General features: G+C 49.1%; 3 protein-coding genes across 5 annotated transcripts in view; all 3 read left to right on the forward strand.

Annotated features, from left to right (window-relative positions):
- Positions 1-16,498: 16,498 nt before the first annotated feature.
- Positions 16,499-19,172, forward strand: Hnrnpa0 (heterogeneous nuclear ribonucleoprotein A0). Its single transcript, XM_032884772.1, is given in 2 exon segments — positions 16,499-17,385; positions 17,388-19,172. Coding segments are annotated over 2 exon segments (915 nt in total). The 5' UTR covers positions 16,499-16,751; the 3' UTR covers positions 17,669-19,172.
- A 12,365-nt stretch (positions 19,173-31,537) lies between these two features.
- Klhl3 (kelch like family member 3) lies at positions 31,538-147,646 on the forward strand. Of its 2 annotated transcripts, none has more exons than XM_032884769.1 (15): positions 31,538-31,660; positions 51,161-51,280; positions 62,871-62,977; positions 76,593-76,714; positions 85,520-85,682; positions 98,409-98,518; positions 118,936-119,052; positions 121,769-121,918; positions 133,072-133,189; positions 133,589-133,786; positions 134,441-134,542; positions 137,119-137,247; positions 140,296-140,436; positions 142,676-142,819; positions 146,669-147,646. In XM_032884769.1, exons 1-15 carry the CDS (start codon positions 31,605-31,607, stop codon positions 146,695-146,697), a joined length of 1,806 nt encoding a protein of 601 aa, XP_032740660.1. In that variant the 5' UTR covers positions 31,538-31,604; the 3' UTR covers positions 146,698-147,646. The 2 variants fall into 2 exon arrangements, with proteins under 2 accessions (XP_032740660.1, XP_032740661.1); XM_032884770.1 differs by having other exon boundaries at positions 133,607-133,786.
- Positions 147,647-240,091: 92,445 nt separating this feature from the next.
- The window catches only part of Spock1 (SPARC (osteonectin), cwcv and kazal like domains proteoglycan 1), a 473,240-nt gene continuing 458,544 nt past the window's right edge, over positions 240,092-254,787 (forward strand). Inside the window, exons 1-2 of one of the 2 annotated variants that reach the window (XM_032884270.1) lie at positions 240,092-240,220; positions 240,828-241,013. In XM_032884270.1, coding sequence (XP_032740161.1) covers positions 240,828-241,013 — 186 coding nt within the window. In that variant the 5' untranslated portion in view covers positions 240,092-240,220. The remainder of the gene's footprint in view (positions 240,221-240,827; positions 241,014-254,787) is intronic. The other variant, XM_032884269.1, reaches the window with a different exon arrangement.

A 254,787-nucleotide genomic window follows, 5' to 3' on the forward strand; every position in this document is an offset into this window, starting at 1 on the left:
CTGGGGTGGACTTTGGCTACACAGGGACCGTGAGGGACTGAGGCCCAGCATGTAGCTCATAGTTGAGCATTTACCTAGTACACACAAGGGTCAGGACTCAGAAAACAGAAAAAAGAAGAGCGCAGGTGGCCTTTTTCTAAGTGGGTCATTGAACAATGCACTTGGTGACACCTTTAATCCCAGCACTCAGGGAGGCAGAGCTCTTCAGATCTAGGCCAGCCTGGGCTACATACTAAGACCCTGGGCTTTTTGTTGGTTTTGTTTTTAAAATAATGTTTAAAGTGGGTTTTTTTAAAAATGTGCATCGGTGCTTCTGTTCATGAATACGTGAAGCTGTTGGATCCCCTGGAGTTGGAGTTACAGAACAGTTGTGAGATGCCACGTGGGTGCTGGGACTTGAACCTGGGTCCTTTAGAAGAACAAGCAGTCAGCCATCTCTTCAACCCATTGTTGATCTTTAAAGAGGATGCAATGGAGAACCGATTGGTCTGTGTGTGTGTGTGTGTGTGTGTGTGTGTGTGTGTGTGTGTGTGAGGGGGGGTGTTGTTTCAAGTCAGAGTTTCTCTCTGTAGCCCTGGCTGTCCTGGAACTCATTCTGTAGACCACACTGGCCTGGAACTCAGAGGTCCACCTACTCCTACCTCCTGAGTGCTAGGATTAAAGATGTGCCACCATGCCCAGGTCTGGGTGTTCTTTTTAATTTCATGAACCATCAATGTGGTAGAAATTAGATGTCACTGGTCAGTGAACACATCTGTCCATTGACCACTTAGAAAATGTAATTAAAAATAATTAATTTGTGGTGGAGAGGGTTTTCATAACCTAAGAATTTCCCCATTCTTCTGTTTAAAACTATATCATACCAGGGTTAGAGAGGTGTTTCCCCAGTTAAGAGAACTTGCTGCTCTTGTATGGGATCTGGGTTTGGGTCCCTGCAACCCCACTGGGACTCACAGTAGTAACTCCATTTCCAGGGCTTCCGACAACCTCTGCAGTCAAGGGGCATGCACACAGCGCATCGACACACATTCAGGCAAAACACTCATACATATAAAATAACATTTTTATAAAAAGTACAGTATTGAGAGAAAATAGATTTATACCTTAAAATTTTATTTATTTATTTATTATATATAAGTACACTGCAGCTGTCCTCAGACACACCAGAAGAGGGCATCGGATCCCATTACAGATGGTTGTGAGCCACCATGTGGTTGCTGGGAATTGAACTCAGGACCTCTGGAAGAGCAGTCAGTGCTCTTAACCACTGAGCCATCATCTCACTGGTCTTTTTAAATCAGAAAAAAAAAAATCTTTGATTAAGTACCAAAGGCAAGCAGTCATTGAATAAACAACAAATGATGGAAATTAGCAAACTATTGGGCATGACAGTGAATTTGACATAACTTTAGTCATTGAAAGAGGAAATGCAGGGAACACAGAGCAACAGCCCAATGGGTTTGCCCACGTGTGAGAAGCCGGCCGACTGGATTGCTTCATGTGCCCTGCTCAGCCGAGGTTTCCAGCGCAGCATTTCCGTTCTGATTTGAACTTGGAGGACAGTAGGATCAGAATCCTCACGCTCTATTCCTGTCACTGAGAATAAGGTGACATGTAGCCTTTGTCACAGAGAATAACTAGATGCGGGGCTATTGTTAATAGAAAATCCAAATGTTGTGGGAGAAGAGAGAAGAGAGAAGAGAGAAGAGAGAAGAGAGAAGAGAGAAGAGAGAAGAGAGAAGAGAGGAGAGAGACCCTGACAACCCACAAAGTCCTCTGGGCTCCTCCTGCAAATGCACTGTGTGAGAACACTGGTCTTCTAGAAGTTCTGAGTTTAATTCCCAGACCCTCTAAAGGGATCTGATGCCCTCTTCTGGCATGCAGGTGTACATGCAGACAGAGCACTCCCATTAACATAATTGAACAAGATGCATAAATACATTTTAAAATAAGTAATGAAACGCGAAAGAAGAGCGAGGAGGGGAAAGTAAGCAAATCAGAGTCAAAACTCAGCACCAGGTTTTATTTCAGGGAATCAAATGCCCTTTCACCCCATGGCTTGAACTTCTTTCGAGTACCTTGGTTGAATTACACTTGTCCCCTTGACTTTCCTGTCAGTCCGAGTCCCAGCATCATCTCCGTCTGTTCTGTAACCCACCGGATTCTGTCAGCTTCTCCATCCCCCAGTGAAGCTGGCAGCAGCGTCCGGCCTCGCTATCCCCGGCCCACTTCCCACTCGCGCCAGGAGGCAGCGGGAGGTGCCAGAGCCTGGAGACGGGCTCTGCTCTGGATCGTGTTGACCACAGCCCCGAAGCAATGGGGCATCGTCATCTCCGTACCTCAGGTTCCTTCTTGATTCTGGGCTGGACAACACCTGCTTGCAGAGGCATTTGGGGGACTCTGTAAAATCACATTCTGTGTGTGTCCCCAGAAACTGTTGTGTCAAATGCTGGGTCATAGTAACCAGAGCGTTGTGTGGCTGGGGTGTGGAGAGCCCCGACGCGGGACCCTAACAAGGCCCTCTATCTCTCCGGTGTGGGCTCGGCCGTGTTTTCTTCCCCTCCGCTCCATCCCAGGGGCTTCTCTTTGCTGGTGTTTTATCTCTGTTTGGTTTCAAACAGTTCTTTTATTATCTCCTCCTCCTCCTTTTAAATCTCCTATCTATGCCCTCCTCTGACTTTTTGTTTTTTAAAGATTTATTTATTATGTATCAAGTACACTGTAGCTGTCCTCAGACACACCAGTAGAGGGCATTAGATCCCATTACAGATGGTTGTGGTCCACCATGTGGTTGCTGGGATTTGAACTCAGGACCTCTGGAAGAGCAGTCAGTGCTCTTAACCACTGAGCCATGCTCCCCTGCCCCCCGACTTTCTTTCGTTTGTCTTTTTTTAATTTTTGTCTTTTCTTCCTCTTTTCCTCCCCTCCCCCTCTATTTCTTTCTGTTTTGTTTTCAGGTTTGTTTGTTTTTAACATTTATTGGGGGATGAGAGTTATGGGAGTTTGCACAAGTCACGATTTGTGGAGGCAAATGGCCTCCTTCCGTCTTGTGAGTTGTAAGGTTTGGAGGCAAGGCCCTGTAGTGGGAATGTTGGTGTCTTTAAAAATGTAAGTATGGCTGCTGTATGAATATGGTCTTGTTTTAGTCCCAGGTGGGGCTGTGAGGCTGCTTCCGATGGTCCACAGCAGCCGACTGGGCCTTGTCCCGTGCTCTGTCCGGGTGGGATGGTGCCAGCTGCAGACAGTTTACACTTGGAATCGGGGGACTCTCGAGAGGGTGTGGATATGCCAGAGCCCCCAGAGGTGGGAGCTGCTGCTCTCCCTGCTACGCTGGATTGCTGGTTGGAGATTGGACTCCTCCCTAGGAACTCATACCCCTAATCAGCAGTCAGACGAGATCAGCACCCCCCTTCCCCTACCGTCTTTCCCTCCACCTAGTGTGGGGGCTTTGAAGGGGTTTCGGTGGAGAAGGGTGCTTGGAAAGGGAACCTGATAAAGAACCAAAAGTCAGGTCACAGGACCTTTAACCGCTGGTCCATCTTGCTGGCCTCTGTTTTCAGTTTTCAGGTAGCGTTTCCCTAGGTTCTTGAGACCTCAACAGTGCACAAAGAACCACAGGCAACCGAAGAATGCCGAGAGCGGGAGAAATAGTCTTCGCAGGGAAGAGCGCACCAACCGTTAGCCATTATCAAGTGTCGGCCCTGAGTGACATACAGTCTGAATATGTATGTATGAATGTATGTATGTGTGTATGTACATATGTGTGTATGTGAGTATGTATGTATGTGTGTGTTTGTATATATGTATGTGTGTATGTATATATGCATGTGTATATGTATGTATGCGTGTGTGTATGTATGTGTGTATGCATGTATGTGTGTGTATGTATGCATGTGTGTGTGTGTATGTATGTGTGTGTGTATATACGTATGTGTGTGTATGTGTGTATGTGTGTATGTATGTATGTGTGTATGTGTGTGTGTGTATGTGTGTATGTATGTATGTGTGTATGTGTGTATGTATGTGTGTGTGTTTGTATATATGTATGTGTATATGTATGTACATATGTGTGTATGTATATATGCATGTGTGTATGTATGTGGGTATATGTATGTGTGTATGTGTGTATGTATGTGTGTGTATGCATGTGTGTATATATATGCATGTGTGTATGTATGTGTATATGTGTGTGTATGTATGTGTATGTATGTGTGTATGTGTGTGTGTATGTGTGTATGTGTGTGTATGTATGTGTGTATGTATGTATGTGTATGTATGTGTGTATGTATGTGTGTGTATGTGTGTATGTGTGTGTATGTATGTACATATATACATATGTATATATTTATATAATATGCATATATCCATGCAATGGCAATCAGTGAGAAAAGAGATCATGACTTTGAATTTGAAGGAGTGAGGGGTGCTCGCAACTGTTTTGGGGTGAGGGGATGATGTAATTATATTATCTAAAAAAAAAAAAAAGAAAATAATCGAAAGGTTTCCCTGCGGCTGCGTTTATTTCCCATGTCACCCTGCACTTCTTGCGCAACTTCAGTCTCATGCTTGGCGATTTCTTCCAATGTCTGGTAATCCCCTGCCGCGTGTTCACCTTAGAGCGGCACACGAAGACGCAGACAGACAACCAGCAGCTCTGCAGGAGAAAGGGGACTGCCTCACTCCACCCCACATCGACCTCCCAAGGTCTCCCTATCTCGGCTTCCCGACTGACTGTGGGCATTAGATCTCTTTTCCCTTGGCCCTGGCGGTTTTCTTCAGAAGATCTTCCAAGTCCTGGGAGGTCTGAAATCCATCCTGGTGTCAGTAATCTGGTACCCAGACAGGTCGGGTGTTCTAGTGAGTTCAGCAGCCAATACTCGAAAATTCTGCTTCCCCCTCCCATGCCCTCCCCCCATCCCCCGTTTACCGCTATGACAACCCATATGTCTAGAGCATGGGAGTTTTAACAACACGTAATCGGCCGAACCTCTGGGTCAGGATACGAATTCTCCTTTTTTTTTTCCTTTTTTTTTTTTTTTTTTTTTCTTTGTGTAAGTTGCCCTTGGTTTTCTGCTCTGTGTAAGTTGCCCTTGGTTGTGAAGTCTTTTCACAGCAATCGAAAAGTAACAGAGACCGGAGCCAGACACAGTGGTGCCCGCCTTTAATCCCAGCTCTCCGGAGACAGAGGTGGGAGGATCTCTGAGTTCAAGGCCAGCCAGTTCTACAGAGTGAGTTCACAAAGAAACCCTGTCTTGAAAAACAAAGAGAACTTTCTCTTGTCTGCCCCAGTGAGTGTCAGCAATTTTTTTTTTTTTTTTTTTTTTGGTTCTTTTTTTTCCGGAGCTGGGGACTGAACTGAACCCAGGGCCTTGCGCTTCCTAGGCAAGCGCTCTACCACTGAGCTAAATCCCCAACCCGAGTGTTAGCAATTCAAAGGAAGCTTTTCACAGTGGTGCAGGGATGATGAGACCTGGCTGCTCTAACTTTGTAGAACTCAGAAATTCTCGCCCCTCTGCTTAAGTGAGTTAAAGGCCTGACACCCCACACCTCACTTATTTATTATTTATTATTTATTTATTGGGGACAGGGTTTCCCTGTATAGCCACGGCTGACCTAGAACTTGCTATGACTGACTAGGCTGGCCTTGAATTTACAGCTGTCTCCCTGCTTCTCCCTTGTGAGTGTTGGAACTGCAGGCCTGAGCCACCACACCCAAGGACCCGAGGATAAGATTTTAATCTGTCTGCTGGGTGTTTGTGAGCGGGGAATTTGGAAACTCTATGTGCTGAAACTCTTTAAGTTTTTCGTAGCCTTCCTGCTTTGAATGTCATCTGCACCCCTGCCTTCAGAGCTGTTTGATGCCCACTGGTTTCTAAAGTTGCCTGAGGTTTTGCAGAGCAAGCAACCTGCTTTCAGGACCTGGGATTTCTCTGGTTTCTTTTCAGCTACTGCCTGTTTATCACGTTCTAAAAGCGTGTGTTCCCATTTTATTGTCCTGTCCTCTGCTCAAGCTGCTGTGACGGCTGCTCTTGGTTGTCAACTTGACGACGTCTGCAATGAACTAAAACCCAAGAGAGAGGTTTTTTTTTTTTTTTGATTTATGTATTTTATTTATATGAATACACTGTAGCTGTCTTCAGACACACCAGAAGAGGGCACCAGATCCCATTACAGATGGTTGTGAGCCACCATGTGGTTGCTGGGAATTGAACTCAGGACCTCTGGAAGGGCAGTCAGTGCTCTTAACCGCTGAGCCATCTCCCCAGCCGGAGAGAGTTTTTCTTAATTAAATATTTGAAATGGGAGGATCCACTTTCAGTCCCCATCTTTGCCAACAAGACACAAAGCCCTGTGCTCCTCAAAAAGCACTGCCGAGAAAATACAGAAGCAACGTCACCAAGTAGAGAAGCCGCTTGTGACACACTGATGAAAGTCTTGGGGTGAGAGTGTGGAGAGAACACTCACATGTTAATAGTGAGAAGACAGAAGAAGTACAACCTTTAAAATGGGCAGAGACTTTGGGTTTTTTTTGTTTTTTGTTTTCGGAACCGAACCCAGGGCCTTGCGCTTCCTAGGCAAGCGCTCTACCACTGAGCTAAATCCCCAACCCTGGGGCAGAGACTTTGATAGACTACTTTACACCGGATGATAGAGGATTGGCCCATAGGCACATGGAAAAATGCTTGAGATAGTTAGATTTCTTAGAAACAAGAATGGCAGTTCCCTTAGTGCGGGTCACCGGCATGACCCTTACAATGGCCAGGCCTACTAGCTTTCTAAAATCTGGGCCACACACTCTGCCGGTGGCCTATATAGAGGACACGGAAGAAGGAAGCTTGCTCTCTCTTACTTGCTCTCGCTGGCAAGGCCCTTCCTTCACTGGCATTGGAGCCTACTTCTGGGTTCTGTTGTGTACTGAAGACCACCTGAGACATCCAACCTCATGGACTGAACAACTGGTTTCTTGGACCTTTTATTGGGACTCAGCCACTGTTGGACTAGCTGGACCGCAGCCTGTAAGCCATTCTAATAAATCCCCTTTATATATGGGGTGGTTTGAATATGCTTGACCCAATGTTAGTGGCACTGTTAGGAGGTGTGTCCTTGTTGGAGTGGGTGTGTCCTTGTTGGAGTGGGTGTGGTTTTGTTGGAGTGGGTGTGTCCTTGTTGGAGTGGGTGTGTCCTTGTTGGAGAAAGTGCAGTACTGTGGGGGTTGGGCTTTGAGGTTCTATGCTTAAGATCCTCCCAGGGTGGAAAAGTCAGTCTCATCCAGGCCACCTTTGGATTAAGATGTAGAACTCTTGGCTCCTCCAGCATCAAGTCTGCCTGCATGCTATCATGCTTCCACCATGATGATAGTGGACCGAACCTCTGAAACTGTAAACCAACCCCAATTAAATGTTGTCCTTTATAAAAAGTAACCTTGGTCACGGTGTCTTTTCCCAGCAGTGAAACCCTAACTATGACTGGGTTCGGCTACCCTTTGGCACTTTTAAAACATTTCCTACATTTTCAGGCACCGTGCTTAGAGTTTTGCCTCTTGAAGCAGACATGAGAATGAAGAGCAAAAGTTAAATCCCCAGCCACATCAGTGTGGTCCACCAAATTAAGACACTCTCCGTGTGTGTGTGTGTGTGTGTGTGTGTGTGTGTGTGTGTGTGTGTGTATGACTTTATAATGTATCTCACGGGTATGTCTGTGGGACTCTCTCTTCTATTACTGTTCTGTCTTGACAATCTTTGAATTAATAACACTCGTGGGTATGTACACGAGGCCCTTCTTATGACATTGGGCCACGCACCAAGCTTTACTGCCCAATGCCTGTGATGGTTGGATTTTTGTCAGCTTGACACAGTGGGACGAGGGATGCTCGGTGGAGAAGCATCTCCTCGGATTGGCCTGTGGGCATGTATGTCTGTGGGGCGTTTTCTTGATGAATGATTGATGTAGGAGGGCCCCAGCCACTGTCTGTAGTGCTTTCCTGGAGCACGTGGTCCTGGGTGGTATACAAAAGCAACTGGGCAACCCGCTGGGAGCAAGCCAGTAAGCAGCAGTCCTCCATGGCCTCTACCTCAGTTCCTGCTTCCGGGTTCTAACCTGAGTGGCTGCCCTGACTTCCCTTCATGACAAACTGTATAAGCTGTGTGATGAAATGAACCCTTTCTGACCTGTGTAGGATGATGTCATCAGGCAGCAAGGCAGGGCCAGGATAAAGCGAAGCCTATCATTGGATAAGAAGGAAGGGTAGGCGGAGAAAGTCTAGGAAGGAGGAGGAGGAGCCAAGAGGCAAAGATGGAGACAGGAGGAGGCGGATTCCGATCCAGGTGGTCTAGGTCAGTTTCATCTTGTCTGGATGGGCGGTTTTTATCTATATTAATTGGCAGTGAATTTATTCTGTGGATGTATTGTGGATTGAGTATTTAACATATAAATCCGGTTGTTGGGTTACAGTTTGTTGAGTCTTGATGTTACCGGGTAGCTGGGACCAGAGTTCCTGGCTGGCCAGGGCTGGCCAGGGCGACTAGCAATGGGAATGGAGAGACCGCTGGGGCTAGAAGATAGCTGGGCTTAGGTGCCACACTGGGACCAGCCGCTGCTGAGATAGACTAATGTTAGTTCTAGAGGGCCCTATGGTGCCAGAACTAACGCCAGGGAGCGATGTCCCGGGCCCAAGAAAGCGTGGAAGATTGGGGGTGGAGAAGACAGTGTGGAAGGGTGACACATGGGAACCACTGGTTGCGGCCATTTTTTATTTGTACTGCAACATACCTTAGTTACTTTCATTATTTTTTTATTGCATTGAGGGGACACCGTGGCCAAAGTAACTTACAAAAGAAAATGTCTATTGGGACGTATGGTACTAGATGGTCGGAGTTCAGAACCATCATGCAGCAGGCTGGCATGGTGCTGGAGCAGAGATGCAAAGCTTGCAACCTGATCCAAAGTCGAGAGAAAAGGGAGAGAGAGAGAGAGGGAGGAGGGGAAGAGGGGGAGAGAGAGAGGAGAAAGAGAACTGGAGGTGGTATGGGCTCTTGAAGCCTCACAGCCAGACCCTGGTGACACATCTCCTCCAACAAGGCCACACCTCCTAATCCTTCCCAAACAGTTCCATCAAGTAGGGACCAAGTGTTGAAATATATGAGCCTTTGGGGGCCATTACCATTCAAAACCACCACCAAGCCGCTTTTGGTCACGGTGTTTTTCACAGAGAGCAACAGGGAACGGTATCCTTGTGAGTGAGCCGGGTTGGGGGCACCAGAACAAAAGCAATAGTTCGGTTTTCATGACCGTGGTGCTTGTTGTAAAGAGCTTCTGAGACCGGAAGATCTCCTGCAGTGGGCATGCTCCTTACTTATTGCTGTGATGGGATACAGAAGCCATGTGATTTTAGCCTGTGGTCCGAGGGGATGTAGTCCATCACGGTGGAAGGAGAGAGAGGCTTGTTGCTGTCAGATGGGATACAACCAAGATCCATGTGGGTGCTGCCCTCATTTGTTTGCCCCACTGTAGGCTTAGAAAAAAGTTTAATAAGGATTCTCAAGTGCTTCCACCCCTTCCCCCCCTTTGAACCTACCATCCAAAAGTAGGGGAGAAGAGATGGTAGGACAAGGGGATGTACACCTGTTTAGAAGCATTTCTTTGGGGTGAATCCGATCTGTGTCGTCGGAGAGCATAAGCAGTTCAGTTCACACAGATCAGCAGTGGTAACTCCATCCCCTCACAGACACCAGTCTCGAATCAGCAACGGCAGCTCGATCTAGAAGAATCCGTGAGGCTCTGCCAATTGGCCCGAGCCCAGGGAAGTTGCTAGAGCACCACCGGAAGTTCTTTGGTGCGTCTCTCTCTCTCTATGACGTCATGACAGACAGTGATCAGCGGAGGAGGTGAGGTGACCCAGTGCTACACAGCATCGCCCACTGTCTGTCGGGTGGTAGTTAGACCCCTTTCAAACGTCGTGAGTTCTCTCGAGCACCTGCTCTAGCAGAACATCTCATGTGTTTCCAGGAAACTTCCAGAAGAACACCACCTGCCTGTTTTCAGCAAAACATCCTCCCACGTGTCTGTCCCACGTGTCTGCTTCAGGAAAAACATCCTGACATAAGACATTTTTCCAAAAACATCGCACGACACAACTGAGTCTCCAAAACACCCAAACATTCCCACTTCACACCTCAGTCAACTTTTTTTTCTAGAAACATCCTCACAGACATGCCCAGATAATCTTACCTAGGTGATTCTAATTCCAGCCAAGTGCACAATAAATTAGCCATGATAGCGGGTCATGGAGGCACACACCTTACATCTTACCACTGGGGAGGCAGAGGACAAAGGTCTCTGTGAGTTCAAGACCAGCCTGGCCTATGTGGAGAATTCTAGGATAGGTAGGGCAGGGTCGAGAGACCCAGGCTGAGAGATAAATAAGATTATATAAAAATAAAATAAGATTATATAAAAATGAATAAGACTGACCATCACAGCAGGTGACCTCATGACATCCTTGGGCAAAGTTGAATATTTTGGGGGCATCATCTGATTCCGGGGACACCATGCAGGAACAGAGATCGGAGAGGCAGACTCTGAGGCGTGTGACATGAGCTTGGGGACTGGCTTTGACTCTCTGGAAAGGTAGGGATAAATGTGGGATGATCATACAGGTGAGGCAGTTACAGGATAGAACAAGGCCTGTCATTGGAGGAGAAGGAAGGATGGGCAGGAGGCTGGGACAGAAAGGACCAGAAAGGGAAGACTGCAAAGAAGCCGCCGGGAGACAACATGGAGGCTGACGTTAAGATTCCACGCTGTACCTTTACAGGTTGTTATGGATGTTCTTAAGGGATGGATGTGTACAGGGCTTTGTATGCTTAAGCGGGCAATTATATCTTATCAATTGATCAGAGGTTATTGTGTTGTGTGTTCTCTCATGTGGTGATTTAAATTTAAGAAAGTATGTGGCGGGGCTGGAGAGATGGCTCAGTGGTTAAGAGCACTGACTGCTCTTCCAGAGGTCCTGAGTTCAATTCCCAGCAACCACATGGTGGCTCACAACCATCTGTAATGGGATCCAATGCCCTCTTCTGGTGTGTCTGAAGACAGCTACAGTGTGCTTATAATAAATGAATAAATAAATCTTAAAAAAAATGAAAAAGAAAGTATATGGTGGCTGGGACACTGGGCTGCCACAGAATTGGGATGTATATTTCTGCCATGGTGGGAGCCTGCCTTGGGAACTGGATGGGTAGAGAGATTGCTGATGGCTCAGAGAGAGGCCTTCGGCAGTGTGATATGGGATGGAGCAGAGCGGGTGAGACGCTTTGCTGACTGAGATGAAGATATCAGATATCTCGGGGCACTATGGTGCCAGACCTACTTGGGGGCTAAAAGACAGCATTTCATTTTTTATATTTTTACAACAGAAGGACACGGCTGGGTGGACACTTTGGCTTCTGCCACTCACAAACAAGGCACTGAGGCTGCTAATCCGTGTTTTGATTTTTTTTTCCCCTTATAGAATATGCAGATTCAATCTGGGGTCAGTGTTTCCTCTGTTCGGGTGACATTTTTGCAACTGCAGTCATGCATTGCTAAGCCACAGGGATATGTGACTTCCTAAGAAGTGCTCTATTAGGTGACTTCAGTGTGCAAACATGACAGACAGAATTACCTATACTAATTAATGCTCAGCAGCTCTGCTGTCACCAGAGGGTAAGATCTTAAGGGACTGCTGTTGTTTATGCTAATTAGTGGCAGAAACACTACAATTACCCTCAGGTGCAGTTGGATAGGCACATTAATGACATCAAAGTGACAGTATCTACCTTGGGTCCTTAACTATTTTAAAGTCTTGAGTTAAGAAGCAAAGGGATTCAGAAAGATGGGACCTCGATCTGTTCTGCTTCCAGTCTATTGTATTTCTTTGACTTGACTCTTTTCTGTACAAAGCTTGGGCAGCTGACTGTGGTCATGGCCTTGGTTTCTTCGGTGAAAGGCTGGCATAGGACTTACCTGTTGTGTGGTGCCGTCCCTGAGAAAATGTCTACTCATTCCGCACAAGGAACCAACAACAGACCATGGTAAGAATACTACCAAGGTCCAACCAACTTGGGGAACCAGTGGATTTTATTGGGGTTACTTATCAAAGCGGAGTTGCCTCCAAGACGGCTGTATCACCCAAATGACCACCCCAGAGTGGGTGACGGCTCAAGGAAACTGGGAACCTGGACCTCACCACACAACTTGCAGGCAGCTGTGGAAACCATGTCTTCCAGGCAGTTCCACTAGCCTGAGTCTCTTTCTCAGCAGCACTTTTTCCTCAGAGGTCCTCAGGGGAGGGCGGAGCCTGGTGAATCTGGTGAATTTCAGGGACTTCCTGAAGTTATTGTCTTCCGAGTTTAAGGGGCTTCTCTGCAGGACTGAATGCTTCACTGATGTCTTTTTTTTTTTTTTAAAGATTTATTTATTTTATTTATACGTGTACACTGTAGCTGTCTTCAGCCACACCAGAAGAGGGCATCAGATCCCATTACAGATGGTTGTGGGCCACTATGTGGTTGCTGGGAATTGAACTCAGGACCTCTGGAAGAGCAGTCAGTGCTCTTAACCGCTGAGCCATCTCTCCAGCCCTTCACTGATGTCTTAAGGAGTTTCCCTCAAAGTTGGAAGGTTTTATCTCAGAGGAAATTGCTGCCCGACAAAACCTTTTTGATCCTTGTAAAGATTCAGCAAGGTTAAGTGTTATACTTAGTCTAAGGCAATGGTTCTTAACCTTCCTAATGCCATGACACTTAAATGCAGTTCCTCAGGTTGTGGTGACCGCACTAACCCACAAAATTATTTTTGTTGCTACTTCTTAACTGTATTTTCGGTACTGTTAGGAATCGTGATGTTTCCCGATGGTCTTGGATGACCCCCAAGTGGGTCATGACCTACATGTTGAGAACCCCTGGTCTAAGGTAAGATTCCAGTGGACATCTGCAAGACACAGTGGAGACCAGGACATCATCTTGTATCCATTAGGATAGCTCCTTGATCTTCTGGGCTTGTCTCCTTGCATTTACCGCTAGTTTTGATTACTAGAGTATGAAGCCCGGCTCCGACTGTTGCTGGAGGATCAGCTATAGCACTGTTGACGAGCTGGCTGGAGGGTCCTTCTGCACTGAGCAGTATAGGAACTGTAATTGGTGGAGGAGAAAGAAGCCTGGGCAGCATGAGGTGGGAGCCACAGTGGGTGGCACCTCCCAAGGCCTCAGATATGGGGACCCCTTTAGGTCACTTAAGCGCTACAGCTCTATGTGGGCTGAGGGCGTGATATCCCTCGGCCTGTGACAGCACCCAGTGTTACAGCTGTGGGCCTGGGTGTCCTTGAAGACTCGATAGTGCTGTGGGACTCTTCTGGTGACCAGAGCCTGCACTTCCTACTCTGTGGCTACTGATAGATAGCCTGTTCTTCCTCATTCTCAGCCTTCCCTCCCGCTGCCCCCACCCCGCTGGCCACCCCTAAGTGGCAGGTGCTGTAGCTGCAGCTGTTGAGTGGCTGGTAGGTTGGCTTTCAAAGGCCCGAGTGCTGCTTCCTGGGGTGTCCCTGCTGCTTGCTGCTCCTTTTCAGCCGGTTACCGTGTCAGGCTGTACAACTAGACCTGGGTAAGCAACGATCACTAGAAGGAAACTTCAGTGGGTCAACTGTTGCCATAGCAGGGAAGGCGGCATGGGAGTGTCTCTCGGCTGACAACACCACGTGAGTCTGAGCATCTTCCTTACATCACCCTCTCTAGACCACAATGGGAAGGAAGGCCCTTCTGGGGTAGGAGAAAATAAGAGTTTACTCAAGCACCATAATAATCTGGTAGAATGCCTTCTAAGGGGTGTGTGTGTGTGTGTGTGTGTGCGTGTGTGTGTGTGTGTGTGGACTGTAAAATACCATCTTCTAGTCCACACACAGCTGTTGTAATCGCAACTGACAGCAGCTGTGGATGCCCGCCTGAGGTCTGCCCAAGAGTTGGCTCAAACAGTGAGGCAGGGGTGGCGTAGGGACTCGAGGGTTCCTACCCTCACTTTGGACCTATTTGTCCCTGACATATTCAAGAAGAGGGGGCTGTTGTCTTTGTGTACCCACAGGTGGCCCCACCAGGCTCCAGTGCGTAGGTCCAACTCAATAGTCAAAAGAAAGTCCTGGTTAAACTAAATGGTCAGGAAAATAAAAATCGGCATGAATCTGAGAAAGGGACCATAAGGAAGAGCTGGGTTGACACGGGTGGGAGAGAATAATCATAAACCGTCAAAAGGGGGTTGGGGATTTAGCTCAGTGGTAGAGCGCTTGCCTAGCAAGTGCAAGGCCCTGGGTTCTGTCCCCAGCTCCAAAAAAAAGAAAAAGAAAAAAAACTGTCAAAAGGCAAAATCAATTAAAAAAAAAAAAAGACCTGAGGCCAGAGAAATGACTCAGAAGTTAACAGCACTGGCTGCTCGGAGTTGGATTCCCGGCGCCCACATGGTGGCTTTAATCATCTGTAACTCCAGACGAACACCAACCAGCTCCTTGCCTCCTGCTGTGCTATTTTAGCCCTCCCGTGTTCAAACACCGTGATGCACACCCCACCCGACCCTGCCGCTTGAATCAAATCCTGGCGTACAATTTTGGGACAATAAAGCTACGGTCTTAAAAACCATTACTTAAAATGTTTTAATGTGTACGTCATATGCACATGTGCAGGTGCGTGCAGAGGCCAGAGCTTCCATTAGGACGGAAGCTCTCACCAGGGTGCTGGGAACTGACCAGAACTCAGGTCCTCTGGAAACAGCAAGTGCTGCTAACCAGTGAGCCATCTCTTCAGCCCTCAAGTTTATTTTAAAATGGGGGGAAAGCCTCACGTTTTCCTTGTTGTATGTACTGGCTGATTTTGTGTGTCAACTTGACAGAATGTAAGAGTCATCGGAGAGAAAGGAGCTTCAGTTGAGGAAATGCCGTGAGATTCGGCTAGAGGGCATTTTCTCAACTAGTTGATCAATGGGGAAGGCCTAACTCACTTTGGGTGGTGGGTGCCATCCTTGGTGGTCCTGTGTTCTATAAGAAAGCAGGCCTAGCAAGCCATGTGAATCGAGCCAGTAAGCATCATCCCCCCTCCTGGTTCTAGTCTTGCTTGAGTTCCTGACTTCCTCCAATGATGGACTATGAAGGGGAGATGCAAACCAAATAAACCCTTTCCTTCCCAGCTTGCTTTTTGGTCATGGTGTTTTCGTTGCAGCAAGAGAAACCCTGAGACAGAAATCGAGATCTCGTCTGTGAACACTAAGCACTGTACCCGACAGTTTTCAATCTAGCTATATTGAATAAAGTTGGTAAAATGGCTGTATGTGTTCACGAAGCTGGCAGCAGGGCACAGAGGTGCACCCGAATGAGGAAGATGGAAAGTAACGGGAAAGGGGTTGCTGGGGACACAACTCTGATTCGTGAAGCCCTGACTTTTATCCCAAACCACAGGAGGGATGGCGGTGAGAACGTAATAAAAATGTGAAAACTTCATAGAACATGCTTGGGGGGCCTAATATCCCATGAGTTCGAGGTCAGCCTGGGCTGAATAAAGCCCGTCTCAAAGGTAGCAGCGTTCAGAAGGGGCAGATTAAACACTGGCTGGCTCGCACGGAACATGTCTGCAGGAGTTTGCTGCAGAGGAACAGGGCGGAGCATCGCTAGCCGCTACCACGGGCCGGGCTCGGGCCTAGTCTGGGTCACCCGGCCTGAAGGGCTTTGGCGTTGTTAATTTCTCACGGGCTCGCTTGGGCGAGCAGAGTGGCACGGGGCAAGAGTCACATTAGCTTAACCGAGCCACCAGCCCACCGTAAACGGCCAATAACCGCCTTGGGGGGTCAGGCCTCGGCCCTCCATCTTTGTGCCGCCCGAGGGGAGCTGACGCCAGGTGCGGGCCGGCCCCAACAGTCAAGTTTTCAAAAAGCCCGCGCGGGGCCCCGGGCAGATCCGTTGGGAACGGCCAGAATTCCCGCGAGGGCGCGCGAGGACGAGGCGTGCGGGCGACAGCCAGCTCCGCACAGGAGGCGCCGGGCCAGCGCTCAAGAGGTGCGCGCCCGTCCCGCAGCGGCGGAAAACGGAAGTGTGATCCAGGGTCTGTCGCTGATTGGCTATCCGGACACGTCCCTCAAGGGGCTGGCGCGAACGCCACTGCGGAGTTGGGCCTGGGGATCCGGCGAGGGGAGGGAGGGAAGGCTGCGGGAACAGCCGCGCGGCTGACAGGAAACGCTCCGCGGACGCGCGCGGAGGGCTTTGGCGGGCCGTCTCCGGGGTGCTGCAGCACCGCGTTGAGGGCGAGCGCGGAGGCGGAAGAAGCGGCAGACGCCAAGGAGCCCGAGGCCCGGACGGAAACCGCGGAGGGTGGGGAGGCCGCGGCCTAGAGCGGCGCTGCGGCGCGGTAGGCGGGACTAAGGCGAGCGCGGAGGCGATTGGCTGGCGGCCCGGCGTCGCTGGTGACGCACCGCGCGGGGAGGGTGCGCGCGCCTTCAGCGGCCTCTTTGTGTGGTGTCCTGATAGGGGAGCGGAGGTGGCGGCCGCGGCGGCCCTGGTAGGGTTCCAGCGTCCTCGGCTCGCCCTCGGGCCGGCAGCGCGCCCCTTCCCTCCCCCTCCCGCCCCTTCCCCGCCGGCGGCGGCGGCGGCCGGGCCCGGGCTCTGACGAGGCCTCGGCGACCGCTTAACGGCGACGGCGACGCCGCGGAGCGCGCAGGGCGGGGGCAGGGCCCGGGCGTCCGACATGGAGAACTCGCAGCTGTGCAAGCTGTTCATCGGCGGCCTGAACGTGCAGACGAGTGAGTCGGGGCTGCGCGGCCACTTCGAGGCCTTCGGGACGCTGACGGACTGCGTGGTGGTGGTGAACCCCCAGACGAAGCGCTCCCGCTGCTTCGGCTTCGTGACCTACTCGAACGTGGAGGAGGCGGACGCCGCCATGGCCGCGTCGCCGCACGCGGTGGACGGCAACACGGTGGAGCTGAAGCGCGCCGTGTCGCGCGAGGATTCGGCGCGGCCCGGGGCCCACGCCAAGGTGAAGAAGCTGTTCGTGGGCGGCCTCAAGGGCGACGTGGCGGAGGGCGACCTGATCGAGCACTTCTCGCAGTTCGGCGCCGTGGAGAAGGCGGAGATCATCGCAGACAAGCAGTCGGGCAAGAAGCGCGGCTTTGGCTTCGTCTACTTCCAGAGCCACGACGCGGCCGACAAGGCGGCGGTGGTCAAGTTCCACCCGATCCAGGGCCACCGCGTGGAGGTGAAGAAGGCGGTGCCCAAGGAGGATATCCACGCGGGCGGCGGGGCGCGCGCAGGCGGCCCGGGCGGCGCGGCGGCGGCCGGGCCGCGGCGGCGGCGGGGAGGCGGCGGCGGCCGAGACCAGAACGGCTGGCCAAGGGCGGCGGCGGCGGCGGCTACAACAGCTACGGCGGCTACGGGGGCTACGGCGCCTACGGGGGCGGCGGCGGCGGCGGCTCGTACGGCGGCAGCGACTACGGCAACGGCTTCGGCGGCTTCGGCAGCTACAGCCAGCACCAGTCCTCGTACGGGCCAATGAAGAGCGGCGGCGGCGGAGGCGGAGGCGGCGGCAGCTGGGGCGGCCGCAGCAACAGTGGACCGTACAGAGGCGGCTACGGCGGCGGCGGCGGCTACGGCGGAGGCTCGTTCTAGAAGCCGGGTTCCGGATGCCGGCGGTAGCGGCGGCGGCGGCGGCAGGCGCGGCCTCCCTCGCCCTCCGCGCCCACCCCAGGTGCCCCCGGGAGAGCCGCTCACCCCGGGGGGCGCGACCCCCGCTTGCCTGCCCGTCCCTGTCCCCCCCGAAGGTGGACTCGGCCCCACACACACATTTTTGTGTTACAGTCATTGATGGACTCTATTTTTTTATTATTACTTGGACCTTGGTCGTTTTTATACTAGCAAGATGTCTCGTTTTAATTTGTGTTTTTTGGGGGGGCGGCGGGCGGGGGGCTGAACTTGCTGATTCTGTAGCAAAACCGGGGTGGGGGTTGGGTGGGAGGGTAGTTTACTTTGTTGTAAGGACTTGATACCTGGCTACAGCGTTTTCTATGAAACCTACTTGGATCCCATGCCTGAAATTTGGAAGCATATGTACAAAAATCATTTTTACGTTTTATTTTTAATAAATCATTGTGTTTGACCGTACATGTCTAACATTTTTTTTCTAGGATCCACTCCTTACTGTTTTAAAGGATATTTTTGTTAGGTTTTGATGTGTACTTTGAGAAGCTTCAAGGAGGTCTTGTGGGTTCTTTTTTTTTCTCCTTCCTGTTTGCCCAGTTAGTGATGTGTTGAATTTAACCTTTTACAGACAAAACTTTTTGAAGTGGTGGATGTGGCTGTTTAGTTTCTGTGCATCCATCTCTCTGTAATAAGCGGTTTGCTTATCATCTTGACATGGTTGGTTCTTTCTATGAGAATTTACTCAAAATATGTACTGTGTAGTTTTAAAAGAAACAGTTTGTGTTTAAAGCATGTGTTCTCATTCATATAAACTGTTTAAAACTTTTTTAGATGACCTAGTTTCACCCTTATTGGTTTGTCTGTAATGAATGGTTACAAATAAGGGTTCTATTTTACCCTAACACTAAATGAGTTTTTTTAAAATGTATTTTCAGAGCAGGTTTAAAAAAAAACCGTTTCTTCCCTAAGTCTGAACTTTGTCCTTTTAAGCCCAACCGATGTAGCACCATCTGCTGGTAGAGTGGCAGTATAGCTGCAAGAAAGTTGGTTTAAAAAAACCAATTTCATCAGATTTAGCAGTTTGCCACCAGAAGTCTGCAGACTTGAAAGGTCCGCATTTACTTGTAGCTGAGACGGGCTTCCCAGGAGTGTAGTTAACAGCCCGTGATCAGTCGCTTTTTTACGTGAGATTTGAATATGTAAACTGCTATGCATAGCTTGGGCAGTAGCCCCAAACTGCTCTGATAGCTACTGAAGCAGCTGTGTGTACTGGGGTTTTAGGTGCAAGTTGTAAAACAAAATATCTGTATTCTGCTTGGTTAACGTGTATTTGTAGCCCTTCATGCAATAGAATTCAAGTTGTTGTTTATAAAAAAAAAACAAACACTGATAATAGGAGAAAATTGCCTTCCTGGATAGAAACATAGAATAGCAACGTTTATGGATATCACAAATAAAGACTTCAATTCTTACATGATTGAGTGAGAGTATGTATAACCTGGCGGGTGGGTTCAGAGTACCAGTTAACTTGCTGGGTTTAATGGTATGGTAAGAATCCGGCTCAGTTTGAAAGCCTTATAGTAGCAAGCTTTTGGGAAGATTTTTTCTTTTCACATTTTAAAATATTTTATGTTGGAACCTCCACATTTTAAGTTCTATAATTTCTAAGATCAGACTCTAGCCAAAATACTGTAATTACTAAGGCTCTTACAAAGGTAGGAGAGGGCCAACGTTAGGCTGGTTTGCCCAGTGCAGTGAACCATAGCTGATGCTCGGTCCAAGAATTTAACAGTGTAGGGGTGTGTTTGCACATGAGAGTAAGAATTGCATGAAATTCTTTTTCACCATTCTTCCCTTAAATTCCTGCTTGAAACTACACTTGAAGATCTAATGCAGGCTCTTTGGGATCCCTCTAGGATACAGGAAAAGATCTAAAACTCATGTTAACCTCTGATTTAAGGTTATATTTGATGAAAAAAACAGCTGTTCGGTATTGTGGAAGATTGTCACATGTGAGGTGGTCAGTTTTTCAGTAAGTGACTTGTAAAAAGGTAGTGGATGACTTAAAATTCCATTAGATCCCACAGTTCCAGGTCTATTAACAGATCAGTGTTGGCGGTGAAAGGAAGATGGTAATTTTTTGTAGGCACTTCCTGTGTTCCCCTAGCCAGCCTTTGGCACGTAGAGTGTTTTAAATGGGTGGACAACTGATGTCTTGCTTCACCAGTGAGAACTTGGAGGACAGGAGGTGTTGATAAGAGTCCTTTGAGTATAGTTTGTCATGCCTGAATGTTTGCTGATTTTTCCAGAGTGTAAGTTGTAAGGTAATTATTAGTTAATAGTGTGGAAGACCCTTACATTGGTTCCTGTGTGAGTGTGTGAGCATGTGAGCGTGTGCCTTTCACCCAGCACCTGTGGAGGCAGGAGGACGCTTTGGAGTCCACTCTCCTGTTGGCTGGGTCTGGGGATCTGAGTTCCTTTACCAGCTGAGCCATATTTGATGGACATCTTTAAAGATGGTAATAGGATCTTTTTAAGTGTACTTTTGAAAAAGGGAATGTGTGTGTAAGTGCGGGTTCCTGCAGAGCCCAGAGTCTGGAGCTGGACTATAGGTTGCCAGATGTGGGGGGTCCTCTTCAAAAGTTGAGCCATCTCCAGACCCCAGAATTCCAAATCTTTATAGTTTAAAAGTGATTTAGATCATAAAGTGCTATCAGGTATGACTTGAATGTGCACATGCTTAAATCCTAATGTGGATTCTTGTTTTTAGGAAAGAGACAGAGGTTGGCTGAGAATTTGGAATTTAGGATTCCTTCCCTCAAGACCACAGGTCTGTGGATTTGTAGACCTTGTTGCTTACAGTTTTGGTTTGGATCACTTGTATTTCAGGTTGCTGTCTACGTGTCTGCTAATTGGAAGTGTACTTGGGAGTGTGGGTGGGTTCGAGCACTGCCTGCCTGTAGCTAGTGTATGGGTGTGACCTGTGTAACATCCACACTTGAAAGTTTCTTCCAATTCCAGTGTCAGTGTGATAGGGAAAATCTCTCAGCCTTATTTTGGCCTGGTTTGTCCCCCACCTGATACTTTGATTTCTTGTTGTATATCCTTAGCTGGCTTGAAACTTGCCATGTAGACCACACCGCCCTGAATTCTTTGGCATACCTAGTGCTAGGATTACAGATAGTTGCTCTTTGGGTTCTTTGGAAGGACCAGCCACTACCCGGCTAAGTGGGGCTGTTTTCTCCTTGCAGTCCCATTGCAGATGAGCTTGATGTCCTCTCTTCTGCTCTCTTAAAAGTGGAAGATGGCATTCCCCCCCCCTATAAAAAGTTCCTTGAAAGCCTAAGAAGTAATTAAGAGTTCGCGTGTGTTATTTCTGATTTCAGTCCGCAGACATCCCGTGAAGAGGTCCTGTTATTTATCTCTGTTGTACCGGGCTGCAGATTCCTAACATAAGCAGTCTGCCTTCAGATGCTAGATTGCTCAGCTGCTCTTGGGTGTTACACGGTGAGTTCTGAGGTCATAGCAGTAAACACTGCTGTGTCCTACTTAAAAGGGCACACTATTCCAGTGTGTTAATAGATGTTAGCATTCGCCTTTGCTCGGATTGTAAATGATTTACCAAATATTTATATTATGGAGCTTTGTCGAGAGGATAGAGAAGAACAAATTGGGACGTGCTGGCTGACGTTCGCCCAGGGTCAGAGGGGTGAGTTTCTAGATTGAGAGAACTTCGGTTTGCTGTTTAACCTGTTAAGTCAACTTACTTCCTAGACTTTGTAATTGTTTAGATCTCTTAGGACTTGATAGGATTTTAAAATCACTCTCGGTAAATATTTGCTAAGTCTTTGAGGGAAACCCTTAGATTCACTCTTACTACACACTCAACAAATGTTACTACTAAGCCAGCCTTTTTCTCTTAAGACACCCATAGTTTTGTTTGGATGGTGAGGATTTAAACAATTATGAGCGTCCCGGTGTTTGTGTTGGGCCTGTAGACAGCAGTGACTGTGTCCCAGGGAAATGTGACAGGTGCTTGAACTGCTTTTACTATCTGGGTTAGGTAGACAAAGCCACAGAGGACATTCCCACTGCTTAGTTGAATGCAAAGCATGGTAGATTGGGTTCCTTATGTCATCATCCCTTTTGAATACGAGGCCACAAAGACCTTTAAAAAGCCAGCCATTTAAATTGTATTGTTTTTTGCCAAGACTAAATGGCAAGGCAGCAGTAGGATGCAGACTAATTTATTTGGTTTTGGAAACAGCAGTCACCTGAGACTTTCAGTGAGCAATGACAGCAGGGGCTGGAGAGTCCATTCAGCAGCGGAGAATGCCAATGTGGAGATTTCCAGCATTCACAGGGCAGCCCAGCAGCTGTCAATAATTCCGGTCCTAGCAGATCCAGCGCCCTCTTCTGACCTTTGGAGGATACAGGCCACACACACACACACACACACACACACACACACACACACACACACACACACACACACACACACAAAAAAAAAAAATGACGATTGTCACAGATGAGACCGTGCCACAGTAACTGATAGTTTGAGGTTCCCTGCGAAGGAACATTGACAGGCTCTCCTAGTTCTTCGCATTTTGACTCTCTTCAACAGTTTTCTGATGAAAATGCAGGTCAGTTTTCCGGAATTGAAAGAACCTGTATGTTGGGAATTTCCTTTGTAAAACAATCATGTGGGTTTTGGAGCAGGGAGATGGTTCAGAAAGTCGTAAGTGAGCCCGGGCTTACTAGCTTCAGGTTGGAGCCCAGTGCACCACAGTTGTTCTTAACTGACGGATTCACCTCCTTACTAAATGAGTAGGGAAGATTCTAATTTGGAAGTTTACTACGGTGGCTATAGTTGAGGGAAGAGGAGCACAGGATTATGGTTTGGAAAGGAGGTCCATTGTAAAGATTTTGCCCCTGATGACTGATTTGGTTGTCAACCTGGCACACGTGGGAAGAGGACCCTGTACTGGGAGAATTGCCTCTGTCAGATCAGCCTGTGTTCGAACCTGGTGGGACTGTCTTAGTCGATGTTGACAGGGACCCGGGGTGGTACCCTGGACAGGTGAGCCTGAACGGAAAGCCAGGAAGCAGTTGAGTGTGTGCCTGGAGCCCCTGCTGTGGCTTCCTTTGATGACTGACTTAACCTGTAGGCCACACACGCCCTTTCTTTCCCTAGTTGCTTTTGGGCCACAGTAATTATCACAGCAACAGAGAAGCAAACTCTTAACACCTCTGAATAAATGAGTAGAGAGCCATTTGAGGGTTTCTTGTTTTTGTTCTTGGGTTTAGTTTTTGAGACAAGGTTTCAATTTGCCTGGCCGGTTGGTTGGGTGCTGTCCGTGCAGCCTGGGTGGTTTTGAACTCATGACAGGTCTTCCTCAGCCTCCTGAATGCTGAGATTACAGGGTGCTGCCTAGCAATTCGAGGCTTTTGAGTAGAGGAATGGCATGATCTGAATTTTAAAAGCCAGTTTGGCTTTGTCAAGGTTTTATCCTTTTGTTGTAACTGCTTTTAATGATAGCTTAGGAGGAAAGCATTTGGAACTAGTTGGAGTGAAGTTTAGAACAGACCATCTCTTCTGTAGCTGGATGGGTTTGGCCAAAAAGAACCTTCATTTGGTTGCAGTAGGTAAAATGTTAAGAGTATCTGGCTTGGTGCCGCTGTCCTTTTAGACGGCCTATCTGTGAGCTTGGCCTTTATCCAGGCACTCGGACTAATGGGGTGTCCCCACCACTTTCTTGTGCTTACTGTGCCCAGGCTCTGTAGCAATGTGATTATTGCTAAGCCCGGCTCTCCTGGGAGGGAGCACATACTTAACAGTGTTACTCCTGTGAGCTTCGGCTCTGGGGTCAGCGAGGCTTCTAGTAAACACTGGGGCATGAGGAGTAGACTTGGGGATCTCTGGTACATAGATGTGTGTGGTGTCTGTGTGTGTGTGTCTCTGTGTGTGTGGTATGGGTGTATGTGTGAGAGTGAGTGTGAGTGTATGTGTGTGTGAGAGAGTGTGGGCGGTGTGCATGTGTGTGTGTGTGTGAGGTGTGTATGTGTGCGTGGTATGTGAGTGGTGTTTATGTTTTGTATGGTATGTGTGTGGTGTATATGTATGTCTCTGTGTGTGTGTGTGTGTGTGTGTGTGTATATGTGTGTGTGTGTGTGTGTGTGTGTGTGTGTGTGTGTGTGTGTGTGTGTGTGTGTGTGTGTGTGTGTGTGTGTATGTGTGTGTTTGTGTGGTGTGTGTGTGTGTGTTTGTGTATATGTGTGTATGTGTGTGTATGTGTGTGTGTATGTGTGTGTATGTGTGTGTGTATGTGTGTGTATGTATGTGTATATGTGTGTGTGTGTGTGTGTGTGTGTGTGTGTGTGTGTGCTGGGAAAAACAGATTGTGGTTGAGAGCTTGGGGCGGGTTCAGGGGAGATCTCCTCCCCTCCAGACGCCCTCTCTGGTCTGGATCCAATGCTTGTGCTCTCACGGCTGAAACTGCCAATGCTGGCTTCACCAAGCAGCAGGAAGCATCAAGCAGGGACAGGGAACTACAGCGCGGGTTTGTGTAATAGGAAAGTGAAGAAAGAAAGAGAGAACAGAGAAATACTGAGGCGTTCAGATTCTGTTTCTGTGATGTCATTTGTAACACCTTAACCCAAGGAGAAAGCTCAAAGGAGAGCAAACTTTGCCTAAAGGTGATCATCATATCCAAAACCTGGAAACCAGAGCTCCATGCCAACCTGAGGGAAACACTCGCTAGGTTTTGCTCTACCCTGAGGGGAAATACCAACCCAGTGTCCAACAACAAGCAAATGTAGGAATGAAATCGGCATTGCCAACGGTAAGGGAGAAATTCTGCTCGTGTGTGTCCCAACATGAAAGTAAGGTTAGCTGAGGGACAGAGGCAGGTGAAGACAGCACAGGCTTTACTGATTGATCTTGAGCTTTGCGTGGGATACCCTAGAGGAGAACGCGGCTGAGTCTGAGGTAGCGCTTCACGGGAAGGGTGGGCCATACAGCCCTCTGCTTAATCCCCAGAACAGTTAAATATGTAGGAAAAAAATGCCAGCTAGCTGGCTCTACGGGGGAAGGGCAAGCGGAGGGAATGAGGAAAGCGTTCTGCAGGTGCAAAACAGCGGCGGGTGTGTCCAGTGCCTCGGAATTGCACATTTTTTTAAATTAACTAATTTATTCTATATAAGCACACTGTAGCTGTCTTCAGACACACCAGAAGAGGGCATCAGATCCCTTTACAGATGGTTGTGAGCCACCATGTGGTTGCTGGGAATTGAACTCAGGACCTCTGGAAGAGCAGACAGTGCTCTTAACCACTGAGCCATCTCTCCAGCCCAGAATTGTACATTTTTAAATAGTTAAAATTAAGAATTTTATTTTTTTAAATATAAAACGAATGCCATACATGCATAAATGCATTAAGATTATATCTTAAAGTCACACATGTAAGTTATGGGATGCTGAGATGACCCAGTCGCAGGTACAATGATAAATGTCCTGATTGTTTTTGAGATAGCACCTCACTGCATAGATCTGGCTGACCTGGGAAACTCTATCTAGACCAGGCTAGCCTAAAGCTCACAGAGAGCCTAGTACCCCTGCTTCCCGAGTTAGTGGGATTAGAAGCATGTGCCACAAGGCCTGAACGAAGCGTGTTTGGTTTTGTTTTTTTCTTTTCCCCCTTGATAAATGCCCCTTTTGAAAATGTCACAGACCCAGTGTTCTGGAGGTGGGAGCAGGAACATCACGAGTTAGAGAGTAGCCTGGGCTACATGTGGAGATCTGCTGTAAAGAAACAAGACTGGGGTCTGGAGAGATGGCTCAGCAGTAGAGAACACATACTGCTCTTTGTAAGAGGACCAGAGTTTCCCAGCACCACACGGTGGCTCACAGCCACCTATAACTCCAGCTCCAGAGGACCTGATGCCCTGTCCTACCTCTGTGGCCAGAACATATCTGCATTCACATCCCCACGTATACATACACGTGAGTCAATGAAAGCTAAGAAAAGACTAGTAAGCTTTTTGCTGCTGCCGTTCGTTTTTGTTTTTGTTTTCTTCCTCGACAGGATTTCTTTGTGTAACAGAGCCCTGGGCGTCTTGGACTCACCCTGTAGACCAGGCTGGCCTTGAACTCATAGAGACCCGTCTGCCTCTGCCTCCTGAGTGCTGGAATTAAAGGCCTGTGCTACCACGGCTGACCTTTCTCTTTTTTAAAGATTTAATTTTTATGTATATAGGGATTTGCCTGTGTGTGGGTCTGTGCATCTGTGTGTGCAGTAGGGGCCAGAAGAGGGCACTGGATCCTCTGGAACTGCAGTTAAAGACATTGAACGGGGAACTGGAACGCTGGTCCTCTGCGAGAGCAGCCAGCACCCTTAGCCACCAAGGCATCAGACTAACAACAAGATCTAAACCTTTTGCTTCCACCTTCCCCAAACTGAACATTGTCTTCTGCCGATTTCTGAGAGGCTCTCAGTTATTCTTGAGCCTCTCAGTGATCACCATTCTGTGTGGAACCCTTTGAGCCAGCCTGTAAACTCTTGGGCTTTCTAGGTGTGCCAAGTTTACAGGAGTTTACCCCATAGCCACCTGCTGTAGCTTACCACAGAGCCCCAGCCTTGGCTGAGTTAAAAGCACGCTATCACCCGCTCACAGCAGGGCTTGAATCCTGGCCCCCACCACACATGCTATACAAGCAGTCACCCGCTGAACTCCAATAGCCCCAGGCTTACCTTTACTTGTTTTTTTTGAGACTAAGTTCTTACTAAGTAATCCAGGTTGGTCTAGAACTCGGTGGTTCAGGCAGGACTCAAATGTGTATTTAATCTTTCTATGCAAAATAACTAGTTTTTTCTTTGGGTCAAGAGAAGAACTGAAAGGCGAGGTGAGAGAGAAGATTGATATTGAATTAATGCTCGTTCTGGAATCTGAATGAAGCCGGTTTTCTTCTTTTTGGGAGAAGTGGTTTCACTTTTGTTATGAGAGATACGCAGGCTTACCAGCAGGGGGCACCAGCTGTGGGCTGCAACTTTGGGAAAAGAGCTTTTGGAAAAACCCCCGAGAGGCTAAAAAGCGTCCTGCGCTGTCCTCGGTCTGGCTTTGCTTTGACCCTTGGGGTCCGATGGTTTCCTCACTGGCGAGGCCTGGCTGGTGACCAGAGGTCCTTCCAAACCCCGAGGAGGTGTTCGGAAGCTTTGGATGCCAGCTCTATATGACGTTAGGGGGTTCCTAAACCAGAAGCGAGGTGGAAAGTGTATGGGGTCAGGCAGCCGAGGGTGTGGTTTCCACGCTCAGCTTGCTTGGCTCTCGAGAAAGTTCCTTTCTATCAGCGCCTTGATTAGCTCACCCCAGAAGTAGAGGCGTGGTAGGAAATCATGAGCTCCGAGGTTGTGTGAGCCTAAGTTAAAACGTAGCTTTGATGCTTGCCCTCTGTCAGGGTCTTGGTCAAATTATTTGACCCTCAGAACCTCGTTCTCTCTGACGTCTGCGTCCTCAGAGCTGAGGTTATCAACCTTCCTAACGCCGCCACCCTCTCATACAGCTTCCTCATGTTATGGCGACCCTCCCCCCATGAAATGATCATGTTATGCATCATAATGTAAATATTTGACGCATAGGGTGTCTGATATGGGACCCTTAAAGGGGTCACGACCCCCCAGGTTGAGAACCACAGCCGCAGAGGCTGTAAAGAAACAAATCAAGGGAGTGAAGCGGTGACCACATCTGGCTCTGACCGGAGAAGGAACTGGAGCCGTCGTGATCACTCAGATGCTAACTGGAGTCAAAGGAGATGTGGGCACCGCACAGGTGTAACACAGACTTCAGGAATAATGGTGCTTGGGAAGGCAGGACATGGGACCTCTGTCCTCAGAACAGAAGCGGGAATCGAGGCACGGGCCCCTCTGGATTAGGTACAGATCGGTCTGCCTTTTGACCATTTGGGGTCCTAGGTTCTTTCTCAGTTTCTGCCCACTTCCCTGGGGGAATTTAAAGCAGCTAGAGTCCACTCTGCAAGGGGTCCAGAGTCCGGTGGGAAATTTTGGTATAGAGATGAGGGTGGGGAGTACTTTAGCTCCGGTCTTGTCTGGTACTTGCTGACCTGTTGGCAGTGCTTCACCCCCATCTTTAAACCTAGGACTCTCGGAGGTAGATGTTAACCTCTTTATATAGAAGGGAGAGATGATGTCCTGTTTCCGATAAGCACCCCTGCACCCCTGTGAGGATCTTGAAGTCTATGCGGTCTTCTCGTCTAGCCGTGTGTTCCAGTCACCCCTGGGGCTCATTAAAATTCCTCCTCCGAGGTAGAGCCCTACCACCCGGGATTCTTTCTTGTAATATATACATCATGTAGAATTTCCACTTCTAGCTGTATAGTTTTTAAAACAATAGTTTCCTTTTCAAAGGCTTTATTTTTAATTATGTGTGTGTGCATGGGTAGGTATTTGCGTATGTGCATGGTGGAGTGTAGGTCCCTGGAGCTGGAGTTGCAGGTGGTTGTGGCCACATGACATGGGCACTAGAAACCAAATTCAGGTCCTTAGCAAGAGCAATGCATGCTTTTAACCACAGAGCCATCTCTCTGGCACCCCAAACCATCAAGATAAGGAACATTCTCTCTCTCTCTTGGTTCTCCCCTCTCCCTCGAGACAGGGTTTCTCCATATAGCCCCAGCCATTCTGGAACATGCTCTGTAGACCAGGCTGGCCTCAAACTCACAGAGACCCACCTGCCTGTGCCTCCCGAGTGCTTTTGATGTTCTGATGTTTAAACAGCTAGGTGAATGGCTCAGATATAAAGTGTGACGGGACAAGGTGCTGGGTTATGGTGCCTGCAGATATGAGAAAGCAACACATCGGAGACTCGGAGGGAAAATCCTGAAAGGAAGAAAAAGAGCAGTTATGGGAAGGTACCATGGTTCTTCTCAAGCCAATTGAGAGCTGGAGGATTCTGAATAAAGTTGTCGTAGATGACTGGATGATTTACTCTGGGATGGAGATCTGGGTTCACCAGGCGGGCTTGACTAACTGTGCAAAGCACAGTCGCCCAAAGCATCGGGAGGAACCTGGGTAGTGGGTAGTGGGTGGTGGGTAGTGGGTAGTGGGTGGTGGGTAGTGGGCTTGACATAAATTCAGGACAGGTTAAGGATGGGGGCTTTTCCTCCAGGCTGGTACCACTTTGATCCTTTTGATTCCCTCTGCTAGAACTCCAAGCAGCCCTTCTAAATCTGAAGTACAGTCAGGAGCACTGGCCTGTAGGGAACAGGTCAGACTGTGGCCCACAGAACGCTTGGGTAACAGGAGATGTAAAATGTAGCAGAGACCAGAAAAATATCTCACAGGCATAGAGAAGGGCCCTTGGCTCTGCTACCCTTAGTTCTGGTGGGCGGTTTGCTCCAATGACCGTCTCCATTCTGCCTCATGGATAATGGGTGATGGGAAGAGCGTCTGTGATCTGACACACCGGGGTGACGCCAGTTCGCACGGCCAAGGTAGGTTACAAGGAAACCACCTGGAGCTTCATGTTGGCTCTCACCATTTGTTTTGAAGCATGAGCATACTCAGTCCCTAAGGACCTCTTTCTCAGATTTTTCTTCTCCCCTTTCCCGTACGGCGAACACTCGAATGAGGGCAGGCACAAAGGGAAGTCGGTCTGACATCCCTCCTGTGACTCACCCAGCCGCCTGCCTATCCTAGTGACCCGCCTGCACTCTGGCACGGATTCTGGGATTCCACTTCCTTATTTGTGATGCCCTCCTGTGGTCCCTGTGACTGCTGTCCAGAGGAAATATCTGGAACAGAACCACGAAACTGATTAGAGGAGGAAGGGAAGTGGTGGGAGAAAAAGACAGGTGGGGTTTGGTTTGCGAACAAGCGGAGACCCAGGGCTGCTGGGTGTGAGCAGTGACTTTTTTTTTTTTTTTCTTTTCTTTTTTTTCGGGGCTGGGTATCGAACCCAGGACCTTGTGCTTCCTAGGCAAGCGCTCTACCACTGAGCCAAATCCTCAACCCCGTGAGCAGTGACTCTTGTGTTCTTCGCAGCCCGAGGGAGAATGACTCTGGGTCGTGGTCCAGCTGAGAGGACACTGGTGTGTCTGGGGAGACTCACACCTCAGCTGGTTTGAGCCCAGAACGTTTCGTCAAGTCCAAGTTATTAGCGCCCGTAGCTTCGATACCTGCGTTCCTTTGCGTGACGACTTGAGCTCTGCCCAGCGCTGAAGAAACTTAGCAGGCCCACGCCGAATGAGTAGCACGGAGCGAGCGTCTTTTCCTACTCACACAGGCGTCATCTGCACCCTCCTAAAGTTCCCACTTACATGAGCACCCAGGAAAGCGGCACCGCTAAGCAGATGATCGGGGAGCACCGAGAAGAAAAGGGGGACCCTTTCAGCTTGTGTAGAGCTCACAATTATTGGAGTTGAGACTCTAGGGAGCGTCTTGCGAATGAAGGACTGAGCATGAGGTCATAGGACACCCAGCGGAAGGCCACTCAGCCAGTGCTGCTCCGGGCCTCCAAAGATGCCCGTCCAAAGATGCGGGGTGTGCTGACGGGTGAGGAGTCCTAGAGCAGGCATGGGCGCTCATGTCTGGCCTTTTCTGTACTGTCAGGGAGGCTTCTGAGTCAGTTTTCACCACTAACTGACCCAATTATCTCCATGCCCTGGTTCTAGAGGATACACACTTAGCTTCCTGCTTTCCACGAGATTGTTTTTTCAGCCTAAGAAACAAGGCATGCACAAAGCACACTCCTCAGGACATTCAGTTAGGGGGAGATGAACAGTAAGGGTAAGACCCTTTGAAGTTTATGTTGGGGGGGGCGCCTGTTGTCACGGGTCTGATTTGGGGAGGGCTTTAGAAGACCCGTGACCTACTGCCCTTCCATAAAGTCTCAAGGATCGGGGTTAGAGGAGCCATTCCAGGTAAGGCCAACATCTAGAGGTTACAGGTTGGCTGGAGAGGGGGGCTCAGTAGTAGCCATGTGGGTTGGAGCCACAGCCCTGCCTAAGGTTCAGCATGGCAGGCTTTAGAAAGCGGTTCTGTTGCGGTGGTCTTTCAGTGTGGCCCAGGGCGACAGCCAGGCAGTGTTCTTGCGGTGATCACTGCTGTGGTCTTTGGCATTTTGTAATACTGGGGGTTTGTTTCCGTCGCACCTCCCCGCCCCCTCTGCACAGAACGCATCTGGCTCCGGCCCCCATGTCTAATTCTCCTTACTCATTTCAGTTCTGTGACACCCACCCACCCCAGCCCACTTGTCTTAATGTCACATCTTAGAACCACCGTGGGCTCGGGGAGGGGGAAATCAGGCAGCGCTGGTGTTACTCACGAGTGAATTTCCCCAGGTGGGTAAACTCCATGGCAGGCCACAGAGGGGCCTCCTCATTCCAGCAATCTGGCCAGGCCCACAGACTCGCAGCCTAGGAGGAGGAGAGAAGGAGGGGTCAGCTTTTCTCCGGTAGTGAGGATCCCGCTGATCCGTTGTAGTGCAGCGAGGAGGCCGGAGACTGTGGGGTGGGCTAGTCGCTGAGGCTGGGGATGCCTGAGCAGATGTGGAAGCAGCTGGAAAGGTGGCACAGCCCTTGGGTCGCCGCCGCCGCCGCCGCCGCCGCGGCTTTGGCTGTTCCTAGGAGACAGAGGAGAAGCCAGCCTGCGGGGGAGGGGAAGCGAGTGGGTTGCTGCTTTTAGCAGCTGAAAGGGTTGCAGGGAGCTCTGGGTAAGACATTTTCTAGCACCGTCGCTTCTGCGGTAGAAGCCTGCCGCGAGTAAGTCAGAGAGGAAGGAGGATTGGGAGGGAAGGAGGTCTCAGTTGCAGCCATGCCGAATCACGGTCGCTGATCAGGGTCCCTCACGGGTCTGCTGGGAGAACCCAGAGAGCAGCGCCAGTTCCCGGGTGCATGCACAGTTTGGTGGCTACTAACCCTGCCGGGCCTCCCACAATGGAGGGCGAAAGGTACGTATGTGTAAGTGTGTTGAGTGCAGTATGCATGTGTAAGCAAACACGAGCTTAAGGTGTAACCACCGACATTTGTTTGCATCAGCTAAGCAGGCTTGCGGATCCTGGCAACTGCAGAATCCCAAAGCAGAGTGGGGACAGACAAGTCTCTTTGGTAAACCTCTTCCAGCTCAACGCTCCAGATACCGGGCTCCTACCAAGGAAAGTCTGGGTTTGCTGGGCAGTGGAGCACACGGAAAGAAGGAACTTCCTGGCTTGTGTTGGGAATAGTCCCGTCTTGTTCCCCAAAGTGTCTGTCTGTGGTGGTGGGGATTTAATGATATTTCAGGGCTGGCCTCTGAGAGGGAACTTGCCTGGTTCACACCTAAGTGGTTGACTCTTCAAGAACCACGCCGGGTCTGTTATGTGTATGCTCCTGGACACTGGCTTCTGTGCCGGTGTGGGTAAAGGAAGAACGCGGTCAGATGGCATTTGCTCACAACCGGTTTCGTCTGTGTCAAAAAGTTTGAGAGATGCTGCAAGGTCTGTGTCTTACAGGCACCCTTGTTTCTCCCATCACGAAATAGGAACCAACTGAAGGCATTTCAGTCGAGCAGGAGTAGCCGGCCAGGGTTTGTCTCCTGGCAAGCAGGAGCACAGACAGTTTTCATTTATCTGAGGAGCTGATCTTCCCATTGTGAAGGCGCTCAGCGCAGGGCCAAGTTTGGCAGACGACAGAGCAGAAGTCTCTCTGTGCTACCACCTCCTCATCCTCGGGTTGGCGCCGGGCCGGGCTTTACCACGGCCTTACCGTTTTACTGGAGGAGAGAGGATCACAGGGCCAGTTCGGCTGTTCCTCTGAGTTGCGAGTTGCTGGTTACATGGGAACAGGCTCCACTAAACCCGTGCCATTGCAGTTGGAGAGTACTTTGACAAACGTGCACAGCTTGTCCCCAGTCGGGGCCCCTGTGAGAACAGGTGTGGCTCGTTTCACTCTCGGGTCTGAAAAAGCCTTAGAGACCAGTGCTTCGTGATAGTCCCAGTCACAGGAAGAGTCTAGGACAGTGGTTCTTAACCTTCCTAACGCTGAGACCGTTTAATACAGTTCCTCATGTTGTGGTGACACCCCCACCCCTCAACCATCGATTATCTTCATTACGTCATAGCTACAATTTTGCTACTATTAGGCATCTGTGTTTTCTGATGGTCTTAGGTGACCCCTGTGAGAGGGTCGTTTGACCGCCGCAAAGGGTCGTGACCCACTGTGCTAGGACTTTTTAGACTATAATCCTTGCAGTCTCTTTCTAGGCTCTCTTCCAAACAGGAGCCCCCTGAACAACGGGGCATCCTGAGGCCTTGGGGCAGAGGTGGACAGTGTCCTTGCCCTCTCCCAGTGGCCTGATAGCTGGCAGTGGGAAGGAGTGAGGAGAGGAGTGTAAGGTTCTGGACCGTGTCCGCTCGCGTGACCCTCAGCACATCTGGGCTGAGCGGCTGGCACGAGGCTGTGCCATCTCAGCTTTCGGGCGCAGCGGTCACATCCACAGTCCAGCGTTCCTCTTCTGAAGAGCTCCTCACCGGTCTGTGAGGGGAGCTCATGTCTGTGGCTTCTGAGTACACATTTGCTTCCAGTAGAGGTGAGAATTTCCAACATTCACCAGGCCTCCCGGGTCCTTACTTTTTGGTCCCTGTTCTAGGGACAGCTTACAAACCAACCAAACAAGACGCCCCCGATTTGTCCCTGTCTCTCGTCCCAACGCGCGCCGCTCCACCCACCAAGAGTTACTCTGCCGTCACACTCGCACGCCTTCTCTCCCACCGCAGATCCTCCGATCTTGGAGTTCTTTCCGCTCATTTCTTCCCGTTTTGGATTTGGGGGAAAAAACGCAGTTCTTTAAAAACTCCGCATTGATGTTCTTACATTAAAAACTTCTTTTTTGGAGGACTGGGTGGAGACGCTGAGGTAGGGTCTCTTCATGTAGCCCTGGCTGCCCTGGGACTCATTCTGTAGATCAGGTTGGCCTGGAACTCACGGATCTGCCTACCTCTGCCTCCAGAGTGCAGGGATCAAAGGCCCGTGCCACCTCACCCGGCTAAACCTCTTGTCTGTGTTTTAGACCTGAATGCTAGGCCCAGCAGGTCTTTTAGTGTTTCCATTTTGTGTGACTTACAGGTCCTCAAACTTAGAGATGTGCCTTCAGAGAAGGATGGTGGCGTATACTCTTCGGTATTCCTCACTGACTATGGCTCTGCCAACAGCAGGTGCTGGGTAGTAATTGTTCAGTTAACTAGTAACGTAAGCCAGTGTTACTTCTTTGAGAGTTCCTTACGGTGTATTTTGGTCATATTCATTTTCCCTTCCTCAGCTACTCCCAGATCCATTCCTACTTTCTTAACCTGTCCAGCGCGCGCTCTCTCTCTCTCTCTCTCTCTCTCTCTCTCTCTCTCTCCTCTCTTTCTCTCCTCTCTTTCCTCCTCCTCTCTCTCTTTTTCTCTCTTCTCTTTCCTCCTCCTCCTCTCTCTCTTTTCTCTCTCCTCTCTCTCTCTCTCCTCCTCTCTCTCTCTCTCTCTTTTTCTCTCCTCTCTTTCCTCCTCCTCCTCTCTCTCTCTTTTCTCTCCTCTCTTTCCTCCTCCTCTCTCTCTCTCTTTTTCTCTCCTCTCTTTCCTCCTCCTCTCTCTCTTTCTCTCCTCTATTTCCTCCTCCTTCTCCTTTCTCCTCTCTCTCTCTCTCTCTCTCTCTCTCTCTCTCTCTCTCTCTTCCCCCAGTTTGTGTTACCCAGTTACTATTGGTGTAAGGCCTGCCCTGGAGTGTGGACAGTATACCAGTTATCAAACCATTAAAGCCAACCCCCTGTCTCCTGCCACCTATCAGATGCTAGTATCTCTCCAGCTGGGGGTGGACTTTGTGGTTCCTCTGGCTCCCCCGTTGGGATTTTTGTCTGTCTTGGGCTCGCATCGATCTCGTGCATGCCGTCACGACTGCCATGAGCTCATGTGTGCAGCTGCCTTCTCATCTGGGAAAACGGTTTCCTCGAAGCCTTCCACCAGCTCTGCTCTTCCACCCCTCACACTCTCCACGGAGATGCCTGAGCTCTGGGAGGAGAGGCTGTGACACACACACCCCGTTCTCTCTTGTTCTCTGGATCTCAGCCTTAGCTGGTGACTTTCGTGAGCAGCTCTAACTAAAGAGGTGAAAGATGTAGACCTTAGGCAGCCTTGGCTCTCTGGACAGCCTTGGCTACCAAGCTGGCTAGCGCAGCCTCATTTGAAACCTTTGGGATGAAGGAAGAGACAGACGTAGCTTTGGTTTGTAAGTTTCCTGGAAACCAAGGCTGAGAGCCCAGTGATTGGCTCGGGTCACGAGTCCGACCTCCAGGGCCTAGAGGAGTTCCTGCATCTCGTCTCGTGCTTGCTCCACACCGAACCGGCTGGAACATAATTGGGGCTATTTTTAAGCATTAAGGCATTTCAGCCAAGAGGTTTCTATGAATTATTTTTCCTCGCTACGAGGGTACCAGAGTACTTTTTACCTTGAAAGCGTGGGCTTCGGAGGAACAGACTTAGTAAAGCGGAGTGCTTCCCAAGCCAAATGACCTTGTGTGTACCGTATCTTCACTGAACTATTTTTTTTTTTTATGTGCAAAGGGAACAGCAACACTATTCTTTGTGGGGTCAGTGCAAAGGTGAAACGAGGCAGTGTGTATGTGGTACCGAGTATTTCTTTTTCTGGCTTGGATGGTGGCTGATGTTATTCCTGGACACCCTGCTTCTGTGCTGTGCCCTGAGGGGCTAACGAAGTCTTCAGGATCTTCCTGTGTCAGTTATCCAAAGCAGACAGTGTGGGTCTGCTCACATGCGGACAGTGAAGGAAAAATGTACCCAAGTTATCTCTGCGCAGTGAGGTGCCTCACGAGACTTCACGCCTCTCGTATTTATTATTATTATCATTATCGTCATTATTACTGCTGTTGTTGATGACTCACAGGACTTCATATCTCTTATATTTATTTTTTTAAAAAAGACTTTATTTATTTTATGTATATGACTACACCATCACTGTCTTCAGACACACCAGAAGAGGGCATCTGATCCCATTACAGATGGTTGTGAGCTACCATGTGGTTGCTGGGATTTGAACTCAGGACCTCTGGAAGAGCAGTCAGTGCTCTTAACCTCTGAGCCATCTCTCTAGCTCCTCTTATATTTATTATTGTTGTTGTCGTTGCTTTGTTTTTCCAGACAGGGCTTTCCTTTCTCTGTGTAACAGCCCTGGCTGTCCTGGAACTCACTCTGTACACCAGGCTGGCCTCAAACTCAGAGCTCCACCTGCTCCTGAGTGTCGGGATTAAAGGTGTGCACTACCATATCTGGCGATTATTATTATTATTATTATTATTATTATTATTATTATCATAGATTTATTTGTTATATATACAGTGTTCTGCCTGCATGTATGCCTGCAGGCCAGAAGAGGGCACTAGATCCCATTACAGATGGTTGTGAGCCACCATGCAGTTGCTGGGAATTGAACTCAGGACCTCTGGAAGAACAGACAGTGCTCTTAACCGCTGAGCCATCAGTGGTTTTATGGTTTCCCACAGATCTACTCTTACCTCCCTTCATAGAGTCCCTGTGGCACGTAGACGGGCATGAGCTGGGTGCTCCTTGCCAAGACCCCGACAAGAGCTGCAGAGTTGTGCCTCCTCCAATGCCTTCCCAAGCTCTCCAGCTCTCTGCTGGTCTTCTAGATTTAGATCAGAAGATCTCCAGTCTTCTGATGCTAAATTTTCCTCCATGGGGACGTCCCCAAGGCTTCAGGAGTGAAGAAAAGTGATTTCGGGCTCCAGCTCTTCTCGATTCATTCTCTCCCCTCCTCCCTGTCACCTCTTTGGTCCCCCTCTCTCAAACACTGAAGATGACAGTTGCCTTGCAATTGGCATTTTATTTCAGATTTGGAAATCAACCTTGTGGAGGGATTAAAATAAATTTTCCACTTGCAAGGTAAATCCAGTTCCTAGCGACAGAGAGCGAAATGGTTGCCAGTGGGGTACAAAACAAGGGAGTAGGGACTGCCTCACAGGTGTGGGATTTCAAATCGGGAAGATACATTGTAGCTATGGAGAGTGGTGCCCGATAGGCAGCAAGGAAATGGACCTCATGATAAAAATTCTAAATTCTGTGGAGTATGCCACACACACAGACAATCCAGGCAAAGATACACAGTGACACACACACACACACACACACACACACACACACACACACACACACACACACACACACACACACACACAGACAGGCAGGCAGTCTTGCAGAGAAAAGCATCTTTTTGGAAGAGTTGTCATCAAAAGGAGACACTGGCTGTTCCCTTTACCTTAGACTGCATGCCTTTCATCCCAGAAAGGGTAGGAGGGCTCCCATTTAAGAAGGCTTTCAGGACAACTCTGCTGTGACCACCTAAGAGCTGTCCTCAAAGGACAGGTATTCTCAGCTGGCTCTCATGGCTGGGAGCCTGCACCGAGCTCCAAGGAGCTGCTGTGGTGAAGGTGCTTGTTGTGTGTTTGCCCTTGATCTGAGCACAGCAGCGAGGCAAACACTGAGGAGGAAGCTGGAGTTGCTTCCCTAAATGCTGACTTCTGCACCAACAGGTAAAATGTCGGTGAGACCCAGGCCAGGGCATGTGTCCAGCAACATAACATTGTTTTTTATTTCGATTCCTACTGGTAGTCACTTAGCCCTCTCCCAGGCCCTGAAAGTCACTAGTAGACTCTTGTGAAGAAAGTTTTGGGCTCCCATACCTCCTGAAAGAGCTCATCATTACAGTGGTGACAGCGGAAACCAAATTTCCCATTCTGGATTTTTTTTTAAAAGAGGACTAGCCTCTTCTCCTTTTTTATTTAAAGATTTATTTATTTATTTATTTATTTATTTATTTCATGTATGTGGGTACACTGTAGCTGTCTTCAGACACACCAGAAGAGGGCATCTGATCCCCATTACAGATGGTTGTGAGCCACCATGTGGTTGCTGAGAATTGAACTCAGGACCTCTGGAACAGCAGTCAGTGCTGAGCCCTCTCTCCAGCCCTTGGATTTTTTTTTTTTTTTTTTAAAGAATAAGGTCTTGAACTTTTTTTTTTTCTTTAATTGTGTAAAGGGAACACAGTCAGCAAAAGGGGCCTTTTCACTTCACACCCAGATTTGGCTTCTTAAGGTTTGTTATGTTTTAGATTGTTCAGGCCAGTTCAGGCAAGAACACTTTTCTGTGTGTGTTCCAAATCACCTGCTTTATTTGATGACATCCCTGCTATGGGAATGACCTATTTTTTTTTTTTTTTAAAGTTTCTAGATGATCCCTAAAAGTAGGTTAAATTGAACGGACTGGTGACAAACCATGTAAAAAGTAGTTTGAGGATACTTTGTTCTAAGAGTTGTTTTTTTTTTTTTTCTTCTTTGTTGTTATGTAAGTCCAGTGACTCTTAGGATGGAATAGATAACTTTCTATGATTTGTGAAGATCCTAGTGGAGTGGCAACTTTTGGCTTTTTTGGAAAGTCAGTTTGGCCAAGTGATGGTTTTGCCGAAGCAGACACAGGTGACAGGATGTTTTTGCTGAAGGAGACATATGAAAGGACGCTTGATGCTCAGAGGAATAGAAATTTGACCCCATGGACAGTGGATGACACTGGATGGTACTGGTAGACCTTGCCATTCCTTACTGGCCGTCGTTTGTCGTGATTCATAGAAAGAAACGCATCAAAAACTTAAGTCCGTGTTGTGGAGGTTTCTTGCTGCTTCCGCCGACGTAGGCGGATTCGCCGAGTGGTGTCAGCTGATACAGATTCACGTGGAGTTCTGCTATGACAGACTCACGTGGGGTTTTGCTGGGGCAAGACCCGTGGGAGGACACGTGATATTTGGAGGGATCATAAATAGGACTCAATGGACAGTGACATCGCTTACATGGCAAGCATTGTTGGTCTCGCGTCTTCGCTGATCTTCACTTTGTTGAGAGAGGGATGGCATAGAACTAACTTCTGGTGTCTCTTCTGGTCCTGGTCGCTCCTGCTGACTCAGCGGAGGCCTGGCTGTTTCTGCTGGGTCATGTTTACTCTCCTGACAATTGAAGATTAAAATGGCCCCGAGAAACTACTTCTAAGCAGCATAGAGCAGAACCGCGAGGCTTCTTCACCGACCCACTGACCTACTGTTGCTGATCCGTAAATGGTGTTTATGCGTACATGGAGCCATCTCTGCTGAGTCGTGTAAACCGAACTGCTGGCATCCTAACCACACGGATGAGATTTATTCCAGAGAACCGTTTCTAAACAGGCCCACCTCCCCCATATCCTAATAACCTTTCTTCTCCACTACCTCTGGTGGGTGGCGGGCTAGACAGGAGGTTAAAACATTAGAAACCGGGCTGGGATTTAGCTCAGTGGTAGAGCGCTTGCCTAGGAAGCGCAAGGCCCTGGGTTCGGGTCCCCAGCTCCGAAAAAAGAACCAAAAAAAAAAAAAAAAAGAAACCCTTATCAAAAACAAGTTTTAAGGAATCTAAGCCCATGCCTAGGCTGACTTTCCCTTTTGAAAAGAAAGACTTGTTGGATTTTATTGTGTGTGTATGAATATTCGCTTGCATGTAGCTTGTGTATCAAGTGGATCCCTGTTGCCCTTGGAGGAAAGGAGAGAGAGCATCACATCCCCCCCAGGAACTGGTGTTATAGAAGTTGGAAGCCCCCATGTAGGTGCTGGGAACTGAACCTGGGTCCTCTGTAAGAGCAACCAGTGCTCTTAACCATTGAGCCATCTCTCCAGCTCCCTGCTTTCCCTTTAACTCATGAATGCACACCGTGTCCTCTGTCATAGTGGCACACACAGTGAGTTCAATTCTCTCATCCAAGCCTAATGGAACCCTTTGGAAGCTTGGCCTCCCAGAAGTCCCAGCGCAGGAGTGTGTCTCTCTCCTCATCCAGTTCTGTTTGTGTGAACTCAAGGGCTTTATACCTTTCTGTAACTTGTTTGTTCCATCCCAGTTTTAAGGGAAGTCGTGAATTAAGCCTTCAGGAAGGTGATTTAGTAACATCCTCTCTTGAAGTTGGTCATGGAGGAGGGCGTAGTAGACATGGCGGCAACTAGTAACCGCTTACCTGAGCCGTAACTGGCTCACGTGAAGGGCTTCCGAGCTCAGAGAAATTAGCAGGGCTTTCTGGACAATTTCACCTCAGAGCGTCAGGAGGTAGTAGTTCCGGCTCCATGCCATGGTTCTGAGGATGGAAACTAGATAATGGGTGTAAGATGCTTTAGGGTAGGGGCTGGAGAGACGGCTCAGCGGTTGAAAGCATCAACTGCTCTTCCAGAGGTCCTGAGTTCAAATCCCACAACCACATGGTGGCTCGAAACCATCTGTAATGGGATCCGATGCCCTCTTCTTATGATGCGGGGATCTGGGTGATCCTGCTGAAACTGTGTAGCTCGTGTGTAAAGGGTGTGACTCAACGGCAGAGTTTCCGAAAGCCTTGACTCTGGTGACTAGACATATTCAAGTGCCAACTTCTTCATCAGCCAAGAGGGAGACATCTAAGGTTGGTGGTTTCTGTCTTGAACGGTTAGGCTTGGGATACTTCCTGGATTTGTAGTTTGTCAAACGTCTCAACGGGTTCAGAAATCAGACCTTTTTACTTTATTTTATTAAGCCTGTGTGTGTTTTGCCTGTCTGTATGTCTGTACACAAAGGTGTTTGGTACCCTCAAAGACCAGATGAGGGTGTTAGATCTCTTGGTTGTGAGCTGTCAGGTGTATCTGGGAATTGAACCTGGGTCCTTGCCAGAGCTCTTTTTCTTTTTTTTTTCTTTTTTTTTTTTTTTTTTTTTCGAGCTGGGGACCAACCCAGGGCCTTCACTTGGGCAAGCCAGAGCTAAATCCCAACCCCTTTGCCAAGCTCTTAAGGGCACTCTCTATTTTGAACCATCTTTCTAGTTTGAAAAATTTGACCTTTTAGTGTCCCAGACTTAGAGAAGCAGAATCTCGCTGATGACCTCATGAGAACCTGACGTACAATGGGCAGCATGCCCGCCATGAACCTGTCGTGAAACAGGCAGGGCATTACTGACAGCCGCCACTGTTTTCATTCTCTCTGAAGGGGACCCTGTGGGAGATACCGGAGGCCAACTTGGTCCAAGGACTGTAATGAGTTGCAGGTCCTGACCAAGGCTTAACCAAAGGACATCGTCTGATGATTAAATCACGTTCTTTTTCTCCGAGATGTGAAACCAGAGGGACCTACGGGTGACTTCTAGTTTCTGGGCTTTTCTTCCCAAAGGACGTTTACTTTTTTGAGAGAATTCAATGAGTGTGGTGTGGTCTTGCTGGGTACATCCTGCCTTCCCATCTTTAGGTCTCATGCCTACCTTGAATATAATGTTTGGCAGCACGGGATGAGGTCTGGTGTTGAACTGATTGCCTCTGAGTTGTGTCCTGAGAGACTAGTGGAGGAGAATCATTAGTGTCTGAGCTGTGGCTGTCTTGCTTGGGCTCCTTATCCCTGGTGGGTTCCTCCACACCGGCCATGTTCTGCAGGTCCTTGTCTCTAGGACCCTAAACTCCTTGGAGACCCCCCTCTCTCTCCATGAGCCCCCTGCCTTTCCTTTTGCCTCGTTGTCTGGAGTTTTCCCACATGGGAACCTGAGGACTCTCAGGTAAGCAGTGATCTGTCTTTCTTTCCTCTTTCCTGGGTGCCAGCCTTTTCTCTCCCACAATCCTCCTGATTTCCCATCACCTCTGTAGGGGTCTGTGCTGTGCCTCCTCCCTCCCAGGGAGGGGAAAGAAGTAAATGGAAGGAGAGAGACCCATGCTTAGTTTTAGAGAGGGGAAGTGAGGAAGCACACAGCTGTCGATAGTTTTAGCCCACACACCTTCTTTATTCAAGGCTCACTGCTGAGCGCCTATGCCATGCTAGACGTTAGGACGATGGAGCTAAGCGGCCATCTTGGGTCTCAAGGAGGAGTCTTACTTCACAAAGCTGCTCATTCAGGAAGTTTGCGACTCAGTCATTCAACTTGGCTATTGTTGCGGTAAAAATCAAAAAATGGATCAGCGGCTGGCTGTACCTGCACGCTCCCACTCCCGCGCAGATCCGCTGGAGCTGCGCGCCCCGGCTCTCTCTGCCAGCCGCTTTCATACACTGTCCCCTTGGCGGGTTGTTACCACACCTGACACACACGCTGTGTTCCGAGGGCCGTTCTAGCGTGGCACCATGCCATGCTGGTTCCAGGCGTTCTATAGGCTAGCACGGCTTCCAGAACCGAGACAAGCTGTCTCTCTGCCCGCTGGGAACTTTGCTCGCATCCCCTGTAGCCCGGTAGAATCAAAGCTTTAGAAACTCGTAGTTTAGCAATTAGATTTACACGTTAAATTCTCAATCTACAATACATCCGCAGAATAAGTTCACTGCCAATTAATAAAGATAGAAACCGCCCACCTCGACAAGATGAAACTGACCTAGACCACCTGGATCGGAATCCTCCTCTGTCTCCGCCTTCCTTTCCTTGCTCCTCCTCCTCCTCGCTCCTTCCTAGACTTTTCCCCGCCTACCCTTCCTTCTCATCCAATGATAGGCTTCGTCTTCTCCTGGACCCGCCTTGCTGCATAATGACATCATCCTACAGGCTACTATGAAAATTTAATAACGTAAATAAATTATATTAAAGCGTTCAGCGCTTCCGGCTCTCCCGTTTACTCTCATCTAGGCCCTTGAATTGGTCTGTCGTCTCTCACGGGAAGTGGCTGTTCACCCGTGCAATAGCGGGAAATCTCCTGGACGGATGATTTATACTACGGGAAATAACAACCGTGATAAATCAGAGTTCCTTCCCCTCGTCCGGCTGAGACACCGACCAGCACACATTGTGTGGGGAAGACAGACAGGAAGAGCTGTTCAGAGGACAGCTGGTCAGGCTGCCTGGTAGGGAAGGCCCCTAGCTGGTCACAGGACGATCGGCGACTGAGCTGGACTGAGGGGAGCAGAGGTGGCAATCGATGCGTGCTTTAGGCCGACACACTTCACCAAGACAAAGACGACCAGGCATTTAGGCTGAGGCAAATATGATAGTTATACGGTAATGAAGAGTCTCCAGGGCAGTGGCAGGATGGTGAAAGGTCATGATTGTTCTCCGAGATTCATTCTGAACCCCGAGAGGAATGAGAGGAGGCCTCAGTCAAAATGGCTGGACCATTGCTGCCACAGTGAAGGAGCTGGTGGTGAGAACCCAGGCAACAGATGAGATGGAAGGAAGGTTGTGGCAGCAGCAGCCGGGGGAAGGAGGTTGTAAATAGGAGAGATAACAGAGGACAGGGTTTCAGAATTGTGGATGCGTGGGACACGTGTGTGCATTAAACAAGCCTTGAAGGACGACAGCTCAGGTTCTGACCGGGATAGATGTACTCCTATTGGTTGTGTCACGGGAGGCAGAGAATCCAGAAAGAAATCCCAGCCTGCGAGAGGGCCGTTCGGGATATGTGTGGATTCGCTTACATAACAGTAGGGGAGAAGACAAGACGGGCTGTGGCCTGTGGGATTTAGAGAGCAGGGGAGGTGATCGATCTAGAGAGGCACAGTCATAACGTTTATCCTCTTTGTTTTCTTTTCCCCCCCAAGACAGGGTTTCTTTGCATAGTCCCGGTAGTCCTGGAACTCGATCTGTATGTAGACCAGGCTGGCCTTGAGCTCAGAGATCCACCCGTCCCTGCCTCCCAAGTGCTAGGGGTCAAGGTGTGCAGCACCAGCGGCCAGCAAGAGCACACGTCTCTTATGTACACTTTTATACTAGTTTCCGTGTGTTCATGTGTAGTTGAGGCCTCCTCCCGTGTCAGTGTCTGCAGTCGTTTGTCCACGGTGGTTGAGTCAGTGACGTCGTCCACTCTGCTTTGCTATGTAACACCTGTAAGGACAGATGAGAGGTTTTTAGCTCCAAACCCACCCCTGACATTCACCGATGGCCCACTGTACCATGAGCCCATGCCAGGTAGGCAGGGTTGCAAGTCACACAGTGTTGTGGGGAACTCACCGGAGAAGTCAGCTCAGACGTGGGTTTAAGTCTTTTCTACCCAGCCTATGACTTCGCTCTGTGTTCAGGATCCCAGGGCGGCCCCGAGCCTTTCTCAGGATGAGCTTTAAACATAGCAGCCACATCCCGTGTTGATGCACTTCCATTAAAAAGAACAGTTAGACAGAAGTGTAGCTGCAGAAGCCAAAAAGGCAAGGTTAGTGCATTCAGAGGCGTTTCCCGAACTGTGGACTTCTGATGGGTTGGGCCTTTGTTTTAGGCTTGGCACGAGGCTGGTCCTGTTTCATTCTGAGTTTTACAGCCTCAATGATGCCTCCACCATGGAGTCATTCATGCGCAGGTCTGGGGCCCTTACAACAGACAGTCCTGGGACACATGGTCCTTACCCGTCAATACGTTGCTGTCAGGTTGACGAGATAAGTAATAAAAAAAAAAATCACACACAGCCATGTTCTATGCACCAGCTGGATCACGCTAGAAATATGATAGGAATTTAGGAAATTTAGGAAGAGAACAGTTGGGGCTGATACTGCAAGGACTGGCCAGAGGAGGCAAAGCTGAGGTGGTCCTCACAGAGCAGGCACTCAGGGCTGAGCTACTGGAAAGGGAGGGGAATTCTGTCTGCAGTGGGCAGTTCCTACGTGACGTTACCCAGTCAGGGTCTGAGTAGGTCAGTTCGGGATGGAGATCAGGGTTCAGTTCAGGTTGGTGTGTGTGGTGGTGGTGAATTGTGACTTTAGGTGGAGAATTTGTGAGATTATCTTGCTGCTGTAGCAGTTTTTGAAAGACTTTTTTTTTTTTTTTTTTTTTTTTTGGCACAAGGTTTCTCTGTAACCTCCCTGGCTGTCTGGCCTATGCTTTGTAGACCAAAGTCATCCCGCCTCTGCCTGCCGAGAGCTGGGATTAAAGGCATGTGCCACCACACCCAGCTCTTTTTTTTTTTTTTTTTTTTTGGTTCTTTTTTTTTTCCGGAGCTGGGGACCGAACCCAGGGCCTTGCGCTTCCTAGGCAAGCGCTCTACCACTGAGCTGGGGACCAAACCCAGGGCCTTGCGCTTCCTAGGCAAGCGCTCTACCACTGAGCTAAATCCCCAACCCCCCACACCCAGCTCTTAAAAGACACTCTTCCGTGGCCAGTGAATACATAGGGCAATTGGTCACTGCAAAGATGTGACCGACATGACCCCACTCGCCCTTCAGAAGAGCGGAGAACATCACAGCAGGGATGTTCGGTGGAGGCCGGTGCACTGCTCCAAAACACTGGAGAAGACACACCGAGAGCTCAAGGTGGGGTTCGGGTCGTGGGGAGCGGACAGCCAGGTCTGTCCCCTTTCTGAGGCTCAACTGTCTTATCCTGACTTCTTGAATGGAGTCAGTGGACACCTGAGAGAAATACATACAGGGAGCCGATTGTCGCCCCTTCCTATCTCTGAGCCCGGGATAGGTGCTTAACCTTTAAAAAAGATTCATTTTTTTAAATTTACATGTATGTGTGTATGTGTTCGCGCACGCATATATGTGCATGTGTGTGTACATGTGTGTATGTGTGTGTGTGTATGCATGTGTGCATGTGTGCGTGTATGTGTATGTGTGCGTGTGTGTATGTGTGTGTATATGTGCATGTGTATATATGTGCATGTGTGTATGTGTGCATGTGTGTGTGCATGTGTGTGTAAGTGTGTATGTGTGTGTATATGTGTGCATGTGTGTGTATGTGTGCATGTGTATGTGTGCATATATGTGTATGTGTGCATGTGTGTGTGTGTGTATGTGTGTGTATGCATTCTGCTCTTTATGGAGACCAGAAGAGGGCATGCAATTCCATGGAGCTGGAGTGTCGGGAGGTTGTGAGCTGCCCGACATGGGTGCTGGGAACTGAACTTGCAAAAGCAGTAAGAACTCTTCACCGCCGAGTCCTCTCTCCAGCTCCAGTCCTTGGCCTTTTTACCACTTGGGCTAAAGGAGTCATTCACTGCATCCATGTTGGCTCACACAAGTGAGTTGACCAGCAACAGGATAGTGTGGGAAACAGACTGTTGGGTCATATCCTTAGTCATTTGATCACACGCATTAATTTGATTGAAGCTTATGCAGTAAATGGCTTAGATAACTATTTCTTCTGAGTTCCCTCATGATTGGTGTTTTAATTAGGGTTTGATTGCTGTGAACAGACCCCATGACCGATGCAAATTTTATAAAGGACAGCATTTAACTGGGGCTGGCTCACAGGTTCAGAGGTTCAGTCCAGTATCATCAAGGCAGGAGCAGGGCAGCATCCAGGCAGGCCTGGTGCAGGAAGAGCTGAGTTCTACATCTTCATCTGAAGGAAGCCAGGAACAGACTGAGCATCCTCAGGCAGCTGGAGGAGGGTCTCCAAGCCCACCCTTTCACAGTGACACACTTCCTCCAACAAGACCACACCTTCTAATAGTGCCACTCCCTGGGCCAAGCACATGCAAACCATCACAACTGGTTGCCCAATTTACTCTTCAGTATGGTCTGATTCAGTGAAACTTGGACATTGGGGTATAGAGCCAGAGCTTCAAGTCTGCTGGGAAGGGGACATATAAACTGATTTTTTGGGGAATTTGATAGCGGTATACCCTTGCCAGTTCATGAAACCTAGAAGGCTGAGTCTCTTTAGACTGGCTCTGAGCAGGTTGGAAAGTGTGGCCATAGACTCTGGACTTGGATGAGAGAGTCGCAGCATGACTCAACATGGCCTCAAGTTTCATAGGTGAGAAGAGGGGGTCCACCAGCCTTGTTGGGGGTCACGAGCCAGATGGTACAGTGCTGTTGGGCGATGAACTATATCTGGAAAGAAAGATCTAGGGAAGGAAACAGCAGGCTCTAGTAACTGTCCCTGGCCAAGTATCCTAGGCTGAGGTACTCATGTGTGTGTATATGCATATGTACAACCATGGCCACATGTATATGTGCACTTATGGCCACATGTATGTGTGCACGTAAGTATATACATATATACAGATATATGTGTGTACTTATGGCCACATGTATGTGTGTACTTATGGCCACATATATGGGTGTACTTGTGCACATATGTATGTGTGCACTTGTGTACACGCATGCGCGCACATATGTACATGTATGTGTACATGCATGTACAATGTTCATTAACTTATGTACACATGTGTTTGCACTTATGGACATATGTATGTGTACACTTAAGTACATGTGTACAGAAGTATGTGTGCACCTGAGTACATGTATGCATGCACATATGTACACATATTGTGCAGTTATGGACATATGTATGTATTCACTTAAGTACATGTGTACAGATGCATGCGTGCACTTGTGTACATGTATATGTGCATGTGTTTACATGTATGTGTGCACACATGTACACATGTGTTGTGCACACATGTACACATGCATGTGTACACTTATGTACATGAATGCACAGTGTTGCTGAGAGGGTAAGTTGCTGTGCAGCAAGTCTGAGGACATTGGGAACCCACTTTGCTCTTGACTGTGGAACCTCAGATGAGATTGTAAACACCTTGGAACCTCGGGGCACCCTTTCTATAGTGTTCTACGCCCCGCACAATGGTGAGGTCATGAAGGGCTGGAGAGATAGCTCAGGGGTTACCAACACTGGTTGCTCTCCCAGAGGGCCTGGCCGGGTTTGGATTCTCAGAACCTGTAGGCAGTTCACAGCCATTCGTAACTCAAGCTCTTGAGGATGAGATGCACTCTTTTGGCCTCCACAGGCACCAGGCACACACTAGGTACACGGACATACACGCAAACAAAATACCCTAAGAATAAAATTATTAAAAAAAATAGAAGCTAGGCTTGGTGTACAGGGCTATCATCCAGCCACTCAGGGAGTTGAAGCAGGAGAATCATACATACAAAGCCTACCTGGGAGACACATGCATGCATGCATACATACATACATACATACATACATACATACATACAGAGAGAGAGAGAATGTATGCGTGTCTGAGAGAGAGAGAATAAAGAGAGAATGTGTGTGTGTGTGTGTGTGTGTGTGTGAGAGAGAGAGAGAGAGAGAGAGAGAGAGAGAGAGAGAGAGAGAGAGATGCCCACAGAGGTCAGAGGAGGATTTCAGGTCCCCAGAAGCAGTGTTACAGGTAGCTGTAAGCTGCTGTGCACTGGGAACTGAACTCTGGGGTCTGCAAGGGCGGTGAATCATCTCAACTGCTGAGCCATCTCTCCAGCCCTGACGTTATACACTGATGCTAGAAAGTTTATCTACAAAGAACATTTAATTGAACCAATGGTCAGGTAATGTGACACAATGAGATAGATATGGAGGCTGGCTAGAAGATCAATTTGTAAATGTAGTTGCATTGCGTAAATTGCAACAACCATTAAATAAACCTTTAAAAAGGACAATTTCTATTACAAAATAACAAGAAAAGCCTTAGTAATAGCTTAGGACAAAATGTAACAATTGTGTCTAAGATCTTCAGAGAGTCATCCACCGAAGCAGGAGCGACATTAGGAAGGACCTGAGGAGCTGGAGGCATGGCTCCACCCTTACCACTCTTGCAGACACCCAGAGTTCAGTTCCCAGCAGCTTACAACTGCCTGCAACACTAGTTCTGGGGACCTGGAATCCTCTTTGAGCCTTTGTGGGCTCTCACATGCACGAGGTGCATGTATGTACACTCAGGCACACACACACACACACACACACACAGACATACACACACATACACACACAGATACACACAGACAGACAGACACACACACATACACACACACACAGATACACGCACATACACACAGAGACACACACACACACAGACACACACACACACACACACATACACGGACAGACAGACAGATACACACACAATATTTTAAAGGACCTAAGTAAGTAGAGGGTGTCCCATATTCATGGATAGGAAGGAATAATTTAGAAGAAATACTGGTTCAATATAAATGGATATCTGTACGTTCAGTGCAGTTTCTATCAAAGGCCTATCAGGGTTTTTCACGGAATCTGACAAACTGATAACGAAAACCCGTGGAAAGTATAAAGGTAGAGCACACGAGGTGTCTCTCAGGAACCGTCAAAGGCTGGAGGACTCAACCTGTCAGAAGTTAGACATTGCGAGGCTACAGAAACAATGCGGCACTTGTATAAACTGACCCATGCCGTTGGCTACAGAGTAGGAAAAAACAGATCCCTAGGTGTTTGTGGACTAGGGAATGGGAAAAATGAGAATCGATGAACGGAACCTGTGGGAAACTGTGAACTTTTGTTTGGCACTGTGAAATAAAATTCAGCGTGTGATGAAGGGCTTGCATATCAAAAGGTAAAGGGTTGAGCGTTGATAGGACGCAGGACATCTGGCATTGGGATGCAAAGTTCTCATCTTTGCTGGGCGCGTCCTTGGACAACATTTTCTCTATATTTTAATTATATTTTTGTGTGTAAGAGTGTTTTGAATGCATGCGTGTGCCTGATATGGGCAGAGGCCAGAAAATGGCGTCCGAGCTCCTGGGACTGAGATGTATGGCTGCCATGTGGGTACAGGGAACCAAACTCGGGTCCCCTGAAAGAACAGCCTCGAATCCATAATCCTAATCGTCTCTGCACATCTCCATGTTTATCCTTCCCTGTTCGGTTGATTTCCTTGTGCGAGGGCTCCAAACAGCCCCGGGGCTCATTGGCATGCGGAAGGGAAGGCCGGGGAGGGAGCCGAAGCAGCAGACAAACTGTGGGTCTGGCTTTTCAAGTAGTAATGAATCCCAGTGGGAAACGTCTAAAGATTCCTGGTCCCTTGGAACGCCCCCTTAATAAGGCATCGTTGTCGCCAGCCGTTTGCAAGATGAGGTGTCGTGGTAAATATTAAATAAAAAAAATCTCTACCGTCCCGTGCTGGTGCCGGCACCCGTGGGCCACATGGCGTCTCTGCGGTATTTTCATCTCAGTCAGCAAAGCATCTCATCGGCTAAGCTCCCGACTCCCTCCCACATTGCCCTTCTGAGCCCAGCGCAGCCGCCCTCTTGCAACTCTCTTACCGAGGACTCCGCTCTCATTCCCAGCATCCGCCCTCTGGGGTTATCCTCACAAGTCCCAGTAACCTGTTAAAATCCAAACTCAATAAGCTTGTGGTTTAGCAACCAGACTTATATCTTAAATTCTCACTCCACGAAGCATCCATATAATAAACTCGCAACCAGTGGATGATGATATAAACTGCCCACCTAGATAAGACGAATTGTCCTATAGAAATCCATCCCTTATGAAATATTCATAACTACCTGTGGCCATTTAAGGCCACGAGGATCTGGGTCATCCTTCTCTGCCTCCACCTTTGTTCTTCTCTTTTTTTTCTCCTCTCTCCTACCTTACCAAAACTCTGTCCCCGCCTTACTTTGTCACTACCCAATCTCAGGCCTTGCCTTGTCTTGCGCTTGCCTTCCCCTGCATAAAGACAACATTCTCCAGTGAGGTGGGAACAGAGGCAGGACCCTTGGTGAGGGTCAGTCAGGGAGACCGCCTTCCAGGGCTGAGAGCTGGGACAAACTGTAGGTCCTCAATTCTGCACAAATGGGGGATGTCCGCCCTCTCGTCCTTCTGTGGAATTATGGGTTCCTGAACGCTCTCACACGTGAGCCCTGTTCTCCATGCTCTGGCCACTGTGGGTTTTCCAGGTTATGGGTGCTCTCTGTCTAACACCCATTCCTGCCCTCTCACTGGTCCAGAGGACAATTCCCCCAACTAATATCTTTTCCCCATGGTCTCCTCCTCTACTTTCTCTGAGCCATGGGCACCAACCTTTAGGTCATTGTGTCCGTTGTTCCCGTTGTCCCAACGCTGTCTGCTTTTTTTTTTTTTTTTTTTTAAACCTGTATACATTGAGTCTCTCGGCCATGTCTCTGCGTTTGGGAGGTTTTGTTTTTCTCTACTAAATCAACCCCTTGTGCTTCTGTAGCTCCTATAAAATCCATGCCCAAGATTCGATGTTTGACCATTACTTGGTTCCTCTCCTTCACTGAACTCTGAGTTTGAGGTGAGAGGGACCGGGCACTGGCCTGGAGCATGGTGTATGCCATCATGTCTCCCAGTACTGTAACACAGTACCTGTCACATGTTGGCTCCCACTCGGTGCCAAGTGAACCAGCGTCTCTGTGTAGAGTGTAGTGCTCACACTGCTTCTCTTTTGGGGAGGGAGGGAAGGCTAGGTGGAGGTTAAAAACCTGTTAAAAAGTCACAGTGCTCGGTGGAAGGACCAGAGCCGGAGCCTGGCCCCCTCAAGAGAAATGCGCTGTGCACTGGAAGGTCGTGCAGAAAGGCTGCAGCCCTTCCTCCACTGAGCCCGGGGTGAGAAGAACAGGCCAGGCTGACAGAGATGCCCCCGTGTGGGTGCGGAACCCCATCTGCTCTGGGGAAGGTGCACAACTGGGCTTACCAATATGTGATCTCTCTTTCCCTCCCTCTTCCTGTTGACAGCGTCAAGCCGAGCCCTCAGCCCACAGAGCAGGCCGGGGATGGTGAGAAGAACCGGAGGATGACCACTGTCAACCCTGCCCACATGGGGAAGGCCTTCAAGGTCATGAATGAGCTGCGAAGGTACCTCCCTCCCCTTCCCCTGCCCTCACGGATGGAACCCAAAGGGTGAGCTTCATCAGGGCCCGAGGACAGACACCAGGACACACCACCGCCCACTGAACTCTGACTCTTCTCTGCCCACCCTCCGTCTTCCTCCCTTGCAGACTCTGAGACTGAATTCTCCCCCTCAGTATCTATTTAATTCCTACGTTTCAGTGGTTCATCCCGAGGGGTCATTCACGGTCAAGCAGGCTGCGGGCAGACCTGAGAAGTGATATTGGGGTAACTGAGCAGTGACACACAGCTGCAGACCAGAGACTGTAGCTGGCGTGTATTTGGCTTCCCTCATTGTTCCTGGACATGATTGGGAGAATCCGCCTCTCCTGAAATGTACGTTAATACTATAAAGAAATTCCTGAGGTGAAAGGGAGCCGGTCCCCAAGCTGAGCAAGGAGAGTGAGCTCTCTGGAAGGCCGGTGTGCACGCTTGCCAAATGTGCTGCCTGCGGGTTCGGGCCCTGGCAGTGTTTTCCTGCACAAAGCCAAGGAGCATCATTTCTTCCTATCTCAGCCACTGGCCAGGCCCTGCACGAGTCGGTGGTGGCCATGAGGTCAGGAAGGGGAAAGGTTATTGAAAACAGCCTTACGGCAAGTGTGTTAGAGGTAGGGACCGACCTGGCAGGTTGTAGGTGTGTGGGGTCTTAAAGGATGAAGCAGAAACAAGGATGAAAGTGAACTTTAGGGTGACAGTCGAGTCAAGTAAGAGTTAAAGGTGCCAAGGGCAGTGGGGGCAGGGAGGGGCCTTCAAGCAGAGAAAATGGCCTATGGCAGAGGGAAGTTTTGCTGAGATGGGGGGGCTGAACATATTTAAACAGACATCCTCTGAGCTTGTTGACTGCTGTTCGTATGCATCTGTGTGGGCACACATGCCGAGTGTGTCACCGCATGTGTCTGTATGTATATGTGCCGGTGCGCAGTGTTTGTGCCACGGCACGCATCTATGCGTGCATGTGTGTATGTGTTGGTGTATGTATGTGTCACAGTGTGCTCCCAGAGTCAGAGGACAGCTCTCAGTCAGTCTCTCCTCTCACCCTATGTGGGCTCTGGGGACTGAGCTCAGGTTGTCAGGCTTAAAGTTCCTTTACCATCAAGTTAGCTCACCCGTCTGGAAGTTCTCGTTCTCTGTTATTTTCTCCTTTCTCCTTTCTGCATTGTCCAGAATTTATAACACACACACTCATGCACATTCTCACACAACACACACTGACATTCACGCACACCCACAGGCACATACACACTTATACACATTCATGCACTCACACACACATACATACACACATACATACACATATATAATATATATACTCACACACATACACACTCACACACACACACTCATATATACACATACAAGATATATACTCACACACATACACTCACACACATATACACACTCACAAACTCACACAGATACAACATGTACACTCATACACACATACACACTCACATGCATACATACACACATTCATGCACATTCACACACACATATGTACACACATACAATATATATACTCACACACATACACACTCACATACACACACTCATACATACACACATACATACACATATAACATATATACTCACAATACACTCACCTACACATACACACTCACATACATACAGATACAACATATATACACCCATACACACATACATACTCACATACACATATATACACATACATACTTACACACATTCATGCACACATACTCATATCTCACATACACATACAATCACACATACACATATAACATACACTCATACATACATACACTCACACACATGCACACTTATACATATTCACTCACATTCATGCATATATACATACACACACAACACATACAACACATACACTCACATACACACACATTCACACACACTCACACACATACACATACACATACACATACACTCACATACACAATCACACACACACACTGAATTAAATTAAGCAGCACACGGCATTGTTGGATTTGTGCTAGGCTACCTGCTGATTTCCTGGAACTTGGCACTGGGAAGGGATGGAGGCCATGGATGTGGACTCAGGTCTTCCATCACCAATAATGTCTGTGAGATGAGGTGTCCGAGACTCTGTGGGAGCCCCACATTTACTGACTTAGGGTGCAGGTTAAGTCAGTCATCCAATTGCAAAGTGGCCAGAGTTTGCCTGTCCATCCAATTGCCAACCTCAGGACAAACACACAGGATTCCTTGCTGACCTTGGGCTACCACCACCCCTTCATTTTAAAGTTAGAAGTCACCCGAGCCCCCGTTGGTTACTGACTCTCGTTTCTTTCTCCAAGAGCGTCTGCTTGACTTGGGTCTAGCTACCAATAGTCGTACTGACCCTTCTCCTTTAGGGCTCGGCACTGCCAACGACTGAGGAATGCTAGCTCCTTCTAGACACCTGGAAAATGGACACTCAAACTCAAATGGGCACGAGAATGCACGCAGACATAGTGAATACTCCACTAAGCCTGACCAGAGACTTCCCACACGTGCTTGACTCACGCTCTCTCGTGGATAGTGTTTGGGGAGCACTGGTCTAGGGACCACAGGCCTTTGCTGGGATTCAGATGAATGCTATTGTCCTCTGTCTTTCTGTTTTGTTCAGATGAATCGCACTGCTTATACTGGACTGGGGAAAGCTTATTTCAGGTTTTGGTATGAGTTGCCCCTGCCCCTCTGTCTTTGTCTTCCCCTCCAGACTGTATTTACCACAGCAGAACTTGGAGAAAATGAGGATGACCAAAAAGTCCCATACGGACTTGGCTCAGAGGTTTAGAGCGCTGGCTGCTCCCGCAGGGGACGTGGGTTCAATTCCCAGCACCCATCTGGCAGCTCCCAACCATTTGAGATTCTAGTTCCAGGGGATCCGATGCCCTCTTCTGGCCTCTACAGGCACTGCATGTACACGGTGCCCAGGCATACACCCAATTCAAAACCTATCTATATACATAAAATGGAAATAAGGGTTAATTTCTTTAATGCCCCATATGGTTTTGTTAGTGGTACCTACGGATCGATCTTTGGGGGAATCGCTTTCTCTTCAGCGTATCTCAGATCTGACTTTTTCTATTGCTGAAAACCCCCCCCCCCCGTTACTATTTTCTAATGTCGATCAGATGGGTAGATGGCATTCCATGTTTGGCTTATCTAAATAAAAGCCGGCTCCCTGCTGGCCGATCTTCCCTAACGCCCCTTGGGAAAACCCACTTGTAGGAGTCAGCGTCCCATCGGGGTTGTCCATCTCATAAGCAAAGACTCCACCTTGAGTAGGGGCTCTGGCGCATACTAACCACGTGGCCCTGGGTAACTTTATCTCCCGACTTCGCTCTTGTCAAGCACCGACCGAGGCTGGTCGTAGTACCACTCTTGCTGGGTTGTTAAGGGGTGTTAATCTGCGTGCACCATAGCCACTATTTCTACAGAATCAAGTCCCAGAAACAGAGTAGGTTTCAACAGCCGGGAGGAGAATGGTGAGGAGGCCTTTGCTACTGTTGCAGCCCGAGCCTCCTGTCACTGTTAGTTTGAAGATACAGTAGCCACCGAGCTCCGTTGCAGACCTAGGGCAGAGCAAGTAAGAGAATCAAAGCCTTGCCCCTCAGGGAAGCTTGTATTCTTGTGGTACTGAGAGACAATATCAAGTCCCAAGGCAGTTGAAGGCTGTCTTTTAAAAAGCCGATGAGCATAGGTTAGGCAGGGAGAAGGGAGGCCCGCACTACTGCGTTATCGATCTGGGTGACTTTAATGGGATTTACTGGAGAGCAGGTAGGCAGGCTTTGCTCAGCTGAGACTCAGAACTCCTCCACAGTACCCAGGGGTCTTGGCTGGCTCCTCACGGTGTCTCCATGCTCCCCGCCCTCACGTCGGAGCTATTTTAGTCCCAGCACACAGGCTCTTTGCGATTTATGAATCACACATCCTGAGTTCCCTATTCTTTTTACTTCTGTGGTAGAGAATGAGCTGTTGGCATGGCAACCACCCAGCCCTGCCCCTCCTTCGCATTTCGGTGCTCGGTTCTGGCTGTGCCACTTTGGGGTGGCAGACTTCTAGTGGCCCTAGTTCCTGACCTAGAGACCAGTGGGCGGTGGAGACAAGTCCTTTCCAGAGCCGGAAAGAGGGGAGCAGGAAGGACAGAGCAACCAGCCCTTGTTTACAATTCCCTCCGCTCCTCCCTACTCCTCCCTTCTCCCTCTCTCCCCATCTCTCTGTCTCCCTCTCTCCTGAAGCTTGTTTGTGCTTGATAAACATGCATTATTTCTACCGATCGGCCCCCTGGCCCCCTGTTGGTTTTCACTGCCAAACACTGCTATAAGCAGTTTTATGCCCTCTTAAAAAAATTAGTATTATTTGTGCATGCATGTGGTGTGTGTGTGAGAGAGAGAGAGAGAGAGAGAGAGAGAGAGAGAGGGAGAGAGAGAGAAAGAAGAGAGAGAGAGAGAGAGAGAGAGAGAGAGAGAGAGAGAGAGAGAGAGAGAGAGAGAGGAGAGAGGAGAGGGGGGGGTATGTGTATGTGTCCTGGGCGCCCATGCCGCAGTGGGTTTGTGGAGACCAGAGGACAACTTTGTGGAGTTGAACTCAGGTTGCCAGTACTGTCTACTGATCCCTATTGACCCAGCGTTGTTTCAGTCGTTGGGTGCTATGAACTCATGACTGATGAAGAACCATCTGAGAGGTCCTTTCTGCTTTACGAGGAGATGACTAACGTTCTCTACAGTTCACCTGATTAAATTGTGACGTTTAAAGCACCGACAGTCACTGGTCCGCTGTCTGCTTTAATAGTTTCATCTTTCCCAAAAGAAGTTCTGCGTACTTGGGACTTGCCTGCTTCCTCTGCAAACCCTGCCTTTTATCCCCATTCCTCGTTATCCCCTGAAGCATTGGCCTGCCTCTCGTCTCCATACATTTGGCGACTTTAGAATCATACATTGGGTGCTCTTTTGTGTCTGCTTCCTTTCTTTCTTTTCTTTTTTTTTTAAAGATTTATTCATTTATTATATATAAGTACCCTGTAGCTGTCTTCAGACACACCAGAAGAGGGCATCAGATCTCTTTACAGGTGGTCATGAGCCACCATGTGGTTGCTGGGATTTAAACTCAGGACCTCTGGAAGAGCAGTCAGTGCTCTTAACCGCTGAGCCATCTCTCCAGCCCCCATCTGCTTCCTTTCAACGAATGTTTCTTTTCCCTTTCCTTTCTTTTTGGCTTTTGGCTTTTGGAGTGTGTGTGTATATTTGAGTGTGCATGCACATGTGTAAGGCACACGCACGTATGCATGCGTATGCATTTAGAGCCAAAAGAGGGTATCAGTGTCATTCCTCGGGTGTTGTTCCATTGTTTTGAGACAGAGTCTCTCAGTGACTTGAAGTCACCTAGTAGGCTAGCTCAGATCACCTGCAGGCCCCCAAGGTTTGCCTGGTATTACAAGTGTGTCCTCACACCTAACTTTTTCCTTTTTAAATATTTATTTATTTTATGTATGTGAGTACACTCTAGCTGTCTTCAGACCAGAAGAGGGCACCAGATCCCATTACAGATGGTTGTGAGCCACCATGTGGTTGCTAGGAATTGAACTCAGGACCTCTGGAAGAGCAGTCAGTGCTCTTAACCGCTGAGCCATCTCTCCAGCCCCAAACCTTTTTGTTAAATGTGGGTTCAGGATATCAAGGGCCTGCTTCTAAGGCAAACTCCCAATGAGTTAAGACTTTCTCCAGTACTTCTTTTGTTTGAGTTTTTGACTCTTGTAGTCCAGGCTAGACTTGAATTTCTGATCCCCCTGCTTCCATCTCCTTAAGTGGTGGATTACAGGTGTGTGTGTGTGTGTGTGTGTGTGTGTGTGTGTGTGTGTGTGTATGTGTGTGTGAGTGTGTGTGTGTGTATGTGATTGTGTGTATGTGTGTGTGTGTGTGTATGTGTGTGTATGTGAGTGTGTGTGTGTGTGTGTGTGTATGTGTGTGTGTGAGTGTGTGTGTGTGAGAGTGTGTGTGTGAGTGTGTGTGTGTGTGTGTGTGTATATGAGTGTGTGTGTGTGTGAGTGTGTGTATGTGTGTGTGTGTGTGTGTGTATGTGTGTGTGTATGTGTGAGTGTGTGTGTATGTATGTGGGAGTGTGTGTGTGTATGTGTGTGTGTGTATGTATGTGTGTATATGTATTTGTATGTATGTATGTGTGTGAGAGTGTGTGTGTGTGAGAGTGTGTATAGTGTGTGAGTGTGTGTGAGTGTGTGTGTATGTGAGTGTGTGTGAGTCTGAGTGTGTGTTTGAGTATATGTGAGTGTGTGTGTATGTGAGTGTGTGTGTGTAGTGTGTGAGTGTGTCCGTGTGAGTGTGTATGTGTGTATGTGTGTATGAATGTGTATATGTGTGTGAATGTGAGTGTGTGTGTGTGTGATGTGTGTGTATGTGAGTGTGTGTGTATGTGAGTGTGTGTGTGTGTGAGTGTGTGTGTGACCACACTGCCTTAAGTCGTGTTTGTAGGTCATCCATGCTGTAGCACATGGCAGCATTTCATCTGTTTAATTGGAGAGGTGCATTTCATCTGGACAGGTAACAGGTTAGGCTTTGTCTATAGCGAGCACTGCCTGCTCTTAATCCTCAGGTATATGTCTCTTCATTTCTTGGATGTGGATATAGGGGTGGGAGGACATGGGAGGGATGTGGGTGTGGGGGGCTGTGGGGGCCAGGGCTGTAGGGGCAGGGGACATAGGGATGGGGGGACATAGGGGTTGGGGATGTAGGGGTGGGGGATGTGGGGTGGGAGGATGTAGGGGTGGGGAGATATAGGGAGGACACAAGGGTAGGGGGACATAGCAGTGGGGAGACATAGGGGGGACGTAGGGGTGGGGAGGACACAGGGGTGGGGGAACACAGGGGTGGGGGGACATGGGGGGAGACATAGGGGTGGGAGGACATAGTGGTAGAATTGCCCTTTTCCAATTTCTCTAGTTCCTCTCTGACGTTTGTTATTAAATGTGATTTTATTCATAGGTTTCATAGTGGGCGTGAGGTGATATCTGACGATTTGAGACTCTGACAGTTGTGAGCATTTTCTCCTGTGATCGTTGTTTGTTCCACCATCTTATGTAGAAAGACATGTTTTGAAAGATGTGTTTTGAAATCCCTTGTTTCCATTTTAAAATTAGGTTATTTTTCTGTTGATTATTCGCGTGTAAGTTAGAGTCGGATTTATATTCTAGATAGATGCCCATCTTGGTATCAATGTTTTGCCAAAATAAAAATAAAAAAAAATCGTCCTAAGGATTGGAATCCCATATTTCCCAATGATGTCCTTTAAACTGCAAGTGTTTTAAGCATGGGCATCTAATTTGGCAGCTTTTCCTTTTGCGATTTTATACTTTTGATTTCTTCTACCATTTCTTCTTCTACTAAGGCTGGTACTTCTGAGTCTTATACTGAGGCGTTTGCTTTACTCTGGAGTGATTTTGTGCACAGTAGGAGGCCAGGCTCACAGCCAGGTACCTTGTCACTGTTGAAAAGACTGTTGCTTCACAGGGGCTGGTCAGGGAACACCTGTAAAATGTTAAGGGGTGGGGGAGATGGCTCACAGGGCAAAGTGCTTGCCAGGCATAAGGAACTAAGTTCAGGTCCCCAGCCCTCAGGAAGAAGGCAGGTACAGCAGCTGAGGGTGATGAGGGTGGAGGTAGAATGGGAGAGACTGGCAGACAGACCCCTGGAGCAAGGCAGCCTAGTGGTGAGTTACAGCTCCAGTAAGTGGCCCTGTCTCACAAGTGGGCAGGTTGGCTCAGTTGGTTGCCAGACTTGATGACCTGGGTTTGGTCTCTAGGACTCTTACGGTGTAAGGAGGGAATCGGTTTCAGCCAGCTCTTCTTTGACCTTCACACAAACACATGCATGCCATGGAATGTCCCCCTGGCCCCCAGCAAAAAGGATACATGTACTACAATCCAAATGAAACAGCTGTCATTAACCTCAGGACTCCACATACATGTGCACACATGTGTATGTCCACCTCTACACGCATGTACATGCACCCTCTCATAAGTGAATTGACTGTAAGTATCATAAAATACCTTAAAAAAGAACAAAGCTCATTTTTTTTTTATGGGCTTCTAATTCTTTTCTACGTAGTCCTCTTCCTAGTATTCTTGCTGGTATGATTAAAATACTCTTGACAAAAGCAGTGTAAAGACTAAAAAGTCTATTTGGGTTCACACTTTGAGGTTACAGTGTATCAGTGTTGGGGAGGTCACAGCTGCAGGAGCTGGAGGCAGATGGTCACATTGTATTCACAGTCAAGTATCAGGGAGCAATGGATGCTTGTGTTTAGCTCTCTTTTCCCTCTTTATATAGTTCAGAAGCCCAACCTAGGGAATGGTGCCGCCCATGGTGGGCAGGTTTTTCCATCTCAATTAACCTAATCAAGATAATCCCCCTTAGGCATGCCTACAGCCATCTCCCAGGTAATGTTAGGTCTCATCAGTTGGCAATCGTGATACCATCACCATACCTGTTTTGATGTTAGTTCTTTCTTTCTTTCTTTCTTTCTTTCTTTCTTTCTTTCTTTCTTTCTTTCTTTCTTTCTTTCTTTCTTTTTTCTGGTCAGAGAGGCTTGGTTCTTGCTCATTTTGATATTTAAAAAATTGTCTGTTTTAGACAAGAGTCTCACTGTGACCTCACTGTTGGGCCCCACAATGTTTGTCCCAGCTAAGGCAGTCAAAAAAAATTGGGAGGGGGTGGCTTATCTGCTCAGATCAGACAACTCAGCAAAGACTTTACATCAATGTCTTGGAAGGGTGATGGAAAAGTTCTTGGATTGGCAGGGACGTGGGGCACCTTTTAGGTTCTCATATATCCATTTTTTTCTTTTTGAGATTCTGGAGACCAAATCCAGAATCTTAAATATGCCAGGCAGGCACCCCTCCACAGACCTATACCCTAGGTGGTTCTCAACCTTCCAAATGCTGCAACCTGTTAAAACAATTCTTCATGTTGTGGTGACCCTCCCCCAGCCACAGAATCATTTTTGATACTACTTCATAACTAATTCTTCTGTTGTTATGAATTGTAATATAAATATTTTTGGAGACAGGTGTTTGCTAAAGGGGTCACGACCTACAGGTTGAGAACCCCTGACCTAAAGCCTATTTTACTTTTTGTTTTGAGACATGGTCTCACCAGGCTAGCCTTGAACTTGAGATCCTCCTGCCTCACCCTTCTGAATAGCTGGGACTATAGCTTTGGGCCACTGAGCCCAGCTCTCCATCACCCGTTTTGTCAGGGAACATGGATTGAGTCATTTCATTTGCTTGTTTGTAAAGATGCAGGGCCTGCTATGTGTCAGCCGTGTAGCCTAGGGTCCAGGGTACAAGATTACATATGCTACTTCCTTCTCTAAGTCCCCAGTGAAGTAGGGGTGACTGCAGTGTAAAAGGATAGAAGATTCTGGTGGTGGTGGTGGTGCTGTGTGTGTGTATATGCGTGTGTGTGTGTGTGTGTGTGAGTGTGTATGTGTGTGTGTGTGTGTGTGTGTGTGTGTGTGTGTGTGTTTTATTTAGAGGGTCATGTACCAGCACATGTGTTTACATACATGTGGAGGCCAAGAGCTCAATGTTGGGCATTTCCATTAATCACCCTCCATCTCACTTTTTAAAATAGAATATCTTTAACTTCTTGTTAATTTCGTACACGCAATGTTTCTTGATCATGTATACAACCAAACTCCCCTCCCAACCCCCAGGCACCCCAACATGCCCCCATCTCCCCTTCCTGTCTTCTTTCTTGGTGGATAACTGCTTCTTGTCTCGTGTTGACTTACCTTGCCGATTCGGTCTTGTGTGGCTAATCGTAGCTGCAGAGTTCACGAGAGCAAGGGCTACGCCCGCGTCCTGAAGACAGGATTTCATGATACGCTTCCCATCCTCCAGCTCTTGGATCCTTTCTGTTTTCTATGATGTTCCCTGAGCCTTGGGCAAGGACTGATACACACGTCCCTTTTAGGGGTCACACTCAGTAGACACTTATTCTTAGCATGACCAATTATGAGTCTGTGTATTAAGTCCTTCCACTGTAGTGAAAAGGTTCTCTGGTCAAGGTTGCTGGTAGCACTGAACAGTGTTATAACTATACATATTCAGAAGGCTGTGGGGCTGCGTGCTGTTTAGCAAGCCAATAATAGTTGGTTCCCTCATTGAGTTTATGGCCTTCTGAGCCATGGTCTTTTTTTTTTTTTTTTTTTTTTTTTTTTTTCAGAGCTGGGGACCAACCCAGACCTTGCGCTTGCTAGGCAAGTGCTCTACCACTGAGCCAAATCCCCAACCCCTGAGCCATAGTCTTTTGACCAGGTTTACAGCACCAGGCCTGAATTCACTCTCGTGGTTGGTTACCCCCATACATACTGTACCACTCCTGCATCCACGGACACGCCGTGCCTTGCATGATGGTATTGCAGTGTACATCTATGTTTTATTTTCAGTGGCAAGGTCTATCACTGAACTTGGAGCTTGCATATTTGACTAGACTGGCCAGCCAGCGAGCCAAGGGATATTTTCGTCTCTCCCTTCCTAGTGCTGGGATTAGAGGCATACCTCACGGTGCCTGGCTTTTAAAAGTGGCTTCTTGGGGATTGAACTCAGGTCCCCTCATGCTTTGATAGCAAACACTTTACAAACTGAGTCATATCCTCAGCCCATAAAATTGTGCGCGTGTATGCACGCACATGCACCCATGTGTGTATGTATGTGCATGCATTTGTATATGTGTGTGCACGTGTACGCGTGTGTGTGCGCGTGTGCATGCGCATGTGTTTGTGTGTACGAGTATATGAGGCTTTATTTGGAGGTCAGAGGAGGATATCAGATGTTTTATTTTATCCATGATACCACCAGTCTCTGATGCAGCATTCTCTTGGGACAGGGCGTCTTACTGAATTGGGAGCTAGACTGGTAGCCGGCAAGCCCTAGTGATTTTGCTCTCTTCACCCCTCACAAGCTCTGGAGCTCACAGTAGCACCTGACTTACTAAATGTAGGATCGGGGACTCAACTGAAATCCTCACGCCTGCCCATCAAGCACTTTTACCCGCTGAGCTGTGTACTTGGCCCCAGACAGTGGTTTCCTTTTCTTTTTAGCAGTGCATGAGACTGAACTTACATGCTAGGCAAGTGTATTACCACAGAGCTACAGCCCCGGCGAGATTCTCAGCGATCGCAACGGTTGGAGTTTGCACAAGATTGTCGGGGGCACTGTGTGAAAGGCTGTCTTTAAGTGAAGGTGTTAAACCTGGGAGTCTAACTAGTCTTGCATATGCAGTGGAGCCCCCTAGGGTCTTGCTGGTGGAACGCTCATATTCCCTGGCATTTAGTCAGTCCCTGAGCCACTCTTGTCCATATTCGCCACTGCAGAACTTGGGGATCAGGGTCCTAAAGAGAAATGAAGCAACTTTGGGCCCAATAGACGCAGAGTAGTCGGGTCCCCGCGCCAGGCCTCTGTAGTGATAGCGTGTGATCCGGGTGGGACGGGCGTGGGTGTCCATGCTGTGACTCTTTCTGTCACCTCACTGGTGTCTTACAGTAAGCGGCTGCTGTGTGACGTGATGATCGTGGCAGAGGACGTGGAGGTAGAAGCCCACCGCGTGGTCCTGGCAGCCTGCAGCCCTTACTTCTGTGCGATGTTCACAGGTAAGGGGAGGGCGCACAGCGGCGCGAGGCGCTGGGCGAATACCAAGGGCGGCGGAATGGGGTGAGGGAAAGAGGGTGGGGGGAGGAGAGGCAAAGCTGTGCAAACCGTTCTGACGATCATCTGTGGAGAACTGGAGGGAACAGAAGCCTCAGCTGGGTCAGCTAGACCCCACAGGGATCAGAGAGACAGCGTCAAAGGGTTCATTAGCCTCACAGTCGCGTGGGACGCTTGTTAACGGTGTGGACCTCTGGACCATCTATTGAGGGCTGAGGCAGAGACAAGAGAAGAGATCGGATTACCGGGACATTATCCACTGAGTAGGACTCGGATTTTTCACACCTGGCCTAGTGCTTTCCCATGAGGACTACACCTTGTCTCTGGCCACTTCTCCCAGGCAGGGACCAGGGGTCCCCTGTAGCACCTGTAAAGGTCTAGACACGTGGAGGATGGTAGAAGAATGTCTGCGTCACTGTTGCCAGGTTTTCAGGGAAGAAGTTGTCTTGCCTAAGGATCTCACACGTGTGATACCTGGGCTGAATTCCTGAAACCCATCAGCTGAGTTTTCTGTTGTCAGCACCTCTCTGTACCACGTGTGTGGATGGCTCTCTGCTAATGCCTGCCGCTGGAGGATGCTATCTGGGCTTCTGAGTCACCAAACCTGGTCAAGTGTCCCTGCCACATGCTTTCTAAGTGGCCTGTGCATGCTCTGAGTGTGGTATCCATCCCCTCGAGTCTACACCACTAGTGGGCCGGCTCTGGTGCTGCGCATGCGCTCCCCTCAGAAAAGCCCCCTCCCTATCACCATCATAGCGCCACACAAAGGCGCTTTCTATCCTATGTCAGAACTATTTTAAAAAAAAATACTATAGCTGTCTGCTTTTTAACCTGTCTCCTCATTTCTTGGGAAGATGGGACTCTTGTTTGACCTGGTTGTTACCCTGTGTCATGGTTTGAATATGTTTGGCTCAGGGAGTGGCGCTGTTAGGAGATGTGGCCTTGTTGGAGTAGGTGTGGCCCTGTTGGAGTAGGTGTGGCCCTGTTGGAGTGGGTGTGGCCTTGTTGGAGTGGGTGTGCCATTGTGAGAGTGGGCTATAAAACCCTCATCCTAGCTGCCTGAAAGCCAGTCTTCTCCTAGCAGCTTTCAGATGAAGATGTAGAACTCTCAGCTCCTTCCGTACCATGACTGCCACGCTTCCCACCTAATAACGGACTGAACCTCTGAACCTGTAAGCCAGCTCCAATTAAATGTTGTCCTTAGAAGAGTTGCCTTGGTCATGGTGTCTATAACTAAGACACCATGTCTTAAATGCTCATGAGATGCGTGTATTTTGTTAACGTGGGGATGGAATGTCCCCTGCACGGTTGTGAGCTTCGGGAGCCTGGGTGGGGCACGTCTTGTGGTACGTGCATTCTGCTCACAATGGAGAATGAGTATGGTTGGAGGAGGAGCTTGCAAAGAGCTGGGAACGCAAACGCTTTGACTCGGTAGAATCTTATTTTTTTCCCCACTGTAGCACACCGCTAGGCTGGAGTGACCTTGTTGGAAGGGCCTTGATGCTGGGCTGTAACGATCCCCTGACTCATCAGTGGTCTTAGCTTGGAGCTGTGCGCCTGCTGAAGTACACGAGGCATCCTCGTCTCCCTTGTGCCAGGACAGACTTTCTACCACATAGCCTGGGAAACCTGCCAAACCTGGGGATCTTGAGCCGTCCTCTCTTCAGAGTGGTGTCAATCTCAAGCTGCAAGGGCTTTAATTCTTCCCCCTCTCTTTCCTCTGCCCAAACCCCGTTGTTTTAGAATACTTTAATCTCGTCTCCAATAGTTATTCAGCCACAGTTTCGGCGGCATGCGGCTCAGCCGGTCATACTCTTCGTATGCGTGGTTTCGCAAGTTCAGTGTCGACAGAGGAGTCTGCTTAGGTAATGAATTGAAGGGTTGGCCAGAAGGACCCCATGGCCAACAGGGACAGCTGGGGGAGTGCACGCTTCTGGACTGATCTGAAGCGGGGGAGAGAATCAAGAGAGGAAGGAGTTCTAACATTCCGCACAGCACAAGCCCTCCATGGACCCGGTCACCCTCCATCCCTCATCTTTATCCATCCTTCCTCCCATCCGTCTGAATACCGTTCACATGTCTCCGCTCTATCCTTCCTCCTATCCGTCCTCCCATCCGAGCACCTTTCATGCATCTTGACTACGGAAAGAAAAATCAGAAAACATGAACAAGCAACAGGCGAAAGGAAATCGAAACAGAATAAATGCATGCACCATAGCGCTTAGGGGACTGCTCTCTCACAGGTCCTATTTATAGCTATGTACACACACACAATGTCTTTGAGCACAAACGGACTCACATATATTTGAATAGCTGTGCTTTCATAAATACATAGTTTTTTAAAAGACTTATTTATTTATGTATATGAATACACTGTCACTGTCTTCAGATACACCAAAGAGGGCATCAGATCTCATTACAGATGGTTGTGAGCCACCATGTGGTTGCTGCGAATTGAACTCAGGACCTCTGGAAGAGCAGTCAGTGCTCTTAACCGCTGAGCCATCGCTCCAGCCCATAAATATGTATTTAAAAACCACTATTAATCTGGAATGGTTTTCCTTCCCATTTCTGTTCCGCCTAACTCCACTTCATCCTTCGTTACAATTTAAGTGTCAGTGCCTTAGCGAAGTCTTGCATGATGTTCCCTCCAAACTTCCTTGAATCCAGTTGTCACCTGCTCCCAGCATGCCTTACACGGCTCCTTAGTGTTATTGCTTATCCGAACACTCCCTTAACTCCCTTAATCTCTGATTTTCCTCGTCAGTCATTGCTGTATCTGCTTACCCAAAACCTGCCCTGAGCAGGTTTGCTTTCTAAACCTCAGTGGCACTCAGCGGTCCATCCTGAACACGGTTCCACATCCACGAAACCATGTCAGTAACTTTATAAGATTCCCTCCGTAACTGGACGTCCGTCCCCTTACTTGCCGGAACACAAGTAACATTTTCCGTTAGCACTAGTGTCTTCCTGGGAATCTTTGCATCTTAACCATTATTTGCATTTCTAATCATTTCCTTAGAATAGGTTCCTAGGACAGGAAGTACTAGGCGAAAGGCCATCCACACTAAAATAAGTCTATTTCTAGATCTTTCTGTTTTAGGCATGTGAGTGTTTTGCCTGCCTGCACCTTGTACATGCCCGATGCCCACGAAAGTCCCAAGAGGGCTTTGCATCCTGTGGAACCAGAGTTATAGATGCTTGTGAGCCATCATGTTGGGGCTGGGAACTGAACCTGGATCCCCTGCAAGAGCAGCCAGTGCCTTAACTGCTGAGCCGTCTCTTCAGCCCCAGCCATAGACATTTTGAAGACATAAGTATTTTGTATAGGTACATACCTATGAGTAGGCAGTTGGAAAGGGTGCACCCCTGAATTGCTGAGGTGCATATCAACTTTCCTTTTTGTTTGCTCACATTTTCTGATCTTCTTTTGTTTTCTTTGAGATGTCATTTAGATCCCCCAGTTGGCCCATCTTGTTGTCCACTTACCAGCACCGCATGAGACTGTGTTAGAGACCTCTTGGCTCTGCTTAAAACCCAAGCGACATTGCAAAAACGTTCCTACATATCAGATTTGGCTTCTAATGGCATAAACTCAACCCAAACGGCCCAGGTGGCCCCTATCTGTTTCTCTCAGCGTGCTCAAGGCCAGAGGGAAGGAACGCACGCGTGGTTTTCTTCTGACGGAGGAGGCGTGTGGCACAGTCTTTCAGTCAGGCTTAACTATGGCTGTCTTTTTCATTCCATGGTTGTTCTGAATGTGAATCCACACCCCAGACCATGTCTGCCCCACGATAGCATGGGAGCCATCCATCCTTCCCGCAAACAGAGTAGGGAGGCCTGCAGGCTGTGCACTGCCCAGCCTTTAGTTGTGAATATGGGAGGTGCAAGACTTTCTCATTCTGCCATTTGCACCTCCATGTCAGCAGACACAATGACAGCCTGGCCAACTCCCCCCACCTCTCTCTAAAAAGAGATTATTATTATTATTGTTGTTGTTGTTGTTATTATTATTATCATCATATCATCATCACCACCACCACCACCACCACCACCACCACCACCATCATCATCATCATCATCATCATCATCATCATTAAATCATGTTCTATGTGCAATGGGATGCACATGAGTTCAACTGCCCACAGAACCAGAGAATGGATCCCCTTTTTTTTTTTTTACAGTTTTTCGGGCTGGGGACCAACGGGAGCCCTAGGTAATTGAACTGAAAATCCCTGCCCGAGCAATGTGATTTTTAACTGCTGAACCACCTTTCTACTCACCTTGTTCTCCTTTTATTTTGCCCTTTACCATGGGATTTGCTTCCTGCTGTGCTTTTATTCAGAGGTCTTAACATACATGTCTTCTAGATACGTTAAAAAACAAGCCTCATTTTATGGTATTAAAGAAGTCGAGGTCTAAGGGGGTACGTGAGCTCAGGGCCTTAGTCCTATCATAATGGCTAAAATAAAACACATTTGGGCTCTCAACTCAAACAAAACCTTGATAATATCCTGGTTCCATTTTCTTGATCCTAGTGTGTTATAGTCACTGATGGTGGTAGTGGTGATGGTGATGATGGTGGTGGTCGTCATGATGATGGTGATGATGATGTTAGTGGTGATGCTAATGCTGGTGGTGTTGGTGGTGAGGGTGATGGTGGTAGTGGCAATCACAATAGTAGGAAGTACCATTCTGAGAGTGGAGGGAAAATGTTAAGTATCTTTATGGCTACACAGGAATTTCCTTCTATTACTACACAAGCAAGAGGAGGGATGAGGTTCCAGGGGGTCTGGATGCTTGGGTGATCTTCCTCACTGTGGCCTAGCTTTCACACTCTCATTGGCTCCTTTGCTTCTTAACCCAGCCTAGGGATAAAGGCAGGACTAGAAATATTTTTATTTCCCAGGAGAGGGAAGTTAGGTTTTGGCAGTAAAATTGCTCAGGCCACTGACTGTGGAGGACTGGTAGGATTCAGGGAAAAGATAGAATATTTCTTTTTATTGTGTGTGATGTTAACAACTGCAGTGGGGCCTTACGAGCTCAGCTCTAGCCGACTGACTTGGCAAGGCACATCTTAGAACTTGGGTGAGGGTTAAAAACACCATCTTAACACATGTGAGGGATCACGGAGTAAGGGGTAATTGTTTTTCTGTTTTCTTTCTGCTTAGTGCACAGGATACAATTACAGTAGAGATCATTCAACACCAGGAGGAAGGGAGAATTCTCCAACACAAGGACTCTTGAACATAGCCTTTTCTTCTCTGCAAGGACATGCTCTTCAGAGATCTACTGCCAATATACAGTTTCTCATTATCATGTACATGCATGTGTGTGTGTGTCTGTCTGTGTGTGTATACACGCACATGTATTCATGCCACAGAATGTGTGGGGAGGTCAGAGGACAGTTTTGAGGGTTGGTTCTCTCCTTGTGTCATGGGTTCCAGGTGGGGCCACGTCAAGCTTTTGTGGTTAGTGTTCTCTGTGCTGATCTACCTCACTAATTCTAGACTGAACCTTTTATGCTTCTATAAAGGTCACATTCTCCCTCACTTCTAGTCCCTCTTCTGGGACACTTTCCCTTATTCTCATGTGTTCTGACAAGCCTGAAGACAGGAGTTTAATTCCCCAGAACCCACTGGTAAAAAAGAAGGAAGCTAATGTTGTCCTCAAACCTTTACATGTCTGAATAGTTACGACTTGTCCAGATCAGTGCCTTTTTGCTTTTGCTTTTAGTTTGTTTGTTTTGTTTGAGACAGGGTTTCCCTGTGTATTGTTGGATGCCCTGGGACTCACTCTGCAGAGTAGGCTTTTAAATATAAACCAGTCCAATGGGATTGGTGGACTCCATGACCAGGAAAGCAAATGTGTGCTCTTGTGTGTTCATCGTCGGGGTGCAGGGCATCCGGGGTGCAGGGCATCCTGGCCGTTAGTCTTTCTGTGCAGAGTTCCCTTTGCTAGCGTTTAGTACCCTTTGCAGTTGTGGGTTTGATGGTGTCTACCTCCATCCCCCATAAATCCAACCACCGGACTCAGCTCAGAGAGGGCAGGTCAATGGCTTGTCCACTTAGGCCCTAGATCTAGCATGAAAGACATATTTGGTGAGTGCTAGCAGAATGGACGAATGTCTGCCCCTCATTGGACATGCATGTTAATGTATGCCAAGCATCTCTACGGATGAAGATATGTAAAGTGAGTTTCTCCAGGGTGTCTGGCAGAGGTTCCTGGGAAAAGGCTAGCAGAGGTGGCCCCTGGGGTGAGCTCAGAGAGGGAAAAGAAACAGGGTCTGACTTTCTATTTCCTAGAACTATTTTGCCAAACTATTAGAGGTTCGTGAAGACTCAAGAAGGACCACCGAGGTCCTAGCTTGATGCGGTGGCACCTGGGAGGCTGAGGCAGGAGGATTATGAATTTGAGGACAGCCTGGGCTACACAATGAGACCCTGTCTTACGAAACGAAACAAGACAAAGAATGACCAAGTCCCTGGATGGCTTCTCTCCATAAGGAATGACTGTAGGTTGGGGATTTAGCTCAGTGGTTGGGGATTTAGATCAGTGGTAGAGCACTCTGCCTTCAAGTCAAGACCCCAGCTCCAAAAAAAAAAAAAAAAAAAAAAAAAAAAAAGGAATGACTGCAGCTCAACGCGGCATGAGCTACCAAGAGAAAACTTCTTCCTTTGGCTTTGAAAAATATTTCCTTGGCACTCGTTTCAGACCGGCCCTTCTGTTACGTGCCGAGGCTGCTGGGAATAAGCTTGACAAGACCTCGTTCTCTCGGTTCTCACTAGCTAGGTATCTAATGGTGACTTGCCCTTACACTGTTGACCCATGTTGGCCAGTGTTGGGGTCAAAATATGGAGGGATTTATTAGCTATGAATCTAGAGTCTATTATAGGTCTGAGTCTAGAGTAGGTTTAGAGTTAAGCCAACTTCAAGTCTTTCATCTGTGTATAAACAACTCTCGAAATGCCAGTTCAATAATTTGTCAGATGGCAGAAGTGTCACTCAGCTCTGGGAACTGTGACAAGGGTCAAACGCATTCTGTGGATATCACTTAACAGAGGGCCTAGTCCAGTGTGGGGGCTTTTATTACTGCCATGTTCAGGGCCAATTTAAACTAAAACCTTAATTTGGTATAGTATAGTCATTTCTGCTGTTTCATGGGGGTTAATAAATTTAAGGCTGACAGGAGTTTGATCCCTGGGATGCACTGGTAAAAAAAGGGAAGCTAATGTTGTCCTCAAACCTTTATATGTCTGCTATGACCAACACATGTCAAAGCACATCCATGTAAGCATCACAGACACACACACACACACACACACACACACACAAACACAGAAAATTTTAGAAAATTGAAGACTGTTTTCTATAGTTGTATGACTACAATTACATCTCTTAGTTCACCACAAGGGAACTCTCTTTTTAAACACTTACTTTGTATGTTTGCACGTGTTTTGTGTGTGCATGCCCACATCATAGCATTTGTATGGATACCTATGGGCTTTAGACGTTTGAGCTCCAGTCTTGGGGTCAGGAACCTTTGCTCACTGACCCTCCTTGAAGACGCTCCACAGAGTGCGTAGACGCTGACTGCTGCCGCAAGCCCCAGCATCATCTTTCTTGTGTTATTTTTCTTGTTTACTGAAATTTCACAGCTATCCAAAGAAGCAAAGAGAAGCCCTTAGAGCTGGGTTTCTTAAACACGCTCTGCTCATGACCGTGGGCCGTACGCGAATATGAAAACAGATATCAGTTGATAACGCCATGGAGGAATTGACTTTGAGTCGATTCTTTTACTTGCGTTTTTTTTATTTTTGGGGAGAGGAAGGCCTGACCTAGACACTCACTGTCTAGCCAAGGGTGATCCTCCTGCCCCCACCTCCCTGAAGGTGCTGGAATTAAGGGAGCATATTATCCCGTCTGGTTTGAGCATGCTGGGGTTGTGTGCTTCCGGATGATCTGCGTGCTCAGAGGCTTGTAAGGAAATCACTTGGTATACATAGGCTTTTACCACTTCTTAGACATCTCACGGTATTCTCACGCTAATGAGATGAGTGGACACAGAGAGTTCCGTTTTGACCGAGTATCTCATACCGCAGGGCACAGAACCCTTCAGCGGTCTTCAGAGTTGGTTATTCTAATTTGATTGTCAGTGTCATGAGTGCCGCTGCACACGCATACGTAGTTCAAAGTGGCAAAAGTGTGTTTGGAACCTTCTGAAAGTCGCTGTCCTAATCGCGAGTCAGAATTTTACAGAGTGTTCTAAGAACTGAAATCCAGGTCAGAAACTCAAACAGCAGTTTTTAAAAGACCTGCGTTTTGTTTTTTAGCCAGCACACAGAGTATTTCCGCACTTCAAACACAACAGCTATTGATTCCTGTCCCCGTCCATCCCCCTGCCTCCTTTTGTGTGTCTACAGCCCCAGCGGCCTTTCCCTTCAGGTCACCTGTGTTCTTCTGTCTTCCCTCTCCTCAGTCTCCGACGTCTCTGTTCCCATCCCCACTCTCATGGTGGCTGTTTTACGTTGTATGGCCCCTGGCCCCAACACACACACACACACACACACACACACACACACACACACACAAAAAAAAAAAAAAACTAGGAAGCTACGCTCCATACACAATATTCATCTTTCTGAACCTAGGTTATCTTCCTTGATGTAGTGTTTCCTTGTAGACCTCATTTCGCTTTATGTTAGAGTAAAAGTCCATTGTGTATGTGGGGCGCCCCTTCCCCGCTTGGCTATTGTTCAATGTCCAGCTTACAGTTGATGTCCAGTTATGAATGGGGCATCAACAAACAGAGATGTTCAGTGTGTGTTCGGGACTGGCGTGGCTGGCTTACCAAGTCAGTCTCTCTCTCTCTCTCTCTCTCTCTCTCTCTCTCTCTCTCAAATTTATTATTTATTAAACATAAGTATACTATCGCTGTCTTCAGACACACCAGAAAAAGTTATCAGATCCCATTACAGATGGTTGTGAGCCAATTCCCATGTGGTTGCTGGGAATTGAACTCAGGACCTCTGGAAGAGCAGTCAGTGCTCTTAACCACTGAGCCATCTCTCCAGACCCCTAGGAGTTCTCTTTTTAAGATTTTAGGAAACAGATGACCAAAATGGCCTCTCCAGTTTACATTCCCGCCAGCTGTGAATACACTTCTGTCTCCACACGTCCTTGGAAGCATTTATTGTCACTGGTTTTCTTGGCGATAACCATTCTGACTGGGCTGTGATGGACAGTTAATGATATTGGACAGTTCAAAAACAAACAAACAAACAAACAAAACAAACAAACAAAACAACGGCCACTTTTGCTTCTACTTTTGAGAAATAGTTAGTTTACTTAATGACTCAGTGTGTATATGTTTAATTTTGTAGGTTTTTGTGTGTATGTGTATGTATGTGTGTGTGTTTGTGTGTATGTGTGTAGGTATGTGTGTGTTTGTGTGTGTAAGCACACTCGTGTGTGTGTATATGTGTGTATATGAGTGTGTTTATGTATTTGTGTGTGTAGGTGTGTGTTTGTGTGTGTATATGTGTGTATATGTTTGTGTGTGTAGGTATGTGTGTGTGTGTTTGTGTGCGTATGTGTGTGTATGTGTTTGTGTGTTTATGTGTGTTTATGTGTTTGTGTGTGTATGTGTGTATATATGTGTGTGTATGTATGTATGGGTGTATTTATGTGTTTGTATTTATGTGTTTGTGTGTGTGTATGTGTGTTTGTGTGTGTGTGTGTTTGTGTGTGTTTGTGTGTGTGTTTGTATGTGTATGTGTGTGTGTTGTGTGTGTGTGTGTGTGTGTGTATGTGTGTGTGTTTGTGTGTGTGTGTTGTGTGTGTAGGTATGTGTGTATGTTTGTGTATGTGTGTTTGTGTGTAGGTTTGTGTGTGTTTGTGTGTGTGTTTATGTGTTTGTGTGTATAGGTATGTGTGTGTGTTTGTGTGTTTATGTGTTTGTGTGTGTAGGTATGTGTGTGTGTGTGTTTGTGTGTTTGTATGTATAGGTATGTGTGTGTGTGTTTGTGTGTGTATGTGTGTTTATGTGTGTATGTGTGTGTGTGTTTATGTGTTTGTGTGTGTAGGTATGTGTATGTGTTTGTGTGTGTGTATAAGCACACCATGTGTGTGGAAGTCAGAGGACAGCCTTTGGGTGTTGGTTCTTCTCCTTCTTACACATACGTAGATACCCCTTCTTACCACGTTGATACACAATCCCTTCGCCACTTAGTAGCCCAGGCTGGCCCTCTGTCTTCTTGAGATTCTTCTGTGTCCCCCTCACTGCCTCTCCCTCCCATCTCCTGTAGGAACGCACGGGTTCTGCGGATCCAGACTCCGGCCATCTGCCTTGTATGGCAAATGCTTCTACTCCCTGACGCTCAGTTGTTTGTCTCATGTATTCTAAATGGTGACCCCGTGTCTTTGGCGTAGCTAGCGAATGTTCTCTCCCCTTCTGTGTTTCCCTCTGTGGCAGTTTCCTTCATTTCAGACAGCAATTTCTAAAACCAAACACTCCAACACAGCACGCACAGAGATAGGCTGCTTCGGTGTGTGCCGAAGAACGGCAGTAGGGGAATTCCTAAAACTCCTTATTTTCCCCTTATTTTTAAATGATTCTGTTTCTGTAGGTGCAGAACAACTTATATGTGCTGTACCACTGCAGTCCGTGAAACACCCCACGTGACCGAGCCAACGTGCTTCAGGTAGTGCACAGTGCACATGATGTTCAGAGCGGCGTAAAGCTGAACAGCCGTACATTGGCGAGCACTGGCCGAGAGATGTGGACTCACTGTGAGCACTGCACAGGATGCTGACTCACAGGCCACGGAAACCTGAATTTGATAAATCTGTTATTGTCCCAGAAAATAGAGCCCCTCTGGCCTCTGCACCCATGCATGTGTGAACACACACACACACACACACACACACACACACACACACACACGCAAGCACGCACACACGCACAGATTATTCATACGGTCTTAACTGTTTCTTTTTGTTTAAAGTTCTAAAACCTTGACTTGACTCCCACACACAGATTCCACAGAGGGAAAGGCTGTCAACCCGGGCCTGACCATCTTGCCTCTGGGTTCTTACAGCAGACTGTTCTTTCAAAACCCCATTTCCAAGGCCTATGTTCTTTAATTGACTTTTGTGATACAATTAGCAATTGGACCCTCGTCAGTGAACTTCTAAATAGCCATCTGGAGGGACAAACCATAAACTTCTGAGTTCTTTGCCTGCACTTGTTTTCCTGTTCGTATGACCCAGCATAAGCTTTGGAGGATTGGGACCCCATCTTAGGGGCCAGGGGGAGTCCACCGCCTTTTCCCTCCTGCCTTCTTACCATGGCCTCCAGCCTCAGGACGAAGTGAGCTCTAGTCATCCACCTTCACAGTACCCAGAGAAGGGAAAGACTTGGGAGCTCCTGGCCTCCTTTGTCTGACAAGGAGACGAGCAGGCAGGATCTGAGGAATCCAACACCACCCACTTTCCCTGTGATTCCAGTCATGTGACCTGGAGCTGTGGCAGGGCGGGGACCGTGGACTGATCGTGCGATTGCGTAGCTTGGGGTGGGCGTCAGGAGCCCACGTAATGCACCACACTGCTTTCTTGGGTGCAGGGAACCCAGCGTTGTACTGTGCTGAATCCTCTAGGTGCTGGCACGAGTCTGAGGGAGAACAACCGTTGGGCTGTTGGCAGGCTCGCACCAGGGCATCTGACTGCGTAGTCTCTTGGAGCCACACTGCCCTCTGATTTGTGCCCCCTGCTGTCTGCTACCTCAAGTCCCGGAACTTGCTGAAGGGGCTCAGTTCTAGGTTGGCACCAGCAGCAGCCGGGGTCTCGTGACTGGGAGTGCGGTGCTGTTATTGGTCTCACTTCTGGCTGCGAACTCTTTCTTGGGTTATTATCAGGAGCTCCCGGCGGTTCTTCCTGCCTCTGGTTCAGCTCTCTCCCGCCTCTGCATCCAGGATTTCACTCAGAAATCTCCTGCTGTAGACCATCAGAGAAACCCATATCTGGTCAAAACCATCCCTTATCAACACATCCAGAGCGTAACTCCTGTACCAAAGGCTTGGGGAGCACCGGAGAACAGGAAGCAGAGAGATTATAAGAGTCAGAGGCCCGGGACACATGTGCTGGGAGACAAGGTCTTCTATCTGGGACAAGGAGCTGCTCCCGGGAAATCCTAACAACATACGGGACCTCCGAAGGACACCACCAGTTGACATGTCACTGTGGACCGTGGATGGGGGAAAATCTCGCAGGACCCCATCCCTAGATGGAGAGCTACAGGCAGTTAACGATCACACACACACACACACACACACACACACAGAGAGAGAGAGAGAGAGAGAGAGAGAGAGAGAGAGAGAGAGAGAGTCAGTCTTTTCCAGAGAGGAGCCTCCTATAGTTTATCCCATCCTGAATGGTCAGCCCTAAACACATAGACGGTTGAGAACCACTACCTGGACCCAGCAGGTTGTATTTATCTTGACATATATGTGTGGAGGAGAAGGTCTTGACTTCTAGAGGGAGTTGTGGGGCACGAGAGGGGCTGCAGCGGGAGAGGGAAGAGTGGTGTAGATCACGGATGAAGTCCTCAAGAAGGGCATTCCATCTGTTCTCGTGCTTCTGGTCAGGACCTCAGCGCTGTCACCGTTTCCACGAAGCTCCCTTGTGTGACGAGTACCGCTCTACCCGCTATGGCCGCGGATCCCTCTCTAGCTTCCTTCCGTGCTGCGCCCAGTCATGTCAGGCTCTCACTGTCTCTCAGATACAGTATCCTCTTGGAGCCTCTCTCCTTTACATTGGACCCACGCCTGGCCCCTCCTTCCCTGCTTTGCTGTCTCTCTAACCTCTTCCTGTCACCCCCAGAGAGGTATGTGCTCTCCTGGGAGGTCTTCTGTAGCACCCATGGGTGCTGTGGGTCCCTTCTCTGTGCTTCTCCCTGGGGCTGTTTCAAGGTGTTTAAAGCTGTGGATTCTGAAGTCAGGATCCCCTTTCAGCCCACCTCGGCTGTTAGATCTTTGACCACAAGATGAACGAGCTCCCTTCCTGGGCCTTGTCTTTTCTTTTTTTCCTCTGTGTAAAATGATGCTAATTTTTTACAACCATCACACATTTCCACGAAGTTTGGAAGAGGCAAGAAATTAAAGTGGTTCGCCCAGTGTTTTGGCCATAGTTAGCAATGAGCAAATACTAATTTTTCATGTTGTCATGATAATTTGTGCGTATTTAGATTCCTCTTACAAGGCCTGCCCTCCTTCAGGGCTGGCAAAGGGCTCGCTCACCAGGCCTGGCCCCAGATACAGTTGTCGGTAAGTTCGTTTCAAAGCCCCATCTACAGAAATAGGCAGCCGAACGCAGAATGCCTACAGTTGGTATCTGAGTGATCCGAGAAGCAAGGACGTTATGACCTTGACGTCCCTGTGCCCGACTCTCTCCAGTGGTTTCCAGGGGCACAGGCGAGCGCTCCACGTTTCCAAGACAACAACAGTGCAGGAGGCCACAGGTGCCAAATTCCTGTCCTTTTCTGTTTTTGTTGTGGAACTGCAGGTGACATGTCTGAGAGCAAAGCCAAGAAGATTGAAATCAAGGACGTGGATGGACAGACCCTCAGCAAGCTCATCGACTACATCTATACCGCGGAGATAGAGGTGACGGAGGAGAACGTGCAGGTAATCCCACCAGTGGCCCACATGCCGCCCACTCAGGACCCGCCACGTCAGCGTCCTACCCCTTAACCCTCACTCATGGTCACTAAACGGGGAAACGAAGCTGCATGGGATGACGTCACTTTACCTGGGCACGTGCTGGGCACAGCGTAAGGGCGGAAGAATTGTACCCTTGTCTGTTCAATGCATGCCCGGTATAAGCTGTTCCTTCCACCCTCAGGTTACGTAGTACCGTAGCATGAGCCCAACCCCGGAGTGAGGAGTTTTATAAAAAGATAGGAGAGACCAGAAATAGGTTTGGTGGAGGCGCGGTATGGTGTGGGGGAAGGGGGTGCCTCTGCGGGCCCATGCTGAGGCATCCCCGCGTGGTATTGTGTAGAATAGAGTTTATTCAGGACATGGGGAGGGGGAGGGGAATGAGGAGAGAAGGGACAAGGAAAAGAGGGTAAGAGCAAGAGAGAGAGGTAGGGGGCAAGCAGAGCCTTTTTTAGTGAGTGTCAGGCATACCTGGCTGTTGCCAGGTAACTGGGGGGCGGAGCCTAGACAAAAACAACAACAACCAAAAAAAAAGAAAAAACAAATCGCCAATCGGGAGTGAGGAGTTTTAAGCTCACGTTGTACTTAGCTTAAGAAGGAGGAACCAGAAGCTCCATGACTCCTCTCTGCCCCAGGCTGCCCTTTTGTCTCAGAGAGACCCTTCATGCTGTTTACCTGACAGCATTGGTCATGCATGCAAAGGCCCCTAGCACGTGGAGGGCGAGCACGAGGACCCAGTCTCACCAGAGTGTGTGGCGATGACATACTGCGCGCATCTCTCCCCTCTTTCTCAACCCCGCCTGACCCTCAGCCACCTAGAGCCTGGAAAGGAGGACCCAAGAGAGGACACATACTGTGCTTCAGCTGGGGAGATGATTGGGGAGGGTCAGCCTTGACCCGCACAGATCACAGGGCCGAACAGATAAGGGTACGTTCTTCTGCCCTTCCAAGAGTGACAGAATTGATGTGTTTTGAAGGGTTTGTTGTTGTTGTTTTGTTTTTGCACAAAGCCACCTAATTTCCTGAGGCTAACTAATGCCCCTTAGGTGACCCATTTCCTACCGAGACACCTCACTTCCAGGTTGGAGCTGTCTGAGAGGCTGGCTTGATGCCCCAGCGTTCCTATTACCCACCATACCCTTCGTGGGCACTGTAGATGTAACAGCACTGGTCCCCTGTTGTCTCAGTGTGGGAATGAGGCTAGAGATCCGTTAAAGAAACACAGGCGTCCCATCTGTGCAGTCCTGCAGTGAGAGAGGATAGATACCAAGGGACACTGGATGAAGGAAGGATTTTGGGAAGGATCGTTTTTTTTTTTTTAAGAGTTAAGCTTCAAGCTGAGGTTAAGGAATGAGTGGTGGGCGGAGGGGTGCTAACGTGTGGTCAGGGGCAGGCAGGCAGATAACGAGGCGCATTGCATCACCCCTGCAGAACAAGCGGTGCCAGGGAGGTTTCCTGGCTTTATATAGTTACTATAGCAACATTTGTAGAAATATAGGTCTCAGTGTCCTGGCTGGCCCAGAACTCCCGGTGTAGACCAGGCTGGCCTCAAACCCACGGGGATCCACTAGGCTCTGCCTGAGTGCTGAGACTAAAGGCGTGTGCCACCATGCCTGGCTCAAACTATATGCACGCTAAAACGTGTAATTTGGCTAATTAGAAAGGACTCTGTTCTGGTCCTTACTTCCTGACAGGGATGAGATGATAACAGCAACAAAACAGTAATGAATAATTATGCATTATTAAGGTGTTAATTAAGAAATTAAGGCATTGATTAATAATAAATAAAGGTAATAGGTATCCATCAGTAAAAAGGTAATTATTACAACTCTGGTCTCACCCCGTGCTGATCTCTCTGGCTTACAAAACGCATTGTTTCAAAGTGGTGACAGCAGATACCAGAGCTCTGTAGAGAGTGACTTTGTCATTACTGTTTAAAGCAACTTCAGTGCTGGAGAGATGGCTCAGCGGTTAAGGGCACTGACTGCTCCTCCAGAGGTCCTGAGTTCAAATCCCAGCAACCACATGGTGGCTCACAACCATCTGTAATGGGATCCGATGCCCTCTTCTGCTGTGTCTGAAGACAGCTATAGTGTACTCATATACATATAATAAATAAATAAGCAAAACGAAAAACTCCCCAAACTTTGTCTGAGAGGGAGGGGGAAGAACAGGGGAGGGAGGAGTTAGTGCAGTTTAGAGAGCCGGTGGAGGAATTAGTGGGGAGACAGCATGGCTGTGGGTTCACAGCACCCTGGGACTCAGTGACTGCCAGAGAAACCATTCAGTCTGCATGCTTGCCCTCCACCTGCTGGAGCCTTTCCACTTCCTGGACACCCCATCGCCAAGTCTTCTCCACAAAGCAGAGGCCGTAAGAGCACCCATTTTCATAGGTCTTTGAAAACTGCCTGTGCTCAAACCCTGGCTTCTGTTCTTATCTGCTGTGATGCAGAAGCAAGTTAGGTGATCTCTCTTTGCCTCAGGGTTTTCATTTCTTGAAACAGCGTTTACTCTGATAGGGCTGGTGTGAGTCATTTAATCGATGCGGTCTTGAGAACAGCATTTGATGTGATAGGGCAGGCGTGAGGAGAGAACCTGCTGACACATCCGTAGACCAGGGCCTGGCACACGGCGCATACATAGTATTACCTAAACAGGGTGATGCCCTCACACATCTGTAGAAGGCAGGCGTCGATGCCGATGGCATCCGAGGACACGTGGCCAGGTGGCGAGTAGGAGTCATGGTCAAGGGAGTGGGGCTAACCCCATCTGATCTAGAAGTGGCTGTGGATTCTCCTAGGCCGGAACATACTGTACGATATCTCCCGGGCTATACCCAGAATACTTGGCGTGGACTGAGGCCTGACCAGGCACCAGCCATTCTTGTGAGGAGAGGGACCTTTGGGCTATCTGCTGAGGATCGAGGGGAAGAGCGCAGGGCCCTGGGCTGTCCCGTGTGCTGAGCTGTACAGAAACACATCTCGTCTCTTCTTTGGACGATCGTTCAGCATTTTTCTCCAGCTGCTAAGCCGCATCAGCCGACAAGGCCACAGAGGAGTAGCTCAGACAGGCTGCTTCCCAAGGAACAGCTGATCTGTAGGCGGAGACAGATGGTGGGCCTGGGCAGAGGTGTCCAGGAGGAAGTAGTCAGTACTGCCTGACAGGAGGAGAGGAGCAGACCACACTCAGGAAACATTGGGGGCAGACTTTGGAGGAAGAGGGGGTGGTCTGTCTCACTTCTTCTGTCATTGTGCCCATCCCCCTAGCCCAGGCTGTGAGTCCCCCGAGGGAGCTACTGTCAGAGGTTGGGGCTTGGTGGAATGACCCTGAGAGTTAAATCTCACCCCTTCTCAGGTGCACACATGTCCCTGGTCCCTGGAGAACTGGCTTTTGCATGGCAGAGGTGGCCACAGTCTGTCGGGAGACTTACTAATGCAATTAGAACCTGGGCCATGCAGTCTCTCCACCGTCACCATTACCACCTAGGTAATGAGACTAACACAGTCCCTGCGAGTAACGCCGGGTCACACAATGGGGTGGGGACCGAGTGACTGTGCAGAACTCATTCTTCTTCTTCTTCTTCTTCTTCTTCTTCTTCTTCTTCTTCTTCTTCTTCTTCTTCTTCTTCTTCTTCTTCTTCTTCTTCTTCTAGATTTGTTTGTTTGTTTGTTTGTTTTATGTAAGTACATGGTACACTGTCATTGTCTTCAGACACACCAGGAGAGGGCATCAGATCCCATTACAGATGGTTGTGAGCCACCATGTGGTTGCTGGGAATTGAACTCAGGGCCTCTGGAAGAGCAGTCAGCGCTCTTAACCCCTGAGAGCCATCTCTCCAGCCCAAGAACTCATTTCTTAAGTGAATGGTCTGAGCCTCAGTTTCTGCCCCTAGTGGTCAATTATAACCAAACAGACAGTGCTGGTGGCCGGGCACTGTCCTATAAATGCATCAGCCGCTTGGTTCTCAGCGGCCCTATGGCACCACCGTGACCATGCCCACTGTACTGTTGAGGTGCAGACACACAGAGCTGAGGTCATTGTCCTTGGCCACATGACCAGCAAGTGGGAACACCATCGCTGAAAGTGACACTTTGATCACCCCGCTGTCCGTGTCCTCCCTCCCCCTCCCTCCCCCTCAGATGGCTCTAACAAGCACCACCGCTCAGCACGCCTGCGCTGGGTGCCCAAGTGCGGCCAGGAGGGGCTCTGGACGCCCTTCACCTGGCACCTCCTTGCCCTCCTTTGCGCCTGCCCCCCCCTCCTCCTCCCCCCCCCTGCCCCTCCTCCAGCCCCCTCCTCCCCCCCCCCCTTCTCCCGCCCCCTGGATGGAGTTCCAGGATTAGGTGTTTTCTGAGGCAGGGCATTTCCTCTTGTTTTTGCAAAAGGAAGCAAAGCCAGTAACGGGATATCCTCCTCAAACAAGACAGGCCCAGCACAGGAGGAGTGGAAGGCTGCCTGTTGCAAGCGGAGGGGACCAGGGACTGTAAACTCCTTGCTGTGGGCTATTCCAGGCTTTCTTAGGAATGAGGTGCTGAATGGCAAACTAGGTGCTTTCGACCTGGGGTTATTTTCCACGCTGATGGGTAGTTCCTGCTAACTCCTCCTTCCCTCAGTGGCAGGCAGTCCAGCCTATGACTCTACCCTCACAACAGCCTACTTCAAAGCCGAAAGTGGTGCTGGGCTCAGGAAGTAGAGAAGAGGAAATGCCCTCCAGTCCTGTTGATGTGGAAGATGGGGCCCACCTGTTACCATCCCCTGGGGGCTTGGGTTTGTGTGTGTGGCCCTATCTGATAGGGCCTCTGTCTATCTCTGAGCAACAGTGCAGGAAAGGCGGCTTAGCTCAGGGTCTCCCCATCCTTCCCTTTAGTATTATGGCTTCCTCTAATCTTCCTGTCCTGGGTGAACCCAGGGAGGGCAGAAAAGCGCCTTTAAGCAAGAGATCAAGAAGTGTAGGAGCCATGAGACCACAGCAGGGTTCACTGTGGGAAGCCAGGCCAGGGGGGTGCTCTCAGGTAGGAGGGGCCAAGCCAGAAGAGGGTGGGGGTGGAAACTGTCATTAGTTTCTGTCTGCTAAGTGGGTTTTGTGAGCCGTGGGGCTAAGGCACGCGCTCAGGAAACAATTTGTTATTGTACTTCTAGAGCTGGCTGTCATGAACTTCAAAACTGAAGCACTAAACTGTGCCATCCTTACAGAGAGAAGGAGAGGAGGGCGTGTCTCCGGCATGGTCTTGCTGGGGCTTGGCAGGGAATGCAGTCCGGGGATAGGCAGGAGTCTTGACTATTCAGAGAGTTACTGGCTAGAGCTAACCCGGACCCCATGCTAGCATACACAAGTGTTTCAAGTCGCCTAGAACCAAGGGGGTCCCCCCAAAAATTTGTCCTAGAACTAGTGGGGTCAGACAATGCCAGATGATTGGTCCTGTGGGGTCACGTGGTGTGGAGCCTTCCATTCCTAGCATGTACCCAGCAAGAGTGGCTAATGGGTCTCCACCTCACAGGCAGGCAGGGACTAATCTGGTTTTGGGATCTGTATGGCCAGGCCAAGCGGCCCACAGGTTAATTGAGTTTCCAAGTTTATGGCTGACCTGGTAGAGCTCGGGTGGCCAGCGTTGGGCTCTAGTTGGGTTTGCCTACGTTTTTTACAACTCTGAGTCGAAGGCGATTTTTATCTCTTTCTTCTTCAGAAATGAATCAGTGGGCCAGAAAACACCAAGGACATTGTGTTAACTTAAACCAGCCTTGCTGGGGACACGGCAAGAGGGAGGCGGGCTGGAGGGCTAGAGGAGTGGCCTTTCCAGGGAGAAGTAGAAGCTGGTGGACAGACAGAGCTCTCCTTGTAGAGGGTAGACCCGGGCTCAGTCTGACACACAGTGGAGTTCTTGGGGCAGAAGTGGGTGCATTTGGCAAGGATGATGAATAGGGGACACTGTCCTTCTGCAGCACCGGGAGCTCTGGGATGTCCAACAGTGCTGTCAGACCAGGACGGTTGGTTACCCGTTGTGGAAGGATCAGTAAGGGCATGGTTTGGGGCCTAAGTACATAGAGGCAATTGAAGTATACACAGAGGGCTAGGAGATGTTTTGGGAGGAGATCAGCACCCAGCAATTAAAATATTAAAAAAAAAAGACACACGTTATGCCACAAAAGCAGCCATGCCCGCAGCAGGTGTCTTCCTGGACAAGCCATTGTAGATGGGAACAGCTGGAGTTGGTCTGGCTCTGCCTCTCTCCCTGGGAACCAGAGGGACATCTGGGAGGAAGGACATAGGAACAGGGCATTGCTATGAGGAACTGGTGCTGGGTGGGTAGTTTTCATCCAAATTTCCCTTTTGGTAAGTTATCCTGGCAGCCCTCCTCTTCCAGAGAGAGAGAGAGAGAGAGAGAGAGAGAGAGAGAGAGAGAGAGAGAGAGAGGAAGGTGGAGAGAGAGAGGAAGATGGAGAGAGAGGAAGATGGAGAGAGGGGAGAGAGAGAGAGAGAGAGAGAGAGAGAGAGAGAGAGAGAGAGAGAGAGAGAGAGAGAGAGAGAGAGAGAGAGAGAGAGAGAGGAGAGTGGGAAGAGAGAGAGGGTAGGAGGAGGGAGAGAGAGAGAGAGAGGAGGGAGAGAGAGAGGAGAGAGGAGAGAGAGAGAGAGAGAGAGAGAGAGGGGAGTGGGAGAGAGAGAGAGAGAGGAGAGAGAGAGAGGGGGGGGGGAGAGAGGGAGGGGGGAGAGGGCGGGGAGAGAGAGACAGAGCGGGGGCGAGAGAGAGAGAGGGAGAGGGAGAAGGGAGAGAGGGAGAGAGAGAGAGAGAGAGAGAGAGAGAGAGAAGAGACAGGGAGAAGGGAGAGAGAGAGAGAAGGAGAGAGGGGGAGAGAGAGAGAAAGAGAAGAGAAGGAGAGAGAGGGAGAGAGAGAGGGAGAGAGAGAGGGAGAGAGAGAGGAGAGAGAGAGAGGGGAGAGAGAGAGACATGACAGAGAGGGAGAGAGAGAGGGAGAGATTGAGAGAGGAGGGGGGAGGAAGGGAGGGAGAGAGGGAGAGAGAGACAGAGAGAGAGAGGAGAGGGAGGGAGAGAGAGAGAGAGAGAGAGAGAGAGAGAGAGAGAGAGAGAGGAGAGAGAGGGGAGAGAGAGGGGGGAGGGAGAGAGAGCTAGAGGGGAGAGGGGAGAGGGGGAGAGGGAGAGAGAGGAGAGAGAGAGAGAGAGAGAGAGGAGAAGGAGAGGGGAGAAGGGAGAGAGAGAGAGAGAGAGAGAGAGAGAGAGAGAGAGAGAGAGAGAGAGAGAGAGAGAGAGAGATTGCAGAGTCCAGTGGGGCAGGGCGTCTGTCTTGTTTTTGGGCCTCTGTGGGAAGCTTGATGAGGGTTGGTAGTGAGCGCCCAGCAGGCTTGCTCAAGCCAGTTTCCCCTGGTTCTTAGGAAAAACATGTGAGCACACACCCAAGCAAGAACTATTCTGTTTTCCATGATGCAGAATAAGTGTCCTGTGACTTTTCAAAAGAAAACCCAGCTCTTCCTTCTGAGGTCGCACTCTGAAGCGTCTTTGCTTTTTAACCTGTTGGGAAGGAGGGTCACCCAAGCGTGCAGTGGCTGGGGCGACTCTCTTCTTTCCATCAGCTGACAAGTGCCGTAAAAACCGAGGCTTTATCCTGCTTACGACTGAATCTCAGAGCCAGTGCCTGCACGCTGCAGTCTTCAGGGCAGTGGGTGTCAGAGTCAGCTGGCCAGAGAAGTGTCTGAGGGGACCTTAAATACCTCTCCACACCCAGGTCACACCTGCTGCGTGACACTATTTCTGGGAAGATGCAAACAAACATTTATTTGCCCCAGAGAAGGAACCGATGACAGACCAAAGAACAGATGTTCCCAAAGTTTAGCTTGGTAAAACCAATACGTTTTACTGGGGTCGCTCACAGGAGCAGAAATGACTCAAAAGACAACTGTTATCACCCTTCATGGGTGACAGCTCAAGAAAGCTGGAAACCTTGAGCTCACCACACAATCTACAGGCAGCTCAATAGGTCTCGGAGGGAGTACTAGTTGTTCTGAGCATCTTCCAGGAAGCTCAGCTGGTCTCTGCTTCCTCCAGGCAGCTCAGCTTGCTCTCTCTCAGAGTGTCTCTCCCCAGTCCTTACTGCTTATACAAACGTAGGTAGGGACGGCCTAGTGGGTCCCATCAGTTTCAGGGACTTCCTGTTGTTTTTTTATTTCCTTAGCTTAAGAGCTTCTGCCAGGCTGGAATGTTTCACCTTTCCTGAGACCACTTTTCTGTTCTCCCTCCCTGCAGACACCCCTTGTCTTCACAGGCTTTCCTCTAAGACAGAAGGGTTTAATCTCAGAAGAAACAGCACACAATAGCCGTACCCATGAGGATGTGTAATTCTCTGGGCGATGCCAGTGTGTGGCCAAGTATTTAGAGCTTCTGTGTGTGCTGTACATTGCTGTACTTGTGCTGCAGGTGTGCACACACTGTGTCTCACTGGGCGTTGCTCCTGGCCCAGCAGATAGAAAGTCACTTGGGTTCTTAGACACGACTGGGCTTTCAGGCCTGCTTAGAACCTACCTGCATTTTACTAAGGTCCTGGGACAGAGCTGACCCTGGAAAGGTTGACAGGCTGGAATGATACTGAGACTCCACTTGCGGGCGGGGCTCCCAGGGCAAAGCAGGCTGGGAAGTTTGGACTCAGCGAGAAAGCAATAGAAAATCTTGAGTGTGAGGTCACAGAATCATGAAGGGACGGTGATTTTGGGGATGAGCTCCTGCCACGGGACCAGGTGTCTCAGAGGGTCCCTCTCTCTTGCAGGTCCTGCTTCCAGCAGCCAGCTTGCTGCAGCTCATGGACGTGCGTCAGAACTGCTGTGACTTTCTGCAGTCTCAGTTGCATCCCACCAACTGCCTGGGGATCCGCGCCTTTGCAGACGTGCACACCTGCACCGATCTCCTGCAGCAGGCTAACGCCTACGCAGGTAAGGCAGGGCGCCCTTGTTTCCCGTGAGCTCGTGGATTTAGTCGCCTGGCCCATTGGGGACTCTCAGAGATTCTGAGAAATTGTTTCTGCTACAGAGCAGCCTGGTTAGGGAGACAAAACACGGATAATTAAGAGCGGACAAGTGTAGCCCATTGCAGAGTGGAATATGGCTCATTCGTACTCATTCTGTGGTAGAGTCAGCACAGAAGGAGCTGTTGGGGAGGTGTGTCAGTGTGCTTGTGAGAGAGTTTGTGAGAGTGTGAGCATGGACGTGTATGTGAGTGTGCGAGTACGGATGTGTGAACTTGTGTATATGCAGGCGTGTGTGAATTTGTGTATGTGCATGCATTAATGTGTGTGCGTGCATATGTGTGCACACGTGTGTAGCATAAACTAAGCTTAGTGTTGAAGTGGATCTTTTTTTGTTTGTTTAAGACACCTTTTCTTTGGTCTAATTGCTCTATGTAGATGATATTAGAAATTGAACATGGTCCAGGCTCCCAGTGATTAACAAGTGTTCCTACACACTGTCTTGCTCTCTGGACTCACTGATATCTTAAATCTGAAGGGAATTAATTAGTTCGAGATGGGCGTTAAGTGGCACACACCTGCAACTTAGCACTACAGAGGCAGGAGGATCACCTTAAGTTCAAGGCCGGTCTGGGTTACATGATAAAACCTTGCATCAAAACCAAAGCAAACAAATCAACCAATCAAGTCCCACCGAGGGTGAGAGCGGGGTCAGGCTCACGTCGGAGTGATGGAGCGGCCACTCATCAGTTGGGAGCACTCAATGCTCTGAGCAGACCAGAGCTGCCTTCTCAGCAGCCATGTTGGTATCTCATAATCGTTCTGTCCGAGGGATCCGGCCTCCATGCCCACCTGCAGAGACCACACAGAGACACACAATTAGAAAGTTATAGAAAACCTAAACAAAAGGCAACTTCACAAATTGGCTTCCTCCATTTACCTCAGGAAACTGCGAACATGGTTAATTTTAAATGTATCTGTTTTAGATACTAATGTTGACTTCCCCAGGAGGATAAGATTGGGCCTCCCCAGAATTCCCTCACGCACACTGGCTCACCCTCTCTTCGTCCTCACGGCGGAGCCAATCGGTGTGTCACCATTAGGTGTTTCAGTCAGCAAAGATGTTCACAAGCATCGGAAAGGCAACGGACAGCTGTCTGTTTCTTTAATGTGTGTGTAGCCACACTAGATGCAGCTGGGAGAGCTCAGTATGGCAGCTTGTTTTCTGGGCTACACTGTACCTTGGAGAACTTGTTATCCTGGTATTTGATCGGGGTCTTGGGAGGGAGAAGAAATGGAGGTGACTATGCCATCCAGGACTCTCTCCCTCAGCATTCCCTGCACGTGGAAGGATCCCAAGTTATCTAGAAACCGGGCTGGTCATCTTGATTGCTAGGTTGGTGCACAGCTGCCTTACTGTCTACCAGGGGAAGCTTTAGCTCATCTCAGGCCCAGGCAAACAGCTCGTGCTTACCCCTCTCTTCTGCTTCCTGTGGAGCCAGGACCTAGGAAACCTGCCGAGGAGCTGCTGTCTGCCCTGTGCTGCATTGCCCTGTGTGCATGGGATGACGAGCTGTGCCCGGTTGCTTTTGGTCTCTAGTCAGCTCCCTGGTACAGGCTGAGGTACTCCATGGGAAGGCACACATGACCAAGGGTCACATATAATCCTCCATGGGAAGGCACACATGACCAAGGGTCACATATAATCCTCCATGGGAAGGCACACATGACCAAGGGTCATAGACTAACCCTCCATGGGAAGGCACACATGACCAAGGGTCATAGACTAACCCTCCATGGGAAGGCACACATGACCAAGGGTCACAGACTAACCCTCCATGGGAAGGCACACATGACCAAGAGTCACATATAATCCTCCATGGGAAGGCACACATGACCAAGGGTCACATATAATCCTCCATGGGAAGGCACACATGACCAAGGGTCACAGACTGTAACCCTCCATGGGAAGGCACACATGACCAAGGGTCACAGACTGTAACCCTCCATGGGAAGGCACACACATGATCAACAGTGAAGATGTGCTTGAAGCTGACCATTGTGAAGGGCTTCTCTGGTAGCCCTGTTCTCCATCCTGTTGGCCTGTGAGCCTGAACTCTGCTGCTCGTCTCTCCTAATGAGGGCCCCGCTTGGAAAAACCCCTTTCCTGAAGGATGCTGCTCCGGTTTGACGTAGCAGTAGCCGAGCCAGGGTGAGTGCCTTTCACGTGTGGCCCCACTGTGAGCATCTGCCAGTGTGGTAAGGATTCGATGCCGACATGCTTGCACTTCTGTCCCCTTCTTTCTTACCTCCTCTGCCATCCCTCTCTGCTAACCCAGCTAGCGTGTGCACGCTCACAAGCACTGTGTTTTCTTCCACCCCCTCCCCCAATGCCCCATCTCATGGTAATCCAGATCTGTGAGAGGTTGGAGATGGTACATTGTGCTGCTGCTTCCTGATCCTGTCGCTGTCAAAGCGATGGGCTTCTGGCTGCAGCTTCTGCGTATGTGTCTGTTGGCGGCCTAGTGCATTTCCATGACTGGTATTTATTGGAGCTTTTCCTGTTATGCTAAGCACCTCACATACACCCTCCTCAAACGTGTGCAACAGCTGAGGAAACCAGGATCCCGAGAAGTAAGATAGTCTGAGGAGAGGCAACTAGTAAGGGCAGGGACAGAATTCAAGCCCAGTGTCAGCGCCCGCGGCCATTGCCTTCCACAGCTTCCAGTTTGTACATGGGGTAGTGAGGAGCACGAGTAGCTAGAGTGAGCCCATTCCACTGAAATGGTATATGCTTGGTCACCCGTGTCACGGCGGCTCCAAATCCCAGCATCAGGCAGTGTAGACAGATGGACGGACAGCCGATGCTGATACAGACTTACCGTCATCTTGGGGTTTGGGGGGGAGCACAACGTGGATGTCTCCTTCTCTTCCTGATTGCACCGTACCTAGCCACACAGAGATTGTCCCCTCTCTGCACGGGTGGCCATGTCTACATTCCCTGGCTCAGTTAGCATGCTTGACAGACATGGGACCTCCTCTCTGTGGTGCTGGCCTGTGACCGTCTTACAGCCTGCCTTCTGCACAGGCTCGGCCCTGTAGAGCGGGGGGTTTAAGGTGCGGGGATGATGCAGGAGCTCAAAGGACAATGACCAGAGCGTAGAAGGGAGACGAAGGAACACTGCTGTGTTTGGAGAGGGAGGTTGGAGCGGTTGCCTTGTGTCTGTCCTCTTCGACTGACGTGGGCCTGCTTCATTTTGTGATTGTTATCCCTGGTGCTCCAGTGTACCCCTGCTTCTGGAGACAGATCTTTTTACTCCTTTTTACTTGGTTCCGCTGTCATATGCTGTGGAGAAACGGTGCTGGGTTGCCATGCTTTGCAAAGTATTTTGAGCCAACACTGCAAGGAAATCCTTTGTATCGGATCCAGAAGTCAGGTCTGCCAACACGTGGGGCTGATCGACCCTGCACTGTTTTTAAAGAGCCTTACTGGCTTTAGGATGTCGGGGATGATGAGGGGCGGGAGGAGGTGTCCTGTAGAGTAGCAGAAGACCCTGAGACTGGGCTCTGGATCCCCCTTGACAGACCCAGCTGCTGCACTGAGGGGCCTCAGAGCCGGGTCCAGGCTGCAGTTGCCAGAACTCATGGCTTCTGGCTGCTGGTGTTCAAACCACGTGTGCCCTGGTGAAGGGGACCAGTTCAAGGGCCCTGGTTTTGGGTTTCCTTTATCTGGAAACACAGGCAGGTGGATCTGTAGTCCCTCTTCTCCTCTCCCCTGCCTCATTTGCCTGCCGCCCCTAGCTTGTCCCCGAACATTTACTTGTCCAACGACAGCTCTCTTTCTGACATATTGTCACTATTTGGACCTCAATACAAAATCCATCACTAATCATCGCAGGGAAAGCAGACCAGCAGAGTGACCATGAGAGGCAGAACCAGGAGTGAAATACCACGGCAACTTTGTCCTCCGCAGGATCCCTCAGTATCTCTTTCATTGGAAACATATTTATGGGCTGGATAGATGGCTCAATGGTTAAGCACTGACTGCCCTTCCAGGGGACCCAGATTCTATTCCCAGCACCCACATGGTGGCTTGCAGCCACCTGTCATTCCAGTTCCCTTTCTTTCTGACTTCCGAGGGTGCTAGAACTCATGTGGTACACAGCTATACATGTGGCAAGCAGTCATGCACATAAAATAAAACACAGGAGAAAATGCCCCCGGGCTTGAAAAGGCCTTTTATTAGGTCCTGGGCAGTCTCCCATATCTGCAGTTACATCCCCATACCATCGTACTAAACTTTATAAAGTATATACTATTGTACGAGGGAAGTTATCTTCTTGTCTGTCAGCAGCGAAGGTATAAATGCCCATCAGTCTCCTGCTAGTCCCTCTGAAGGGATCAGGATGACAATATTGGGTATCCCTATAGAGCATATGTATCATGTGTTTTAGCGGACACAGAAGCTCTCTGTATCCATTATCCTTTCAACAATGTATCATCTTATTTTATGTGTTTGGATGTATGTCTGTAAGTTATGTGTGTGTGTGTGTGAGAGAGAGAGAGAGACAGACAGACAGACAGACAGTCTGTCAGGATATTAATGCTTCCAGTTGTATAAATATTTCAGCCCTTTTTATTTATTTCAGTCTCCTGGTTTTCTAGTGCCAGAGGTTGGAGAACAACTTACAGGAGACAGTTTTCTCCTTCTTTTTTTTTTTTTTCTTTTTCTTTTTTTCGGAGCTGGGGACCGAACCCAGGGCCTTGCTAGGGCCTTGCTCTTGCTAGGCAAGCGCTCTACCACTGAGCTAAATCCCCAACCCCCAGTTTTCTCCTTCTAGCATGTGGGTTCTGGGATCGAACTCATACTGCAGGCCTATGAGCACCTGTGTTTTTCTTGTGCAGACCATTTTGGACAGTTGACAGGGTAAGCTCTCTGTAACTCCAAAGAGAACGTATTTAAATGGAGGTGGCCCCAGTGTGTTCATAAGTGCTTGCCTAGTGTGTAAAGGCTCTGAATTTGATTCCCAGTTCTATGTCAACAAAATGTTTCTCATCTTATTTTGGCACCTGCAGTCTGTTTGTCTGATGTAGCTGCAGCAGTACTCCTGTCTGTCCAGTTTTACAGGGGATGTGTGTGTGTGTGTGTGTGTGTGTGTGTGTGTGTGTGTGTGGGGACAGTGGGCCCTTCAGAAGCTCCCTGCTCAGACCTCCGCCCTCAGTAGAGACTATCCCAACCCTTCTGGGTAGTGAGAGGCCGGAAAGGGGACTCTCAAGTTCGCACAACCCATTCCCTCTCCCTTGTAATTGTTGCTCCGTTTAATCTTTAACCTCAGAGACTTTGCTGTTTGGTAGTTAGAGGGCCATGTGCCTGGGCCATCAGTGGGGCTGCTTAGAGGATATTAATGGAGCCTCATTAAAGCCACGGCAGTTAAAATTCTTTGGGTATGTTGTTTACATCAACCCGCTAAGCTGAGCTGAAACCCTCCCGCCACAAGATGGAAAAGCCATTTAATTTCATGTGCTCATAAAGAGAAATGTCCCCCTCCCACCTTTTGATTGATTAGGTCATTTGGGGGAACGAAGTAATTAAGCCAGGAGCAGAAAAGTTTTGCAAAGCATTTAAACCATGGATCTCTAACCCAGTGGGGCCCTTCTCATGACTGGGCTGCATCCAAGTCGGCCCAAAGAGAGGACAAAGCTGATGGTGGGAGTTTTTACTATTTTGAACACTTGCCATGACCCAGGCATAGTACCTGATAGCACTGATAAGTGGACAGTTTTAAGGAGCACATGGCTCTGTGTGTGTGTGTGTGTATTGTGTATGTGTGTGCATGGGTGTGTGCACATGAGTGTGCATGCGCATGCATGTGTGTGCATGTGCATGTGTGTATATGTGTGTGCATATGTATGTGTGTGTATGTATATGTGTGCATATGTATGCGTGTGTCTATGTGTATGTGTGTGCATGTGTGTACATGTGTGCATATGTATGTGCCTGTGTATATATGTGTGTACGTATGTACATGTGTATGCATATGTATGCGTGTGTGTATGTGTGTGCATGTGTGTACATGTGTGCATATGTGTGCCTGTGTGTACGTGTGTACATGTGTGTGCACATGTATGCGTGTGTATGTGTGTATGCATGTGTGTGCATATGTATGCATGTGTGTATGTGAGTGTGCATGTGTACTTGAGAGAATAGGAGGAGCATACATATATATCTTGAGACAAGAAACACAGGCCATGTGGAGAACATTTCCTACCTTCTGCAGGGCATGTGGAAGAAATATTTGGAGTCTGAGGGCCAGTGGCCCTGACCCTGCTGGGAAGGCATCAAGGTGGGCTCTGTTACTCCCATGTGGAAGTCTAGCTTTCTCCTTGGAGCAGAGAAACATATGGGACTGAAAATTCCTGGTCCAGGAAGGCTAACCTCTATCGTTAAAAATTGAAAATAAGGAATGGGGGATGGGGAGCACCTATGGGGAGCACTTAGGGGGAGCACTTGGGCAGTTCTAAGACTTTCCTTCCCCGTCAAGTGCTTTGATTCTGCGTGTGCCTCCGTGGGTTTCCCAGCCCCCATATCTTGGAAGGACCTCACATGATAAGGATTGGGCTATGGAAATTACTTTCTTTGTTTTGGAAGAACGGACTTTGGGGACATGGGTGAATATACTTTGTTTAGCATGGTAGACAGGGAGAGATCTTCGTTTAGAAGCGATCTTAGTGTCTTTTCTGTCGCCGTGACGAAGCTCAATGGCCTGGGCACCTTGTAGAAGTGTGACTTACGGTTCCAGAACTTTAATAGTCCATGATGGCGAGGCAGAGGCAACAGGTGGCTGCAGGGTCACCTTGAGAGCTCACCTCTTGAGTCACAGACAAAAAGCAGCAGCGAGAGCACTGTGGAAACAACAGTGCAAGGCTTTGACACCTCAGAGTCCACTCCCAGGTGACTGATTTCCTCCAGCAGGGCTCTACCTCCTAAACCCACCCGAGTAATGCCACCAACGGGGGACCAAATTCAGATGCTCAAGAGTATGGGGGGACAACATCTCACTCAAGCACTACACATGTCTACGTTCTGAAGCCAGGACCAAGTCCACAGTGCTTAGAACACCACTATTCTAAGATTACTGTTTTCCTTTTAAAAGGGAAGTTCTGCATATTATAGCCGTTGTCTCTCTGTTTCTCTGTGTGCATCCCTCCCCAACTCACCTCTCTCACATCTAAGAGGGAAAGTTTAGTGTTTTGGGGTATTTATATTTAGTTTTACCTGAATGGCCTTCTCAGGACAGCTTTCGAAATTTATCTTTTTAAATCTGTGTTAATGTTTTGCCTGCATTTATGATTGGGTACCATGTACATGCAGTACCCACGGCAGCCAGAAGGGGGGCGATAGTTCCCAAGAACTGGAGTTACAGACTGTTGTGAGCTGCTCTGTGGGTGCTGGGAACTGAACCCAGGCCCTCTGGAAGAGCAACCAGTGTTCTCAGCCTCTAAGTCATCTCTCAATCCCTAGGACTTGGGTTTCAGACCCCGGCTTCGTGTTTACCGTTGTGTGAACTTGAGCTGGAGATGGAGGCTTTTTGATCTCGTGCTACTGACTCTGAAGTGGAGAGATTGATATTCACATGGTCAAATAAATACACATATATATTTATTACGGCATTTAACATAGACTTTATATTGAAACACACACACACATACATACACACACATACACACACACTCCCACTTCAGTGTTAACCAGAATTAGAAAATGCCTCCCTCAACCTTCTCCAGGCCTCTGTCATTGAGAAGACCCGACCACGCTCTCAGAGGAACCCTTTTAAAAAATACTTATTTATTATATATAAGTACACAGTCGCTGTCTTCAGACACAGCAGAAGAGGGCATCAGATCCCATTACAGATGGTCGTGAGCCACCATGTGGTTGCTGGGACTTGAACTCAGGACCTCTGGAAGAGCAGTCAGTGCTCTTAACCGCTGAGCCATCTCTCCAGCCCCGAGGAGCCTCTTCTAGAGGAGACATTTAGCCCGGGTTCCTCTGTGGTCTATACTCAGTGGGAGAAGGGGGTGGAGAGATGGCTCCGCTCATGTCTCTCTGAATTCTCACCCAAAGGGACAGAAATACGCAAACGGTTGCATTGACTAGAACTCAGGGGTCAAAGGGTGTTTGTTATTGATACTAAAGGCTGGCTAATTAGAATTGTAGCCAGGGCCTTTGATCCTATTGGTACCCTTTTACCCATTATTATTACTTTTAGAAACACAGGACACAGAAGGTTGTAACTCATTATTAGAGGGTTACGTCCACTGGGCTGGACCATGGCTGCAGGGTCCCGTATCTCTGTCTCTGTATGAATCTCTCCTTCGGAACCAGGCTCTCCTGGGTATCTCCCATGGATAACATGAGGCCACACATGTAGTGTGTGGCACATAACACTGGATGAATGAAACAGAGGCCGGGGACTTGCCAGGCTGCTCCATGCCCTCTGAGCATTCTCTATTCTTTCCCAGGACTCCGATAGTTTTATACTTGAGCGCCTCTTGTAGAGGAGACATTTAGGCCCAGTCTTTAGCCCTCTGTTAGCAACACTTCAGAGACAACAGGAGGAAGGGGCCAGAGAGATGACACAAGAAAATCAACAGTCCTGGCCACGGGCTTGCGGCTGGGATCGTTGGTGCCAGCAAGCCTGTTTGTAGGCATCAGCTTGGTTCTCTTGACTTCTGAAGAAACACCACATTCGGGACATCACTTGCTAACCATTCTGCAGTGCTTGGATGCCCTCAAAAAAACCCAGGTTTTAGATATTTGTTTATTTTAATGCTCACAGGACTTTGTGAAACATTCTGTTGAGAGGTGAGAAAACATTAGTCCCGGGAGACTGGATAATTGGATGGCTAGAAAGTTTGTTGAATTCAACGGAATTAAATTTGATGTCAGAGACTTGGCAGGAACTACAGTCCCAGAGGTGCCTCAGAGCTGTGGACAGGCATCTCCATGGGAGCATGGAAGAAGGAAGAGGCTTCATAGTAAACTAGCGCACAGCACCGTTTTTAAAAAGCGTTTAAGGGGCTGGAGAGATGGCTCAGCGGTTAAGAGCACTGACTGCTCTTCCAGAGGTCCTGAGTTCAATTCCCAGCAACCACATGGTGACTCACAACCATCTGTAAAGAGATCCGATGCCCTCTTCTGGTGTGTCTGAAGACAGCTACAGTGTACTTATATACAATAAATAAATAAATCTTTAAAAAAAATAAAATAAAAAGCGTTTAAACAGTTTAGCATTTAGTTTATCGCTTTATTGCAATTGTCATTTGGGGGTAGAAAACACTCAAAAACAAATCATTTGTTTTTGAAAACTTCGTTTTAGAACGTCAAGAACGTTTAAAATCTGCTGAGTTTGTCTTCGCCGCCTGTTGTCCAGGACTTGGTGGTGGGACCTGCTTGGACAAGACAAACAAAACCCAGCAACTATAGGAGAGGATTCTTAGGGAAATAGCCCCTGCAAGCAGAGTGGGTGCTTTTCAGAGAGCATCTAAGAAAACAGTGTATGTGGGCCCGCCCAGTCTTCAGGGGCGCGCACGCAAGCAAGACCATGTATGTCTGTGCACCATATGCATGCAGTGCCCACAGAGGCCAGAAGAGGGCGGCAGATCCTTTGGAACTGGAGTTACAGAGGGCTGTGAGCTGCTATGTGGATGTGCTGGGAGCCGGACCGGAGTCCTTTGCAAGGGCAATGCTCTTAACCACCGAGGCATTGCTGCACACCCAGTAATCCTGCTGCTTCTTCCGTGTTGCCAACAGAAAGGGATCCTGGGACGGAAGCTGGGGCTAATGTCTCCTCAGACCGAACGGAGAAACGCTGTGCTCCCCACGTGTAACCTCTCCCGCTCCCCACCCCTTTCTGCTGTCTCTCCCCTCCCTTCCTTCTTCTTCCCTTCCCATTCCTTCCCTCTCCGTTCCAAACTCACTTTTATTCCTCTCCTCTTTGTTATTTAAGCCCTCAAGGGGCACGGCATCACGTAGGCTCCACGGCTCTTAGAAGAAGGTCGCTTCCGATTTTGGCACAAGACGCGGCGCTGTTCCCGGACCCCTTTCCCCTGGATTCCTCTAGCTTCCTTCGTTTGCTACCAGGAGTCAGCGTTTCGTTCTTTGCTTTGTCTGCGCAGGTTCATCCCTTGCTCGTCGGGACAACGCATCCTCATCTTCAGTTCTAAGAGGGGATGCGTGCTTAGCAGCCTCCTGGCCTCCGAGGAGAGGGTTTCAGTGGGCGGCTCCTTCAGGGTTAAGGAGCAGTCAGTCCACTGCAGCAGGGAGGAACCTAGACTGAAATCACACACCGCTGCACAGGTCAAGAGTGGGCAGGAAGCAGGAGGCTATCTTCTGCCCTTGTTATCTCTGGGGTTTCGGGTTTGTCTGCCAATCCGTGAAGAACACAGCGCGAAGTTTCCCAGGTCTTTGCCCCATCTGCCATGAGGAGTTGTGTTTTTTCCCACGGCACAGGTGTCTGCGTCTTTACCTCCCGTTTTCTCCGCACTTTTCTGCTTCCAGAGCTAGACATGGGAAGGCCAGAGGCTGGCTGTGCTGGGCTGTAAGACTCTTTGGGGACCTAAAAGCCAAAGGCTCAGGGAGGCGAAGGCTAAAAGGCTGACTTCTCGTTTTCCTCAACAGTTGAGAGTCTCTGGCTTGCAGTTTGTCCCATGGGGGTTGGGGGTAGGGGATGGGAGGTGGGGGTGGGGTTTGGGGGTTGGGGGTGGGGAAGGGGGGAATGATCTAGACTATATCACTCATCAGGCTGACTAGGATTACCTTTCATCCAGGGGTGGGTGTGGGGAGGGGAGAAAAAAATGTTTATAACTCCATTATCTAAGAATGAAATATTATCATGTGGGTAATCCAGAGGAAGGTAGGAATTGGTACAGGAACTCACTACATCAGAAAACATTTCAATCTAAAATCAAAAATAAGTTCTGTAAGAAACGGTTTGAGACGAGCTGGCGAGAAGATAGCACAGGGTTAGTGTTAGCTCTTAAGAGTGCTACAGGCTGGAGAGATGGCTCAGCGGTTAAGAGCACGGACTGCTCTTCCACAGGTCCTGAGTTCAATCCCCAGCAACCACATGGTGGCTCACAACCATCTGTCATGGGATCAGATGCCCTCTTCTGATGTGTCTGAGGACAGTGACAGTGTACTCACAGACATGAAATAAGTAAATCTTTAAGAAAGAACGTTGAGAGAGTGCATTGTTCCTGCAGGGGACCTGGGGAGAGCTGTCAGCACCCACACTGCAGCTTCCAACTGCCTGTAAGGCCAGTCCCAGGGGTCTCTTCTGACCTTTACAGCCTCCTGCATGGTCACATACACACACCCAGTCAGGCCGGCCTGCATGCGGGCGTGCACACACACACACACACACACACACACACACACACACACAGACACACACACAGACAGACAGACACACACACACACACAGAGACAGACAGACAGACACACACACACAGACACACACACACACACACACACACACACTTTCTAAAAGTAATGATTCGAGTAAGTTCTTTTCAAGTTTTTGAGAAGGTGATGGATGTGGGGATGGTTTCAGTAACTCTGTCCTTTGAGAGCTCAGCCAGGCGGGGCAGGGCAACTCCAGTGGGAACCGAGGACTGCATTCCATTAGAGTTATGAAAGAGGCTACCAGGCAAGGGGGCGGCGGGACCAGGGGCTGGTGAGAGAGCTGAGTGGGGCAGCAGGAGGGTCTTGTGAGAGCAACCGGGGCTGCCTATGCTGAGAAATGCCGTCTGGGTGAATTTACATAGGAAAAGCCGGCAAAACACTCTCAGGTCCTCCCTCATCATGAAACCCACAGAAACGATGGTGCTGGCCTGAGGACACGAGTCACACGAATGGTGAAGCCAGGCTACACCTAGGCCCTTCTTTCACTGTGGGTGGCAGCTCAGAGAACACTACGCTCTGGAGGATGGCCCAGGAAGATATCGGGGCTGGAACTGTCTCTCAGGCTTCCCTCCTTTGGACCCTAAGACCTATGGCTTCTGGCTTGGTGTAGCTGTCCCCAGGGTTTCCTCCTCACAACACCTCCCCAGGCAGGTAGCTGGGGTCAGTTCCCTGGGTTCACACAGCCAACCTGTTGACACCTGGACGGACACTAAACTGGACTCCCCTGTCAAGCAGGGACTCCTTAACAGGCTTGGTTTGGGGCAGGAAGAGCGACGCCACCTTCTGACTTCCCAATGTTGAGGTCCAGTAGGAACTCCAGAGACTTCCTCTCACACGGCTATTCTGAACCTCTTCTGTGTGACTGGGCTGCAGGGGACACTTTTCCCGTGCCTGGGCAGCACAATTACGTAAGCAGGTCTCAGCGAGGCTTTACTGCAATGCCTGTATGGGTCTTACAGAGCACGGACCAAATATAAACCCAGATCTCTCTGCCCCACTTTTGTCTCCGTCATTGTTCAGGACAAGATAACACAGGGCGACACATGCCTGCCCTTGGGGACTAAAAGTCTATCGCCCCACAGCCAGGATGCCTGTCTCCCTCTCCTTTGCCCTCCAGCTCCTCCTCGGACCTCCGCCTTTCTCCTCAGCCTCTGCCCCTGAAGGTTGCCCATGGTGGTCACTCATGGAGGCCTAACCTTGTTGTCTTAACTTCTTGTCTTGGAGCAGAGCAGCACTTCCCAGAGGTGATGCTGGGGGAAGAGTTTCTGAGCTTAAGTCTGGACCAGGTGTGCAGCTTGATATCCAGTGACAAGCTGACTGTCTCCTCAGAAGAGAAGGTACTGTGTAGCCCCTGGGAAAACATGAACCTTTCTTAAACAAGCAAACGAACAAAAAACCCCTTTAACTGGAAAAAAAAAAGAAAGAAAGAAAGAAAAGAAAAAAAAGGGAGGCCCGCTATACTTTAAGAATACTCTGAATCCTTTAAAGAGATGGCAGGTGGAAGAGGTGCTTCTGGTGGCTGATCGCTCAGACTACCACGCCCTACACTGAGTCCTTGGGTAGCCTTCAGCCCCAGATGCAGGCCTTACTGCTTCCCCCCGTGTTACAGAAGAGAAGCTGGTGCCAGATTCTTCTTCCCGTGACAAGGAGTATTTCTTTGCTCCAGGACCTGGAGTCCAGGGCTGTTAAACTGACCAGGTATTATCCAGCAGGGCCCACACTTCACCTCCAGTTTACGCAAATTAGTTGTGTGATCTTGGGTAAGGCACTTTGGACACTCTCATGAGGATGGTGGCTTCTTCCACCTAGCCCACCGGGAGGCTGAGGGGTGGACGGAACCGGAACCGTGTGCTGTGTGAAATGTCTGGTAGAGTTCCTGGTGGGGAGTCAGCATTAGTCAAGGTTATCACCACCCTTCCTGTATGTGGGTTAGCTGCTCCTCCCTGAATCCCGGACACTCACCACATCCTCCCGTCGGTCACGCCCTGAGATGGCCCTGCTTCCCACAATGCAGTGCTGCGTTGCTCAGTGCTGGGAAACACACCTCGGGCATTTCCTTCATCCCTAGAGAGTCTCTCCAAAACCTCTCTATCCACTCAGTATCGAAATGTCAGTTCTTTTCCTGAGGAAACATTCAAGGAAAAAATCCAAGTGAAGGACTTTATAGGCAGACAGCTCATGTGTCCCAAGGGTGGAGTGAAATAAGTCGCTGCTTTCCCGGGGAAAGTTAGCTTGAGGAAAAAAGCATTTGTGTTTAGAACTGTGGGTCCTGGGCCCCCAGGTGACTGCGCAGAAATGCAGACTCTGCCCTGGGCTCAGGGAGGCCTCTGCAGCCATTAGCAACATAGAAACACACCCTTCAGAGAGAGCAGTGTGTGTAGTTAGGCCACGGCTCCTTCCTGGTGTATCCCCAGAAGCAGGGTGGACCCCTGAGCTTCTGGAGAAGCCTGTTTACTATCCTGTCTGGGTTTTTTGCAGCCAGACTGACACAACTGGAGGACGCAAACTGCGCCTCATGGTTTTATATCAATGTGGCACAAGCTAGAGTCATCCGAGAGGAGGGGACCTCAGCGAAGAAAAGGTCTCCATAAGATCTGGCCGTAGGGCGTTTCTCATTTTTAAAACTTTTGATCGATTCTTAGTGAATTTGCACACTGCATCCCAATCCCACTCATCTCCCGTTCCTGTCACATGTGCCCCTATAACCTCCCCCACAAAAGAAAACCAACCCAAAACAAACCCGGCTCGCCGTGGAAGCCGCGGTGCGTCACGGTGTCCCACAGCACACCCTTTTGCCCGCACGTCTTTGCTTGCAAATGTTCGGTGCAATGAGTCATTGGTCTGGTTTGAGGGCTCTGGCTTCTGCTGCACTATTAATATTGGGTCCTCAGCGGGACTCCTCTTAGATCCCCTGTTGTCATGGAGATCCTCCAGTTTGGAGGTGTAGGACCGGCCCCTTCGTGTACTCTGGCAGTTCATAGATGAGGCAGACGTTGGGGTGGGCCAGCTCAAAGTGTAGTTCATTTTCTTAATTAGTGGTTGATGGAGGAGAATGTGGGCGGGGCCGCGTCTGGGCTGGCGGTCCTGGAGCAGGCTGAGCGAGCCACGAGGAGCAGGCCAGTGAGCAGCACCCCTTCAAGGCCTCTGTGCCAGCTCCTGCCTCCAGGTTCCTGCCTTTGTGAGTTCATGTCCTGGCTTCCCTCAGCGGACCCAGGATACGTTAGCCTTTATTCACTTAAACACTTTCCTTCCCAGCTTTCTTCTGGGGTCCATCTTTCTGGAACCCATGCCAGAGTACCCTGCACAGAAAGCACCGTGAGTCTCTATTCTCTGGAAGGGTGCAGAGGTGGCCCGCAGGCGTGTGGGGGTGGGGCATGGCTTCCTGAACACCACAGGGGATTGGGATTCAGGCAAACCTGGCCCCAGTCTCTGCTTGCTCTCTCCGTGACCCCCCCCCCCGAGAACTCACCCTAAATATAAAATAAGAACCCCAAGAGCATCTCCCTCTGAGAGTTGGCACGAGGAATAGAAGGGACAAAGAGAAACCTAGCGTTCCATAAATGCCAATCGTTAGCACAGCTCTCATCTCAAAGGGAAGAAGGCCTGTTCTTCCTGGAACCAGACGCGAGCCAGACGAGAGCGGCCATGGTCCAGGGACACAAATCCAGGTCGCCCAGTGCTAGCCTGTTCTAGCTGGGACACACACGGGGGGGGGGTGGGGGGATAGGAGAGAGAGAGAGAGAGAGAGAGAGAGAGAGAGAGAGAGAGAGAGAGAGCGCAAAAGAAAGTCATAAATCAGCACACTTTTCAAATGTACTGTGGGGATGTCAGGTAAGCTACAGCAAAGTGGGGCAATGTTTGCTGTAGGCCTGAGATCCTGACTGGCACTGTTAGCCTTTGGGCTGGTAGATACTAGAGCTCTGTTTCTATATTCCAGAAGAATTTACCCAAGAGTTGTAAGTTGGATTACACACAGAGGTGGGCGGAAAATGGCTGGCGTTTTAAAGATCTGTCTGTTTAGCGTGTATGGGTGTTTTGCCTGCCTGTGTGTCTACACACCATGCATGGGCAATGCTCATGGAGGCCAGAAGAGGGCAGCAGAGCCAAGGGAACCGCAGTTATAGATGGGTGTCAAGTCACCCCGTGAGCGCTACAAAATGAACCAGGGTCCTCTGGAAGAGCAGCCAGTGCTCTTAACTGCTGAGTCATCTCTCCAGCTTCTGTGAATGGCGTTTGAGAGGTCAAGAGAGCCCAGGATAAGTTGGCTCTGCACCTGCGACATTCACAGACATTTCCTTTCCCTCCAGTCCTAGTCAGTGAGCTGGGCTATGTTCAGTGGTTCAGTTCAGGGTGGTGGCCTTTCAGGCAGTTTAGCTAACACCTGCCTAAGTAGCCACAAGCCTGCATTCTGAGGTACCATTGCTAATAGCAATGCAGCCACTCTCCACAAGGTGGCGCTATTGTTAGCAGAGAGAAATTCTCGTGGGCCAAGGTATGTGGTTAAGATGGTGGGGCTGCTAGAGTGAGCTCTTAAGTAAACCACGTGTCTCTCAAGGCAGAGAAACGTGGGGTGACTCTCATGACTTCATGCACTTAGGGAATGCATGCTCTTTTAAAGTAGGGTTCAGTGTGCCTGTATGACAGAACCCTGCACGCTTCATACCTTGGAAGCGTGAGAACCTTCAGAATTAGGGGACGCCTTCCTAAAGTGACTCACAATGGTTGATGTCGGCTGCCTACTTGAGGAGATTAAGAATTGCCTAGAGCATTAGTGAGCTACACTCTAGGGCGTGCCTGTGAGGGCTTTTCCTGGGAGGATTAACTGAGAGGGGAAGACCCACCCTGACTATGGATGGTATCATCCATGTGGGTCCTACATGGTCCCAGGCTGAATAAAAAGAGGGGTGGAAGAGTCTCCCCAAGTGCCTGCATTCATCACTCTGTTTCCTGGTCCATGGAGCTGTGAGCCAGCAGCCTTCTCCAGCACAGGGAGCTATATCCTCAAACTGTGGCCAGAAAGAATCTTTCTCCCTTAACTAGCTTCTTGTCAGATATTTTGTTGCACAACTGAAGAAAGTAATTAATATAGAAAACTGTGCTGCTGTAAAGCTGTGTGCTGAGCAGGGGGTGCTCAGGTCTTGCAACTGTCAGCGTGGGACGTGCAAGAGTTTACAGCTTCAGGGAACATGCCTTGGAGTGCTGTGTGCAGAGTGTAGTCTGCCCTCCTCTCCGGGGTTTGGAAAACCAGAGCAATAATGAAAATGTAGACAATAAAAACCGTGTGTGTGAAATGTCAGGGAGCTGAAGGGCCGCATCAGAAGCCAGGCTGTAAGATACTCTCGGTTCATTCTGGCAAAGAAGCTGGCTGCTTTTCGCTTGTGTCCTGAGCCCGAGTGAGATAAAGTTCACAAGGAATGGACGAAGCTGTGGAGAGGAGGCAATTCCAGCACAGCAAAACATTCAGGCTGTGGCATGGCTACTGCTCACTGCTTTTAGTCAGGTTTACAATTGTGTGTGTGTGTGTGTGTGTGTGTGTGTGTACAGAAATATGTGAAAAAATGTGTATCTTGGCCAAGAAAGGAATGTGGACACAGTTACACATGTAGACGGCACAGACAAAGCAGCTGTGGATGTAGTGCTCTAAGTGTTGAAAAGACTGGTGTAATTTAGGACAAGCCCCCTACACCTTGCAAACTGCCTTAAGAGAAACACTGTATCCACCAGAAGCTCTAGAGTATAATAATGAAAGTGTGTTTGAAAAAGAATTGTCAGAAAGAGAATGCCTGAACCAAAACAACCCATAGGGCTACCTGCAGAGGCATTTCCTGGGTCCAGCCACAAAGTCACGTGGATGATAGCTGTTGTCTGAGAGACTGTTGTCCGGGGCCAGGTGACATCATGAGTACGTAGCAGACTTCACCATCGTTCTCATGTTACTGATCTTGGAGGCTGATCCAACATGTCAGAGAAAGGAATGTTCCAAAAAGCTACTAAGTCCAGCCTACCTGTGGCAGGATCAGATCCCTAGCATGGAGTTCCTGAGCCCAAGGTATACGAAGCTGAGAAGGTCAAGCCCAAGTTTCAATGGGCCTCCCAGGATTGGAGATGCCAGAAGAGTAGGGCATTCACTGAGGGAAGCTGAAGATACCCAGTGGAGTTGACTCTGCAAAGAGGCCAGGATTGTAGCAGGCAACAGTGTTGCAAGGTAGTGGCTACTCATGTCTGAGCCCCTATGTTAGAGGGAACTGAAACGTTTGTTTTCACCCTCCTGGGCCTTGCTTTGCTTTGGTTTCAATCATCATCATCATCATCTCCTCCTCCTCCTCCTCCTCCTCCTCCTCCTCCTCCTCCTCCTCCTCCTCCTCCTCCTCCTCCTCCTCCTCCTCCTCCTCCTCCTCCCCCGCCCCTCCCTCTTCCCCCCTCCTTCCTCTCTTCCTCCCCTCCCCCCCTCCTCCCCTTCCCCCCCCCCCTTCCCCTCCCTCCCTCCCCCTCCCTCCCTCCCTCCAGGGTTACTCTGTGTAGCCCTGGCTATCCTGGACCTCACTTTGTAGACCAGGCTGTCCTCAGACTCACGGAAATCCCTAGTTTCTTTACTAGCCCATTCCTTTCTCTCGGATGGGATTGTTTACTCTGTCACTTCATACATCCGATGCCATGAGACTTTAGGGACCATGATGGAAAGCCGTGGTTTAAGGTAATATGCTTGTGTTTTGGGTTGACGGGGTAGACTGGTGGTGATGGATTTGGGTTGTTGACATAAGAAGCACATGGTCCTGGGGCATTAGTAAGGCAAGCTTTTGGGAGTGTCTGGGAGGGTTTTTTTCCAGAGAGGCACGTGGCATCATCCTAGAGGGCTAGGGTCTTGGGCTGAATAAAAAGGGAAACCACCAAGCCCCAGCATTCATTTCTCTCTGCTTCCTGGTCCACAGAGATGAGCGGGGAGCTTCATGCTCTTGCCATAGCCACTCCAAGCTGCCCCTACTGCTCTGCCTTCTCTGACATGAGGTAGACCCTCAAACCATGAGCAGGCAAACCATTCCCCCACTAAGCCATTTCTTATCAGGGGGCTGGTCACGGTGACCTGGAACGTCACTAACACGAACGTCATCTATGCCTTCCATTGCTTTGGTACATGGAAGAGTGAGGCTGAGCAAAAAGTAGGGTTTGGGTCCCGGAGGGACGGCTTAGTAGTTAGGAGCACAGACTGTTTTCTCTGACGACCAGGGTTCGGTTCCCAGTATCCACATGGTGGTGCCTCACAGCCATCTGTAACTTCGGTTCCAAGGAGTCTGAGGTCCTCTTCTGGCCTCAGCAGGCACCAGGCACACACATGGTGCACACATATGCACACAGGTAAACATCCATGCAACATGGTTTTTTAAAAAATAGTAGGGTTTAGCTATATTTTCTCATCCACTAAACCCATAGCTCCCCATTCCCTCCCTTCCCCTCTCCTTCCCTCCCTCCCCCCCCCCTCCTCTCCTTCCCCCTCCTCTCCCTCCCTTTTTTCTTCCCTATCATGAGATATAATCTCAAACCATGAGCCTTTCTTCTCTCTCCTCTTTCCTTCTCTCCCCTCCCCTTCCCTTCTTTCCCCTGCCCTCCCCTGCCCTCCCCTGCCCTCTCCTGCCCTCCCTTCCCCTGCTCTCCCTCCCCTCCCCCCCCTCCCCTCCCCTTCGACTGTGGCCCTTGTTGGCCTGGAGCAAACCAATCTTGCCTCAAACTCAGAGATCTACGCCTGTGTCTGCATGCAGTGCCCATGGAAGCCAGAAGAAGGCACTGGATCCTCCCTCCCGAAACTGGAGTTACGGATGGTGGTGAGCTGCCCCGTGGGTTTTTAGAAACCAGCTCAGGTCTTACGCAAGAGAGGCAAGTGCCCTTCACCACTGCACCATCTCTCCAGCCCCCAGAGCCGCAGCTTCATTTCTCTTCGTGCATCAAATATTGCTAAAACGCAGCTGAAAAGCTCAAAAGCTTCTGACAAGTGCTCGCCATCTAAATGTCAGTCCCTTGTGCTTTGAAAAGATTCCTGCTCCCTGCAGTTACACAGGATGTGATATAAGCGACTGCTGGCGTGCACAATGGCTTTTCCTTTTTGTTTCATAGTTGGTTTATTTTATTTTATTATTTTAAATGTATTTGAAGTTTCACTTTACTTTAAATGTATTTGAAGTGATCTTAGGGATCTGAAGTAGAAATCCACCTGTATTTAGTGCTAACAGCTGTCAACGTTTCAGTTTGGTTCACAATCACACAACCTGGGTTTACCTACATCCACACTTGACAGTTATATTAACTATACTTCGGGTTTGGGTTTTGTTTTTTGTTTTTTGTTTTTTTTGCCTGTAGCTCATCGCTTTCTTGCAAGCGTATTCCAAGGCACAGCCAGGTTTCAGACATCAGAGCTGACAAGAATTAACCCACCTTTCGTGAAGTCGAGGAAACCCGGTGCTTTACTGTGAATGGTCAGGGTGCTTAGCAGTGGCTTCTTCTGAGCTAGAAAGTTGCTAAAATAAGCAAATTATCTCCTGCCAGAACGTGTCCACCACGGGGTCAGAGGTGCGGCCTGTTTTCTAGACTGATGTGAGGCTCAGGGAAGTCCGTGGGAAATATTCGCTGAGTAGAGCCCTTCCCAGGCTTAGCATTTTCGTCCATACAAGCGGGCCGAGCGACGTAGGATCTTCCCTGTTGGGCTGTTCTAGGAGGGAATGAAATGTGCATGAATTTGCCTAGAACACAGGAAATAGTCGACGGGAAGGCTCTGTCAGGACTGTGGTTAGGCATCCCTTTGGCCACTGGAAGGGTTAGGGACCGACTTAGGCTGCCACAGGAGATCCTCTCCCAGCATCCACATTTCTGAGAATCATTGTTGTGACCGAGAGTTCCAAGGGCACCCCAGCGACCTCTGTGCTGTGCACAGTTCTTGACGCCATGAGGATGCTCAGCTGGACACTCCCCAGGAGTGAGGGACACAGGCTGAGGGTGGCCCTGGCCTCAGCTGACTGGATTGATTTTAATCCAGAGAAAAGAACAGGCATGTGGAGGTCTCTCTCTCTCTCTCTCTCTCTCTCTCTCTCTCTCTCTCTCTCTCTCTCTCTCTCTGTGTGTGTGCTCGTAGAGGGCAGGCAGAGTGTAGACTGCTGTTTGGTTTCCCTCCCTTTTCTTCATTTGGTTTTTGTTTTACTTGGGGCTAGAGAGATGGCTTAGTAGATAAAGTGTTTTCTCTGGTCAAGACGTACCTTCAGATCTCAGACAAAACCCCTGTGTCAGAACTGGCACAGCAATGTGTGTCTATAACAGGAAGTGCTGGGCAGAGGAGAGGCTGGAGCGTCTTGGGGGAACCTCCTGGCTGAGTGTTCTAACCTAACCTGGGAGTTCCTGCTTCAGCGAGAGATCTATCCTGTCTCCAATAAAGATGGAGAGTCCCAGGAGGAGATATTTAATATCACCCTTTCTCCTGTCTAGGTGCACGCACAGGTGAACACACTCCTACACACATACACACACACACACACACACACACACACACACACACACACCACGACTGAGCCAACACAAGGACCCTCCTGGGTTCCTTCCACGGTGCAGTGGGTCAAATGGAAGCCTGCAAGCAACTGCTTTGTTGAACTCCTCTCTGGCTACAGGTGCCCTTGCAAGCACCAAGGCAGGATAGCAAACTCCCGGGCTGCACGCAGGGAAGAAGAGAGACTTAGCAACGTCTCCCGAGCTCTAATGCAGTTTGCCTGGGCGTCGCCACCTTGGTTCAGCAACCGTTGGCTGAACCAACAGTTCAAGTCCCAGCCTTGGCTTCGTACAGCTCAATTATCCCACGCCATCTTACGAAACATGGATATGTTGGCTGGATTTACGTCAGCCTGACACAAGCTAGAGTCATTCGGGAAGAGGGACGCTCAATGAGAAAACGCACCCATCAGAGCGGCCTGTGGGCGAGTCTGTGGGATATCATCTCGATTGATGATTGATTTGGGAGGGGCCAGCTCACTGTGGGTGGTGCCACCCCTCACCAGCTTGTCCTGGGTGCGATAAGAAATCGGGCTACACAAGCTGTGGGGGGCAAGCCAGGACCCCACAGGGTCCGAGAGAGAGAGAGAGAGAGAGAGAGAGAGAGAGAGAGAGAGAGAGAGAGAGAGAGGTGGCTCTTGCTTATGGTACTTTACTCAACAGTTCAAACCGTCCATAAGACAAGGGGGCTCTTCATGACAGCCCTGAAGTGACACTGGCTGGGCGACCGCTTGCAGTAGATGTGGGTCAGAGAGAAATGGCTAAGTCTCTTAAAGCTTGCGCTGCCATGAGGACTCAGGTTGGATTCTCTCTGTATCACAGCACGTGCTGTGCTACATTTCAAGGGTCTCATTGTGATCTTTTATTTCCTGGGGAAAACTGGAATGATGTCTCCCAGGGATGTTTTATTGGTGCTACATGATCTATCTGAATTTCTGGACTGCCGCTGAGGGATGCAGGGCACTGAAGGATGCAGGCTCTGCTGAGGGATGCAGGCTGTTGGTGAGGGATGCAGGCTGTTGGTGAGGGATGCAGGCTGCTGCTGAGGGATGCAGGCTCTGCTGAGGGATGCAGGCTCTGCTGAGGGATGCAGGCTGTTAGTGAGGGATGCAGGCTCTGCTGAGGGATGCAGGCTGCTGCTGAGGGATGCAGGCTGCTGCTGAGGGATGCAGGCTCCGCTGAGGGATGCAGGCTGTTGGTGAGGGATGCAGGCTGCTGATGGATGCAGGCTGCTGAGGGATGCAGGCTGCTGCTGAGGGATGCAGGCTGTTGGTGAGGGATGCAGGCTCCGCTGAGGGATGCAGGCTCCGCTGAGGGATGCAGGCTGCTGAGGATTGCAGGCTGTTGGTGAGGGATGCAGGCTGTAATATCTTGGCTGGCAGGCTGAGCCTGATTTCCATGACGTCATTAGTTTCTGGTGACTGAGCAGGTGAACCTTATTGTTCAGGGTGAACTGTTGGGAGCACCACTGTGAGTGAGGGCTTCGCCCAGCTTGTTAGCCCGAGTCAGCAAACTCATCTCCCTTAGCATTATTCTTTTTGCCTGCATCACGTGTTATATTTAATGATGGCTTCCATTATGACATTTTCATACACGTCGATAGCATATTTCAGTAACATTCACTTCTCTGTCACCCTCTCCTGTCCCCCTCACGTTACCACTGATTCCCTTCCTCTTCCCAACTGGCAATCCTACTGTGTGTATGTGTGTGTGGGGGGGAGAAGAGAGGGGGGAAGGGAGAGAGAGAGGGAGGGGAGGGGGGAGAGGAGGAGGGGGAGAGGGAGAGGGAGAGAGGGGGAGGGGAGGGGAAAAGAGAAGGGAAGGAAGAGGGGGGAAGGGGAGCAGGAGAGGGAGAGGGAGAGGGAGAAAGAGAGAGACCTAGTGAGTTTCATTAGTGTTGTTTACAAGTGAATGGGAGAGGATTTCTTATTTGTTTATAGGAAGAGTACAGCTCCTTACCAATGGCTGACCCACTGAAGAAAATGCCCCATCAACCATTCACTGTGCGTGTAAACCCTCAAGGAGGGATGTGTTCTCACGAGCCCCTCCCCCAAGGCAGGCTGCGGATGGGCTGAGCCGAATACAGACCCCTCGTGTGTAATCACAGTGGCTATGAGTCTAAGAGCAGGGCAGCCAGGTCATACCTGGAAGTCAGTGTTCCCCACTACTCCCCCGCACCGTGCTCTTAAGTCCATTTTCAATGTTCATTAAGCCTGGGAGGGCGTGACTCAAACACCCAATTTATGGCCAAATATTCAGCAGTCATTTGTGGTCATCACCTTCACAGTTCAATGTCTCTGCCTTGCTGCTGACCGTCGAGGCAGGAAGGAACCTCGATCACCAACGCTAATCTATGGGGACGAGCGCAGTCACGTGGAAGGGGGCACAACAGGCACATGTCCATTTAGCCTATCCTGTGACTTTCAAAACCATGGGCTATGGCTGGCTTGGTGGTGCCAGATGTGGCTTCCTCCCCGGAGAGCGGGCCTTGATTCCAAGCAGTAAGTGGCTGGTGATTTCTCTGACAAAAGTCACCACTATTACCTCAGTGGGTGTATCTTGCCGCAAATGGGGTCCGCAAACAAACAACACTTGGTGACAGACATTGTGACACTATCAGGGCTAGCCAACAGGGAAGAACCTTCCAGCCAGTTCCAACTAGATTTGCCTACCTCCTGCAACAGGGATGTGCAGTTGTCTTACTGGGCAACTGGCAGCAGCAGCAAATGCCTGCAGTTGTTTTAGGGACCTCAAGAGGCCTTCCTGACTGACAGACGACTCGTAGGGAGGCAGACCACACCTGACCTTCGGGTTTTGGTTTACTTACTAAAGAAGCGTCACTCTGAGCAGTTCAGCAGAGTGCCACAGTGCTGTAAGCAGGGTCTGACATGGCCACCCAAACTCTGCAGGCAGAGTGTGCAAATTTGCTTTCAATGAGAAGTGTGTGTCGCAGTGGGTCGAGAAACGCAGAGGCAGATAACACGTGTGTAAGTCAACATTTTACAACGCAAACAGATCCGTCCCAACTAGCACAAGGATGAAAGGGACAGACTCTAGAGTCCTCTTTCAGTCAACACCCCTCCCCCCACCCCCACCCCCAGCTCAAAGGGCAGCTGACATTTGACTTCTACAGCATAGACAGGTACTTATGAGTATTTTAACTTGAAGGCGTGATGTAAAGATTTGCGTATAATTTTTGTGTCCGATGTTCCTTGGCCAGAACACAGCTCACTTCAAGATTTGTTTTCTTGATGTCGAGATAAGAGCTTATGTATTTTAAGTTGGCTTCAGCCTTGCTGTGTAGCAGAGGAGAGCCTTGAACTCTGGATCCCATCTCCACCTCCCAGGTGCTAGGATTACAGATACACGAAGCCTCTGCCTCGCTGGGGATGGGATCTGGCGCTACCACTCAAGCCACAGCCTCCCCTGCTGCCGGTTTACCGTCTCAGTGCTCATAGCTGCTAGCATGACAGGGAGGCAGGCGAATTCACTCCCCGAGCCCTGGGAGTGGACACAGAAGTGCTTGTGTCTGTTTCCCCTTGTTGTAGCACTCTATGTAGCACTCAGTCAGGATACAGAGCTGAGCCACCCTAGCTGTTACTGTCCAGGGATCCCTGCGGCGAGCGGAGAGACTGAAAGCCCGTGTCCAGAACATCTGGATCTAAGACAGGGCTCCTTACAGTCCACGCTCACGGAAGACACCCGCGAGTATTTTATCCTGGATTGTTGAGTAGGCAAGGCATTGCGGAGCCTCCAGGCTATGGGCAGCAGGGTTGGCAGACACTTCTTGTCCAGCTTGGGGCATCTTGTTGTAAACTTGTGGAGGAGAGGAGGAGAGTAACCAGTGTGATGAGAATCAAGGATCTGTGGTGGGGTGAGGGTTGGAATGAAGGAACGATTTGTAAAAATGGCTAAAGAGGGAGCATTTTTTTTTTTAGAGCTCTTCTTCTTCTTCTTCTTCTTCTTCTTCTTCTTCTTCTTCTTCTTCTTCTTCTTCTTCCCCCTCCCCCTCCTCCTCATTTCATATATGTGAGTACACTGTAGCTGTCTTCAGACACACCAGAAAAGGGCATTGTATCTCCTTACAGATGGTTGTGAGCCACCATGTGGTTGCTGGGATTTGAACTCAGGACCTCTGGAAGAGCAGTCAGTGCTCTTAACCACTGAGCCATCTCTCCAGCCCTAGGGCGGTGGTTCTTCACCTCTCTAATGCTGCAAACCTTTAATGCAGGTCCTCATGTTGTGGTGATTTGCAGCCATGACTGTAATTTTGCTGTTATGATTCGTAATGTAAATATGTGATATGCAGGATATCCAATTTGTGACCCCTGAGGGGGTCACAACCCAGGCGTTGAGAACCCCTGCATTTGGGAGCCTGGCTGAGAAGGGCTCTGAGCTTTGTCCTGCAGACTCCTGGGAGCCTGGACACGGAACTGCGAGCATCTCTGATGGAGATTTGGCAGTGGCATGGTGCGGTTCTCACGCTCATTTGACCCTGAGCCCCTTGATTGTGGAATGTGCCCTGCATCTGGTGTTCTTCCTCAAGGACGAGGCTGTAGTCTGCCTCAAGGTATCTGGATGAGAAATGGGCCACACAAAAGTCAATTATAGAATTATTCTTAATGCAATTCTTAATGTGATCTAAATTCTCTGTGCTTCAATGAAGATGACACACCTAGAAAGGCTACAAGTGAAATACAGCAGGATTTAAACCATCTCAGTAGTCAAAACAAAAATCACACACAGGAAAAACCAGAGGAAGAGCCTTGACCAGGTCTATCTGAAACCCAGGTGGCCCATGATTTTTAAAGCATTTTAAATTTATTGTAAACAAAACAAAATCAAAAACCTGAATGCTAGGGCAAACTCAATGACAAAAGGGAACTTTTGATTAAAACTACAAAATAAACAGGCTTCCAGAAAACACTAGGAACAGATTTCAAATCCTTTTACAGTGTCTAAATGACATGGTAACGTTAGGACAAACTTACCCAGTCTATATGAAAATTAATCTTGGAAAATGCCAGTGGTGCAAAATGACTTTTTAAAGGGTTACGTGATGACTTCATATCAGAATAGTGCGAAGGAAAGAAAGGAAAGCATTCGAGGGAGCAGCATAGCCTGGATGACCTCCCACACCAATCGAGCAGCGTGTGTGTGTGTGTGTGTGTGTGTGTGTGTGTGAGAGAGAGAGAGAGAGAGTGTGTGAGTGTGTGTGAGAGTGTGTGTGTGAGTGTGTGTGTGAGTGTGTGAGTGAATTACTCTGTGAATTCAAGGGAATCTGGGTGGGGGCTGGTAGTGTGGCCGGTTCCCGGAACTTAGGTGGGATAACAAGAGCTACAGGCAACACATGCCCACACTGACTACCACTGAGCTCTGAGCTGGGGAGGAGACTAGACTTCACTATCTGGTAGACATGAACTTTTCAAAGGCAGGAAAAAGCAAATCTCTACACTGTCCACTTGCACTCTCTACCTCGTGGCGGATGGACAGGTAGCTCAATAGGAGGCACAGGGGTCCCCTACTCTCTGTGATGCTTGATGTCAACTTCCTTAAGAAAAAAAATTTAATCTAATGCCTAAAAAAAGTCTTTAAAAACAGCTTATTGAGAGTGAGAGAATTAGTTTCCACCAGGGATGAGCTTCTTAATAGGTTAGTCAAAATCAAGTGGTCAGTCCTGAAATCATAGACATACTAGCAATGGTAAATAGAGGCACTGGATTGTATATGTGCATATATATATATGTGTGTGTGTGTGTATATGTATACACATATATGTATATATGTATATGTATATACACATGTATATATGTAAATATGTATATATACATATATGTATAATGTATATGTATATGTATACACACATATATGTGTGTATATGTATTATATACATATACGTATATATGTATATGTACACAAATATGTGCATATATATTAACAAAAAGAGGCTAAGAATTTGAGAAGGAGGAGGGGGATACAGAAAGGGTTGGAGGGAGGAACGGGAAGGGGAAAAATGATGTAAATATATTTTAATTAAAAATTAAGAAAAGACAGAAAACATGACCATTCTTGCACTCAGAAACTCTCAATTTAAAAGCACTGCAGCAAACCCAGCAAATGCCCTTGTCCCTCCCCTTCCCTGGGACGATGTCCCGGGACCGCGTGGAGAGCTATAATTAGTACTCCAGGCTTAAGGACTTGGCTCCCGGCTCTGCAGCTGGTTCAGGGGTTCAGCACTCAGGACGGAGAAGCGCCTTTGCACAGCACTCAAACTTGGGGTTGGGGGTTGAAGTGAGTTTGCATCTGCAGTTCCTCCACCCTGGTAACGTGGTGGCCTCTGCTAACTTGTTCCTCTCTGAGGCTACCTGATCATCTCTAAAACATGAGTCTTGACACCTCCTTTGGAAGTTTGGTGTGGCTTAAATGAGGTCACGCATGCAAAATGTTATTGATCAAAATCTTCCAATCCCCATTAGCAAATCAGGTCCATGGGCAGGAACCTCATTTTTTTTTTTTTTTTTTTTTAGATTTACTTGTTTATTATATATAAGTACAATGTAGCTGTCCTCAGACACACCAGAAGAGGACATCAGGTCCCATTACGGATGGTTGTGAGCCACCATGTGGTTGCTGGGATTGAACTCAGGACTCTGGAAGAGCAGTCAGGGCTCTTAACAGCTGAGCATCTCTCCAGCTCAGGAGCCTCATTTTTCCCTCTGATATTATTTAATTAGCTTCCCTTCTAGTTCCTGTTGTGAGAATCATCTCACCAAGTTACAATCTTGCCAATGGGTCTAGAATCCTCCTTCTTGATTTTCAAAATACATTTTGAAAGCTGGCTTCGGTGCCCACTCCCCCGAGCTCCCTTTACTTGAGGTATTCAGGTCCTGCCTGGCTTGGCTGCCTGTGTAACCAGGGTGGGGTGGGGAGTTACCCTGTGTTTTCTGGCCCGGACTTTTGCTTCCACTTAAGGATTGAGAGTTTACAACAATACAGACTTTGCCTCAACCCATCTGCACATGGAGCATCCAAGAAACTGGTTCAGCCGCGTAGGTCAGTGAGGGAAGGACCCTGTTTCTTTGAGAGCAAAGGAGCAGTAAGCAGCCAAGCGTTTGCATTTAATCAGGGAACCCACGGAAACATTGTAGCATTGTATTACCAGGTCTCTGGACTGAAGCCCTGGGATCTCTGCTTAGGTTTACAGAGTACGAGTTTGTAGTTTTTCCTGTAACCCACAGATATTGAGCATTTGTGGCACTGTGCTGTGGTATCCTCATCCCTGCTCCTGGGCATGGAGCACCCTGGAGACTCTGAGTGTGGGTGCTACGCCAGCGAGTTTTTATTTACAAAGCAGGTGCAGGCTGGATTTGGCCGGTGTGCTCTACTTTGCCAAGCCAGGCTAGTAGACACCTGAGGGGCAGTTGAGACTAATGGGGAACAGGAGCACCACCGCTGGGTTTGCCGGGACCACACATCTGCCTCTTTTGGTTCTGGGTTGGAACAGTCAATGAAGGATCAGAGCACTGACTCACTGGCTTATGTGAGAATTCAGGACTACAGTCTGTGAGGCCTTCCTGGGAAGAGCTGTTGGGGATTGTAGTGTTTCCGCTCAGATGGAAAGGTATCTTGGGACTTGGAAGTCCAGGAACCACAGAGCTCGGAGAGCAGAAGGTGTGGCAGTGGAAGGGCATCCCGAGACACTGGAGCTCAGGAGGGGATCCCCAGCCGGGCTGAGGAGCTCAGTCAGGGGCCTCAGCCCTGCTCCTTTTCTTCTTTTCATTACTTCTTGGCTTCTTCCCGTGAGAGGTTCATACCAGGCAGCAAATCTCATGAAGGAATTTTATTGGAGGGTCCAGGGCGCCGGAGGGATGAATCCAGGAGTGGCTGCTCCCGGCAAAGGGCAGGGCTTATATAGGATTTTCTAGGGGGCGGAGCTTCTGAGGAGCTCAGGGATTGGTGGGCTTCCTGCTCAGGATTTGGTGGGTTTCACGTTCAAAGATTGGCGGATTTCCTGCTCAAGGACTTGTGTGTGTGTGTGTGTGTGTGTGTGTGTGTGTGTGTGTGTGTGTGTGTGTGTGTGTGAAGCTCAGAGATTGGTAGCTTTTTTTTTTTTAACACCCCCCTCCCTGCATTGTGACAATGGGTTAGAGTGGGAAGACCTTCCCAGTCACAGCCTGCTTTTGCTGAGGCGCCATCTCTGTGGGGCTGCTCAGGGAGGCTGGAGAGGAGGTGCTGCTCCTGTGGGACACCTGTGGGACAGCTCCTGCGGGACAGCTCCTGCGGTGGTGTTTGGACAAAGCTTCCTGTTTTCCTCTTTAAAGCAAAGGCTTGCTGCTCCGTGGGGAGAATGTGATCCACGACTAAACCCCACCTACCCAAGGCCTTAATTCCTTGGCGTTTGTCACCCACCATTTGTATCATACTCTGTGGGCTGTGGGCAGGAGACAGATGGTGAACTTCTTATTGCTGTAGAAGTTCACAGGCAGGTAGAAGGGAGTAAGAGGAGGTGTGGATGGTACGCAGAGCCCATCACCTCCCCCAGACAAGCCCTGCTTCCCCAGCAGCCTCTGACTCTCTGCTCCCCACCGGGGTTCCAGCCCTCCTCCTCCCACACCCCCTCTCCACTCCAGCCTGGCCTGGTGCCAGTGCTTCCTCTGAGCCCACTCACCCACCCATTCACTGACAAGAGCATTTAGTCAACAGTACTCACGGAGAACCCCTGCTGTGCTGTGGGGAAGAACTCTATGAATTTATGGTCTTTAAGACATGCAGAAGGATTTCAGTATCTGTGTACTTATGGTTAATTAATAGACAGCTCATTACGTTCAGAAAGGAGAAAAACCGCGCACGTATGCTGCCCATTTTCTTTAATTCTGTTCTACTCTGACTTTTTAAAAAATTAAATTCTTGGCTGGAGAGATGTGTTAGTGGTTAGGAGCACTGGCTGCTCTTGTAGAGGACATGGGTTCAAGTCCCATCCACCTAGTGGCTCACAACCATCTGTACCTCCAGTTCCAAGGAAGACACTGCCTTCTTCCGGCCTCTGGGTTACCTGCACATCTGTGAATGACGCATACACACAAAGTACAAGTTTAGTGGCTTGGTAGTGCAGGCCTTGAATCCCAGCACTCTGGAGGCAGAGGTGGGAGCTGTAGTCCAGGCCGAGCTTGGTCTATGCAGGACAGCCAGGTCTACCCAGAGAGACCCTTTCTCAAAAGCAAAACCCAAACAAAAACAAACAGCAAATAAATAGATAAATTTGACCTGTTACAGGTACCAAATTTATTAACCTCGATCCCTTGTCTAAGGTCGTATCTGTCAGAGAGCATGACACCTGCCCCATAAGAAATGTCACCTGTGGCATGACTCTGAGAATAGAATTCTTATTCCTAGACGACCTTTGACGTCATCGTCCGCTGATGACTCTTGCTGAGTCAGTTACCACCTCGGGTGCTTGCAAAAACAGCTTTCTCAATGCTGGCATTCTCTTAACTTACTAGCCGGCGACTTCCTTTGCAGAAGGAGCCCTTCCTGTACGTCTCTGAGTGTCCCTGGGCTCCGGGATCAGATTTTATTCGCTGTGCTAGGATCTATTGCTGTATTTTGAAAAGCAAGACTGTTTGACTTAGAGGTAGATAGTTTGCAAAAACAGTGAGATATTACACATTAAGGGTACGATTTGATTAAAGAAGGCATTGGATCTCCTGGAACTAGAGTTAGGATTGGCTGTAAGTGTCACTGTGGGTCCTCTGTAAGAACAAGTGCTCTTTTTATTTCGTTTTTAATTTTTTTATGTTTTTTCTCTTATTGGATATTTTTTATTTACATTTTAAGTGTTATCCCCCTTCCTGGCTTTCCCTCCAGAAACCTGCTATCCCATCCCCCTTGCCCCTGCTTCTATGAGGGTGCTCCTTCACCCACCCACTCCCTCCCACCTACCCTTACTGACATTCCCCTACACTGGGGCATCGAGCCCTGGCAGGACCAAGGGCCTTTCCTCCCACTAATGCCAGACAATGCCATCCTCTGTTACATATGCAGCTGGAGCCATGAGTTCCTCCATGTATATATACTCTTTGGTTGGTGGTTTAGTCCCTGAGAGCTCTGGGTGGTCTGGTTGGTTGATATTGTTGTTCTTCTTATGGGGTTGCAAACCCCTTCAGCTCCTTCAGTCTTTTCTCTAACTCCTCCATTGGGGTCCCAGTGCTCAGTCCAATGGTTAGCTGCAACCATCCTCATCTGTATCAGTAGGGCTCTGGCAGAGCCTCTCAGGGGACATCCCTATAAGGCTCCTGTCAGCACGCACTTCTTGGCATCAGCAATAGTGACTGGGTTAGGTGGCTGCATGTGGGCCAGATCCCCAAGTAGGGCAGTCTCTGGATGGCCTTTCCTTCAGTTTCTGCTCCACACTTTGTCTCCATATTTCCTCCTGTGAGTATTTTGTCCCCACTTCTAAGAAGGACTGAAGCATCCACACTTTGGTCTTCCTTCGCCTTGAGCTTCATGTGGTCTGTGGATTGTATCTTGGGTAATCCAAGCTTTTGGGCTAATATCCACTTCTCAGTGAGTGCATACCATGTGTGTTTTGTGACTGGGTTACCTCACTCAGGAAGATATTTTCCAGTTCCAACCATTTGTCTATGAGTTTCATGAAGTCATTGTTTTTGATAGCTGAGTAGTATTCCATTGTGTAGATGTACCACATTTTCTGTATCCATTCCTCTGTTGAGGGACATCTGGGTTCTTTCCAGCTCCTGGCTATTATAAATAAGGTTGCTGTGAACACAGTGGAACATGTGTCCTTGTTATATGTTGGAGCATCTTTTGAGTATATGCCCAGGAGTGGTATAGCCGGGTCATCAGGAGGTACTGTGTCCAATTTTCTGAGGAACCTGCAGACTGATTTCCAGAGTGGTTGTCCCAGCTTGCAGTCCCAGAACAAGTGCTCTCACCTGCGGAGCCATCTTGCAGCCCCTGCTTTATCCTCCTTAACAGCAGAGACCGATTCTTCATCCTTGCTCTTTTTTTTTTTTTTTTTTTTTTTTTTTTTTTCGAGCTGGGGACCAACCTTAGGGCCTTGCGCTTGCTAGGCAAGCGCTCTACCACTGAGCTAAATCCCCAACCCCATCCTTGCTCTTTTTAAGAATCTTACCACAATGGCGCTACAGACACATTGGCCATACACCCCTGCCCACTTACCTCCACTCTCCCCGCCCCCAAAAGGGGTATTTTTTTTAACCAAAGACTTTTCATATTTCCACTTCTCCCCCGAAGGTATAGTTACACATTTCCAGAAAGATTTCTGGTTGGTTCTGCCTTGTCAGGGCTGGACTTTGCCAGTCTGTGCGCACAGTCAGGTGGAATTTGAGTTTGGACTTCACCCTCTGGAAAGCAAACCACGGTCTCTCCCTTGGGTCCAGGTTCCCCAGCTTTCGGTTGGCGTAGGAGTGAAATCTTTCCCTGCCCTCTGGCACTTGGTGTCACTTTCCGTCACCAGAGCCAGCCTTGGGCAGAGGGTAGCCCTGCCACCATCCTACATTACTTGGGACATAAATGAGGGAGGGAACCACGCCCCAGGGCTCCTGGTCCTTTTGAGCACTCTTTTCAGACCCAGTTTACAGCGACCACTCCTGTCTCTTTCTTTCTTTCTTTTTCTTGGACTTTTATTTATTTATATTTATTTATTTATTTATTTATTTACATTTTAAATGTTATTCCCTTTCCCGGTTTCTATGAGGGTATTTACTCACCCATCTACCCACCCCTTCCCGCCTCTGAGCCCTGACATTCCCCTACACTGAGGGGTCGAGCCTTGGCAGGACCAACGGCTTCTCCTCTCATTGGTGCCCAACAAGACCATCCTCTGCTACATTTGCAGCTGGAGCCATGGGTCTGTCCATGTGTACTCTTTAGATGGTGGTTTAGTCCCTGGGAGCTCTGGTTGGTTGGTATTGTTGTTCCTATGGGGTTACAAACCCCTTCAGCTCCCACTCTGCGTTTCTATCCTTAAATGCCAGTCAGAACTTTCTTAGTTTGAACCACGACGCCTGCACATCCGGGACAGCAGGCTTATTATCCTACGTGTGTGTTCTCTAACAGGCCAGCCAGTGTCCAAGGCCTTCCTATCTTTGTTTCATCCTGAACATCAAGCCTGCATGTCTGGCCAGCAACTTCTCTTCCTGGTTTACGAGCCGAGGTCGTTGTTTGCAAGTGTCCTCTCTTTTCCTCCCAGGTGTTTGAAGCCGTGATTTCGTGGATCAATTATGAGAAGGAGACCCGCTTAGACCACATGGCAAAGCTGATGGAGCACGTGCGGCTCCCTCTCCTACCAAGGGATTACCTGGTCCAGGTCAGTGTTTGAGAGGTCACCCAGCTGGAGGGGTACTGAGGGAGCTCTGGCTCTGTGGTGTGGCTGAGCTGTTTCCTGAGCCTCTGTGGGGATGGGGGGTGTGGACTCCCTGGATCGAGAGTGAAGTACAGACGGGTAATGTGAAAGCAGAGATCGGAGCAGGAGACGAGAGCTTTCAGTTCGCCCAACAGCTTTGGGGTACCTCACTGGGGTACCTCCTCCTGCCGTCTCTGGAGCTGCAGCAGATCTGCCACGAACTGTTTCGAGAATTCAGGAATTCCGAGTATCCGGGCAGGCGGTCGGCACAGAGCCCCATAGCATGGATGCCCAGTACGAGTTGGTTTTCCCTGGGAAGAATGGAAAAATTAGAGTCATTTCCATAATATCCCCATGTTCCCTCTCTGCTGTGATCCTGGGCACCCTGGAGTCCAGGTCAGGAGTGTGAAAAACGGCTCTCCGCACATACATCCAGTGTGAATTCCATATCCTCCAAGAGAAGAAAGAAAAATCAAGAATTCCGGGTGCCCTTGTGTTCCCTCATTTAGCCCTTATAACACCCCTTTGAGGCGATGGTAATGGGTCATTCATCCTTTTCTTTTCGATTTTGGGCCTCGAAGCATGGAGATTGGGGTTGGTCTGTAGCTCCCAATCCGTGTGAGGGGGTCTGGGTTTCGGTCCACACTCACATGGCCCTGAAGCACGCACTCCCGTGAGCTGATAATGTCTGTCCGGTTTACACACGGGACGGTTCATTTCCTGCAGTAAATGGGGTCGGATGTCCTTGCAAACCATCAGATGTGTGACTTTAACGCAATGCAGAGGCAGGCTGGCCAGCCCTGAGAGAGGAGACTGAGCGGTGCCACCAGGCCCTGGTCCCTCCCTGCCACACCTGGCCCTAGAACCTCAGTCTCTCTCTGGTCAGCCCTGACAGGGCTGCATGGGAAGCAGAAGAAATAATCCGGGAAGAAAGGCCTGTTAGAGCGTCCAGGGAGTGCTAGCTACCGTAAAACTCTCTGGGGCTACAGGTGACGTTTATTCCACTTATTATTTATTCCATTTATTACTTGAGAAGTCCTGTGTGCACGCCCCCCCCCCCATCCCCTTTGTTCGCAGGACCCGGGGAGAGGTCAGTGAGGTGTTCAGGTGCTTAGGCCTGTGCGGGACGCTTCCTCAGTGCTGCCACCTGGTGGCCACATGTCACCTCCCCTGACCTGGCTGAGTTACCAACAACGTCATGGTCAACCCCACTGCATCCCAGGGAAATGGCCTCCAGCACGGACTGTCACACAGTGAGGGTGGGTGCCCAAGGGACTGGGCTCCACAGAAAGCTAAGGCAACTTCCGAGACCCCCCCCCACGACTGAAGCTTACCAAAGACACGGGCTTATTCTGGTTATCATAGGAAATCAGGTTTGCTTATGGGAAGAAGGTGAGAGACCATGGCCAGAGAAAGGTTATGCGGACCCTCCTTTAAAACGGACTTTTATCAGGCCTCATGACATAAACTCCTCTAGGAAAGGATGCTTCGCTAACATTTATTTGAAACTTAACCTGAAGGTGGTGCAGGAGCGGGTGGGGAAACCCTGGTTAGCTCCTCCCTCCACACTAGCGGCTTCAAAGAGTTGCTAAGGTACCCAGCTCTTGACAGGCATTGAGAGACAGCGCCCCAATGTATACTGCATGGTCTGTGATACAACGCACAACACAAACTTCATAACTTTGATCCTTCTTGTTAAAATTTTGCCTCATGCGTATGGGTGTTTTTCTCTGCATGTGTGGTCTGTGTGCTGTGTGTGTTTTGGGGGTGTTTCTGGAGGTCAGAAGAGGGCACTGAATTTCCCGGAGTTACAAACAGTTGTGAGCCTCCTTGTGAGTGCTGGGATTAGAACCCAGGTCCCCTGGGAGGACAGCCGGTGCGCTAACCACTGAACTGCCTCTCCAGCCCCCATCTAGATCATTCTGTGGACAGTTCAGTGGCACTGGTTCCCCTCTGAGAACCAGCACAGTCTGTATTTCCAAAGCTTCTTATCACCCCGCACTGTAGCTGGACCTGTGAATACGAACTCCCTGGGGGCTTCTCCCTCACGCCCAAGGGACTCTTTGGGACCAGCTGCCTGAGCCTGGGTACCCTCCCTGCACTTTTTCTTTAACCCTAGGCATTTATGATTTGTCCTAACCTAGTTCTATCACCAACTGGGAGGGCAAGAGAAGCCCAGATTATGTCTGGGAAAAAGAGAGCTCCAGAGGCGAAGGCCTCGATTCATCAATCCGTCTTTCCTGCCAGCTCTAAGCTGCCAGAGGACGATGGCCCCAGCTATATGTTCATTCTTCACAACCGTTGGGCCCAGGAGACACTTAGCTTGAGGGCTTAGTGAGTCCAGTTTCTTTTTCTGCAGCTAGACTTGAGCAGCTCAGATTAGGGGCCTTGTAGTGTCCATCAGTGTCGTCCTCAGGGCTAGCACCTCACAAACTACTGAGTTTGTCTGTGTGATGTGCCCATTTTATAGATGAGGAGACTGAGGATCAGGGGGTCAATGTGGTGGAACAGGGGTGAGAGGCGGGACTTCTGTGCAGTAGTTTGTAACTCTGTGGGCCTTTCTGAGATGATGTGGGGTAGAAAGGGATGAGTGAGAGTTGGGAAGGCCCCAGCCTGGGGAGAGCCTAGGGGATCGGGGTTCCACTCTACTGGAGGCTCACCTGTGTGCTGTTATCCCCAGACAGTCGAGGAGGAAGCTTTGATCAAGAACAACAACACCTGTAAGGACTTCCTCATCGAAGCCATGAAGTACCACCTCCTGCCTCTTGACCAGAGACTCTTGATCAAGAACCCCAGGACCAAGCCCCGGACCCCAGTCAGCCTGCCCAAGGTAAGGCCCAGCCCAGCCTGTGCCACAGCTCAGGACTGTCCAGGGAAAGTGGCTTCCACTCCACTCCAGCCTCAGTTCATTCTGGCTTCCAGTTGCATTTATGACCCAAGAGATGGTGTCTGCTGGTTCCTCTTGAATCTGCCAGTGCCGCTGGTGGCCAGGAACTTGCTTTGCTTAGAGTCACAGCGGTGCCAGGGAGCTTCAAGCATAGGTGGGGTCCGCCCCCTCCTCTTCCGGTTCTGTCCCACGCTGCCCTGGTGTGCTGTTCCAAGAGAGGCAGAGGTATGGGCACGCTGGATTGTAGGAGTCAGGACATCCCCAGGCTGGCGACTTTCCTCACCTGGGAAGGGAGGTGAAGGACAGCTGGGGCTGACAGAGCAGATGTCAGGCCTCAGTAGTCTGACAGACAGGTGGGTGGAGCAGGTGGAAAGTCAGACCGAAAAGAAGAGCCACAGTGGTGCCAGCTGTTTCTCTCTCTTTGTCTCTCTCTGTCTCTGTCTCTGTCTCTCTATCTCTGTCTCTGTCTCTCCTCCCTTCTTCCCTCCCTCCCTCCCTCTCTCTCTGGTCTCTGTCTCTGTCTCTGTCTCTGTCTCTTTCTCTCTGTCTCTCTCTCTCTCCTCCCTCCTCCCTCCTTCCCTCCCTCTCTCTCTCTCTGGTCTCTGTGTGTCTCTGTCTCTGTCTCTCTCTCTCTGTCTCTCTCTCTCTCTCTCTCTCTCTCTCTTTCTCCTCCCTCCCTCTCTCTCTGGTCTCTGTCTCTGTCTCTGTCTCTGTCTCTGTCTCTGTCTCTCTCTCTCTCTCTCTCTCTCTCTCGTCTCTGTGTCTCTCTCACTGGTGGTCCCTAGAGTCCTCAGACAGTAATTTTCCCACTATCTTAACGTCGATGTGGGCCGGGTGAGTGAGTGAGGGTGGGGCTGGGGGAGGGACTCAGTCAACACAGTGGGGAAGGGAGGCAGGAATGAGCCCATTGACTACACAGCAGGGTGTCACCAGAAAAATTTAGATTCCTGTTGTGTCACGGTCTTCCTCCTCCTCTTCCTTCTCCCTCCCTCCTCCTCTCCTCAGCTAACTACTGCCCCCTCCTTGCCTGCGGCATCTGAGAAGGTTTCCTAGAGCTGGAGAAACAGGTCACTGCCCACTTGGCTTCTCCGAGAAGCCCCTGCCATCCCACCCCATCCCTCATCCCCCTGGATCATGCGGGATCTGGTGGATGCAGTCAGCGCCCAGGCCACAGATGTTTCAGAGAGAGTAAAGCAGCTTGGTCTCCATGAGGTTCTTCTCAGGGGTCAGACACCTCGCTGAGGGTGCGATGCTGTCTTAGTTAAGGTTATTACTGATAGGATGAAACGCCACGGCCAGCTACGACATGGGGAGGGGAGGGTGTATTGGGCTTACGTTTCCACATCGCTGTTCATCACTGAAGAAGTCAGGACAGGGCAGGGCAGGAGCCTGGAGCAGGAGCTGATGCAGAGCCCAGGGAGGAGCGCTGCTTACTGGCTCATGGAGAGCTCAGCCTGCCTTCTTATAGAACCAAGGACCACCAGCCCAGGGACGCGGCCACCCAGACTGAACTGAGTCTTCCCCGACCAATCACTCATTAAGGAAATGCCCCACATGCTTCCCCCAGCCCGATCTCACAGAGGCGTCTTCCCGGTTGGGATTTCCTCCTCTCTGATGACTCCAGATGTGTCAGGTTGGCATAAACTAGCGGGCACAGCTGTGTTCTACTTAAAACCCAGAACCCCAAACACTGGTACCCACAAGCCTGAGTTCTACAAAGGAAAGAGGCTCACAGTTCAGTGACTTGCCCAAGTGGGCTGTACAGCCAGTGCCGGCAACAGTGGGAACCTGCTTTCTGAATTGTCCCTAATCCTGTGCAAACCAGAGCATGCGCTTGACAGCTGTTCTTGCCACCACGTCCACTTAGGGGAAGGTGCAAGAGCTGGCAGAGGGACTGGCTCTCTCTGCCATCTACCTTACTGTTTTTCAATGTCTTTTGTTTTGTAGAAACATTAAGAGGGCTTTTTAAAATTTTAATTACATTTCTCTCTGTGTCTGTGTCTATCTATCTCTGTCTCTCTGTCTCTGTCTCTGTCTCTGTCTCTGTCTCTCTCTCTCTCTCTCTGTGTGTGTGTGTGTGTGTGTGTGTGTGTGTGTGTGTGTGTGTGTGTGTGCAAACCACTGTGAGAGTCTGTCCTTTTCTTCCATGACGTGGGACCCTGGGATTGAACTCCAGTTGTTAAAACTTGGTGGTCAAGTACCTTTATCCACTGAGCCATCCTGCTGGCCCATTCTTGCCCTTCATTTTAAAGTGAAGAAGTTTATATTTCTTTAATTGTAGAAATATAGACGTATTGCATATTAAAAAAACACACACACACTGCAATTTAGGAATAAAGTAACAGTTACTCAGAGCCCTCGGTGCAGCCATGCTGCCTGGGTGAGTTTTCCTTTCAGCAGCTATGCCTGCACATTTATGCTGGGATAACTGAAGATGTACCTTTTCCTGTCTGTGGGATCCTCTGTGAAGTCTGAACCATTGTTCTCTGCCCCCACTAAACTAATGCTACAAATGGCACATACTGACCAAGTCTGCATCGCCGCTGTGATGGGTCCGTGGTGCTTTGCTGTATGTCTGTACCATGTACATTACACGATCCTCAGTTGACGGTCTCTGGAATAATTCCATTTTTGTAGTGTGAGTATTTCTGGTCAAGTACTCTTTATAAAATGACACATCTTCATTTGTGTCTCTTTAATCTCGAATGATATTGATCTTGGTTTCGTGTCGTTATTTGTATTTCTTTTGGGGGCGATGCTCTGTTTATGCCCCTTGTCCCTGCCTCTGGCGGAATGCGTGTTCTTACAGGCAGTTTTTAAGGGCCTTTCTGTTAGGATTTAAAATATTCTAAAGTATGTATACGCTACAGAACTACAGAATGGCAAAATGGAGTAATCCGATGTGGTTTGACCACATCTACTTACTTTTTTATGGCCAGAACATTTACATTTTACTCCTAATGATTTTCAACAGTGTAACATTTTATCCACAGTGGTCACGTGTTGTGGAGCAGCGCCTTTGTGCGTGGGACGGAAACTGTGTATCTTTTCATTAATGGCTGCTAGGCTCCTTCCCTTCATCCTACCTGTTGTAACTACTGTCCTGCCTGTCTTCTTGTTTACCTGTTTCAGACTCTGCATGCGGGCAAGAGCTGTCTTTCTGTGCCTGGGTTTTCCCTAGTGTTAAGCCCTCTCCCTCTAAACGTGTTACAAATGACAAGATTGCCTTGTCAGGACAAATAACACCCTACCATGCTGTGTGGGGCGTCTCTGTCCTGTCATCATGGACGCAGGCTGAGGCTGTAGCTCAGCCATCATGGCTAAGACTGTGGTCTCCATCAGTGTGGTGGTGTCTTCTGACATATTGATTTCATGGACTTTGGCTACGTACGCGGCAGTGGGATTGCTGGATCATATGTCAGAACTATTTTTAACTTTCCGAGGAGCCTCCATCCTGTCTCTCCAAGTATCTGTGCTTGGGAGAGCAGATGCCTGAGCCTGACAGTTTCAATTTTCTTCTGTTGTGATTTATTTTGAGTTTAAATGGGGAAAAAAGAACCCTTCACTTAACTTACTTTTTTCTGCAAGTTCGAAGCTTTAAAATCTATGGTTCATTTACAGAAGATTTTCAAAATATGTTATATGAAGTAAGGGTCATATAACTGTTTGGTTTATTCTGTATATGAATATCGGGTTATAGCACACCACATGTTGGAAGGGCCCTCCCCTCCTCAGTCCTTGCCTGACTGTAAGTCTTGACTGTGTACACCCCGGTCTGTCCCTGGCTTCTACCCTGCGGTTTGGCTCATCTCTCCGCCTTCGGAGAGTGCTCTGCTGCCTTGCACACTGGCCTCAAGTCCGAGGCATTCCTGACACCTCCATCCTGTTCTTGGGCAGGGTTTGGCCAACTCTGGAGTCCACTCATTATTTCTGCAAGAGAAGCTGCAGAAGTCACGGGGGTTGGACTCCATCTCAAGGTCAATGGGGGACGGGAGTGGGAGAGGCGTAATCTGTCCGTCTGCCACCGTCTGCTCTTGTTTATTTGGCCCAGTGACCTCTCTCATTGATGTTATATTTTGTCCACATATGTCTTTTGACTGCTTGTCATCAGATTTATTGATGGGCACTTTTTGATTTTGATACAATTATCAATATTCCTTTTCCATGGGCAGCACTAGGAATTGATCCTAGGGCCTCACACAAGCACACGACCATTGACTTATGGGAAAATCCGTGCTGATCATTCACACCACGACGGTTTCTTCCTAAATGCTGACCTTTACTAGTTTATTGCTCACGTGCAGAACTGTTTGCTGGGGTTGGTTACTCGGCGAAGGGAAAGTTGGTCTGGGAAGAACAGGGGTGTTGTTTCAGGAGCACGTGTGCACCCCAGCCTGAGGCTTTGACAACTATCGAGGGTTCTCTTCTGCAGTGTACACTCCCACCCTAAGCTGTATGCTGTGCATTTGGCAAGCATTAACCTCCCGTGTCCTTGGCACCCAGCCTAGGTCCTGGCCCCCAGGGGGTGGGGTCTGATAGCAGCGTTCTTGTGAATGATAGATATCTAGGACTCCGTGCTGGATGACTGCCCGCCTCCTGTTTGTTTTCTGCAGTCTTTAGCACCCACGAAGTGTGGTTTTTTGCATGAATGTAGTAAGGATGGGCACCCTGCTTTATAGAATGTCCAGTTCAGCCCCACAAAACTACCCAACACCCAGCGAACCTGGCCGCCATTCCCGGGAGACCACAAGACACTTAGACAAAGCTCAGCCCCACCTGCTTTTGGCTGCACTTGGCCGTAAGCTGTCACCTAGGAACTCACTCACTGTGCTCTTGCACAGTTGCCCGGCACTGGGGCACGTTCTAGACATGTGAAGACTTGGAACTGTGCACTCTTCAAGAGACCACAAGCGAAGGGAGGGGAATCGGACATTCCGGGCAGTTCCATGGCGTCAGGGTCATAACAGGGTTTGGGCAGATGCCCAAGGCGAGTGTGTTGGTAAAAGCAGACTATCTGAGAAGCTCACCTGTGGGCACTGGGTCCCACCCTCTGATGGCAACTCAGGGTGATCTTGCTTCCAGTAATTGTCACCAGATGCATCCACAGTAACACAGGAAATTGTTCACAGATCAGTTGCTAGGTAACCTCTCAGCGTTTTATGTTATACATGGGGTCTGTCTTCTCGGGTCAGGAGGCTCTGCTGGTGGAGAACCCTGGGATGCAGCCGGGTTCAGGGACTCACCTAGGGCTCTCCAGCTAGTCCGTGGCTGTGCAAGGGATGACAGCCCCTATAGTGATGACAGTCCCGGATCTATCTCAGTTACCCAGCAGCGGGCCACGTTCCCCTAAATCACTCCCTCAGAGAACTTTCGCAGCCTCAACGTTCCCATTTCGGAGGCAGGGGATTGACTCTTAGGATGCTGCTTACCTGTCACGGCTTATGCATCATCATCTGTTTCCACGTTCCGAGTCGCCCAGCGCAGCAAATATTGAGTGCCCTGAAGTGTCTGAGGGCAGGTGTCCTAGGGTGGCTTAGATGGACTGTGCCAGCCCTGGGTTCCCATAAAGCCAAGCTGGTGGTCAGGGTGACAGCCACCTGAAGGCTCATCTAGGGAAAAACCTTACTTATGAGACTGCTAGCAGACTTCAGTATTTTAACTTGGGCAAGGTAGCTTGCTTCTCCAGCGAGGGACTCTAACACATGAAAGCGAGGGGCACACTCGAGGCAGACCTCCATCCTATCCCCTTTGCAATGTTCTTTGACACACACAATCACACATGAACGGTGGGGAATTAATTCCATGCCTGAGTGGGAGGATCAGATGTCTGCCCTGCCTCTGAAGTGCAGCCAGAGGGTGGCTCGGTGGAGATTTAAGCTGAAGGCGAGAGCCTGAGAATTGAGCTCTGAACTGTTCTATAGCATGGCCTCCGAATGCCACAGAAGCCTTTAATCTCAGTCCTCCGTGGGGAGACACCCGAGTCCTGACTTCTAGGATGTCTCTCTGAGCTGGCAAGAGGAGTTTTGAATGGCCAAGGGAGGAAGCAGAGGTCCGTGGGGTACATGGAGGAACCAAGAGGAATCCCAAGGGCAGACTGGTTTGGGCAGCCACAGTTTCATTCAAGGCAGGCTTTCAGATGCACCGGGCATGGAGAAATGGAGGACGGGAGAGAGACTAGCACTGTCTCAGCATTTCTTAGCAGTAGTCGCTGCTACCTCGAGCAAAGTCCTTTCCCTGAAATGAACAGGCGGACTTCCCTGAGAAAGCTTGAGAGGGCCACAGGAATGTGTTCCCGAGCTGGGGACAGGCAGATCATCCTGACACACTCCAGCAAGAACAGCTAATACCGGCTTGGCTCCCACACCTTTGGCACCCAGCACTCTCCCTGGGGCTGGGTTGCTATGGACAACCAGAGGCTGTCTCTCAGTCTCTTACATCACCCAAGCTCCACAGATGGCAGCAGGGAAAAAGAGTCAGGCTCCAGGAGGAGCAAAGGAGGCCTTCAGGAGTGTACTGTGAGGACGGTGCTGTCCCGCGACTCCAGCTCAGTGAGCATCTCTGTCCACCCCTTCAGAAACGATGCAAAAAGCCGTTTAGGATGGGCATAAGCAGGCATAGCAGCCTGCTCCCGATTACGACTGTCCTCCTGCTTTTAGATAAAACTGTCAGAGGCTAAGGCTGCAGGCAGGTAGACAGGGTGACCTCACCCCTGGGCCCAAGCCCCTTGATTGGCACTGCCTCTCTCCCGTCTCATTCCACGCCCCACCAAACGCCCTGGGACCCTGATGACCCTCACTGTGGCCCCCGGGCTTCTTACTCCCTACTCTCATTCAAGGCTCACATACATTTCTCTTCTATATTCTCAAAAGTGTCTTTTAGCAAACCATTTGAGCATCAATAACGATACCCAGTACCTACCTAATGACGCTGCTTGCAGTTTGCCAAGCTGTGTAGCAAGTGCACTGTCTAGTGCCAGCCTACAGACACTGTAAGAGAATGGCCCTGGGTTTCAGACAGTTCAGGTGCTAAAGTGAGACCCGGGGAGGTTGGAAATCTTGCCTGTGCTCAGCAGCTGACTAGTAATGCCTGTGCTCAGCAGCTGACTAGTAATGCCTGTGCTCAGCAGCTGACTAGTAATGCCTGTGCTCAGCAGCTGACTAGCAATGGGCTTATGGCTGAGCCTAGATGTGTGTGACCCCAGTGCCCATGGTCCCCACTCTGATTCTCTCTTCGGGTTTTGCCTTCATGCTTTCTGGTTGTTGGACGTGTGTCCCAACCCCCCACCCCCACCCCCGCCCCAGTTGTTTCTGAATGTTGCCATCAGCTCCTGTCAGGGGCACCTGTTGCTTAAGAGCCTGCGTGGACCAGTCTTCTACTCTACTGGACACACTTCCTTCGGATGAATTTTTCTGGTGTTAGCCCTGCGGCCCCACGCACCAGGGTAAGAGAGACTCGCTTCCTGCCCTGGCCCGAGGGACCGACTGGCTGGGCCTGCTTTCTGCCCAGCTTACCTGTCATGGAAGAGAGTCTGGACACACACAACTACTCTTGCCCCACGGCACAGCCTGGGCTGTCCCCTCTGACCTGAGTGGACGTCTCCTGTGGCCAGGGTTAGAGTCTCCATCCACACGTGTTTACCAGTGTTTATCATCTGCTCTGTCATGTGTTGATTCTCATGGCCGTTCTCCCAGAAGCAGAGTAGCAGGTGTGAAGGAGCGTTGAACGTGTGCATTAAAACCCACTCTGCTGGCAGGTCCCAGTCTAAGAACCAGGCAGCAGCCTCACCAAAATAAACGGCCTTTTGACCTTCCATGTGGCAGCGTTCTCCTTGGGAGGCGTTAACCACCATCCTGCCAAGGTGGAGCTCGGCCCATACTCAGGCAACCAGAAATCTCAAGCAAGCAGAAGTGCAGCCCCCAGCACAGTGACAACCGAAACCTGGGATCAGGACCCCAGGGCGCCTGCAAGACTCTCAAATACATTGTGGTTTTTAGGAGAATTGAGTGACAGTCAGCTAGCTTTAGAGTTATCCCAGAACCCGCTCTTCTGTTCCTTGTGATCCCTGCGTGCCTATCCTTAGCCTGGGCCACCTTGGTGGACACATCATTATTGCTGGGCACGACAGGATGGCTGTGTAGTTCCACCAGACTGAGGCAGGAGGATTCCTTGAGTTTGAGAGTTTGGGGCTAACGCAAGTGACAGTGAGACACTCAGTGCGAGTTTTATGGAGGTTTGTGGATACAGTGAGAGCCTTCAGAGCTGTGGTTCTCAAGCTCCCCGATGCTGCCACCCTTGAATCCAGTTCCTCTTGTTGTGGTGAACGGGTCCTCTCACCACCAAAGGGATCGCCACCCACAGGTTGAGAACTGCTGCTGTAGCCCTAGACCAGAGCAGGGAGCTGGACCAATTCTCTGAAGTTTGCCACGGAGCTGAACTCGTTAACGTCCCCTACCTCTCACTCCATGGCTATGTCCATGGCTGCCATTTAAACAAGACGTGGGGGGAGGAAATGTACAATCTGACTTTTCTTTGAGAATGATTCTGCTGACTCAGACCAAGGTCTCTGAGCTGAGGCTGCCAGGAAAGGCCCTGGGAGCACTGCAGGGAGGCCTGGCCTGGGGTCTGGGAGCACTGCAGAGAGGTCAGGCCTGGGGTCTGGGAGGATTGCAGAGAGGCCAGGCCTGGGGTCTGGGAGGATTGCAGAGAGGCCAGGCCTGGGGTCTGGGAGGATTGCAGAGAGGCCAGGCCTGGGGTCTGGGAGGATTGCAGGGAGGCCGGGCCTGTATGCTTCAGTTTGCTTTGAGAAAAGAGGTCAGAAGAGACTCTGACCTTGAAGACTTTGTGATTGAAAATACTGTGGACCAATTCTAAAGAGCCAGTGATATGGTCAGTGGGGGCGTCTGGCATCAGGGTCGATCTCGTGTAGTGGTTGCCAGTTTGGTCTTTTCTCCTCCTGAGGTCTGTGCCCCTGCCAGTGCACACCAGGTGGACGCCCCTCCTCTCTTGAGTAACATGTATCGAGGAGGTAGAGAGCAGTGCGATAATTCAGCAAGGCAGAAATTGTTAATGGCACACCATCAAGACATCCCTGCAGTCTCGGGGAATGTAAATAGCTCCTGGCATCCCCCCCCCCCCCCGGGGGGGTGGGTTAGAAACTGGTTCTCAGCCGAGCCCTGAGCCTGCTGAACCTAAGGAAACTTGAGGCAGGGCCCATCAATTTGTGTTCCTCTAACCCTGAATTTGAGGACTGCTGGGTGGATAAGGCAGGCTTTGCTCAACCCCATGGCTTCTGCCGGCTAGCTGGGACTTTCGTACTTCCCTGCCTCTTAAGAAGGGTGTCGAAGGGGCTGGGCAGACGGCTCAGCGGTTAAGAGCACGGACTGCTCTTCCAGAGGTCCTGAGTTCAATTCTCAGCAACCACATGGTGGCTCACAACCATCTGTCATGGGATCCGATGCCCTCTTCTGGTGTGTCTGAGGACAGCTACAGTGTACTTGTATATAATAAATAAATAAATAAATAAATAAATAAATAAATAAATAAATAAATAGAAGGGCGTCGAACTGCCAGGAAGGGGTAACGATGGGTCAGCTCAGGTTTGCCCAAGTTTATCAAAATATGCAGACTGTGGTTAGCTTTGGCTCTTTTGTTCTTGTTTATAATAGCATGTAGGATAGTTCTGAGGGTGCAGATGCCACAAGTAAGTCCGGCAGTTCATTAACATAGCCAGAAAAAATGACTTTGCTCTGATTTGGCCACACCTGGTGGCAAGAAATGCACACAAACTGCTGTCCAAAAATAGACATTTAAGTGTGTTTAACCAGGACAAATATTTCATAGGATAATACTCAGACTGTGTATTCCCTGTACTGTTCAGTTTGATGTGTTCTGGTCACAACCCACCAGGTCGATTTCGTGACCTCCCTAATGAAGCGCAGCCTGCAGTGGGCAGTGTTGACACGGACCCCAGTTAGTGTCTAGAACAAGGGGAGGAGCGGAGTCAGCCTCACGTCCATGTCACCAGGCTTGGGCTCCCTATCTGCTCTGCCTCCCGACGCTGAGTGACCTCTGGCCATTTAGATGTGGTTTCTGGACTTTACATTCCTCATCTGTCAGTCACAGTGACGAGCAAATGACAGCCCACATCACATGCCTGGCTGTGTCAGCCACAGCCTTACTTGTAGGAGAGGGAAAAAAAACAACCCATACTGTATGTATCATTTCTTTTCAGAGCGCTGTCAGCTAAGTAACTCTGACAGCTACCGAAACCACCACAGTGTTTAGAAATTACCTTTTCTTTGCCATAGGTGATAGGTACCCTCTGCAGTCCAGATGCTTAGAAATGTTTTGTGCCATAGTATCATTCTTAAAAAAATAAAAGTCTGTGCTTTCTACCTTAAATATGTTTGCTTGCCTCAGTATAAGAATCGTGCCCCACCCCCATATGGGCACTGAGCTTGTAGATGTTTTTGTTACTACAGTATCCCACGTTGGGTGTCTGGAAGGTGTGGGCCTATGCTTGTACTTTACTTGGTGTGCAGGCTTTTCTTGAATTTGTACCCACCCGTCCCCATCCCCCAGTCATAGGGTTTTGCTGCTGTGAACAGACACCATGACCAAAGGCAAGTCTTATAAGGACAACATTTCATTGGGGCTGGCTCACAGGTTCAGAGGTTCAGTCCATTATCATCAAGGTGGGAGCATGGCAGCATCCAGGCAGACATGGTGCAGGCAGAGCTGAGAGTTCAACATCTTCATCTGAAGGCTGCGAGAATACTGACTTCCAGGCAGCTAAGACCAGGGTTTCCAAGCCCACACCCACAGCGACACGCCCACCCTAACAAGGTCACACCCACCCCCAACAAGGCCACACCCACCCAACAAGGCCACACCCACCACAAAAGGCCACACCTACGCCAACAGAGCCACACCCACTTCAACCGGGCCACACCCCCCAATAGTGCCCCTCCCTTGGCTGAGCATATACTAACCATCCCATGCTTCCTCTTCCTGTCTGGCAGCACACTGAAGGGCTACAGATCGGATTGGCCATCATTCCCATGCATGTTAGTTAATGTGCACTTGTCTCTCCTGAGGTCATGATTGTGGTTGGTGGCCAGGCACCCAAGGCGATCCGCAGTGTGGAGTGCTATGATTTTGAGGAGGGCCGCTGGGACCAGATAGCCGAGCTTCCCTCCAGAAGATGCAGAGCAGGTACGAGCCCTGGCCAGCCCCGATTCACCTGGGCTCCCTGCAGCCCGTCCCCAGCTGGTGTGTGCCCGATGATGACTGTGCCTCATGATGGCTGTGAAGCCTTGGTCCTTATCTCTGCAGACCCCACCCCACCCCCACCCCTTCTCGCTGGCACCGCGGTGTTGCTTGCATTGAGGTCAGTTCTCATGCACTCGTGAGTTTGAGCCGATTCTGGAATTTGCACAAACCAGGTGAAGTTAGAGAGACAAATAGGGAGGAGCTGAGTCCCATAGCCACTCTCGGGTATTTCGAGCTGGCGGCAGCCTCCCCGGGAGCCCGTCCTATGCCCACCTTGTCACCCATCAGGTTGGGCGGTCATCCCCGTCCCTGACTCTCACGCCCTATGTTCCTGTGTCTCAGGTGTCGTGTTCATGGCAGGCCACGTGTATGCCGTGGGCGGGTTTAACGGCTCCCTTCGGGTGCGGACGGTGGATGTGTACGACGGTGTGAAGGACCAGTGGACGTCCATTGCCAGCATGCAGGAGCGCCGGAGCACGCTGGGCGCGGCCGTGCTCAATGACCTTCTCTACGCGGTCGGAGGCTTCGACGGCAGTACCGGTAGGACAAGGGCCTGTTGCCGTAACCACTTCTCTGGGCAACCTTGTTAGTCTGAGCATTTTACTGAGCAGCTGAGCGACTTTAAGATCAGGGATTGAGGTGCTTGGCTCAGAGCATGCACCGTACCCCGATAGGCCATCATCCTTTCTACTGTCCCACAGAGCGGTGTGGGCTATGCCACCACTCAGGGGTCTCTCGCTCCCAGTTTATCTCACTTCAAATTTTCAACCTGGGGTCTAGAGAGAGGGAGAGGGAGATGGAGGGAAGGAGAGAGAAGGAGATATATTTTTAGCCCTCCAGCTTGTAAAATAGAAGACATGGAAGGGGGGTCGGGACCGGTGCCCAGTGGGGCATCCTCAGGTATTTGTTTCGGGTCTTACAAATGTTCCACTCTGAAAGTTTAATGGTTCACATCTACGGCAGAGTTAGGATGGACCCCTTCCGTCTTGCCTGCTTCCCTGCATGCCGTGTCTTGGTGCTCAGTGTTCACCTTACGTAGATTGAGGAGTTACTGTGGCCACATGCTAGGCAGAGGTGTACCACACTGGATATCAAGTCTGTAGCCCTGTCTTGGTCTCTTCCCAGTCTCACCGTCCCTCACATGTCAGGGTGAGGTCCTCGGCTATAGAAATCCCATGATTCTCTTCTCCCCAGGGCTGGCATCCGTAGAAGCCTACAGCTACAAGACCAATGAGTGGTTCTTCGTGGCCCCAATGAACACAAGGCGGAGCAGCGTGGGAGTGGGTGTCGTGGAGGGTAAGGAGGTCGCAGAGGGTGGTGGCTGCTCCTGCCCTAGCCTGTGGGTCTTGTCCTGAGTCCAGCATTTTGCTTGATGCTCCCTCTACTGTGACTCCACTCCTCAGGTCACTGGCCGGAGTTAAGTTCCTTGTCTCTAGTAAACAGACAAGGAGGGCCGAGACTTGGTGGGGATGCTCCTGGGCCAATGCTAAGAAGGGGTTAGCAGGTTGGGAGAGAAAGAGGAGACTTGGGGGGAAGTGAGAACTTGTCCCTTGGCCACCTCTGTATCTCTGCTAACAGTGGGGAATGGGAAATAAGTAGGGAGCCCAGAGTCGACACACACAAACTGGGGCACAGTGTAGCAGGGAGGGGTGATAATTATGCTTGGCTAACTCTCTGCTCACCTTCATGTGTTGCATGCTAGCGGGGTCATGAGAAAGACGGGCTGCTTCTTTTTCAGGTCTGACATGTCTCGGGATAGGCTAGGTGTTGGGTGTGGCCTAAGCAGGAGGGTGTGGCCTAAGCAGGAGGGTGTGGCCTAAGCAAGAGGGTGTGGCCTAGGCAGGAGGGTGTGGCTTAGGCAGGAGGGTGTGGCTTAGGCAGGAGGGTGTGGCTTAGGCAGGAGGGTGTGGCTTAGGCAGGAGGGTGTGGCCTAGGCAGGAGGGTGTGGCCTAGGCAGGAGGGTGTGGCGAGATCGGAGGCTTAGCCAGACGTTCTTAAAACATCTTTCTCTTACTTATTCTTTCAAACCCTCCGGAAGAACTCAGAGGACGGAGTCCTTGTATCATGATAGTAAATAGCAGAGCAGTCCTGAAGGTCTTCTGACTCCTAATCTGGATCCGGAGACGGGTCTCAATTGCTGATAGGTAGGAGCTGTGGGCTCAGTACCCATGCAGAGGCCAGGATTCCGTCCCTCTATCCGGACAAATTGTATCCTCTTGACGAGGCAGACATTGATTTGCCAGCCAGATCCGAGAGCTTTGTCTAGCTAGCTTCTCATTTCCCTTCTTGTTCCTCAGGCAGGAACGGCAAACAGACCCAGGGTTAAAACCAGCAGACCCTTGCGCGTACACTCAGGGAGAGACCTTGAGTGGCTGCTTAGCCGATACCAGGTTGGAATGGTTGACGGGAATGGTTAGCGAAGGTGTCTTGATGGTAGAAATTGAAAACACTGCCCATGACAGGGGCTGTGTCAGTGTCAGTCGCGGAAGTGCAGGCAAATGGCTTGCCCCGCAGACGTAGAGGGAAGCCAGGAGGAAAGCACCTGACACCCTGTGGGCTGTGTATGCTGCCTCAAGACAGCAGAAAATGTTTCTAAGAACGTGTAGGAGGCACTGGAGTGGACTGTGCTTCATAACTGCCGAGGATTCAGATTTTTTCTGCACAGTTCCTTCTCCCGGCACGCCCTCTCCCTGCCAAGGTCATGCAGTCTGAATGACCCTGAACCACTACGGGATAATTTGCTCATTGCCACCTAGAAGAATCCCTCGTAAGGGCAAGCTATGGTGTGGGTTGGAGCGTGGACAGAAATGCTCAACAGAGCAGAGGGAGAGTCGCAGAACTCTCCTTAAAAATGGGAACCACCTGAGCTGGCACGCGCGGGAAGAGCGGCCTAGGTGAATTTGTTTGTGTGATTTGACCTTGTGAGGGAGGAGCTGTGCAGGAGTTCTTTTCCAGAAAGGTCACCTGAAAAAAAGACTTAGAGAAAAATGCAGCTCAGCAATATAGAATTACTTGATGGTACAGCGCCGTTTTGGGCCCGAGAAGCTAACAGTGTAATTGTGGATTTTCACATCCACCATGTTAGGGACTCATATAATGCCCCCTAAATTCTCGATTAGGTAATTCTAACCCTGGGTTTATTTAGCCTGCAGCTAGTGTCCATTTGGTCTGTGGCTGGTGTCATAGTACCCTGTAGATCTGAGGTCCATAGGTGAAGTAGGACTTCTTTCCCTGTCCCCACAGAAGGAACCCTCCTACCTTGTCTAATACTAAATGTTAAACCCCATGTGTTTGAATCCTTGTCCCTTGCTCTCAGCTCCCAGCCCCAGATGGAAATGACTCTTCCCCCACAGGAGCTCAGCGTTATTTTTATTTAGGAAAGCTGATGATACTTCAGGGTTCTCGTATGTGGCTCAGAGGACAAAGTAGTTGGCTTGCAGAAAAATCCCAGCTGCCTCAGCCCTGGGTGCACACAGAACGCTTTACCCAGGGCTTGGGCCCTCTTTTAGGGAACTTCAGCATTGCTTCTAAGCATCTTGGGGCTTCAGAGCAGAGAGAAGGTGGATATGTGGAGGAGATATGCCCTGTGTGTGGCGAGCAAGCCGGGTCCTCCCGGAAGGAGGAGACAGAGGTACCTCAGTGGATTAAAGTTGGAGCATCAGGGCTGAGAGATGGCTCAGTGGTTAAGAGCACTGACTGCTCTTCCAGAGGTCCTGAGTTCAATTCCCAGCAACCACAGGGTGGCTCACAACCATCTGTAATGGGATCTGATGCCCTCTTCTGGTGTGTCTGAGGAGAGCTACAGTGTACTCATATATAATAAATAAATCTTGTCAGTGCCACCGACGCCTCAGTCATTCCGTCTATTTCAGGGAAGCTGTATGCCGTCGGGGGTTACGATGGGGCTTCCAGGCAGTGCCTGAGCACCGTGGAGCAGTACAACCCAGCCACCAACGAGTGGATATACGTGGCAGACATGAGCACCCGACGCAGCGGCGCTGGTACGTGAGAGCCTCGGGGTGCGGGAGAGCATGGGGAGGGGATACAGGCTGAGGCTAGAGACAACCCCCTGAGCTGTACCTGTTTCCCTCATCCTGTCTCTCCTCCGGTTGTAAGTAACCCGACCACTGCCACACATCCAGTGGCGCTCACACAAGGATCAGCCTTTCCCAGGGACTTCTTATTCTGCTCGAAAGGCATTGTTGCCTTTACTGACCGGTCTTTACAATTTTCCCATGGCCCAGGCCAGCCTCGAGGTCACCAATAGCCCAAGCTATACCAGAGCATTCGTTTGCGCTCGGGCCTACATCTCTGGGGAGTACAGGCCTACTAGGTGCCAGGTAATGTCACAATACAAATATTCCCAGGCTGCCCTCGGACTCGTGACCTCCTGCTTCAGGCTCTGGGATCACGGGGGTGCCTGGCCGATGCCTCCACCCTCCCACTCACTCCTCACCTCACCTCAGTTCACCAAACGCCGATTCCTCTGACCAGAGTTTGAAAGTAAGTCCTGCCCGAGGTGCATCACTTTGCCCGAGGCTATAGAATTGGAGACTTGGAGAGTTAGAATTCTCTTTCTGAGGTGACTGATTTTAGCCCTCTGATAGTGAGCCTTGTCCCCCCCTGAGGAGGACAGGTGCTATTGCCTTGGTTTAGCTAAGAAGCCTCGCTGGCCAGCCTGAAGCCGGTGTTTTGGGTAAAGGCTGGTATAGTAGTGTTTATGGCTGGAGATAAGCCTTGGTCCCCCATGCCCACGTTTTTCTCTATCAGGGAGAAGTAATGGTCTCCCAAGTAATTTTCTATCTCTGTCACGTGAGGGAAGTCCAGGCACTTAGGGGCTGTTGCAGCAACTCCATCTTTTCTCATCCGTCTTCTCGGGAGCCACGGTCTTCGAGAGCAACCCGGGGCCTTGGCCAGTTTCTGGGGCTCCTGGTGACTGACGTGATTCTTGGTTTGGGGCCTCATCACTACTGAAAACAGAAGCTGCCTGCCTTCCCCATGCCCATCCCCCATCCCGTCTGGTTTTGGAGACTGGACTGTGATCGATCATACATATACATCCTTGTCTAGCATTTTGTGAAAAACAGGTTGTTTTAATTTCATATATATATATATGTATATTGGCGTATACATTGGTGGGCCATGAAGTTGAAAGTCTGCACGGGTTCCATTTCTGAAGCGTGTGTTTTGGGGGTTCTTCGGGGGAGCCATCTCTGCTAATCCTGACAACTTGGCCCCTCATGAACGCTTTGAAGTCAAGAGACCTAAGGTTTTAGATCTGAGTGTGCTTGACCTCGCCCTGTCAACTTGGCCAACCCCATTCCCCACCACTGACATTTAATACCAAAGCGCAGGCTGCCCGTGTTTGCAAAGGGCCAGCTCCATTCATAAATCCTATGACTCCCCCTACCCCCATCCTGATGGTTTAGTGATTATAGCTTCTAACAACTTCTATTTACTTTCTTAGAATCCATGTGTGACTTGGGCCAAGTGCTAAAGGCCTGTGGCAGTAACACCCCTTCCCTACTGGATGCTCAGAGGGTGGTTGGGGTGGACGTCACCTGTCCCAGCCTTGGCTGGAGGCCCCAGACAGTGCCATTACTGTGGTTTCTGTTTCCGGGAGGCCCAGACCTTGGCCAAAGAGAAGAGCTTTTTGCTCAGATTACTGTGGAACCCTCCTCGGACAGAACACTGTCCCCGCTCCCTTTCTTTAATGCTTCTCTCTGATAAAGAGTTAGGGATGTGTCGACGCTAGCACTGGGAGCCCATGTACTTGTCTCAGTGGCTGCTGGTGACAGCCAAAGACCTAGTGACAGGAAGGCTCTGAGTTCCAGCTCCCTGAGGCCCCATGTGGCTCTACACGGGAGTCTATGAGCAGGCTGCCAAGGGTTGTGCGAGGGTTGCTGGGGGAATGTCCTGGTGGGTCTTAGCTCCCTCATTAGTAGACAGCGGAAGCAGAGGCATAGACATGGTGGTGGAAAGAGACCATCTCAGGGTCCGGGAAGTGTCCGTTCCTGCTCACCCTGGAGGAGGGGAAGAAGGTGAAGCAACTGGGGCCTACTGAATTTTCTGAATCTCACAACCTGACACCAGGCATTGTTGGCACAACAGCACCATCTGCTGCTAATTTAGGGCAACTGCTAGGAACCACTGGCAACCTGCTATGACTTCTGGCAGGGATGATGCATTACACCCTGTCATTTAGACAGTATCTGCAGGAGCCTATCATCAGCGGCCTCAGGGAAACAGACCAGGGCATGACATAAGCAGTTCCTGACCTCATGAAGCCTGTAGCCTCCAGATCCAGCCACCAGACCCACGGCCTGGCTGCACATGGAATTCACCCAGACACCCCTTTGGGCTTCTGACCGGTGTCTCTGGGACTAAGGTTTTATTTTCCCAGAGAGTACCCAGCAGAAAGGATGCAGCCGGTCCACAGAAGGCAACAGCCCGTGGAATCCCGGGCTCATTCCAATTCTCTTTCTCCATGAATGTGGGAGGGAAGAGCCACCCAGAGGGGGGTGTTGGAAAAGCAGGTCCGGGTGTCCCCGCTGCCAGGCAAGCCGGCCTCACTGGCCCTCTCTCTTCCTGAATGACCTGTATCTCCTTGCAGCAAAGAACTGCTGGGCTCCTCCCCCAGGTCAGGGCTGATGCCGGCTGCCATCAAGGAGAAGAGGGGCTGAAGGAACAGGCTGGCGGGCAGGGTGTCTCCCCATCAATGACCACAGCACCTGGCCCTGTCTCAACAGATACAAACCTGAATAATAAGATTCTGAGGAAAATATACACACATACATATTTACATTTTAAAAGCAGAAACGGGGTTACCTTGGTTTTGCACCTCATTGCTTGCAGGCTGCCTGTTTTATGGGGAGCCAGGCGGGGTACCCCTACATTGGTTTTACAGATTAGGGCATTGGGGCCCAGGGAGACAGAACTTGCTCCCCAAGTCACCCTGCTGGCCATAGCTATCCAGGGTTGTGTATGCGGCCTCTTGGATTCTGGTTCTTGTAGTGAGCCTGAGTCCGGGACACTGCTCTGCCTTTCAGGGGTCGGGGTGCTCAGCGGACAGCTGTATGCCACGGGGGGACACGACGGACCCTTGGTGAGGAAGAGTGTGGAAGTTTACGATCCTGGGACAAACACCTGGAAGCAGGTGGCAGACATGAACATGTGCCGGCGGAACGCAGGTAACGTGACCGCCCTCCTGGTCCCCCCTGCGGGGTCACAGTTCTTCCCTCCCGCTCTGAGGGACAGGAAGAGAGGGGCAGGATCGCCAGAGTATGTAGCTGAGCCTGTGTTCTGAACGTAAGAGTGGCCGTTTGTCTGTCCCATAGGCTCTGAGTTAGGGCGAGGGAGAACCTGGAATCCAAAATGGTGGCCTCAAGGTCCCTGGTTGAGACTCAGCACAGTCCCTTCTCTCTGGTGGTGACCGATGGCCACGTTCACCGGCGCTTCCCGTGACGGCTCTGCTGGAGCCCATGAACAGGGCTGTGTGGGCCCAAGCCATACAGTGATACTGTACTGTGTTTTCTCTGCCAGGGTCTGGCTGAAAGGTCCTCAAACTTGCGCGTCGTCCAAGTTCCTTCCCAGAAGGAGAGCCAGACCTCACCTGATCCTCAGGTGTTATCTCTTCTTTTATTGCCTTTTATTTCCTGTCCCGGGGTACCCAGCAGGGTCTCGTGTGTGAAGCACCGACAGGCCTGCCAAGCCGTGTTTCCTTTTCTGACGCTGCTGTGTCTTGCTTCTTTGCTCTGGGGAAGGGTGGGCTGGCTTTGCCCGCCGCCCCAGGCTGGATTGCCGTAACAGGTGCCTCCAAGGCAGACTTATCTCCTTTATTTCTCCTATTACCTGTTTGCTAAACTCACCATGGCTGACTTGCTAGAAGTGTAAACAGGGGCGTCTATAACTGGCTCACTGCCTGGGCCTGCTGTGATACCCGTTGGCATTTGGCCTTGAGCCACACGAACAAGGAGTTACGGGGCCTGTAAGGCAGTTAAGCCTGCAGTCTATGAATTAAGCAGGAAACATGGACTTGTGCACACATTCATATAGATGCTATTTATTTAATAACAAATTATCCTACCATGGCAATATTGTAAAACCTGCTTCCCATCCGTTAGACCCTCACCAAGGCCTAATTACATGTGTCTATATTTTTTCTCACTTAACATGGCTATAGCATAGTTTGCTGAGTTCATTACTGAACACCTAAGACATCTTTTCTTTTTTTTTTTTTTTTCGGAGCTGGAGACCGAACCCAGGGCCTTGCGCTTTCTAGGCAAGCGCTCTACCACTGAGCTAAATCCCCAACCCTAAGACATCTTTTCTACAGTGCCTGTAATACTGCCATTATTATAACTGATCCTTAGAGTTAAGTCAGAGTACACATTGAAAGTGGGCCGGAGAGATGGCTCAGTGGTTAAGAGCACTGGTTGTTCTTCCAGAGGTCCTGAGTTCAATTCCCAGCAACCACATGGTGGCTCACAACCATCTGCAATGTGATCCAATGCCCTCTTCTGTGTGTGACAGCCACAGTGTTCTCCTATATTTAAAATAATTCTTAAAAAAAGAAAAGTACGAAAGTTTCTTTACTTTCTATAAGAAAAGAAAAGGCTCAAAGTAGAATCTTGAGGCAGAAGGAGCTGTGTTTCGGGCGCCATGCAGGAAGGCAGGCTACGCTCTCTCCAGTACCGAGAATATTGATCAGCATGGCTAGTTACCACTTAAAAAACATCGTCAATCAACCTCAGTCTGTTAAAAACAAGACCAACCACAGCTATCTACTGGACCATGAGTTTAAGGTCTTCAATCAAAGTTACATTTCCCTGCCCTTCCTTCTGGCTTTATGGGACCTTGCCTTCAAACCAACTCATGCTGTTAAGAATGGGAAAGGAGGGGTTGGGGATTTAGCTCAGTGGTAGAGCACTTGCCTAGCAAGCGCAAGGCCCTGGGTTCGGTCCCCGGCTCTGGAAAAAAGAAAAGAAAAAAAAATGGGAAAGGAACCCCAAGAGGCCCAGGGTCCTGGGTGTGAATTCAGACTCCAGTCTTATGAGAGGGGTTAGAGGTACAGCTGCGAGCAGCATATAGGGCGGACACAACATTTAGCTCAGTCACAGACAAGCAGGCGCACCCTGGAATCTTGCCTCTTCCCTAGCTCGGGAAGCTGTGTAAGCTCCTCAGGAAATGTTTCCACGGGAGACCTGGGCCTGTGATGGAGTGGTATGTGGAGGTGGCCAGGGGGCAGCGGGAACATCTATAGGACCGCGCAGTAATGAAATCCCCCTAGTGAGAAAAGTAGCCTCTCTAGGAAGGGGGACCCTCAGAGCCCAGAGTGACGTCTCTGTTACGCAACAGGAACTGGAAGAAAGAACTTCCGGGGCACGGGGATCAACTTCCCACGGGGCCTGGTCTCTGACTTTCCTGCAGGCGTCTGTGCAGTGAACGGGCTCCTGTACGTGGTCGGAGGGGACGATGGATCGTGCAATCTGGCTTCAGTCGAGTACTATAACCCAGTCACAGACAAGTGGACGCTGCTGCCCACCAACATGAGCACTGGGAGGAGCTACGCAGGTCAGTGGGTTTCAGCTTCAGGGGCTGGAAGGGATGGGAGCCTGCTTAGCTGGGAACCTAAAGCCTCCTGCAGGGTTATCCGGTAATTGTCACAGGGCCACGTGTCCTCACTGTGTGCCTATCTGTGACCCTGAAGGAAGCCTCTGTTTTCCTCCTGACCTGAACTGTGATTGCCTTGGCCACTCCTGGTTCATTCTGAGACACACATGTAGGTGGGAGAGCATAGGTCTGTCTGCACAGTGGGAACACCAGACCCTATAGAAGGTTGTGAACGGGGTGCTTTAAGATGGCAGTCGGGCCGGTCTGTGGGAGACGGCTCTGTTGGATTCTGGGTAATCACATACACAATCTGCCTCTGGTTGTGCACTTCTTATGTTATTTTCATGTTGTTGTGACAAGTTCCTGAGAGGAACTCTGTGTGTGTGTGTGTGTGTGTGTGTGTGTGTGTGTGTGTCTATATGTATGGTATGTATGTGTGTGTATGCATGTGTGTATGAATTTGTGTATGTATGGTATATATGTGTGTGTGTGTGTGTGTGTGTGTTATGTGTATCTGTGTGCATCTATGTGTATGTGTGTTTACGCCCTTGTGCCTGCGTGTCAGGAAGGGTTTATTTTGTGTCATGGTTTCAGGAATTTCAGTCCTTTGTTCCTCGGCTACTTTGTTTCTGGGTGGCTGAGAGGCTCAGCATGTAGGACGGTACAGGCAGCTTGTGGGAGAATGGATCCTGGAAGTCAAGCTGCAGAGAAACCTGAGTGGGTCTGGTTCAAGTGCCTTTCAGTGGCACCTCCAGTGACTCCTTCTCTCCACTTCCTAAGGTTTCTTTCACCTCCCAGAATAGCAAGGCCAACTGGGCTCCAAACTTTCCACACTCGCCTGCAGTGGCTTCTCCGTATTCCAACTGTAACTCCCTGCCGGTGTGTGAGGTAGGGTGCGTACACTCCCTCGCATCTTCTCAGCAGCCCTCAGGCTAAGTTGGACTGCACTCTGCGTCTCACAGCTGAATTCTGGAGACTGTCGGTAATCACCAAAGGCCATTACATTGCTAATAAGCACGCACCAAACAGGTCTGACTTTCAGCTAAGCCACGCCCCTTATGACGTCCCTGCCCAGGGCTGAGTTAAGAGGCTGGGCAGTCATGGATAGACTGGCAGAGAGGGTGTGGTGCCAAGGTGAGTGCAGCTCAAGAGTTGATGCTGCTGAGGTAAGAGATCCTCCGGAGAGGAGAAATACAAGCCTAGCTTCTTAACATTTAGATACAAGCAGATTAAATGTTTGTTTACCGAGCACACACAACGTGTCTTCCATTATCCCAACTATTTAAAAAATTATGATCTGGTGTCACAAACGTCTTGGCTCCTGCGTTTCTCCTCCTACCCATTTCCCACGAGACAGGTCAGCCATTCCATCTTTCTTAGGTTTCAGGACGGGATGATTGTGTCCGCGCTCGAGGCGAGGACCTCATGTTCCCTCCCCCAGCCCCACAATGCATTTCTATTGCTTTCCCCTTCTCTAAGCATTTGCACACTCCTCTATTTCCTTCTTTAAGACATTGGAAGTGTTTTGACCCTGATTCTGTTCTTTTCTTTTTTTTTTTTTTTTTCGGAGTTGGGGACCGAACCCAGGACCTTGCGCTTGCTAGGCAAGCGCTCTACCACTGAGCTAAATCCCCAACCCCCTGATTCTGTTCTCAGGAAAATCAGTACCTTTCTTCCTGAAGCCACAGAGGGAGACAGAGGGCGCTTCACCTCCTTGTTAATAAGAAGTGGGTGGGACCTTTTGGCCCCACCTCCTTGTTAATGAAAGTGGGTGGGATCCTCACAGGCCCCACCTCCTTGATAATGAGAGTGAGTGGGATCCTCACAGGCCCCACCTCCTTGGTAATGGGACGTGGGTGGGATCCTCAGGCCCCACCTCCTTGTTAATGAAAAGTGGGTGGGATCCTCACAGGCCCCACCTCTGCGTAATGAGAAGTGGGTGGGATCCTCGGGCTCCACTTCCACGTTAATGAGAAGTAGTGGGTTGAGTTGGACCCATTAGGATTTCACACGTGTGCTAAATATTCCAAAAGCCCGTCCGCCCTCTCTGGAACTGACGGGAAGGAGACAATCAAGGCGTTTTGTACCAGCTGACCGAGTGAGTGTGTTATCTCAAAACCTAGGGAATGGGTCTGATGTGCAAAGATTTAATGCCTGTATTACTAATCTGGGCATTGCTTGTAACAGTATCCCCTCTCCTTCCCTGGAAATTGTAATAATTAATGTCTGACACCAGGGAAATAGTTAAATATCCTATGGAGTGTTTATTCAGGGGTGTACCTTTCTATCTTTTTAAAAATTAAAAATAGACACTTTTCATACCGTACATTCTGATTTTACAATTCCCTGTCCCTAAACTCCTCTGAACTCGTCCTCCCCAGCTCCCTTGGTTTTAAGGTCCTGAGGAAGTGCTCATGCCTGACCCGTTGGATTGAAGGAGGACTCAGGCTGTCCGTGCCTAGTGCGCTGACTGCTCTGGTGTCTTTAGAGGAGAGGGAATTTGAAGAGTTGTCAGTTCTGGGAATGGATACCGAAGTCCCAGATCTGCCACTAGCCCTGGGTCCCCAGACAAGGCATTCAGTCTGCCTGGACCTCTGTTGTCCAACCCGTAGAGATACAATTAGATTGAGCCTCTGAGGGCTTTCAGGAGAATGAAACGTGATACTGTGTGTAAAGTTTGTAGTAGGGTGCCTGCCTGGTGTGAGTCACCACAGGCTAACACATTCTGGTTATTATTAGAAGCTGGGAAGGATTGCAAAGTTAACGGTCTGTTCTGTTTGTATGAAGGGATAAAATACTTTCCCCTTGAATTGTTCTGAATTTTCCAAATTTTCCATAACGAGAGCGCATTTCTTTTCTAGTAAAAACGCTTGTATAAAAACACTACCCGAAAACACTGTAAGAGCCAGCTTTTGGAAAATATTAGTGAGAGAGGTATCTGCCGTCCAAGAGGGACTGCTAGGGCCAGATGGTACCTTCTGGTCCTGAGTCAGGGTCTGCCTTTCCTCACACCTCTAGCCAGGAATTAGCAGGGAACCGATGTCTTAGCAAAATATCTCCGATCCCTCCCTCTAGTCAGGGTATGTTCCCTTAATCTCATCTTCCGTTAGAATATCTTCTAGCTGTAGGAATATGTTAAAATAAATTTCCAGCAAACATGTTCACTTGAGGGAACTTTCTCAGATAGGATTTTAGTAGCAGGTTCCAGAAACCTGGCTGGTAATGATCTCCGCCAGGATGAGGGGTCCTGGTCCCAGCCAGGAAGAAGTGGACATATTGTCATCACAACACACAAGGCTTGGCTTGCCTTGCAGTCTCTCAGTGGCTAGGACTGGGCCACAAGCACTTGGATTGGATCAGCAGCCTAGGAGGCCGAGTTTGTCACTAGCTGGCGTCTATAGCAGAGGACGGAGCGTGGAATGTACTCTCTTAGCCTCTAGGGTCTTCACATAGAGGATTAGACTGAGACTCGCGTTATACATGGATTTACCGAGTCAGGACCTCAACGTGGTTAAGTTTCCCTAACCGGTGATACACAGCATGTGTCTGGGAACTGAGCACGGGTTGAAGATCTCAGCTCTAGGACAGGGAGCAGTAGCGGAAGTGGGAATTCGCGGGGTGGTATGGGAAGAGCCTGCAGACATGCGCTGTCGAGATCGTGCGCGCAGAAACTGCCCACTGCTGGCCGCGGTAGCACGTGACCCTTGGGGCTCCCACCGCCTGTGACTTTGGGTGTTACAGCTTCCTAGGACTCCTTCGGGACTCCGGATAACTTAGGAGGGGCTAATGTAACTTTCCCTTTCGTGTTAGGTGTTGCTGTGATTCACAAATCCTTGTGACCTGAACTCCCTCAGCCAGGAGGTGGAGGAAGAAGCTGCAGGGCACTGCCTGTGGCAGCGGGACCACGACAAGTGATGAGATGGATTGGGAGGCTCTGCCATGGGTCGACAACTACCTTCATTGTCTCGGCAGACCAACCTCAACCCTCTCCGCGTGGACACCGGTGACCCACCTTCTGCTCCAAGGTGCTTTGGATTCTGCCCTAAACAGTTGAGTTCCTGACAGCCCCAGCAGCACCCTAGGGCGCGCACACTCGGGAACGTGTGCGCGCGTGAGTGCGTGCGTGTGTGCGTGTGTGCGTGTGTGTAAAACATTTCATTCAGTCGGGGCTGGACCTGTGTGATTGTCTACTGGATTTATTTACTACTGATCTTTCTACTATGCTAAAACTTGTACAAACATCTTTCTGGACTCACCCAGTGGGACCCTAGACTACTAAAGATGCTGTCTTCTGGAGGTCCAGACAGAACTAGCCAAAAGCAGCATTCTAACCGTATCTGGGACCATGACTTGACTACTGCAGCTGCGTGGAAGAGCAGGGGCGTCCTCAAAGCTGCTCTGCGGCCTCTCCCTGTGCCGCTGCCTCCTCCTCGACTGCACTCTAGGGGGCGGATGAGAACGGTTTTGCCTTCACATTTTGGCCTCTACTCCCCGATGCCATGAATTCCAGATTTGGAGGATTTTGTGTCTTCTCAGCAGGGAAAAACAAACTCTTCAGACAAGCCCCAGGGAAAAAAACACTGGAGAGAAATAGACAAGAAAAGCAAGCGGGCAAGCAAGTAAAAGAAGAAAGTGGTGGGACTGGTAATATGGCTCAGTGGTTAGGAACACTGACTGCTCTCCCAGAGGTCCCGAGTTCAAATCCCAGCAACCACATGGGGGCTTACAACCATCCGTAATGGGATCCGATGCCCTCTTCTGGTGTGTCTGAGGACAGCGACAGCATACTCATATACATTAAATAAATAAGTAAATAAATAATCTTAAAAAAAAAAAAAAAAAGCAAGCAAGGAAGCAGACAGAGAAACCAAAGCGGCCTGGATTCAGTCCCCAGGCCCGGCAGCCTCAGAGAGGGAAGGACCCTGTTTCGATTGCTCTCAGGGCACCCACCTTATTTATCATGCCTGTTATGTGGGCCGACTTATCCACGGTATCGGCTCTCACGTGGAGGATAAGTAAAAGGTCACCCTGCCACCCCAAACCCAGAGTTAGGCTTGTCCCTAGGTCAGGAGTGGCCACATAACTCCGAGGGACATGAAGGATTCTAAGAAACATGCTGGCTGGATCCGGCCCTCGGCACTCTGTGAGGATGGTCAGGGCTGCTTGTGTCCTGTCTTCCCTTTCTCATGCTTCCTTCTAGTCCAGGGTCCGTATCCTCTCCCCGGCTCCGAAGCACCCCTTTTTACTTTCCCTTCGGGGAAGGGCCCTGGGCTGGAGATGCTCCTCAAAGACGCTTGTATTTTAAAAATGGAAGCAACTCAGGAAAGTTTTGCTCAGCCACAGATGAAAACTATTAAAAATGTAACTTCAAGCCCCTGGGGTGGTGTTTGGACGCACACGGAAGCAGACGCGTCAAGGGTTGGGCTGTGCTCGTAAGAGCATGAGTTTGATCTCTAAGCACTGACATTAAAAAAAAATCTGAGCACAGCAGCTTACGTCTCCTATCTCAAAGTGAGGAAGGCAGACACTGGAAGATTTCTGAGGCTTTTGGGGGGTGGGGGCAGTCAACCCTGGCTAACCAGAAGGTCTCAGTCTCCGGCCTCAGGGAGAGACTCGCCAAACAAACTGTGGATCCTGCAGACCAACGTTAAAGGTTGACCTTTGGCCTCTACACACACTCTTCCCCCGACACCCATGAACATCAACCCTAAACTCTTCTTACACCAACGAACTGCTTGTCTTGGAATCGTTGCCCTTGGAGGGAGACTCTGTGGCCGGAGAACAGTTTCATACCCAGGAGACATCAGAGTCCGTGCAGAGGAGACCAAGGGACTTTGTGAACTCTCACTCTGGAGTTCAGACACAAGTAGGTTCTTCAAAGCACATTCTGTAGGAGGTTGGTGCCCGCTGTCCTCTCTGCCTTTGGAAGCTTCTCCACTAGACAGCCCCTGAGTAGTTCCTGAGCGCCCTTCCATGAGGGTGAACCTTACTTCCTAATGTCAAGCAGAAGTTAGGCACTACCGCATGTAGATAGCTCACAGCCTTAGGAAGAAGCTAGCATAGCCCTCTTTGGGGGACCCAGAGGAAATGTCTCCCAATGGAGGCAAACATCTTCTCAGCTGGTGCTCTGGTTCTCAGCTGTGAGTGGGATTCCACTCATGAAGCCTGGCCCAGCGGTTGGAATGCACTCCACCCCCAGGCCCTTCCCTCAGTGCAAGCCGTGAGGATAAGGTTGGGGATCAGAGTCTAATGAGCTCTTCGCACAGGCACTCTATTTCAGGTGAAAGAACCCCCATTCCCGCCAAGAACCCAGACTTTTGTATTTAGGGGTCACGGTAAGTCTTCCTTTGTGTACTCTTCTCTCCGAGGAAGCTGGCCAGCCACGGTTTCTGCTGGAGCTTTTGCTGTGGGTCCCACCTCGTGCCTCCCTCCCCGTGAAGCATCGGTTCTGCAGGCAGAGCTGTTGAGGGCTTCACTCATTTCACACCCGTGCGTCCTTTCGTGTGGGGACTAGAACACTGGTACGTCATCGCCAAAAGTGCTAGCTTGCCCTAGCTGCCCACAGATGCCCCCACCCCGAGACCAGCATTGATGCGTCATCAGGTAGAAGTCTCCCCATGACTGATACCGCAGACCCACTTTCAAGTCCGTGCTAGGCACACGGTGGGCAAAGCCTCTCCCCCGCCCCCCGTCACCTGACCGAGCAGTGAATACAGCCCTGCCAAGGGGGCAATCTGAAATCTGACTGCAGTGACAAAATGGAATTGAGACCCAAGGTTAGACCAAGGTTAGAAGCAGCTTAGACGCCACTCGGATGCTGATTTGGACTGTGGAAGTCAGCCTCTGAACTCCAAAGTTACTTCTAAGTACCCAGCGGCATCTCCATCTTAAAAGAGGAAAAGGCGGCAGTATTATGCAAATGAAGTGACCTCATTTTTTCTGCTATGCAATAAGAATTCTTGATTGTGTCTCCTGACAAGCCAGTTGTGATACTATCCCCTCAGCTGATTTTTTTTTGAGCCGTCCTCCTTTGATATCTGTTGTGTAATGTTTGTATATCTCTGAGCCAGATCCTTTCAAAGGTTGCCTTTTTTTTTTCCTTTTGTAAAATTGAAGTTTTGAAAATTTAGCTTTCAGGCTAAAGTTTCAATGTAGATATTTTTATAGATAGTTTTCCAGGACATTTGAATCGCTTTCTATCGTCCACGACAATGAAATGCTGTTGTGCGTGTCACTCACCCGAGCAGCGTGCCCCTGGAGCTGCCCTCACTTTGTTCCTCACCACGTCCAGAACCCTTCTGAGCTCCAGGCCCTCAGTGGTCTGGGAAGACTGCTGGATCCCAAGACACCATCGCCGGCTTCCTTTCTTAGTAGCCAGGGACTAAGGTTAAGCTTGACTCCACACTTACCCTCCTGCACCTCTCATCTCTGTGTGTTTGTGTGTCTGCTGTCTGCGGGGCTGATCGGCCCACGTGGTGAGGCTCTTACAGCCTGGCCCACACTACCTAGGCGGCCTGGGCCCTGCACTGCCCGTTCTACACTGTCTCCTCACTTCTGGAGGTTTCTAGTATTCAGGGCCTCCGCGGCTGGGTCCTGCCTCTTTGGGAAGCTTGCGCTCCCATTACTTCCGGGTCAGTCGTTGGTGACCTGTGGGGAGAATGCGCCCAGCAGACATTCCCTCAGTTTTTCCCTCTTTCTTGAGCTGTCTTCACTCCAGGTTCCGTTTTGTGTATTTATCTGCCACGGGACCCTTGTTTCTCTTTTTAAATCTTAATTTATTATTTTGGGGACAGGGACAGGTGCCATTTAAATCGCCTCCATGCCTCTTCCTGTGTGACCTGGGCTGGATCACGTTGGGAGGCTGAGCAAACCCAGTAAGTTGGACAAGAGCACCCAAGGCTCTGATGTGTGGAAGCAAGGAGATCAGAGTGCTTTTGTAGGTTGTGTGTGTGTGTGTGTGTGTGTGCGCGCGCACGTGTGTGTGCATGCGTGTGTGCATGTGTGTGTGTGCGTGTGTGCGCGCGAGCGTGCTATTTAAGCCCCTCATGTTCAGCTGCACTGTTATCCACTGAGCAAGCAGAAAATCCAGCAGCACTTCCAACGTACGGGGGCAGGAGCGACTTGTTCTGTGTGGGTAATCCAGCCTAGAGTCCCTGTGCAGCCTTCTCTGTGGGACTCTGACTTCTGGTTGTAGCGGCAGCCGAGGCGGGATCGCACAGGGCTGCGGCATCTGCAGGAATAAATTGTTCTTGTGCTGTTTTTGCCTTTGGTTATAAGATTGTAAGTTACCCCTTCCCCCTTTGGTGGTAATAAAGGGCCCTCGTTGGACTTCTAGTTTAATTTGTATATGACTTGTAAAATACCTTCTTTGAAAGAAAACTCAAGATACGGAACGAGAATATCTCTGCGAACGCTCTGGCTCTGATATGGGCCACCAGACTGGACACTGGGACAGTAAAGCCCTTGACCTGATATTTTCTGCATGGATGTTAGGGACCATATACCTTGTAAAAGAACACTTGCCACGTGATCAATACGGTAAGAGCGGGAAAATCCCCTCAAACGTATCATTTTCACAGGGGCCCATTCCAGCTCCCCACACTGTACACAGCGTTTTAATAAAAGCTGAACTGTGCAAACATTCCGGACTCCACTTCTATTGTACAGAGTCTCCTATGTCTCGGGTAGTAAAGGACAGACTTGCCCCTGCAAGAATCAGACGGGAACTTTTCTGTTCAGCATCTGCGGCACAGGGTCTCCATCCCTCTGCTTCCTGTCACCTGGCCCCAGCACGGTGCAGACCCACAGAGACCTTCAGAGAGACCTAGCAGGGACAGTCCCTCTAAAGGTGTAAGGTAGTGTGGACAAGAGCTAGGTAGTCGCTGGGATCTGGGCCCGGAGGGGGTCGAAGCCTGGCTATTCTGACATCTTTCCCGGGAGCTGAGTTCCCAGGCCTGTGAAATGCTTAGCTTGGTAATTTCCCAAAGCCATCTATCTGCTGACATGGAAGTCCCTCTGGATAAAGACCATGCCATCTTAGGTCCCTTCCGATTCTCAGGGGTCCCATCTTATACAGGGCAACAAACGGACACCTAGGACCACGGCATTTACTCAGCACTTGGAAAAACGTGAGGATGGGGAAAGTCAGCAAATCGGACTATGGCGATGGCCGGCCCTCTACACAGCCCTCTTCCCCCAAGCTGGGCCTCTGGTCTGGCCTCTCTTTCATCCCTTGAGGATGAGTGGGAGTTGAGAAGTCGAGCCTCACCCACAGCCCTTGGAGTGGTGAGCAGGAATTTCATCCCAAACAAGTGGATGCTTTTGTCTGAAGGGAGGTTGTGGGGGAGGCGAGGACTCACGGAAGGAACACCAGTCCTTGTTTGAGTTTCTCTTCCACTTCCCCCAAATGGAAGGAGACCCTGCCGGTGACTTCGCTTCTCAGAGGACTTTCTGCGCCATCTCCGGTTCCTTACCTGCTAAATGAGGGTTCTCAGCCTTTCCTGCAGACAAGAAATGGGGAGAGGCAGAAGCCTTGAAGGACACAGAGAGTGAGACACACGCACAGCCAGACAGGAGATGCCGCCTACCTAAAAGTGCAGGGGCAGAGGCTCGGGGTGGGAAGGGGGCCAGAGGGAGTTAGAACCATTTCTTTAAACTGCGGAGACTAGCCCGTGTGACAATGAGGGAGCAGGTTTAGGAGTGGGAGAGAGGAGTTCAAGGCCTGCTTTCCACTTCGGGCCAGTCTCTCATTCCTCTTTCAGTTCCCGATCTGTGAGATAATAGGTAAAACACCTGCTGGTGACCTTGGAGAAATTGAAAATGAAAAGGCTCTAAAATGGAGAAGACAGTCTCGGGCGTCAGGAACAGGTGTGGTCTGGCAGCAGGGCCTTTGGACGAGGAGGCCGAGTGTCCCTCGGGATGGTCAGGGGTGCCCATGTATGCTGTGCACACGCCTGGGGTGCTGGGAGTGTGGGCGTGGGGCTGGTCACCGTTCTTGACCTCACCCGTGTGCTGATGTGAACGGGATTCCTGGAGATGCCGCCTGCGAGGCACCTGACCCCACTAGGCGTCCCCCAGGTCACACTGCTGTGCTGTAATCTGTAACCTGATTTTTTGCAAATTCCCTTTTCTTCCACCCTTATCAACCTCTCTAACACTAAGTAGGAGAGAAAAAAAAGGTGACTGTGTCATCAGACTGCTTCCTGCTGATTAGGGACATCGAATTCCCTGGGGACAAGTTTGATTTACACCATCAGGATTAGTTTCTTCTTTTCCTCTCTTCTCGCACAAACTACTCGACAAACTTCAGTAAACTATAAACAACAGTGTCCAACCACCAACCCAGCCAGCCTCTTCTATTGCAACTGGAGCACTTCTGGCAATGTGTCTTTTTATAATTACTTATTTTATTGTATATAAGTACACTGTAGCTGTCTTCAGACACACCAGAAGAGGGCCTCCTTACAGATGGTTGTGAGCCACCATGTGGTTGCTGGGATTTGAACTCAGGACCTCTGGAAGAGCAGTCAGTGCTCTTAACCGCTGAGCCATCTCTCCAGCTCAACTCAAGCCTTTTTATACCCTCTAAAGGCCCCTCAGAACCCCAAAGGTCATGCTCTCACAGAAAATATCTGCAGCTGTCGAAACCTCGCCTCTGCTGGAGCACGAGGCAAATCACAGTCAGCTGCTGTGGACAGTAAGAAGCAGCCCCAGATCCCACGACTGGGACTGAAACAGAAACATTCTTACAGTTGTGTGTTTTTTAAACGAAACCGAGATTCTCACTTCGGTGACCCACTTTTGTCTCCTGCCCCGTGAGTGGGCACAGGAGGCACGAGACTCATCAAGATCCTCTCCTCACCAGACTTACAGTTTCCAGTCCTTTTGGCTGAGATCAAGTAAGTATACATCTTGTATACATTGAGTATACGTCTCATTTACATGCTCACCTTCATCTGACCTTTGACCTTTGGTGACTCCGAAACACGGCTTTGCAAACACATGAGTAATTGGTGATGCCATTCGGACTTCACTAGATCCTCACAAAAGTCTTGCGAGGCAGTGGCTGTAGATATTCTCATATACACCACGTCTCTGTTCACTGTTCGCGGTGGTCGCTTTCTCGATTCAACGGACGCTGGGGGCCGAATGGTCGAGGCACACCCATGCACTGTGTGTGAGTCTAGGCTGATGGTCATTCTTCGTCATCTCCTTATAGCAACGGAATACAGGTCTGAGAGACATAATTCAAGATTTGCGTGGCTGGTCCTAAGAGCCGTGACGATCGGACAGGATTGTGCTTGCTCTGGGGGACAGCGCTCCACTGGTTATTTTGCTCACATAACCACAAGCCCGGGGGCTCAGCTGTGTGACTAGAGCAGTTGTTCCACATGGCCATCACACCCTACCCGGGTCCTTTTCTTTGCTTTTCCATTATTAGCATCTGCAGGATGGATGTCCCCTGGCTATTTTCATCTCAGCAAATGAGAGCGGAAAAGAAACGGCCTGAGAGGTGTGAGGGATAGGGTCTTGTCTTAGGGTTTCTATTCCTGAACAAACATCAGGACCTAGAAGCAATTGGGGAGGAAAGGGTTTGTTCAGCTTACACTTCCACATTGCTGTTCATCACCAAAGGAAGTCATGACTGGAACTCACACAGGGCAGGAAGAAGGAGCTGATGCAGAGGCCATGGAGGGATGTTACTTCCTGGCTTGCTTCCCCTGGCTTGCTCAGCTTGCTCTCTTATAGAACCCAGGACCACCAGCCCAGGGACGGCTCCACTCACAATGGGCTGGGTCCTCCCCCCTTGATCACTAACTGAGAAAATGCCTTACAGCTGGGTCTCATGGAGGCATTTCCTCAAGGGAGGCTCCTTTCTCTGTGCTAACTCCAGCTTGTGTCAAGTTGACACACAAAACCAGCCAGTACAGGTCTATAACAGGAAAACTTCCCAGAGACCCCAGTGGACTAGGGCACATAGCTCCTGCAGCGTCCCAGGTACAAACGAGGTAATCGGCAGACTCAGCATTCAAGTCAGAGGAAGGATTGGTATCAGGTGGGCCCTTAGCACCATTAACAGACCTGCTGGCCGCCTGCCTCTGATCTGTGTGGTTTCCTCTCCTTGGGCCCTCTTGGGTTTTGCCATCTCGGCCTGCAGTGTCCTCCCTGAAGGTTATTTTTCTCTGGGCACTGAGTAAATCCTGGGCTCCTTGTCAATGAGTAAGAATAATGTTCCGTGTGCACTTGGCGTCTGCTGAGGGGACAGCACAGGCAAGGCGAGGCGGGGAAGGCTCCTCAGAGCCTCAATTCCGCCATCTTGCTGGCTCGTCCTGGCGTCGAGGGTGGACGTCCCTCTCGCAGGATATATGAGAAGCCCTAAGCAATGGAGACCTTTCGGAGCCCGAGGCTGGGGCTTTGAGACGGCTCATTTGTCAGCCGTAGAAGTTTCCCTGAAGCGCTGATTGAGGAGTTCTGTCAGCAGCAAGATCTATGACCTTTATCTCAAGAATGACCCATCTGTGCAGCACCATAAATCTTTCCGAGTCACGAGTGGAAAGCAGAGGTGGGCAAGGGTTGGCGCTGGATTCTTGGAGGCAATTTTCTCCAGTTATTTGTCCTCCAGCCCTTCAGGACATCCTTGCATTTGATGGTAGCCCCTGACGGGCAAACTAAAGCAGAGACAGTCATGATAGAGACGTGGACAGCCTCTTTCCAGGGCTGCTCTGTCTACTGTGTCCTTACTAGGTGAGGCTCCAGATCCAGACAGGGAGCAGGGAGGGTGTGCTTTGTCTCTTCTGCTGTGAGGAGGCTGGGTGGTGGCCGCTGAAAGATCTTGTGTTTTAGTGATGTGGACACATGACATTGTAAGTGCAGGCTCTCATTCTGGCTTGCCGGGGTGGAGCAGCGTACCCTAGGAAGGCAGCTCGGCTCAGAATCCGCTCAGGGGTGAGGGCGCATCAGGAACTTACAGTTCCCTTGAGGGCCTTTCCACGACCACAGGCCTTACCTTCATCCTCCTGCTGTGGCTTAGGCCTGAGATAAGGGCCTAGAGGGGAAGGCCGAAGCCCCACAAAGGATTCCAAGTGCGGCTTCTAGCCACAGATCCATCATTTTAATGTGATCTGGTCTCCTCTTAGGATGATTAACTAAAGGGACCCTCTGTGCTGGTGCTGGTGGCTCCTGCAGAGTCGTGATAAGGAAATCCATAAAATCATGTCCAAGCAGCCAAATGAGGCCATCTACCAGCGTGCACACACGCCGTGCAAAGGTGGCTTGGTTTCCAGCGGCTTCTCGCGACATCTTACGCCTGAATCCGTTCTGAGCACTGGGAACCTGGGCCTGTAACAGCTGCTTCCCCTATAGGAAGACTAGAGGGGTACGGGGAGAGGCAAGTGGGGTGAGTGAGGGTACTGACTTTTGCTGTGCCACTAGCTATTCCTCACAAGTGGGGTGTCAAACGGGCTCTCTGCTTTACTCTAGCAGAGTTCGCCTACTGGGCCTGGGGGACTCTGGGCGACTCTGAAGGCCTGTGGAGAAACTGCTCTATGGCAGAGCTGTCTGCACTTAGCTGCTGCTCCGGTGATTTGCATGTGCCCTGCGCGCAGTGCCTGCTCTGGAAATATGGTATAAATGGCGTATGGTATAAATGCTCTGGAACTACAGTGTACATGAGCGCAGTGGAGCTGCGGAGACAGGGCTGTAAGGAAGTGAAGCGGCACGGTGAGCACGAGGGTGAGCACGAAGGTGGCTATGAAAGTAAGAAAGCGCTTGGCAACGCCTGGCGGGGCGCGCATGCGCAGGCTATGGTACGGGTCCTGGAGAAGAGGTGGGTGGAAGGAAGTGGGGAGGAAGGACCGCGAATACAAAGGCCCACAAGCCAGAGAGATGGCCTTTGTGAGAAATAAGAGATAGTCTGTCATGACTGAATCTTGACGTATAATGAGGCTATGTAGAGAAATGAAGCTAGAAAAAATTACGTCAGGACAGGCTGTGAACCCACAAAGGGGTTCCCTCTGACTTGACCTCTGACCTGAGGTTTGTGCACGTGCAGGGGTTAGGGGGTGCGGTGAATCACAAAAAATTGGCTAATGTCGAGTTCCTGAGAGCTTTATTGGACATACATATGTTTCTATATTTACGGAGGTTTTTTTTTTTTTTAGAGTGGCTTTTAGGCTGTGGTCCCCATAGTCCTACAATGGCTGTCTAAGTACAGAAAGAAGTCGTTCATTCCACAAGGCTGGATGTCCCAGCTGGTCTTCAGTCTCTTCTGGAATCCTGAAGAAGTAGGCTCTAATGCCAGTGAAGGAACGGGCTTGCCAGTGAGAGCCAGCGCAAGCAAGCTTCCGTCTTCCGTGCCCTTTATAAAGGCTGCCAGCAGAAGGCGTGGCTCGGAAATCTCTCCACCGCAAAAGATCTGGATCGGGTCTTCCCGCTTCAAATGACTTAATTAAGACAAAGTCTCTTGCAGCTGTGCCCCGTCTTGTGCGTTTTAGTTAATTCCAGAGGTTAGGCTGACGAGAACAGCCATCACTGAAGTCTGAGATGCTCAGGTGGAGACAGAGGCTGCCAGGAAGAGCGTGAGAGGGAGAGCAGAGAGGCCTCGGCTGTCCTCGGGGAGCCAAGGGGTCTGGTGGCCTTTCGGTATTGTTTTGACCCGAGAGATCACTAGTTTGCATTCCTGAGAAGTCAGTCATTGACACCAAAAGCAACAGAAGAAAACTGGACCTCACTAGAATTAAAAAAAAAAAAAAGAAAATTATGTGCTTCAAATGAGACCCACAAGAAAACAGCTCACAGAACAGGGGAAATATTCGCAATGCCTGTCAATTTGTGGAAAATGCACATAGATGAGAATAACCAGATGCTCGAGGTGGGCGACAGATCTGAGCAGACATCTTCCCAGGGAAAACAGACAAACGGACAGCGGATAAGACAGATCTGAGCAGACATCTTCCCAGGGAAAACATATAGATGGCGGATAAGCACGCTCAAACCAGCTCAGCATCCTGAATGGCCAGGGATGTGCAAAGGCGGGCACATCAGGGGGCTCTGCTGCTGCTCGCACACCAGGACAGGAGCAACCAGGACAGGGGCAAGGACTCACAGAGGATTGTGGGAGCAGAGTCCTCCTCTGTAGCCAGTGCTGTGCAGTCTTTATAGAACCAGACTCAGTTCCTCCAAAATTAACCGTAAACTATGACATCTCTGGGAGGCAGAGGGCAGAGGCCCAGAGAGTCTTGACAGTCTGAGAGTCTCTGAGAGCCTGAGGCTAGCCTGGTCTACATAGTTAGTTCCTGCCAAGCTACACAGTGAGACTCTGTCTTCAGAAAAACAAAAACAAAAAAATCACCCCCCCCAACAAACCAAATCAAAACAACAACAACAAAACCCAACAACAACAAAAACCCAAAATAAAGCAAGAGCTCACACATGCATTCACACATGTGAAATTTCATAGCAACTTTACTTATTTATTAGTATTTATTTTCTGTTTTTTTTTTCTTTGAAGACAGGGTCTCTTTGTAGCCCTGGCTGTTCTGAAGCTTCCTATGTAGACGAGGCTGGCCTTGAACTTGGAGATCTGCCTGCCTCTGCCCCGGAGTACTGGAGTTAAAGGCATGTGTTACCACACGAATGCAACGTTATTTCTAGTAGCTTAAGAGAATTGTAGAAACCACTGCCTACATGCCCATCGGCTGATGAATGAATAAGCAAAAGTTTGCCCAGCCATATGGACTATTTTGAAATACATCGAATAATATTGTGAAATATTATTCAATAGGAAATCGAATGAGGCATTGATACAATCTGTGATCTGGGTGCATCCACAGCTGGCGTTGGAAATGCCATTTCCAGGGCTGGGACTGTGCAAGCAGGAACACCAGAACCCACAAAAAGAAAGTCAGGTGCGACCACACAGGTCTCTAACCCCAGGGTGAAGGGAGTGGGTGGGCAGAGACAGGAGGATCCTCCGGTTCTGTCTGCCAGCCCAGATTAAAAACTGATCAGCAGGCTCAGGGAGAAACCCTGTCTCAAGGGACTAAGGCAGAGAGTGTTAAAGGAGGGAGCATGAAGTAGGCCATCCTCTGGCTTCATTCAGCGCACACATGCAGGGCAGGCACACGTATCCTCACACATACATGTACACGCACACATGCTTGCCCCAGTGGAGGAGGTGGGAGGTGAGGCCTATCAGGAAGGCCGTTCATGGTCCACCCTCATGGTTGCGTTCCTGGGGCGGCCAGGAAAAGGCTGAAGGCTTCCATTTAATCTCTTGCTCCTGCCTGCTCTCCTGTCCTCTCTGTTTCCACAGGACAGAGGGTAGGCATGGAGGTCCTCTCCAGAGAAGAGATGATGCCCACTAAACTCTGTGCTTTGCTCTTGGTGGGGGGAGGGACCAGGCGCAATAGCTTCCTTCACCTTAAAAGGAATGTCTCCGAGTGTCCCACACCGCTGGACTTTTGAGAATTTCACTTAGGTAGTTTCGAGATTCCTTCAGACTAAGTGTGACACAGGGCTGGAGAGTTACTGTGTCCCTGAGGTAAGGTCTAAAGGTGCCTGCTGCTGGCCTTGCCAACTGAAGGCCATTTGCTTCTGGTGGTCCTTACGGACGGGTACTGAGAAAAAGACGTTTGCAAGATTGGTAGCTGCACTAGGAAATGTGTTAATCTGCTCAAGTAAGGACACCACATCTGGTGTGGTAGTGGCAATTGGAGTTATACCTGACTGAGTTTTCGATAGTCGTTCTCCATGACCCATCTGTCTTCTGCACTGGCCAGACAGGAGGGTTAAAGGGAAATGTGGTGGGAACCACCACCCCTGTGTCTTTCAAGCCCTTAATGGCGATGCTAATTTCTGCATTTTCTCTAGGGATGTGATACTAGTTTTTGATTCACTATTTTCTTTGGCAGAGGCAAACTCTAAAGGCTTCTGTTTAGCCTTTCCAGCCATAATAGCCTCACTCCACAGGTCAGGAACCGATGTGAGAATTCTGCCAACTTCTAAGTACATCTATCCCAATTATACATCCTGGGACTGGGCAAATGACCACAGGCTGAGTTTGGGGACCCGCTTGATGTAACTGTAAATCAGACTTCAGCTAAAACGTCCAGTCACCTGACCTCTGTAAATCCTTACTTTAACTGGAGGGTCAATATTTTACTTGGGGTAAATCAGCATCAGCTCAGAACCAGTGTCCACGTACCCCAGGAAGTCGGACTACTCCCCTTCTCCCAGTGTTCTGTTTCCTCTGGGGAAGGACTGCAGAAGGCTAACAATAAAACAGCTAGGTTTTTATGCTATGATGGTGCTTCCTTAGGGAAATCTGGCCTTCCCTTCATTCAGTGGGTTCTGGGTCCGCAAAATGGGTCACGTCTGGAAACTGAGTCACTGGCTGAGGCTGCCTTTTGCTGTGAGCTTTTCTCTCATGTGTTTGAGAATTTTTCTTCTTATACAGATCAAAGCAGTAGGCTTCCTACCCATTTCATGCCTGGAAACACCGAGACTGGATCAGCCAGAACCTTAGGTCCATGTGAGTCACGCCACCGCCAAACTCACTTTGCCTGTGCTGTCATTACGGACGTTGATTTGTCTATGCCGCCTATGACAATCATTACGATGACCTTCCCTTGGACCATTCAGTGCTGCTACCTGGCCCCGGCTACCTCGGGGCCCAACTAAGCTACTGTACTTAGTTCATCCACTGAGCAGCAGAGTCTCCCGTAGGGAAGAGGGTGACGACAAACCTCTTCAGATGTGCTGGTGTCCCTCTCACCATTTCGCATCGCAGGATCTGTGAAGGGCATGTCGTCTTAGCCTTTCATTGTGGAGGATTAGGCTTTACACAGTATACCCACTCTAGCACTGCAAAGTCCCTGACCCTTAAAATCCCACCGAACCAAGGGATATCAGGCATCTCGATATCCATTTCAGTAGTCCCTCTTTTGATAAAAGCTCAGCCAACCACTCAAGTCAGACCAACGTGTTTGTTTGTTTTTAAATTTAAAACTGAGAGCTTCCATTTTAAACCTAGAGTCTCCACTCAGTGGGACCATATCCATGTAAATTCAGCCCAATCCAGTCTTATGTTCCTCCCACACCCTTAAGATCCATCCCCACACACACTCCTCAGACTCCCGCTTGAATGAACTATCACACTCATTAAGCTTGTTAGTAGTGGAGCGCACTTCTTGTGGACGACACTTCCCATCTCTCCTCTAGGAGTCTGCTCAGCCTTAAGTTTAGTTAGAGGTCTAGAGCCAAATATTGGTGAGCCCCGAGGGACATCAGTCTTGTCTCGCCTCGAGTCTCCTTCAGAAAGAGTCACTGCCGGTTTAGTAGACAAGGATTTATTTTCTCAGTCAAAGATGAAAAACACAGCCTTTCAGGAGTTGGGGTGTGAGAGCATCTTTTGCTGAGTGGAGAGACTGCTTCCTCAAGCGAGATAAACCCTTGAGAGTCTGAGGGTTCAAAGTTCTCAGCTTCACTGCGGAGCTCCCACCAATTCTCATTCCAAGTCGCAGGGTCCCATGGTTTACCAATTAATGCCCTTCCTTTGACTGCTGACACCCTCTGAGTCTGGGACCTGGATTTTCGCTGTAACTCAGCCGACCTCATAATGAAGGACTTGGTTTGATTTTCCACGACTGGAGCTCTGTGGCCGCTGGAGAGAAGTCTCTCTTCTAGGGCGTGCTTTGAAACCATTCGCTTGTTTGTGTGCCTCTGGAGCTGGTCGAGTTTATCACTAAGTCTTTGTTGATCTTCACGGTGTCCTGAAGTTGGGATAATTTATCAGCTTATCCTGAGATGAATGCAGCAACCAATTTGAACCACCATTTTCCATATTTCCCCCTAAACTGTCATCGGATCCATTGACACTCACTGATACATCAAGGTAATCAAATGCATTTGTCTCCTCAAGTTTGTAAAATAGTTCACGCCATGGACTTTCAGTATTCTCCCGGGAGAGGCTTCTGTACCTGGAGAGGTTTTAGTAGCTGCAGGTGTTGGCAAATTGGAAACACTATTCCAGATACGAAGACAAACAAAAAAAAACAAAAAACAACAACCAAAAAATTATTCTTAGACTTCTGTTGCTTTAGAAGCAATTCTGATACCAAGATCTGTTTTAGTCAGGGTCCTCTAGAGGAACAACATATATATTTATATATGGGATTTATTAGGGTGGAATCCGGTTGGTGGCTCGGCTGGTCCAACTATGGCTGTTTACCAATGGAAAGCCCAAGGATCCAGGAGTTATTCAGTCTACAAGGCTAGTTGTCTTAGCTGGTCTTTAGCGTATGCCAGAATCCCGAATCCTGCCAATGAAGGAACGGACGTGCCAGCAAGGTGAGAGCAGGCAGGTAGGGAGCAAGCTCCCGTCCTGGTCCTCCGTGTCCTTTATACAGGATGCCAGTAGACGGCGTGGTCTCGATTAAAGGTGCATCGTCCCGCCTCCAAAGATCTGGGTTAGAAGTCTTCTCACTTCAGATGATTTAATCGAGAGAAAAAACATCACTCACAGGTGTGCCCAGACGCTTGGACTTTAATCAGGTCCAGATCTAGTCACATTGACAACTAAGAACAGCCGCCACGGTCTCCTTATGTGCTGCTGGTTATAGCCACACAAACGGACTAAAGCAATAGGCAAATGTTGAAACTGTGCTAAGTGGAGAAGTCTGGAGTGGGCGAGTCCACAGAGACAGAAGGTAGACTAGAGGTTGCCGGTAGCAAGGTGGTGGTGGTGGAGGAGAGTGAGTCTTAATGGGTTTGGGGTGTCTTTGCTGTCTTTTGGAGTTGCTTAAAATCTTTGTTAAGTCGTTATGTTTCTTCAGCCTGGCCTTGAACTTGCTACATACTGAAGATGACCTTGAGTTTATGATCCTCCTGCCTCTGCCTTTCCAAGGGGTGGGATGACAAGTGCGCACTGCTGTCTTGGTTTGGGTTTCTAGGGCTGTGAAGAGACACCATGACCACAGCAACTCTTATAAAGGAAAACATTTAATTGGCGGCTGCTTACAGGTTCAGAGCTTTAGTTCATGGTCGTCTTGCTGGGAAGCACAGTGTCTGGCAGGCAGATGTGGTGCTGGAGAAGGAGCTGAGTGTTCTGTATCTGGATCTGCAGACAGCAGGAAGAGAAAGTGAGCCATGGACCCTGGGCTTGAGCTTCTGAAACCAAAAAGCCCGCCCCCCACAATGACACGCCTCCTCCAAGAAGGCCACACCCCTTCAACAAGGCCCGCCTCCTCCACTAGGCCACACCTCCTCCACTAGGCCACACCTCCTACAACTAGGCCACACCCCCTACAGTGCCACTCCCCAGGAGCCTATGGAGCCATTTTTATTCAAACCACCCCAAAGGCCACGCCTAGTTTTCTGTGCTGTTGGGGAGGGAGCCCAGGGTTCTGTGTGTGGCAGGCAAACACTCCACCCGCTAAGCTGCACCTCAGCTCATTACTGGAATTAGAGATGATGATCGTACAACTTTATAAATGCACCAAAAGCCACGGAATTGTACTTTAAAAGGATAACCTTTAAGTTCAGAGCACTGGCTGCTCTTTCAAGGGACCTGGGTTTGATCTCAGCATCCACATGGTGGCCCAGAACCATCTGTAAGTCCAGTTCCAGGGGATCTGGCACCCCCTCCTGGCCTCTGTTGCCCTCTGCACACATGTGGGTCACAGACATACATGAGGCAAACATTTGTAGTCATAAAATAAAAATTAATATTTATTTTGTCTGTAGAGATGGCTCTGCGGTTAGAAGAGCAAAGCTCTGTGGCCCATCTACCTTGAGTGAGGCAGCGCCCTCTGGTGCTGGAGATGTTCGGAACAAGGCTCACCCTTGTGAGCCACTAGCCGGTAACACCTTAAGAAGAACGAGGGCCTTTGGCAATCTGGGTACCCATCTCAGCGCTTACCACAGAAACCACCACTGTGAAAGCGGCAAAACCAGATAGTGACTGTCACTCGTAACCTTCATGACCCCCAGGGACAGACATTATCAGCCTCTGCTTCAAATGTGTGAACGGAAGCTCCGAGAGATGACCCAACTGGCACAGGGCTCAACAGACTGTGGGAATCTAAGCAGGAATTTGAACTCCTGTCCCCTCAAGGCTGGAGTCATGTATCCCAGCGTGGATTCATGCATGCCATCTTCTGTTTACCAATCACAGATTTGTTCCCTCTGAAAGATCAAGTGGCTGAAAGGTGAGGTACATGCCGGCAGGCTTCTTAGGCTAGATGGCTCAGTCCGTAAGGTGCCTGCCGCACAGGCGTGAGGATCTGAGTTCGGATCCCCGGAACTGATGTAGAAAGCCAGGTGCGGCAGCTCACATCTGTAATCCCCAGAGCTGGGGAGTGATGGGGATAAGTGGACCCCCAAAGATTATCAAATCAGTGGGCTTCGGGTTTGATGAGAGATCTCATCTCAAAAACTAAAGGTGGAGAGCGGTTTAGGAGGACACCCAGGGGTTGGGGATTTAGCTCAGTGGTAGAGCGCTTGACTAGCAAGCGCAAGGCCCTGGGTTCGGTCCCCAGCTCTGAAAAAAAAAGGAGGACACCCAATAGTTGTTATTCAGTTCCCCCAATACAGACTCCCCCACACCCACACCCATGCACGAATACAAAGAAAAAAAAATTGTCATCCCGAGGTGAGGGGTTCCCATTGCACTTACAGAAGGCAATGATCCCTTCCCCCACAAACCCCGGGGAACAAACGAATTAACAGAAGTTTGTTTTCAGATAAATATTGTTGCTTATGTTTTGACAACTCGTTTGTCCTAAAAATCTAGTATCAGAAGGCGTCTTACTTATAAAAGGATTACAGACATCAATATTTCAGTTTCCTGCCAGCTGCTCCCACACCCGAACGTACTCTCTTGATGGCAGGAAGAATTATGGATTTCAATAAATGGAAGTCAGAGTTGACAGAGATAGGGTCTGACGGCTGTTTTTCCTGTGAGCGTCCTCACGAAGCGGCTTTGCGGCCCATGATGGGGAATCCAGCACCCTGTGGTTGACACCAATGCTGTCCACTCCCCCCAGGTTTGCTGTTCCCAAGGCGCCACGTCTGTGCTTCCTTGGCGCCCAGGTTGCTTAAAGTTGCCATGTGTAATTGTCTGATTGCCTTTGGTAGCTTTTTCTTCACGAGGAAGATGATGGGAGGTGCTTGGATGAGGGTCACTTAGCCAGGAACAGAAAGACCCTCTAGAAAGACACCGTGGTGTGCGTTTTCAGGCTTGAGAAAAATCCGCCCGCCGCGTTACTCTGCTTATTTCCTGCAGTCTGAAGTGCCAGCCTCAGAGTTCCGCCAAAGAGACTGTTCGTGCCAATCACACAGAATGTCCCCGTCTGTCAAAATCAACAGCTCTGGCACTGTCCTTGTCCCAGCGAGAGTACCCAGGTGCAGTTCAAAAGTGAGGAAGCAAAGGGAGCCGAGTTCGTGGTGACCAGGAGAGCTAGGTAAAGGGGCGGGTGGGGTGGGGGGAGAACAGCGAACTGACTAAGCGAGCGGGCTCCCGGGTTGCACGGGCTGGCTGTACCGCAGAGTGTGGCGTTGGGCACCGCCTTCCTGCTTCCATCGCCTTACCTTTGAAAGGAGGTCATAACAGTTTCCCACTCTCTGGGTTGTTGAGAATACTGGAAAGGGAAGACGGACATGGAAACGGGGCGGAGCGGTCTGAGGAGAAAGAAGGCTGACTGGGTCTCTCTAACCAAGCTCTACTTTCCCCACAAGCCTCCCGCTTGCTGCTGAGCGGGAGGAAAAACACTTCAATCGAAGTCATCTGGTAAATTTAGTCTTATTTAAAAGCTGAAGAAATCGTCTTAGGCAGTTCTCCCATACAGATGGTTGTAAGCCACCATCATAGACACTGGGAAATGGACACCATCCTCAGCCAGAACAGGAAGTGTTCTTAACCGTGGGCTTTCTTCCCGGTCCTGTCTTAACTTTTCTCCAACCCCATCTGGTCTTGATTTTCTTGCAAGAATGACACAAATTCAGGAGATCTGTCCTTTGACTCCATTCTCTCTGGCATGACCTGTGGCTGCATTTGATGATTTTCAATGGAGCATTCTGTTCAAATTAGTCCCCTTTCACGGCCACTCTTCTCACACCCTGATGGCTCATGCTGTAGGTTTGTTTCCTTCTGAGCAGTCTAAACACTGGGCAAGCTGACGCCTGCTGCAGTTCTCCCTCCAGGACTTCCATCCTACTGTCTTTACTATCAAGCAGAATCTGGTTACTAGCGTTGGTCCTTCTGAGTATCAAAAACAAATTCAGAGAGCTTTTGTACCCCATCCTCAGCCAAGGCAGACATTACTAATCGATTGTAGCATTGGCCCACTGGTTCCTAAAAGGCAAGGCACAAGGCAGCCCTTGCCAATCAGCGTGAGTTGGCTTCAGAGACTAAACTGACTTGCTGTCTGGGTTTTACACTCTTGCCCTTGGGACCCTTGTCTGGTGCAAACAAGGCACAGTGTGTTTGCTTGGTGCTCCTGACAGAGTGAGCTGGGCAGAGAATCGTAGTATTAGGATTTTTCTGTCAAAAGTATATGAAACTGGCTAAATAGAACAGTGAGAGCATCTGTGCGTCCCTATAACTGTGTGAAACGTACAATTTGTTTTCAAGTATGTAAAACATTGTGAGCAGATCCCCAAGCATTTTCACCTAAAAAGGTGTCCTTGCCTTTCCCAGATCTTAAGGAGATTCTAGCAGTTTCCCCTTCCAGATGCAAAGAGCTTCTCATAGATCTTCAATGTGCCAGCCAGCCCCATGTGATTTACATGTGCAAAGCTCACAATTGCTAGTTCTTGCCTTCCGGGTGTGAACCCACCACCCTTCTGGATGATGACTTATTCATTTGTTTATCTGTTTGTTCCCACAATGGTCTTAGGGACCAGGGGACCATCCTCATCCTGGTGCAGATGAAATAACCCACAGTGGTCAGGTAACCTTGGTGATGGGTAAATTTAGGATCCAAGTCCGGGTCTGACTGGCACTAACTAAAGCCTTATCTCGTCTCCTTCAAAGAGCAGAGAGGGTCGTGGTTAGGTGAGTTAGTGTATTCTGTGAAATGAGGAAGTTAATGTCATGCTCAGTGCTTAGAGGAAGAGCTTCCCCTGAATCTGAAAGCCAGGGCTCCTTGCTTTTGCTTTAGAAGTCACACTGTCCGTCTGCACCTGTTTGTGTCCTCTGCCTGAAGTGTGCCCGAGTGGATGGCCCTGAGTTTGTAGCCGCACCTAGGGTGGTGTAGCTCAGTGTTAGAGCACTAACTTCGACATGTCGAGTTATAGATTTGTTCCCCAGCACACACCACACACACACACACACACACACACACGGGCACCTACTGTGTGTCCCCTTGTTATACCTCAGGCCATCTCAAAATATCCTTAAGCAGGAACAAAACAAAACAAAACCCAGCCTTCAGCCTTCGCAACTTGCTGAACTAAGAGAATTTGAGTTTCTTTGTATGGCCACTTAAAGACACTGCTTAGTTCCATCCAGCCATGGGGGGATCTGACACATGGTTCTTTTGAGCCCTTGCTTTGACAGATCTTGGCTGTGGTGTGGTTGGGCTGTATCTCCCCACCTCTCTAAGTCCAGATTCTGCTCTCAGTTCTCCGGGCCTTAGCTGCACAGGGGTTGCCAGCCTCCAGTCCTGCTTACAGACGGACCACAGGCTGAAGCCCAGCTGGGGGAGGAGAAGAGGCACCAGCACTGTCTGTGACACCGGATTTGAGATTTCCTTGTGGCCCCAGAGATTATTTCTGACTCTCTTGGCTTGGCAAGGTCCGCCATTGTTATTAACATTAGACCTTTGCAGACAATCATAGCTTGCAATGTCAGACCTGAACTCTGGAGCAAATGCCTCTGGTGGCCTACTTGCCTGACACTTGACATCAGGCCTGGCCCCAGTGTTACCAGGTCAGTTCTGCACACAGCGTCCTGAGGGCCTGCTGGTTCAGGGCTCCACCTTGGGTATTTGCCCTGTGAGGATGAACAGGGCATGGATCTTGCAGAAGTGCTGTCTAGAAGTGTTGTGTAGGAGAGGCAGAGTGCTCCCGCTGCCGTCTCAGAATAATTTGGTTTTATTACAAGGGTTTTCATTTCGGTGGCAACATTCTTCTTTTCACAGAAGAAATTATCTTCGAATTATTTAATCTTTCGCTTTTATCTCTGGGGGTGTTTTGGGGGTGTATTGCTGCAGTCTTTTCAGGTTTCTGGAGAAAACTCATCTTATCATTTTCATCCTCAGGGCCGCGTTGGGAGCAGGAGGAAGTATATTCTCACCACAGAGTCATTCAGTCCCTGAAATAAGCCTGAGACCTTGTGCTTTTTGAAAGAGAGGCTCTGGGCTGCTTGACTCCTCCGAAGAGAAGTGTCCTCAGCTGGGTGAGAGCTGAGCCGTCTTCCTGAGAGACACTGCTAGCTTTCATGGGGTTACACGTGTACTGTAATGAGAGGCAGGTCCTGGGTGTACAAGAGCTGCTTTACCTATTTTGTGATCTGGAATTTTAATTTTGTAAGCACGAAGCCTAGCTGCTGCTGATAATAAAGCGGTTGAATGGTTGCTGGTGAACCATTCCGGAGGATCCGGAGCTGGGAGCTGGGGAGTGGGGGTGGGGGTGGGAGTGGGGGTGGTGGAGTGGTAGGAGTGGCTCTCAGGGACCAGTGCTGAAGTTTAAACCTGATTGATTTACCAGGTCTATTGTGCCATGGTGCTGGTTTCCAGCCCAGAAGTAGTCCTGAAGGAGACACAAGGCCAAAGTTTGAGTTAATTTGGAAACAGAATACCTACACCCATTGGCCTTCCTAGGTCAGAGGCTGAGCACAGCCAGGTTCCATTAGGTGGCCGGAGAAAGAAGCTGGGGACTAGTGCTTCTAGTACGAAAGTATATATCACTGAGAGTATATATCACCGAGAGGGGGAGAGAGAGAGAGAGAGAGAGAGAGAGAGAGAGAGAGAGAGAGAGAGAGAGAGAGACACTCTGCAACACCTTCCCACCTCTGCCCTCTGCTGGCTTAGTGAATTTCGCCACATGATTAATGTTTCTGTTTCAGAGTCCCCAGTCAGGCCTGCTGCCACCCTAACCAACTAAATCCAGCGGTGTTATCACACACCCTCAAAGTTCACCTCCCCGGCCAGGGTGTTGCACAGTTACTAGCTGCATACCTATATTTTAGAGTTTCTTTGTTTCTGTAGCCTCAAGTCGCCAGCATGATGTCCCCTCAACGAGACTGACCCAGAACAGGGCACACAGTAGGTGCTCAAAGCTGTCGGCCGAGTAGAAGAATAGTTTATTTATCCCTTGCCTGGGATCAGTCCCACCCTTTGAAGGGCGTGTCTGGGGGGCGGGGAGAGTGCCTCCTTGTAATTCTTGAAAAGGAAAAATGTATTGTGTGATAAGTTGACAGGAGAAAGCAAACCACAGATGAGATAGCAGCTGCTCCCCACCCTGTGTTTCTAGTCACCTCCAGCCCTTGCTAAGGGCCATGGTCAGGACCTCCCCCCTCACTGCGACATGGCTGTAGGTACAGTGTGATGTGCTGGTCTGCTCTTGAAGGGCTTCCTGTCCTTGTACCATATGGACACACGCTAACGTATCAACACACACGTAGTGAACTCCAGGCGCAGCGCCAAGCCCTGGGGGAAGCCATTAACAGTGCAAGCTGTCAGATCAAAAAGACCCGGAGCTCATTCCCTTTACTTACTATCCATGTGACATTAGGTCGGTCACTCAGTCTCAGAATTTCCTAGGCTCAGTTTCCTAATCAGCAAAATCAGGACGGCATGGTACCCCAAAATAGGATGCTATCGAGGGGATTGCATGGTACCCTGAAGAAGAGTTCTGTGAAGGGGGCCAACATGGTACCCCAAAGCAGAGTGCTTGTCAAGGGGACTGCAAGATGCAGGGCCTGGGGAGCCTGAGGGTGCTGTAAGGTCCACAGACAGGGCTAGGAGATGGGACTGAGGGGCGCTGCGGTCCCGCTAGTACAGATGTCAGGGAAGGGAAATTAATATCAGTGGAGCCTCTGACACATGGTATCCCGTACTGAAGTCTCCTTCTAGCACAGTGAAGGGCTGAAGTGAGTGGGTTGCCAGAGCAGCGCAGAAATCTGGCGGCCCTGTGGGGCTCTCAGGAAGTTTGTTCTGGATGCGTGTCTGGGGCTCCCACTTAGCATATGGGGCTGCTTGGCTGGGTGCCACCTTTCCATGGGAATCCACAGGCTGGTAAATCTGGGCTAGGTACAGGGAACTATGGGCCACAGTATCTGGGGAGGGAGAAGAGAAACTTCCTTTGGGTCTCCTGCTTCTTAGCGGTAGTGCTCTGCCCGTGCGCAGAAGCTCCGCCCCCGCATATACATTCCACGGAGAAGCTCCGCCTCTACATATGCACACCACAGAGAAGCCCCGCCCCTGCAAGCAGCCAGAAGGCTGGTAGGGCTACTGATGTGGTGGAGGAAGATCATTGAATTAAATCTGTGATTTAAAAAACGAGGACTATATTAGTCAGCTTTCTGTTACCATGACCAAAATATCTAATAGAGATAGATTTTAGCTCGTGGTTTCCAAGGACTCAGTCTGATTGGCCTCATCGGCTTGGGCGGAACATCACGGTAGCAGAAGCATGTCCTTTTTATTTTTTTAACTCCATTACCTCACTAGGGACAAGAAAGGGAACAGGGACAAGATACTGTCAAAGACTCACCCTCAGGGGCCTACTTTAATCTCAGGAAGGTTCCACAGAACTCCCCAAAACATTAAGACTGGCTGTAGGCTATAGAGTTCAAAATACGAGTGTGTATGGAGCAGTTCAGATCAAAATCAAAACTAGGATGCTGACGTCCAAGCCAACAGCTTGGCTGGTGAGCTGGGCTGGGGGAGGGGATGTGTCGGGGTGGGGGGGGTGCAGCGGTGGGGTGTGTCCTTGGCTAATGTGTTTGCAGGGCTGGTATGAGGCTGGGGTGCAGGCAGTGGGCCCCACATAGCACCTGCTTATGGAGGGCCTTCAGCAAATCGAATCAATCGCATCCCTCCTTATGCTTGGCATGTGGGCAAGGAGCTACTGCTGTACCGTGTGAATTATACTGTGACTCACTCTAGAACCATGAAATCTTGAGCCCGGGGCAAATTTTAGGGCTTTTGGGTAGCTGATTTCTTTATCTTTTGCCCAGAATGTCTCTACCCAACGACCTCACTGGTGCCAAGCTTCTGCAGAACCGTGTACATTCATGGCAAGGTATAAAAACCCCTTCTTCCCTCCTGTCTTTGTGGCCTCTTGTGTGCCCACAGGTAGGTTTTCCTGCTGGAGGAATGGTCTTCGGTGACGGCAAGGTGGGAGTGTGATATGGGTCTTGGGGTGAGTCTCGGGGTATGGAGCGGTGGGGGTGGGGTGGTCTGATTCTCTCCCTGCAGCAAGTCATCGGCCTCTGCCTTGTGTAAAAGCCAGGCATTCCACCCTATATTTTACCCTTTGTAATGATCGTTTTTTTAAGCAAGAGCTTCTGAATTGCCTGGCTGTAATTCCAGACTTAATGACTGAGGGTTACAATCTGATCCTAATTCATAAGTGCTGAGGGCCGATCACATTGCAGAGGAGCCGAGCTTCTGTTTTATTCCCAGGAGGAAGGACGATCTAGCCTGCTGCCTGGGATGAGGTTGTTTGTTTGTTTTTTTTTTTAAACCGTCTCTTTCTTATGTTCGGCTAATCATGTCTCTTCCTATCTTCCCTGCAGAGACTTCCCGTTCTCTTATCTCCCAGGCATTCTCGGGAAAAGACATCTCTTCTTTTACATGAACACATTCCTTAATCCTAAAACATTTATTGTGCCTCATTACCCAGGGTAGAGGATTAATAAAAATAGGGGATTTTTTTTAAGTGATTATGAGCATCAGGCAGGTCGGAACCTTAGGATGCATTATTTTTAGTGTGCTGATGGCTTCATTACGCAGCCTGGATTTTGCAGGTGACAAAAGCCCTTAGTTTCTTCCTGGGTGTTGGAGGTCTCAGTCCAACACCAGAGCTTTGGTGGTGTGGGAAAGGAACTTGTGCTGGCTTCCACACGTGCACAGCCTAAGGGACGCAAGGTCAGCGTCCACAGACATTCAAGCAAACATCGCTGCCTCAGACTCCTGTCCTTCCAGGTTATCTTGGACCTCTGGCGCCCAGTTTCTTCCCAGGTGATGTAGATACGTTGAGATAATGGTAGTGACAACACTAAGGCTGTCTGTGCTGTGAGCCAAGGCACGGTGCTGGGCACATCACTCACGCAAATCTCATTGGATCCTTTGGTGGACCCCCAGAGAGAATAACCATGTCCCACTTCAGTACATGTGAAAACGGGAACATAGAGAAGGCAATTAGCCTTTCTGAGGCCACACAGACACTGCCTGGGCTGACTGGAGTGAAGGAGGCTATTAAGACTAAGCACAGTAAGCGTGCAAAACCAAACAGCTCCTGGATTGGCGCCGGAGACTGGGCTCTCTGCCTTGATTGTCTCCCTAACCTTTCTGAGTTTTAGTTTTTCTCAAAATTGTCTTGTTGTTCGCTTGTAAACGAGAACATTGGAAAAGATGAACTTTATTTCGACTCTTTCCAGCTCTGACATCCCGGAATCTAAGGAATTATATTGAGAAGAAAAAAGAGGCGCTAAAGTAGATTGAATGGTCTCATCTCCCATGCAGACTGCTCAGTCTGGCCTTCATTTCCAGCTGCGACACCTCCACGCTGGTGTCTGTGATTACATTGTTGCCACTCTCTCTGTGATTCTGAGCCCGTCTCAGCTGCCTAGCACTCCAAGCCCCTTGAACATTGCCCTCAATTTTGCGGCTTCTCCTCATGTGCCCTGAAGCCGCACTGACACATAAACAGCCAGACCAAGAACAATGGCTGCTTCTTGGTATTGAAGAGTGTATCAATTTTCTGTAATTCCTTGTAGCGGGCTGAGCATACATTATAGAGTTCAAGTGTTTTGAAAATAAGCTATGAAGTATTGTTATCTGCAGAGAGGACTGGCAGTTTATCAACTTGGGAGAGTCTGAGTGTTTGGGTGTGTTCTGCAGTGTTGTGAGAAGGGCAAGCATGCACGGGGAGGGGGTGAAAGGGAGGGAGGGAGTGCCCCATGCCCCTCAGTCTCTGAAGAGAAAAATGATTTAGCCTTTGGAGTTGGAGTGAAGCATCACAGGGCCCTGCGTACAGTGTGACACAGAAGCCCAGATTTGCATCAAAGTATGAAAGGAAAACCAGGGAAACTGGAGCTCACTTTAATTGTGCCTGTCCCTCCTGCCTGCTACCTCATCCCTTCTCAAAATGACTTGAACTTTGCAGCTAATCTGAGCATTGAGTGTCATTCCTTCCTTCAGCAAACATGGGATTCATATCTCAGCCTTGATGGACTGTGGCTTCTTGGTAGACATTGTCTGAACAAAAAACAAAATTAAAAAGTTTTCTTCCCCCCCACTCCCACCCCCGTTGTTAAACTCTTGGTGTTCCTGGCTGCTTTTGTAATTCAAATTCATTCATATTCTCTCTCTCTCTCTCTCTCTCTCTCTCTCTCTCTCTCTCTCTCTCTCTCCCCCCTGTCTCTCCACCTCTCCCTTTTCCCTCTTCCTCTCCCTCTCTCTCTGTGTCTATCTCTCTCTGAATTTGTCTTTTGTCCATCTCCTCTCTTTCTCTCTGTGTATCTGTCTGTGTGTTTGTCTTGTGTCTGTCTGTCATTCCTCTCTCTGTGTGCGTCTCTCTGTGTCTGTTTCTCTGTCTCCTTTCTCTGTCTGTCTGTCTGTCTGTCTGTCTCTGCTTCCTTCCCCATTTCCTACACCCCATGCTCCCCTATTATTCTCTTTTAGCATTTCTAAAGGCTGCTGCTGCTCATTTCTGCAGTAGATAGGAGAAAATGCCCACAAGCTGTTTGTTGGGCTGGTCCAGAACCACGGACAGCGCCTCTAACGCGCCTGCCTCCCGCGGCTTCTCCGGGTTTGTTTAATTAAAAAGTTCTCAACCGCATCGCAAGTGGGCCAAAATGAGAACCTGCCGAGAAATTCACACCCCCGCTTAGAAGCCACAGAGCCCAGAGTGGACTACTATATGTGTTCCCGTGGTTTTAGGAGCTAGGGGGTGTGGAATGAACAACATTGGTTGGTACCACTGGATGTCAGGGAGAAGTCAATGGGGCTGAGACCCCGCCTCACAAATGTCCAGACCAGAGAGGATCCTGTCAGAGGCGATGGCTGAGAGAGCTCTGCTGTCCAGAGGAATTGGTTCCCCTGCTTGGTAAAGCAGAGGGAGGGGTGGGGGGTGTTGTGAAGACCCCCAGCAGCCTCAGAGATTTAAAAACATATAAATAAGATTTATACTACTCTTATAGTAATGCTATGCAGACAAATTGATGATTTCATAATGTCTAATAACGATTCTATAGAATCCCCTAACTTACACAATTTTCAGCCCTCTGTAGTATGAAGGCTGGAAGTGGAGTTCTGAAAACCTTCATGTGTCATGGGTTAATTGCACTTGGGTAAGAAAACAGGCTTGGAACAAATTTTCCATCAGGGAAAACATTGCTTTTAGGGCAGCTGTGAGACCATTATCTGATAACTAGAGATCCTGAGCTGGGAACAGACAATCCATTGTAAGTTCAAGGACATGAAATGAAATGCTGACTTTCCTTACCTATACACAACTTCAATACTAATGAGAGACAAGACAAATAACTTGCCTCTTGACAAAACCATGCTAACTGTGACATAAGAATTACTGCTTTAAACTTTTAGTGATCTTATGGATATGGAAGGCCAATGATGAAGGTTTGGATGTGAGTCTTAGTGGAAACACATGCAGGTCTGTGCTGCAGCTCCTTCCTCATTTACTGCCTTAGTTAGTGCCTTAAACTTGCTTCGAACTTTTGGAATGTAAAGAAGCCTGGGAAACCATGTGATCGCTTCTCCTGAGAGAGTGTGAGAGCCAGGACTGACGATAAGGGGGAGGCTTTTCTCTTTCATCAATAAAGAGGAAGGGGCTCTCTCTTTCTTTCACCAATAGAGAGACTGTAGGGGCTTTTTTATTTTATTACTTACAGCAATAAAAAGGTAGAAGCTTTTTCTTTCTCTGAGCAATAAATATTTGTCTTTCTCTGGTTCTTTTTCAACCAGAATGAGTGAGTTCTTTCTGCTCTGGTGCTTGTTCAATGGAACTTGCTTGTGGGTTTTTTTGCGCCACTCATTTTATATGTATATATATGTATGTATATATATATATGTATATATATGTGTGTGTATGTGTGTGTGTGTGTGTGTGTGTGTGTAAGTATAGATACGTGTATGTAAGTATGCATGAACACTTGTGGAGTTGATGAGACAGGTGATTGGGCCTGACCAGAATATGTATGCATATATGTGTGTGTGTGCATGTGTGTACATGTGTGCATATTGCCTGCATAAAATATTTTAATTCTTTTCTTTTCTCTCTTTTCACAAAGAGTTACTGAACTCCTACCCTCTCACCTGGCCAGTGAGAGGTCCTTGAAGGAGAGGAAAGAAATAAGTATTAGCACAAAATAGTAAGAGAGAGTTACAGAGAAAGAAACCAGCACTTATTAAAGCACAAATAGTAAGATTATAAGGTCAGGAATCATCAGGTTTTAGCCTTTGTCCCACTCTGAACCTCAGCTCATTCCCTGGCCAGACCAGGTCTCTAGCAACCTTCTGAAACTGTAAGCTGGTCCCTAGTTAAATGCATCCTTTTATAAGAGTTACCTTGGTCATGCTTTTTCTTCACAGCAATAGAACAGTGTCTAGGACATTCGCCAACACTTAGTCAATCAGAAAGCACTTTCTGTCAACACATGCTTGCATATTCTGGACATTTTGTATAATATATGTCTTTTCTGTGTGGCTCCTTTCACTTAGCATAATATCATCAAGATTCATCTTTGTAAAAATGAACATATGTCATTCTACTTCGTGGCTAAATACTATTCCACTGACTAGATATACCACCAAGTTATTCTGCTTCATGGTTAAATACTATTCCATTGACTAGATATGCCATTGGTTATTTATGCAGTCCTCAGTTGATAGTTATATAAGTTGCTTCTACACTTTGGAAATTATGAATAATGAAGCTGCAAAAGTCCATCTATATGTCTTTGAGTAAACATATGATTTCATTTCTCTTGGGCAGATATTGGGGAGTAGAGTTGTTAGTTCAAATGGTAACCCCACATTTAGCCTTTTGAGGAAGTTAGTGATGATTTCCAAAGTAACTGTGCCATCCATCAGCCATGTATGAACAGTCTGATCTTTAGTGAGGTTGCAACTGGTTGTGTCTTCAATGTGCAAATTCTTCGTCTCTAATCGTCTTTTAAAACTGTCACGCCTTTTGTTTATCTTCTTTTAGTTTTTCGTTTGTTTGTTCAGACCTTTTTAGTTTGTTTGATACAGGGTCTCACTTGTAGCCCAGGCTAGCCTGAAACTTAACTATGTAGATCAGGCTGGCCTCAAAACCTGCAGGGGTCCTCATGCCTCACAGAATTAAAGGTATGCATCAACATACCCAGCTAGGTTTTAGCTCTTTCCAAGATTACATTTTCTGGTTCAAGAAATGTAGCAGTTTTTATATATTTAAAATAGAAATCTTGTAGGAGAAGAGGTTCACAAATACTTAATCCCGTTTTATAAGTTGTCTTTCATGTCCTTTGGAGCAAAATGAATTTTATTGAAGTCCAAAATGGACTTTTTCTTTTCTCCCTCACATATTTAATGTCACAATTTAATGACATTTAGTGTATTTAATGACACAATGCAACATTGTTAACATTTGTCCTTGTATATTCTAAGAGTTCTACAGTTTTGTCTCTTCTGTGTAGATATTGTATCCTTTTAAATTAATTTTTGCATACAGTGTGAAGCAAGAGTCAAGTTTCACTTTTTTCCAAGGCCCACTGTTTTTCTCTGCCCCAGCATTAATGCGCCTTCCGTTGAAATGACTGTTTTCCTCCCAATTGCGTTGTTTTAGATCCTTCTTGAGAATTATTTTACCACAAATGTGTGGATTTATTTTCGGATCTCACATCTCCTCCGAACGACATGTACATCCTGTCTCGGTGATCAGTCTTGATTGCATTGGTGGCAAGTTTTGGAATCAGGAAGTGTCTTCCCTCTAAATTAATCCTCCTGTTTCAAGAATTTAGGCGATCCTGGGCGTTTCCCTTTACAGAGGGATGCTTATGATCAGCCTGTCAGTTTCTAACACGAAGCCAGCTGGGAGCATGAAGAAATTGCATCAAGTCTGTAAGTTGACAGGGGAAGTCTTACTGTCATAAAAATACCATTTCTGATTCATGAACAGGGAAGTCTTTTTGCCGGAGTTACATCTTTATTTCTTTCAAATGCCATCTATAATTTCCAGAGTGTAAGTTCTGTACTTGTTCAACAGATCCCTAAGTGGGGTTTTTTTTTCCTTCCTCTTGATGTCACTTTTATCTATTCCGGTGCGTCCATACATGAACTTCTGCTCTGGAGTTTTCAACCTTGGGGTTGCTCATTACTAGTGAGTAGAAGCAGACCTGGTCTTCTTAGACCTGTCTTACTTTCTGTAGCGTGGATGAGCTTGCTTTCTAGTTTTCGTTGGTGGCCAAGCCTTAGGAATTTCTGTGCAGGAAGGTCATTCCATCTGCAAACACCATTTCAGCCTTTCCTTTACAATCTGGGAAACTCTTGCTTGCTTTCTCCCCTGGCTGTCCTGTTTAGCACACCTGATATCATACTGAATAAAACTGGCAACAGAGGACATCTCCTGCTAGTTCTTGGCTTGGGGGGAAGACTCCCACTTGGTGGACCACTCACTATGATACTAGGTGGTTTCATTTTATGGAAGCCTTTTATTACCACGTCCAGGAAGTCTTTTTTCTATTCCTAACTTGTTAACTCTCTTTTTCTTAAAGATAATTTTGTGAGGCTGTACTTTGCCGAATCTAGGTTTTATATCTGTTGAGCTAACCATGTGATATTTGTTCTTAAGTTTATTTCTAAAATTTATGTAAATGTATGATTTCAATGTTTATACATTGAAGGCTTCAGGAACTAAGTAACCTTCTTCTTGTCTTATCTTTAGTTGTGTCTTATTTTCATATTCCACTTGCTTGCATTTTATGATAGCTGCTGTCTCCCTACTAAAATGTGAATCTGATGAAGGCAGAGATTTCATCCAACAGTAAATTATTAACTTTTGGGGTGGATAAAAAAATATATGGGGGCAGAAATGAGGAGAGTGAGAGAGAAAATTGTGTGTGCCCTGGGTTGGACTCAGTCATTAGGGAAGTTTCGTTTTCCTGTCTACCTGTCTGCACAAGACACTTACGCTTGAGCCCTACAAACTGGCAAGGACAGACTTCATAGTTACCTGAAGGGGAGTGAATTTACAGGCTGCCCCCTCTAGGGCAGGGACCACTGATGGTCATCTCTACAGCACCTATGATGCACTGCGAGGACGGGAAGTGTTTTGTTGGGGTTGAGCTCCCTGCATGAGCATCTGGCTAGATTGTGAAGATGCAGAAATGGGCTCCCCCTAGGCCAGGTGTAAATTCCTGCACATAGAGGATCTTGTAACAACATTAACCTCAAGGTGCCCTCAGGCATGTTTGGAGCCAGATGGGACTCTTGGGGGACAGAGACATGCTGGCTACTCTTTTTGTGTCTATGACTAAACAACTCACAAAAGGAATTAAGGAAAGGAGTGTTTATTTAGCTCATGGTTTCAGAGGATGCTGTCTGTCACCATGGTGACAACAGGCAGCTGTCTGTCACCATGGTGACAAAAGGCAGCTGTTCAGACTGTATCTTCAGTCAGAGGGTGCTGTCCATCATGGTGGAGAGAGCACCAGGCAACTGCTCACTCTGTATCTATGGTTAAGAAGCAGAGAAAGATCTCCATCTCTGTCTCCGTCTCTGTCTTTGTCTCTCTCCTTCTCCTTTTACTTTATTCCAGGACCTGAGTCCATGTGCTTGTACAATATCCAGGGGGGTCAGTCTACCTCAGTTAAACATCTCTGGAGACAGCTTCACAGACACAGGCAGAGGTGTGTCTCCTAGGCAACTCACAATATAAACCATAACCAGTCATCTCACCAGGGAAAACTGTTGTCTAGCCTTCCAGTCAGAGTCAGCTCTAAGCCATTTTAAGGCAGGGGGATGCTCTGACTAAGACGGGAAAAAGCTCCTGTGCTCCTATTACCACCAAATTCAAAGAAGGAGGCAGAGCCTGCTGAGACAGCATGGTGTCTCAGTGTCTGTCTGCTGCTGCTTTTCTTTTATGCTGGGGCTGTGACAGGCTGTTACGAAAACCCCAAGACAGTCAGCCAACTCAGTCCCATTAACTTTACTAGATAACCCATGGAGGGGTAAATCGGCGTGTGTGTGTGTGTGTGTGTGTGTGTGTGTGTGTGTCCATGTGCATGCATGTGTATGTGCATGTATGTATGCATGTGTGTGCATGTGTGTATGCATGTGCATGTGTGTATGCATGTGCATGTGGTATGCATTTGATATGTGTGCATGTGTGTATGCATGTGTGTATGCATGTGCATGTGTGTGCATGTATGTATGCACGTGCGTGCATGTGTGTATGCACGTGTGTGCATGTGTGTATGCATGTGTGTGCATGTGTGTATGCATGTGTATGTGCATGTGTGTACGCATGTGTGCATGTGTGTATGCATGTGTATGTGCATGTGTGTACGCATGTGTGCATGTGTGTATGCATGTGCATGTGTGTATGCATGTGGATGTGGTATGCATGTGATGTGTGTGCCTGTGTGTATGCATGTGCATGTGTGTGCATGCGCATGTGTTTAGGAGGCAGTAGAAGGAAATAAGCTTAGCTCACTAGTTCTGTGAGACTGCCACTTTGCCTCCACATCACTTGCTCACCCACTGGGGGAGTTTTGTCTTAATTCTGAGCTGTTCACGTTAGGAACCCTCATTCTGCTGAGTACCCCGGCCAGGTGTCCACTCTTCCAGCTTGTCTTTCTGTTTGTTGAGACTGGGATTTGGCTCTTCTGCTTCCCTGGGTTTGAGGTTTCTCACTTCATCTGAGTTTGTTAAGTTGCAGAGAAAGCAGCACTAGATCCTGTTTCAACTGCTTTCTGACTGCTTCCCGTTCATGTGTGCATCCTAATGGGGGCTTCATGGAATAATGAAGCAGTGCCTCACACTCTGGAGGGGTCCTAACCGTGGATAGAAAGATCTGGTAGGAGGAGCCATGGGAACCAAAAGGAAGAGAGGAGCATATAGGTAGCAGGACGGTTCCTTCTTTAGAGTGAGGAGCCATGGGAGATAACTAGAATAAATGTCATTGTGTGGGGCATGCTGGGTACTGTGTGTGTGTGTGTGGGGGCATGCCATGCTGGGTGCTGGGTATGTATGTGTGGGGCATGCTGGGCACTGTGTATGTATATGTGGGCATGCATGGTAGGTGCTGTGTATGGGGGTGTGCTGGGACTTGTGTACATATGTGTGGGGTGTGCTGGGACTTGTGTACATATGTGTGGGGTGTCTGGGTGCTGTATATATATGTATAGGGTATCCTGGGTGCTGTGTATGTACATGTGGGCATGCTGGGTGCTGTGTATGTATGTGTGTGCATGCTGGGTGCTGTGTGTGTATGTGTGTGCATGCTGGGTGCTGTGTGTGTATGTGTGGGCATGCTGGGTGCTGTGTGTGTATGTGTGGGCATGCAGGGGGCTGTGTGTGTTTGTGTGGGCATGCTGGGTGCTGTGTGTGTTTGTGTGTGCATGCTGGGTGCTGTGTGTGTGTGTGTGTGCATGCTGGGTGCTGTGTATGTATGTGTGTGCAGGCCGGGTGCTGTGTGTGTATGTGTGTGCATGCTGGGTGCTGTGTATGTATGTGTGGGCATGCTGGGTGCTGTGTGTTTTTGTGTGGGCATGCTGGGTGCTGTGTGTGTATGTGTGTGCATGCTGGGTGCTGTGTATGTATGTGTGTGCAGGCTGGGTGCTGTGTGTGTATGTGTGTGCGGTGTGTGTTTGTGTGGGCATGCTGGGTGCTGTGTGTGTATGTGTGTGCATGCTGGGTGCTGTGTGTTTTTGTGTGGGCAGGCTGGGTGCTGTGTGTGTATGTGTGTGCATGCTGGGTGCTGTGTATGTATGTGTGGGCATGCTGGGTGCTGTGTGTGTATGTGTGTGCAGGCTGGGTGTCTACCACAGCTAATTAGGAGAACAACTTAAGCTGCTTTGGTGTCAACATAGCTATGGGGAAAACGACCTTAATAGAAGGCTGCAGATGACAGGAAACAGAATGGGAAAGAAACGAGGAACATTTTAAAAGAAAACAATCAGGCTGGAGGGGCCAGGGGGAGACACACAGTGCATTGCAGAAGTGTGAGAAACTGGCGCAGGGCAGCCTATGCCTCCAAGGAATGACAGGACACAACTCAGATTCAGGGTTTCTCTGTCCCAGTGCCTGCTATGCACAAAGTCTCACAGATTCCTGGAGGCTGGGAGACTGCCAAAGGGCTCATGGGGGCAGTCCTCACCCCAGGTCTGCACTTCCCACGGTTTCTCTTTCTGCTTTTCCCTGAGTCCCCTGCTCCTTACATCCCTCACCTGGCTCCCAATCCATCCCTCAGCAGATGTCTCTCAAATCTTCTCCAAGCCAGGGGGACTTCTTGGGTTTACAGAGTGGCTCCCACCCTACCCAGAACTGGCTCGTCTAGCCATCTGGGAGGACCTCATCTCCACTCCTCTCCTTCCTTGAGCTTCTCTTCAGTCTCCCACTCTTCCATTTCAGCTCCAGGAGGCGTCTTCTACCCTGCCGCCCTGTCTCAGTCAGGACGCAACCGTGGCAACATTTTCCTTCCCTTGTTCTTGGCCACCATACACTCTGCAGTTGCTACAGGGGTTCTTACCTGATATCCCCCCACTCTGCCTCCTCTTCCTCCCAGAGCCAGTGCAGAGGCCCAGGCTTGGTTAAGGATAAACCTGAAAGCTTTGAAACCGAACTCAGTGGTGTTTGTGGCTTGTTTATGAGAGACGTTTCCAATTGGGATTCCCGTAAAGAGAAGAGTGACTCACTTAACAGTCTAGAGGATTGACCATGTCTAGGTAATTTTGTCTTTGACGAAGAGAGAGAGAGAGAGAGAGAGAGAGAGAGAGAGAGAGAGAGAGAGAGAGAGACAGACAGACACAGAGACACACACACACATACACACAGAGAGAGAGACAGAGACACAGAGACACACAGAGACAGAGAGAGAGACAGAGAGACACAGAGAGACAGAGACAGAGACACAGAGAGACAGACAGAGAGACAGAGAGAGGCAAGATAGCAGAAGACAGTAGGAAGCAGTTGACCCCAGAACTTGTGTGTGTTCTAAGGTAATAGTGTAAGGGAATAGCCCAGCCTATGGGGAGTGGGGTGTCACAGTGTGAGTCCTTGGAATCTGATGTTCGTCACTGATAGAATAATAGTAATTCATGAAATCGATTAGAAAGTTTAAAATGCACGGCAGAGAATTATGAAGTTAAAAAGGTAAACGGCATGTGGAAAGTCAGCAGAGGGTAGCTACTGTCCAGTCCAGCAGTGTGCTGAAGACACGAGGAGCAGCGGGAGTGAGGGGGTGTTAATCTGATTTCGGGAGGGCTAATGCAGGAGGCTCTCCAAGCAATGGTGAGGAGTTCATCTCTAATCATCGTGTATTAAATTCAGTACCAAGGAGAGAGGCACTTCTCTCTCCTCAATTTTTTGGAATGCAATTAACATGGATATGAGAAAAGTTAAAAGAAACAGGATTAGATTTGAACTTCATAGTGTATCTCAGAGCAAAAATTAAGATGTATTTGTAGGGTGCTCTCAGATGTTTCCCGGGGACTCTAGGTGGTGACTGAAGCAACATCTCTCCCCTCCCTGGCCCTTTCCCGGAGGGAGGCGTAAGTTTACCAAAACAGCAGGATGTGGTGAGGACACAATGCCTAGGACAGGGAGGAAAGCCACGTTACCAACATCACAAAGAAGGATTTCAGGCTGATTGTATTCAGGGGAAAGGAAGCCCTTGTTAGCTATGAAGCCTTTGTTAGCTTAACGTTGAGGATCTTTGACTCGATGGCTGGTGGTCGGCTGCACTCCTGACCTGCAGCAAACCACCCAGAGTGCCCAGATGGGGGATCCTGATCTCCTCCCCGCAGCCATGTTTCCTCAGCTTCTGAAGAGAGAGTTTGGATCCCAACACCGAGAACTTCAAAGCTAGTTTGGCTAGCAGCATCTGGAGAAATCCCTTCTTCCTAGCCTCTCCTCTTTAATTTTCACAATATTTGAATCCAGGGGAGAACAAACAAACAAACAATAAAAACGAAATACCCTGGGTGGGTGGGGGAGTGGGTGGGTCTGAGGGTGCTTCCTGACATTGGCAGTGAAGACGCCTGCTGTGTTACCGTGTCTTGGTAAGTGGCTGTACCTGCTGTTACCTCATTGTGTTTTAGACATTTTCTTTTTAGATTAAAAAAAAAAAGTGTTTCAGTGCGTAGGAGTGTTCGTTTCATACACAATGTATATGTGCACCGTGTGTGTTCCTGGTGCCCAAGGAGGTCAGAAGAGAGCATTGGGTCTTCTAGACCTTGAGTTACAGAAGGTTGTGAGCCACCAGGTGGGCCCTGGGAACCAAACCCTGGTCTTCTGTAAGAGTAGCAAGACCTCTTAACCCCTGGATTCTTCTCTCCCCAACTCTATCGGATGTGTTTTTAATATGAGAGAAATTTTTTGATGTTGTGCACACAGATTTGTCTCCTTCCTAGCATTTGCTGTCTCTTCAGATAGGAGCTAAGAAGCAGAGCCCCTTGGTCAGGATAAACAGTAGAAAACACTATGATTAAAAGAGTGGGTTTAATTGGAAAATTGACCCAAAGCCATTTAGCAACCCTTCCCCTCCCGACCAGACAGGCCAGGACTTCTCAGAGCTTGGATCCGCTCAGGAGTTGGGGACACAGCTTGCTTGATTAAGATGTTTCTTGGGAAAAGGAGTTAAGCCTAATGATTTCCAATGGAAAGGACTGTTAATTGGGGAGGCATTGCTTAATTGGGACACCTGCGGGTAATTAAAAGCTCTCTCCCAGTGGCCTTTCCTGCTTTTGGCTCTGGGAGGCGAAGGCATTGTGAGGGATGCAGGCATTCTAAGGGCTGGTTCTTGGTTTCTCCCTTGCCCTCTGTCCAAACTCAGTGAGGTATCCCTGTCTGTGCTGTCCTTAGAGTGCCGTCCTGAGGCCTTGGTGAGTTAAGGTCTCTGGATCTGAGCTGCTCTCAGGGAAACGCATGAGCTCATTGGAAAGGGGAGAACCAGGCAAAGGTGTTGGATGTGACCTCAGAATTCTGAGGGGCAAAGGTTCAAAGCTAACTCTCGTTATAGAGCAAGTTTGAGACTGGCCTGGGAATAAAAATATAAAGCGAGTGAGGTCATATGACAGCACCTGAGGAGTCCTGTCCCTAGAGATCATAAGGACCTGGCTGCTGGGGACTTGTTGCAGATGGCACTTTGTGTCGAGAGAGGGGCCCTGCCCCAGCACGGGAGGCCCTGGAAGATCCTCTGGATTAACTGTGAACACTGATTGCTGCTTTATACCTGGAGTTGTGCTGTCACCTGGTACGCATCTGCTGGGTGAATGAGTTCATGGGCTTTATTTCAGTGAGGTATTTACCTGAGGAGAAAGAAGGGCTGGTGCCACAAAGCACAGCTTTTAAATCTGTGGGTTGTGACCCATTATGGACTGTCATAACTGAGTGCAGGTATCAAGAATACTTTGGCAGGTGGTAAAAAGTTTTTTGAATGCGCAACGACCAAAACTGAACTCAAAAATCAAGCCTGGCATGGATCCTGGGTGCTCCTGGAAGCACTTGCCTTTACTGCTTTGTGCGACTTGACGGTAGCCTCGGTTCTGAATGCACAACACGTGGGTTTTGGGCTGCACAGGCCACCACGCCGTGCCTGAAACACCTCAGCTCAGGTTTGTGGCTATGTCCTATGACTTGGACTTACTTTTATTGTACGTATACATATTTTCCTACCCTGATCGGAGTGTAATTATTTAATCATGGAAAAAGCCTTTTAATATCTCTCTACTGTCATTCTTCATGTGTAAATATCAAATTAGACTGTCTTTGGGTTGTCTGGTGTTAAGATATTTGATTTTTAAAAATCGCTGTTTGAGTTGCTGACTTGAGCTTCTTTAAGACAGCATTAAATGATTTTTGGCTTAAAATTCGGACAGAATTTCCAACAATTTCTGAACTGGTTATGCAGGCATACATTTTTCTCAACCTACTTAGATAAGGGCTCAATTTTCCTCGAGCCCACCACCCACAGAGGTAGTGGAAGAAAGTTATTTGGACTCGGGAGAAGTAGACCTGTTTAGAAATAGTTCTGTGGGAGTGAGTCCAATCTTCATTGTCAGGATATCAGCAGTCCATTCCTCTAGCAAAACACCAACATGAACCAGCAGCTGAAGTCGAGTGCATTCAGCAGACACCACATAGGGCCTGGCAAGGGCAGTTCAAGCCAGAAGAAACTGTGAAGCTCACCAACCAGCCTGAGTCTACCGTGGAAGAGGCAAGAAACTGCAGGAACCTCACCAGAAGTTCTTTAGTGAGTCTCTCTCTATGACGTCTCCACAAGCAAAGTTCAACGATGCAGTGTAAGGCGAACCGATACAGGCATTCCGCCCGTGGAGATTAGCGGAGGCAGAGCAAAGCGAACCATAGCTCAAGCTCTCCCTGTCTGTGGGGTCAGATTTATAGTCCTTCTAAGCATCATGGGTTCTTTCGTATGTTTGCTACAGCAAAACATCCTCTCACCTGTGTTTGTTTCAGGAGGACGTTCTTGCCTGTGTCTGCCCCAGCAAAACTTTCCAAAGAACCCGGAAGTTTCCACTTCATGGTTGTCTCAGTTACTTTTTTGATTTGTGTGGCAAAACACCACGATTAAGGCAACTTAGCACAGTGTTTAATTTGGGGCTCACTGTCGGGGGTCTGGGAATCACACCCCACACACCGCTCAGACACCTATCTCAGTCAAATGGGGATGGTTTATTGAATGCCGCACCCCACGACTGATCGATCAGGGATACAAGTCAGACTCGGGAACTGACTGTGATGTTGAGTTAAGATCCAATATGGCTTTTAAAACCCGAGATCTACCAACCTCTGTGCCAAGTTATTTCACCAATCAAGAGTTAGGGATAGGAAACTTTCTTAGGGACATGTCCTTGATATACACTTATCCTGCTCCCATTGGCTGGGGTACTCAACCGTGGCAGGGGACTTGCCTTGTCTAATACTCATGTTCTAACCTCTACCAACATGGAGCTTCTCTTAACGTTCATGCCTTAACTTGCCAACCAGGATGTCAGTTACCCACGTACATGTCTCTTTCTGCCCAGTAGGATGTCAGCTCCTAGGGAGGTCTTGGGTAACTTAAACTTTACTTGAACCCCTACTCAAAATGGAAGTTTTATACCACATAGTTTCTTATATTGCTGTGGGTGTCTCTCTTATGTTAGGGTTCATCCCAGAGGCGGCTTATCAAAGCATATCCCTGGGGCTGGAGAGATGGCTCAGTGGTTAAGAGCACTGACTGCTCTTCAGAGATCCTGGGTTCAATTCTCAGCAACCACATGGTGTCTCACAACCATCTGTAATGAGATCCAATGCCCTCTTCTGGTGTGTCTGAAGATAGTGACAGTGTACTTATGTATAAAAAATAAATAAATCTTAAAAAAAATACCATAAAAGAAGCTCATATACAGGTACAGGAAGTGCTGCTGGGTGGTTGGTTTGGGACCAAGCTTATCATAGGTAACTATACAAAGCAGTTCTACTTGACTTCCATTGTGATTGGCTTCCAAGAGCACAGAACCTAACAGAATATACAATCGCCTTGGCATGAGAAACTTTTCTAGTAACAGCAGAAACACCATATGGGAAAGTTTCCTTACGACATTAGTTACAGCACAAAATGGCAGGCTAGGCAGGCAACAGTTACGTAGGCCTTAACAGTTTACCTAGGACCTAACATTCCATCTAGGCCTTAGCTCACAACCCCACAAGTCCATGACTACCATGGTCAGGAGCATGGCAGCAGGCAGGCAGACATTGTACTGGAGAGATCACATGGGCTTTTGAAAACCCAAAGCCCACCCTTGGTGACACACCTCCTCCAACAAGGCCACACCTCCTAATCCTTCCCAAACAGTTCCACCAGTGGGGGACCAAATGTTCAAACACATGAGGCTATGGGGGCTGCTCTCATCCACACTGGTCCTAAACGTATTTCTGCCATTTGGTACCAGGTGTGTATATGAAGTGACATTCCCAGCACTGACAACCATGAAATAAAAATGTCAGTCCGCCCTGAAAAACAGTGACGTTGCTCTCTGTCCTGCAGAACTAGATTTCCAGCTGGGATTTCATTCTTTAGGTAAAAGTAAATAAGCATGTCCATCTTAATAGTGTGCAAATATGCTTTCACTTTTAATGTTATAAAACTATAGAACTGGTGTGGAAATCTCAAAATATTAATTTATGTGCTAATTTGTTGTACCTGCATATGTGGTGCATGTGTGTGCATACATATGTGGGAGCACATGTGTTATATGTGTGCACACATATGTGGGAGCACATGTGTGCATTTGTGTGCACACATATGTCTATATGCACATGCATGCACATGTGTATATGCACATGCATTGTATACTCATGCACATGTGTGAATATGCACATGTTTACATGTATATATGCATATCTATGTGCACACATATGTGTGCCTATGCACATGTGTAAGCATGTGTGTGTGGGTGCACCTGAGGTTGCAGTTGGGTGTCTTGCTCAGTTCTCCACTTCTTGAGAATGAATCTCTCCCTGAACTCGGAGATCAGCATTTTGGCTAGAGTGCCCAAAATCTGCCTGTCTCTGTCTGGCTACCTGGTACTGGACTGTCAGACACTTTCCATCTTGCTTGACCTTTTACTGCACATGCTGGGGACTTGAACCAAGGTCTACATGCTTGTACAACTCTGTGGTGACCAAGCCACCTCCTAAGCCCCAGGATTGTTTTAAAATAAAATTCTTTATGGATTATTTTCATACAAGGATTCATGTTTCATAAAACCTTCATACATTATTTATCTTTCTGTTTCATATCCCTCTACATCCAGGGTCACATCCTCGGATGAGAAGCCTTGCTGTGAGGTGCGTACCTGACCATCTTCCCCACCTGTGGAAAGAGTTTTCCTGAATAGATAGTGCATGGCATAGACTCCAACTCCTTCACTATGGCCTACATGGTCTGGCATAGGGTTCTACCATATCCCCATTGCTGACTCTGGTTAACAGCACTTACAGCTTGTCACAGTCCCATCTCAAGGACACAGCATCATCTATGGGTTTGACTGGGATGTTCTTTTCTTCCCATCTGGCAAATTCTTATTCACCTCAAGCTGGCCTGGGAATCCCTCACTGACCGTTGCTTTACATGGGCAGTTGAGGAGGTAAGAGTTGGTGGGCATTTCCACATGTGTATGTACACACACACGCGCATGTGCATGTGCACACACATGTACACACATATGTACATACACATGCACACATATATACACACATGTGCACACATATGTACACACATATGCACACATGCACACACAGTGCACACACATGTGCATACATGTGCACACATGTATGCATGCACACACACGTACCACATATACATAGACACAACAGATAAGCACGTAAATTAATGTTTTGAGACACATCCAAGTTTAGTCAATCTCAGAAACAGTGATGGCCGCAATGCTTCTAGAACTTTATTGCTCCTACTCTTTAGAAGTCATGCGTTTGGGCAAAGACTCCTAGATGTTAGGGTCCTTGAGTCTGTGGTTCTTTCCCTTCCTCGTTCTCTCAGAGTCCTGAAAACACCGTGGTGTTTTCTCCTGTCCATGTGGGGCTGTTGGGCTAGAGCTGTCAAGACTGAAGAGGAAGAAGCTGTTTGGCCGAATTGGAGGCTAGAGAGCAGTCTGCTCGGCAGGCTGTCTGTTGATAAACTAGCTGGAGCCAGCTGTTGAGAGGTCATTAATCTCAATTAGGCCTGATTCTGACATGATTGGATTTGGGCTGAGGCTGTCCACACCAAGCCTGACACACTTGCTGGTCTCTTCTATACCAGGGTTGTAGCCACAAGCTAGTATCCACACCTTACAGAACATCCTCGGGCACCTCAGGAAGAGGTGCGATACCATAGCTACTCTGTGTTCCAGACCAAGGGGGTTTCCAGTGTCTAACTGCTTCTAGCTGCTTAAGGAGGATGCGACATTTACTCTGGAGAAATTATTAATCACTAAGATCACGGCATTATTACTCTCATCATGTTCCCAGTGAGGCTGTGTTGGGAGAGAAGTTGGCTGTCAGTGTTGAGCTGCGGAAGAAGGCTAGCAGCCTGGCCTTCCAGCCCCTGTTGAGGGCCAAGTGGATTCCTCATCAGAGAGGAGAATTGGTTTGGCTTGGTGGGATGTCCAAGGCTTCTGCTATTGAAAATTATGACTCTGCCGGTTGTTATGGTAGGGAGAACTGAGGGGACATGTATGTGTGGGCCAGGCCTGCCTGACTTCTGGCAGCAAAGGGCTGGTAGCTATTAGTGATGGTGTGGTAGAAGATGTAACGGGGATCACAGCTCTGAAACGTAACATACGTCTTGAAGTTCAGGTGAGAGATGGGTGGGCGCGAGCTGGACAATAAGTTTATGAGTTCTAAAGAAGTATCTGTTCGTAGAACAGAGAGCATGCAAGTGCCTCAGAAACAGTTAACTGCGTTCAGTATTTGTGATGTAAAAACACTGCCCCCGTATTTATAAATTATCTCCCAGTGCTTCCTGTCTTCACTCATGGTAGACATCAGTAGATTTCGTTAGAGATAAGCAGGTTTGGGTCGATTAATGCTACTTCCTGCTCACCTTCCGCCCCCACCCTCACTGCCTTTTCTGCTTTCTCATAAATCACAGCCGCAATGTGAGTGGGTTGAATTATGACTCTATGGCGATTTAATTATGATTGTGTGAACTTGGCTCACAGATAAGCCGGGTACCGCCACGTTTCCTTTCCTACAGGATGTTCACTGTGTTTTCCCCAGAGTAGGTATCTTTCTGTCTCTTCATTCTCTACCACTAATTTGTTTGTTTGTTTATTTGTTTATTTTTTATGACAGGTCTTCGCCATTTCATCACATCCTTAAAAATGCACATATAGAGTGTCCCAACTTGCTTTCCCGTTGCTGTGATAAACACTACAACCAAAAGCAACTTGGAGAGGAAAGGGTTCATTCTGTCTTACCAGTTAACAGGACTGGACGTGATTATGGACCAATCGGGTGGAGGCAGTTCTAAAGTTGAAGTTCACAGGCACCATTAGCCATCACACACGGACACTCTGTGCGTTCGGTGATGTTTTGCTCTTGGAGTTCTCTTTCTAGACACTTTCACCTTCCCACTTCTAGTTTGGACCAATTGTTCATCTTTCAGTCCCGCAACACGGAATCCCTAGGGGGTAGGGAGTGCCTTTCTTCTGCTTTAGATTCCGTTTTTATTCTCTGGTTTTGAGTTCTTCCAGGTCTGGCATGTGCTGACGCTCACTCAGATAATAATTTGGATGGCTAAACAACGGAAGCACGCCATTCGAACAGCTTTTACCTCACATCTCCAATTCTCACCACACAAATGAAAGCTTAGCTGGCTATAAAAGCTAAGTACGCTCTTGAAGCCTTTTGCTTTGTGTAGTCAGTTCTCGGAACACAAATGGTAGCTTAGCTGGCTAAAAACATCCAAGTAATCCATTAAAGCCCTTTACGTCTTCAACTCTCTCCATTTCCTTAGTCTGTCTATAAAAGAGGAAAATAGGGTAAAAAAAAAAGTTTTCAGGGAAATTGGTTTTTCTCCCGGTGATTCCATTGAATTTTGAATTTGTATCTTTTTTTTTTATTTTAAAGTTCTTCTCAAACACTGTTTCCTTAAAAATGTCAAAATCTTATTTTTATTTCTTGAATGCAATATCATATATTTTGTAAGTAAATTAAAATGTACATCGGTCTTGTTCTTCTTTTCATCCTGGAAGATTTTATCAAATGCTAGTTGGTCATCTGTTGTTTGCTAAAAAGTGTTTGGGGGGAGAGAGAGGGAGAGGGAAAGGGAGAGAGAGAGGGGAGAGGAGGGAGGGAGAGGGAGAGGGAGGAGGAGAGGAGAGGGAGAGGGAGAGGGAGAGGGAGGAGGTTGGGGTGGGGAGGGGATGGGAGAGAGCTACTGAGATTGATCAATTAGTTGGCTTTACTGCAGCGACAACAAGCAAACGCAAGTGTCTGGCTATCCGGTTATCTTGGTATCATTGCTGTAGATGACAATCTTCTCATCTCCAATCTGGGAGGAGAATGACTGGCGTCTCTCGTGTTTGAGACAAGGAAGAAGATAAGGCCGGAGGATACTAATTCCTTTCTATCTTACGTGCTAATATTGCTTCAGTGCCAGCGTCTCCTTAGTCTCCTTTGATCAGAGAACAAACCTTGGTTCCCTTGGAAATGAGTGGGTGGAGTGAGTCACCTGGCTGCGTGGGTTGGGGACAGAGGCTCGGGACACAACACTTCTACACAGCAGCTTTCAATAAATCCCCATTTCAGTTTTCAGCCCCACGTTCCCTGCCTTTTGTCTTTCAATGCTCTCTCTCTCTCTCTCTCTCTCTCTCTCTCTCTCTCTCTCTCTCTCTGTAGTGAGGGGGTGGGGAGGAAGGAATGAACTTATTTAAACTGTACTCTTCTCTATCTTGAGAGTTTAGGGACAATAGCTTCTTCTGCCCTGCTTTTGACATTACTGATCCTCTACCCATTGTCTCTCTTCCTAAAGGTCATAGAAATTTTCTATTTACTGAGATCTCTTTTTCATCAGTTGAAAAATATAAAAATCTTTAGTAGCATTTAAGTAGGCTTTTCAGAGGGAGAAATGATACATTGTTATCAATTAGTTATATCTAGCCGGTAGTTAAGTAGAAACATAAAGACCTGTTTATGTTTTTGTTCTTTTAAAGAATTGAACACATACATGATTGGCCCAGGTCCATACTAGGACCTGGGAATGTGTTGCTTTTGACTCACAAAATAAGTCACATATTTTTTCCTCTAATCTGTACGCACTGTATGCTTTTTTCTACCATAACGGCCTTTGTTCCTTTCTCTATAATCTAATATTCTAGTACTTGTAAAATTACAGAATTGTACATAAGTGTAGCAAAGCTATTGAACAACTGTTAGGTGAGGAAGGCTCACCCACTAACCGTCTGAAATATTTCCCCATGAGTTAAGAAAATACAGCTTTGAACTCTTTAAGGGGTGGTTCAATTCATCATGGCATCCTTCCCTCCTGGAGACCAGTCACCTAGACACAGCAGGCACTCAGTCAGAGGACCCAAACCTAGTATCACAGAAGCACACTAGACAATTTTATAGTCTGTACAATTTTAAAGGGTCTCTGCGTTTTAGCTCTTTAGTAAAAACAAACACTAGTAACCGTGCAAGCCACAAATCCCAAGGAGTTCATGAATTCGTTGAATCTGTGAACCTTTTAGAACCACGTGCGTGAGAAATCTCATGGATGCCTGATCCATGTGACCTTTTCTGGGGAAGAGTTTTTGTACCATTACAAGCTTAAGGCTCAGCAGGATAACCTGAAGCTCCAGATCATCCAAAGACACTCGCGCATTCATGGTTGACGGGATTCATGGAGACTCTTGACCGTGCACATCAGCCTTAGGTTGCATTTTAGTTGTATTTACCTGTAAATTATGTGACTATCCAGTGGTGTTTTTTTTTTTTCCTTTTTAGAAAACAGGCTCTTGATGACAGTGCTTTGGTGAAAATAGAACTCAAAGCAGGTGTGGCAGTGGTGTGAAGAGTCAGCTGCCGCTACGGGTTTGCAATTATTCCCAGTGAGGCATTCGGAACGCCAGAGTCGCAACCCCAGGCAAGTCAAGCCAGGCAAGGGAGGATCATGCTGAAGACCAGAGTCAGCCATGGGAGGACAGACAGCCATGGGAGGACAGACAGTCATGGGAGGACAGACAGCAATGGGGGACAGACAGCCATGGGAGGACAGACAGTCATGGGAGGACAGACAGCCATGGGGGACAGACAGCCATGGGAGGACAGACAGCCATGGGAAGACAAACAGTCATGGGAGGATAGACAGTCATGGGGACAGACAGCCATGGGAGGACAGACAGTCATGGGAGGACAGACAGCCATAGGGGACAGACAGCCATGGGAGGACAAACAGTCATGGGAGGACAGACAGTCATGGGAGGACAGACAGCCATGGGAGGACAGACAGCCATGGGGGACAGACAGCCATGGGAGGCCAGACAGCCAAGGGGGAGGACAGACAGCCATGGGAGGACAGACAGTCATGGGAGGGCAGACAGCCATGGGGGACAGACAGCCATGGGAGGACAGACAGCCATGGGAGGACAAACAGTCATGGGAGGACAGACAGTCATGGGGGGACAGACAGCCATGGGAGGACAGACAGTCATGGGAGGACAGACAGCCATAGGGGACAGACAGCCATGGGAAGACAAACAGCCATGGGAGGACAGCCAGCCATGGGAGGATAGACAGCTATGGGAGGACAGAGAGCCATGGGAGGACAGACAGCCATGGGAGACAGACAGCCATGGGAGGACAGACAGTCATGGGAGGACAGACAGCCATAGAAAGACAGACAGCCATGGGGACAGACAGCCATGGAAGAACAGACAGCCATGGGAGGACAGATAGCTATGGGAGGACAGACAGGGATGCATGATGCAGTTGAAACATTCACCATAGGGCAGCACTGCTGGTGACAGACGTTTACCTGTGGTCGGATTGTGGTGGGAAGGCCCAAACTTCTCATTCATGGAGAGAAAGCTGACCCCAGGAAGCTCTTTCTGTGAAGATTTACCCTGAAGACACAATTCCTCATAAAAGTGGAGTCCACCTGAGAGCCAGTCAGAGAGGCCTGTCCTTTCCTCTCCTAGGGCTCTCAGTAATCCAGGTTTGCAGCCCTCCCAAGTCTTACAGTTTGGGGCTGCTCCATTCTCTCCTTCTTTCTATTCCACCAGAAACCTTTACTACCAATTTTCACATTAAGCATGACCCAGGGGTCTATGCTCCTCACCAAGGAGCTCAACCTAGCTTTTGCTACAGTTTGTCAGCGCCTGTAAGTGTGGCGTGTGGGGGTTGGTTCTCCTGGAACTATTGTTTCCTGCTGAGCCTTATGCCTGCAATTGAGTAACAGTGGTGCTTAGATCAATGTAGAAATAGAAATCCTACTGTGTACCTGGTAGACCTACTGGCTGGAGGTACACTGCATGTGATAGAGCTGTGGTGGGATATAGTTAGAAAGGCCCCTTAAAATCAGTTCGCAGCAATGGAGTTCAGTACTTGAATTTTCGCTAGCAGTGCAGATGCGGATGTATGTCTACTAAAGAACTGTGAATGGGAAAAAAGGAAAAAGACCTGGCCAGAGTTACCCTTTGGAAGATGCATTAGACATCCTGTTTGTGGGTATTGACAGGTTGGCGAAGCCTGGGAACAGGAAGATGTCTCAGTGACCACTCTTGCAGTTCAGGGCAGAGCCATAATGATCTGGGAAGCAGGATAACCATGCCCAGTAGACTGACGATTAGCGAAGGGGCCTGGTACCTACCAGAGTGGCACGATACAGGGGAGTGAGGGGGAGGAGGGCCGGGTCAGTGGAGTTAGAAGATTTTGAAATTAGATAATTAGCAGAGGGCTAGAAGAAGAGGAAAGAGGAATGTTTGAAAATCCAGAGACAGAGAGACAGATAGAGAGACAGGGACAGAGAGAGACAGAGACACACAGAGAGACAGAGAGACAGAGATACACAGAGAGACAGAGACAGAGAGACAGAGAGGCAGAGAGAGACAGAGACAGAGAGACAGAGAGAGACAGAGGGACAGAGAGTGTGTCAGTGTGTGTTCTTGCTTGGGATAAGTCTTGGTCTTTGGGAGAACATCTGTCTGGGTGTATCCAGCAAGCATTAGGAATAGCAGAGCCCAGTGGGGCAAGGCTGGGATGCTCTGGGTACCGGACCCTGCTCCACGCTTACTTTGGATCTTTGTCCATAGGAATAGGGTGAGGCTGGGCACATATCAGGGCTCCTCCTGTCTTTGTGCTCTGTGCTGGAGCTGGGGCTTGGTTCCTAGAATGAGGCAGATCTAACCTCACAGGCAATGTTGGTTGACTCACCTCACACTGTCTCATCAGTAAAACCAGGTAATGACGGGCTGGATGCATTGGTCCATTCAGAGAACAGGGACTTCCGGTGCCAAGCACAGGTGTTTTCTAAGACAGGATAAATTGTTGCCTTCAAGCCTCCCACCCCCCAGCCGGGAAAGAGACAGATACAAACCAAAGTTACAAAATGTGGCAGGAGCTAGAGAGGCTGGGCCAGAGGGTCAGGAACTCAGGGGACCATGTGCTTGGGAGTAGGAGAAGCTTTGGGTTTTCTGGAGGGACTGCGGCCGATGAATTCTGAGGTTGGGTAGGAACTTGTACCGGCTTCTTAGTGCCAGATGTACAGGAGAATCACTGGAGAGTCCTGGTTTACACTGACCAATTAAATCAGACTCTCAGCAGGGAGGGAACGTGGGGCAGGGGCCCGGTAGAAGAAAAGGGAAAAGGGAATTGGATACAGGATTGTAAGCTGTATGTGTTAAGGGTCAGCGTTTCCGGGAACACGAAAGCATTTGTGTGCAGAGTCTCCTCCCGGCTAGAGGTTTTTATTGTCAGGGGCCCAGCTTAAGTGTCTGAGAAATGTTAGCTCACAAGACTGAGTTCAGGGAGGTGAAGAAGAGACAGTTGGCACGGGGCCGTGCTCTGTCTCTAGGACAGCGGGATGCATGCTATTAAAATGTTCTCGAGAGGGAGAGGAACACATTCCAGAGTGACCCACTTGCAGCCTAGGTGGCTGGGGGCAGAGAGAGATCGCTGCTGCAGTGAGGGTCCACATGGGAAGTGACAGAGCTCAGGCAAAGGGTCAGGGGCATATATAAGGAACACGCCAGGGCTGGCCATGAACCGTGGCCACTGTCCTTAGCTTTTATCTTGTGCTCTGTCTGTGACGATCTCTATAAAGGGCCACTACAAGAACGGAGGCATGGTTTCTGTACTATCTCTCCTATCTCCTAGGTGTTTCCATCTGGAGGCTCGGCATTGCTTTAATGACTCAAGCACAGGAAAGAGAAGCCTCCGGAATCTTTCTTAAATCAAGGCACCGTTTGGGCTTCCTGATCCCCTCGATGCAAAAATAGCAGAACAGATGTGTCTAATCCTCTGAGAGAAAATTTCCTTTTAGTTGATATCAAACGTAAATGCTGGGCCCCGGAGGGAATGTTCAGAAAGTTGTGGCTTGGAAAAACATTTCTTTAATGAGTGGATGGTGCATGCGGGCCGTACCGATGGGCCAGCTCATTCGATAAATCTTCACTCTGATGTGCATCTGGCTGGTTTTATCCTGCAGCGTTTGTAGACTCTAGGCTCTTGAGTGTTTCCCCCGTGGTACCCCGTTCCTTTGGGGGCTCTCGGGTGGCCTGTAACGGTTTGTTCTGGAGACTTAGAGTAGGGGGCCCAGTTACCAACAGACATCACTATGGGAATCGCATCTGATAGCCCTTGAATTGCAGCTGGTAGACACTGTCAGGATGCATGATATGTTCTACGTATGTGTCTGTAACACAGGCCTCCTATAGGTTCCCAAACTCTCCTCCCCTGCGTGGAGGTTGAGAAACCCCACGTCATTTCTTTGCTTTCCGTCAGCTAGATTTGAGGCTGGAGGGAAGCTCAGATCTCAAATTCTAAGGTGTAACTCTTCATTTGCTGTTTGTCCTCCTCCTGCCAGGACGGTAGGTACCCATGAACATCATTCTCCTGTCTTGCCTCCCTGGCTAAGCTAGAGAAAGTACCAAGCATTAGGTTTCAGGCAACGCCAAAGGCTGGGGAAGATTCTGGTCCCCGGTCCACCCATTATTCCAACTATTCAGTCCTGCGGGCCTGCTGCCTGCATTTTGTTCTCTACCCTTGAGGCTCTCAAGCCAAACGTGTCACCTGACGCACCAGAGTGGTTGTTCCGGGTGAGCGCGGACCACTTAGGCATTTATAAAGAGAAACAGGATACTCCCTGTCTGCCTGAGTGACCAGCTTGTTCAGCCGGCTTAGTCACAAGAGTCCTTAGGTGAATGGGTGAGGAATGTTATCTACAACGAAGATCAAACATCACATAGAACCAAGAACTAAGAGAGGCAGGAGGGCCATCTAGGGCAGAGGAGTTTGGTAAACCTATGTCTGAAACGTGGGCTTGTTTGAGCGCTCACTTTGGTGAGAAAGTAACCCGGATTCCATGTAACACCGAGGTAGTCAACCCCGTAGCCAATAGGAAGTAGAACCACCGGAAGTCAACCGCACAGCCAATAGGAAGTAGAATCACTGGAAGAAAGAACCAGATTGAGTGGCTGAACTCTGAAGGACTTGAAAAACTGTGCTAGGCTATTTCTGAAGCGCTGCTCACCCCCTGCTGTGGGCCTGGCTAGGTAGTGCAGGCTTCTGCTTCCCCTTCGCAGGCTGTAGCCCCATGGCATCACTTCTCTTTGTAACAGTGCGTGGCTTTGAAGTATACTATAACAAGTTCACCTGTCACAGGCCCGAGCACTTCCTCAGTTGTCGCCCCCAGCTCTGCTGCTCCTGCAAAGAGGCACATTAGAATCCAACCCCAGAGAAAAAGGATGTGGAACTGAGTGAAGATGGCAGGTGCTTTTTATAGCGTTCAGTGGGTTGCCAGGAAAGCACAGAGCTGACAAAACACCTCGGAGGCAACGGCTTCTCTGGACAGACTGCTTTGAAAGGGATTCAATTCCATTTAAATGATGGTATTTTGAATATTTTTTCCACATTCAGCACCCCCTGTCTTCCTTTTTATTTTCTATAGGAAAAAACATAAATGTGCATTAAAATTTGCCTGGGAAAGCCTAGGCATAAATATTAAAACATTTGGCTGCTGGTTAAAGGGAATTTATGTCTGTAGTTTCTTCTCTCTGTTGCAGGAACTTGCTTTTTATTTTTGGTGGTGAAACATTGCCCCAGACTCCATAAGATATCTCTTTTGGTGTTCCCGGTCTTTCTTTAGCAATCCTTCTGCCGTCTGCCTCCTCTACTTCTGTGTTTGGTGGTCCTCAGAACAAAGTGTGTATAGTCTACAAAGCACAGGGCTGAACTCTAATGCCAGGTGGGCCCAGCAGGTGCACAAGCAGGTGCACTCTAATGCCAGGTGGGCCCAGCAGGTGCACAAGCAGGTGAACTCTAATGCCAGGTGGGCCCAGCAGGTGTACAAACAGGTGAACTCTAATGCCAGGTGAGTACAGCAGGTGCACAAGCAGGCGAGCTCTAATGCCAGGTGGGCCCAGCAGGTGTACAAACAGGTGAACTCTAATGCCAGGTGGGCTCAGCTGGTGCACAAGCAGGAAGAACATCCAGATGCATGATGGGCAGGTCCTCTGAGGTCTCAAGAGAAGCCAGCCCTAGATCTTAAGGTGAAAATTATTGCTTCTTAAATGGACATGCATTTGTGGGATGGAATAAAGCCTGCCAGACTGTGCCGTGGGCTGGCAGTAGCCTCTACAGTGGGTGCTCCAGGCTCTCCTGGTCATGAGAAGCTGGAGTTGTTGATGGAAAGAAGTCTCCTCAGGCTTGAGGCCTGGTGGCAAGTACCCTCCGCCAGGATTGTTTTAGTTAAAAATAATGTCCTTGTCACACAGTAGGGACAGGCTTATCCAGAGAGACGGGATCTGCAACACTTCATGGACTTTACTTGGGTCGGGGTAGCCTGAGTAAGCTGAGTGAGCCCTGCAGGTCTTCTTACTCCCCTCTGTGCCCTCTTCCCCTCTCTTCCCTTCTCCCGTCCATTCAGACAAGTCTTTCTATGTAGCCCAGGCTGGCCTCAAACTCACGCTCATTTTGTCTCAGCCTTCTGAGTATTGGGATTATAGGTGTGTGCCACCACACTTAGCTCTTATCCTTTCCTTTAAGTCAACATTTTAGGTTAGTGTGCAAAGAATCATCATGATGCTCTTATCGGTGTCATTAGAGTGCGTTCCCATCCTGAACTGTGTCCCACACGTCCCTTCCCTACCTCTAACTGGTTCCCTTTCCTCCTCCAACTAATTTCATTTGTGGGTCTCCTGGGGACAGGTACTCCACCTCGCTCAAGATCTCTCCTTCTCACGACCCCCTTGCTAGTTCCATGAAACACACACACACACACACACACACACACACACACACACACACACACACGTATTCTTTTAAATCAGGGACATTATCTCTGTCCCACCTACTAGGTTGCTTTCGAGACAAAAGGATGCCGTGAGTAAGTACAGTCAGAGCCTGCTGCTCTTCCTCACATGTTGTGAAAGGACGGTGACCTTGTTTGAGTTGTGTGCCCACGGAAGTAAGGCTTGGGGACTTTTGTCCACAGCCACCATGCCGTTTTGACTCTTGGAGTCCACTCGGGCGGACTGCAGAGAGTGAGGCAGGTGACAGCTGGAGTCTCCCAGCTCAGGTGGGAGGAGCTGGACAGGTGGGAGGAGCTGGACAGGTGGGAGGAGCTAAACCGTTGGGAGGGACTGGACAGATGGGAAGGGTAGAGAGGTGGGAGTGGCTGGGACAGGTGGGAGGGGTGGAGAGTGGGTCTGGCTAGTTATTCACTCAGAAGCCTATCTCTAGAATCTTTTTAGAAGGAGGGGACAGGTCAAGGCTACATATTTTGCTAGTTTTGTTTTGTTTTATTGACATACAACCTTGCTTTGCAGCCCAGGGCAGCTTCGAAATTTGTGAAACTCCTACCACCCTCAGTCCCCGGTGCTGGGATGACGATCCTAAAGTACTATGCCCAGAAAGAGGATCTAAAAGAGATTGGCGAGGGTGGTGGTGGTGGCCTTTAGAGATTGGTGCGATGTAGCCTGAGGCCATGGGGATCTTCAGGTGGGGGAAAGCCCTGCTATAATATTCTGGAAGGCAATGCTGTCTGTGTGAGTTCCTTGCTGCTGTGCTTCCCTGCATTGCTTCCTATGCAGATGCAATGCATTCTGGGAACGGGGTTATTGCTGGCTGCACCGCTGGCACCGGGAGCCAATCCCAGTGTGGTTCTTGTTCTTGTTTGCTCTGGAATCAGGAATTTGATGATTGTACCTCTGGCGGAGCAACAATTCCTGAATTCCGTATTACTCAGCCAGGGACCCTCAAATGCCTACCGTGAGTTCAAACTTCATAAATGCTTAGCATAGATCTTGCGCGACCTGGGAGGCCCGGTGAACAAGATAGAGGAGGCTTTCTACGTGGTAAGGAGCAGGAAGTAATATGGATTGACATGTCTGTGAGGCGTGAGATCTCGCCTCATTCTCAGGCTTTAGGGAAGCATGATGTTGATGGTGAGGAGGAATTGGTTTACCGAGGAGAGGTAAGGAAGGGTTCCAGGGATTGTTCCAGAGAAGAGTTGGATGCAAACAGCACGGAGGGAGGGGGAAGAACTGCTTTCATTGGTGTGGCCCATCCCGGCGTGATTGTAGCACGGCTACAGGTCCTGCCAAGGGGACTTGGAGGAGCTCCTCTTTCTCCACCTCCGCTGGAAGCGTTTTCTGTGGTGTATGTACGTGCTCCTAAACAGCTTTGATCATGACCACCCAGTACGTTACTTATCTTTTTCTTCCGCGCGACAGGTGCTATTTTTCATCTGTTGCCCATCTAAAGGGGTCGTGGCGCCAGATGCCAGCAATTGCAGGGGATGAACATGCGCCATTAGAGAACACTTTCAGGGGAAGAAGCTTTGCATGGTAACCTGCTCTCTGCGCCCACAACCTTCTTCACTAGAACTGCAGTGCAGGGGGCAGCTTTCTTCATTTAACAAAAAGCACGGGGGCGGCGGAGACCTATCGGGTGCAGTGACCTTTCACGGCAGGCAGACTGTGTGCCAACATTGAAACAATTATCGCAAGAGCCCGTGGGCACCGACTTCCTGTTGATAACACGTGGAGCTAATTACCTTGAAGAATTGGTGGCAGATGCCAGCGCCTGCAATTAATTGGCCCTCAGGAAGGCCACGCTTGGCTCAGGACCAGGAGCGAAGGCACCAGTCTCCGCCAGCACCAAGCCCCCGGGTAGTCCCACCTTCTCACATCCTTCACATCCCGACACTGTGGAAGCTGTTTCCACGTCTGTCCCCCAGTGCTCTACTGCAGTCTCTCAACCTTTCCAGAGAACCCAAGACTGGATTGGCCAGCCGCTCACCACTCTGTTTATAACCTCCTAGGCCTGCAGGGGAGGACCAGTGGCCAGTTAATAAAACATACTCTGCGTGGAAAAGGTCAGCACAGAAAGGCCTCTACAATCCATTCCCGCAGAACGAGAGGACATTAACATTCTGCTTGTGTGCTCCCTTCGGTCTTGTCCGGGTTGAGTCATGCGGCCCAGAAGTTAATCAGCACTGTGGATTCTTGATGCCTGTGATCTCATCCAAAGGGGCTCGGTGTGTTGTCTCTCCACCCTCGTGGACCGATCTATCCTGGGGAGGGAGGGGGTGAAGCTGGGAGATGCTCTGTGGTTGTGCTGTCTCTGCTCCATGACGGTTTGTTACAGAGCGTGAATGCCTACGACGATATGAGTTAACCTTCACTTGGGCCATTGTGCTCAGGGCCCTGTGCCACGCATTTCATACATGTCATCTTGTTCTGTCCCCACACCCTCTCCCACGTGAGTGAATTGTGCCCTTTTGTCAGATGGGGAGGCTGAAACCCAGCAGGGTTAACTCCATGGCAGGTTTATCCACCGAGAGCATGGAGAGCCAGGATTTGAACTCCCGGGCTTTGATCCCAGAACCTCTGTTAGTCCCTCTGCCCTGCAGATCCTAAATGGCACAGGACGCAGCCTATACCTACCTTGCCAACCCCTAGGCACTGCCCTCAGCAGAGGGTGGGCATAGGGTGGACGGTCTTGAAGAGTTTTAGTGAATGCGTTGGGGGTTGGACTTGTTTGCTGTGTTTTCCGATGCTGATTTCTGTGCACAGAGATCTGGTTACAGCCCGATGCCGGGGTTGTCATGATTATTGAACCATCTCCTGTATCAGTGTTGTGTAAGGAATGCTCCCTGATTATCTCTGATTGGTTAATAAAGAGCTGAGTAGCCAATGGCTGCAGGGGAGATGGGAAGGCTGGCCTCCGGAGCCCAGGGAAATGACCCAGAGAAAGAAAGAAGGTAGAAGGGCCATGAGGAGAGAAGAGGTGACCATGAGGCAGAGGGTCCCAGGAGGAGTTGTCATGAGCAGATCACCAAGGGAGACTTCATGACGACATATATGGACCAAAGAGAGCCAGGGCAAGACCAGATTGGAAAGTAACGGGGCGTTTGTCTGGGTATTAGCAGCCTTGGAGGTTGGGATAGCTCAGAACCTGCCTAGCCTGGGCTTGCAGCTTGTTTATAAACTTAACAGGTCTCTGTGCTCTGTGTCAATTATTTCAGAGCTGGGACAGGAACAGAAAAGGCTATCGTACTGGCCAGTTTGTGTGTCAACTTGACACAAGCTGGAGTTATCACAGAGAAAGGAGCCTCCCTTGAGGAAATGCCTCCATGAGACCCAGCTGTAAGGCATTTTCTCTATTAGTGCTCAAGCGGGGAGGACCCAGCCCATTGTGGGTGGTGCCATCCCTGGGCTGGCTGACCTGGGTTCTATAAGAGAGCAGGGTGAGCAAGCCAGGGGAAGCAAGCCAGTAAGTAACATCCCTCCATGGCCTCTGCATCAGCTCCTGCCTCCTGCCCTGTGTGAGTTCCAGTCCTGACTTCCTATGGTAATGAACAGCAATGTGGAAGTGTGAGCTGAATAAACCCTTTCCTCCCTGATTTGCTTCTTGGTCATGATGTTTGTGTAGGAATAGAAACTCTGACTAAGACAGCTGTCATGGTTAAATCACAGTCTACTTGAATGAATGCATCTAAAACCCAGTCTTACGTGGTTGTGAGAGGAGGGAGTACTCCCTGGACCACGCTCACCATCTATCGTCCCCCTTTCTGTGTCGTGGTATGCATGGGGGGCTGGGGCAAGCCGGCAAGGCTGTACCTATTGCAGTACCTGTCACAATGGTTCCGGCTGTCTGGAGACGCTTGGTTGTGAGCCCCAAGAAACTGCTGGCACCGAAGGCAACAATTACTGAATCTTCTTCTCATTTCCCCAAGTCTTCAGTTTTCACGGGTGTGCAGCCTGGCCCACAGTTGCTAGGTAATCAAGAGCGGGAGAGCGCCTAGACACATGGCCCACCTTCCGGAAATCAGTGCAGAACCTGTTTTCCATGCGGGTAGGGGCGTGCACGTGCCTGGGTGTGTGCTTGTGCCCCGGCGTGTGGGGTCTCCACTCCCGAGTCCAACAGGCTGAATGTTGGCTCCTCATTTTCACCGTGGAAAGCTGCTCCATTTTGAAAATTATATCTCATACAAGCAAACTGGAAAGGAGTGAGAGATAAGGTAAACTCTGTCTCCCAGTGAGGGGTGGACATTCTTCAAGTGTGTGTGGATTCCCACCGAGGAAAGCCCTGTGAGCTTCCGCAGCATCGCCGCCTTTTCCTGTTTTGACGTCCCGTAGAGATCCTTTCCATGTCAATGAAGGCGGTGCTTCATCACTCTTTTTAATGGCTATATAGAGCTCTATTGTATGCTGTTCCATGATTAATTTAGCCTGTCCCTTATAATTCACATTTATCCGCATTCATTCAGCGGCGTAATTATCCATTTAATCACCTGTCTCTCCCTCTAGGCTGCGGGCTCATTGAACGCAGGGACATATCTAAAGCCCGCAGGCAAACAATAGGCACCCAGTAAATGTTTACACGGATAGATGGATAAGTTAGGAGGTTTTTGCTTTGTCAGTGCTGTGGATGCTTTCTGGCTTTACCTATGTTTTGAACGACAGTCCATTAACCCGGGGGCTGGCGAGGGCATTGTGGCAATTATAGAGCCGACGGTGGCTGTGCTCTTGGCGCTCTGACTTTAAGTCCCAGTGCTACAAAGAAGAATTAATTCAGGATCTTCCTGAAGGAAAGTCCTTGGTTTCTTGAGCCTCTGGGCTGCTGCCCCTGCGGTTGCAGCCTCTCGCCTGATTTCCCAAAAGAGGCCTTTTTTACAGTTATGAAAACGGGGGTAGGCTTTTTGTGGGGCATTTGTGGAGGGGGGGACGCCAGAGATAATGACCTCTGCTTCTACTCTCAGAGACCTAGGAGGGTACGTTAGTCCTTTAGCAACTGTGAAGAATATGAATCAAAGAAATGTAAGCAAAACGCAACAGACTTTAGGATCATTAGCTAAAAAGAATTAAATACTGGGTAGCTGCTGGGGGAGAGGGAGAGAGATGTTGGGCTTCTGTGCCCAGCCTTCAGTGTGTTCTTACCCATTGTCTCTATGCTGGCTCAGGTCAACTTGACACAAGAGAAGGTCATCTGGGAAAAAGGAATCTCAATCCACAGGATCAGCCTATGTAGGTCAATCTGTAGACCTAGGTAGGCAGCCTGTAGGGCATTTTATTGATTGATAATTAATGTGGGGAGGCAAGCCCTCTGTGGGTAGGATCACCCTTGGGCTGGTGGCCCTGGGTTCTACAAGAAAACCCACGGAGCAAGCCATGGAAAGCAAGCCAGTCATGAGCACCCCTCCATGGCTTCTGCTTCAACTCCTGCCTTCCGGTTCCTGCCCAGCTTGAGTTCCTGCTCCGACTTCCCTCAGTGATGGCGTCTGACCTGAGAGCAAGCAAGCTGAGGTAAACCCTTTCCTTCCTGAGTCACCTTTGGTTGTGGTGTTTCATAGCAACATTAGAAGCCCTAATGAAGACAGCCCCCTCATGCTTTTCACCTCAAATTCAAAACCTCCATCTTTGGAAGAAACGTAATTGGAGTGCTCAAGCCTCAATTTCATTATCTGCAAAACAAAGCGATATTTACGGCCTCGGAGAACTGGTGTGGACTGATAATTGCTGCCTCTGTGTTGTGGAATTACCTACTCCGGCATTGCCATGTTGAAATGTATAGGACATGAGATGGGAGTCAAGGTCTTCTGCTGTGTCCAGGATGTACCAGATTCATACGACCTCATCCCAACAGAGTAGTACTGAGGAGTGGGGCTCTTACAGAGGTAAACAAGTTAAGAGAACAGAGTCCTCCTGAGAGCACTAAGGGTGTACTCAGGACTACTGCCAGAGGACACAGAATACACCACGTACAGGAGCGAGTTCCCACTGGACACCAGCTCTACGGGTGTCTTGGATTTCCCAGACTTCAGAGCTGACCCAGTGGAAAGTGTTTTGCTACCATATCCTAGAGAAGACAAGGTAGTTCTTGAGAGAGTGTTGGTACCACGGACCAGAGAGAAGCCTGGAGACTGGAGCGAGGCTGTCTCACTGTCAGGTGTGGGGATGAAGAACGAGAAAAGTGTGGAGAAAAAGGCTCCTGCTGGCTTGGCAGCTCAGAGTGAGGCTGTCAGATGGGGGTCGAGTAGGGATGTGGTGTCAGTGAGGAGGATATCAGGTGCAGAGAGGACTCAGTTTACCCATACATGGGATGTGGAGCTTAGGAACGGAATTCTGGTCTTGGATCTGTGATCAGTGTGTGTGCCTTTATAACTCTCCTTGACCTGAACTGCAGCTCATGAGGATTGGTGGAGACATTGGTAGTCTGCTGCTGCCCCTTGCTGCCCCTTGCTGCTGCTGCTGATGCTGCTGCCCCTTGCTGCCCCGTGCTGCTGCTGCTGCTGCTGCTGCTGATGCTCCAGCATCCCCATGGCCTGTCTGCTGCTACTCTTAGTGATTCCTGCATCTCTGTGGCTTCCAAGACCAAGCAGGTCTCAGGCTATGCTGTGTCCTGTTGAATCTGAATTCCACTACAATCGCTTGTTACTTGTGGAATATGATGCTTATGGACATTTCTTTATTAAAGATCGTTTGAACCAGAGACCTGCCTGCTCCTGACAGACAACACCCCCTTTTTTGGATTCTCAGAAGAAACTGAACATCAGTGTAGTTGCTCCAACTGTGGTGAGACAGTCACTAGGCAAGAATTGCCTCAATTCATCTACAGACAAAATACTGTCCAGAAAAAGGACACAGGATGCAGAATAGTTGAATGATAACCTCTGCCAAGACAGGGTAGTCAGTCCTTCAAAATTCTGCATTACAAAGGCCTGTCAGATGATCCTGGGCCAGAAGGCTGAAGACTGATGCTCCAATGTTCAAGCGATCAGGGGTCTCTATAATTGGCTAAGTTTTGGGAGCTATGTTTTGTGCTTCTCATATTTTCAGGTGTTTTTGGTCACTCTCGGATTTCTGATGGGGTTGAAGACTGGTTGTAGTCTCATAGCCAACCTAAGGTGTTGGGTATTGAGAGAGAGGATATAGATTTGACAGGGTGGTTTTCAGATGGCATACAATCTAAAACCAGGATGCGAGTCAGGTATAGAATTATAAATCTTTTAAGTTAATCGACAAAATTGCTTTATTTAATCGACAAAATTGATGGACCGGGTATTAGGTGTACCTTTTACTTTATAAATTGTAGAATGGTAATAATGGTACTCAATTTTTTTTTTTTTGGTTCTTTTTTTCGGAGCTGGGGACCGAACCCAGGGCCTTGCGCTTCCTAGGTAAGGGCTCTACCACTGAGCTAAATCCCCAGCCCCGGTACTCAATTTATATCTGAGAGAAAAGGGTCTTTTAATTGGACAAAAGGAGGAATGTTGTGGATTGCCCTGGTGCTGTTTGTATTTTGATGCTAATCCCGCTTCCCCAGGAGGGGCTGCCTAGGATGAGGAGTATTTCATGTTACTTCATTGGAATCTTCTCCCCATTTTAACTTGTAAAATAAAGGCTAGAGCAGGTGATTGGGCCTGGAAGGGAAGGTGGAGCTGAAAGCTTTAGGGAGAAGGAGAGAAGTGAGGGAAGGTGAGGATGCAGGAAGGAAAATGGAGCTGAAGCACCTGGCCTAGAGAAACCCCCAGATTAAGGGACCTCATAGCTGGTGACTAGAGTAGTGCAGGGGTAGATCTGGCCAGTCAAGACACACAGCTTGTTTTCATATTAATTGAGTTGTGTTTCCTTTGCACGGGCTGATTTGGGTTGGAGAGATTACCTATCCAGCTCTGTCCTTCTAATTTCTCTGGGGATCTCTTCTCTTCTCTTCTCTTCTCTTCTCTTCTCTTCTCTTCTCTTCTCTTCTCTTCCCTTCCCTTCCCTTCCCTTCCCTTCCCTTCCCTTCCCTTCCCTTCCCTTCCCCTCCCCCCTGCTCTGTGTTATATGTTTATATGTGTTCTTTATATATTAAGACTATTAACCCCTTGGCTTATGCTTTACATACATTCTCCCAAGTTTATAATTTTAACTCCTATGGATAATTTTTTAATATAATTTTCATTGGTATATATCTATTGCTCACAGTGGTAGGGTCTAAGAAGATATTTGAATATAAATATATCGTGCACTTTGACTATACCCAACCCCCCACCGTTCCTCACCTCCTCTTTCCCTCATCCCATTAATTCTACTCTTACTCCGATACACAGGAACCATAAAAAAGTGAAAGGTTAAACCAGCGGAGTCCTCCTTTTACGGCATTCCACTTCCTAATTTGCAGTTTTTGATTTTGTAAAAATGGGTGTTTTGAGGCAGAGCCTCACTGTGTTGCCCGTGATGGCCTTGACCTCTCTGCCCTCTTGTGTGGTTCCCCAGTGCTGGGATTGCAAGGATGCATGACTGTATCCAGAATAACAATTCCCCTTGAAACAAGAGTGAGCGAACCTTAAGTGTGGATCTGTGGGATTTTTATGCATCTGATGTTGTGAGTCAGGCAACAGTTGTTTCAATGTTTCCAGGATGATTGATTGATTGCTAAGTTTATTATGATAAGGGAATTGTAACACCCACCACCAGATCGAGAATAATAGTATCTACAGAGAATATATTATACTCAACATTTCCCACACATTCAGTTACAGGGAACGGGCAATGCATCCGTCTCCAGGGCACTTGTGTGTTTTGAGAAGTGGCATAGCCCTGTGTGAAGCCTGCGTTCTGTCTACAGGAAAAGCCTGGCATGATTGTGGCTGCTCGACCCCTTAGTAACTCGAAGGCCCCCTGAGAAGCTGACTCTTCACAGGCAGCAAGGAGACTTGGGTGTTCTGCCTAAGTTTCCCCTTCCTCTAAACTGCTTTCAGTTGGGGCTTGGAGGGTGTGGACTTGGGGCTTCTCAGAAGTCTGAATCTGGGATAAATCAGGGGATTGGTGAGCTTTCAAAAGTGTCACTGTGATGGTTTGAATGAGAACAGCCTCCATAGGTTTGACCCAGATACTTGGTCGTCAGATAGCAGCACTGTTTGAAAGGATTGGGTGGTGTGGCCCTTTTGGAGGAAGCATGTCACTTCAGGGTTGGCTTTGAGGTTTCGAGAAGCCCCGAGTTTCTCTCTCTCTTTCTCTCTCTGCTGCCTGCCGATCTGGATGTAGAACTCTCAGCTACCTCTCCAGCACCACATCTGCCTGCATGCCATCATGCTCCCCGCTGTGATGAGAATGGAGTAAACTTCTGGACCTGTAAGCCAGTCCCAACGAAATGCTTTCTTTAACTACAGGGACAAGAGTGCAGCAGAGACTGAAGGAAAGGCCATCCAGAGACTGCCCAACTTGGGGATCCATCCCACATGCAGACACCAAACCCAGACAATATTGCTGATGCCAAGAAGTGCTTGCTGACAGGAGCCTGATACAGCTGTTTCCTGAGAGACTCTGCCAGAGCCTGACCAATACAAATGCGGATGCTCGAAGCCAACCATCGGACTGATCTCAGGGGCTCCAATGGAGGAGTTAGGGGAAGGACTGAAGGAGCTGAAGGGGTTTGCAACCCTGTAGGAAGAACAGTAATATCAACTAACCAGACCCCCCAGAGTTCCCAGGGGCTAAACCACCAACCAAAGAGTACACATGAAGGGACCCGTGGCTCCAGCCACATATGTAGCAGAGGATGGCATGATCTGGCATCCATGGGAGGAGAGGCCCTTGGGCCTGTGAAGGCTCCATGCCCCAGTGTAGGGGAATCTTAGCTGGTGAGGGGGGAGTGAGTGGGTGGGTGAGCACTCTCATAGAAGCAGGGTAAGGGGGTGGAGTGGGATAGGGGCTTGCAGAGGGGAAACCAAGGAAGGGGATAACATTTGAAATGTAAATAAATTAGGGTTGGGGATTTAGCTCAGTGGTAGAGCGCTTGCCTAGCAAGCACAAGGCCCTGGGTTCGATCCCCAGCTCCGAAAAAAAGAAAAAAAAAAAGAAATGTAAATAAATAAAATATCCGATTTTAAAAAAACGATAGTTGCAATGGTCATAGTGTCTCCTCACAGAAATAGAACGCTGATGAACGCAGTCTCTGACCGGCCCTTTGCAGTGTTGAAGGGCTGCTCTGGGTAGATTCTTCTCAATCACTTTCTTCCTAAAGGGAATGGTCTCCCCTCACACCCCCATCCCCCGCCCCCAGCATAACCAGCGTGTGGCTTTGTCATTCCTCTTAGGAGACTTGAAAGACACCTTCTAAAGGAGATAACACCCGTGAAGCACCTACTATGGGACTTGGTCCACGTTCAACAAAACTTTTTTCTCTTCTTTCCTCTGTGTGCCCGCAGACTCAGCACTCTCTTGCCAGGGGTAGCTCGAATCCTAGCAAATGCGGTCTGGCTTAGGAATGGGTCCGCTCGAGAGAAGGGGAGACCTGTTTAAGTTATTGGAATAACTCCATCCATAGGCGCCCATGAATGTCGTTTTGAACTAATAGTCTTAATGCACTTTGGCTCCCAAAGTGTTCCATCTTGCGGGGTGGTTAATGTCGCTGGCTAGGCCTCTCTTGCTGTCACACACGTTAAGAATACAGGCTTCTAAAATCTTCTTTTGTTTTAGATTTGCAGTGGAGGATCAGATCGCTTGGTTCATTTTTTTTTTTTTAAGTCCTTTATCAAAATGTTAAGCTTGGTTAATTTGCATAAAATATTTCCTCTGCAATTTACTCTCTATTACTTTTGAGACACAAATTGCCTCTGCTGCCTCTGGGTGGTTGTGACGGCACGCAAACCATTAGGGCTTTCCATTCTAGGGGGATGAACGCGTCGTCTCAGGCTTGAAGCTCAGGGAAATAAATTGGAAAAAAACCTTTCCTTGCCCTGACTCTCTGGGTGATCTGTGTGAAGAGGGGGGGAAGAAAGAGAAGCAGAGCTTCAAGGAGTCCAAAGGTTGAGGTGCAGAATGTAGAAGCCTGCGGCGGGGAGACGGGGGTGCTCAGAGAGTGGGCGGGGACGTAGCATCTTGGCGTGCGTATGGAAGGAAACTAGGATGGTAGACCTAATGGGTACCCCCATTAGGCAGATCCTTTGCTCAAACAGCTTCTACCCTTCCATTCCACAGCTTCCCAGCCCTTCCTGCCAAGGATCCGCTCTGCATTCAAAGAAGGAGTCAGGGTAGCTGGTGCACGTCACCATTAGCAGAAATAGACAAGCTTTATCCCTTCAAGCAAGCTGTTGAGGATGCCTTGGAGATGTTCCCGCGGCTTAGCGTGCCGCAGGGGGCACCGACGGCCTTGCCTTTGCCCTGCGACTCCCATTTCAGACCCAGGCATCCAGGCTCAGGGCCACAGAGGGGCGCCTTCTGCACTTAATGACAGCCCCCCTTTAAAGCAAAGCCGCTCAGCCTGGCAAACTCTGACATCCACAAACAGCAGATGGGCGGGCCATAATTAGGCAGCTGCTGTCTCTTGTGCTCTGCTTTTCTTAGAAAGGAGCAGAACTCACAGAAAAGATGGAGGGGTTCCTTGATGGGGAGGGGGTCTTCCCTTAGCACGCCAGGAGTCCCTTCCTGACATACCCTAGGCTTTCTCTGAAGCTAATGTTAGTGGGAACAAATGCATATATTAGGCAAAAGGTGGGGTTTGTATGCAGGAGGATGGGATTATATTTAGACTCGTGTAATTAAAGAGCCATTTATGTCTGAGCATCCTTAAACAGACACATATAAAACTCATGAATACCAAATCCTATCTGGGTAACTGGCTGGAAATCTCACACCCTCGCTCGCACACAGACGCTCGGAGCCTGTGTCTGCCTGTTCATTTGGGGCTCACATCTACTGAGTCAGACCTCCCTGCTTAGGGCTGCGGTCATGATTTCTGCAACTGCCCATTCACACGGGGACAGTGGCTGGTGGAGTGGTGTGCTTCAGCACACCAAGAGGGCAGCTGGGGAAACAGAATATGAGCCTCTCCTTGGGTGTTGGTGGGAAGATTCCCCCAAGTAGCCTGTTTGACTGGACCTTGGTGGCCTGCTGTCTCTATGCTAGAAAGCTGGAGTCTCCGTTGGTTGTGGCGTAGAACCTGTGTGACCTGAGGTTGACACCGAAATGATGTTAGTAGAGCGGATATTGAAAATCTTTTTTTTTTTTTTTTCATTTTAAACTCAGTGAAGAAACAATTTGAGACCTGGGAGACAGGTGAGTAAGAAGGAGGTACCTTAGTTGGTAAAGTGTATGACACACAAACATGAGATTCAAAGATAGATCACCCAGCATGCCTACGAAAAGCTGGGTGACATATTTGTAATCCCAGCTGCTGGCAGTGGTGACAAATGGCTTCCTGGAGCTCATTGGCTATACAGCAGCCCATAATTGGTGAGTCCCAGGCCCTGTTGAGAGACTCAAACCAAGGTGGATGGCTCCTCATGAGTGACACCTTAAGCTGACCACTGGTCTCCATGTGGATGTGCACACACACAAGGACATGTACCCTGTCCCCCCAATAAATCCACTAACAATCCAATTTGCTTTCCACCTGAAAAATTCTTCCAAAAGGCGAAGAAAAAAAAACCACAAAAATTCCCAGTTTCCAGAAAGCACAGCCAGTCTTGAAACGGGGAGGAATCTCCATTTCTCTGACTTTAGTGGTGGTGACAAAAAAGGCTGACTTGTGATGGTGACCGTCAGTCACCAACTTTATGAGATCGAGAATTACCTGGGAGATGGGTCTCTGGGCATGTCTGTATGGGATTTCCTTTAGTAGGTTAAGTTGGAAGATCTGCCCACTGTGGGTGGCACTATTCCCTAGGCTGCATACAAAGGAGAAAATAAGCTGAGGGTAAGCACTCCTTTCTGTCTTCCTCCTGACTGTGAACATAACATGACCACTGCAACAAGTTTCTACTGCCCTGACTTCCCTGCTAAAATGGACTACACCTGAAACTGACAGTCAAAATAAGCCCCTCCATTCTTTCTAAGTTGGTTTTGTTGGGGATCTGTCCCAGCATCGAGTGCAGTGAAAGGTGATGGCATCTATCTGTCCATTCCATTTCCTTCACTCTAGATTCCAGTAGGACACCATCTTGTTCTGTGTACTTTTGCCCTGTCTTGCCCAGAACTTTGCCTTGAGACAAAGCTTCTGAAAGAGAGAAAGAATATCCAGAGGGATGTGTCTCATCCAAGTTTACTCTCACTGACTTACAAGCTAACACAGGGCACTGGGGACCTAAACAGGTCAACACATAGTATTTACCAGCTCTGGGAGATCCCTTTTTTGCCTGCCAGCTACTTTCTTGGCTTCTGGGTTTGTCATTCCAAAGATCTCTTCTCAGATCCCTTCCTATTTGAGTCTCATAGAGTGGACATTTGTCCCTGGATTTAGAGTACTCAGATAATACTTGGGATCTTATCTAGGGGTCCTTAACTGAGCAATGGCATCTATAGACTTTACAAAGTCATGTTCTCGGGTTACAGGAATTTTGGATGGGAATGTAGTCTGGGATATACAACCTAGGGCAGAATCAAGCAGACTGGATGATGAAGGTCGTGTAGAAATCCAGCCGGGGCATGAGACGTGCTTAGCCCAGAGCAGGAATATTGGAGAGTTTGGAAAAGCCAAAGGTTGGTGGAGATCGAGTGGGGGGTTATAGGAGAGGCGCCAGAGGTTTTTAATCTGAGAAGCTTGAAGGATGTGATGGCTGCTTTCCACGGGGTGGGAAGGTGGATAGTCCTCGGCTGATGAGCTATTTGTTTGCTTTTGTTAAGGGAGCGCATCTGGAGCTCAGGCGCGGACAGGGTCAGTTCAGCGCATGCGTGTTAGAGGTCAGGTGAAGACACCGTGGAAGAGAGTTGAGACGAAAGCTTGTCAGTCCTGGTTACTCCCTGGAACACTGGCATCGCTGGTAAGCTTTTTAGATGCGCGGAAATCCCAGAGCCTCCCCGCATCTTCCAGCGGTTCCCATGAGCCATCAAGTCAGAACCTGCATTTGTCAGATCCCAGGTGGTTTAAACTAAGGATGAACTTTGAAGTGTGCCGCCCTCCCGGGAACCGACTTAGCGGTTGGATGTTCACGGCACAGCCTTCGTTGGGATTCTCTCAGAATATTCTTTCAAGGCTGCTAAGGAAGAAAAGAAGTAGGAAAGGGTCTGGCAGCACTGGGGCCCCCCTTATCTTATCCCTGAGGGTGATCTGCCAAGTCCAGCCTCATCAGGGAAGGCACATCACAGCCAGGAGAGAAGGGACCCGTGTGCACTTACCTGGCTACTCTGGATGGTTTCACTTCCAAGGGCGCTTCTCGGGTGTCTTGTCTTTCTCCAATGGCCTCTCAGCATTTCCTCACACCAACACTTTAATCGGTATAGCCCTTAAAGATCTGGCGAATAGGGTCTTTTTTTTTGTTTTCCTTTAGTGGCTCTAATGTGATTTTTCTAAACATCTTAAGATATATTTTCACAAGGCAAATCTACCTTTATTTCTCAGCCCCGTAATGTTTGCACTAAAATAATCTATAAACACTTAGTATGGAGGTGGACAGTGTTGGCATTCTGTCTAAGCTCCACCCCCACAGCTACCTGGGAACAGCCAGGTAAGCTCTGCCCCACAGTTGCCTGGCAACAGCCAGCTGTGCCAGACTATTAAGGGGCCGCTTGCCCCCTCCTCTCTCTTTTCCTTCGCTCTTGCTCTCTCTCTGTTCTCTGCCCTTCCCTGCTCTTGCCCCCTTCCCGTCCCTTCTTTCCTTCCCCACTTCCTTCCACGTGCTCATGGCCCGCCTTACCTCTCCTCCCCTCTCCTCTCATTAAACCTCTCCAAGTGGAACCATGTTGGCTTGGTGTGATCTGTCCGGGCGGGGGCGGAGATTTAAACCCTAACAGATGGGACACTTTAGGGAAATGCCTTCTTGGGGGATGCAGGCTTCCAAGTGAGGGCGAAGGTGTCAGTTTAATTCATTTTAGCCCAGGACTCAAGAAATTACTTTCAAGATGTTTACTTTGTGGGGTTTTTAAAACCAGGTGGGCCTTGATTTCCATAGTAGATCCGTTGTAGAAAACTCTGGAAATCAAGTCTATCTCTCCAGGAGCCACCGGGCTCTCCGAGGAGATTTTGTGTTCCTACTTCTGAGGTACAAGGAGGACTGGGTAGGGCATAAGGTGGCCAGATGTCCCCGTTTGCCTGTAGCTGAGGGATTTCCAGGAACAAGAGCCTTTTCTTTTGAAAATGGACACATTTTAAAAGAGCAGTTCTGAGCTTACAACAATGAACAAGCTTCCTGCACCCAGGCACGCAGCCTCCCTTCATGTGGACAGTTGCTCTAGAGAGTAGGGATTTTTCACATTTGCTGAGTAGACTGACACCCCATTGCCCCCATTCTTTAGTCTGATTGGGGTTCGCCAGTTCTACAAGTTCTCACAAATGGACAGTGACATGGTTCCACCACAGCACAGTTGAACCACGCCGTATAATTTTGTTACCCCCAAAGTGCCACGAGCTTCACCAGCTCCTTTCTGCCCACTTCCCTCAGTGACACTAATCTTCCTAGCATCCTCAGAATCTCTGCCTTCTCTACTATGCCGTACGGAAACCACCGTGCCGCCTTCTTACTTTGGCTTCTCTCGGTGGCACCAGCATTCTAAGGCTCCTTCACGTCTTAGAACCATCTCACTATGCTCTTCTCTTCAGAATGCACTAAAGACTTAGACCCTGTAATTGACGTTTGACATTTATGCTGACTCATGTGTCAGAGCCATCATCTGACACGCATGAGTGGCGGGTAGCAATTAAACGGCAATGGTTTGCATTTTCTTCTCCTTCAATATCGTTTTCATTTGTTGAGGACCCTCAAGTTCCCCTGTAGAGGTTTGGAATGTGGAGTTAATTGTATGCTATGGGGCATTAAAATTATCTCCACACAGTTCCGCTCTGGTACTCACTATCCATCTCTGCCCGTCCCCTTTCCAGGTCTTCCTTCTCCTCTCTCTCCTGGCTTCTAGTTTCTTACTTCTGTGTGACTAACACGCACACATGTGTGTACACACATACATACATACACACACACACAGACACACACACAGACACACACACACACACACACAGACACAGATACACAGACACAGACACACAGACACAGAGACACAGATACACACACACACAGACAGAGACACACACACACACACAGACACACACAAACACACACAAAGACAAACAGACACACACACATACACACACAGACACACATACACACACACAGACACACACACACACACACACACACACACACACACACACACACACACACACACACACACACACACACCCAGACACACACACACACACACACACATAGACACAGACACAGACACACACATACACACCACAGACACACAGACACACAGACACAGACACACAGACACACACACAGACATTCAGACACACACACACACACACACAGACACAGACACACAGACACACAGACACACAAAGACACACAGACACAGACACACACACAGACAGACATACACACACACACACACACACACACACACACACACCGCTTACTTTCGTTTTTATAAGATGGGTCTTACTCTTAATCTAGGCTGGCTTGGAATTCAATATATAGTCCAAATGGCCTCAGACTCCTAGCACCTTTCTTGAATGCTGGGATTGCTGGTGTGGAACACCAGGGCCCATTTTTAGTGCCGAATACGGCTCCATTTCTCTGAGATCCCGCAGTCGATTTATCCATTCACCTTCTGAAGCCATCTGAACGGCCTCCACATTTTGGCAGATACGAATACAGCTGTGAGAGTTGCTGTGCATGGCTTTGTGTGGGTGTGGGTTTGAACCTGTTTAAGTACACTTCCGGTTGGTATAGATGGCTATAGCTGAGCGCTGACAGTTGCTTACTCTTTTTTTTTTTTTTCTATTCTTTTTTTTTTTTTTTTTTTTTTGGAGCTGCAGTTGCTTACTCTTTTGACCAGATCTGAGTCTCTGCATTGTCTACAACCTACCGAAACAGGAAGCTTCCCCAACCGCAGCTGAGAGCAAGCAAAGCGGCATCCACAGGCTTGTTCTTTGGGTCTCTGACTTACTCAGCCATGGCTTTTGACTGCATTTAAGGTACCAGGCATGGATTCCCTCCTGCGTAGCAGGCCTCAAATTCACTTAAGGTTTCGTTTCTCCTCAAATTCACTTAAGGTTTCGTTTCTCCATCAATGGTCTCACCACAACTGCACAAACGGACACATCTCACCCCACAGGTTGGTATTGCAGCATTCAGATCCAACGCTGGGTAATATCACGTTCCCAGCAGGCCTGGCACCTTCTGGAACCATAAAAGCTCAGCCATAAGCTCAGCCAGAAGGGAGAGGGTTTCTAAGTCAGTTCAAGATCGATTACTCTATGTCCCACAAACAAAGCCTGTGGCATCTTGAAGAATACGGTCTTATCTACTTATGGTGGGCTGCCAAGAGCAACTCAGTAGCCTGTGTTGTTGAGGGAAACTTTGGGGGAATCCCTCACAATAATTCATAAGGAAGTAGCCCATGTCTGGCACTGAAATTTTCATTTAATAAGCCGTGTCTTCTGGGAGTAACACTGTCCACTGTCTTCGTTAGGGTTTCTGTTGCTGTGATGAAACACCACGACCGAAAAACCAGTTGAGGAGGAACGGGTTTATTCAGCTTACACTTCTGCACTGCCTTCTGTTATTGAAGGAAGGCAGGACAGGAACTCACACAGGACAGAAACCTGGAGGCAGGAACTGATGAAGGGACTCCAGAGGAATGCTGCTTCTTGGCCTGTTTGCTTATGGCTTGCTCAATCTGCCCCGGACCAGCAGCCCAGGAATGGCACCACCCAGGATGGACTGGGCCATCCCCCTATCAATCACTAATTAGGAGAACGCCCTACAGGCTTCCTTTGGTCCAATCTCATGGAGGGATTTTCTTAATTGAGACTCCCTCTTCTCAAATGACTTCATCTTGCGTCAACTTGGCAAAAACTATCCAACACACCCGCCCACTCGGGGTACTCACTGAACGACCTCTCTAGCTCGTCTAAAAATTTCATTTCGGTTTCCTTGCTCCTTCTCATTTGTTTGAAAGACAAGGGTCTTTTTAGGTACCCCTGGCCGCTCTGGGTGGGACTCGCTCCATAGATTAGCCTGACCTCAAACTTGAGGCAGTGCCCCTGCTTCTGCCTGGTAAGCACTATGACTATTACAGAAGGTCAGGGAAGAGCCTTGCATGATGGGCGGGGGATGTTCTGGGGGAAACCTGGAGTTGGTCACCCTGAGAGGGAAGGTGGGAGTTTTACCTCTGCTTGGGTGACTTACCTTGAGAATGACATTTGCTGTCTTACAGCCTCAGTTTCTCTCCCTGTGAAACGAGATGGAGTTGGCCTTGGGTTTTCCTCCAGCTATTTTTAGGTTCACCAGACCTGATTTCTCTACGCTGGTTTTTCTGGCTTTGCACCAATGGGGTCTCCCTGCTAGGAGACAAAACAGGAGCTCTTTTGGTCCACATCCTTTTTCTCGACTTGAAATGGTTTTGCTTTGGAAGGCACAGTGACCCTCGGAGAAGGGGGCTCCCTGCTGCTTCACCCCATCACAGCATCTGTCACACGGCAGGGAGGTCCCTCCTCTAACATCACCTTTCTGAAAACAGAATGATCTTTGCAAAGGATGAACCAAGGCCCTTCTGCGGGCTTGGCTTGAGTTCGAAAGGAACCCTAGTAGAAGCAAGCTGTAGCGGGGTGGTGTGAGAGTTGGCCCAGCCTCAGAGTTGACAACCTGTCTCCTGGGCTGGCTAGGAATTTATTTCTTTCTCAGCGTGTTCAGTCCCCGAGTTTCCAATTATTCTGTGCTCCCTGATTTGCCTAGCAACATAATCAGAAACATTAAGTTCATCATTATCTTCCAAAGTCCACGGCAGGAAAAAAAAATGGCTGAGACAATTTCTTCTGAAATTGTAATGTGCCTACTTGAACAGCGGTTCTAATTTCCTGAAGCCTAGCTCTTTTTTGAAGAACCGTCTAGCTTCCTCCCCCACCTTAAATTGAATTTTGTCATCAGAGAAACTGCCGAGACCTATCTTCAGCGTCCTTGTTTTTCTTTACATATTTTTGCCTAAGCCCTCGAGTATAAAAAGCTCTCCCCTTCCTTCCTTTTCCAAGAGTTGAGTCTCAACTGCGTGAACAGATTGTGTAATGTTGCACAGGCTCCTGGCTTTGCCCGTGAAGTGGAACAGGCTACCCTTTGTCTCCTTTGTTCCTTCTTGCAAATGATGGATTTTCCCTGTGGCAAACGGACACGAGGAGAGGTCAGACAATTCTGCGAAGTAAAAAGGGTTCTTAGGAGGTCCTCCTGCTTCAACCCTGCCCACTGACAGAATTATATTCAGGCCATTCCACATGGAAAAGGGTGTAATAACAATGACTCTCTGCCTTCGCTTTTCCTCAAGAGGGTCTTGAGTAAGTCTTAAATTTCCAGACAAGTCAGTCAACAGCTCCAGAGGACTGAGCTATATGTAACGTGCTGTTTGAAGAACTGAGCAGACACAGAGAGGGCCAGTGGACCAATAAGACCATCGATCCTCGCTGTGAAAATGGGGACCAAGGCATGTGGTAGGGAGGCTGGTGGGGGCAGGGGTCAGTGAGCAGGATACAGCTCGAAAGGGAATAGGCGGGAAGGGCAGGGATACAAATATGTGGGATATAAATTAGATTTGCCCACTAGTCACTTAGGTTCCATCCAGGACACAGAAGAGAAGCAGCTGACGTTCCTCTGGTAGGGGACAGCCATGTGCTGTGCTCACCAACCCATCGTCACACACAGATGGACACGGGTGATTCTTCTGTACAGACATAGCAGTTACTCCTCATTTATGCATGAGGACAAGGGGAAGGGACGATTCCAAGGCTTCTTGTGACCTCAGACCTTGTCTGAGGAGAAACTTGCTCCTTTTCCAAATGGGCTTGTTTCTAATTTTGAATTGTGTGTGCATCAATGTGTGGGCAAACGCGTGCAGATGCCTGTAGAGGTCAGAAGCTGTGGTCGGCCCTGGCGCTGGAGTGACAAGTGGTTGTGAGCTGACCGGTGTGGAGGTGGGAACTGAATGCTTATCCTCTGCAAAAGCAATGCGCACTCTTAAACATGGAGCCCGGGCTCCTGCCTCCAAACCTTACTCCATTTGATGACAAGATGGAGGTTCTTTTCTCTTTGTTTCTTTGTTTGTTTCCTTGTTTCTTTCTTTGTTTCTTTCTTTGTTTGTTTGTTTCTTTCTTTCTTTTAACAGTGCTGGTCTTTTTTGAGGCTGGCTGGTCACACACATTTGCCTGCGGAGTGCTGGGATTAAAGGCGTTTGCCCCCATTGCCCAGCCGAGGTTCTTTTCTTTTCCCCGTTCCTTTCTTTCTTCCAAAGCTTCACAGGTCGTCAAAGGAGCAGCTCCCTTTTGATAAGCATTATCTACACAATGTTGGGCCACACAGCTTCGTGACATGTTTACCCCTCTGCGGATGAACGAGGTTCCCTGAGTTGCTCAGATGTTAGAAATTTGAGTTCGAAATTAATTCTCCCAAAATTTGTTTTAGGGGTATGAGTGCTTTTGCCTCTGTGTATCTGTGCATACCACATGTGTCTGGTGCCTACAGAAGGCAGAAGAAAGTGTCAGAGCCCCTGAAACTGGAGTTGTGACAGTTGTGAGCTGCCATGTGGGTGCTGAGAATTGAGTCCAGGCGCTCAGTGTTCTTAACTGCCGAGCCATCTCTGCGGGTCCCTCATCCCCGTTTCAGACCGTGAGAAGCAGGCTTCGGAGTTGGAGCCTCGGGCCTCTCTTTATGGGTTGTTCTTTCCTGTTGAGTGAGAGTGAGCGGGGTCCATTTTCTCTCTGTGGAATCCCAGATATGTTGCTTTCTTGTTGAGGTTCTGCCAGACTCCCTGAAGCGACAACCTCTCTGGAGGGCTGGACCTCCATCCAGTCCTCGTAATAAGTGAATACCCACATTTAGCGCCCCCGGTACCTCCGACCTCCGTCCTTGTTACAGATGGCTCAGCATTGACATTAAGCTGTTTCTTACAAAGCAATGAATTAAAAAAAAAAGTTGTCCCCTTTGTATCAGAAACTAGGCCAGACATATCAAGTCTGCTATCATGTTATTTAATCTTCAGATATTAACGTCCGTTTATTCTGCAGCGTCCCCCCCGGGGAGTCTGCAAAGAGAAGGGTTGTTTCACAGCCTGAGATGTGTGTTTCGTGAGCTTTGCTTTATTAAATTGGAGTGGAACCCATCATTTGTTCTTCTAATAGGCATTTGAGCAACACACCATATATTAGCATTCCCCGTCACTGTGTCTCTCTTTGAGGCACCTATACAGTCAGGGAGAAATCAGATTTCAAGGATCATTGTCATCTCGCCACCCATGCTGCTACTTACAGCCCACACGGGTGGGGCCGTTCCTCAGTCACAGGTAGTGGCCCTGACTTCAGGATGCTTTTGTCTCTTTTGAGGTTGGGGTGAGATGGCTGGTGATGACTTAATATTCTTCATGTGGTAAAATGTATACAATACTTCTTCTTGTAACTGTTTTCACGGTACCGTCCTGTGAGACTAGGTACGCTCACATCACTGTATAACCATAGTGGCTATCCATTCCCAGAACCCTTTCCTTTTCTAAAACCGGAACTCGTCCCTAGTAAACACCTCTGCACGCCGCCTTCCTCAGCCCCTGGAAGCCACTGTTCTTCTGTCTCTGTAAATTCGATGACCCACACGATGGTTCTCCTTTTGGTCCTGGCTTCTTTCACCTACCTGTCCCCAGGGCTCATCTCAGCCTCTGTGAGGACGAGCTTCCTCTCTGAGGCTGGATAGTAATCTGTTATAAACTGCTCCTGTCTGCTTTCTGTTGCCGTGATGAACCTAACAACCAAAGGCAGCTTGGAGAGGAAAGGGTTAATTTGATCTTGCAGCTTCCAGTCCATCATTGAGGGAAGCCAAGGTGGGAACTCAGAGTTGAGGCTTGAAGCAGAAATCAGGGAGCTATTGCCTCACTCCCTGGGTCCCTCACAGCTAGCGTCCTTATGCAACTCAGATTCACCTGCCTAGGAATGGTGCTGCCCACAGTGGGCTGGGCCCTCCCACATCAATCATTTATCAAGAGACTCCCTTACAGACATGACCACAGGCCAGCCCTAGGTGAGCAGTTCCTCAGTTGACGTTCCTTCCTTCTAAGCGAGTCTAAGTTGTGTCAAGTTGATAAAAACCAAGGAGCTCGCGGGTCACCTAACAACCATATCTATGATTTTTAAAGGATTCTCTATGCTGTTTTTTATAGTGACCATACAGTTTTATTGAATATATCTTTAATTATTTATAACACTAAAATTTAATGGTATATCATTTATTATGTGTTCGAATATTTTACAGAATTAAGTTCCTTTGTTTAGCATGCTCTTCGTATGTTTCTTTTTGACCCACGACACTGAGTCTTCTTAGGAGACACCCTTGACGTCCCCTCCCCCGGTATTCAGTATCTAAACCATTAGGAAATTCTGCCGACACGCTCTTCAAAATAGACCCAGAGTCCAGGCCTGGGAGGGTAACTGGGTGGACACATGCAAGTGTGAGGACAGGAGTTTGGATCCCCAGCACAACCTGGAAGCCAGGTAGGCATTGCAGATGTGTGGAGGGCAAAGTCAAAGGATCTCCTAGAGCAAGGTGACAAGACACACTGCCTCAATTCATAAAATGGAGGGCCACTGAGGAAGACACTCTGTCACTTTCAGGCCCAGTACCCAGTACACTCACACATGTACACTCGTGCACAGGCCAATGAGCACACACATACATATACATATGCATACATATATAATTATAGATGTGTAATTCTTGATTTTTTTTTCTTTCCCTTAATCTCAGTTCATGTCTAGAAAGCAAATGCTAATTTTTCAGGTTGCACGGTCTCTGTCCTTGTCAATTGGTAGCCCCGCTCCCACTTGTTGGCCTTGGAAATCTGTCCTCCCCATAGCGCCAGAACACCTTTATCCCATGACCCCTTGCTGCTCCAACCCTCTAAAGGTGTCTCTGGCTTTCTAAAGCCCAAAGGCCTTGTGGTGATGGCAAAGTCTTCAGGATCTTGGGCTTCCTTCTGTCCATCCCTCCCGCCTGTCATTCGTCTTTTGTCTCTCTGTCACCTGGATGTTCCAGCTGTTCTGGGGACAGTCCCAGGTACCTCTCTGTTTGACTTGTGTGTCTTCTCCCTGAAGCATCCCCCCTTCCGTCCATCCACCCATCCCCGGCTTCACGCCTTGGACTCCTCTTCCTCAGAACCTTCCTTCCATCCTTTGAGGACTGCTCAGATGCTATTGTCTCAGAAAGACCCCTCAAGAGGGCCTTATTCATACTTTGGCCCCGCCTCCCTCTCCTCCTTGTCCTGATTTCTTCACTCAGCATCTCCACCCACCATGTTGGCTTTCTTATCTGTAACCTCCAGTAGGAGGCACGCTCCACCAGAAGCACATAGCTTCATCGGCTCTATTTATTATGGTGGCCCAGAACCTGCAAAAGAAGCTGCATGTAAACCTAGTTCTTGGTCACTCTTGGATGTCTGTATGTTGCATGTACACATATAATACAGATACACATGCACATACACATACATATAGTTGTATGTTTACTATAAACTTTTAGAGAAGTGTCTTGAGGGAAATTTCCTACCTCCTGACCTAGGACCCAGGCGCTATAGAGACGGCCTAGTAGCTGAGAGTGTGCACTCCTTTTCCAGAGGTTCCTGTTTGGTTCCCAGCAACTTTAGCTCCAGGGACTGAAGTTTCTGGCCTCAAAGAGCAGGACACTCACAACCCTATACCCCACCCCCACGCACACTCACAGAGGCACATACCGGCACACACATACACACCTACACACCCATACAGACATGCACACACACATACACACAGACATACATACAGATAGACACAGACATGCACACACACATATATACACCAATACACGCATGCACAGAATATACACCTACATACAAACATCTACATACTACATACACATACACCTATGCATACATACACACCTACACACCCTTACAGACATGCACACACACATACACACCTACACCTACCTATACACACATACAGACATGCACACACACATACACACATGCACACACACAATACACAAATACACACATGTACAGAATACACACCTACATACAAACATCTACACACTACACACACATACACCTATGCATACATACACACCTACACCCACCTACGCACACATACAGACATTCACATACACACATGCACACACACATATATACACACATACACACATGCACAGAATACACACCTACATACAAACATCTACACACCACACACACATACACCTATGCATACACACACACACACACACACACACACACACTTTTAAAAATTCTTCAAAATAAACCCCAGTTTAGTTTCTTTGGCGGTGTACTTATCCCAGGCTTCCTTTTCTTCATCTGGATAATGGGGTAAATAATTGACCAGGCTTCTTACACCGCAGTCCAGGGCTCAGGGAGCTCAGCTGCGAGTCTGTCTAAAAAGCCATTTCTTTCTGTCAGTGAGACTTTTTAAAAAAAATTTATTCATTTTCTTCCTCCCTAAGTTCTGTTTCATAAATAGAAAGAAAATTCCAATTTCGGGGCCTTCATGGCCCCCCGCCCTCAAAATGGCCCTCCTCAGGTGTAAAATCTGTGATGTTTTCCTCACTGCAAATTATACTATGGTGTGCCTCTTTGTGCACAATGTAAAGCAGTCCCTGGTTAGGCACCCGTACTTGGGATTAGTGTTTCCTTGGGAAGGCGGTGGAGAGGCATGGTGGCGTCTAGCTTTTCTGTGTGTGGCAGACCCAGTGTCCTCAGAGTCCTTGGGTGAGCCAGCTGAGTGCCAGGTTCCTGCTTTTGCTTTTCTGGTTAAAGTTGAGACTGATCAAGGGCAAAGGGGACAGGGCCTATGGTGACAGGCCTGGGAGAATAAAAGGGCTGTCCTTTCCCCGCCAGGAGACCCCAGTCAAGTTCTTTAAGTCTCTGGATTTCTACATCACAGTTGGACAAGGAAGCCTCAGATGATGCTGCCCGGACCCAGCCATGTTGGATGATAGCTGTGTAGTAGGCACACAGGAAATACTTAATGTCCTGTTACCTTTGTTTTGGGCAGACAGACGGTATCTGCCTTCTGGAGACTGAGGGAAAGGTGGGCGCACTGCTAAGGTCCAATCAGAACATTGCGCTTGCTCTTGGAGATGTGAGTTTGTGTAAAGTCTACAGGGCCCCCGCACACTGCTGTTCTCTGGAAGATAATTTTGATTCAAACTCCATGGGGGCCCTGCCACATGGGCCCTCAAAGAGGATGTGGGGTTGGTGTTCCAGAGGTCACTGAGCCCCAGGCTCCACAGTGATGGATACCAACACACAGGTCACGGCACTCCACCCTGGCTCTCAGTCCTGCTAGAATAAGCAAGTTTAACCTTAGACGAGGCAGGTTTTTCTCCTCTTTTTTTCTCATCTTCTGGGACCCTTTAAGTGAGGGACCATCAGTGGGAGGAGCTCAGTTTAGCCAGTGATGCCTGGGGCAGGACCAGCTGGGAGACCTGCCTCATCTAGGAAGAGGGAGATTTTCAGAGGTCTGAGGTGAGGGGCACAGGAAGGAGAGGAGAGTTAAAAGAATCACAGAGATTGTATCTTTGTGCTGGTACGACAGAGTACACAAACTTAGAGACAAATATGGGAATCGAGACTTCAAATAAAAATTTTGTTTTGTTTTAGCGAGGGCTCTTGAAATGTTTACTACAGTTTTAAGTGTTAGAAACCAAACTAAAGCTGGCTTAAAGGAAAAAGGAGAAAACAAGAGATGTTTGCAAGTGCTCCCGGCTGCTCCCCTCCTCCCCACCCTGGGCATCGATCTGCATCTCTTCCGAAAACGGCAGTGAAACCGTCTGACTCCGCCCTCTTAGCCTCCTTAGTGGGAACAGAGTGATCTTTTTTGGGGTGCATTCTAACAGAGGTCTTACAATTGAACCTCAGGCTTAATAGAACACTGGCAAAAAAACAAAACAAAAAACAAACAAACAAACAAACAAAAAACCTAATCAACCAATGAACCAATGAACCAAACCAAACCAAACCAAACCCAAACCAAACCAAACCAAACCCAAACAAAACAGTATGGCTTCCCAGCATCCCGTAGTCCTTAGCTCTAGTGTCTCTTGGTGTCTCACGTTTCTTATGTAAAGTGGCACAAAGCCTATAGGTATATCCTTCTCTACACCCCTACCGCCTACAGATTGTTTAAAACGTCTAAGTGAGTTTAAACGCTCCATGTAAATCACCGTGTTGTATTGTTTACAACCTAACAATGTACATGGTGATTTCATAGACAAGGGGCCCTAAGTCCCAGGGACCACGAGACCGGAAGCCACCGGTGCCCACAGGAGTGCTGGCGAACCCAAGAATCTGTGGGTTGAGGGGGTGCCTGTGTGGTGCATGGTTCACATGAACTCAGTGTCGCACGTCTTAGGCAAATTTGGGTTTTACTTGTTTTGGAAAAAAAAAAAGAGTGTGTCCTCCCTCCCCACTTTGTTCTTTTGTTTCCTTTTTGAGGGACTGGAGAGATAACTTATCATTAGACAATACTAGCTGTATTTGCAGAGACCCAGGTTTGGTTCCCAGCACCCACACAATGGCACCCAACCATCCTTAACTCGTCAGAGGATCTGACGCCCTCTTCTGGCCTCCTCAGGTACTACACAAATGGTAAATGGCTACACAGGCAAACACCCATGTAATATTAAATGAGTACATTGCATTTTAATCATAACTCCTCTCTCTCTCTCCCTCTAACTCCTCCCATGCCTCCTAGCAGTGCCTATCAAATTCATGTACTCTATTGTTATCTCACACATGCATGCACGCGCGCACGAGTGCACACACGCGCACACACACACAGGCACTCACGCACGCACACACACACACTTACTGAACCAAACTCGTATTGACTATATGTACTTGAGTACAGCACACTTTTCCTTTAGGACTTTGTTTGTGTCCACAGAGGCAGACCCTACAGAAATGGGGCTGCCCATGTGCTCAGCTGCACTCTTGTGTCTAGATTTAAAGGCACCTGTGTCCTGAGTCCTGGGCTGATGGGGTGGGGGCGGGGGATGGGATGGGGTAGGGGAGAGGAAGATCCCCAGGGAAATTCAAGACATATTTAGCTCAAGTAAAAGAATTCTTGGCAGCAAGCGCCATGTGTCCCTTTGACATCCATTCTGCATGGCTGTTTACTCCCCTAACAATTTCCTGTGTGACATAAAAGGTGCCCCCACAAAAGGCTTGTGTGCCCTGAGAACAGGCCCTTCATAGGAATGTAATTATAATGTATCACCCGGTACAATTCTCTTCCGCCTCTGTACACACCCCAGATAGAGGAATTGAACACAACTATCAAACTTGAGTTCAATAGAAGATTTGTACCACTTGAATTACACCTCTACGCAGAAGACAGGGTGCGCCAACTTAATTACTGCCGGATTCAATATCATAGGCCATCGCCCCGGGAATTCATCTTGGGCTCCATCCAGAGAGAGAGAGAGAGAGAGAGAGAGAGAGAGAGAGAGAGAGAGAGGAGCTGGCCGTCATTTCTGAATACAGTCAACTTCCAATTATCAATGCTAACAGAAGACCTCAGTGCACGGAGGCTCTCAATACAGTTTTCGTTCTGCTTAAGGAGTGGCCACGGTTTGTCTGTTTTCTCACCTGAGTTATTTGTCTTGCTCCCTAAAGGCGCTCAGGGTTACTCGGGGTGGGCACTTTCTTTCTGTCTCCTCCTCCTTAGCTTTCAGGATGTGGAGTGCATTTTATTTCTTTTCTGGGTTTTAAAAACAACGGACTTTGAACTTGCAAGATGCAGGGACAGAGGGCTTCCTTACCTTCCTTGCTGAGTTCACTTTAATGTTTCCGTCATGGATAATGGTAGATGGACTCACATCTGTACAATACCAAGGCTATGCGATCACCAGTTGGAGATGTGTGTGTGTGTGTGTGTGTGTGTGTGTGTGTGTGTGTGTGTATTACACTGTAGCTGTCCTCAGACACACCAGAAGAGGGCATCAGATCCCATTACAGATGGTTGTGAGCCACCATGTGGTTGCTGGGAATTGAACTCAGGGCCTCTGGAAGAACAGTCAGTGCTCTTAACCGCTGGGCCATCTCTCCAGCCCCTAGATTTCCTTTTTTAAAAGTTGCTCCATTTTCCTTATTTTTCATGACCTTAACATTCTTGGGGACTATGGATCTGTTGCCTGTGCTTTCTTTCTTCTCTCTCTCTCTCTCTCTCTCTCTCTCTCTCTCTCTCTCTCCCTCCCTCCCTCCCTCCCCTCTCTCTTTCTTCTTTCCTTCTTTCTTTCTGAACATCCTAAGTTTCAGTTTGTCTGAGAATTTCTTATGCTTGGACTTTTTGAAGTTTTTGACCAAAACACCAGAGATGTATGAACGACAACTTCTAGGCACCACAGCGAAGGCTCCTGGCACCATGTATCTAGTTAGAAGTGATGCTGGCCTGCAGTGTGTGGCAGAGGTCCTCTCTACAGTCTAGCCACCCTGAGGCATTTGTCCTTCCCTTTGTATGTATCAGATATCCTGGGGGAGCCGCTTTGAGACTGTGAAACTCCCTTGTCTCTTTAAACCACACCTGCTAATTTTATCCTTAGCCGATAGACCACGCCATAGCGATTAGTGTCAGTCTGTGGATGGGTTATTTACTGACTCGATGCTGACTAAGGGCAGCTGAGAGGATGGACCCACCACAATTGAGGAAATGTCTCCCTCAGATTGGCTTGTCTGTGGGGGCATTTTCTTGGTTATGACTGATGTGGCCCAGCTCACAGTAGGTGGTGGCAACCCTGGGCAGGTCCTGGGTTGTGTAAGAAAGCAGGCTGGGCAAGCCAAGGGAGTAAACTGGTAAGTAATTTTCCTCTGTGGTCACTGTGTCAGCTCCTGTCCTGGCTTCCCTCGGTGAGGAACCTGAAAGCGTGAGCCAAATGAACCCTTTCCTCCCCGAGTTGCTCTTGGCTACAGAATAAAACAGAAGCCAAACTCCAACACAGTGTTGCCTGGTGATAATGATGATTTTTTTTAGCCCACGTTCCTTTGACAGTGGTCAGCTACAAGTCTACAGTTCGTCAAACCTTCCCACCCTGTTCGCTTCTTTACTGCCCCTCCCCCACCAGTTAAATGCGATGCTGACGTTATTTTGTTTCCAGAAGTTCTTCTGGTCTTGACCCCGGGGTCCTCCCAGGTCAGACCATCTTTTCTTTAACCTGGTAGATTTGATCCGTAGAGCAGCTTTTCGTGACGAGCAAGGTGGGCGGGACGCAGAGAGAAGTCCCCCATTCCCCTCCACTTCCCTCCTACACAAACTGCCTGCCCCACGGGTCACCTCCTGACGGAGTGGTGCACACGCCACCATTGTTAACTTGTACTGACACCCAGTCATTCCCAAGTCCTGTTATTATATGGTCTCTCTTAAGGCGTCTTTTATGGGTTTGGGCAGATGCGTCTTGACACATGCCCTTCAGGAGAGTCTGAATCGTCTTGTTGCCGTACAAATGCTCCAGGGTATAACTATTCATCTCTTTCCTCCCAGTTCCTGGAAGCCACTGACCTTGAAAAAAGATTTATTAATTTTGTTCTACGTGTATCCAGTTGTTTTCCTGCAAATGTCCATGCATTATGTGTTGGCAGTACCCACAGAGGCCAGAAGAGGGCACCAGACTCTTGGGACATGAGTTACAAAAGGTTGCCAGTCATAAGGTGGGTGCTTGGAACGGAACCTGGGTCCTCTGCAAGAGCAGTAAGTGCTCTTAACTACTGAGCCATCTCTTCAGACCATCCACTGGCTTTTATTTTTAAATCTCCATTGACTGATCTTTCCCAGAGTGCCATGCAGCCAGAATCATGTAATGGACTGCCTTTTTGCATTGGCTTCTTTTGTTTTGTAATATGCATTCTAGCTCCTGCCTTTTCTATGCTGTATAATATTCCACTGTTAGGCCATCACATACTTCATTTATCTAAGCCTCATTCTTTTGACAAGCCAGATCTATCTCTAAGAATTTTTCTACCTTCTGACAAAACAAAATATTCCAAGTTCATGTTCTATTTCCCCTACCCAGAGCACTGAGTCAACCACTTTTTAGGTGGTCTTAGATGCTTTTGAATAATTTCATTTAGAGCTCAAGCCTTTGGGACTAGGGACCCACATTGCTGCCTGAGTGACAATTCTAGCTGCTCCACGGACAAAGCTAGGACGTTCATGTACACGTACTAAGCACTAAGGTGGCAGGTGACAGTCTTATCTACTGGTGCGGGCTACCAACCACACGACCTCATGTTGAGCACACGTGTTGGTGCACACACACCATGGCATTTGCTTGTCCTGCTTTATCTGGAGCGGTCCCATGCTCCTGGCTAGATGCCAGCTGAAATAGCCTTTCGTGGATGAGATCATGACAGTTTGGGATGCTTTCTGTACCCGGAGTCTGCACCTTAAAAACCAGTGGGTGCTGTGCCCACAGTGGATAGAACACACAAATCTCCAAGAGGCAGAGGCAGAGGCAGGTGTAACCTGCTCACTCTTACTCCCAAGGATCCGCTTTGTAAATTTGTGTTCCCCGTTCATACCACTCCAGTCTCTGCTTGGAGATCAAAGCTCTCAGGAGGATTCTTCCTCCAGGGTCCACGGTCCATGTTCCTCTAAACCGAATGGATACAGAAGTCCCCAGGTACAGGGACACTAGAGTTGCAAGACTTACTTCTCCTCACTGCCGTTATGTAGTGGCAGTCCTGCTTCCTCCTTATGCAAGAGCCAATTGTCCCTCTCTGCCTGCTGGTCTTCTAGCACAAGCAGCCATAACTTCATGTTTTTATTGGGGAAGGGGATTCAGCGTAGGATTTCATTGCATAGCAGAGTGTGGTCTTGAACTCTGATCCTCTTGTCTCTGCTTTCCCATGGCTGGGATTACATGTGTGTGCCTCAATGTCTCAGTCTCTGCTTTCTTTTTTTTTTTTTTTCTCCTGTGCCTCTTCCCCTGTATCTTCTTCCCTGCTTTCCTCAGAACATGCTCTCACTGGATCACTTCCCCATGAATCCCTGTGTCAGGCTCGGCTGCTAGAGAACCAACTTAGGATAATACTGATCTGTCATTTTTATTCGATAAACGTCCTTTCCCTGAGCAGAGCGACTTCTGACGGCGACATGGTTTTATAGAGCTGGGGTCTATTGAGTCAGTCTACAGCTTCTAGACATTCAGGCGGTTTCCACTGCTGAATGAGCTTTGTGAAAATTCTTAATTGTATTTTAGGTTATATTCCTATAGGGAGAAATCACAAAGCCAAAGGTTACAGACAATTCTGTGGCTCTTACAGAACCGTCGAGAGTCTGAGCTCTTGCTGGATTGTGCTAACGAAGCCCACGGGCAGCACGGGAGAGCGTCTCTTCCTCACGGTGTCAGTCAGGACTTTTTAAACTCTGAAAATTTGATAGATTACTTATTATTTTAATTGTTTCTTGTGGTTGCCAGGCAGCTGTCACATTTATAGTTCGGCCATTTATATTTCTTTGGTAAATTACCTTTGTAGGGCATTTGGCTGTTTTCACATTGATGTATTCTTCCTCCCATCAATTTGTTTGAGCTTTCTCTGCAGTTGATTCAAAGCACATAGAACCATCAGCTGTAGAAGCAGAGTGAAAAACAGACCTGTATAGTGAGCAGAACTCTGGACTACCAGTGCCTTGACTCACTCCTAGCCCCTTGAAGGAAAAGAAACCAAGCCAGGCATAACCAGGAAGACAACAGCCTTAACTGAATCCAGGTTTCTGACTCTCGAAATAGTTCTTCTCCCCACTGTAATCAAGAGTGGGGCAGCCGAAAGGCGTGGCCCGGCTTAGATGCCCATCAACGGTTGAACGGATTGAGAAAATGTGATGTATGTGCACGATAGGACATGAAGCTGAATGAAACTAGAGATTGTCATGCTAAGCAAAGTGAGCCAGACTCAGAAACACACACGTCACATGCCTCCTGTCATCTGCGGAATCTAGACTTCAAGGGTGTGGTGGTTGGTGTCCACTTGACAGAGTCTAGATTATCGCATGAGATGGGCCTCTAGGCACGTCTTTGGGACATTATCTTGAGTATATGAATCAAGATGGTAGGACCTGTCCACTGTGGGTGGCACCATTCCCTGGCCGGGTTCTGGATGGTATATGCAGTGCTTCTGGCTCTGTGACCTCCCCTCTAATGACAGATGCAGGACCTCGAATGTACAGAAACAAACCCCTTCCCCTTTTAGTTGCCTTTTTTTTTAATCACAGGAAGAGAAAAACGAGAACAAGGGGTCTAAATTAAGAGAAAAAATGATGTGAGGGCAGGGAAGATGTAACAGAATGGCCGCTGGCATTGCCCAAGCAGCACTGGCAAGAGGCGTGAGGTTCCCTTTCCTTCTGAGGATACTGAGCTAGCATAAAGACTTGGCGTGTGTCAGAAATGGCACTTTGCACACTCCATCGCATCTTTCCTTGTCCTGATAGCTACGTGTCACCGTCGTCCCATTTTCCAGACTGAAAGTGCGGGCATAGTCAGGACGAAGCTCTTTCGAGGTCCACACAATGCCTCAGGGATAGCTCTGAGTTCCAGATGTGCCCCATCCTCAATCTAGAACCAGCATCTAAATTACGGACCCATGCCGTGGAGCTGTTGGAGGGACTCAAACCCATCACTGGCAACCGAGTCCTGACCCAGCCATACTCAGTCCCCAGGGATTTTCTCATTCCCCACCCCCTTGTTTTCAGAACTCTGAATATTCAGTTCCCTTTTGTAACATGATCGTTTTATTCTTCACTTTCCCATGTTGTCTCGTGGGTTTTATAGCTGTCATTTTAATGTTCTGCATAATATTCCTTTGTTGGGCAGATGCTAAATTCTTGGATTTAGTCTTCTCTCACTGAGGATGTTGGGAGAATTTCTAGGGACCCCTGCTGTCTCCCCTGCAATTCTCCCTGGGTGGATAATTCCATTCTCACTTCACGCTTTGAGTGAAATGGTACAGATTTAGCTTGCAAATTGCCTAAGGATATCATTCATAGTTGTAGGCATCTGTAAATTACGTGAACGTGCGTGTAACCAGTCAAGTTCTTCCTAACACTTTGACCTTAAAGCAAACTAATGGGGATGCTTGTGTAAGTGGTTAAAAAGTGTCCCCTGGGCCTCGGTGTCTCCGTCTATCCAGGGATGAGCTGGACTGCCACACAAGCTTGAAAAGCATTGAACAAGAACAGCCCAGACAATCCTGCATCCTGCATAGTGCTCCTGAGGCGAGGGTACCAGGCTGTGTGAGCTTTGCATAGCTCTCCAGGTTTCCCAAGGTCACAGGAAGAAGATATGTCACTGCCATTCCCATCATATAGAGAAAGGGACAGGCAGAGAGGCAACTCCAGTGGTCTGAGTCCATAGATCGCAGGAGACAGGTTCTGGGAGAACCTCTTGCTCGTCTTGCTGATAGTTTGTATCTTTTCCCAGGTCTTACAAGGTTATCCCCAATGCTTTCGCCGTGCAATATCCTTCCTGAATATATAAGTAATTCCTATAACTCCAACAACAACAACAACGACAATAAAATATTAAATTGAGTAGATGCAGGAGCAGATGTTTCTCCAGATAATATGTGGACACGAATAGCCAATGAATGTAAAAAGTGCTTGGTGTCACCAATTATTATAGAAACAAACATGAAAACCATAATGAAAACTTACCTCGGGGACAGCGCTGGGATGGCTGTTATCGATAGAGCAAACTATAAGGGCTTGCGGGCTGTGGAGACATGGGAGGTAGTGGGCATGCAGAATGGAGCAAGCACTATGGACGCTTGTAGACCTGGGGCTCTTTCCGGATGTCTCTCAGGAGTTGGCCAGGCCCTCTTTCCTCGGAACCATCAGTCTCCAAGCCTGTATGTGTGAGCCAATGCATATACAAATTGCAATTCTTCTTAAGGCAGCCATCTGGCATTGACCTTGAGAAGGAGGAAGCCCCTCCCTCTTGTCTCACAGCCTGGTCATGTACACAGAGGTGGGTGTGAAAGGACACAAAGAAACAAAGAAACAAAGAAACAAAGAAACAAAGAAACAAAGAAAAGGGATCTGGATGACTTTTCTGGGGAAAAAGGGGATGAGGTTCCATGTCAGTCAGCCAGAGTTACAATGTTTTCATTGCCCATCTTGGGTTGCCCTGTAAGGGGAAATGAGCATCCAGCCATAGACTCAGGGTTGAGGAGTAATTGCTGTTTTGAGTTCTGCCCTTTTACAACATTGAGCGGGACATTTAACCCCTCCAAACCTCAGGGCCCTCCCTCAGAAGGGGGCAATGGTGTCCCTCTGCCTGAGTTTAGGTGAGGGACTTTTCATCCAACAGGGATCTCTCAGACAGCTTGTATTACGGGAAAGGAAGTTCTAAGGGCAATATAAATGTGCTCTTGCTTAACCCTCTGGATGACCCCGTGATACAGGCTGTTTCAGACAATTTATGCTATTTTAGCTTCTCCAAGATGGTTATGCTTCTGACAACCAACAGTGACTATTTCAACCTTTGGGGAATTGGAGGGCAGAACATTCCAGAAACAAGGGTATTAGAATTTATTGGGAGCCTGCTGCAGCACAGAGGAGTCCAACCGAGATGAAGTTTTACCTGCTGTGAGGAACAGCCTTGCCCCAGCACCACAGACAGACTGAGATGTCCTCTGTTGAGATATGCTCCGTAAAGATGGGGCACATCTGACTCAGTCTCCGAGGTGTCCCCAGCAGCAGCTGTCAGGACACAAAGGAACAACTTTGTAGGTGATAGTCTAATAGGTAAAGATTCTGAGGTTCCCTTCCCCAGAGCAGTCTGGGTCTCTCCTCCCCAGGGACAGGCCACTCTCACAAGTCATCAGCCCCAGGAAGAGTGTCTCCCAGGATTTCTGGCCACCTTGTTAGCTGCCCAGAGGGTACAGGGACTGTGGGCTGAGATGCAGCCTCACACCTTGCTGGGTCTATCACTATTAGAGATGGAGAGACCCGCAGTGCTCATGGGAGAGGACCAGGTATGCTGTCCTGGAAGTAAAACCCTGGTTTACTTTCCCACGAAAGCTGCACATGGTCATGAAAAGGAACTGGATCCCTTACACAGTGGGCCATATACTCCACAGGAACAGACACCAACATGCCCACTCGAGCACACACACACACACACTCACACACACACACACACACACACACACGGGGGTGGGGGAGACATACATGTACACATATGTTTGTGGGAAAGCTTGTGACTTTTCACTATGCCATTGATAAGCTGAGAGGTATGAGGGGAGACCCTCAGGTCACAGCGAGAGTTGGCACTGATGTAGTTGAGTGCTGCAGCAGCCCATAGTGGGAGCTTTAAGAGCATGAGGTGGTTCTTGGTTCAAATCCCAGCTCTCTTGCTTGTTTGGTTTTTTGTTTTGTGACCCGGTGACTTGGGATGAGCGATGTTACAGTTAGGATATGATTTGTCTCCCCAGAGGTCTTTGCATTGGAAGCCTGGTACGCACTGTAGCTGTCTTGGGACAGAGTACAACTTTAAGAGGCAAGGCCTACCGAGAGGCTGTACTGGCTGGTTTTGGAGGTAGCACAGAGAAAGGAGCCTCCTTGAGGAAATACCTCCATGAAATCCAACTGTAAGGCATTTTCTCAACAAGAGATCAAGAGGGAGAGCCCATCGTGGGTGGCGCCATCCCTGGGCTGGTGGTCCTGGGTTCTATAAGAAAGCAGGCTGAGCAAGCCAGGGGAAGCAAGCCAGGAAGTAACATCCCTCCATGGCCTCTGCATCAGCTCCTGCTTCCTGACCTGCTTGAGTTCCTTTGGTGATGAATAGCAACATGGAAGTGTAACCTGAATAAACCCTTTCCTCCCTAATTTGCTTCTTGGTCATGATGTTTGTGCAGGAATAGAAACCCTGACTAAGACAGAGGCCTATTGGGAGGGGGTGTCAAAAATCCCTTTTTTTCCCCACTTGAGGGATGAACTTTAGGCTTGAGGAGTTTGTTCTCAAGAGAACTGACTATCAACAGTAAGGCCAACCCCTGCACATGGCCCTTCTGTACTTGCGGATGTCCCAGTCCACCTGTCTGCCATATTTTGACATAGTTGGGTCCTCACCAGAAACCAAACAGATGTGGGCCCTCAATCTTGACCTCCGAAACTGAATTAAGGAAACTTTTCTTTATGAGTTACACAGTCTCAGGTAGTGTTGGCCAATTACAATGGTTATTACAACTCAGGACTCAATGTTTCTATCGGATCAAAGGGACTGACGACCATGCCTACTTCATAGTGGCTCGCCATGAGGGTGACAATCAGATAAGGTGGGGGCTCTCTGACATGGGCACATGTCGTGTTATTATCAGTTGTTGGTACTGATCACCAGGGTCATTTTTACCTTTGATTAGGACTTCGGCTCCCTCTTCTTTGACCCTGTGTAGTTGATTGACTGTTAGAGCTTTGGTATTTATTCTCTTCTCTTTGTGAAATACGCATTGGCCTAAGACTAGTTGCTCCTGAGGTAGGTCACCCATTCACTAAGGCTCTGAAGAGGGGGAAGAAGGCAGGAAGGCACGTGTAGGAGGGAGGGATGGCTGCCGGGGATGTGGGAGATGGAGTGGACCTGACTTCTGCGTACGTGGGATCAATGGGTGCGATCAATGTGTTCATAAAAGTTACAGGCCCTGCTGGGTGAGCTGTTTTCCATGGTGACAAGAAATGCATCCATTTCCTTCCTGTTCTTCTTAGGGAAGGATGACTATAGCATCGTGTCTATGGTAGATTGGTCCAGAAGGGCAAGGTCACAGCTCTCTCATGGTCCTGTCTCTACCCAAGGGGTTTTTGGGGGGACCTCAAATCTCTAACATAAACCTGGGAGCTTCCTTGCTTCTCAGAAATGAAAGAAATAAAAAACCCATGGAACCTTGAGCTTTTGCTCGCTCTGTTAGCATTGGCTGCTTACCTACTATGTGCAGAGCTTTGAGCATGCATCCCCCAATTAAGCCAGCATTTCTTGTGCACCTACTATGTGCGTGCGGTTTTGTAAAGCACTGCAGACTCAGTAGTAAGAAGTACAGACCTGGATGAGACTGCGCCTCCCTTCCACCAAGTCCCGTAAAAGATGGGTAGGAAGTAGTTCTGAGGGCCTTGAGGTTGTAGGCATCAGGGAAAGGATGTCTGAGGACTTGGGGTGATGATGCAGCCTGACAGAGAGGACAGGCTGTTAGGAGAAGGGTGGGCAGAGAGGAGAGCAGGCAGACTGTAGGGAGCCCACACAGGGAAGGCTCAGTAGAGGGTCAGGGTGCTTGATCACAATGGAAGGCAGGAATCCAGCAGGGGGAGGGGGAAGCCCAAGGGCTCAGAGGGAGGCACAGGACCTTAAGCTGAGGTGTGAGGTATTTATACCGAGGGGACAGCAAAAGCAGAAAATATGGAGAAGTCACATTTACATGGGGAAGAAGACTCTACACCCGTGGAGGGCTTCCTTGCCTCTCTGAGTGCCCACACGGGAATTTTATGTGGTCAGAAGATGGAGGCCCCAGCCAAGGATCCTGGGCAGTGCAGTGCAGTGCAGGTGAGAGACGCAGGAAATCAGCGGGGAGGGAGGGCGTCTGGGAAGAATTCACCAGTAGAGTAGTCCTACAAGGTCATCGAGGGTGGGGGGCTGAGAAGGTCAAAGTCGATGCCAGGATTGGGAGGGCGCTTCCCCGAGGTGGGGACATAGGTCGGGGGAGCAGGCTTGACCAGAGATGAGACACAAGCATCCTGCTGTCGACAGTTTGAACTCGCAGCAGCCGAGGTAGTGAAATGGAGATGACATGTGTCAGGAAGACATATGAGTTTGTGGCTAAAAATAAGCCCAGGCGGACAGCCAAACAATGAACCCCTGTCATTGAATGCAGCCCAGTAGGCAGTTCTCAGCCCAGCCTGCCAGCAGAGGGTCCCGAGGGGGTGACTTCTGGGGTTAGACTGGGCTAGACCATCTCTCTGTGACCTTCACAGTTCTTCCTGCAATCCCCTCTCCTCGGCAGAAAAGTGGCGACAGTTCTGTCTGCTTCAGTCTAGCCAGGAGCACATGTTTGAGGATCCATTAAACCGAAAATAAAACATGTGGGCTCCTTGGAAATGAGAACTATGTTAAAACAAGGAGTTATTATACTTGCGTGTGAGCCAATGAAGAGCAGAAATACAGCCCCAAGGCACCGTATTGATTTGGTCCTGGGTGCTTCTTACAGCCGAATAAATCTGACGTCCCCCCCCCCCCCAGGAGCGCCGGCTGAGCGGATGGCAGGTATCCAGCTGCCAGCGTCTTCACCCTACTACAAGGTTAAGTCCATTCTTGGCTCAGGCCTGCGCGGACACCGCCTCCAGCCTGTGCAGTGCTGGCTGCCCTTCCTAGGAACAGGGGTTACAGGGACAATTCCAGTTGTGAAGCTGGCACCTGGCCAAGAGTAGGTGCCCTCTAATTAAACTGGGGACAGGTCTTCCCAGAAAAATCAGAGACTTGCTCTGGAGGCCCAAAGGTTGGAGACAGGGGGTTTAAGACTTTGAGGTGTGTCAGGCATTTGCTTGTTCTTCCCATCTCTGGGTTTATTGACCGTTCAACGTCAAGTTCCGAGGTGAGCCTGCGGATACAGGTGTGAAAAACATATGCCCCGTGGGCACCCTGAGACGTGGAGTATGCAGCTGGGAATAGAGCAGGGAGCTTCTAAACCATTGTGGGTTGGAGCCAACTTGAAGATTCTCGGCCGGGGACCGCAAGGGATGCAGGTGCCTAAGGAAAGGAGGCTAAGGTAGGGCAGGAAGGCGTGGCTGAGACTCCGGTGTGGAAGATGACCTGTGATGACGCCAGGGGAGGCCAAGCTTCAGGAGCTCATAGAGAGATTGAGTAGGGGAGATGACTGGTGTGACAGATCCCTTAGTCGGCTCAAAGGTAGATAAGATGGCTTCTTGAAAGAACTGGCTGTGAAGAGGTAAAAACGACATCGGGGATGACTCTTCAGAACAGGGCTGCTGACAAAACATGGCTGAGGACCGCTGAGGTAATGCTTGCACATTACCTCATCCTGTGAGCCAGAGCCGCAGCTTTCCCAGCCACTGTGGTTCGGGAACCCAGTAACTTGGGGGCCAGGACTCGGGTGGGCTCCCCAGATACCTGTCCGCAGATCACCGAGCCCTAACTTGGCATGTAAGTTTCTCTCGAAATGTGAGACGTATTCCTCTCACTCTCCCGAGCCTCTCTGGCTCCCGCCGTGACATCAGACACTCGGTGTATTCACCCCCGTCTGTGATAAGATACTCCCTGGGTGAGGTGTTTCCCCAACATGAAAAAAGGACCCCACTACTCTCCTATTGAGAACTGCCTAAGACTTGCATTTCAGTCAATGCTTAAAATAAGTCACAGTCCAACTTAAACCAGGCCATCCGTAGCCAAATTATTACAGCACAGTTCACAACCGGCCACATCATCGTGGTGACATACTGAAAAGTGAGGCTCAGAATTCCTCTGATACTGTTTGTGATGTGTCGTGAATGGTGCCTGTGCATGGAGGAGCAGCTGAGGACAAGATGGCACATATTGTCCTAGAGTTCCAGCCCATGGGAAGGGCAGGCTTAGAAGAAGTGACCTCGAACGCAGTGAGCTTGCAGCTGGAGAAACACTGAGTTCTTGGGGCAGTGTCACTGAGGTCCTGTCCTGAATCACAGGGACCACAAATCTCTGAACGAGTGGAGACGAGGCAGCTGCAGAATGCATTCAGAGGTTCTGGTAGCTCAAGTTTGACCGAGGCCAAAGTGAGCCCAGCGCCGGAGAAGCCCTTGCCACTGGGGTCTGAACCCAAGGGTAGCCTGCGTAGGAAGTGAGGCCGTGAGGAGGGAGCAGAGCGAGAGGCAGAAGGGAAAGAGAGCAGGTGTGCAGGGGACTAGGGTTTTGGTGGATGTGTGTGGTCAGTGTGGTTGAGTGCTGGGCAATAGGCTACAGCTGCATAGAGAAGCAGACAGGGGACGCACCTGCTTTCAGGCAGGGGCACCTGTTAAGCCCCTCCCATCCCCAATGAACCAAACTCGCTGAGTATTTGGAAAGAGAAGCAAGGGCTCGGGCAAAGCCAGTCCTTTCCTTCTGTCCTGAGCTTGAAGCCGGAGGACGGTTCCACAGGACTCTTATGGGTAGCTCTGGGTGGGGACCAGACTTAGAGATACTGGGTTTATGTATGGCTTGGACCAGGGAATAGAGAAGTTCACTCAAACATTGTGCTCAAGACGCACCAGGGACTCATTTAAAGGGCAGACTCTTGGAGACCCCGTTAAGCTATGCTGATTCAGAAAGTCGGGAGGCTCTCTCCTCTCTCCACCGTAGAGATTCTGAGCCGGGTGTCCCGACCACCTACTCGTTGAGAGTCCTTCAACACTGGCGACTTCTTGGCCTTCTAACACCATTCCCCTGGGTTTGAAATCTGTGTCAGCCCTGCAGAGAGCTGGGAATGAATCACGCTCCCGAATGGGACCGCTCAGCGCCGAGTAACCGCCAGAGGGCGCCAGAGGCCTCGGCTACGAGTTCGGGCTTCTCCGCCCGCGGACGCCGCGCCCGAGACGAGCCAGAGCGCTGCGGGCTCACAAAGCGGCCGGACGCGCGGCGGCGGCGGCAGGTGCGCAGGGGAACGAGCCGGGCAGCAGCCTTCCCAGCCACCGCGGTACAGGAACACCAGCAACTCGGGCACCGGGACTCGGGCGGGCTCCCAAGGTACGTGCCCGCAGAACACTGAACCCCAACTTGGCATATTTGCCGTAGTTGGGATCTTCCCGAGGCCATCTCCCGGGCCGGCAGGGTCAGGGCCTGGGGGCATCTCTGCGTGTCCCTGTTGCAAAGAAGCCGCGGGTCGGGAGCAGGGAGACCTTTGCCTTAGCTGGGATGGGAAGCCCGGCTTGAGGGCACCCCGGAGCCCCCATCTGACAGAGCCTGGGATGATGCTCAGAGCGCCGTTATCATCCCCATCTCTGCCCCAGAGCTGTGGGGCCCCGTCTGTGGGAGTGCGGCTGGCACATTGAGCATCCGGGTTTTGGGGAGATGTACTGGAGCCCCACATCCGGGAGCGGGTGAGAGGTTCCTCTATAGTTTGACGGTAGCCCCGAATCCGTGACCCAGGCTCTGCGTTAATAGCTGTTTCCATTCGTAAGGGCTCTCCAGGTGCAGCCTCCGTCCCAGGTGTGAGAGGGACCACCCTGTCCCCGCCGCGATCCCTAGGCGCTGTAGCTTGTGCGCGCCCTGAGGCGCCCAGACACCCGGCGGGAGTGAGGGGCTTGAGGTAGCCCTGTTGTCACCGGCTCACGCCCGTGTGCCCTGCCCCCAGATGCCAGCGATCGCGGTGCTCGCGGCGGCTGCCGCGGCGTGGTGCTTCCTCCAAGTGGACAGCCGGCACCTGGACGCGCTGGCCGGTGGCGCGGCCCTCAACAACGCCAATTTCCTAGACAATGACCAGTGGCTGAGCACCGTCTCCCAGTATGACCGTGACAAGTACTGGAACCGCTTCCGAGATGTGAGTACCGCTGCTACCAGCCCTGGGGGTAGAAAATGGGGGGAAACCAGAGGGGGGTGTAGGAGTAGGGGCGGTAGGTCCAAACCTGCCATGGAGGTCTACAGTGCATACATCTGGCCTGAGAGGAACTTTAAAGAGAACTTGGAAGGCTGGGTGCTCTTGCGTGTTACCTGTAGTCCAGGTGTGTGCACTTGTCGGATCAATGCAGCCTTCCGTGCAGACACGGGGCACGAACCTTGAGCAGCTTGGGGAGAGAGGCTCTCCAAGTGTCTGAGAGCTTCTGATGGCGGACTGACTTTACCAAGCCCTGGAGGGAAGCTCCCAGGAGCGGCAGGATTTGGTCATCTTTAGGGTGCATCAGAAAATAAAAAATCCCTAATGGACAAGCACAGCTCATTTATTAGGGAGGCAGATACGGCGGGCGTGGGGGGGGGGTCTCGGGAGTCTCCTGGCAATGAGCTTGATGAGACGACAGGGAAGAGTGTGGTGGTTTGGAGCCTTCCAGACTTTAGAGGAAGGGAAAAGGGAGCAGACAGCCCAGAGAATCAGACCCCTTTCCCCATGAGAGTGCTGGCTGGGACGTGGGGTAGAAACTCCGGAGCATCTCGGAGCACATCTGCTGTTTGTCTCCACCACAACCCTGACTTCTACATACCTATGTGCCCCCAGAAGATAGGGCAAGGAGCACCCCCCAGTAGGACCTGCTCCCAGCCCCTTCAAAGACACCCCAGAGTGGCAGATTAAGGGGACATTAGAAATCCATGTCCCTGAGATGCTCTCGATATTGTAAAAATGTCCAAGACTTACAATGAGTAAAGCTTTTATGTTTGAATGTTGTTTTTATACAGTAGTGTATGTGTTAGGACATTTAAAAAAATTATATATGTATATACATGGCATGACCTGAGCCATACCATATATATATATTTAAAGGGGTGACCTGAGTCATACCACTGAACCCCATGCTCTCATCACAGGGCATGGCTTATATGTAGAGGTAGAGAAGGGGACCCCACACTTCTCTCCACTGGATTTCCTTAGAGCCTATTCTCAGTATCTCCAGGTCTTGCAGGGTGTCCGTCTCTGAGGAGCCGAATGACTTCAGATGCCTCCCTGTGCTTTCTAAATAGCACCTGTCCAGTCTCCCTCCCAGCAGGAGAAGCGACTTTAGTCTTGAGTGGGGATTTGCTGTTATGTTCTCCCAGCCCCTCGCCTCCCTGGAGGAGCTTCTTCTGGGAAGAGCTGTTCAAACAAACACTTGGGTACTTGGGGCTGTCTGCAACAGATCTGCCTGTTGGACCCAACATAAAGAGATGCTAGCTGCATCGCAGTTCCTACTCAGCTAAGCTCTGGAGGGCCAGACGGTGATGCTACCACCCCTGTGTGTAGGATGGAGCACGGAGGGTAAAGACACAGTTTTATTTTTGCTTTAAATTACTGCGTGTCAGTGAGGGGTGAGGATCCAGGCACGTGATGAGCCCTTACACACCCGGGTAAGTTGGGCTTGGTTTAGAGCAGTGGTTCTCAACCTGTGGAGCACAACCCCTTTGGGATACCGCATATCAGACATTTGCATTATGGTTTTTTTTTGGGGGGGGCTTGTATATCAGATACCATGCATATCAGGTTTTAACAGTAGAAAAATTACAGTTATGAAGTAGTAGCAAAATGGTTTTATGGTTGGTGGGGGGTCACCACAACATGAGGAACTTTATTTAAGGGTCTCAGCACTAGGAAGGTCGAGGACGGCTGGTTTAGAGGTTGGTGATGTGGAACAGGGAATGGGTGGACACTTGAGCCTGCTGGATCTCTGGGTTGTGTGAAGGTCTGTATCCTCAGGGTGCCTTGTGTTTAAGCTTTGAGTCTTAGGAAAATGAACAGCTTATTTCTTATCTTTCCCTTGCATGGTCTTGACTGAAAAATAGTAGACCAATATTTCCCGCCGAATCCTAACTGATGGTGAGACTTGGGTCGCTTGCTACACCAGGCTTTTCTTCTGGGGACCTGGACTCCTTTTTTAGGAAGAGTGCTATTTGTTCGTGTTTCTTAGTATGACTAGGAACGCCGCCTTCATGGCTGTTTTGAAGAAAGGCCCAAGGTTCAAACACGAGGCAGGAAGCCTCCAGAGCAGATTTAATGCCCAACTAGTGCTTTTAGCAGCGTATAGTTTGTGAAAACGACAATTCGGCTCAGCAAACCATTAAAAACATCCAAAGATGTTGAAACATTTGCAAACACCATCAATCATCAACCATTCTCTACGCTTCATGGAGTCACGTGATTCCCGCAGTGACTCAGATATAATTGAATGCCATTAACCCCTCTAAGTGGTGTGAACTCAGATCAGGGGTCCTTTTAGAGCAAGCCCAACTATCTTTAGTTGGGTCTTAGAAGTAGCAAAGCCCTTGGGGACCGGGGAGGAGGCTGGTTTCTCCAGACACAGGCTACCCTTGGGGTAAGAAAGTGCATCTCGGTGGGAGGGGCCACCCAGGGTGGGAGGGGCCACCTGGGTGAGGGGGGGTCACACCGGGTGTGAGGGGCCACCCAAGTGGGCGGGGCCACGCTGGGTGGGAGGAGCCTGGCCAGCCTGATGAGTTCCAGCAAGCCAGGCCTTGTTCCAAGTTAACAAAACCTTCTTGGCCTATCATTTTGGGGCTTCGTCTTTGTTTTGTTTTCTGCTGACCTGGAACTCATTCTGTAGCCTAGGCTGGCCTCAAATGCAGAGATCCCTTTGCCTCTGCCTCCCAACTGCTGGGATTAAAGGCGTGCGCCACCGTGCCTGGTTGGGGCTTTCAGCTTTGAAGTCCCTGATCACTTTAAAGGAATATGGTAAACGTGCGCCTCAGGTTTTTTGAAACTCACTGTGAAAGAAAACTACCCATCTTTCACTGCTGACTCATTGCTTTGTTGGACTTGGGTGATAGACACTTAGAAGTGACTTTCCATCTTGGCAAACTAAAAGCCAAGAGTTCTCTTCATTTTGTCTTATTTTGATGTTTTGAGACAGTTTCCTCTAGTCCAGCCTTGAACTCCTGACCCTCTGGTCTAGCTAGTGCTGGGGTTATAGGTGTGCAGTCCCATGCGCTTGGCTCTAAGCAGTCTTTTCAGAGAAGCGATCGTACCAACCTGATTGACTTGGAAATGGACACGATGGTGGGGTGAGCCCCTTGCTTTCTTGGCTGTTGAATGCGCTGTGACATTGCTGAAGGTGACATGGTAGCTCCTGAACTGCCACTTTTAAATGTGTCTTGTCACTCTCAGGGCACGAATACTCATTATCCCCAGTTGAACCATTAGAATGACCTCATGACTAGTTTTCTGGAGTTAGGGATCCAACAATGACATAAAAACGCTCAGATGGCGGATCCTCTGAACACTTGTGGTTCCTTCATGAGCTTGTGGTTGTTCCATGAGCTCATGGTTCCTCATGCACTTATGGTTCCTCCATGAGCCTGTGGTTCCCTCATTAACTCGTGGTTCCACCATGAGCCTATGGTTCGTCCATGAGCTTGTGGTTCTTCCATGAATTTGTGGTTCTTCCATGCACTTATAGTTCCTCTATGAGCTTGTGACTCCTCTATGAGCCTATGGTTCCTCCATGCATTTATGGTTCCTCCAAGAGCTTGAGGTTCCTCCATTGGCTTGTGGTTCCTCTATGAGCTTGTAGTTCCTCCATGGGCTTGTGGTTCCTTCATGAGCTTATGGTTCTTCCATGTGCTTGAGGTTCCTCCATTGGCTTGTGGTTCCTCCATGGGCTTGTAGTTCCTCCATGGGCTTGTGGTTACTGGGCTTGTCTATTACTTTATAAAGAATAGAAATTGGGATGTTTTGGTCAGAGGGAGGCCTGGACTTTTTCACAAATATAACATCAAAGAAGGAAGCTATAAGCAGGACAGCGACCCATGTGAGCTCACTGTGGTTGAGACAACAAACCCAAACCAGACCAAATGCCAGCCTGGAGAGAGGAACTGGGCACACAATCCCACTCCAAGCCATGAGCTATTGGCAATTGTCAGCTGCCGGGAGAAGGGGACAGTTTTCAGTAAGATGGCAGTTGGCAAGTTGACCACTCTCCAGTAGATGACCTCGTCAAGGATATTGGGGCAGCACAGGTCAGTCTTGAAAACAAAGATAATGGGACTGGTGGGCAGGGAATGGGGTGAATCTAACGTCATCGTCACCATCATCACCATCGCCATCCTCATCGTCAGGAGGAAGTACCAAAAGCTAGTGTTTATATTAAGCCACAAAGCACTTCTCCATCTCTAGCAGTCATGTATCCGACTGCCCCGTGGTCTGAGTTTGAGACATCAAAATGTCTCAAATCCGATTTGGCTTTGACCAAGTTCCCGCTATTCATTCCTACGTTTCATTCATCCTTGTAAATATTTGACTGCTTCCTAAGTACGCGGCTCTGACCTATAAAAGGGAGCAGGTTTAGCGTAAGCCTTTGTCTCTGGTAACTTAGGCTGTGGCCCAGTTCTTTCTTATTCCACGATCTTTTTTTAAAAAAAGTTTTTTTTTCTTTCTCATGAAGATAATACCCGCTGGCTGTAAGGAAATGATTTAACATTGCAGAAACAGATAATCGCAAACGTTTATGGAACCTACCGTGTGTCGGGCATTGTTCAAGACACTTCCTGTGTATTACTTGATATAATAATTCAATGGAAAAAAATACCCCTATCCTTGCCTGTGTATCAAGAGAGCTGAGCTTCTTAGCCAGGACTCCAGAGCTACCTGAATGTGGAGGGTCCTGGGGCCTGCAACCAACGGGGCTGAATGGTTCTTACCTGTGCACCCTGTCCCTAGTTCCATCCAAATCACACGGTAAGCAACCCTTCCCCATGTCAGTCGGCCCTGCACCTGAACCGTGGGGAGCAAGGTAGACACAGCCTATTACCGGCGTTGTGCCAAGCGTTATCTCCTAATAATGAGCTTCTGATTTGATTAAAATAATATTGTTGCTTACACTAAACATGACATTTCCTTTCTTTTGCACACACCAAACCAGCCTTGACATTTAGCTCCAGGATAATTACCTCCCAGGAAGCCCGAAGAGTCAGAAGCACTGCCTTCAATGGCATTTGTCCTACTCCTGAGTGGCCTAGGCTTGTACCTCTAATGAGAGTGCACGGAGCATGCTCCGTGGGATGTGGCACTCTGTGGCAGGAGTGGGTGGCAGCGGCTCTCTGATCATAGCATCTCACTTAAAATAAGTGGGTCTCCCTCTGGGACGGCGGGAGACTGTTGACTTCGTCCATGGGGCTGGTGACCAGAGATGGCGTGGCTTAGTGGGTTGGTCATTAATTTGTTACCACGTGAGGTGGGTTGGTGACAGAGTGTAACGGAGAGCCATTTTGATTGACCAGGTTCAAGGAGACATAAATGAGCTGCGGTCCCGACTCTCTTTAATGAACCCACTGTCTTAAACCCTCTGAACCACACGGCCACTGAGAGAAATAATTACTTCCCTGGGTCAGTTTCAGGGTTGACAGGCCTAAGAGCGTCCTGTCTTCTTTGGCCTTCTTTTTGGTCTGTCCTTGGCAGAGAGAAGAGAGGTCTTGCTTGGTGGATGGTGGTAGGGCTTCTTGTCTCTGCTGACTGACCGAATCGAGTTTCCCACCTCTGCATGGTCTTTGCAGTCCCCCCTCTCCCCACAGGGGCAGGACTGGATCGCATTTCTGGGAGACGAGGGACTTTGAGACATGCTGGCAAAGTTATTTTACAAGCTTAAGAAGTGGCTCCAGAGAGAGAACCTGACCCGTAAGAGTCCCCAAGGGAAAAGCCTTGACCAACCATTAGCTTAGCTGTTATTTTGCTTGAGGAGACGGAGGAAAATTGGTAATTAGCCATTTTACAAAAATTACATTTCTTTATTCAGTATGACATTTCAAACCAGACATAGCCAGTTTCTAAACTCACACACTTTCAGGGAGCCTGCGTTTCCCTTTTAAAACATGTGTGTTCATGTGCCTACCATGTATGTGCTATACACGTGTCTATGCACACATGAAGGAGCCCGAGAAGTGAGATGTGGGCACGAGAACCCCGGACACAGGAGTTGCAGTAGGTGGTGGTGCTTGGAGCCAACCCAGGTCCTCTGCAAGAGCGCTCTGTAGTTCACAACTGCTGAGCCATTTCTGCTGCTCCACCTGCCTTTCTTATCAAGAGGGGTCTCTGTGCTGTGTGTTACATGGGGAGCTACTTAGACACATGGCCTCGTTTCCCCCAGGTTAGGTAATTATTCCAAAGACATTTCTGTAGGAGATGAAATAAATTGCCAAGGCTGGTTTTATGGGTAGAGAGGTGATGGGGTCCTGAGGCGGACGGTCCAGCTAGCCATGTGCTATCACAGCTTTTTTAGTCCCTCTGCACATCAGATACCTGCCGTTTGGTCTCGGTTCTGAGTGAGGCCGTTCCTCTGGGGACAGGACCCACACAGTCTAGTGATGGTTCCCACAGGATTCAAGTCTACCCCCAAGCTCCAGGTTTGGGTTTAGAACCCACTGGGAGTAGGCCTAGGATTGGCCAGACTGTTGTTCCGTCTCTCCCAATAACCCGCTGTTCAGTTCCTGCTCATTCAAGGCACTCGGGGGCCTGCACTTCACAGCGGTCAGAGCACACTGGCTAGGGCTTAGGGAACCCCAAGCAACAACAAATAGTCGATCCCAAGATGGGTGCTTTGTTGGTGTGGAGCTGATCCTCAAATGCCAGTCACATCCGGTCTTTGCTAGGTGCTTGGAGCAGGGGACAGACACAGTCTGTACTGTCCCGGGGCCTTGATCTTCTGTGTGAGACAGACCGCCTTCACATAGCCACCAAGGTGCAGCTGGGAGGGGGAGGCACCAGGTATCTGGAGCCTGGATCAGGAGGAGGAGCTCTGGAAAGCTTTGTGTTGGGGAAGTCTCCATCCCTGGTGAAGGAACAGAGGCTAAGCCAGAAGACTGAGTTAGCAGGGGAGGAGAGCAGACAGCTGTGTTCCAGACAGAAGCACGGACAGGGCTGAGGGTCCAGAAGGGAGAAAGCCTGTAAGGTGCTTTTATCAGGAGTGTTTATCCTAGGGTTCTCTCGCCTACGTGTTCACACATCTTCAGTTTACTACACTGTTTTTGAGACCAAAGAGTCAGTTATCGAACTTACAGTACAAAGATGGCCCAAGCACTGGGGAGGTCACCTACTCCTCCTCTCCCCTCCTGTGCCTTTCTGTGCCACCCTCTATAGCCTTTGTGCTGTGCGGATTTGGGCTCACAACCTGGTACTACATAACCTTTTTAGCGTGTTTGTCTCCAGTCAAGTGAGCTGGGCTTTAGAGCCCCGGTTCCCTCTGCTGTTTGAGGGGCTGCAGAGTTTCCTGGATGCTTTGTGAGGTCGGTATTTTAAAATAAGACCAAAGTTTGCGAGGTGCCCCTGAGGTACCCCTGAGGTGCTCCCTTCCCTTCCTCTCTCCCACTGCTGAGAGCAAGTGGAGTCCAGACTTTGAGGTCACACACGAAAGGCTTTGCTCTCTGAAGTCAGTTAGGGTAACCGACGCCATGAAGCAAAGTGAGGGTGAGCAAAATTCACCTCATACCGACAGGGCTACCACTGACATCAGGGCAAGGAAAAATCCCATTTTCCAGTACATGTGTGCCCTGCGTCAGTTTTGAACAATAGTCATTGCTCATTTGTGGATTGGAGTAACCTGTGAGTCCTGTTTGGTATAGAGGTGTTTGAACTCATGAGTACAGTAAGATCGATGGAGACCTTCACTACCACAGAGGACTGGGTAAACCATCAAAACCAAATCTTCCTGCCTTCAGAGGCCAAATTCCAATCAGTAGCAAGCGCTGACAGGATCCCGTGTTCCAAAGCCATTCCACTGACCTCCCCTCCTAACTCTTAAGCTTCACTCTACGCCACTTGGTTGATTTTATCCCCCCTAATCGATAGTAAATTCACGGTGCCTAAAATCAGTAGACCTATGGCCAAGAGGGAGAAAAGAGTCCATTGAAGAGACATGTGCCCACCTGGGGGTTTTCCCATTGTGCCATTATTCTGGGGAGTCTGAGTTTTTCAAGATCTTTCGGCGTTTAGTGGGCATGCCGAGTCTCCTGGGATTTTGTGGGCCTTCCTGGTGAGTGCCCAGCACTTCGAGCAAGACGCACGTTGTTTTCCTTATAACAACAGCCAGTCTTGTGTTAACCCCAGGGCCTGGTCTGTTCCATTGTTTTCATCTTCCTGAATGATTCCTGTGTCACTTCGGTGGAAATGCCATCCCCGTGAAGGCCCAACTACTGCGCTTTCTGGTTGGTATTTGGAAGTTGTGTGACTTTTGTGTGCCGGGGCTGCTGGCTTAAATAACGCTGCAGAAGAACCTTTGCACATATATCATAGAAAGATGTATATATTTGTATTTTATGTGTTGTTAGCGTTTGTCAACACGTATGCATGTGCAGCACATGCATGCAGTGCCTGTGGAAGCCAGAAGGGGGCATCATACCCGCCCTGCAGCTGAGTGTTGAGATCGGAACCTGGGTCCTCTGCAAGAAGGATAAGGGCCCTGACAGTTGAATCACGTGTCCAGCTCCTTGCACCTAGTTTTGAATAGTTTCTTTCTATAGTCCTTCCAGACATGTTTTCTTGCCTTCCAGAGACAGATCCTAGCATACTGACTCAGCAGGCTTGTCAGTATGCCAAGTTTGTTTGTCCCTGTGCTTGTTACGCGGAGACTGACCAGTCAAGTTGTTCTTAGGTACAGTAGGGAGACGAACATGGCTCCTGCCTGAGACAAGCCAAGAAGTGTGTAGTGGTTGGAGAAACCTGTTCGGAGTCATTCTGCAAGGAACAGGCCTACAAATGGACCAGCAAGTCTCGCATACTGGGCTCTCTGGCACCTTCTACTTCCTGTGATTCCAGACCATACCTCTAGCGGACCGTGGATGAGGCTTTTACACCTGCCCTTGTCAGATTACCTGAGCTCACCTGGACTTATGTTGAAATCTGTGAAAAATTACTACCATATGGCCTGACTCTGGGGTCCTAAACACTGGTCATCCCTCTGTTGTGTCCACTATCCCTCTGTTGTGTCTGCCTTCCCTCTGTTGTGTCTGCCTTCCCTCTGTTGTATCTGCCCTCCCTCTGTTGTGTCTGCTTTCCCTCTGTTGTGTCTGCCCTCCCTCTGTTGTGTCTTCATCCCTCTGTGGTGTCTGATATCCCTCTGTTATGTCTGTTTTTTATTCACCAAAGTTGAGTTTTGTTTTGGTATGTGTTATCCTTTTCCTTTCATTGTGCTATGAATATCCCAAACATGTACAACTTGTTACCGAGGGGCACTTGGCACATTGGGCTTTATTACATAAGAACACCATCATGGACATGTCTTTGGGTGGGCCTAGGTTCCCAGGGACACATCTAGTGTGGGATCCAGTGCTCACCGTAAGAAAGTGAGCATTCAGCTTTAAGAGAAGTGGTTGGACCATTTCCCAAAGTGGTTAGGCCAATTTCTTTTGCTACTACGGAATCAAAATTCAGTGGTAGCAACACATGCAATTAAAAATAAAGACCAGAAGCAAACCTATAATCAAACCCACAGATCCAAGTAAAAACTATGCTGAGCCTCTATTGTTTTTCAGGCACTCTTCTAGCTGAATGGAACACGTGTGTGTGTGTGTGTGTGTGTGTGTGTGTGTGTGAGAGAGAGAGAGAGAGTTTAAGTGTGTGAGAGATGTCTAAGTGTGTGAGTGTGTGTGTGATTGTGTGTGTGTGATTGTGTGAGTGTGTGAGAGTGTGAGAGTGTGTGTGTGATTGTGTGTGTACGAGTGTGTGTGAGTGTGTGAGAGTGTGTGAGAGTGTGAGAGTGTGTGTATATATGAGTGAGTGTGAGAGTGTGTGTGTGAGTATGCGTGTATGAGTGAGTGTGAGAGTGTGTGAGAGTATGTGTGATTGTGTGTATGTGTGCGTGTGTGTGTAGAAAGGAAGAGAGAGAAAGAGAGAGAGAGAGAGAGAGAGAGAGAGAGAGAGAGAGAGCGCACATGAGTGAGCAGGAGAGGGCCAAGCTCATGGATGAAAACAGTTAAGAACACAGTAGTGTTTTGAATGTTAGAGAAAAAAAGTTAGGTAAAGGGACTATAGAAAAAAAAATGTCTATACTTAACAGAGGATTCTGTTATTCTTTCAACAATTTAAAGAAATAGATAATTTTTTAAAAGGTTAGTCGATACAAAAAAGAAAGAGAGAAATTAATCACTCATTTTTGTCCACTATGCAGGGAATGTTAACTCTTTGGGTGACATCTCTGTGTTCAGTAGACTTCAACAGTTTTTTTAACCTTTTTTGTGGGGATTGACGTGTTCACAAAGGCACATCTACAGAGGCCAGGGTACACCTTGCAGGAGTCAGTTCCTCTTTCCCTTAAGTGGGTCCTGGGGATTGAACGCAGGTCATCAGCCTTGGCAGCAAATGCCTTTGCCTGACAAACCATCTCAAACCAGCTGGACTTTTCAATTCCAAAGTTTCCTATAATTTATAAGCTGTTTTTATGGCTTAACACACACATTCTTTCTCATTCACTTAGCAGCACAGCGTAGACGTTTAAATGTGCTGTCGGGCTTCAGAAAGGACATTTTAAGGTGTTAGATCACGCCAGTGAATATATGCATTCCATAATGTGCCAAACCAGGGTTCCGGTGAGGGTCAAGGAATGGTTTTTATTCTTCCTGATTTTGGAGCACGAGAGTCTTTCCGAATCTAAAAAGCATTTGTATCACATTTTCAAGGAGCAGAGATCCCTGGTGTCCTTACACACGCATCTGTGTTGAACGGGAACCCTCGGAATCTGAAACCCTTACCTGTGCTGGGTGTTCGCGTTTCGTGGTAAAGGATGGTGTAACCCGCCATGCCTACCGGGATACACACAGGCAGTGGGTCCTACTCAGGGGAAGTGCATGGTGGTCCTCACTTCCCTCCGGTTCTGCCCGGGAGACAGCCGTGGAGAAGCATCAGCTCAGTTGAGTGTGGGGGAGACCCTTTGCCCTCTCTCACATCCGCACCTGGCTTTGAAAATGTCTACAGAGCCGGTTCTCCGGGGACACCGCTGAAATGGTGGCAGTATTAATGAACCCCAGTCTCACTTATAATTGGGAGCAGATGCTCCGAGCTGGATTCTTAAGTGCAATTGCCGCTGACGAATCCCCCGCTGCTGGCGCATCCTATAGATGCTTTAATGCCCCTGTGGTGGAAGAGGCTGAGGGGAGATCATTAAAAATCAAGTCCATCTTCACCACAGCGGCAAAGTGGCTTCTTCTATAGAATACAGACAAGGCTTGGGCCCCGCTCGGGCTTCCTGTGTGTCTAAGACATCTGCCTGCTTTTCATTAACCCGGTACTTCCTCCCGCCCACAGCTCTCGCCAGACCTGCTGGGTGTACTCACTGTGGAGAAGGCAAGGGAACGGTTCCCTGGGTGCTTTTTCTGTGTCATCTGTGAGCTGGGAGCACGAAGCCACCTCTCTGAGTCTGGTCAGCTCTCTGGAAGTGTTTTTACAGGCCATTGGTCTCGATCTGGAGAAGACTGTATCCCTGAAGACTCATCTGGCCACATCTGGCCACATTTTGAGTTGCCACAGTGTGTGGGCAGGGACAAGTGGAACCTTCTGTCCCACAAAAGAAACATACAGCCAGGCCAAGGTTGTAAACATAATAGCCTATGCGAACGTCATTCCTCTTATAATGCTTGAAAAGTTAACTTCCTTGAGAATTTTATGCATGCACACAGTGTCCCCTTCTCCTGGATTTTAAGTCCTTCCAGCTCCCCCTTCCCTCCCCTCCTCCTAAGCTGATGTGCTCTCTTCTTTTTCCTTTTCCATAACTCACCAATTCCAATTTAGCGCTGTCATTGCGCGAGTGAATGTAGGGCTTGTCACTCACTGGGGGCAGGGGTCACCTACCAGGGTCCACACCCTGGAGAGACCCAAGTCTCCCCCCCCTCTCAGTCATCAACCACCACCAACCACCACGAGCTTCTCTCTCCGCTAATGATGTTAAATGCGAAGGATTGTGTCAAATTGGGGAAGACGAGGACGGGGACGTCTGCCCAGCCGCTCTCTCCCCGTTCACTTAAGAAACCAGTGTGCATGGTTTCCCAGGTCCCGGAGGGCAGGTGGGAAACGGGAGGCAAAGGCCCTGCCCTCTGGGAGCTTCTACTTTGAGACACACACTCTCTTGCAACTTTTGCCTTCTCTGAGGTTAAAGTCAGGGTTATTTGAATAAATGTGTTCTGTGTCGCGTCCTTGGAGGGGAATGTGGTAACTTACTGTAGACAATGCAGTATCATCAAGGCCATGTGACTTTTATTGTTTTTGTTGAGAGAAAGAGCTACTGGGAGTTGTTCAAGATGGCTTTGCGCTTTCCTGTGAGTTACAGCAAACGTCTTCACTGTGAACCAGAGGCCTATTTAATTTTCTTACCTCAAAGAGTGGGGGGAATGCAGAGTAAAACATTTCCATTCCCCCCAGAGTTGACGGTTTCCAGATGGACAGGCGAGGACTGTCCCTTGGCGTCTGTCTCACCATCCAGCTTGTTAATGCGCCTTACTGTAAACAAGGGAGGGTCCTTGCTTACAGCTCATCTCTGTCTCTTATACTGAACAGCAAGCTTTTAAGACCTGCTCTATGACCCCACGGTAGTGTCACCTGTGCTGTGTGGCCCAGCATGCTTCCAGCTTGGCCTGTTCCAGGGTGCCCTGATTGGGGCTCCAGCATGAACACTTCAGCTCTAATCTCCTGGCTTCTGCGTGCTGAGGGTTTGACACAGGTCCAGCATAGTCCAGCATTCTCCCTTGAGACAGGAAAGGAGTCACAGCCCAGGACAAAGCCATGGAGCCTAGTTGCCTCACAGGTGACGTGGGATCCTGTCTTAGTTTTAGTTCAAGTTGCCTACAAGTCTAGAGAGCACAGGTGGGGAACGTTATCTCTGTTGGTGCTTTGCTCTTCATAATGGGTCCTTAGGACAATAGGAATATGGTGTGGTCCAGCCTTGACTGGTGGCAGGACTTGGTGTCAGCTCTCTTCCTTCTGCCTCCTCCTCCTCCAAGACTGTCCTGACATCTAGCCTGCGTTCTTCTCTCAGCCTGGAGGGCCTCAGGTGTGGGTAAGGTTGAGTACTATAGACACTGGGAGGGGTATGGGGAGTGTGGACAGACAGGATGTTTCTGGTCTGGCCTGAAAGTTATTTCTTCTTCCTCCTCCCCCTCCTCCTCCTCCCCTCCCTCCTCCTTCCCTCCCTCCTCCTCCTCCTCCTCCCCTCCTCCTCCTCCTCCCCCCTCCCTCCTCCTTCCCTCCCCCCTCCTCTCCCTCCCCCTCCCTCTTTTTCCTTTTAAAGATCCATTTCTTGTCCGTGTAAGTCCTGTGTTACTCGGAGATGAAAACATTCTTTCTTCACCCTAGGCCTGGATTAATTTCAAAAGATCCATTTAGTCATTTGGCAAGCTCTAAGGTGCCTGGGGAAAATGGAGGTCGCCTGTCCCGTAATATGCTGCCCCATTAGCACAGCTCTGGGAGACCACCTCCTTCCCTTCAAGTAGGCTTGCAGTCATAAAACATCTGACCCAGGACTTGGCACCCACATGGTCTACAGTAACGTCTCAGGCACTTTCTCTAAGTAGGTTTTAGAGTCTTACTCTCTGTTTGCTATGCTCCTTCCCGCTGTAGAGCCTAGTCTTCACGTAAATGTTTTAGTAACATACAGAACGGACCCGCGGATGGGTTAGGTCTCTGAACAAGCAACAGGGGTCAGTAC

Source organism: Rattus rattus, chromosome 14, assembly GCF_011064425.1.
Source record: "Rattus rattus isolate New Zealand chromosome 14, Rrattus_CSIRO_v1, whole genome shotgun sequence".
Taxonomy (NCBI): domain Eukaryota; kingdom Metazoa; phylum Chordata; class Mammalia; order Rodentia; family Muridae; genus Rattus; species Rattus rattus.

Bases quoted from the DNA above. Each gene is read 5' to 3' on its own strand.
- Klhl3 (XM_032884769.1), top strand. From the start codon at position 31,605: ATGCACAGTTTGGTGGCTACTAACCCTGCCGGGCCTCCCACAATGGAG. The intron at 31,661-51,160 runs GTACGTATGTGT...TCCTGTTGACAG, and splicing joins CCCACAATGGAGGGCGAAAG to CGTCAAGCCGAGCCCTCAGC. The intron at 133,190-133,588 runs GTACGAGCCCTG...CCTGTGTCTCAG, and splicing joins CTCCAGAAGATGCAGAGCAG to GTGTCGTGTTCATGGCAGGC.